Source organism: Delphinapterus leucas, chromosome 13 (assembly GCF_059928025.1).
Source record: "Delphinapterus leucas isolate spDelLeu-1000000601 "Yukka" chromosome 13, BTC_Dleu_Yukka2, whole genome shotgun sequence".
Taxonomy (NCBI): domain Eukaryota; kingdom Metazoa; phylum Chordata; class Mammalia; order Artiodactyla; family Monodontidae; genus Delphinapterus; species Delphinapterus leucas.
This window is the reverse complement of record NC_143141.1, coordinates 10,015,291-10,297,688: the sequence shown is the minus strand read 5'-3', so window position 1 is coordinate 10,297,688 and position 282,398 is coordinate 10,015,291. Positions and strand designations below refer to the sequence as shown.

At 48.6% G+C, this 282,398-nt stretch overlaps 9 protein-coding genes and 1 pseudogene across 24 annotated transcripts; 4 read left to right on the top strand and 6 right to left on the bottom strand.

Annotated features, from left to right (window-relative positions):
* Positions 1-6,126: 6,126 nt before the first annotated feature.
* ASTL (astacin like metalloendopeptidase) lies at positions 6,127-21,147 on the bottom strand. The gene is made up of 9 exons (XM_022599093.2): positions 20,805-21,147; positions 19,983-20,108; positions 17,992-18,053; positions 16,628-16,718; positions 16,071-16,188; positions 15,134-15,315; positions 12,223-12,304; positions 11,974-12,128; positions 6,127-6,556 (listed from the first exon to the last, which is right to left on the bottom strand). Exons 1-9 carry the CDS (start codon positions 20,854-20,856, stop codon positions 6,225-6,227), a joined length of 1,200 nt encoding a protein of 399 aa, XP_022454801.1. The 5' UTR covers positions 20,857-21,147; the 3' UTR covers positions 6,127-6,224.
* A 3,171-nt stretch (positions 21,148-24,318) lies between these two features.
* DUSP2 (dual specificity phosphatase 2) lies at positions 24,319-26,633 on the bottom strand. The gene is made up of 4 exons (XM_022599252.3): positions 26,143-26,633; positions 25,943-26,055; positions 25,279-25,498; positions 24,319-25,161 (listed from the first exon to the last, which is right to left on the bottom strand). Exons 1-4 carry the CDS (start codon positions 26,528-26,530, stop codon positions 24,947-24,949), a joined length of 936 nt encoding a protein of 311 aa, XP_022454960.1. The 5' UTR covers positions 26,531-26,633; the 3' UTR covers positions 24,319-24,946.
* Positions 26,634-48,621: 21,988 nt separating this feature from the next.
* STARD7 (StAR related lipid transfer domain containing 7) lies at positions 48,622-88,959 on the bottom strand. 2 transcript variants are annotated; one of them, XM_089922754.1, is made up of 9 exons: positions 88,283-88,959; positions 86,197-86,322; positions 66,307-66,515; positions 65,941-65,990; positions 64,592-64,702; positions 64,429-64,511; positions 63,900-63,999; positions 58,039-58,123; positions 48,622-57,231 (listed from the first exon to the last, which is right to left on the bottom strand). In XM_089922754.1, exons 2-9 carry the CDS (start codon positions 86,220-86,222, stop codon positions 57,047-57,049), a joined length of 849 nt encoding a protein of 282 aa, XP_089778880.1. In that variant the 5' UTR covers positions 86,223-86,322; positions 88,283-88,959; the 3' UTR covers positions 48,622-57,046. The 2 variants fall into 2 exon arrangements, with proteins under 2 accessions (XP_089778880.1, XP_022454647.2); XM_022598939.3 differs by lacking the exons at positions 86,197-86,322; positions 88,283-88,959 and adding an exon at positions 76,427-77,056.
* Positions 76,961-85,870, top strand: LOC149747677 (uncharacterized; annotated as a pseudogene).
* Positions 88,960-90,408: 1,449 nt separating the features above from the next.
* TMEM127 (transmembrane protein 127) lies at positions 90,409-101,764 on the bottom strand. 3 transcript variants are annotated; one of them, XM_089922756.1, is made up of 4 exons: positions 101,619-101,762; positions 100,878-101,252; positions 92,510-92,674; positions 90,409-91,492 (listed from the first exon to the last, which is right to left on the bottom strand). In XM_089922756.1, the coding sequence occupies exons 2-4, from the start codon at positions 101,119-101,121 to the stop codon at positions 91,185-91,187; spliced, it is 717 nt and encodes a 238-aa protein (XP_089778882.1). In that variant the 5' UTR covers positions 101,122-101,252; positions 101,619-101,762; the 3' UTR covers positions 90,409-91,184. The 3 variants fall into 3 exon arrangements, with proteins under 3 accessions (XP_089778882.1, XP_022454649.1, XP_089778883.1); XM_022598941.3 differs by having other exon boundaries at positions 100,878-101,195; XM_089922757.1 differs by lacking the exon at positions 100,878-101,252 and having other exon boundaries at positions 101,619-101,764.
* A 166-nt stretch (positions 101,765-101,930) lies between these two features.
* On the top strand, positions 101,931-108,344 carry CIAO1 (cytosolic iron-sulfur assembly component 1). The gene is made up of 7 exons (XM_022598940.3): positions 101,931-102,221; positions 102,801-102,946; positions 103,106-103,217; positions 103,326-103,414; positions 103,654-103,855; positions 104,501-104,588; positions 105,483-108,344. Exons 1-7 carry the CDS (start codon positions 102,083-102,085, stop codon positions 105,721-105,723), a joined length of 1,017 nt encoding a protein of 338 aa, XP_022454648.1. The 5' UTR covers positions 101,931-102,082; the 3' UTR covers positions 105,724-108,344.
* A 926-nt stretch (positions 108,345-109,270) lies between these two features.
* SNRNP200 (small nuclear ribonucleoprotein U5 subunit 200) lies at positions 109,271-136,158 on the bottom strand. 2 transcript variants are annotated; one of them, XM_089922744.1, is made up of 45 exons: positions 136,029-136,158; positions 135,345-135,508; positions 133,716-133,887; positions 132,550-132,742; positions 131,433-131,488; positions 130,144-130,242; positions 129,587-129,739; positions 129,382-129,481; positions 129,084-129,220; positions 128,413-128,496; positions 128,148-128,321; positions 127,722-127,859; positions 127,337-127,492; positions 126,600-126,770; positions 124,931-125,124; positions 124,589-124,712; positions 123,448-123,597; positions 123,101-123,211; positions 122,409-122,540; positions 122,051-122,239; positions 121,499-121,696; positions 120,943-121,095; positions 120,750-120,830; positions 120,338-120,421; positions 119,569-119,675; positions 119,144-119,262; positions 118,692-118,846; positions 118,390-118,579; positions 118,051-118,224; positions 116,921-117,081; positions 116,383-116,610; positions 115,854-116,045; positions 115,585-115,763; positions 115,241-115,392; positions 114,275-114,383; positions 113,618-113,726; positions 112,916-113,105; positions 112,655-112,834; positions 112,300-112,421; positions 111,878-112,021; positions 111,614-111,790; positions 111,166-111,326; positions 111,002-111,083; positions 109,803-109,895; positions 109,271-109,704 (listed from the first exon to the last, which is right to left on the bottom strand). In XM_089922744.1, exons 1-45 carry the CDS (start codon positions 136,071-136,073, stop codon positions 109,561-109,563), a joined length of 6,426 nt encoding a protein of 2,141 aa, XP_089778870.1. In that variant the 5' UTR covers positions 136,074-136,158; the 3' UTR covers positions 109,271-109,560. The 2 variants fall into 2 exon arrangements, with proteins under 2 accessions (XP_089778870.1, XP_022454781.1); XM_022599073.3 differs by having other exon boundaries at positions 112,655-112,819.
* A 20,222-nt stretch (positions 136,159-156,380) lies between these two features.
* On the top strand, positions 156,381-161,363 carry ITPRIPL1 (ITPRIP like 1). 3 transcript variants are annotated; one of them, XM_089922753.1, is made up of 3 exons: positions 156,381-156,474; positions 156,803-157,011; positions 157,862-161,363. In XM_089922753.1, exons 2-3 carry the CDS (start codon positions 157,003-157,005, stop codon positions 159,518-159,520), a joined length of 1,668 nt encoding a protein of 555 aa, XP_089778879.1. In that variant the 5' UTR covers positions 156,381-156,474; positions 156,803-157,002; the 3' UTR covers positions 159,521-161,363. The 3 variants fall into 3 exon arrangements, with proteins under 3 accessions (XP_089778879.1, XP_022454663.2, XP_089778878.1); XM_022598955.3 differs by having other exon boundaries at positions 156,385-157,011; XM_089922752.1 differs by lacking the exons at positions 156,381-156,474; positions 156,803-157,011 and adding an exon at positions 157,390-157,529.
* A 3,343-nt stretch (positions 161,364-164,706) lies between these two features.
* On the top strand, positions 164,707-204,368 carry NCAPH (non-SMC condensin I complex subunit H). 8 transcript variants are annotated; one of them, XM_022598954.3, is made up of 18 exons: positions 164,869-165,127; positions 174,432-174,675; positions 174,814-174,904; positions 175,603-175,695; positions 176,016-176,154; positions 176,632-176,756; positions 186,801-186,990; positions 188,072-188,163; positions 188,935-189,140; positions 192,685-192,833; positions 193,461-193,567; positions 194,137-194,259; positions 196,704-196,814; positions 198,233-198,406; positions 199,372-199,485; positions 200,715-200,803; positions 201,294-201,369; positions 203,879-204,368. In XM_022598954.3, the coding sequence occupies exons 1-18, from the start codon at positions 164,884-164,886 to the stop codon at positions 203,936-203,938; spliced, it is 2,427 nt and encodes an 808-aa protein (XP_022454662.2). In that variant the 5' UTR covers positions 164,869-164,883; the 3' UTR covers positions 203,939-204,368. The 8 variants fall into 8 exon arrangements, with proteins under 8 accessions (XP_089778872.1, XP_089778871.1, XP_022454662.2 ...); XM_089922746.1 differs by having other exon boundaries at positions 164,707-165,127; positions 174,456-174,675; positions 201,294-204,368; XM_089922745.1 differs by having other exon boundaries at positions 164,867-165,127; positions 201,294-204,368.
* NEURL3 (neuralized E3 ubiquitin protein ligase 3) lies at positions 204,032-277,518 on the bottom strand. 3 transcript variants are annotated; one of them, XM_089922755.1, is made up of 4 exons: positions 276,905-277,518; positions 275,865-275,936; positions 243,628-243,807; positions 204,032-204,130 (listed from the first exon to the last, which is right to left on the bottom strand). In XM_089922755.1, the coding sequence occupies exons 1-4, from the start codon at positions 277,452-277,454 to the stop codon at positions 204,063-204,065; spliced, it is 870 nt and encodes a 289-aa protein (XP_089778881.1). In that variant the 5' UTR covers positions 277,455-277,518; the 3' UTR covers positions 204,032-204,062. The 3 variants fall into 3 exon arrangements, with proteins under 3 accessions (XP_089778881.1, XP_022454668.1, XP_022454667.1); XM_022598960.3 differs by lacking the exons at positions 204,032-204,130; positions 243,628-243,807 and adding an exon at positions 249,556-274,702; XM_022598959.3 differs by lacking the exons at positions 204,032-204,130; positions 243,628-243,807 and adding an exon at positions 274,595-275,201.
* Between the last annotated feature and the right edge of the window lie 4,880 nt (positions 277,519-282,398).

Below are 282,398 nucleotides of genomic sequence, written 5' to 3'. Positions count from 1 at the left end.
ACTAGGCACACACCGCACCCTAACCTCACTCTGGCCTCAAAGAGCTGCGCAGGACCGGCGGTCGTCACACACCCTCCCCCTACCCACGCTCCCTGTGGCCACTGCCACCAGCGCCAGCCTGGGCAGCCTCAAGGGCGCTTTTTTCACCGTTTCCGGAGCCCCTAATGCTGTAACCCCAGCCTAGACCCAGGCCTTATATTGCTAGCCCACAGCTGTGCATGGCATCCTCTGTATAAAGCATCAATCCGCTTCTGAAAGTAAGTCTCCCCCAAAGGACATGACCTTGATCCAGCGTGCCTGCTCCATCTTCATGGGAGCAGAGAGCGTGACCTCAAGGTGCCCACAATGTGTCACCCCTACCCAGGCTCAGACAGGTGGTACCCACCACCCCCCAGCCACATGGCAGAACTGAGGGACATCCTCCTTGACCCTGGGCTCTCCCTGCCTCTTGCCAGCCTACCCAGCTCCCCTGTTAGATAAGAGTGCCTACAGCCTGGTGGGGTAGGTACTACCTAGGCTAGGTTTGGAGAGGCGGCCAGCCTCCCTTGCCCCCTCCAGAGACAGGTTTCATGAATGCATCCTTCGACTTGCTGGGCTTCCACCCCACGGTCGCCAGGGATGGAGAGGCCTCAGAAACCCCTTCCCTGAGGAAGGACAGAGGGGTGGCCTTTCGATCTGGGGAAGCAGCCGCTTAAGCAAGTTCCTGCCTGTCCCCATGGTTCCCTGTCCCACGGCAGGGAATCTCAGCACCCTGGTGGCCCAAATGGGCTTTGAGAAGGACCATTTTTCACCCTCTCCCACCATTCTCGGGCTGGGGGGCCGGTGGGTTTCTCCCCAGACACTGCAGTCAGCAGCAGCCTTTTGTCTGTTGGCTTGTTTTCCTTGAAAGGCCGGGCCTCCAGGCCTCTGCAGGAACTGAGGCCAGGGCTGCTTATACCCACCCCACCCCATCCTTTCCGCCCTACAAATCAATGCTGATTCTCACCTGGGCCTTCCCTGAAGGGGCAGCACCGGGCCCTGCTGGGTACCAGCCTAGGTTGAGGACAGCCAGAGAGAGTCTACAGGAACGCTTGAGGCTCAACCACCACCCAGGCTCTGTGCCACCCGCTGCTGCCTCCCAGCCCCACCCACCCCCAAGACCAGCGGCTGGCTCTCGGGGCAGTGGGCACTGTTACATAACTCGATTCCCGTTCCTCTCTGTGGTCTTCATCTCCCCACACACCCACAGTCCCCAGCTGCCTGCTCCACCGAGCCCTGCATGAATCAGAGCCTCGGGCCCCAGCAGGGCTTCCTTCAGCGCTTCCCAAACTAGACCTGACCTTCCCTCATCATCCTGCTCCACCAGGGCTGGCAGAGGCAGTCCCAGGTCTACAACCAGTCAGCGGCAGGAGCTGCCTAGATAACTCTCAGCCACGTTTAGGGGGAGGGGGAGGCAGTGACAGGCACTGGCCCACCTTCCGGGCCACACCAGGCTACGTGCTGGTCCCCGGACGTGCCCTGAGCTCCCATATCTCTAGTCCTTTCCAGGGGCTGTTTGCTCTGCCAGAAACGCCCTCCTTACCCTTCCTTCTGTGCTTGGTGGACCCCTACTCTGTCTTCAAGGTCTGCTCACCTGTCACTACCTCTCAGGCAGAGGGAGTTACCCTGCCCTCCCTCGGTGCCAGTTTCACGCTCAGAGCGAGATGGAGTCCGATGGTTTGTTGCACCACCCCCTCCATCAGAGCAGGCATCACTTCTCTGTCCCCAGCACCTGGCCAAGATTGTTGAAAGGTGAAGAGTAATGGTAGCAGTCATCAGCGGATGGCATACACTTGAGTTTTTCTTAGACAGGTGGTACCCAAATGAAGGCGCCCCCAAGGGATGTCCTTGGAAAGAGGGGCCATGGGGGAAAGGTGACCTAGTAGCATCTTTTCCAAAGAAAGGGGAGACAGTTGTCCCATCCCTGGCTGTGAGAGCACAGCAAGAGATGTGCCACCTTAGTTGAAAGCCCTGGAACTACTTCTCCAGGTCTGAAAGGTGAGACTGGCCCCACTGCCTCCTTGACCAGGGTTCCAGCAGCTCAAGGTGCTGCCCTCCCTGCCCTGAGGGCCCATGGGGATGATCCCCAACCAGGCTTCACCCCCCCCCAGCTTTCACCAGAAGCTCCAGCCTTTCAAATCCCTGGGACCCTTACCCCAGACCACCCTGTATGACCCAGCCTCCCCGCCTCCCCAGACCCTTGAGTCGTGCCCTGTGTGATGTAAGTTAATCATTCTCCCTCCCTCCATCACACCTCTCCTGACAAAACCCCAACCCTGGTCAAACCTAAATCATCCACCCTGCCTTTGACCAAGCACCTGCTTTTTCCAGAGCAAAACACGCACTGCATCGAGCCTCGCTTTAAATTCACGACCGCAAATCTCTAGACTTCCCTAGTGGGCTCACTTACCCATGCTTCACAATCGGCATCCCCCTCCTGCCCACCCCCTACCCGTACGCTGTAACTTTGCTTTGTACTTAAGAGAAAATGGAAGCCATCTGGCAGGCACCCATCCCCCAAGCACACCTGTATCCGAGTTGCATCTCCACTCTTAGGGCAAGTCCTTGGCATATGCCCTGGACCCCAACCCCTCTCATGTCCCCCAGGACTCTGCTCCTTCAATTACCCCCTCACCAGCTATCACTCCCCCACTCTAAGGGCCAGCCCCCTCCTTAAGAAGCCCTCCATGCCCCCCTGCAGCCGCCATCTTCTCGTTTGCCTGGTCATTGTCTCTAATCCCTCACATTCTCCCCTTCACCCTTGTAGGACGTCTGCACCCCACCCTCCACTGAATCTCCTCCTGGTGGGTCATTTGTGACTCCACGCCAAGTGCCAGGCTCATTCTGAGTCCTGTTCTTACTGTTTCTCAGCAGCATTTTATACGATGGACCCTTCCTGGGGGACACTCTGCTCCCTCCTCACAGGCCACTTCTCAGTTTCCTTTCCTTCTCCCAAATCCTAAATCAGTGATTCTCACAGAGTGATTTTTGCCCCTTCCTAGGGACATTTGGCAGCGTCTGCAGACATTTTTGACTTTAACCACAGGAGGAAGGGGGTTGCTACTGGCATCTAGCGGGTAGAGGCCAAAGATGCTACCAAACATCGTACAAGGTCCAGGACACCGCCCCACACACTCCCTGACCCACCCATTTGACGTCTAGTAGCCTCAGACTTCACACACCCATTTCCCCTGAACCAGGTCTCTCCTCTCAGTTCTCACTGCTGAGATGCCCTCAGCCCCTACATCCAACCGCAAGTGCGCTTGCCTCAACCTCCAAAACATAGTCCCAAAGCACCCACTTCTGCCCCTTTCCATGACCTTCACTTGCACAACTGCAGTGGCTACCAGCTGTTCTTCCTGATTCCAATTCGTTTTCCAGGGAGTATCCGGCATGACTTTTTAAATTTTAAATCAGATCTTGTCACACCCTTCCTTAGAACCTTCCAGCAGCTGCTCCCTGTTGCTCGTGAAATAAAACCATCGCTTTCTGGCTGACCAGGTCTTGCCTGTCTCCCCCCGTCCACGCACACACATCCCATTCGCACTGGCCTGACACACCTTGCTTCTTCCTGCCTCAGGGCCTCTGCACTGGCTGCTCTTTCCCTGGATGTTCCCAGGGTAGCAGCCTGCCGCCATTCAGGCCTCAGGTGAAATGCCAACAGCCTATAGAAATGTTCGCCCTCTGCCATCACTTATGAATCCCAGATGCTTTATTTGCCTGTTTACTGTCCATCCCTCTCCCTGTCACTGAATAAACTGGGAATAGAAAACATGCCTTGTTTCCCAAGTTATTCCCAGTGCCTATAACAGAGCCTGCCTGGCACCTAAATTCAATAGATGTGTGTTGGGGCTTCCCTGATGGCGCAGTGGTTGAGAGTCTGCCTGCCGATGCAGGGGACGTGGGTTCGTGCCCCGGTCTGGGAGGATCCCGTGTGCCGCGGAGCGGCTGGGCCCGTGAGCGATGGCCGCTGAGCCTGCGCATCCGGAGCCTGTGCTCCTCAACGGGAGAGGCCACAACAGTGAGAGGCCCGCGTATCGCAAAAAAACACAAAACAAAAACAATAGATGTGTGTTGGATGAGTGAATAAATTGATGAGCGAGCCCACATTGCTGTGTGGTTGGGGATTGGAGAATAGGCTGTAGACTCTGGGAGGTGGCGGCTATCCACCGGGCTCTGGTTGACACCCCAGGGCCCCATACTTATCACACCCTCCGTGCTGGGGCTCCAGGGGCTGGACCAGGGCTGGACCATCACAGGAAGGATGGGGCTCATGGAACAGGCCTGGGCCCAGAGCTGGCCTGGGCCCAGAGCTGGCCTGGGGCCTGGGCTCTGTAGTGATAGGCAAGGAGAGGACAAGGACAGCTTTGTCCCTGATCACCCGCAAAGAAAGAGTAAGCAGTCTTCCCCATGAGCCAATAGGATCAGCCAGCCCCACCTCCCTCTCTGGAGAACCCAGAGTCCGAGATCAAAAGCCACATCTTAATGGAGGCAGCCTCTGAGCTGGGAGGGCCTCATAGCACACAAAGCACATCGCCTTCTCTGACCCAGCGTGGCCACCGAGAAACCCCAGCTGGGTATCAGAGGCCTGGCTTGGCTATTCAGAGACCCACAGGTCGTGATACAGCCACACTTATTTCTGATAAATGGGTATGTGTACTGTCTCTATCCTAGGGTTGGCCCAAAGTCTTTGCTTGGGAATCTCCCAGGGGGAGCTGTCACCCTGCTGTGGCCAGAGCCTCTGCTCCCCTACTCTAAACTCTGATACCCCACGTCCCACGTTTGGGCGCAAGACTTGGGAGAGCACCCCCAACCATGATCCTTCCCTGACAGTAACACATGAGATCAGGCCCATGTTCAGTCTCAGAAAATCCTTGACTCAAGACTGAAACCCAAGATAGACTGAGGACAGGGGCTCCAGGCCCCCTGACACAGTGAAGAGGTCGGCAGAGGGCACGCCGCAGCCCTTCACGGCTGCACAGCCCTGTTCTCTTGGGCACAACCATTTGCTTCCCTGAGTCTCTTCCCTCCTCTGGAATATGGGTCTCACCACCTGAGGGTCCCAGGGCAATCGGGTATGAGGTAGTCAGAACAGTCAGCACCAGACTCCTGGAGCAAGTTCCCAACTTTATTTCTACCTTTTCCCAAGACACCTGAGGGACCTGGTCCCACTGGGACGGGCACGGGCTCCTGCTTCCCTTCTACCCCAGGCGGGCCCCGAGAACAGCACCACTGGGGGGCCCCCAGCTTGTCACTGGCATCCCTGGAGACTTTCTTTGCCCGAGAACAGCCCTCACGGGGGAGGCCAGAGCTGATGAGTGGGCTTTGCTGAAGACAGACCAGCAGGGGGACCCTACAGCCCCTTCCCACCTTCCGGGGCCTCCTCGGGCCAAGTCCCCGGGAGGGGCGGGCAGGTGTCGGACAGAGACCAGGTTCCTGGAGACAGCAATGCGGGGTGACAGCAGCTTTGAGCCCTGACTTCAGGGTCCTCGGGTTCTGGCCGTTTCCCACGTGCAGTCCCGGAGGGCCGCCACCTCTTCGTCTCCCTGGGCGGCAGGGGAGGAAGTTGGGCTCTGAAAGCCTCCTGGAGAGCAGGGCTGGAGGCTGTGGCTGCAGAGCCACATCCCCAGCACTCAGACATCAGGGAGCGAGGCTGCTCCCAGGGTCCCAGCCACTGGGTGCCCCTCCCCCAAGGCCGACCCGAGGGAGAGGGAGAGGGAGAGGTAGAGGTACCCTTAGCCCATGCTGGGGGGCTGGGCCTCAACTACAGGAGGGCTCCCAGAGGCCTTCAGGGAGGACCACCCCTCCAGATCCCTGTCCCTAGAGCCCTGAAGAGGTCATCTCCCATTCCCAGACTCCCCCAGGGCTGGGGCAGGAGATGGCAGCAGGCAGAGTCAGAAATCCCCCGGCAGGCCTGCCTTCCCCCAAGAGAGCTAGAGGGTCCCTCTGTCCCCAGGAGCTCTTGGGGGAACATGACAGGCAAGCAAGGGGCAGAGGGAAAGGCCTGGGCCTTAGACAGGGTAGCCAGAGGGGCTGGAAGACGGGGTGCTGCCTAGAGGGGCCAAGGGTTGTACAACCTGGCCACCCTGAGCATAGAATGCCCTTCCTGCTTGGGGGCAGAAGCCACAGGCTTGACCTCTGGGTGTCCTTATGAAGCGTTTTCTGGGGGCATGGGCTCCTGGCAGAGCAGGGTTCTCCAAAATAGCCTAGACGACTGCTGGCTGGTCTTCTGCTTCTAGAGATGGGTCTGGGGGTACAGCGGGCACTTGGGCCTGCCAGGACTGCTCCAGGGCAATGCCAGGAACCACTGCTCCAGGCCTTGACCTTAGGGAAGAAGCTGGGGGCTGGGGGGGCCTTGCAGAGGCCTCCACACCAGAACTCCTCAGGGCGGGGGGCTTCCACACACGTGGGCTCTCTTCAGCCCCGAAGCCCTCGGGGCCAGGGCTCCTGGATTCTGCCAACAGTGCCTTTAGGAGCTGCTGCAGGTACGGTCTAGACGCGGGAGTGGGGCTCCTACCATCGCTGTGGGTCTGGAGCCCTAGAGGAGGAAAGATAGGTTACGTCCCAGAATCACAGAGGGACAGTGTATGGCAGCTGCGAGAGCCAGAGCCCCCTTCAGCCTCATTCACAGTGACCTAGAACTCAGCTCACGGGATGCGACGACCCGCCACGCTCCTGCTATGCTACTGCCCAATGCCTTCGAGACCCTAACTCCCAACTCCCCCTTAGAGACAAGGACCACAGAGCCACCCCATTCCCTCCCCGCTTGGTCCCGGAGGTCACCAGCAGAAGGTCAGGCCACTGGGATCTTCCATGACCTCCCACCCACACCCCCGGCTGCTCTGATGGTCAAACCCCAGATCTAGCATTGCAGCCCCTGTCACCCAGACCACCCGGGGCTGCTCCGTACAGGGCAACACCTCACCTCTCACCCATATCCGAGGCCTATTCCAGAACTTTTCCTACACTTGCAGCTATGCCCAAACCCAGGGCGTCAGCAGGACACACGTGAGCATGACCAGGGCCGTGTGCTCAGTGGGGTGGGTGTTGCTGGCCCTTCACTGCCCCTCCCGGACCACAGCTGGCTGCCACCGGCTGCTTTGTAAGACTCTTCATTTCAGGCCCAAGTTATCCGGCCAGTCGGCCCCAGCCCCCCTTCAGCACCGCCCTCATCCCTGTCACTCCTGCCCACCCACCAAAGGCTTCCCGATGAGCCATACCTTCCATGCAAGGACACTGACCAATCTGAACTGACATGCTTCAACCAGTGACTTCACAGCCCAGTCCCTGCCTGGACCTGCCAAGACCACACCTGCTAAAGTCACGGGTCTCGGCTGCCCACCCTCTGACGGCCGCCTCCTTTACTTCCAGCCCACTCGCTTCACTATCACGATCCTTCAGCCCCGCTGAGCCCCCAAACCCCTTCTTCTTGCCCCACAGCCTCCTTACTTCCAAACCCCTCTCCTCACCTGGCATGGGTTCCACAGCCCTCGGTGCAGCCCCTCCCTTGGAGACATCCCCAGGCACCTCCCCCTCTGTCAGAACTGCCCACAACACCCCAGTCCTAGAGGACCAGGTGACTAACCTACACCACGCCTCCGCCAGCAGCCCAGCACCACCCGTGGCCCGGCCATGTGTCTCTCACGGGTTTCCTCTCCTGCTCTCCAGTCAGCAGCTTCACACCTTTTCCTTCACATCCATCCTCTTCTCCCCAGCCTCTCGGCTGGAGACCTCACCTCACTCTTTATGCCGCCAAAGCCTGGGACGGAGCCCCTCACCTGCACGTCAGGATCTGCATGTGAACTCGGATCTGTTCCCATCTTCTTCCTTCCATTAGGTCCAAGGAAGTTCCCCAGCTCCCAACAAGAGCAACTCCTCCCTGAATGTTCTAGATATTTTTCTGCCCCCCCCAAATCCATTCCCCCTTCTCCACTGGGTCATTATTTCAGTATCCAAACTTGCTGTGTGTCCACCATCTTGATAAACTTTCCATTGACCCATGACCCCTTCTAGCCACCTCTCAATTCTGTTCCTGATGTTAGTCAAGCCTCAAATAGTTACCCACAAAGCTCTTGCCACGTCTCCTTTTATTTTTCAAAAGGTATGTAATATTTGAGATTATATATAGGAAAGAATAGTCTACGAAATGGTGCTGGAACTAGATAGTCACATGCAAAATACATAGGATTAAATCTACATGACCTCGAGTTAGGCAAGTCCTTCTTAGATATGACACCAAAAATACAGTGATAAAAGAATAGATAAGTTGGACTTCACATCAAAATTTTAAATGTCTATATTCAAAGGACACCATCTAGAAAGTTAAACTATAACATGTGAGGAAATATTTCCAAATGATATATCTGATAAGGAACATGTATCTGGAATATATAAAGAATTCCTACAACTCACCAGTAAAAGACAACCCAACTGAAAAACGGGCAAAAGACTTGAACAGACATTTTTCCAAAAATATACAGATGACCGATAAGCACATAAAGAGATGTTCAAAGTCATTAGGGAAATGCAAATCAAAGCTACGAGGGACTTCCTTGGTGGTCCAGTGGTTAAGACTGTGCTCCCAATGCAAGGGGCCCAGATTCGATCCCTGGTCAGGGAACTAGATCCCGCATGCCACAACTAAGAGCCCACACACCGCAAATAAAAAGAGCCCACACACAGCAGCGAAGATCCCCCGTGCTGCAACGAACACCTAGCACACCAAATAAATAAATATATATAAAAAAAAAAACTACAATGAGATACCACTTCACACCCACTTGCGGTGGTTATAATCAGAAGAATAAGTGTTGACATGGGCTTGCAGAAAGTGGAACCTTCATACATTGCCGGTAGAAATGAAAAATAGTGCAGCCAATTTGGAAAACAATTTAGCAGTTAAATATGGAGTCACCAAAGGACCCAGAAATTCCACTCCTAAGTATATATCCAAAGGAAAAGAAAATATATGCCCGGGGCTTCCCTGTTGCGCAGTGGTTGAGAATCTGCCTGCTAATGCAGGGGACACGGGTTCGAGCCCTGGCCTGGGAGGATCCCACATGCCGTGGAGCAACTAGGCCCGTGAGCCACAACTACTGAGCCTGCGCGTCTGGAGCCTGTGCTCCGCAGCACGAGAGGCCGCGACAGTGAGAGGCTCACGCACCACGATGAAGAGTGGCCCCGGCTTGCCACAACTAAAGAAAGCCTTCGCACAGAAACCAAGACCCAACGCAGCAAAAATAAATAAATTAATAAACTCCTACCCCCAACATCTAAAAAATATATATATATGTCCACATAAAATCTTATACATGAATGTTCACAGTACCATTATTCATAATAGCCTAAAAGTAGAAATAACCCAAAGATCCTTTGATAAATGGATAAACAAAATGTGGTATATCATTCAACAACAAAAATGAATGAAGTATAGTTGACCCTTGAACAACACAGCTGTGAACTGCATGGGTCCACTTATACGTGAATTTTTTTTTTTCCAGTAAAATATTCACAGTACTACACGATACATGGTTGGTGTATCCAAGGATGCGGAGGACTGACTGTAAAGTTATAGGCAGATCTGACTGCGCGGAGGGTCAGCACCCCTAACTCACGTTGATCAAGGGTCAACTGTACTGATACACACGGTAACATGGACGAACCTTGAAAACATGATGCTAAGTGAAGAAGCCAGTCACAAAAGATCACATACTGTATGATTCCATTTATATGAAATGTCCAGAGTAGGCAAAACTATAGAAACAGAATGTAGATTAGTGATTGTCTATGGCTGGAGTTGGGGGCACACACATGCAACAAGACCTAGGAGTAGGGTCATGGGGCGTATACACTTCAGCTTCATAAGAAATCAGATTGTTTCCCAAAGTGGTTGCAGCAATTTACACTCCTATAGCAGAGTATGAATGTTATCACTGCTTCATATTCTTCTTAGTATTTGGTCGTATCTGACATTTAAATTTCTACCAATTTAAGGGGTATAAAAAGGTACTGTGGTCTTTATTTGCATTTCCCCAATTATTAATGATGTTGAATATCCTGTGTTTCCCAATTTGGTTTCTTCTGTGAATTGCTTGTTAAGTCTCTCGCCTTTTCTACTTTGTGGGGTTTTTTCTTACTAAGTTCTAAAAGTTTTTTTTAATATACCTTGAGTACAATTAGTTACAAAAATTCTCTTCTGATCTGTAACTTGTATTTTCACTTTTATGTCTTTTAATAAATAGTATTTATTATGATCAATGTAGTTGGATTTTTAAATTTTTCCAGCTTTGTCTCATGTTGCCTGTCTTATTTAAAAAAAGTCCTTACCTATTCCAAGGTCATGAAGACATTTTACTATATTTTCTTCTAAAAAGTTTTAGAGTTTTTTTTGGTTTACATGGAAGTCTTGTATACAACTAGAATTTCTGTGCATGATGAATTAGAAATTCATTTTTTTAAATGAATAACTAGGGACTTCCCTGGTGGCGCAGTGGTTAAGAATCTGCCTGCCTATGCAGGGGACACGGGTTCGAGCCCTGGTCCGGGAAGATCCCACATGCGGTGGAGCAACTAAGCCCATGCACCACAACTACTGAGCCTGTGCTCTAGAGCCCGCGAGCCACAACTACTGAAGCCCACGCACCGAGAGCCCGTGCTCTGCAACAAGAGAAGCCACTGCAATGAGAAGCCAGCGCATGGCAACAAAGAGTAGCCCCTGCTCACCACAACTAGAGAAAGCCCATGCACAGCAACAAAGACCCAACGCAGCCAAAAATAAATAAATAAAATAAATTTTTAAAAAATAATAAAAAAATAAAATGGATAACTAGTTGTCTTTAGAGCTATTTAATGGCTACCCTATTCTTTCCCTAGTGATCAATGCCCTTTTATCAAGTGTCCACTTCTGAGGACGATTCATTTCTGAATTCTCCATTCTGTTTCAGTGGGCAATTATCTACCCTTGTACCATTGCTACACGTTTATATAAAGGTATTTTATATACATTCTGTGTACATATATGAATATATGCATTTATACATTTATATGTTTTATATATATATATATAAAGACATTTTATAATCTACGTAACTTCATGTCTGCTAGGGCAGTCCCTCCACTTTTTTCTCTTCAGGAGTGTCTGGGCTATTATTGGCCTTTTGCATTTCTAATACAGATTTTAGACTCACTTGTCAAGATCTCCAAACTTATTGGGATTTTCAGCAGGAATTTATTGAGTCTGTAGATCAGTAGAGAATTACATTTTTATATTGTCTTCCTTTTAATATGATACATCTCTGTATTTACTTAAGTATTCTTTAACGATTGTAATAAGGTTTTTTTCCATAAAGTTTTATATAGCTTCTGTCAGATTTACTCCTTAGAACTTTATCTTCACTGTTATAATGGTATCTTTAAGAATTATGTTTCCTAACTATTGATATACAGAAATAAAACTGATTTCTATATATTGATTATATTTACTTTTTAAAATTCTTATTAGTTCTAGTAATTTGTTTATAGATTGCTACTTTCAATGTAGTCATCTATGAATAGTGGCAATTTTTGCTTCCTTCCCAAACCTCAGACTTTTGATTTTGTCGTACCACAATGGCTAAGACTTTCACTACATTGTTGAATAGATGGGACAATAGTGGAAAAACTTGTCTTGGTCCCAATTTTAATGTTTTGACATTAAAAATGAGTTTTGCTCTGGGTTTTTGGTAGGTACGTTAAACTTAAAAAAGTGACCTCTATTCCTATATCTAACAGTTTTATAATCACCAGTGAGGGTTAATTTTTTCACGTGCGTTTTCTGCATCTCCTGCAGTGAGGCCCTGGTGATCTCCCCGTGCTCACCTCTACAGCCTCACCTCCTAGCACCTGACCCTCGCTCACACCACCTCAACACAGGAGCCTCCTTTGGCTCCCCAAATCACTCTGTCCCCCGTCACTCACCTTTTGCACGGGGATCACGGCCAAGCGGGCTGCAGTCATAAAACTTGAGGACACGTGCAATGTCAGAGGCGCTCAGGTTCCATCGCTGGCCAATTTGGACACTGGGGGCCCAGAGCGGCGTGATGGTGGGCATCCCGCGCCGGCTGAAGGCGAGCCTGAAACCCAAGCAGGCAAGGGCCTGAGCCCAGACCACGGCAGGAGCTGGCATGGCAGCGCAGAGGGAAGGAAGCAAGGAAAGGGGGTCCTCACCTCCCATAGTGCATCACTGACGAGTAGTCATAGGGCACCAACATGTTGCTGCTCCGAGATTTGATGAAGTTCATTTCAAAGCCTGAAAAAATACTTGGCGATGTGGGAAGAGGGCCAGGGGAGGAAGGGTAGGCGATAGGGGCTTTCTGGAAATGTACAGCCTACCTGAGCCTAGGGGTCCAAAACTACAGCCAGATGTGCATCTCCCCACCCCCGCCACTGATCCCTGATCCCTGTCTCCTCCGTGCCCTGAGAGGGTTCCAGACCTGCACCAGCTGATGTGCAAGCACAGGGACCTGGTGGTGGCCCGCCATCGCCCCCTAAGACTTCTCTCCACCTTTCTCCTCCTCTCAAGCTCACCCTGTATGAGACTATCTTTATACGACCTGCAGCTTCCACGAAGACACACGCTGCTAAGAGTGTCTTGGACGCCCCCTACCGGCGAGATAAAGTGCCTACTCCCCACCCCAGCCTTAGAGGCCGGGCCCTTGAGCCCATCGTGTGCGGTGGGGATAGCCCGTTCCCAGAAGCAAAGCCACCTGCTCTCCCTGCCTCGGGCCAACAGCACCCGCCCCCTATCCCCTACCCCCACCCCCGGGTGTGGAGTCCAGCCCTTTGCCATCGGCCAGAGCACCTGCTTCTCCCTGGCACTTGGCTCCTCCAGGCCTGGGAGGGGCTAGGTTCCCTCCGTCAAGTCCTGCCCTTCACAGTGAGCCTCTGAAAGAAGAGCTGCACCCTCCAAACCCCCAGACCCAGCCAGCCACCTCCACACCCACCCATGGTCACCAGCAGCCTCCTTACCACTAAAATGGAATTCCAACCCCTTTATATCCCATCACCTGCCTGAAAATACCTGCCCAGTAGACTGCTTGGTTCAATCTCCCACTCCGCCCCCCTCCTGAGTCCCCGCCTCCCCACCTCCAGTTAATTACTGTTATTAGTTTGCATATTTTAGCAGTTTGTTCTGTACATATTAACTAAGTAAAATGTATTCTCTTTTTTGTCCATTCTTAGGCAATTTTTTCCATTAGGGTAGCTGGTGTTTAACTTGTTTTATTGTTAAGAAACAAAAGCAAAACAGCTTTTCAGTTTATTAGTGCTGTTTGTTTTCTAACTCATTAATTTCTGCTTTTACCTTCAGTAATTTCCTCCTGCTTTCATTTTTTTCTTAACTTGGATTGAAATGCCTAATTTTTTTTTTTTTTGCAGTACGCGGGCCTCTCACTGTTGTGGCCTCTCCTGTTGCGGAGCACAGGCTCCGGACACGCAGGCTCAGCGGCCATGGCTCACGGGCCTAGCCGCTCCGTGGCATGTGGGATCTTCCCGGACCGGGGCACGAACCCGTATCCCCTGGATCATCAGGCGGACTCTCAACCACTGCACCACCAGGGAAGCCCTGAAATGCCTAATTTGTTCTCTCTGTTTATTGATGTAAGTATTTGTCTACACGTTTTCCCTGTGCATTGCTTTAGCTGTGAACCATTGGTTCTAAGGTGTTTTTATGTTTTAAGAATTCCTGCAATTTCTTTTACTTCATAGCTAAAAGAAAGGTTTGTTGTTTTTTAAATTTTAATTTCCAGTTGGATAAAGTTTTTCATTTTATTATTAGTTTCTACTTTTTACATCATGATCAAACTGTTTGTATTAACTCTACTTTTTCAGATTTGAAGTTTTTATGGCTATCATAAGTTTTTACAAGAATTCCATGAGCACTTAAGCTTTTTTTTTTTTTTTTTGGTGGCACCATGACCAGGGATTGAACCCGTGCCCCTGGAGTGGAAGGGTCCTAACCACTGGACCACCAAGGAAGTCCCTCCATGAGCACTTAAAAGGATTATAGTCTATTTTCAGGCTATGTTGTCACTGTCTCCTCCCCACTTACCTAGACTAATCTCTGATCTCAAGCTCCAATCTCCGTCCCACTGAGAGGTGCTACCCATCTTCCCATCCCCTTCTTGGAGTGGAGGGGCATCCATGCATGCATCTTGGGCTCCACCTCTGACCATTTCACCTGGCTAACCCCACAGCAGCAGCAAAGGCGCTCACACCAGAAGCCTCCGCTTACAGGAAGCCTTCCAAATCTTCTTCTGTTTCCATACCCCCAAACCCAAGTCATCACTTATCTCCTCTGCTTCCCTCCCTCACAAAGCGATTGTCTGGACTCCCCTCACCTCCTGCAGCAGGCTGTCCCCCTCTGCCAAAGGTCAGGGTCCCTGCATTGCTGGAGTCAGATCCCCGGCACCATACCCTGCACCCAGCTGCTGCTCCCTGGCATTCAGTGCAGTGGCCCACTCCCCAGACCAGCCTCAGCTTTCCCACTGCCACCTTTTAGAGCCTGGCCTCCCTGTACTTTCTGTCCCAGGTGCCCATCAGCACCCATCTCACACACACCAAGCCGCACAGGACTGCCCTGCGCCTCTTGTGTCTGACACTTGGCCCACTACCTCCAGGACTTCCGTCTCGGCTCAGCGCCCCGGCTGGAACACAGTCCCTGCCCTGACTCCACACAGCAGTGTCCAGAGCATGAGGGGCTACTAGCTGAGTATGAGCAAGCGAGATTCCTAAGACCATCAACTCCATCCTCAGGTAACTGCCGGTGTCCGTGAAGAGAAACGAGGCGCACAGCAAATTTCTGCCCTAGCTCGGGGTAACTGTGGGTGGCAGTGAAGGCTCAGGGCCCAGAGCTGCAGCATCTGGACTATTCTCCAGGTCTCGGAGGCAAGCAGGAACCCCACCTTCCCCATGGGAGACAGGCAGGGAGTGGGGAAGATGGACGACCACTCCCAAATAGCCGGGCAACTCCTCAGGCCTGGACCATGCCTCCTGCCACCTTCTCCCAGCAGGACTACCTCTCCCACCCCCGCACCCCCTAGTCCCCTGGCCTAGCCTGGCCTTTCACAACCCGGCTCACCTGGGAGGATCTCGTTCCAGTTCACACGGATGTAGCGGTCCCGGTCAGCTCGCGAATGCTCGTGCCAGAAGCCCAGCACGTGCATGAGCTCGTGCAGGACGATGCCCGGGCCCCTCCGGAGACAGCTGGGCCCCAGGGACACCACCTGCATCCCTCCACTGCGCCCTATGCTCGAGAAGCACCTGCAGGGCCATGAGAGCGCTGGGTGGGCACCAGCCCAGAGAATCGGCAGACCCAGGACCCTCACCCCTCCTCCCAAGACCTGGGGTAAGTGAGCACCAACAGCTAGTCCCCATCCTGGGCTCTAGTCCCGAGCCTGCTGGCCCCAAGTCCCCTGACTGCCTGGCCCTCTGCCAAGGGGGTGTACTGGAACCCCCTTTGCAGCCTGCACTGAGAGGAGCCGATACTAATGTGGATGACGGAAGCAGCTCATTACGTGAATGTCCCCACGTGGGGAGCCCCAAGTCAAAGCTCACCCACATTCTGTTAGGCCCCTAGCAAGCTAGGAATGCAGTATTGCCATCACCCCCATTGCAGAGAGAAGGCAGAAGGGGCTCGGAAGTTAAGGGACATTCCAGAGTCACCTGGTTCCTGCACTGCGGAACCCAGATCTGAGGTCAGGTCTGTCTCATGAAACCTGCACTCAGTCCCCAGGCCACAAAATCTCCCCAGAGATGGAGTTGAGGGCTCTTTAAAGGAGAGTCGAGCACCTCCTTGCCCACGTCTCCTCCACCTCCTGCCCTGAGTATCTGTAGGTCCAGCTCGCACTGGGCAAACCACTCAGATGGGCAGGGGTACTCTGGACCCGGGGCAGAGGCCCAGACACAGGTCTTTGACCACAGCTTTGTTAATTCCAGGCTGAACTGAAGACAGCTGTGGCTCTCACCCCGCACATGCACGAGTACACACACTTGCACACATACCCGGAAGCACTTACCCAGACATGGGGACGATGGAAATGAAGTCCCTCTGGCCCTCGTAGGCAACAAACCTGATGCACGTGAAGCGCTCAAACTCAGCAAACGCCTCCAGGATGACTTGGCGGCTGGGCTTATCTGAAGAGGAGACACCCTGGCTGATGCCCCAGCCCAGCCCCTAGAGCCCTTGCAGCGCCTTGGAAGTCTGCACTTGGGGAGGGAACCAAGCTTCAGATCACTCCCCCAAAACGGAATGTCTAGAAAGGGCAGTGCGATGGTGTGGGGAGAAGAAAGCAGGGTTCCAGACAGACCCTGGCTGTGTGACCTGGGGCAGATAACTGTCCTCTGGACCATTTGGTCTTGAAATGGATCAGACAGTCCCTAGATGTACCTTTCCCATCAGCTCCTCCAGGATTTTAGCCTCCCAGCTCAGGGGCCAGCAGGGATAGAAGGGCTTCTGGTAGAAGGGCTACTTGGGTGGTAGCGGTAGAAGGGGCGCAGAGATGCAGGGGAAGAGGGAACAAAAACCCAGAGAGGAGCCTGGGCTGCACTGGGAATGAGGGGCTGGCTCACTCACCATACTTGCTGGAGAGCAGGAAGGGGACCTCCACTACGCCACCGTTCTTGGGCCACTTGTTTTTGGTCGCTGAGAACAGCTGGAAAGGGCTCTGAGGAGAGAGGGCAGCTCAGGGACCCCGGTCAGCCAAGCTTCCCGCCCCCAAGGGTGCCACACCTCCAGCCATGGGAGCCCTAAAGATGTGAGCCGCAGACCTCCCTGGGTACATGAGCATAGCTGGTCATTAGAAATGGGATAGAAGCTGGGAAGTCAGCGGGCCAGCTCCGTGAGTTATGACGCACAGCACAACCCTTTCTTCTACATAACATAGAACTTACAACTTATTCTATCAAGAAGAGAAACAAGACAAAATGAAGAGGCTGGCTAGGAATCCCAGCACCCCAGGGGGCCTAGTTCAGAGGGGCTCAGCTCCACCAGCAGCGCCCCCCCCCACTCCTTCCTGGAGCACAGCAGCCCACAGAGCTCCTCTGAACGCGCAGGTGGGAAGATGGGGACACAGTCCTCCTCGGGCTGATTCTAAGGCAACACCCATGGCCTTAGCAACTTTCTTTATTCTTCTGCCAACTCTGAAGCCTGGGCTTCAGAGCACCCCAGCACGTCCTGCCCCACTGGTACCAAAGGTTTTACTGGATTCTGCTTTTACCCCCGGCACTCACTGGGTGACTGGGAACAGGGGCCTCGCCCGGCCCCGGGGGTTCCTGCCCTGCCCCAGGCTGGCCTTCAGTCTTCGGCCCAGCCTTACACTGTGCCATCAGTGGACAGCCTCAGACCAGGGGCACAGTCTAGCTCACACCAGGCCACTGTCCTATTCAGGAGTCTTCTGCCCACCCTCGCCCCAATTTAGGCAAGTGTCTCCTAAAAGATGGCAATGCAAGTCGCCCCTATTCCCATCCAGGCTTCTCCCTTTCTGAGCCTGCCCCCACCCCTGGGCAGGATGGTTCCTGTGTTACTTCTTGTTCCGTCGTCCCGAGACCATTGCTCCCACCACCGATGTTCCCCACAAACACCTCCCTATAGCCCCACCGGCCACTCTGCCAACCTGTGCTTACCTCTTCCTTTGTCCCGATACTCCCTGAGCACCTCCCCCGGGTAGGGTAGCAAGCTGGGTCTTGAAAGTCCAAACCCCCTCCTTCAGGAAGCCCTCTCAGGCTGACTGCTGCCAGCACTGCAGAGGTCACCCTCCCTCAGGCTGGCTTATTCCTAGCAGAACATTCGCTCTGACTTCGGCAAGAAGAGCTACGAGCAGCAAAGGTGGATCCCTCACACGTCACCCCCCCATGATGCCAAGGGGTGGACTCAAAGGTCTCTGACACTACCTGTGAGGTTATTTACACCCACGTGTGTGTACGCATGCTCACACGCACCGGCCGGAGGATGTCCCCCTCGAGGAGGAAGCTGCTCTCTGGGGTTTCCTCTGGGATGAGCCCTGGGAAGGAAGGGAGGGGCGTGTGTGGGTCCATGCCCTCCACAGCACAGACTTGAGGACAGGCCCAGGAGAGACCCTGGCTGCCAGGCCAGGCAACCCCAGGGTCCATCCTCCTTCCGGCTCTGAGGCTGTCCCACAGGCAAGTGACCTCAGGCAGGTCACACAGCCCGAGTCCCAGTCTACAAACGTGTGCAATGCTTCTCAGCCCGATCTCACCCTTCCCCTGCTCAGAAGGTGCACTTCTCCTGAGATCCACACAAGCCAGGTCTAGGGACTTCCCTGGCGGTCCAGTGGTCAGGACTTCACGCTTCCACTGCAGGGGGCACGGGTTTGCTCCCTGGTCAGGGAACTAAGATCCCGCATGTGAGCCCATGGCGTGGCCAAAAAAAAAAAAAAAATCCAGTCCCAGCTCCTGCGTCTGAGGCCCTCTGCTCTCAGGAAGATGCCATTCTTCCAGTTGTCTTCATCCTCGGCTCCAGCCCAAGCCACACTCCTCAGAACACGGTCTCCCAGCCCACCTCACCCCTACCCATCAGTGTGACACTCAGGACCCTTAGAGTGGCAAGTGACAGAAACGCCAGCCTGCACCACCATAGGAGGGTGGGTACTGGCTCCTGCCCTCCCCTTCCCCCCTCCCCCTCTCCCTCCCTCCAGCCTCGTTTTCTGCCACAGCTGGCAGCCCTCTCCACAGCCTCTTTACTAGGATATCAGCCCCAGCAGGAACCTTAGAAGAGTGCCTGGCATCCTGGAGGTTGGGTTCCCTAGAAGCAGAGCCTGAGCCAGGGAGCCATCTGCAGGTGATTGATGGTGGAAGCAGGGAGAGGTGAAGAGCGCTGGGGAAGAGCCCCAGCCGGACCCCATAGGAGCTCTGGACCCCAAGTGGCACTACAGACTTATCCCACCTGGAGGCATGGGGCCAGACCCACGTCCTGTATGAGTCGCTGTGGCTGGGCCGCCCGGGGCAGGGCAGGGCATAGCTTCCCAGGTATCCCTGGCCGAGGGTCTCCAGCTGCGAGGCCTTAGCAGTCAACATTCTCAGCAGCTGGGGAGGGTGTGAGCCTCCCGGTCAAGGGCTTTATGGCCGGTACTACACTAGGCTCACAGGTCGTTGGGCCACCAGCAGCCCTAGCAGAGAGAATCCTCCACAGCAGCTGGAAAGCAATGCCCAGGAGGCCTCAGATTGGTCTGGAGATGGCCAGAACCAGCCACAGTGACCTAAAGGTGGTGAACGGCCCTGCTCAAGCTTTTCACAGAGGAAGGGGAGGTGCAGACCACATGCGGCAGATTCCCATCCCCTACCCCTTACCCCCAACCCCGTTCTGAACTCCAGTCTTTATTTCTACTAGCTTTGTCCCAGGTTATCTGTATGTTCTCATTCTTCAGCTGAAATCCCCAGGCAGGGAGGCCAGAGACTCACGCTTCCCGGTCTTTGGACCTCCCCCCACCAGCGCCTCACACCTGCAGGTCATCCTGAACCAGTTGGCTGACCTGTTTCCAAACAGCCACTAATGACTCTATTCAACACCAGACCTGGCCTGATAAAAGTACGGGGCTCTCCATTTTTTTTATAAACCTCTTGTTTTCCCCCTTCTTAATAAAAGTAACAACCCAGTCGAGAAGATGCAGAAAAATAGACTTAAGAAGTTGCCCGTGATGGTGGTGGTGGGATGAATTGGGAGACTGGGATTGACATATATACACCAGTATGTATAAAATAGATAACTAATAAGAACCTGCTGTATAAAAAATAAATAAAATTAAAAAAAAAAAAAGAATTTGCCCGTGGAACCATTACTCTCCAAGACCCACTAAGAAAGCTGGCACGTTTCCTCCCAGCTTTCTCTGTTCTCTGAGCATTCAGCACAGTTTTCACGCGCCACATGGACAACTTCATACCCCAAACCCCAAGAGAAGACACAGTGCCCTCACCTTGGTTAATTGCAGGGATGTCCTTATCCCAAGACGTCTGGGTCCCCTCAGGGGTGAGGTCTTCTGAGAATCTGGTCCCACAGACTCCTGGGCAGCGAGAGGCCGAGGGCACTCCTAGGATGAAACCTGGCCCAGACACACAGGTACATATGCACGATGGCCAGAGTGCCCCCAATGGTGACACAGGATGACAGGACATGAGGTGGGGTGGGAGTGGGGTGTCAGACGGCAAGACCCAGGCCCTTCACAAAGATAGGTCTCCAGGAGGGAGTCCTGGGAGCCTGCCTGGCCCCCCCTGTCAGCCCCACCTGCTGCTGAAGCCTGGACAACTTTGAGGAAGGAGCTCCCTTAGCGGGACTGAGACTGGACTTCAAAAGGCAGCCCCAGGCTCCAAGTGTCTGGGTGTGTATGAGGCAGGGGAGGCAGCAAGAGGGAGGAAGATGGGGACAGACCTCAGTCTCCAACGCTGACAGCTGGGTGCGGGCTAGCCTCAGACCCTGCCCCCTGCCCCCCTCGTCAGCCCAGGGGTCTGGAAATGGGCTCAGCCTGGGCAAGCCTGGCATGGCCAGCAGAGCACGAACGCCTGGAGCGTCACTCCTGCCCTCTCCTGCCAGGCAGGCCCTCTGCTCCCAGCGTCCTCCGGAGGTCCTCCCCGGCCCCCCAGGAGCTGGCTTCTAGGAACATCCCTGGAAGCCCATTCTCTGACCCAAGCAGATCAATTCCCATCCCTTGCGGGCTCCAGCCACACCCTCTGGCCGCCCCCAGGACTCCGCAGGCTAGAACCAAAACGACGGGGGCAGTAGGGCGAGGCAACCCACTTACCGGGCAAAGAGAGCAGAGCCAGCACCCATGGCCAGAGGCCTCCTATGCTCATGCTGCCGGAGATGGGCCTCTCTGGCCCCTCAGCTAGCAGGAGCACCAATTCCCACGAGATGAGGCAGCCTAATTATAAACTTATGGTCAACGGCCCCCCCCCTTAAATAGCAGCTTTTCCAGCCCTCACCTGCAGCCCCTCCCAACCAACCCCACCTGCAGCCCCGCCCTCTGCTGCCTGCGCTTCCCCTCCCAGCCCAGGCCCGAAGCTTCTGGATCCTGGTCAGATCCTTCCCGGCTTGGCTGAAGTGGGCGAGAGGGTGGGGAGAAGCCACGCGCTAGGCACGCTGCGGGTAGGGGGGGGGGGTCCCACTTGGGGGTGTATCTCTTCTCAGGTCCCCTCCCACCACCAGGGGGCAGAGAAACGTCGCAGAAAAGTGAGAGATGGCAGTGCTGGGTGGAACCTCATCCTCAAACCTGGGGAGACCCCTTTCCTGCCCCTGCCCTGTGCTCAGATGTGGGGAAGACTACCTGAGACCCTGAGGCGCCCGCAGTCTGACTGTGGAAGGAGGAAAAACTCACTACGTTTTTATAAGCTTTTATTGTAGTATACACACAGAACAGTAAACAATCACAAGAACCGGGATCAGTGAAACCCACAAACTGCCCACCAGGGACAACCAGCACCCCCAGAGGAGCCTGCCTTGTGGAAAAGTGGAACTTCTGGGTACCTAGACCCTCACATGGGTGCTACCCCTGTCACTCCCACAACAGCCTTACAAAATCGGCATTTTAGCCCCATTTCACAGGTGCAGGAATTAAAGCTCCTTACCCATATTCCCCCTCCTCTGTACCCCTTGGCCTCTCAAAAGGCCCATCCTCGGAGCCTGGTCACCAAGGGCCCACCTGGATTTAAATCCTGGAGTTGAAGGATTTGGGGACACCCTCCCCACCAACATCCAGTGAAGGGAAATGACAGAGCTGAGGTTGCTCGGCGTCTTGCCCTGGCTGGAATCCACTGTTTCTCAAAAGGTAGGGGTCAGAATCATGGGGAGAACGTGATGAAGACAGGTGGCCCAGCTGCCCAGGCAGGGTGTTAACATTCGTAGGGATGGACAACAATCACTCTGCTCGGGTAGAGAAACAGATTCGTAGATAAGAAAGCCAGTTTGTCTTGAGGGCATTGTGCTCGGTGACATAAGCCAATCACAACTGGACAAGTGGTGCATGAGTCCATTTACATGGGGTATCTGGAGAAGTCAGATTCAGAGGCAGATGGTGGAGCAGTGGTTGCCAGGAGCTGAAGGAGGGGGAAATGGGGACTTGTTGTCTAACGGGTACAGTTTCAATTCTGCAAGACGGAGAAGTTCTGGAGATCTGTTTCACAGTAACGTGAGTGAACACGCTTAATGCTATCGAAGTGCACACTTAAAAATGGTAAAGATGGTACATTTTGTTACATCTTTTTTACCACAATTTTAAAATTTTTAATAAATAAATTTAAAAGGAAGGGAGGAAGGGAAAGAAACGCAGTTTGCTTGAAAGGCCAACTTAAAAACACGGAGAGGGGAGGGTGCAGTATGGTGGGGTGGAGACAGGATGCAATGAGGCAGGGGTGAGGGGCAATGGACAGCGGCCTCAGCCACCAGTCCTGTTTCGTGTGAGAAGTAGCTGGGGCGCGGGAAGGCTCCGATAACTCAGGGCCCCAGATGCCCCCCACCCTCCCCGAGCTGGGTGTGGGCCTTGTGGACAGGTCCAAACAGACACACTCAGGGCCTGCAGAAGCCCTGATAACAACCCCTAGCTCTGCTCAGTCCCCGCCAGGGAGCACCTCACACACCCCCAGAGTAGAGGGAATGAGGCACAGCGGGCAGGCTTTGTCCCTCGTTCGGCCATGTAGAGTGGGCACCCACCCCTGCCAGACTCTGGGCACAGGGCCAAGCAGACCACGGGCCCTGCCCTCACCAGCGTCCAGGCAACTACACACCTGAAAACCTTCACTTCTCGGACCTTCAGTAACTCACATTTCCTGGGCTAAGGCTTTACCTTGATTGACTGGAGTAACCCTCAACACCACCCTAAGAGGTGGGAGCTAATGACAAAACCCCATTTTACAGACAAGGAAACTAAGACACAGAGAGGTAAAGCAAAACAGGCCCCCTAACTGTCAAACTACACTGCCCTACTCAGGCGCGCCCTGCCAGGCGCTCAGAACACCCGCAGCAACAGTCGTCATTCTGCAGGGGTGACGCCTGCACCAAGTTTGGAAGGACAAAATAGAGGTAGCCAGATGACACTCCGAGTGGCTGGGAGCATCAGAGTGGAGGCTGATGCAGGACCTGCCCACGCTGAGCTGTCCTCAAGGGCCTCAGCACCCCATGCTCTCGGGCAAATCACAGCACCCCCTTTCCAGCACCCTCCACTTCTGGCTCAGGCTGGGCCCATGTCTCATCGGCGGTCCACGCTGGCCACGTAACCAATGTTCAGTGAAGACGTGGTAGTTGATGGGTGTGAAAAACAACTAAGCCCATCCCAGGTGACCTGTCCTCCATACCAGACACCAGGCCACATGCTTTCTGGGGACAGGAAGGAGCTCTGGATCAGGGGCTGCCATGACCCCCGGAAGGGACAGGCATTCTGAGGCCTGGGGACCCAGCCCGGAGGTGTGGGAGAAGAGGTGACAGGCTGCACTGCCCCAGCGTGGGCGCACGTTACACACAGCCCAGGGAAGCCACAGGCACACGCAGACATGCAGGCATGTAGGAACATCTGGGACACATAGGTGTGTGCAGGCCAAGAATAGACACCCACGCCCAGAGGAAGAGCCACACATGTGGCTGCACACACACACACACACACACACGCACACATCCATCCACATGTTCCAGAAAGGAAGCGGGGTCTGACCAGGGCAGTGCGGAGTCCAGCTCTGAATTGTAAACACAGTCTTCTCCCCAACAGGACCAAAGCTGGTAACTGGAATAAGGCTGGAGCCAGCCTCCCAGAAACCATCACTTTCAGCTCTGGAGACAGAAGGCTGCCTAGGAAAGGACACCAGCACAGGGAGGACTGGGCTGCGCGGTGAGGTCACCCCTGCACCTTCCTCCTTCCATTTCCCAGACCCCGCCACACAAGGGAAGGGAAGGTCTGATTAAGAAACAGCTTTGGGGGACTTCCCTGGTGGCACAGTGGTTAGGAATCCGCCTGCCAGTGTAGGGGACACGGGTTCGAGCCCTGGTCCGGGAGGATCCCACATGCCGCGGAGCAACGAAGCCCGTGCGGCACAACTGCTGAAGCCTGCACGCCTAGAGCCCGTGCTCTGCAACAAGAGAAGCCACCGCAATGAGAAGCCCACGCACCGCAACAAAGAGTAGCCCCCGCTCACCGCAACTAGAGAAAGCCTGCGCAGCAACGAAGACCCAACACAGCCAAAAATAAATAAATAAATAAACTTATCAAAAAAAGAAAAGAAACAGCTTTTGAGCACTTCCCCAGGCACTGACTTGAGGTCAGACACTTGAGAAGTTGTTTCTTAAACAAAACAATATTTTATTGACACATCCTCAATGTTCCGTATAAATATAAAGTGCTAAGTTTCCCACCCCCGCCCACAGGGCTGGGAGGAAGTGGGGGAGGGAGTGTTAAATGTCAGTTGAACACAAATAACTTTCCAATGCCAACACAGGCGTGAAACGCTCACGTACACACGCAAGCGAGAGGTCCAGACACAGCGCCCGCATCCCTTCCCCGAGCTCCACACAGGGCTCCTGGTTGTCACAGCTCGTTCCTTAGAGCCCTCAGGCTGCCAAGGGCTCCAACATGGTGATCGGACCAGTGGGAGTCGTGGGTGTAGAGTCCAGTTGGTTTCTGTCAGAGGACAGGGGAGGAGGGAAGCAGACACGCCCTCCATCCTCCTTCTGGAATGAGGAACGAGGGCCGGCCCTCAAATCCCCAGCAGAAGAGCACCAGGTGAGAAAGTCCAGCATCCCTGCACCCAGCATGCCCACCTGGGGGCTTTTTGAACTCCAAGGAAGGGGCAGATCTCCCTGAGGGGAGGGGGACTGTGGGGAACTGGGGCCCCCACTGTCCCCAGGAATCAGGCAGCTCTGTGTGCCTCTGCCCTGGGGGAGCGAGCATGGTGGGACCCAGCCTCAGTGACAGAGCACCTGAGTCTCAAACTGCAGCAGCTGCCCCATGAAACCGAAGTTGGGGGAGATGACTCCCCGGCGTTGCTTAACAAAGTCGAAGGCCTCGTCCAGCCTCACGCGGTGGCTCTGTATCAGGTACGCCAGGCAGATGGTGGCGGAGCGCGAGATGCCCGCCTGGCAGTGCACCAGCACCCGGCCTCCGCTGTTCTTCACTGAGTCTGCAAGGGAAATGGGAGAGGGGGGTCAGACGGGAAGGTGGGCAGGGAAGGAGACAAGTGCCCCAGCCCCTTCCCCTGGAGCTCCAGCAGGTCCTGGGCCTGAGGCCCGCCTCTTACCAATGAAGCCAATGGCCTCCTGGAACCAGGCGCTGATCTCCACCATCTGGCTGTCCTCCACCGGGATGCTCTTGTAGCGCAACAGGCCCTCAAAGTGGTTGGGGCAACTGGCTGAGACGTTGAGGACGGCTGTGATGCCGCAAGCCTGCAGCCCCTGCAGGTCCGACGAATGGCTGCAGCTGCCCAGGTACAGGTAGGGCAAGATCTCCACAGGGCCACCCTGAACGGGAAGGGGGAGGGACAGTGGTGAGGTCTCAGCCCAAGCCTGGAGGGCTTGAACACCAGCGGGACAGAAACAGGGCAGACTGGCCCAGGCAAGAGGAGCTCTTAGCCAGGGATCCCTGTCTAAGGATCAGACTCCGGAATACCAGGAGGACCCAAGGGGACATACAGAGATACACACACAAAGATACACACATTCCCCTCAAACCCCCAAATTTTGCTGCTCACAGGACATACGCAGACTCACAGAGATGCACACCAGCAACGACCGCCAGGCACACACAAAGGTGTGCTCCCATTTGGGGGCGGAAACACACACACACACACACACCCTTAGGTGACCGTGGACATGGACAGACTCCTGCATCCACAAATGGCAGACTCTTTCCCCAGGGGCGCCTACCCTGCATGACACTGACAAGGAGCCCTGATCTCAACTCACCTGGTCATACGAGGGAGCCCTGGGGTCGGAGCGGCTGCTTTCGGGTGGCATCGCGGGGCCGGGGGACTCAGAGCACAGATCGGGGCAGCAGGCTTGAAAGCTGTCGAAGCCTCCTGCAAGGAGGACCAAGACACGGTTAGCTGGGAGGGCCCGGCGCGGGTCGGGGACGGGGCGGGGGCCGAGGGCGGGCCGGCGCTCACCCGGCAGGAAGCACACGGCGGTGGGTCCGGCGCCGGTCTCGTGCAGCAGCGCGGCAAGCAGCGCGTGGGCCGGGCCGTCGGGCTGGATCTCTGCCACCGAGGCGCTGCCCTCGTCCAGCACCACGGCCCGCGCCAGCTCCCCGCGGGCCAGGCGCGCCCGCAGCGCGCGGTCAGGCAGCAGGCAGGCGAGGGCGGCGGCGGGGGGGCCGCGCGCGCGGCGCCGCAGCAGCGCGTTCCAGGGCACCGGCCGCGCGGCGCGCACGTGGCGGCGGCAGAAGGCCAGGAAGGGGCGACAGTCGAGCAGCAGCGTGCGCTCAGCCTCCCGCGGCTCCCGCAGCAGCGCGCCCAGCGCCGTGCAGTCCAACTCTTGCGCCGCCTCCAGCCCCATGTCTGCCGGCCCCGGGCAGCCTCCTCTCCCCTATTCCCGCACCTCTTCCTCTCCTTCCCCCTCTCCCCGCGAGCGCTCCGGACTCCCGCGGCGGCCGCGCTACCCGAACCGTCTGTTCCGGGCGCCCTCTCCAGCGCTGGGGCTTAAGTAGCCGTGGGACGGCCTCCTGGGTCACCATACATGGGCAAAGCAGGAAGGCGCCGGCGCCGCCCCCGCGGCCTCACGCGGGGCGCAGGCTGGGCTGGCCCGGGGCTCGGACCGGCTGGGGGGAGGGGTGCACTGGGAGAGGAAGCCGGGCACTAGCTCCGAAAGGAAGATGTTTGCCCAAACGCCCCCCTCCCGCCTTTGCGCCCCAGGACTCTTCCTGAGCGCTCTCACCCCTGGACCTGCTTCGCGCCGCTTGGTCCTCGGGCACCCGGCTACTCAGATAGATACACGTCCGCATCCCCGGAGACCTCGGAGCCCGTGGTGCCCCTCGCCCCGCTTGCTCTCCCTTTTCCCTGTTCCCTTAACCTCCCAGGGTTTCTCCCCTTCTAGGAATCTGCTACAACAAAAATTGACTACCGTCTGTTGCCACGGATGATTTCCGCACTGGAGGGTGGGGCGCCGTGCTTTGATGTACCTTTTCTCTTCTGCTTAGAGACCCTGGGCCAGAGGGGCTTTATTTCCCCTCCCCCTCCCCCGTTTCATGGCTGAGACCAGCACTCGGGGTTTTGCAGCTGCTCAGTGACCAAGCTAGGCCAGAACGTTGTCCTCTGAGCCCAAGACCCTAAGCGCTGGCATGAGGAGGACCTCTGGGCCTTGGCATGGGGGGAGGCAGGGGGCCCGTGACGACTTTCCAGTTATTAGCGGGACAAGGCTTCTTCCCCCGGAGCCCAGGGAAACCCCAGGGGCCCAGAGTGAAGCACTTCCCCAAGTCGCAGGCCAGCTCTGAAGGGGAACTCTGCTGACGCTGCTGGGCTCTCCCTGGGGCCTTGTGGGAATTTCAGGAGCCTCACCAAGGGGAAGAGGGAGAAGAACTACCAGAATCTGCCTCCCCCACTCTCTCCGCCCACCACTCCCCGCTCCCCCGAGTCCTCCCTAGGCCTGCAGCGAGCCCCTGGACAGCAGGGACCCAGGACTGGGCTGGAGCAAGGCGATGAGCAGTAAGACTGGGAAGCTGGTTAATCCACATCCCTTCTGCCTGCCCCCAACTCAGCTGCCAGCCCTGGGGCCGGATGTGGTGAGCCCCAGGTGTGTGGGGGGGGATCTGGGCCCCTGCACGGGGGCAAGAGATGTTGGCAGCTGAATTCCTCCAAAGCAGGGACATTCAGGTATGTGGGGACAGTGCCCTGGAGTGGGAGCCACCCCCATCCCCACCTTAGCTGCATGGGATTTCAGAACCCAACCCCCAAGGCCCCCACTCCCCTGAGTCTCTGCCCTTTGTGAGACCCTTCCAGCCCTACTGCAGACCCCTAGGTCCAGACTGTCTTGGAGGGCTACCACTAGGACCCATCGTGGACCCCCAAGCCCTGCACTTGGATTGTAAACTGTAAACTGTTCCCCGTAGTGTGTTGATGTGTCTGTATGTGTGTGTTGGAGCATCATCTGTTGATGGAGACAGAGCTGGTAGCTTGTGTGTGCTGCGAAGGAGAGGGGATGCGGGGGATAGAAGCCGCAAGGACTCCAAAGAGTCCTGGGGCAGTTCACCCTCTCAGGCCTCAGTGTTCCCACCTGTAAGATGGGAGTGTATAATAGACCAACTGCTCACCTACACTGGTTCCGAGGCTCTGAGGCTGTGGCAGTGCCCAGACACCTGCAATGTTCCATCCCTCCCTCCCAGGCCAGTCTGGAGGCCGATGCGACAGAGCCCACAACAGAGCCAAGGAGTCTGGGCCACAGATCCAGGCCCTTATCGTTGGCATCAGCCCGGCAAATGACTTAATGGCTGACTCCAGGGGTAAATTACAGAGCACACAAAAGGATAGCAGGTCCAGTCTTGCTGACCCATGGGGCTGGTGTCACCTGCTCTGCTGGGAGACATGGGCTTCCAGCTCCACGGGGAGGAGCAGAGAGGACTGGCCAGCTGGGATCCTAGCTCAGGGGTGAAATTCAGTCCAACTGCGTAGGGGCTCCAGACCCTGGACTCCCACGCCGGGCTGAGCCTCTTCCCCTCCTGGGGAGAATGGCGTGCACCTTGCAGTCCCACGTGGGAGTGGGAGTGTGTTGGCAAAGGTTTGCGCTAGCCACACAGTGCCCAGTTGCCCTGCCCAGAGCTCTGGCCAGGACCAGTGATTTCCGCCCAAGGTGACTACATGTATGTACCCCCGTCAATGCCACTGCCTTTGGGGTGTCCCCTTTTCAGCTCTGGAACACAGGCTCAAGGAGGCCTGACTTAGCCATGAAGGAGGGGCTCCCCTCGGCCTCTTTCCCCTATTCCCAAACTAGGGAAACGCCCACCCTCATAACTGGGTGAAAGCCCAAGCTCGGGGTAAGGAGAGAGTGGGAAGAAGATGGAACCCAAGTCCCACCCCCACTTCTCCTCTGACTAAAGATCCCCCCACCCTTGGTGAGTCATGGCCCCGGGATGTCTCTCCCCCTCTGCCACCTCCTCAAGGACCACCATTTCCTGGCAGAGACGAGGCAGGGGTCTGGACATGTGGGTGGAGAAACGGGTGAGGAGGGGTCTCCGTTGCACTGGCTGCCCCACAGGTCGCAGGTCCCGGAGGGATGACCCTCTTCACTAGGTGGTAAAGGGACAGCAGGGGCCAGGGATGGGGGGATGGTGCCATACTCGGGTTTTGGGGGGCTTTGTTTCCCTGGCCTGGCTGTTACAGAGCCGACACTATCAAGCAAGTTTGGGGCTCAGTTTTTTGTTTTTTTTTTAATTAAAATACCCAACTGGAACAAATGATGATTCTGTGTCATTCTTGCTTGTAACCATCTATTTTGATGGCTGTTTACGTGTCACTAGCCTCCTGCCTTTGGGTTTCCGGGTCTTTCCCTGCCCCCACCCGGCCCCCAGCCCCATGCAGAGCAACTTCCCTTCCACAGAAGCCCAAAGCGTTGTGTTGTGTTCTTGTATTGTCCTCCCTCCTCCTTCCAAACCCATACCCCAAGCAGATGCTCCGGGGAGAGAGGAAGGAATGAATGGTGTGACTATGATCCTTATGTCAAGGCAGGTGTGAAGGTGAGAGTGACAAGTGACAACCACCCCCAGCCCGCCTGAGCCATGAGTCAGGATGACGTCAGGCTTCCTGTGCCAGGCCTCTGCCCAAGTGGCATGGTGGCCACTCCCACAGGCTCCTGCCAGGCGGGGACAGTGACTCCATGCTCTGCGAAGACGGCCCTGTCCAGCACAGTGGGGAAGGCGGGGAGGGCCAGTAAAGGAGAGAGTCCCCTTAGGCAGCCACCTCAGCAAGGTAGACTCAGAAGTGGCCACATGTGGCTGAGGGGGCTGGCGTCTGTCCCCACACGCATGTGCCCCATCACTGGGGCAGCCTTGCTGAGAACCCTCTCCTGGACACGATGGATACATGAAGAATAAAGTCTCCTAGAGAACAGACTTGTGGTTGCCAAGGGGCGGGGGGATGGGGAGGGATGAACTGGGAGTTTGGGATTAGCAGATGCAGACTCATATAAAGAATGGATAAACAACAAGGTCCTACTGTAGAGCACAGGGAACTATATTCAATATCCTGGGATAAACCATAACGGAAAAGAATATGAAAAGGAATGTGTATATATATGTGTGTGTGTGTGTGTGTGTGTGTGTGTGTGTGTGTGTGTGTATGTATAACTGAATCACTTTGCTGTACAGTAGAAATTAACACAACACTGTAAATCAACTATACTTTGATAAAATAAATTTTAAAATAAAGAAGAAGAAAGTCTCCATTTGGGGCTGGTGTGGCTTTCATGCCTCTCAAATACTCGCTTTTCCTCATTTTTTAAAAAATATTTATTTATTTATTTGGCTGCGTAGGGTGTTGCGGCACACGGGATCTTTCGTTGCAGCACGCGGCCTCCTCTCTAGTTGTGGTGCGTGGGGTCCAGAGCATGCAGGCTCAGCAGTTGCAGCACGTGGGCTCTCCAGTTGTGGCGCACGGGCTTAGTTGCCCCGTGGCATGTGGGATCTTAGTTCCCTAACCAGGAATCGAACCCAGGTCCCCTGCATTAGAAGGCTGATTCTTACCCACTGCACCGCCAGGGAAGTCCCTGCTTTTCCTTGTTTTAACAAAGGCTCTGCACCTTCTCTAAGCATCCACATCCAGGTCACACATTCTTTTCTATATTTACTAATTTACCCGGCCCTTCATTCAAAAAATATATGTTGAGTACCTGTTATATGTCAGGTACTGTTCTGGGTTCTGGAGATACAGCAATAAATCACAAACCACTGCCCTCGGGGAGCTGACGTCACTGTTTGAATATTAATTTGGGGGACCATCTTGTACTCATGGTTATTCACCTAGAGTAATGATATAGTTTCCTTTAAAAATAAATTTTAGGTTTGTGAAAACTGAGTTGGACGGTACAGATGGTACCCAAAGATGTTAAAAAGTGTGATGCAGGAAGTAGACGCCAGAGCCTTTGCTCAGGAGGGCAGCCCTGCGGTCCCTTCCAGCTTTGGCGTGATGCGCTTCTGTGGGGTCTGGTTTTCCCTCCTGCCACAGTCTCCCATCAAGAAAGGAGGCTGACCATCGACATACGAATGGATAAAGAAGATGTGGTACATATATACAATGGAATATTACTCAGCCATAAAAAGGAACAAAATTGAGTCATTTGTAGAGACGTGGTTGGACCTAGACAGTATCATACAGAGTGAAGTAAGTCAGAAAGAGAAAAACAAATACCGTATATTAACGCATATATGTGGAATCTAGAAAAATGGTACAGACGAACCAGTTTGCAGGGCAGAAATAGAGATATAGATGTAGAGAAAAAACGTATGGACACTAAGCAGGGGAAAGTGGGGGGGGATGAACTGGGAGATTGGAATTGACATGTATACACTAATATGTAAAAAATAGATAACTAATAAGAACCTGCTGTATAAAAAGAAATAAATAGAATAAAATTCTAAATAATTTTAACTTTTAAAAAAATTTAATTTTTTTAAATTAAATTTAAAAATTTAAACTAAATTTAAAATTTAAATTTTAACTTTAAAAAAAAAAAAGAAGAAAAGAAAGGAGGCTGAGGCACAGAGGGGAGAGGTGGCCACAGCCCTGAGGAAGGGGATCTGGGAGAGCCCAACCCATTGCCAAGGCCAGAGATGGCTCTGCTTGTTGGGGGTCCCTGCCTGCTCCATGGGCGTGTCCATCAAGGGGATCTGGGCTTGGCTGCACCCCTAGATGTGCCTGGGGTTGCAGCTAGAGGAGACCCTGCCTCCCTGGTCTCTTCCCCTGTCAGGCACCCACTCCCAGCACACCCCTGGCCCCCAACCCATGGCCACCGCCGCAATTAAACTGGTCCCGTTCCCACCTGTCGGCCAGAGATGCCCTTGGCTTGGGCCCAGGTAGCCAAGAAGGGGAGAGGATAAGTTGCTAAGGAAGAGCTCTGTCACTAGTGGTAACGATTGGGCAAGAGGTGTGGGATTCTCAGAAATGTGACCACACCGCGGTCACAGGGCTTCCCCACATCCTGAAGTGGGTGCAGTGTGAGGGGTAGCAAGGGGACTTCGAGGCCCAGAGGATCCAGAGACTACTCCTTCCCACCCCATCACCCCTGACACCTTTACCTCCATCAAAGACCAGGCTGGGCCACTCCCCTGAAGACCAGCAATACCATGAACAGTGGGGCAATGGCAACAGTGGTGTGCATCAGGGAGCCATGGGGGCTCTGGAGCCACATTGCCTTGGCTCAAACACAGCTGGGCTGCTTCCTTGCTGTGTGGCCTTGGGCAAGTGATTTAACCTCTCTGTGCCTTCTTAAACAATAGCACTATGCTAGGTGTCTTCTAGGCATTACTGCCTCTAAGCTTCAGGGCTTGGGGGCGGCATCGTTACCCTCACTTTGCAGATGGGGAAACCGAGGTCTAAAAGGGTTACAGGTGGCTGAACCAAGGCCACCCAGCCTGTAAATGGGAGCACTGGGTTTGGAACCTGGGCTTCAACCACTAGATTGCTCTGTGTCTGGGCCCATTTGTGTTTGCATCCACCCCTCCACCAGCGCACACCTCCTGCCAGGTCTCGTCATGACAACCACACAACTAACATTCATCAGTGCTTGCCCCGTGCCCGGCCCCGTTCTAAGACCTTTACCGGAGTTACTGCATGTAAACTGCAATGAGCCCTAAGGGGTGGGAATGATTGGTACCCCAAATACAAATGGGGAAACCCAGGCACCAAGGGGCTAACTGACTTAACCCAAACTGTCACAGTTAGTAGGTGGTAGAGCCAGAGTTTGAACTCACAATTTTGTGTCCCTCCTGCCTCTGCAATCCAGGTCCCCACCCCACCTGCCCAGGCTCTTCCCATCCACCTTCCACCCTCACCCAAGCCCTCCTATCTCTGTGCTGGGCTCTGGCCACGCAGGCTGTGCTCTCACGGGACCTTGCTATTTTTAGGTCATCAGTGCTGTCTCCTCAGCTCAGCTACAGACTCCTTGGGGATGCACAGGCCATGGGGAAGCACAGAGCACAGCTCACGGTGGGAGACCAATGATGCATCTCTGGAGATGTGGTGACTTGTCCCTATGCCCTCAGCTAGCCGTCAAACAGGAAGTTGATTACAGATGAAAAGCCACAACGTTGGACAAAGGTCAGTGTCAGGATGGGGCCCTGCCGCACCCTTCACCCCCACCTTGCCCTACTCCAGGGCAGAAAAGATGCCCTCAGGTCCCCAGAGCAGAGGATGGTTCCAGAGAGTAAACATGCCAGCATGTGAGGGGAAGAGCCCCCTTGTAACTTGTGCAGGGAGCTAGGTGTCCCAGGTTCAAGAGCGAGCTCTGTCATATAAGGGGGAGGGGGGTGGGAGAGGGTTGGGTTGGGAGTTTGGGATTAGCAGATGCAAACTGGTATATACAGAAAGGATAAACAACAAGGTCTTACTGTATAGCACAGGGAACTATATTCAATATGTGATAAACCATAATGGAAAAGAATATGAAGAAGAATGTATATACGTGTAACGGAATCTCTTTGCTGTACAGCAGTAATTAACATAACATTGTAACTCAACTATACTTCAATTTAAAAAAATTAAATAAAAAACAAATAAATAAAAGGTATTCTTCACTAAAAAAAAAAAAAAAGAGCGAGCTCTGCCAGCACAGCTCAGAGGCCCTGGGCTCACTGAGTGCCGCTGGCTCCCCTCGGGTCCCAGCACTCATACGTTCACTGGGTATTCAGAGCCAGGCTCCGTTCTGGGTGCTAGGGCTGCACCACGAACAGGACAGATCAGTTTTCTGCCCTCATGGGGCTGACCTTCCAGTGGGGAAACAGAAACTAGACCGGTAAATTTAAATAATAAATTTTAAATTTAATAATAAAATAAAACTTATTATTAAATAATAGAAATAAAAAAATAAACTAAAATAATAATAAATGTTAATAAATTTAATAAATAATGAGGGGAGGAGAGAAATAGGTGAGGGAGATTAAGAGGTACAAACTTTCAGTTGCAAAATATATGAGTCACGGGGATGAAGTGGACAGTGGGAGGAACACAGTCAATAATCTTGTAACATCCTTGTAGGGCGGCAGATGGTGACTACGGCGGTGATCCTTTTGAAATGCAGAGCAATATGGGATCACTCTATTGTGTAAGAGGAACGAACATCATGTTGTAGTTCAATCGTACTTCCAGAAAAATCACACGAACAAACGCACAGAAAAGTAGATCAGATTTGTGGTTACCAGACGTGGGGAGTTGGCAGGGGAGGGGATGAAGACAGTCGAAAAGTACAAGCTGCCAGTTATAAGGTAAATAAGCGCTAGGGACGTAACCTCCAACATGATAAACGTAGTTAACGCTGCTGCATGTTATACATGCGAGTCGTTAGGAGAGTAAGTCCTGAGTTCTCCTCACAAGGAGAAAATATATTTTCTCTGTTTCTCTAGTTTTGTATCTATCTAAGATGATGGATAGTCACCAAACTCACTGTGGTCATCTCTTCCCGATGTATGTAAGTCAAATCATGAGGGTGTACGCTATAAACGTATACAGTGCTGTATGTCAGTTATGTGTCTGTAAAACTGGAAGGAAAAAAAAAAAAGAGCTAATATCATATAAGGGTAGGTGCTGCGGATATAGCCCCAGAGGGGAAAGAGATAGAGCAGGGGGAGGCCTCTGGGGGGAGTGGCCTTGTAACTTGAGGGATGAGAAGGGGTCGGTCAGGAAGGGGGCAGGGAAGGGCCGTCCAAGCCAGCAAGTGGAGGTACGGGGAGAGGGGAGGGACAAAGGCCCTGGGGTGGGACAAGCTGGCAGGCCCCAAGACTTGCTGGGCGGATGACTGGAGAGACAGGTCCCAGCAGCCTCACAGCCAGCTCCTGTTGGGTCTGGTCGGCCTGTGTGAGTCTGATTTGATTAAAAGGACAATAGGAATCCTTGGAGGGTCTTGATTAAGTGGGGCAACCCAACCAGAAGAGCCCCTCCAGCTGTGGTTGGAGAATGGCTTGTGGCCACAGGGAGGTCAGGGGACCGTGACTGCACAGCGGTGGCAGGGAAAGTGGAGGTGGAATCCAGGGTCAGGTGCGGGGAGAAGGGACAGGAATTACGGACAGAGCAGAGGAGGGCTCCCGGCTTTGGGCTGACTAGGAGAATGAGGAGGCCCAAGCTTTCCTCCCCTCCCTCCTGCCCCCAGCCCTGCCTGGGCACCCACTCCACGCGACCGGGGACTCAGGAGCCGGCGAGGGATGCCGGCTGCTGCGTGCACTCCCGCCACCCCACGACTTGGTTTTACAACTGGAAGAGGGACATTGTGAGGGCAAAGGGCAGAGAATTGAAGTTGCCCACCACGGGGCCACAGCCAGAGAGGAGCTGTGGGCCGAGCTGGGGTCAGAGCAGCACAGATGGCTGGGGGTCAGAAGCCAGAGAGGAAATGCCCGGAAAGGATTAGGGAGGATTAGGTCTGCACACCGGATTATGCTGCCCTTGAACATGACAGCTCCTGATAAAGCTGAAGCCATCACGGCTGAGAGAGTCGCCCTGGACATCCACAGGCACATACAGACACACAGACACACACTCACACCCCATCCTTGTACACACGTTGTCACACGCATCACACATGTTCAAAGCCAAGCCCCTTCCCATCACCCATGGGCACTTGCACACGCCACTGGGAAGTGGCTTCCCCAGCCCCAGGACAGCCCGCAGAAGCCCCTCCACGAGCGGTCCTGCCCCAGTGGCTCCAGGGGCCAATCCACAGACCTGGCTCCGGGGCCTACCGCATCGGCGCACAGACACCCACCTGCCTGTGCTGCCCGCCAACCTTCACACCTGACCGCCCCCCAAGACAGGCCCCTGCCCACCGGCGCCGCGCCCCGTTTAACAGGGAACACCGGTCCGGTCTGGATACAAGTGCCCAGGATCATTTCTCACTCAGATAGTTCAGATGTGACAGTCCCCTTCCCTGTCTGCGCTGCCACAGAAAAAAGCTGGCTCTCCTACTGGCGAGGGTCCAAGCGGGGCGATTCCTCCTCTGGAGCCACACACACACTCTCACACACACACACACATTCACACACAACTTGCAAGGCGGTCCCATCATCAGTGCTGTTCTTTGGCGGGGATGCCACCTTGAGGTTAAACAAGACAGCCCACATTAGTGGAAGTGCCCCGCTGGGTATCAGGCACTGTGCTAGGTGTCCCAGGGACACTTCACTATGAGCTGGGCTTTGTGTCATCCCTACCAACGCAATCCCTTGGAGCCCATCCACTGCCCCAAGTCAGGAACCCCGGCTCCAGGGAAAGGGCGGCCCAGCCAGAGCTGCCCAAGGAGCCAGGCCGCGTCCTCAGCAGACCCTTCTCGAGCATCCCATCCAGGAAAGGTTCTCCCTGCTGCCCCTGCTCCTTTCTGGAGTGTAACTCTCGCCAGCATGACTCACACACAGCCAGGCCTGGGCAAGGAGTGCCTGCCTCAGTTCCCCCAGGGACAGGGGCAGGGGCAGGCCTCCAATTTAGTCTGAGACAGGAAAGGCCCCTGGAGGCTAGGCCAGGCAGAGGCAGTAGCGACCTAGGCCCAGCTTCCCAGAGCCTGCAGGGGCCAGGCACGGCCAGATGCCCAGTGTTCCTGCCATCATGCGGCTGCAAGATCACCTGGCAGTGGGGAGGGCAGGAGGCCAGAACGAGGCCACAGGCCCCAGGGTGCAGCTCCAAAGACAATAGTAATTAGGCCAGGAACCCAGGCAGCTGGAGCTTCCCCACTGCTGGTCTGGTTGCTGAGGGCGAGGGAGGGACGCCAGGGACACAGGAGGGCCAGGGAGGATGTACTGTCCCTGCCTGGACCCCATAGGAGGACCCACAGAAGGGCAGGGGCGGTGCCCCGGGGAGGCATCTCGTGCAGTGTCCAGAAGGGCCTGCAGCTGGGAAGCCACCTGCCCCTCTTCCTTCTCTCTCGGCTCCCTTCACCCATGCTCGGGCTTTCTCCTCTCAGGCGGGTCTCCTCTACTCTTCCCTCCTCCCCCCTCCCCCTCCCCTTCTCCCCCCCTCCCCCTCCCCTTCTCCCCTCCCCTCCTCCCTCAGCCCCTCTCTTCTCCCCGCCTCTTCAGGCTGCTTCCCATCTTCAGTCTTTTTACTAAATATACCGCTTCTGGCAGATGCGGCCAAGGGAGGTGGATGGGGCAGTGAGCTGAGGCAGAGCCCCTGGTGCTGGCAGCCTGGCCCCAATCTCAGCAGGTGACCCTGGGCAAGCCCCTCCCCCCAGGACTGCAGCCTCTTCGTGTGGACAGGAAGGGCTGGGGCCCCTGATGGCAGCGCCTGCCTGGGTGTGGAGCCCACCTCTCCCTGCACAGAGACCATGTGCGGTGACGGGCAAGACCCCACTCCTGGGCCTGGCCTTGAGGGCTCACCATGACCCCGTCCCACTCTGCATCCCCACTTCCAAACTCTGCCCTTGCTGTTCCCTGTCCCCAGATCGCTGACACCACCTTCTCCGGGAAAACTTCCCTGTGCCCTCACCCAGCCCCTGCTGATTTCTCCTCGTGCCAGGGTCTCTGGGAGCACCCTCCATCCTGCCCTGTGGCTCCACACCCATTCCAGAACCAGCACAGGTGCCTCTCCAGCCTGGGACACACACCTTGTGGGCAGAGGCGGGTGGGCAGCCTCGGCCAGAGCAGGATCTCAGCCACCACTCCCTGGGCACCAGCGTCCACCCCAAGCTCAGCCCCAGCCAGGCCTACGCTCAGCCTGAGGCACTTGTCCATTAAGGCAGAAGGGGTGAGAGGAAACCAGCACCATGAGGGACCAAGGTCAGAATGCAGAACTGTCCCCGTCCCCCCACAGGGTAGTTGCCCCAGAGCCTTTTCCCTCTGGGCACTGAAGCCCCTCCTTGAGGCAGGGGGATGGCAAACATGACCTAGACAGGATCCGGCACAGGGTGCTCACCAGGTAGAGCAATGTTTCTGGTAGTTCCCCAGGCCCCAGAAGTACACTGCCCTGCCCCTTCTCCACTCACCAGGCCCCTCTGCCCAGGCCTCAGACTCTAGACCAGAATGTCCACTTTACTGATGGGCCCCACTGGGAGCCACCCAGAAGCTCTCCCACATTCCCCAGGTCCTGGAGGCCAGACCGGCGCTGGATACGGCTGGTGCGTGCCTTCTGCAGCCCCACTCGAGGGCCCAGGGGCTTCCTTGACTCTCTGTTCAGCAGCCCCAGGCATCTGGGCATTGCCTCATTCTGGCTGAAAGCAAGAACCACTTGGGGACCTTCCCCCTGGTGGTCCAGTGGCTAGGTCTCCGCGCTTCCACTGCAGGGGGCCTGGGTTCATCCCTGGTCGGGGAGCTAAGATCCTGCAAGCAGCGTGGCACGGCCAAAAAAAAAACCACTTGGCAATGTTTTCAAACTTACACTTCTTGTGACCTACCATGTGCTAACTAGCCACATTCCATCACATCCTTATCAGTTTTACATCACTTTAAGAGACAGGAATTACTCATTCTCCCTGTTTTGCAGATGAAAAAACTGAGGCTCGAAGGTTTTCCCCAGAAGGTTTTCCCCAGTGTGCTCGGGCTGGGACGCCAGCCCTTTCTTTCCCCACAAAGTCCCTGTGCTCCGTGCATTGGCCCTGCCACTCCAAAAACAGCCAAGGTGTGCCTGGGCCCCGACCCCCCAACCCACGGCCTGCAGCAGATACTCCCCAGGGATGGGAGCAGGCCTGATGCACTGTCTTTCCCCATGGCCCCTGGCAGCCTCTGATCTTGTGGACAGCAGGCACTCCCCTTACCCACCCAAAGGGAGCAGGATCTCACGTGTGATTACAAATGAGAGGGGCCAGATTCCATCCTCCAGGGGCTGGGGAACCGCCCCTACCTTGGCTCAGAGAGGAGCCCACCTCACCTCTGCCTCCAGGAAGCCCCCTCGGTAACCCTAGGGGAGAGCTGACTCCCTCTCAGGAGCACTGCTGAGCCCCCAGGGCCTGCTGCCCACTGGAGCACCCCACTCCCCGCACGCAGCTGTCGCCGGCCCACTGCCCTCTCTGCCTACTGGTGTCACTGGGCATAGGGCCGGGGTCAGGGAGGCTGGGGCGACATGACTCACCACGCCTGCCCACCACCCGCCCGCACAGAGGGGCTGCCCAGCAGCGCTCACTGGGAAGGGGAAGACACCCGTCCTGCTGCGTTGGCGGGACCTCACAAAGTGCAGAGTTCTGCCTGCCTTTCCCTTGCCCAGGCCTCACCCCAGGGATTTTCATCAGATGAGGAAACAGAGGCCCAGAGAGGGGAAGTGAGTCCTGCAAGGCCAAGTCCACAGCAGGCGGCCAGTGGGGAGGACTATCCTGTTCCGGCAGCCCAGAGCATCACTCCTTCCCGCCCACGCCTTTGCAGAACTCTCCTGCACCGGGGCCAACCGCAGAGCCCCATGAGCCTCCCACAAAGGGCCCCATTCCTGACCACAGAGGTGCCCCATACCAGAGCCAAGCTGGGCCATGGGCTGTGGACAGCTGATAGCCAGGGCTCCTGCGGGGGAGGGGCAGGTCTCAGAGGAGCCGCCAGGCTCATCCTCAGTGAAATCCCACCTCCCAATCCAGAGCTCCAGGGGCTGGAAGAGCAGCCGTGGACGGAATGGGCACTGGAGCATCCAGAGACATGGGGTGGCTGAATGGGTCTCACGGGGCAAGGCAATGTCCAGCTGCCTGAAAGCCCTGAGGCAAGGCCAGCCTGCAGGGGGCCAGGGCTGCTCCCCTAGACTGGGTCTAGCGGGCGTGACAGATCCCAGTGGGGAAGAGGTCCTGCAGGCCCAGTTAGCAAATGAAACAGAAACTGCTCACACACCAACAATGGCACTGGCGCCTTCCCCTTCCCAGTGCGATCCCTGCTGGGCATCCCCCTGCGGGCAGGCTGGTGAGTCACGTCACCCCAGCTTCAGCCGCCTCCTGGGGAAGGGCCCTGGTCTGGCTACTGTGGGAATTGAATGAGCTGCCATCCAGGAAAGCATTTTGGAAATTATGAAGGGCTGTCCCTGAGTAATAATGTAAATAAGTACGGAACAACAGGCTCATGAGTGTGGCAAAGTGGGCTGGCCTCCTAGGCCACCCTTCCCTCTGTTCTGGCTCCCTTCACTTCAGGGAAGTTGCAGTCACTTCTGCTTATATCCCTATGGCCAGAGCGTGGTCGCCTGGCCACACCTAACTGCCAGGAAGGCTTTGGGTTATCCTGGGCAGCCGTGGGCCTAGCCAACACCCCAGTCTCCACCACACCAAGAAGGCTGGTCAAAAACCTGATACCGTTTAACACTCATCCAAGATAACAGGAAATTCTTAGAACAATAGAAACAGAAAAATACAAGTCTTCTTAACTCCAGCAAACATCATACTGAATAGTGACACTCTGGGATCATCTCCATGAAGGAGGAACAGGACAAGCGAGCCCCCCAGGACAGCTGCTGTGCCATGTTCTGGGGGTCCTGCCCTTTCAATGGAACAAGAAAGAGATGTAGGGAATTCCCTGGCAGTCCAATGGTTAAGACTCCACACTTCCACTGCAGGAGGCCCGGGTTTGATCCCTGGTCAGGGAACCAGATCCCGCATGCCGCAGCTAAGAGCCCTAAGAGCCCCAAAATCCCGCGGGCCACAACTAAGACCCAGAGCACCCAAATAAATAAATAAATATTAAAAAAAAAAAAAAAGAAGAACAGAGAGGGGAGACCCGTCTCACTTGATAGAAAAATAAACTACAAAAGTCTAGTGGTTTTAGGCTTCCCTGGTGGCGCAGTGGTTGAGAGTCCGCCTGCCGATGCAGGGGACGCGGGTTCGTGCCCTGGTCCGGGAAGATCCCACATGCCGCGGAGCAGCTGGGCCCGTGAGCCATGGCCGCTGAGCCTGCACGTCCGGAGCCTGTGCTCCGCAACAGGAGAGGCCAGAACAGTGAGAGGCCTGCGTACCACAAAAAAAAAAAAAAAGTCTAGTGGTTCTGGTATAGTAATATACAAATGGATCAGTGAAATCTATTAGAAATCCAAACACCCAGTAATGATAAAGGCAGCATTTCAAACCAACAGAGCGAAGATCGGACTCTTCAATATACAACAAGAGTAGAACTGGCTGTCCAAGTAAAAAAAAAATTTTGATCCATATCTCATACCATCCACAAAAATACATTCCACATGGAATAAATCATTCAAAATACTACAGAAATATAAAAGTCTTAGGGAAAATATACACCAAAATATGCTTATAACTTTGGGGTAAAAAAGTCTGAAGCAAAATGCAGAACACAAAAGCCACACATGAAAATACTGAAAGATTTGACCTCATCAATTAAAATTTTCTCTACACTCAGACTCACCATAAATGAAGGTAAAGAGCAAGTAGCAGACATGGAGAAAATATTTGAAAAACAAATAACGGATAAAAGGTTATTATTCATTCATCCATCCATTCATTCATTCATAGATTAATTAGGGGGTGCCTACTATGTGCCCAGCGCTGTCCTGGTGCTGGAAACATTAGCATGAACAAACGACAAAACCCCTGCCCTCCTGGTTCTGACATTCTAACAGGGCAGGGAGGGACAGGCAATGAAGAAATAAACATATAATATGTTGGATGCCAGTCATGGAAAAAAATAAAACAGGGAAGGAGGAGGGGGAGTGTGGGGAAGGCAAACAAAGATGTGAGGCCCTCCACAAATGAGTAAGAAAAAATCAAAGAACAGCTACACAGAATTCACGGACAAAGAAATGCAAATAGGGCTTCCCTGGTGGCACAGTGGTTAAGAATCCGCCTGCCAATGCAGGGGACATGGGTTCGAGCCCTGGTCCGGGAAGATCCCACATGCCGCAGAGCAACTAAACCCGTGCACCACAACTTGCGCTCTAGAGCCCACGCTCCGCAACAAGAGATGCCACCGCAATGAGAAGCCCACGCACCGCAACGAAGAGTAGCCCCTGCTTGCTACAACTAGAGAAAAGCCTGCGTGCAGCAACGAAGATCCAACGCAGCCAAAAATTAATTAATTAAAAAAAAAAAAAAAAAAAGAAACACAGATGTCCAGGAAGCATGTGAAACTCACGCTCTCCCCACTGAAGGGATGCCAGGGGGTTATTCGCCCATCAGGTTGGCAAACATTCAGTGCTGAGAGGGTTGTGTAGATGAATAACCTTGTATCTTTTTGGTGGGAGTGTAAGTTGGTATCCTTCTTTAGAGGGCCACTGCGCAGGACCTATCCAAATGTGGGAAGCACATGCCCTTTGACTCCACAATCCCTATTCTGGGTATCACTCTGGAAAGAGAATTATACAAAGATTCCCAGTGCAGCATTGTCCATACCAGGGGAAATGGGATACACAGTTTGTATAGTTCCCCTAAGAACTTTTGAAAAGACCTTTTGAAAAGACCACACTGATGCAAAACAAGCTCCAAGACAAGGGGGGAAAAAGGTGAGTTGCAAATGAAGGTCGTGCGGTATGATGTCATTTCTATAAAAAAGAGAAAATTCTGTATTCTGTATAAACATAAATATGTATGAAACACTCTAGGAGAGAAAAATCTGGTTGCAAACCAAGGAAAAGCGTTGAACCACCAGGTTGATGTTGAGTTGGCGAGAGCCTCAGGGGTGACGCCACAACGGCTGGGCCGGGGAGAGACTTCTGGGGGAATGTGGGAAGGGGGGTTGCGCTGACTAGGAAAGAGAATGCTGGTGGTAATGCCGGTGAGTGGCCAGGCCAGAGGGGAGATTGCAGGCCCTGAGCAGGCCAAGCAGGTGGGCTCTGGCCAGGTGGGCCAAAAGAAGCCCCTAGTGACACTGAACCACGCACCTTAGGCCAGGTGTCCCCTCAGCACCCTGTACGGGCTGACCCTGCGTGGGATGCCTTTACCCGGGCTTCAAGACTCCCCTTAGGTCTCGCTTCCTTCAGGAAGCCTTCCCAGATCCTCCGGCTGAAACCAGGGCCTCCCGGAGCCCTGGCTCACCTCTGCCCTCCCAATACTTGGGCCTCCCTGAAGTCAGGTAGCGGGCCCTGGTAGTTTCACTTTCCCTGCTTCTGGCTCGGGCTTGGCCCGGGCAGCTCCTCCATCAGTGTGGGCTGGGTGGATGAGTGAACTGTTCTCCCTGTTCCTCCTTCATTTTTGCTTTCACCCTTGAGTACCAGGCCTCCCTGGGGGAGCTGGGGGCCCTTGTTATAAGATTGAATCCCCATCCTTCCAAAAGGCCACAATCCTGTGCTTCTCTCACCCGGTCCCCCAGCCGAGGAGTCAGACTCTGCCTGTCAGGGAGCCAGGTGGGTGGGGGGAGGCCAGGATGTGACGACTGCCACACAGCCCAGGGTCTTTTTCCGTGATCAGAACACGCTGTACCAGGTGGCTGCCTTCGCTGGGAGCCACCTTGTTCTCACGGCCCCCTCTCTGCTCACATCCTGTTTCCACCCCACTGACACCCAGGGCCCCAAGCCCTGGGCCCCCAGCCCCGCCTCCTGGGTTTTCACATTGCCTTTCCTGGGTCGCTGCTCTAGGGGCACCGGCCTCTTCTTTTCAACCCCCGGGGATTTGAAGGATTTTACACCTGAGTCTGCTGTCCTGAAGGGACAGTCTTACCATGTCAAATGTGGTCTTGCGAGGCAGGCTCAGCTGAGGCCAGCGCCCAGATGGGGGGGAAGGAGCGTGTGACCTTGGGCCAGGCCCTTAAACGACCCAAGCCCCGCTTTCCTCAGCTTCCAAGTGGGAATCCAAGGGGGTGGCCTCCCCAGTAAAAGGCAGTAACAAAGGCACCCATAGCAGGGCCTGGGAGGCCCTTGAGAATCTAAGTCAGGGCGAAGAGAGCCCAAGTCTTGTCTCCCCCGGGACAGGGGCCTCGTCCATCACACCCACCCTGCATGCACTTGTCACACAATATTTGTTATTTTCCTAGCTGTTCCAGACATCTATTCACACTGCAGAAAACATAGAACAGGGAATTCCCTGGGTGTCCAGTGATTAGGACTCCGCACACCCACTGCCAAGGGCCTGGGTTCCATCCCTGGTTGGGGAACTAAGATCCCACAAGCCGCGTGGTGTGGCCAAAAACAACAAAAAGAAAAATTTTTTTAAAGAAAAAAAAAACCAACAACATAGAACAAACAGAAAAGAAGGGAGAAGACCAAAAAAAAAAACGGGAGAAGACAGTAAAACACTGCCCATAACCCACCTTGGTTCATTCTTGCGGTCCCTTCCACCCTCTGTGTGAGCCCTTGGCAAGGCTCTCAGTGAGAAGGGGCAGGAAGGGGAATCCATTACTGAAAACAAGGCCCGGTGGGGAGCCCTGGGCGGTGTGCACGGCCCCTCCTCAGGCAGCACGGAGGGGCCCGACCCCCCTCCCCTCCCCTCCCCTTCCTCCCCCCCAGCCGGTCCCACCAGCCCCTCCAGGGGACCCTGCAGTCTCCCCTCATCAATGTCTCCCGCTCCAGGGTGGGCCCACGGGAGGCCAGTCCTGACTGGGGACCAGCATTGAACATCCTGCGTGGACAAGCCCTCCGCTGCCAGGTGCCCAGAGCCCACCCTTCACCCCCCACCCCCGGCCCCCCGAACCTCCACAGTCGGGAGATCCACGTGACTCCGTGACTCAGTGCAGACAAGGAAACGTCACCTCTGGGCTGAGGTGGCACTTTCCAGTCTTGCTCTCTTCCTCTGCCTCTTTCTGATGGAGAGGATGCTCTCCAGGCAGTGCCGCTGCACGGGCGAGGTCTGCAAAGAGCTCAGCATCTCCGCCACCGTGTTAGGAGGTTGGCATCTCCTGACCAGCCCGGCAGTCTGCCTCAGCGGGCGAGCTCCACATCTGCTTCCACTGGGACAAACCCACTCTTGGTGGCCCTGGTCCCCTGTCCCCTCAACTTCCAGGTCATGGCTGGGTCTATCCAATCCCCCTGCTTCCTGCCGCCCACCACCATCCTGGGGTGAAGGGGGTCACACATGCCTGGCCTGAGGGCTGCGCCTTCAGGACAACCCAGCCTTCCCCATGTGGAAGTGCAGCTGCCGCTGGGCCTGACTCTGACTGCCCTCGTCCTAAGAGCCTCCTCCGCCATCAGTCTACTCTGGTCTGTGCCAACTCCAAGAAAGGTGAGAGGGTGGAGGAAAGTCCCCCCATCACATTCAGGCACTGAGTTACTGCCCAGCAGGAACCAAAGACCCTTGCTGCTGCCCTCAGCACTTCGTGCCTACCAGGTCCACTCCAGCCCTCACCAAGCCCTGAACACCCTTCCCTCCCGGCCCTTCCAACTCTGACACCTGGAAAGCCCTAATGTCCTCTCGATCCAGCTCTCGGCCCTGGCAGCTAAGTGCTGCTGGAGAAAACCACCCCCAGGTCAGACTCAGGGGTCCCCTGACCCCCGTGCCCCTCTCCTGATCCTCGGCTGCCTCACTGCCATGCTAGCGACGTTTAGCACCTAGCGTTGGGAAACCAGGCTGGAAAATGTAAGGTTGGATCCCTATTCACAGCACTTACCTAACAGAGTAAATATCTACATGTAAAAGGTAAAAGTCTAAAGCTAAGAGATGAGTATGTAAGACACATCTTTTTTACTTTGAGGGAGTAAAGGTTTTAAAAGTACAGACTGTAGTTGAAAAAATGATGGATTCAACCACATAAAAATGAAAGCTCTCGGGACTTCCCTGGTGGTCCAGTGGTTAGGACTCGGTGCTTTCACTGCAGTGGGCCCGGGGTTCCATCCCTGGTCAGGGAACTAAGATCCTGCAAGCTGCGTGGTGCAGCCAAAAAAGAAAAAAAAAAACAAACAACCAGATCTCTGTTCAATAAACAACACCTTAGACTTAACAGATGGGGGATAGGTTGGGAGAAAATGTTTGCAATGTCTAAAACTGACAATGGTTATTGTACATATATTATATTTAATATCATAAATAAAATAAACTATTAAGGAATTCTAATTTAGCATTTACAAGGAATTTTTGTAAATCAAGGAGAAAAACAGACAAATTACAGAAAAACACTAATAGAGAAATGGATATAGCCATAATCAGCAACTCATATAAGGGAAATCTGAACAGTTAACAAGTCTGTGAAGAAATACTTAAACTCCTTAGCAATTAGACAAGTCAAAAGTAAAACTATGGGCCACAACTACTGAGCCCGCATGCCCTGGAGCCCACGAGCCACAACTAGAGAAGGCTGTGCACCACAGCGAGGAGCCCGCGTACTGCAACGAAGATCCCGCGTGCTGCAACTAAGACCTGACGCAGCCAAATAAATAAATAAAACTAGGAGGCATCCTTTTACACCATTCAGCTTGGCAAAAAATAAATAAAAAGTCAAAGTCGGATAATACCAAATGTTGAGAAGGATGTAGGGAAAGCAATGTGGCAGGATTGAGTCAAAAATATATTCCGAATTAGCAAAATCTCTATGTATCTTTACTCTTAAAAAAAAGAAATGCACAAAAAGACCCCCAAAACTAGAAAACCATCCCTATAACAGGTGTAGGATAGGGTGGGATAGGGTGAGGAGGAGAGAAAAAGCAGGGGAAGAAGGGGAATGACACTCCCATTCTGCCTCATATGAAATATGAAATAACATGCAGTGTGGGTTGATATGTAATAATACAGAACAAAAAATAACTGGAAATATACTCAGTGTCAAACATGACTCATACCTCACACCATACATAAAAATTAACTTGAGCAGATCACAATCCTAAATGTAAAAACCTAAAACTATAAACTATCTAGAAGAAAACATAGGGGAGGGGCTTCCCTGGTGGCGCAGTGGTTAAGAATCTGCCTGCCAATTTAGGGGACACGGGTTTGAGCCCTGGTCCAGGAAGATCCCACATGCCGCGGAGCAACTGAGCCCGTCCGCCACAACTACTGAGCCTGCGCTCTAGAGCCCATGAGCCACAACTACTGAGCCTACGTGCCACAACTACTGAAGCCCACGAGCCTAGAGCCCATGCTCCACAAGAGAAGCCACCACAATGAGAAGCCTGCGCACAGCAACAAAGAGCAGCCCCCGCTCACCACAACTACAGAAAGCCCGCATGCAGCAACGAAGACCCAACACAGCCAAAAAATACATAAATAAAATTTTTAAAAATAGAAAACATAGGGGAAAAGCTTTGCATCCTTGATTTAGGCAAAGGTTTCTTAAAACACAAAAGCACAAAACATAAAAGAAAAAATTGATAAGCTAGATTTCATCAAAATTATAAACTTGTGCTCTTTAAAAGATGCCACACACACACACACACACACACACACACACAAAAGGCCAGCCACAGACAAGGAGAAAATATTCCCAACAAATATATCAGAGAGAGGACTTGCATCTAAAATATATGAATATACAACTCAACAATTAAATGACAAATAATCCAATTTAAAATGAACAGAGGTTTTGAACAGATATTCCTCCAAAGGAGATATACAAATGGCCAATAAGCATATGAAAAGATGCTCAAAATCATTAGTCATTGGGGTGATGCCAATCAAAACCACAGTGAGATACCACATCACACCCACTGGGGTGGCTAGAATTAAAGGACAATAACAAGTGTTGTTCAGAACGTGCAGAAACTGGAACCCCCATAATTTGCTAGTGGGGATGTAAAATGGTGCAGCTGCTTTGGAAAACAATTTGGCGTTTCTCAAAAAGTTAAACATAGAGTTACCAGGCTTCCCTGGTGGCACAGTGGTTAAAGAAGAAGCCCGTGCACTGCAATGAAGAGCAGCCCCTGCTCGCCGCAACTAGAGAAAGCCCGCGTAGCAACGAAGACCCAGTGCAGCCAAAAATAAAATAAAATACATTTAAAAAAAAATCATTAAAAAAGACCTCTTACAGTGTAATAAGACAAACAACCCAATAAAAAAGGAGCAAATGATTTCAAATGACACTTCATAGAAGAAGATTCTTGAATGCCAATAAGCACATATAGATACTAAATATTATTAGTCATTAGAAGGGACTTCCCTGGTGGTCCAGTGGTTAAGACCCCACACTCCCAATGCAGAGGGACTGGGTTCGATCCCTGGTCGTGGAATTAAGATCCCGCATCCCGCAGCCATAAATAAATAAATAAATAAATACCATTAGTCATTAGGGAAATGCAAATTAAAAGTATAATGAGAAGACTGGCCATAACAAGCTTTGGCAAAGAGTTGGAGAAACTGGAACACTCATACACTGCTGGTGGGGATATAAAATATTACAACCATTTTGGCAATGGTTTGGTGGTTACCTAAGAATATTTAAACATGCAGCTACAATACAACTAAGCCATTCCTCTTCCAGGTATTTACCAAAAAAAACCACTCAGAAACATATTCACACAAAGACTTGTACATAAATGTTTATAGCAGCTCTCTTTATAATAGCCAAAAAACTGGGAGCAATACAAATGCCCCTCAACAGGTGAATATATTTTACCAAATGTAAAATAGATAGCTAGTGGGAAGCAGCCGCATAGCACAGGGAGATCAGCTCGGTGCTTTGTGACCACCTAGAGGGGTGGGATAGGGAGGGAGGGAGGGAGATGCAAGAGGGAAGAGATATGGGGACATATGTATAACTGATTCACTTTGCTATGAAGCAGAAACTAGCACACAATTGTAAAGCAATTATACTCCAATAAAGATGTTAAATAAAGAAAAAAGTCAGGGTGTGGTAATATAAGCCCATTATTTAGAGACCTGGAGGAAAATACCAGTATCATGCCCTTTGAGAGGCGAGCCTGGCTGTTCCTGGGCGGGCGGGCGGGGGGAAGTAATAGGAGAGAGGTTTTTGCAAGAAACTTTGTAAGAACTATTTGGCTTTTTAGATATGCAAACAACCTACGTGTTCATTGATGGATAAATGGATAAAGAAGATGTGGTATATTTATACAATGGATTATTATAATTCAGCCATTATTAATATTATTCAGCCATAAAAAAAATGAACTCCTGCCATTTGCAACACGAATTGACTTTGAAGGTATTATCCTAGGTGAAATAAGTCAGATGGAGAAAGACAAATACCGTGTGATTTCACTCATACAATGGAATCTAAAAAAAACAAAAACAACATAATAAAACAATAACAAACTCATAGATAACAGAGAACAGATTACTGATTAACAGAGGTGGGGGGTTGGGAGGTGGAGAAACGGGTAAAGGGATCAAGTGTATGGTGAGGGATCATTCTGTAGTGTATACAGATGTTGAACTGCAATGCTGTACACCTGAAACTTATATAATAAACATTTTAAAAGCAAAAAAAAAAAGAATTGACTTTTTAAACTGTGTACATGAATGCTTAGATAAAACTGCACAGAATTATGTAGAGATGCAAGTAAGTAGGAAAAAGACACTGAATCTCTAACTTGTAAGGATTCTAGATAATTTTTCTTTATATTTTTATGTATAAAATAAATTTATTACCTTTTTAGTCACATAGGTATTACTTTGGAAAATAAAAGAGTATGAAGGCAAAATCCAAAGGAGTGTCAAGAATGTTCTCAGTGGGGGTGGGGGGGTGGGCAGGAGGGATACATTGGGAGACTGGGATGGACATATACACACTACTATATATAAAATAGATAACTAATAAGAACCTACTGTATGGCACAGGGAACTCTACTCAATACTCTGTAATGACCTATATGGATATATATAGGTCATTAAAAAAGAATGGATACAAGTATATGTACCACTGACTCACTCAACTATACTCCAGTTAGAAAACAAATTTGGGACTTCCCAGGCGGGCCAGTGGTTAAGACTCCATGCTTCCACTGCAGGGACTGTGGGTTCGATCCCTGGTCGGGAACTAAGATCCCGCATGCTGTGTGGCACAGCCAAAAAGAAAAAAAAAAATTGTAAATCAAGTATGCTTCAATTAAAAAGCAAAACACCAAAAAGAAACTAAAGAAGCTTTTGAAGAAAAGTCATATTATGTAAAAATTAATAATAATCCAGGAATAAAATCCCAATTTATTAAAAAAAAAAAAAGGTCTCAGGGATGCATCAGCACGACACTGGTTTAAATATGTCCCAGGCTGTCTGTTGGTCTTGTGAATGGAGTCCCACCCACACCAGCTGCCCTGCCCCTGCCACACAGAACGGGCCACACAGAACGGGCCCACCGTTGGTTCTCGGTGCTGTTTAATTCTGTCCACTCCCATGCCGTCTGCCCAGCTGCTTCACAATTCTCTTCAAAGTCACAGGCACAGAGTGGGCGTTCAGTAATTCCTTGCTGAATATCACCACATCCTGCCTTCTTGCTAGGCACAGAAATACAGCCATCGGACAAGCATTATAACAGGAAATGCAGGAATGATAGCTGGAGGATGGAACATCAAACAGCGGGGTCCTCCACTTGGCCTGCCAGCCCTGGCTGGGTCTGGAGAAGCCAACCCTCCTCCTAGCTTGGGACTGGTATTGGCCCCTCAGAGCAGGAAGCCTGGAGGGCAGCAAAGTGGAGCTCTCTCCTTATCCACACCTGTCTCTCCCAGGCGCACACTCCGGCCCAGGCTGGGGCCTGCAAACCTCCACTTGCCCTTGGCCTCCTCTTCCCACCAACCAACTCCACACACCCACACAGGCTGTGGTCGTCTGACCCACTTCCTCTCTCGTTTATTCATAGGTCTTGATGCCAGTGCAGGCTTTGAGGGAGGGATGGTGGTGCCCAAGGAGACCGCAGTGAACCATTGGTTTCGATGAGCTGTGAAGTCTTCCAACAGTCACAGGCGGCCTGAGAAACGGCTCCTGGCGGGCGGTGCAGCCCTGCCCCCTGCTGCTGCCACAGTGAAGTTCAGGACAGGTGAGCCAGGCCAGGCAGGGAAGTCGTTCTGGACTCCGTGAGGGGTTATTGCTTTTGAAAAGTCGTTCTGAAATGGAGTTCTCTGCGATCTCCCCTTGTTACGGGTTGAATTGTGTCCCCTCAAAACTCCTATGTTGAAGTCCTTACCCCCCAACACCACGGAATGTGGCCTTATTTCGAAATAAGTGCTATTGAGATGTCATTAGGTTAAGATGAGGTTATACTGGAATAGAATGGGCTTGTCACCAATATGACCAGTGTCCTTACAAAAAGGGGAAATCTGGACATAGACACATGCACAGAGGGAGAATGCCACGTGAGCGTTAAGGCAGAGGTGAGGGGATGCATCTAGAAGCCAAGGGAAGCCAAGGATGGCACCAACCACCAGAAGCTGGGGGAGGCCAACCCTGCTGACACCTTGATCTCAGACTTCCGGCCTCCAGGACTGGGAAGACGACACATTTCTGTTGCTCAAGCCACTCAGTTTGTGGTACTTTGTTATGGCAGCCCTAGCAAACTAGAATATCTCCTGGCATCTTTGCCTTTTTAACTGAGTCCAGTCTTTGAAGTGATGCACTTAAAGTTGGAGGTGTGTCTTAGCTGTAAATTGGCAAAGCCTACCAGCTGCCCCCATTTCCGTTCTCTCCTTCTTCCTCAGCAAAATGACCTCTGAATTTTTTTTTTTTTTTTTTTTTTGGCTGCGCTGCACGTCTTGCAGGATTTTAGTTCCCCGACCAGGGATCGAACCCGGGCCCTGGCAGTGAAAGTGCCGAGTCCTAACCATTGGACCACCAGGGAATTCCTGACCTCTGAATTTTTACTGGGTACATGGCTGCTCAAAGTATAGTCTACTTCTCAGCAGCTGGGTGTGGTCTTTGGCCTAAGTTCTGGTCCCTGTGGTTTTAAGCAGCAATGATGTGCCACTCTGGGAAGGATCCTCAAGGGGACAGACATTCTTTTCCCCTTTCTCCTTCCCACTGGCAGAGCACAGACGTGATGGCTGGAGGGGAAGCAGGCCCCACTGGGCACTGAGCTGACACAGGCCCCGTCCTCACGATCCTCACCTGCCAGGGAAGAGTCAAGTGTAGTCCTGGGCTCCACCTTTTAGGAAGAGCACTGACAAACTATAATATATCTAGAATTATAACACAATGCTTGGGTCTCACCCCAGAGAGTCTGATGTAACTGAATCCACCTCCGTGTGATGAGGGCAGGACATGACTGTAGGAGCCTGAGTCTGGGACGACCACGGAGCCACCATGCCAGCCCTGGACCGGCTACATTCAGAAAAGAACATCAACGTTAGTCTTGTTTAGGCCATATTGTGGGTTTCTGTCCCTCAAGGATGAACATAATCCTAACTCATGTTAGAGCAGAGAGTTTTAAGACATGGTAAACAGCAGAGTTTTAAGATATGGTAAAATACATTAACCATAAAAACACCCAAACATTACTACTTTCAAACATCCACCCTACCTTTTTAGGTATGGTGAGGCTCTTTAAAAATAGATGATAAGGGACTTCCCTGGTGGCGCAGTGGTTAAGAATCCACCTGCCAACGCAAGGGACACGGGTTCGAGCCCTGGTCCGGGAAGGTCCCACATGCCGCGGAGCAACGAAGCCCTTATGCCACAACTACTGAAGCCCATGTGCCTAGAGTCTGTGCTCCGCAACGAGAAGCCACCGCAATGAGAAGCCTGTGCACCGCAACGAAGAATAGCCCCCACTCGCCCCAACTAGAGAAAGCCCGCGCAGCAACGAAGACCCAACCCAGCCAAAAATAAATAAAAAATAAATTTATCAAAAAACAATAGACGTTAGGTCATTTATAAGTTATCTGTCTGAAAAAAATTTTAAATGCATTTGTAGACCAGAATCAACCAGAATGAGGTTATTAAAGCAACTGTGACAGTGTGTGGCCTGGGAGTCCCTTTGGAATGATGCTCTATCAAGTACCACTGAGGTTTGTAAAAACAGGCACATTTTACATCAAAATCACTTCCATCCAGAGGTTATAGTTTAATTTTTTAGATATTTTTCAAGCTTATTTGTTAGAAATCAGAGTTCTCAAATTTTATGAAGGATATTTTCATTTTGAAAAGCATTTCCTAGACTCCCCTTGTGGCTCTGTGGTTAAGAATCCGCCTGCCAATGCAGGGGACAGGGGTTCGAGCCCGGTCCGGGAAGATCCCACATGCTGCGGAACTAAGCCCGTGCGCCACAACTGCTGAGCCTGTGTGCCACAACTACTTAAGGGGAGTTTGCTAGAGTCATAGAGGGGGCAACGGGAAATTTTAATATGGACTGAATTATTAGATATTATGACATTGTTTATCTGTGTGTTAATGGCATTGTGGTTACACAGAATACCCCTATTATAAGAAAGCATGCTCGGGGACTTCCCTGGCAGGCCAGGGGTTAGGACTTCGTGCTTTCACTGCAGGGGGCATGGGTTTGACCCCTGGTCAGGGAACTAAGAGCCCACATGCTGCATGGCGCAGGGGGGGGGGAAAAAGCATGTTTCAGTATTTAGGGGTGAAATATGTTTGCAACTTAGTTTCAAATGGTCATGAAAAAGTGTATTAATCTAATTAGGCCACCATAACAAAATACCACAGACTAAGTGGCTTAAACAACAGAAATTTATTTCTCACAGTTCTGGAGGCCGAACATCCAAGATCGAGATGCTATCGATTCCATTTCCTGGTGAGAGCTCTCTCTGGCTTTCCAACCTCTGTGTCCTCACACGGTGGAGAGGGAGAAGAAGCCTCTGGCAGCTCTTCGTATAAGGGCACTAATTCCATAATGGGGACCCACCCTCATGACCTCATCTAAACCTATCACGTTCCAAAGGCCACATCTCCACCATCATGTTGGAGTTAGGGCCCCAGCATATGAATTTTAGGACACAGTCCAGTCATAGCAAAGTGTATACAGAGAGGAAGATAAAGCCTTTGTTAACAACCAGCAAAGGTATGGAAAGGGTATATAAGGTTTTTTTTTATTACTCTTTCAACTTTTCTATATGTATGAAATTGTTCAAAATAAAAAGTTGGAGGATTTTTGAAGCTGCTGGTGACATAAAGCCTGGGAAAAGCTGTCACATGAGCACCGTCTTCAAGAATATGAAGCGCTAGGGCTTCCCTGGTGGCGCAGTGGTTGACAGTCCACCTACCGATGCAGGGGACACGGATTCGTGCCCCGGTCCGGGAAGATCCCTCATGCAGCGGAGCGGCTGAGCCCGTGAGCCATGGCCGCTGAGCCTGCATGTCCGGAGCCTGTGCTCCGCAACGGGAGAGGCCACAACAGTGAGAGGCCCGTGTACGGAAAAAAAAAAAAAAAAAAAAAAAAAGAATATGAAGCGCTATCCCATGGGAGTTTTCAGTGTTGCTCCAAGGACAGGGCTTGACCCATCGGTAGACAGTATGAGGCCCATTTGGTCTCAACGTAAAGAACGTTCTGAAAGCCGGAGCTATCCGACAACAGAAATGCTGCTCAGTCAAGAACTCAGCTGCTTCTCAGTGGAAGTGTTCACGCAGAGCCTGGAGAATGGCAGGGGTGCTGAGCAGAGGCCTCCACAGCAGGCTGAAGGCCAGTGCGACCAACTCTCCAAATGTGAGGCTACACAGGGACTTCCCTAGTGGTCCAGTGGTTAAGACTCCGTGCTCCCTGTGCAGGGGGCCTGGGTTCAGTCCCTGGTCGTTGAGCTAGATCCCTCATGCATGCTGCGACTAAGACCCGCACAGCCAAATAAATAAATAAATATTCAAAAAAACAAAACAAAACAAAGAAACAAATGTGAGACTATACACACACACGTGCACCCACAGCATACGACCTCTGACAAGTAGTCTTCCAGCACAGATTTCTTTCCAGAGATCATCTGAGAGCAATGTGGAGGAAAGAGCTGTCGTAGTTTGGATGTGCATCCGTGTTCACCTCTTGTCTCCCACAGGCAAAAATTACACATAAACTCAAAATTCATGCTATGCTCAGTGTCTCTAACGTATCAATCACCTTGGCACAAATCCGCATTCCAGCAGAACTGCCTGTGTGACCTAACCATGCCCTGGGTTTCGCGCTCACCACCCTCCCTCTCCAGCACCCCCGACTCCAGCCCCGGGCCCGAGTCCCCTCCTCTCCTCACTCCCTCCCAGCAAAGCTCTAACTCTGTTTCCTCCAAGTCAATCCTTCTTTTAAAGCAAAGGGTGTGGGTTACTAGTAGATCAAGACAAAGAAGCACAAACAGGTGGTTTGTTTTCAGTTGCCAAACTGGTCACCTGGAAAGGGCTTACAGTCTAGAAAAGGTAGTGAGCGGTGTGTCAGTTACCGCCAAGAAAGACCAAGCCCTGCCACTTCCAAGTGCCAACTCTACGAGCAGAAACACACTTCAACTTTATGATCAGGAAGAAATAATAAGCCCAGTATGCAAGATTTCCCCACCAACATCTGTCCAAAGACACACTCTTTCATACCAATCTTTATGTATTTATTCACACATTTGATAAAAATGTCACAGGAGTGAAATCATTACAATGACATAAGCAATTGTATAGACCAACCCCAAGTGCAGAGTCAAATTGCCAAAAAGCGTATGGGCAACGCCCAGCCCCTTATCACATGTGCACTCACACCACTCGCCCACGCCACCCACGTCCCAACAATCACAGGCGCTAACTTCCAACATAACCGAGGGACTCTTCCTGGTCTGTCAGGCCCTGGGGATGAGGAGAGAGACACAATCAACGAAAAGAAGCTGGGACTGCCGGATGCATCTCCCTGCTCTGCCAACGACGCAGAGAACGCAAGACTTGAAACACCGGGGCAGGCATTTTCCTTGGCACCGTACTTAGGCAACAGAAAGGTCGAGGGGCTTAAAGTTCGTCTCAGGTTTAGCTCCCCTTTCAACAACGCAAAAGGGTAGCGAGTGGGGTGGGGAGCAACCTGGTCATTCAAATTCTAAGAAATAAGGGGAGGGAGGAGGATTTGAAAGCTGTTCCCGATTCTCCAGTCAGACTGATCCCATCTGGTTGTGACTTTATCTGAACAGCGTAGTTTGCTCTTATTTTAGCTTAGAAGAGGAGGAAAAGCTTCTCAGAGGGACAAGAGGGTCACATAAACCACATCCCCCTCTATATTAGCACTTGGGACAAGCTTCCTTCTAGCTGTTCACACAGCTTGTCTACAGCTCTGAGAGCTCTAAGGGAGGCGCCCAATCCCCACTCCTCTGCCTTTAAGCCTTCCAGGACGGGCAAGTGCTTAGCATCCAGTCAAACCTGAAGTGTGAAAAATAACGCCTCAATCAAAATGGTGTTTTCTATACAGACTATGGAAAAATCCTATTCAACTCCCCAATTCCCACTGTTTAACACAAAGGTTAAAAAAAAAAAAAAAAACAGAGCTAAAGTGTAACGTGTCGAGCATCTCCACTGACCCCATCAAAAACACCGATGATACAGAGAGCCACCGTCTCCCAGTGTTCTTGGTAATCGGCCTGCGGGAGGAGGCAACGACCCAGACGAATACAGCACACGAATACAGAAGAACTGGTCAACTCAAAGGAAACTGCTCTGGGTAGAGGGAGTCAATGGGGTGTGAATGGGAGGCCAAGAGTGATATTTCTCGGTCCAAACTTTATGTCCCTAAAGACAGGAGAAGGTGAGGACGAGGCACTTACGCTGCCCGGCAACAGTTCACACCACTCAACACCGGGACCGCAGCCAAGAGCACTCCCCACTATCCCTCACCGAAGACCAACTGTCCAGGGGGCCCAGCGGGACCTCCAGAGCCGAGGGACCCAGAGTGCTGCGGAACCGAGGCTGAGAATGGAATGTGGGCAGAGGAAGTAAAAGATGTTGTCCCCTCTGGCCTGAGGTGACAGGCTTGTTCCAGATTAGCTCAGCGAAACGCCAAATTTCCAAATGCTTGGCCTGAGAATATGACGATGCCCCCTCGGATGCGTCCTTCTTCTGTTTTAATAAACAGCAGTAGGGTTCTGAACAAGACCGGACACCAGGACTGAATTATCTTGCACTGGTGGTTACAGCAGACACCTTCAAATACACGTCCTGTTTGTTCTGCAACAGAGCGAGTGATAAGACACGGAGACAGGGCTAGAAGCAGCCTGTCCCTACTTATCTGAAAGTCCTTCAGGCGTACTCAATCCGGGCAGGGCCACAGCTACCCTCACTCTTCCGCTCAGAAGATGGGGCGGTGGCCTTGGCTTCACTACCCACTTCCAGAGGCTTAGACGAGATATAGTCCTTTACTTTGATCTCCATGTTCTTGGCTTTCAGAGTGGCCATGTGCAGCTTCTCCAGGAAATCTGGCATGCCTGTTGGGAGAGAGGGAAATCTGGGTAGACTGACACACAAACCAACAGTAGGCTCAAAATTAGAAGGGCCTATCTCTTTCCTGGTAAGGAGTCAGTGCCTCCTTAGAGAGATCACAGATGGACTGAGAGACAACCAAAACTTTTAGGGAGTGAAAACAACCCATGACCTCTGAGATCCTTTGAAAAGGGGTACTGATCAGGCCACATAAATCCCCAAAGGCTCTCTTATGTGATCAAAATATCATTTATCAGTGGCACAGCGTGAATATCTGCCGATTTTGTTCAGAGAAATGTCAAACGGAAACACCTAATCTCCTCTCCATTCTCCCCCCGAGGTGTAAGAAGCCGCCTACAGAGAACCAGAAGAAAGAAAATCACGTGAGGCTGCTTTTAAGGCAAGAGATTGGAAGGGAAAGATGCAGTCACAGCAGTGATGTGTAGCCTCCGTTAAGTAAGAAGGGTGATGGCCCCCTTTCTCCAGGTGACTGTCCTACAACCAAATTTTCTATGCCAGATTTATGGCTTTCCACACTAAGAAGAAAAATGTTAAATGCATTAATGTACACAGTCCATATTAAGCAAATGTTCTTCAGCTTGCCTCTGGGCATAAGTTCCTTTTTGGGTCTCCAGAATTCTTACCCCTCCAAACCGCAGCTGGAGGCTTTACTACCTTCAAGGTAGTATTCAACAATGAACTCGGAAGGGCTCCAGTGAGACAAGTACTGATCTCCTTGAAGCCACCAATAAGCTAGAGAAAAACAAAATGTTCAGCCCAGGTCCAGGCCCTGTACACAAGCGCCCACTCACCACTGGAAACCATCCAACTAACGCAGTAGCGAGGAAACACTGTCTGGGGATTGTCACTGTACGTCAGCAAGTAGTCAAAGCCATTCTGGAAAAGAAAAACAGCAAAGATGAAGGTACCTGAACTACCCCCAGAGCCTCCATATCCAGTACCACAGAATAACCAAGATCTGACTCTGAGGCGGAGAGTGGCAGTTTTTCGCTGTGAGCAAAAGAGAGTGAACACTGAAGACCTGAGAGGTTACCATCTCACGAGGTTGGCCCTGGCTGGTGTCTGGGAACTTGGCTCCAGTCAACAGCTAAGTGCTAAGGGGGGCTCCCTGTGTCTCCTCTGCACAAACAATGCACTTCATACTGAGCACCTGCTTTCCTCCTGGGGGTCTGGGATTTTAGGACACGCTAGGCAGAGGGCGTTCATGTGACCAGCCCCCAGTACAAATCTTGGGCGCTGAGTCTCTACTGGGCTTCCCTGGGTAGAAACATCGCACGCATGTTGCAGCTGGGAGAGGATGTGCTCCGTGGGCCCTCACGGGAGGGAGGGCATGGGGAGACTGCAGTGGGTTCCTCCGGACCCCGCCTGTGTCCTCCCCTCTTGATCCAGCTGTGCATCTTTCCATCACTGCAATAAATCTCAGCCATGAGTAAAACTATACGCTGCGCCCTGGGCGTCCTTCTGCTCGATCTGCGAGTGGGGGTGTGATCCTGAGGACCCCAACACATACCCCCAGTGTTTAATATCTTAATCTTTACCAAAATGATATGGACTCTACTACTATTACTGCTAACAGCAAACATGTACACAGCACTTAACCACGTGTCAGGAACTGCTTCAACCCCTCACAACGATCCTATAATATAGGCACCAATATCTCCCATTTTACAGATGAGGAAACTGGGCACAAAGAGGTTAAGGGACTTTGCCCAAGGTCACCCACATACTCAACGAGAGCCAACATGAACCCAGAATTCTGACCACAGGGCCCATGCACCCATTCTCTCTGGCTCAACCTCTCATTGGTACAGTGAAGGACAGGGATTTAAGAGATTCACAGGTGTCCCGATCCCAGGAGAGGTCTGAACCAATTATGCTCCACCCAAAGGGGTAAGAGATCATCCACTACTGCTTATACGGAAAAAAAAGAAGTCAGAACTGAAAACAGTGGTTACCTACAGGAAGAAGGAAGGAACTCGGTAGATGGAACAGGGATATAAGCAAATCACTCTATTTCTTATTTTACATATTTGACTTTGAAAACACAATTTTTTATTATTTAATAAAACAAAATTATATTTAAAAAGCACTTATCTAAAAATAAAAAGTAGACAACAAGGAACCTAACTATGAACTGAGTTGATAGGAAAAACCACGAAGAGAGGACCTATTTCAAGTGACCTTAAAACTCAACATTTTGGGGACTTCCCTGGTGGTCCAGTGGTAAAGAATCCGCCTTACAATGCAGGAGACACAGGTTTGATCCCTGGTCAGGGAACTAAGATCCCACATGCCACAGGGCAACTAAGCCCGTGCGCCACAACTAGGGAGCTAGCACGCCTCAAACTAGAGAGCCTGCGTGCTGCAAAGTACAGAGCCCACGTGCTCTGGACCCCGCATGCCACAACTAGAGAAGAGAAAAACCCGCACGCCATAACAAAAGATCCCGCGTGCCACAACTAAGGCCCGATGTAGCCAAATATAAATAAAATAAATCTTTAAAAAAAAAAAAAGCCTCAACATTTTTCACAGTGCATACATATCCTAAAGACAACAAGACATATACCCTACAGTCCTAAATTTTGAGTTAAAAGTACTTGTGTGCACTTAGGATGTATCTTTAAAACAAACAAAATTTATTACTTAGTGCTACCTTCTGAAAAGGCCTAAAAACAATGAGTAGGCCCAGAGCCGTGAGAACTCCTAGAAGCCAAACTGTGGTATTTAAATGACATTTCCTTAGAGGGAACCAGGTCTCCCAGAAGAAATGCTCATTTCCAGGTTTACACCTAAAAATATACAAGGTGAACCGGGAACATCTTATAACACCAGAAACCAGGCGAGTCCTGAGGTCAAGTCAAAAGGACTCCAGTCAGTAAGAAGAGGCTCCTAATGACCAAAAATGGGACAATTTGAACACCGATAAGAATAACTGGGAACGGACTAAAACCAACCAAGTATGTTTAAATTTGTGAGTTTCTAATGGCATTTCTTAAAAAAAAAAAAACTTTACCTTTGAAGGACTGCTAGCTGAAAGAACCAATTCATTATTTTAAAAACTAGTAAATGAAGGAAACAAATCAAGCATTTCTTACTTCCCTTTCCTCTGTGAACTATGGGAAACCAAATAGTTAATGAGGAAATTTTCCCTTAAAGTATGTCACCTAATAAATGGAAATAAATGAAGAAAGAATGGAGGATTTACACAATTAATATTTTGTTAACCTCTAATGAAATAGTGGATCTGAGCAATAATCATTAATCACTTCCAAATTCACAAAGAAAGGGACAATCAGACATTATTTCCTTCTAATAAAGTGGTCTTGCCCCAAACAACCTGAATCTGTTCAAGCCTCCAGATCTAAGTACCCATATACAGGAAACACAGGGGACAGAGAAACATGTTAAGTGACACTACGGACACTATAGAAATATAACCAGCAAGATCCAGGACAAAGAACCTGCTTCTTCAATAAATACAACTGCAAGGGAAAAAAAGGAGGGAGGGACTTCCCTGGTGGTCCAGTGGTTAAGACTTCACCTTCCAATGCAGGGGGCCTGGCTTCGATCCCTGATCGGGAAACTAGATCCTGCATGCATGCCACAAATAAGATCCCGCATGCTGCAACAAAGGTCCCGCGTGCCGCAACTAAGACCCAGCGCAGCCAAAATAAATTTTAAAAAAGGGAGGAAGAACTCAAGAGATAGATACAAAGCTACAGACAGTATGAACCCATTTCAATGTCTGGATCTTATCTGAATCCTGATTCAAATAAACCAACTACAAAAAAATACATGGATGATCAGGAAAATTTGAACACTACGGATATTTGATATTAGGGAATACGATATTATGTTTTCAAAAATCTCTTTTCTTTTTGAGATAAATATTGAAATTTCTATAGAAGAATTCTTCTTTGGTTCTTCTATAGCAAAACTAGAATCTGCTTCAAAATAATCAGGGGAGTGGGAAAGGGAACAGAAAGAGTACAGATAAAACAAATTTGGCCATGAGTTTGGTCATTGTCAGAGCTGGGGATGAATACAAAGGGTTCATTCATTATACTCTCTACTTCTTTATCTTTTGTCTACATCTCAAATTTTCCATAAAAACTAGGGAGTTCCCTGTTGCCTAGGAGTTAGGATTCCGGGCTTTCACTGTCATGGCCCGGGTTCAATCCCTGGTGAGGGAACTGAGATCCTGCAAGCCATGCGGGGAGGCCACGAAAAACAAACAAACAAAAAACCTAACAAGACACCATACCTCGGCCCAAGGATCTACTTTCCATCTGGCAAACCCAAACTCAGCTGCCTGGTTTTCAAGTACCCTCTGCACATGGTCAAGGTAATTACCACTCCTCCCTAAACTCTGCCCTCCTTTTCAAGCAGTGAGTCAGTCTCTCAACATCCAGGGCTCATTCCTATCTTTGTCTTTGGTTGAATCGTGTCTTCTACCTCCAGGGTCCTTCCTGTTTTCCTCTATCCACAGTCTACCTTTTTATAAGAACCAACTCAAGTCTCACCTTTCTCTTAAGAGCTTGCCACGATATGCTAAAAGACTTACACAGATAATTCATACTGCTCCCCCATCCCAGCTGAAAGAAGTTATTTTCTGGGTGCAACACACTCTGCTAGGTGCCAAACTCTGCCTTAGCTGTTTCATGGTCAGGGTTTCTAAAGGCAGTAATGCTGGGACTCAAGTCACTTTTTTTTCAAATAGGAACTACACAGACAAGGTTCAAATTTCAAAAGTAACGTAAAGGAAAAGAGTGAGGCACAATTCTAATTCCCACCGTCCCCAGCCAGGCTCCCCTTCCTAGAAGCAGCTAGCTACCGACCGCAGCCTTCTTGTCTAGCTTCTAAAGCAAGGACTTTAAAACATTTTTTAACTGTATTTACAACACACTGTAAATACTCCTTTTTACACTGTAACCAAGTTCTCTCTCACTCTCTCTCTCACACACACACTTGTACATACTTACGTAATCAAACAAAAGTTTCATGAAATATGCTTACACTTTCAATTCTATTTATTCCTTTTCTCTTTAAGCACTAAATTAATTTTGTCTTCCACTAGTGGGTAGCAATGCGTGGTTTGAAAAATACTGCTCTAAAAAAATAAATAAATAAATAAAATACTGCTCTAGGGCTTCCCTGGTGGCGCAGTGGTTAAGAATCTGCCTGCCAATGCAGAGGACACGGGTTTGAGGCCTGGTCCGGGAAGACCCCACATGCCGTGGAGCAACTAAGCCCGTGCGCCACAACTACTGAAGCCCGTGCTCTAGAGCCCGTGCTCCACAATGAGAAGCCACTGCAATGAGAAGCCCGCACACCACAACGAAGAGTAGCCCCCGCTCGTCGCAACTAAAGAAAGCCCGCATGCAGCAACGAAGAGCCAGTGTAGCCAAATAAATAAATAAATAAATAAAATATTTTTTTAAAAAAAAGAAAAAAGAAAAATACTGCTCTCAAAATGGTACCGAAGTCAACACACATCTCCCAGTAAAACAAGAGCAAAACATCACACTGACTGAGGCGAACCACCATTTATGTCACTCTTAAAGTCCCACTATAGGTGGTATAGACAAAACAACCTGCTGGAAACAACAAAACCATGGTAAGAGAACAGTCGTACAGCTCTAAAACAAACAAAAGTGATGGGTAGAAACAAAGCCATTATAAAGTAAATAAAACTAAAAGCAGCAACCACTGTCATCAGTATGTATACTCACCAGAGATTTGGCCAAAAGCATCAAAGTAAAACACCACACTAAGTGGAAGAAAATATTCTTCTCAAAGGAAGGTCATAAAATTTTAAAGAAGGCAGGACTTCTCTGGTGGCGCAGTGGCTAAGAATCCGCCTGCCAGTGCAGGGGACACGGGTTCGAGCCCTGGTCCAGGAAGATCCCACAGGCCGTGAAGCAACTAAGCCTGTGCGCCACAACTACTGAGCCTGCGCTCTAGAGCCCGTGAGCCACAACTACTGAAGCCCGTGCGCCTAGAGCCCATGCTCCGCAACAAGAGAAGCCACCACAATGAGAAGCCCGTGCACTGCAACGAAGAGTAGCCCTCGCTCGCAGTAACCAGAGAAAGCCTGCACGCAGCAACGAAGACCCAACGCAGCATAAATAAATAAAAAAAATTTAAAAAGCAAAAATTTTTTTAAAGAAGGCAGAGAGCATTAGTCTAACTCTCTCATTTTACAGACAAGGAAAGAGGAGCCCAGAAAGGTGGTTAAGTGTTCTGCCCACTGTGGGGAAATTTTGATGGAAACGGTGCTCGCTCTGGTTCCTCAATGCCGCTAATGACCGGCCGATGAGTCAGGGGCCGTCGCCTTCTGCTAACTGTCCCTCAGGTAACGGGAGCCATGGGTCATCACTACGTTGTCTCAGGAGGTCTCCCAGGTACACCACTCTACAGCAGGGGTCCCGAAGTGGGGTTCCCAGGCCAGCGGCAGCAGCCTCACCTGGGAACTTCTCAAAACATGCCAATTCGCAGGCCGCAGCCCAGCACTGCTTTAACAAGCTCCAGCGGAGGGTGATGCAAGTCAAGTGCGAGAACGACTGCGCCCTCCCCAGTTCAGATCAAAGGCATTCCTTGAGAAAATTCATAAGCCGCTAACACATCACCTCTCGGATGATGTAGAACTCACCTCATCAAATGACTTGTGGGGACGGATAACCATTTGGGATTCATATGATCTGACCCTTACAAATTCCGGAGACTCTGGCACACTAGGGTGCTCCACGGCCCTGGGAGGGAGAGAAGTGCGGGAAACTCTAAGTAATGTCTACATACAGAACAGCATGGGAGCTAAAGTTAAGAGGAAAATCTAAAAGGCAGCCTCTAATTTTTTAAATACATCAGAAAAGTCACAAAGATGAATGAGTATAAACTAGGTACTAAAAACAGTGAGTTAAGTCGGTGATTCCTGGCTCACTAGGCTTTGTGTTGAGGAAGAGAGCATTTCTTTTTTTAATTATCAACATTAAGGAACTAAAGGATTAGTTTAATGAAAAGCTTGTATCCCTTCAATCCTCTGAGATGGTCACCAGTCCCAGCCCACTCACATTCTAGCTGGGATGCATAGGGCCCGGGCTTGACTCATAAGGCAAACTCCCATCACACATGCATAAATGAAGGACAAGCTAAAGGAACCCAGCAGCAGCCACCACACATACCGTGACACCAACACCATCACGTTGTTTTCCTCATCCACACTATACCGCCGAACATAAACATAATCCCGTGAGTACATTGGATACTAAAGAAAAGGAGGGGCAGGATTAGTGCTCTGCCTCACACGGACATGACAAACGTAAAAGCGGAGGTGAAAATACTCACAGGAAAATGGGTTACCCAGTGAAGAACCTCAGAACCACTAACCACATCCCTCTCGATCACTTCCAGCTTGATCACCAGGGCGTCCCACTTCTTTCTATACTCTGTATCCAGCTGCGGAAACAGAACAGACCATAAAGACCCAAGAGATCCAAAACAAAGCTGCAGAAGACTTCTCCAGATGCTTGGGCCTCTGACCCAAGAATCTTCTTCTGAAACAGTGACCCGACCTAAAAGGCAGTGCCAAAGTGTCAAAGACACGGCTGTGTTTACTACAGACGAGTCTTTTAAAATCCCTTCCTGTAGGCCAATCCCATTACCTTGAAAATGAATCTTAACAAGAAAAAGACAAGTGTAAGAAAAAAATATTGTAATAGACATGTCTGGGGAAAATACAGTAGTCAGTGAGATAAATGTGTATGGGTGAAACGATTCTAAAAAGTTTTAAACAGAAAGTCCAAAAGTATGAGCAGACACCTCACAGAAATACAAGTTGCATATTTTTAAAAATATGTAGCACCACTAGTAACTACGGAATTTCAAAGTAAGACATATATCATACATATCCAAACCAACAAAAACTCAATACAGATTGACAAAATTCAGTGCTTAGGGGAAAGCATGCGCTTGCGTATTAGTAGTGTGTGTTATAACCATCAAACTCAAAGTCCAGTAAAACATGGAAACTCCAGGAAGGAAAAAAATTTTTTTGTAGAACTCTGGGTGATCCCACCTCCCCTTTCATACATTTCCCCACAAGGAGGAACAGAGTCTTTAAACACATACTCTTCATCTTTATCAAATAAACACCTTCACTGTAGATAAGTTCCAGATTGCTAAATCCTGACTGCATCTGTACTGAAGGAGAAAACGCCATAGAGGACATTGTTGGGCCAGTAGGTAAAACTGGAATACAAAGATTCTGTAAGTGCTGCATCAGTTAAATTTATACTGACTTTGATGATGGTACCATGGCTAGCTAGGAGAATATGTCTAGTTTTAGGAAATATACACTGAAGCATTTTGGAATAAAGGGTATGTAACTTACCCTTAAATTAAGAAAAAAAACCTATAAAGCCATATAAAACATATTCAAGCACTCAAATCCATTCCTCTATTTGATCTTCCCAACAGCTCTGTAAAAGGGTAGACCTGGCCTCATCCCCACTGGACAAATTATAAATCAAGGGTTTACCCAGAGGTCATCTGACGTGAAATGAGGGGTAGAGAAACAGACAGATGGATTGAAGCCAATGTAATGTCTTCTGAGTCAGAGAAATTACTCATGTGGACCATGGCAAGTGGACTTCTAGGCTTAGTGGCTCCAGATCTGGGCAGAAAAATGTACTCACCTGAACATTGAAGAACTGCCGAGGTGTCACATCTGTGTAGGTTCCAAAAACTAGAATGACAGGAAAGAATAAGGGATGTTTGCCACACTCTCGTCACTTAACTGCATTTCAGTTGTAATGACTGACAGATCTTAAAGGCAGATTCAGAAACTAGAAGTCATATTGGGGCGGCAAAGTAAGACAAAGGTAACCTATAGCAAAGTGTAGCAAAGACATGGAGACTCTTGTCATCTGCGAGAGGAAAAACAACAAACAGGGCAATTTTCCCAAGAAACCCCCAGAACGGAAGAGTTTAGAGAGCATAGGAACACAGTGCTGTGCACCTGCCAGCATGAACACTCTTACCAGCAGCCAAGCTGGGCTCACCTCTGTACTGGTAAAGGGGGGTGCCTGTAATGGGGCGCCGCCACAGCTTGAAGTGTTTCTTATCCATCACCATTTCCCACGGTTGCTCTTTGCCTCCTGAATCTTCATCCCTTTCTGTTTGGGATTTTGGTTCTGGAGGGTGGTGGTCAACTCCAGAGCTCTGAAACGTACTTGACATTTCCTCCAACCGTTTCATCTCATTAATGGATCTGGAGAGAAAAACAACAGGCATGGTGCAATGGCTGGAGTCTGCCCTGTGAATTGCAATGGGCACACAAAGACTTGTACAGAACGGTGTGACTTTAAAACAGTATAAAGTGTAGGGAATAAAAATATGAGTTCTTGAGTCTGAATCCCAGTCCAATATTCATCAACTAGAATATTAAACAACTTAACTAATCCCTATTTCTTAATCTGTAAAATGGGGATAATAATAGTACCTACGTCAAAGGTTGATTATAAAAATTAAATAAATTTACCTGTAAAGTGCTGAACACCAGGCATATAATTAGCCCTCAAATGTTAACTATTATAATTTATGACTATGAAATGTCATTTGATACCTTTTGTCCGTTTTTTATTGGGTTGTCTTCCTCTCACATTATAAGAGTATTTATATATTTTTCCTCCTCTCTTTTAAAGAGATAATTCACATAAGAATCATCCTTTTACTGTATACAAATCAGTGCTTTTTAGTATAGTCCCAAGGTTGTACAGCCATCACCACTAATTCCAGAACCCTGTCATCTCCAAAAGAAACCTATACTCACCAGCAGTTAACTCCTCACAGCCCCGATAACTACTAACCTACTTTCTGTCTCTACGAGCTTGCCTATCCGGAAATTTCATATAAATGGAATATTACAAAATATGGTCTCTTGGATCTGGCTTTTTTCACTTAGCGTATTTACAAGGTTCATTCACGCTGTACTTTATTCCTTTTATGACTGAATAATATTCCACTGTATGGATGTATCACATTTTGTCTATCCATTCATCAGGTGATGGGCATTTAGGTGGTTTCTACTTTATGGCTATTATGAATAACACTGCTATTAATATTTGCATACAACTTTTGTATAGACATAAGCTTTCAGTTTCCTTGGATAGATTCCTAGGAGTGGACTTGCTGGGTCATGGAAACTCTGTTTAACTTTTTAAGGAAGTGCCAAATTATTTTCCAAAGCAGCTGTTCCATTTCTATGTTCACACCAACAATGTATGAGGGTTCCAACTGCTTCACATCGTTGCCAACACTTGTTATTGTCCCATCTTTTCCAGCAATCCTAGTGGGTGTGAAGTGGTATCTCATTGTGTTCTTCCATTTGTATTCCCCTAATGATGACTATTGACATTGAGCATATTTTTATGTGCTTATGGGCCATTTGTGTATCTTCTTTGGAGAAAGATCTACCGAAATCTTTGTTTTAAATTGGGTTGTCTTTTTACTGTCAAATTTTAAGAGTTCTTTATACATTCTGAATACTAGTCTCTTAACAAATACACAATTTATAAATATTTTCTCTGACTCTGTGGGTCATCCTTCCACTTTCTTGATAGTAAACTTTGATGCACAGAAGTTTTCAATTTTTTTTCTGGCCGTGCCGCGCTGCATGTGGGATGTTAGTTCCCCGACCAGGGATCAAACCTGCATCAGAAGCACAGAGTCTTAACTACTGGGCCACCAGGGAAGTCCCCGTAAGTTTTTAATTTTGATGAAGTTAATCTATTTTTTCTTTGATTGTTCAATTTTTTGGTGTTATATCTAAGAAACCAGTGCCTAATCCAGTATCAAAAGAACGTATGCCTATGCTTTCTTTTAAGAGTTTTAGGTTACATTTAGGTCTTTGGTCCATTTTAACTTTGTGTATGGTTTGAGGTAGGGGTGTAAATTCACTATTTTGCATGTGCACCTCCAGTTGTCCCAGCACCATTTGTTGAAGACTATTCTTTCCCCATTGAATTGTCTTGCCACTTTTGTTGAAACTCAAATCGACCACAAAGCTAAGAGTTTATTTCTAAACTCTAAGTTTAATTCCTACAATTTATATATCTATCCTTATGCCAGTACCATTATCATCTTAAGTACTGTAGCTTTGTAGTGAGTTCTAAAATTGGAAAGAGTGAGTCCTTCAACTCTGTCCTCCTTTTTCAAGATTGTTTTGACTATTCTGGGTCTTTCATTTCCATTTAAGTATCCTAAGGAATCCACAGGAACTTACTGGAGCTAATAAAGGAGTTCAGCAAGCTTGCAGGATATAAGATCAATTTACAAAAATCGTATTTCTATACAGTAGCAATGAACAATCTGAAAATAAAATTGAGAAAACAATTCCATTTATCATAGCATCAAAAAGAATAAAATAATAAGGAATAAATTTACAAAAGAAGTTGGGCTTCCCTGGTGGCGCAGTAGTTGAGAGTCCGCCTGCTGGTGCAGGGGACACAGGTTCGTGCCCCAGTCCGGGAGGATCCCGCGTGCCGTGGAGCGGCTGGGCCCGTGGGCCATGGCCACTGGGCCTGCGCGTCCGGAGACTGTGCTCTGCAGCAGGACACGCCACAGCAGTGAGAGGCCCGTGTACAGCAAAAAAAAAAGAAGTGAAAGACACACTAAAAACTACCAAAAGATCATTGAAAGAAATTTTAAAAGACATAAATGGAAAGATATATTGTGTTCATGGGTTGAAGGTCTTGATATTGTTGAGATGGCAAAACTACCCAAGGTGATCTATAAATTCAACATAATTTCTATCAAAATCATAGACTATTTTGTGGAAACTGACCAGCTGATCCCTAGGTAAACAACAAGGGCCTACGTATAGCACCAGGAACTATACTCAATATCTTGTAATAACCTGTAATGGGAAAGAATCTGAAAAAGAACACACTACTGTATATAAAACAGGTAAACAACAAGGACCTACGGTATATAATCCTTTTTATGTGTTGCTGAATTCAGTTTGTTAGTATTTTGTTCAGAACGGCATAAAGCTTAGAAACATTCAAAACAATACCATATGTCAAACTATGTGTCATTATATATCATTTAGGGATGTATACATACGTATAAAGACACAGATGGTAATGAAATATAATAAATTGGGATAGTCTGGGGGACAGAGGATATTTCCATTGGAAAAGGTCCAGAGGAGGCTTTAATTGTATTTACAACATTTTAGTTCTTAAATATAACTGTATTTGTAACATTCATGTTTTTCTTTAAACCTTTTTATATATCTGAAACATTAAAAAAAAATTTTTTTAAACATGGTTTGTTTTCCCCTTAACCTCGTAGGATGAGTTGGGAGATTGGGATTGACATATATACACTAATATGTATAAAATAGATAATTAATGAGAATCTGCTGTATAAAAAATAAATAAAATTCAAAAGAGATGTGGTATGTATATATGATGGAATATTACTTAGCCATAAAAAAGGATGAAATAATGCCATCTGCAGCATCATGGATGGACCTAGAGATTGTCATATTGAGTGAAGTAAGTCAGATACACATAAATATGATATCGCTTATATGTGGAATCTAAAAAAATGGTACAAGTGAACTTATTTACAAAACAGAAAGAGAGTCACAGATGTAAAAAACAAACTTATGGTTGCCAAGGGGGAAAGGGGGGGAGGGATAAATTGGGAGACTGGGAATGACATATACACACTACTATATATAAAATAGATAACTAATAAGAACCTACTGTATAACACAGGGAACTCTACTCAATACTCTGTAATGACTTATATGGGAAAAGAATCTAAAAGAGTGGATCTATGTATAACTGATCCACTTTGCTGTGCAGCAGAAACTAACACAACATTGTAAATCAACTATACTCCAATAAAAATGTTTTTAAAAAGCAAAAAAACAAAAAAACATGGTTTGTTTTCCCCTTAACCTTTTTTTTTTTTTTTGGCTGCGTTGGGTCTTTGTTGCTGTGCGTGGGCTTTCTCTAGTTGCGGTGAGTGGGGGCTACTCTTTGCTGCGGTGTGTGGGCTTCTCATTGCGGTGGCTTCTCTTGTTGCAGAGCACAGGCTCTAGGTGCGGGGGCTTCAGTAGTTGTGGAGAGCAGGCTCAGTAGTTGTGGCACACGGGCTTAGTTGCTCTGCAGCATGTGGGATCCTCCCCAACCACGACTCAAACCCGTGTCCCCTGCACTGGCAGGCGGATTCTTAACCACTGCGCCTCCAGGGAAGTCCCTCCCCTTAACCGTTAAACAGCAGTTAGGAAAGCAAGATTGCTGGCTGACTATGTCACTTCTGCAATTCAAGACTCAAGACACCACCTACTGATACATTCTGTCTGAAAGGCCCTTTCATGCCTTTTTAACCTTCAAAAACCCCACAAGGGTCAAGGTTAACTCCCAGGCAGTTAACCATATACATTTACTTTTATTCCTCTACAGAAACATATCACACAATATTATAATTAATCTATCTTTATATCTGCCACCCTTACTAAACTATGCATTCCCTAAAGGCCCAGAATCAGTCTTTTTCATATTTTTATGTCCAGCTCCTAGCAAGTACCTGGTAAACATTACATGCTCAACAAACGTTCACAGTATAAACTGAGTAAATAAATATGGAAGTAGGCCTTAATAATTCAAATTCTTATTAAAAGATTACATTAACACATTGCTTTAAAAGCCAAAAATTCAAAGTTATACTGGTAACCCAAGATTAAAAGTTTAGAGCAATCCAAAGCAATGGTGAGTGTAGAGATCTGTGTTCTAGTCCTGGCTCTGCCAACTAGCGGTGTGATCTTACGCAAGTCATTTTACCTGCAAAGCCTCCCTTGTTCCACCTGTAAAGTGAGGACATTATTTCTCGAAGGTTTCTATTAGCTCTAAAATTCCAATTCTCTGAATTTTAAACTTTGGAATTAAATGAAAATATTTATATACAGGGACATTTGCTGTTTTCATTGCCTGGAATCTTTTCCTATTTGAAGAGAATCCCCAAATAGGTGAGATGCAGCCCCCATCTCAACCCCTAGCAGTTAGCACATGACTCCTAATTTAAGTGAGGTGAATCAGAGACTTCTGGTAGAGGCTTTGAATCTTGAGGAAATAATACAAGGCACAGGACCTTTTAGATTTTCTCAGTGATCTTGAGGCAGTTGAGAATCCAGCAGTGCAACAGATCGACGGGAAACAATACCAGCAACACTGCCCAAAGAAGAGCATTCCTGTACCAGTAGTAGCAGGCCTTGGGTGTTCTCTTGGCCAACCTGTACTCTGGCCTTCTTGTCAACGCTCTGAATGACCTAACACCTTTTTGGCTTAAGTTAACCAATATCAGTTTCTTTGTTTTCAACCAATAACCATAGCCAGTACAATTTATACTGATGTTCTGATGAAAAATATTTAACCATTTTTTTTTTAAGTTTCAACTTGAATTAACGTTACAGAACAAGATTGACTGCTACCATTGCAAAAACCATATAGAAATAGGGAAGGAAATTTAGAGTAGGCAATAAGATCTTGCAGAGGAGAAAGTAAAGTCACAGCTTTGCTCCGAGAACAACAATGCAGGCATCACGTGGAACCAATCATGGCACTTTTGAGGACTAGCAAAGCACCCTTCAATAAAAATTAAGCTGGACTTTTGAATATCCTTATCACATAATGAAGAGGGGCAGGAACGTCGTACGTCTTATGAAAAACACATCAGAGGCCCATAAAATTATATAGTAATATGGTTTTAAGAAAATTAAACTATATGACTACAGGCAGTATTTTTAACGGCCTTCTAAGACTCAAGGTGGTACAGAGCTTCTGACTCACTGCTTAATCAGCCTCTCCTATAGGATTAAAGGTCACTAGGTGGCCTTGATTAAACATGAGACTAAGTCCCTAGGGAGGACAGCAATGTCTTGTGAAGGTATGACACTCATTCTTTGAACAGCACAACATGAATGCTAGAGTAAGACTGCATCATGGAAATGATCATTACGTCTCAGGTTCAAGAATCTCGGAAGGGTCTCAACTTCTAATTGTTGACATGACAGACACCATTAGCACACAGGTGCCCAATCACTATCACATACGTAGGAAGGAGAAACCTCTCACCGTGTTATCTCCTTAGCCTGCTGTGCCAAACCTTATTTGGAAGGGATGGGTGTCTAAACCTTGGTATCTAAGGGACTTAAGTAATAAGAAGGGAGAACAGAAGGACAAGAAAGATTATTCCCAAGATAGTAACAGAACCAGCAGATTAGTAAGAGGATCAAAGAAAGAAAGTCAATGCTTTCCTTTCTTCAAAACTAAAATCATTTCAACATTTGAGAAAGACTGGACTGAGAGCCATGGAAATTGAGGGCATAAAACCATGAAAACAGAAATATAAGCATAATCATATTTGGCTCATCTATAGGGGGTCCTGCCCTAAGTGGAGAGCTTGATATAAGGCTCCTAAAATGACTCAAATGAAGCCATTCCTGTAATTGGTAACTTCAGTAAGAGGCTCCCTTGTTTCAATGATCCCCTCTCAAATTCCCAATTATTGTCGAAGTTAGAGACCTTTAAGTACAACTGTCATGAGACATACCTAAAAGACATCAATTAGTTCATTGCAATTCTGAGCGTAGTTCTGATTATCTAAGAAGGTGTAACAGTAAAAACATCCTTAAGTGACAGTGGCAAAAACAAAAAAAAATTCCTTTAAGCCAAAAGGACTTTTTGTCGATCATTTATCTAATTAACAGCACACCGAAAAGTTAAAAGACCAAAATGGGAAAATGGCTAATTTTCTTTATGAAACTTTACTGGCACTTATTTACTCAAATTTCTAGAGCAATGAACTGTAACTTTTTTAAAAAAGGGGAGGGAGATTAATAGAACATTTTCCCCTAGGCTTTCGTATTTCCTAACTTCCTTCTCCTTTTTGTTCCTGTAATTTTTCTTAATGTTCCAAATCAATAAAAACTTACTACTGGGACTTCCCTGGTGGCACAGTGGTTAAGAATCTGCCTGCCAATGCAGGGGACACAGATTCAAGCCCTGGTCCGGGAAGATCCCACATGCCGCGGAGCAACTAAGCCCATGCACCACAACTACTGAGCCTGTGCGCCACAACTACTGAGCCCATGTGCCACAACTACTGAATCCCACGTGCCTAGAGCCTGTGCTCCACAATAAGAGAAGCCACCGCAATGAGAAGGCTGCGCACCGCAAGGAAGAGTAGCCCCCGCTCGCCACAACTAGAAAGCCGGCGCGCAGCAACGAAGACCCAACACAACCAAAAATAAATAAATAATTTATTTATTTTTAAAAACTTACTACTGTATTTTTCCATAAGATTTGACCTGAGCTCACAGAATGCCAGCTAGCACCAAAAATAATGATTAAAAGTTATTTTGTCTGATCATTTAATTAAAGCCTATCAGGTAATAACACTAAGCGTTAAAAGACCTGACTTCTACACCTGGCCTATCAGTGAGTCAGTCACTTCGTACAAGTTACTTCTTTTCTCTAATTTTCTTGCTGATTCTCGATTAATGAGTTCCTATTTGTTAAGATGTTCTTAAGCACGAGAGAATAGAAAGCAAGGGTTTTTCTTTGTCCTTCTGAACAGAAACTCTACTAACATAAGAAAAAACACACACCACTTCAAGGCACACATTCAAAGAGACATCCTCACACCCCATCACTGTTTGACCAAGACAGCAATATCTGAATTAGTCTGTACCAGGACAAGTTGGTACAGAAGCAGCACAGAAGAGCCAAAGGCTGTGATTTAGGGGCCATGGGACAATCATGCTCTTCTTCCGTTAACAATGAAAGAAATGCACATGTCCCGTGGCACATTCAACTGTGCTCCGTTATGGAAGCTACCCAAAATCATCTCACTAGAACAAACAAAATCTAAGATCCTCTAAGCTAGCTATGACAACCTCAGCGTCCTTTAAAGCAAACAGAATACTTAAACACCAAGCCAAAAAAAGTTAACCTATACCCAGAATATCTTATTCAATAAAACACTGGGAATTCCCTGGCGGTCCAGTGGTTAGGACTCCATGCTTTCACTGCCGAGGGCATGGGTTCGATCCCTGGTCAGAAAACTGAGATCCAAAACTGAGATCCAGCAAGCTGCGCACGGTGACCCCCCGCAAAATAAATAAATTAATTAAAAGTAAAATATAAACATGACAAGCTATGAGAACAGACCTATGAAGTCACTGTACAAGCAAGATACAGCTGACAGTATATTATTTGCCTCCCTATCAAAATAACATTTAAAAAAATCCTCAGAATGGACTTGATCAAATTTTAAGTATATGACTGAATTCAAGCGTGAACTGGACATGTGGTGTTAAATGAGGGCCTTTACTGGAACAACTCTGCAGAGGGTCAAAAAGGGCACCTTAAGTCTTCGTACTGGCCTTCCTCTAAGCTCCTGAAATTCCCAAATGGGTTATCGCAGCTTACCTCTTTAGGAGTTGGATTAGAACCAAGTGCTTCAACTGTCCGATTTCTTTCCGCAACAGTGAGTAATGACTACGGACTCAAGTGTTTACCACATCTATCTCCTATTGTTTTTTCCCCTCTAGCTCCTGCAAATGGGAGACCTACTAAACAGAGGCTCTAGGACACATGGTTGACAAAAATACATGGAGAAAGACGAAGAACGACATCTATCACCTAGGCCCCAACGCTATTCAACTCCCACCCCCAAAACATCTTCCCTGTCTTTGGCACCCAGGGGCCCTTTCCTGGTCTTTCTCCTCTTCCCCAAACAGATCCCACTGGGAATATTCCCATCAAACTTCACCACTGTGGAACATGGGTATTTCATCGTCAAAAACAGAATGAAAAGTCAAACAGTTAACTGGTAATTTCTCAATTTAAAAGTTTCCTTCCCATACATTCTTTTATTTCTCACACCTGAGAACACCATTAGAACAAATGGACAAGTAGCAAAAGAACACTAACAGAAACTAGGCAAACTACCTATCATGCTTTGATATCTTAACTTTTTTGTGAATAAGGTTGTTTGTGGTTATGATTTTAAATTGCATTTGTAAAATAGTCATCTTTCCTGCTAGGAAAAGTATTACCAGCTCTTCAGATACACTTGCATTTACCCACAACGCACAATGTTACACCAAGAGCTGTCTGGCATCTGGGTGCTACACCTCCATACAGGTTATAGTGGTAACTTTACTGAAAAACTTCCATTTTTAACCTAACCAGAAATGTGGAATAACCGAAGAAACAGCTAGAACAAATAGACTTGTGTGGAATTTATCTGGTGTAGGGGACTATCCTAGGTTCTTGCAATCAGTTTCAGAGTTTAGGAAGCAGAGTACGTGTGTGGAGAAAGAACACAATTTAAGAATATCTGTTAAAAAGAAAATACAGCGACAACGTAAAGCAAGACCTAAATCAAGGTTTCCCATGATACTATGTGACAACTGTAAGGGCTCAGTTTAGAACCACAGGTTAACAAATTCAGTCAATGGTACTGCACTTTTTTCACACAGAGGTTTTTGATGATGACAGCGTGATTTCAGAGCCTAATAAAACAGTACTTCCAGAGCTCTAGTGGAAGTAGCAAAAAGCTGACCTAATTCTTCCAGGTTAAAATGTCTGGGCTACTGGTTTGTCCCAGGAGGGCAAAATCGCTTCTAGCCTCCTAATTCTGCCATGAGTCACAATGACAAGAGCTCTCTTGGCATTTCTCACGAAATCCCATTTGGAATGAAGTGATTTTGTAAATTGCACAAGTATATCCTCAGGTCAAGTTTAAAACCTGTCTGGAACTTGGACCTTTCTGGATATGTTAAAGATTACGTGAACGATGGCCTACTTCAATACCCATTTTCCACAATGCTACTTCTTTAGTGGCATGCGCCCCAAAGTCTCCCTCCTCCACTAACCTACACTTGCATTTATTTCTAACTCGACAAATCAAGTTAACACACAGAGGCAATGAAGAAACGTGCTTTGCTATGACAGGATCAAGCTACTTGCATCGTCACTTCCAGTGCCACCGGGTCAACGGGAGACACCGCCAAGGCAGGCCCCAGGGTTCAACGTTCCCACCTCCCCACCCCACCGCCTCCACCCCAGGGAACAGGCGCGACCTCGCCGCCGAGCCCACCTCTGCAACTCCTCCTCCTGGATCCTCTCCTCGTCCCACGCGAACACGCCGGCGAGCGCCGCCATCAAGGCAGAGGCATGGCCTGGGCGTCCGCGAAGCCGGCGCCAGAGGCGACCAAGGAGGATGCGGCGCGAGCTCTCCGAGTAGAGGCGGCCGTAGAGCTGCGCGATCTGCTGCGCCCGCCGCACGCGCAGGCCCGTCACGAAGCGGCACTGATTGGCCAGCAGGGCGAGCAGGCCCCCGCCCCGCGCCCCCGCGCGCCCGGTCGCCGCCGCGCCCACCAGCAGCCAGGCAGCCAGGCCGACCGGCGGCCTCCGGGGAAACATGCTGCCCGCGCGCCCAGCCGGGCCCAGGTGCTCTCTGAAGCCCGCCGCGTGCCCGGACGCGAGCGAGGCCTCGCTCAAGGGGTGAAAGGAACGAGCCCGGGAGGGCGCAGGCGACCTCCTGCCGAGCCCCCCTAGTTGGCCGGCCCCGAAGTCGTCTGACGCTCTAACAGGTTCTTCATCTCTCGGCAGCAACCGCTGAGGAAGTCTCCTTTAGGGGAGAGAGTCGGCCATGGCACCGGCCGCGGGGGGCGAGCCCGCGACCGCTGCAGGAGGTGCTCCGCGGTTCCGGCCGGACAGCCCTGTCGGGCCCCTGCCTCCTCGGCGTCCTCAGGCCGGCGCCAGGGGCCTTGGTGCAGAGCGCGCGGGAAGCGGCGAGGCTGGCGGCGAAGTCCCCAGCGTTCGGCGTCCACCACATGCGCTGCCAGCTTGCAACCTATTCCGGTCTCTGCCGCCCGGCCCTGATTGGGCGCGGCCCGGACTCCCGGTGCTGATTGGCGGTGCCAAGTGCCCGTCACCGTCCCTTCGCGCGGCGCGTCGGGACCTGTAGCTAGCAAGGTAGGTGGCGCGGCGGCCAGAGCTAGTCAAGGGCGCCTGGGAGGTTGGTCGGCGGACCCAGCCGACGCCGCCATCTTCCGGCCCCCCGACCCTGCCCTGTGAGGGGGAACGGCCAGGTGCCTGTTAGACCTCTGCGCGGTGCTCGCTCAGCTGTTCGGAGAGGACTGCGACCGTCGTCTGGTTCACTGATTTGAGACTAGGGTGGGATGGGGTCTCGGCACTGCGTCTGCGGGACGCTGGGAGTATCCAGTTTGGGGAGTCGGAGGCGGGACAGTGTAGACGCCTTTGGTGAGTGGAGACCCTGCCGAGGCCTGGCGGCCAGCACCTTCCTCGGCTTCCCCGCTGGCTTTCCCGCAAGCGCCCGGCGCGCCGAGACCACCTCCGAGGCTCGGAGCCTGAGCACTCGGCCTGTCTCTGTGAAGCCTCGACGCGAGAGTGGGCCGGTGTGGGCATCCTTAGAGCCCAGGACACTTTCCAGAGAGCTACGTGGTCAGGTGACCCGTCGCAGTCTGGAAATGCGGTAGCCCTTTGGTTAAAGGGACAGCTGAATGGAGTTGCTTGGGGCAGATGCCCCTGGTCGTGTAGTAGCTGTCCTTCTCTCTTTGACCCAAAGGTGGCAGCTTGAGAAGATAAACAGGTTTCCTAAAACCTACTTTGCACCACCCATGAACAACCTAGCTAAATGATCTTGAACGGCATTAACTTACTATTCTGTGCCCAACCTCATTAAAATGAAATGCCTGGAGGTCCACTAGGAAGACCTTACGCGAAATTTGTTTCCTTACTTTTTTAAAACTTACATTAAGTGCCTTATTGACAGACAAACAAAATACTGTAAAAGGAAGTCTTCACGTGGGAGCCTGTGCTCATTCCACGGCAGTACATTTAGAAACTTTACTCTTAATGTACCTGTTTGAGCAATTTTATATGTTCTTAATAAAAGATGTTTCCAAAAAAAATGCTTTACTGGGAACTGAAATTTAGATCTCTCCAGACTTTCTGATTTTACTCTGGGATTGGTATTGATGTTTATTTTCCCTTGAAATAAGGAGAAATGTATATAACAGAAAATAGTATTTGATGCTTTTCTCAATGATGGTAGGATGGCCGGAACGGGGTGTGAGGGTGTATGGTAAGGCCACTCAAGATGGCTGTTCTCTTGCTCTCTGTACATCCCCTGCCCAACCAGTGCTTGCTTCACCTACACCCTACTGACTTGATTGACCTTCCTACTTACTTGCCCCAGGCCCCAAGTAATGATAGCTTTTCAAAAGGATGGTGAGGGGCGTGCCCCTCTGCTGGTTTCCCTGGTAACTAATGAGCCAACCTGATGTCATTTCCCTTATAACTGGAAATCTCCCCTTCCCCTTGGGAGCAAAGACTGCTACCATGTCCTGCCCATATGCGCCGCACATGGTGGGGTGTCGCTCCGGGACCTTGCTTCAGACGTGTAAGTTCCCCCCATCCATTAAACCACTGATGTGTCTTGCTGACTCCAGGCTCTTTCTTGGCTCTTGAAGCTTGGCAAGCACAGGCCTTGTAGGCCTGCGGGGTGCAGCCCAACACAGGGGAAAGGTTGAATTTTCCTACAGTCCTGCTTCCTTTGATTTAAAGGAGCTTAGCACTTCTGCTTGTCCCTTTTTTGTTTTCTGTTTTTGTTTTGTTCTGTTTACAAAAATGAATTCTCAGGTACTCCAGCTGAGCCCCTCTAATCCCCCCATTTTTCCGCATCTCCATTGCTTCTTTCCCCTCAGTACATAAACACAATCAAGTTCATCCTCAAAAAAGCTTTGAGAAAAAAAGAGGCCTTAACTCTTCCTCTTTCCAGTTACCACCCCCTTATCCTTCCTTTTACAGCTATAATTTTTTCAAAAGATGACATAAACATGCTTGCTGTCTCCATTTCTGTACCTACCTATAAATTCCGCTTTAGAATTTTCAAAATCTATTTCTTCTACACCATTCTCTCTACCACTTGGTTGTTCACACCCTAACAGTACACTCTAGCCTAACTTCTCTTCCAATCCATTATCAACAAACTTCGTTTTGTTTGTGTAACCCCAGAACAATGTTGAAAAACTTGATTCTCTTTGTATATTTTTGAGTTGATCCAAAATTCTTCATCATGGGCTTGTCTTATATAAGTTGGGTTCTGCCTATTAGACCCACCAAAACATAAAGTTGAGTAGGCCCAACAATAATCTATAGTAAGAAGTGGTACATCCAGAATTGGGATGAGCAGGGCCAGGGGCACAGTAAGCCACACAAGCAGATGGCCTAGACATCCATGTCACCCAGCATTTATGCACTGATGCCTCTCCCTCAGCTCACACCTGTGGCCACATAGGAGATTGGGTCCCTTTATGAGCAGCTGACAAAGGAGGAAAAAAAGCAAAGCTTGATTTGCTCATAGGTCAAAGTGGTGCGTGGGTGCAAGCTGAAAATGAACTGCGGCTGCACTAGAGCCCCACCCTAGGGTGATCTTGAAAGACAATGGCAAGGGACATTCTCCCAATGAATAAATCCTCTCACACTTTGTGTGAACAGAAATGTAGGCAAGGTTGGAGTATATATGGACTCAGGGCACTAGCAGATGGCTCGGCTGGTTGCTCAGGAGCCTGGGAGGAGAAAGAAGATGAAGGACACAGAGGTCTGGGATAGAGGGATGTGGATGGATTATGTGTTTGGGCAAAGGAGTGTGCAGATGCCCACCAGAGAGCACCTACCGTGAAAGAGGCACTAAACAACCGAGTAGGAAGAGTGACTCACCAGCTGATATCAGCCAGATGCTATGAGCCACCTCAGTGCTAGCGATGCATGGAGTAGCCACGGTGGCAGGGATGAGAACAACACATGGACCCAAGAGCATGGGCTCCCCTTCACAAAGGGGGATGTAGCTACTGCCACTGCTGAATGTCCAGTCTGCCAGCAATGAAACCAGTGCTGAGCCCCCAAAATGGCAGTATGCCTCATAGACAACAGCCGGCCACTCGACGACAAGTTGACTGCATTGGATACCTTCCATCCTGGAAACAGCAGCAACTTCTTTTGATTGGAGTTGCTGCGTTCCGGGTACGGTTTGCCTTTTTTGCCTGCCGGGCCTCAGCCAGCACCACTATCTTGAGTGTTTACTGAGTGTCTGACACATTGACACAGGGTCCCACATAACACCGAATCAGACCAAAGGGCCCATTGCACAGCAAAGGAGGTGTGACAGTGGCACATGACCATGGAATCCACTGGCCCTACCACATTCTGTACCATCCAAAAGACGCCAGCCTGAACAGAGAGAAGGAGTAGCCTGTGAAGGCACAGCTGAGGTGCCAGCACAGAGATGCTACCAACTAAGGATGGGCATCATCTCCAGAACACGGTTTATACTCTATCAACAATCAAGAGACTTCCCTGACAGTCCAGGGGTTAAGACTTCACCTTCCAATGCAGTGGGTGCGGGTTTGACCCCTGGTCGGGGAGCTGAGATCTCACATGCCTCATGGCCAAAAAAAAAAAAAAAGAAACCAAAACATAAAACAGAAGCAATATTGTAACAAATTCAATGAAGATTTTTTAAATGGTCCACATCAAAAAGTCTTTTAAAAAATCAGTATGGGGCTTCCCTGGTGGCGCAGTGGTTGAGAGTCCGCCTGCCGATGCAGGGGACATGGGTTCGTGCCCCGGTCCGGGAAGATCCCACATGCCGCAGAGCGACTGGGCCCGTGAGCCATGGCCGGAGCCTGTGCTCCACAACGGGAGAGGCCACAACAGTGAGAGGCCCGCGTACCGCAAAAAAAAAAAAAAATCAGTATGGTGCTATGTCCCAATAGGAGGAATAAATAGGTCCAGGAACCAAGGGGTGGAAGTAGGAGTGGCTCCATTTACCATTAATCCCAGTGATCCCATTGGGGTATTTATGTCACCACAACTCTGAGCTTTGAGGGTTTTGAGGAAATATCTCCATCCGGAGATGCAGCGTAAGTCCCATTGGACCCATTCGCAGTTGCCACCAGGCACTCTTGAGCCAAGGGACCAGGAGGCAAGCAGGAGTCACCATCCCGGCAGCAACAACTGACCCTGATCCTCAGGAAGAGCCAGGCTGCAGTTTCACAATGGGAGCAAAAAGGAAGATGTGTGGCAAGCAGACAATCCAGCTGGGTGTCTCTCTGTTACACCCTTGCTCACTTTTGATGGTAAATAGACGAGTGCAGCAGCCGTGACCTAAAAGGGGCGTGGTGACCAGGGACTCTGCAGAGGTGCTTCCTGCGGGTGAGAAGAATCGAAACCGATAGTAGAGGAGGGAGGTGATGAGTATCAGTTGGGGCCTCAAGACCAGCTGCAGTGGTGGAGGCTATGGTTCATCCCATTAACCATCAGTTTCCCCCCAGAAAAAGCAGAGTTGCTCCCAGAACTTACACAAAGAAGTGGATCTGAGTGGCATAAGGAGTAGCAGACACCAGGATATGCAACCCAGGTGGACCTTCATGACAGAAGGGCTTCTGCCCCTTGCTTCTGGAAGTATTGCTGGAAGACAGCCCTCAGTTATCAGCCCTCTTCAGGAATTGAGCTTCCTCACCCAAAGTCACAGCCTCCTCTCTGGGGACAGCATGCATCCAATGACCGGCTGAAGCTGCGGTGTAAAGGCCTGGTCCCCTCACCCCAACTCAGGACAAGTCAAAAGGCCGTCCCAGTTTCAGAACTCTCTGTGGGGTCAGCTGAGGCCTTTGTCAAGACTACTTGGCACCTCACCTTCTCCATCTGACCAAGCCTGCTTCCTTCCCTTCCTCCATAGGTGTGGAACCTGAGAGCACCCCCAATACCACATGCTCATCTGCATGGCCAAGTCTGCTGCCCAGGGAACCCAGCCTGAATCAGGCTGTGTCATCGAGCTCAATAGAGTATGCCTGCCCACAGAGCTGGTACTGGGAGTTAGGTCACGGGCCCGCTCTCTGCCTGGAAAGTGCTAGGGGCACTGCACACTCCCGCCTCCAGCTGTCCTTCTCTGGTGCCCTTGCCCTCGGTTCTGCCCTTCCTTAGGGCCTGCAGGTTCCAGGTCCTGAACTGGACATCATCTCTCCCAGTTTCGGGATCTGGCAGAGAGATACGAAGCACCTCTTTATTGGTTCAGCGATGGCATGTATAGAAACCATTTCTCAGGCATTACACCTGAGGACAGGCATTCCCCAGAGGGTTCAATGGACCCATTGTAAGTGAATTAGGGTCAGCTTTGATGCCTATGCCTCAGTCCCTTTTTCCCAAAAACTTGGAAAGTAATTTGCTTGAGTCTGACACGACCCCTGGGCGTCAGGACAAAAGATAGCAGTAATTGCCTTGTCGTCCCTTCACAAGCGTGTGTGAACCCAAAGCTCTATCCATCTATTATTCAGAATGGCAAGTGTTTACCATAGTCATCCACTTATCCACGAGTATGTGAAACCTCTTCATAGCAGGCAATTCCCTCCTACTTCCTAACCTAAAAACAATGCATGGAAGTATCTGCTTTTGTCCTCACGGATGGGGCTGTATGTGTTACTGCAAGACCTAAGACACCTCAGATCAGCTCTTCCCAGAACTAGATCAAAATCCCGGGTGAGAATCGTGTTCAGGCAGCCTCCACCAACCCCGCTTCTGGAGCAAGGCTTCCCTGCCTCATGTAGGCAAGAATTGCACCTGTTTTCCCAACTGGACAGTGGAGGGCCTGGAGCCCACGGGGTGAAGTGGTCCATGACTCCTATTGCTTCCGTCCTTCCCTGCAGTCAGTGCTTTTCTGACTCGGCTCAGGTTACTCTCATCTTCAGCCTGGCCCAGTTCACAGTGGGAAGAAGCCCAGCAGCAGGGGCTGTGCACCTGGCAATGGACCACTCACTGCAGTGTAGGACTGGGATAGGATCTTTGGGTACAGAGACGCACAACCATGTACAAGCAAGTCAAGACCCAAGTACCAGGGTCTAGAGGTGCTGCACTAGAGCAGCCCAGCCAGGAGGCAAGCAGGAGGGCAGTCATTAGGGCCATGAGACAAAGGGGCAACTAGAAACTGCACCTAAGAGTGTTGGCCTGAAGCCTCTCCAGTCCCTTCTGCTTGGGACCCAGGTAGACCCATCTTAAATGCCACCTTCCATAAGGCCATTTGCACCTTTGGAAACCTTACCCGTTTCCTTCCACGTGCAAGGAATTCCACTAGGTGTAATACTCCTGTCCTCTCTATACCCCTCTTTATTTACTTTGTCTCAAGGAAAGTAAAAGGTGACCATTCTGGTGGCGGTGTGCGGGGACTGGTCACGCATAGGCCAACGCCACCCCTCCACTCCTCAGTCCTCTTGGGACTGAGCTGCCTGCAGGGTACAGAATCCCACTGTTCTTGCCGAGGTGGGCTCTACCTCCACAGGGGTCAAGGGTCAAGGGAGGCCTTCTCTGGTCTCGTGTTGCCACGACTGGGTGGGTTAATTGGCGTCCCTATGGAATTTGTATTAGCAGCCCACTTAGCGAACAGACCTAAAACTATGTCCACCAACCCAGTCTCTCTACCAATAATCAAGGGGATGTTTTGGCCTCTATGGCAACTCCTTTATTTCTCAGACCCTTAAAGAGACCTTAGAACAGCTTTCCTGACCCCTTCAATCTTGCCCTTCTCTGAATTCCCATTGCACTTCTTGGCGTATCTCTAGAGTGACCTTCCATTATTTGGGTAACTATCTTATTTCCTTCCCTTCCCAGCTGAGAAGATCGAAGAGAAGACACTGGAGATCAGCTGAGACAGAGAAGAAAGAAGGGAGTAACTTGAGGAGACAGACCTGGAAACAAACAATGAGGAGGCCATGTCATGAGTGTGCTAATGGGGGTGTTAGACAAGGCTCTGTCAGGGGCGCCAGCAAGGGGAGCCCCGACCCTGAGGGGGAGGGGAAAGCTTAGCATGTGGGGCTTCACAAGCCCAGCATCCTCTCCGTTTCTGAGAAACACTGTCTCAGCTGCTCAGCCTCCGTTTTCCCTTCTTTTAGTGAAAGTACTTTGATTTCCTTTTCATGGAACCACACCTCCCATGCCCACTCCCTCCTCTCATCCGAGTGATTCTATTCCCAGCATGGGGGTGGTTGACAATGACCCTAGACCAAGCCGGTCAGGGCATCCGGTCCCCCTAACCGCAGGGACTCGTTCAGGAACAAGGTCAGTCCCAAGTTGGTCAAATCAGAGTGAACCCTGGGACATTTGTAAACTGCAGGGAAAGAGAGCTTGCTCTGTTTTCAGTTGAAATTAGTGCTCTGAGGAAAGCCTGAAGCCAAGTAGCCCCTGTATCACCATTAGGGAAAAGCCTGGCTGGGAAACGGAGCCAGCTTCCAGGAGTGGAGCTGAAAGAGTGAAGTGGTCAGGGGGCACCTGTGGAGCTCCTGAATTCACTGCATTACTTGACTTTTCTGGTCCTAAGCCAGTAAATTCCTTTCTTGCATGACCAATTTGTGTTTTTAGTCATTTTTCAACTTAGGTAAGATCAGAAAAGAGGTTTCAACATAAAGAAGGAAAACAAGTGTTGGCGAGAATATGGAGAAATTGGAAACCTCGTACATTGCTGATAGGAACATAAAATTAGAGTCACCATGACCCAGCAATTCCTCTCTTAGACATATACCCAGGAGGACTGAAAACATATGTTCACACAAAGACAGAAATGTTCATGGCTGGGACTTCGCTGGCAGTCCAGTGGTTAAGACTCCGCGCTTCCACTGCTGGGGCACGGGTTCAATCCCTGGTTGGGAACTAAGATCCCGCATGCCATGTGGTGCAGCCAAAAGAAAAAAGAAATGTTCATGGCAGCATTTTTCACAATAGCCAAAGAGCAGAAACAACATACGTGTCCATCACGATAAACAAGATGTGGTATATACCTATTGGGGAATTTTAGCCATAAAAATCAATGGAGGACTGATACATATTACAACATGGATGAGCCTTGAAAACATCTTGCTAAGTGATAGAAGCCAGGTACAAAATGCCACATAGTCCATTTAAAGGAAATGCCCAGAATAGGCAAATGAATTGAGACAGAAGGTAGATTAGTGGCTGTAAGGGGCTGGGGCAGGGACAGGAATGGGGAGTGACTGCTGAGGGGCACAGGTTTCTCTGGGGGGTGAGAAAAATGTTCTGGAATTAGTGGTGATGGCTGCCCAACCTTGTGAATATATTAAAATCCACTGTATTATACTTCACAAGGGTGCGTTTCATGGTAGGTGAATTATATCTTAATAAAAATAAATGTGACAAAATGTTAACAGTTGGTAAATCTAGCTGAAAGGTATATGGGAATTCATTGTCCCATTCTTGCAACTTTTTAGCAAGTACAAATTTTTTTCAAAACAAAGTTATTTTTTAAATGCTTAAAATAGGGGCTTCCCTGGTGGTTCAGTGGTTAAGAATCCGCCTTCCAACACAGGGCGTGCGGGTTCGCTCCCTGGTCGGGGGAACTAAGATCCCACATGCCGCAGGGCAACTAAGCCCGCGCGCCGCAACTAGAGAGCCCATGCACCTCAACTACTGAGCCCGTGTGCCGCAATGAAAGATCCTGCGTGGCGCAACTAAGTCCCGATGCAGCCAAATAAATAAATATATATATTTTTTAAATGCTTAAAATAAATTCAAAGTCATTCCTTCTTGATCCCTCAGAGTGGATCTGGAGGGTGGGATCCCCCTCTCAGGTAGTTGGAGATTAGAGATGGCAGGAACTTTAAAGTCATCCAGGTCAGCCCCTCATTTACAGATGAGGAAACTGAGTCCCAGAGAGCAGGGCCTTTTAAAGGTCACACCTTGTTGGTAACTATCTCCTCACACGTTTCAGATTGCTATTCCATCCTTTTCTCTAGAGCTGTTTACTTTTCTCCCCATCTTTCATCCACATAGAATGCTTACCTGGACTCTCTCCAAATTCTCAACATCTTTCTGAAGTACGTAGGTCCGTGGTTGGGGGAGACGTATGTTAGCTACTGAACATGTGGTGAAGAAGGCATCACTCCAAGATCAGAAGAAAGTTCAGTTCTGAGGAATTAATGCAAAAACGTACCCTGATGCTGGCACGTGGCATCAGCCCCGCTGCCTTCTGCTCATGCGCTGGGGCCTGCTCCCTCCCCATCCCACTGGGCTGACTTCCAGATGGAGATGGCGGGGTGGGGGGGTGGGACTGGGTTTAGGTGGGTGGTTCCCCCAAACAGCCAGGATGCCTGCAGGCAGTGTCTTCAGGGGTGCCAAGCACCACTCAAGAGAAGCACTGAGCTCAAAGCAGAAAAGAACAAAGACGAGAAAGTCAGAAGCTGGGTGGGCCCGGGAATGGAGCTGGAAGAAAGGGGCAAGTGTAAGAGAGAAGGAAAAGACACAATTCCTGAGGATAGGGCCAGGGTAATCAAGGCCCAGTTTGCCTGTTAGAAGGTGGGCAAGCCTGATATCAAGGCCCAGACCTGTTCCAAGAAAGATAGGACACACAGAGCTTCTGTAAGAGAGCAGAGCTGGTTGGTGGCCATATGTCCTACTGTCACAGTGAGGAAGGCTGAGGGGGAGATTACAGGCATCCCATCTCCATCTCGTAGGCTCATGCCAGCAAGGATCTCTGACTGGTGTAGGCCTCGCCCTCGTGCTCACACATCCCAACCAACACTGGTGGCGCCATCTCTGAATCCAAGACCCCATATGTAACCATCCATGTCCCCGGTGATAGGATGAAGCTCCAAGTCCTTGGCCACAGTTTAGGGAAAGGGACGTGATCTTAGCTGGGCAAAAGAGACCCATCCTGGTCCTTAAACAAGAGGTTAGTGTCAGCCTGGGGCTGCCGAGGGCCATCTTCACCACCTTTGGAGAGAGACTGCCTGACCAAGGAGCAGAGCCGAGAGACGGAGAGAAATCACGCCTTCACGTCATTGAGTCCCAAGATCTAGCCAAGTCACCTTTTCAGTTATGGGAACCAGTAAATTCCATTTAATTAAGATGGCTCTGTGTTAAGAGTTCCGTATCTTGCAATTGTGTTCTGACAATAACTTTGACATTCCAGACCCACAGAGCCTGGGTCCACCCACCTAATCACCCCGCTCCAGTGGGTGTCATCACTGCTCAAAACACCAGCTCGGTGTTCCCTAAAGCCCGTCCCTTTCCACTGACAACATTGTTCTCTCAGGAAAGCCATTCTTCAAGGCCCATATTAAGTGTCTCCATCTCCATGAAGCCTTCCTGTCTCAAGGCTGAGCCTACAGTCTCAAGGGGCTGCCTTCCTGACAGCTGGATCGGAAGGTCCTTTGTGGGGACAGAGCTTTGTGACCCATTAATTTAGTGGCTGAGAGCGTGGACAGCTGTGGGCGAGATGTCAGCTGAAAAGATTCTCTAGTGATCTTGAGAAAACTGCTCTCCCCCAAGACACAACCACCTCTTCCTCTGTTCCCCAAGGTTCTCCCCCTGCTGCCCTTCACATCCCGAGTCTTCTCATGCGTGCGGCCCACTAGGCCTGCGGCTCTGGCTCCGCCTCGCATCGCATGATGGGTCAGCAGGAACTGGGGCTCCTGGGTTCCCTACTCGGTCACCTGGCTGAGACTCCAGGCGCTGGGGGCCAACTGGGCCTGCTCTTCAGGGCCCGGGCCTCCACCCTACTTCCCACCCGTCCCCCACTCCGCACACCCTCAGACTCTTCCACTGGACACCAGGCTGACCCTCCTTCACAGTCACCAGTCATTCAAATAAACCCTCCTTTCTCTTCTCAAAATCCCTCCAGGGCTTTCCACTGCTTTTAGTTCCTCAAACGGGGCCCCCTTGCCTTTCTCGCCTCTTCTCTCACCACGTCCTGGCCGCCAGGTGTGCTTCTGTCCTTGCTTTCCAGCAGGAATTCCCCCCACCCCACTTCCAAACACCTTCTTACACTAAGATGCCTCGTCCAGGAAGCCTCTCGCAATCCCTGAGGTAGGAACCAGCCTCCCCGCTGGGCACAGCACTTTTCCCAGCTGTCCAGTAGACCACTTACTTCGCTCTACCTTTCCGTGGTCGAGCCCATCTCCCGGGCTAAGAATATGAAATCTTTGGAGACAGGGCCCCTGAAGGTCATCACATTTCTCTCACGGTGCCTAAACGGTGCTTTGTACACAAGGCGCCTTTCGTAAATGTCTGAAATGAAATGAAATGAGAGAGCGAACCCATTCCCAGCTCCCGAGAAAGACACGTATTCTTCCTGGGAATAAAAACAGAAACCCAAGTGGGCTGCTCCTCCAAGGGAGCCCTGAGCTCTTTCACTGTGATGCACACTGGGGCCCAGCGTGTCGGCTGAAGGTGTGAATGGACGAAGGGAACGTGGGTAACCGCTGGAGGCGTTGACGTTACACTCCTGGAGCCGTTTGCACTCACACACCTCTCCCTGCAAGTCAGTGGTCATTTCCCGTGGCTTCAAAAGGAAGTGCAGCTTCTTCTGCAAGTCCTGGCCCTGCAGAAGTCTATTTCTCTCTGCACAAGGGCTGGAGTTCAGAAGCCACGCTCTCTCCTGCAGCTCACAGGATGCAGAGGGAAGAGCTCAGGGTCTGAAATCAAGGACTTGGGCGGAGGCACCTATGGCTCCCAGCCTGGGGACCTCGGTGCGGATGTTGTCGGGATTAGGAGGGTCATTTAGGTGCAGATGCCTTGCATGCAGCAGGCACACTCAAGTCCCTTCTAACTTTTTAAAAATTACGTTCACACTTCCTCAATTTCTCCTGCCTCTCTAAGAGGAAGGGAACGAACCAACTCAGGGAAGCTGCGACAGAAAAAGGACAGGGAGCCATTGGCATTTACATTCTTATTTGTGGTTTCGGGTTTTTTTCTTTTGTTTTGCTTTTAATTTTTTTTTCTAGAAAATAAAAGGAACACAACCAAGGGAGTTTATATGACAAACTATCAGTGTCAGGAGGGCAGGGGAAAAGAGAAAGAAAGCCCAGAGGCGTGGGTAGCTAATAAAAAGTGGGTTCCGAACCACGCGGAACGGTCCACAGGGTCATGTCTGGGTCCTCATGAGACGACCGGTCACTTTGGCATGCGTGTTCGTTGCCCGGTCTCCTGGTCCGCCTGCTCAGAACCCCAGGGTCAGAGAGAGCTGGCTGCACCCTGGAAATCTGCCAAACTCAGACTCTACAGCAAGTCAAGACTTAATTTAGCTCCTCGGCTTTGTGCTCAGGTATCACACGGCAGTCTTTCTTGCCTAAGAGAAGAGTCTAGAAGAGTGTGAGAGTCACCATGGGACACACTTTGGCATCGCAGTGAACCCCACGTGGCCGCTCACTCAGGCGCAGACATGGCCTTCACCACCGAAACAGGAGTCTGTCCAGACATCCTCAGGCAGTCTGGCCAAAGAAGGACAAGGGACATGACAGTCCCCGTCTAGCCACAGGTCAACAATGGTGTCCGTTCTCCAGTCTTACTCTGTCTATCGCCTGTGAAGGACACGGGGATCCATCTGCTTTTCGGCTTAACACTGGACACCGATTCCAAAGAAGCTTGGCCATTTGGATCCACACCGTAGGTCTCTCCGGTTTCTCCCACTTTATGCCCCATATCTCAGGGCAGAAAATTCAGCCGATCCAGAGCCATGTGTGGCCAACAGAACGGCCAGAGCGATGGCCGGGCAAGAAAGAGCCAGCAGCACACTGTGAGACCAGAGTACATTCAAGAAGGGGAGAGGGGCACGCAGCGAGCTGCTGCCCCAGCTCACAGTCTAGGGGACACACTGAGCCTGAAGGGCACAGCCAGGGCCGCTCGCCTGACAGGGGGTTCTGACACATCATGCAGCAGGGCCCCCCTGGTCGCAGTTCCTACGTGGAGAGCGGCGGGCTCCCTGCCCTGCTGCGGCCCCTGTTCCTGCACGGAGGCCAGGTTATGTCTCAGTGCCGCGGTCCTGAGGAGCACCACGCTGGCCAGCCAGCCAGGCCGATGTGGCTCTGGGTTCCACAGGAAGGCCGCAGGGAGCCGTGGTCACTGGGAGGAGGGGGCAAGGGAGGAGGGCTGCATTCTGCCAGGAGGGATTCGGGGAGGAACTACCAGGGGCTGGAGGGGTCTGCGGGCCCCAAACATGGCAGGGCCAGAAGGGACGGGATAAATAGCTGAAGGACGACGATGACAGTCTTGTCGCTAGTTTAAAAAGAGAGTATTGGTGTTGTTGCTCAGTTTTGTTTTTCCCTTTTAAAACCACTCACATTTTAAAAGGTGACAGGGCTGGGGAGATTTGGCCCCCTTCACACTGATCCTTTCCGGGGGGGCCTCAGGCTCACGCCAGGGCGCCGGCCACCAGGCAGGGACGGGTCAGGGAGAGCACGTGCTCTGCTTCCCAGCAGCCACCCCTTCTCCCTGCAGAACCAGAACACACGTGACAGGCAGTCCAAAGACTAAAGTGCAGAGAATTCCACAGAGCGGGCAGCCCGGTACTGGGCACTCCCAGAAGGGGCAGGGGCAGGGCTCAGCCCAGAGCTACGCTGTGGGGCACATGTGGACAGCTATGAGGCGAGCCCACAGGGCACGGTCCCCTTTCCCTTGGGCCCCGTGGACGCCTCTTCTAGCGGGGACCGTCCACTGTCAACAGCTCCCCAAGGAAAGTCTCAGTCTCAGAGATAGGGCCCACGAAGGGGGAAAACGTGTACGACCATCCCTGGTTGGTAATGACGAGTGACTGTGGAACGAGAGGGGGGTGGAAAGAAGGGAAACAGTGCCATTATCTAAAACCAGTGAACCCCAGGTTTTGAGAGCGGGGATCCATGAACAAACGCTAAAGGCAGAGTCTCTCCCGGGGAAGGTTGGTGAAGACGGTCAGGATCCTCCCGGTGAGGCCCGCTGGGGAAAGGAGCACCTCTGGGTGTGGAGGGCGCTGCAGAGCGGGGAGGGCTGCCAAGGAGGAGGGCCCACGGCTGGCACTAGGGCGTGTAGGCCGGGGGCGGCTGGAACTGGTTGATGACCTCGTACTCTGCCGGGTAGGGCTCGTTCTCCTCCATCTCCGAGAGCAGCTCCAGCGCCTGCTCCTCTTCCTCCGTGGGGTAGTGGCGCAGGAGGTTGGCTGCTGTGGCCAGGATTGAGGCCCCGCCCGCGCCTGCCACCAGGTAGAAGCTAACAGCAAAGGTGACATAAACCTGGGAGCCATGGTACTTCTTATGTTGCTGCTGCTGGGCCAGGATGAGTTCGGAAGCCCAGTAAGAAAAACCGATGACGGTGGCACACTGCAGGACTGGGGGACAGAGGGACAGCAGAGAAAGGGGGTTAGCAGGCACCCCGTAGCCGGGATGCTTGAGGAATCAACTGCAGTCTCTCTACCCAAACCCCATTTTCAGAGAACCTGCCTGGCCCCAGACACTGCAAGGGGGAGCTCTTGTTGCCGAGGCGGGAGACAGAGGCCTGACCCCACCCAGGCCAACTAGATTCTCTCTGTCTTAAGAATTTGGAATTGGGGACTTCCCTGGTGGTCCAGAGGTTAAGACTCTGCACTCCCAATGCAGGGGGCCCGGGTTTGATCCCTGGTCAGGGAACTAGATCCCGTGTGCCACAACTAAAGATCCCGCATGCCGCAACTAAAGATCCCACATGCCAGAACTAAAGATCCCGCACGTGGCAATGAAGATCCCACGTGCCACAACTAGGACCCGGTGCAGCCAAATAAATAAATATTAAAAAAAAAAAAAAAAGAATTTGGAATTGGGATGCTAGGGCCGCTAGAAGTCATTGGGTGCTTCGAGAGGAATAGACAAGGTCGTGCAGTTTGGAAGCCGGAGTCGCTGATACCCTAGGTCAAATCAACACAGCAGCCCCATCACGAGGGAGGAGAGAAGCCTTGTATGAGCAGAGAAGCCTGGCCTGCAGGGAAGCGGGAAGGGCGGGGAGAGAGAACCTGAGACCATGTACTCCAGGGAGACACAGTGAGACGTTGTAGTTCCTCCCTTGCTCCTTCCAGGCCCCATGAGCCTGGCTGAGCTTCAAATCCTGTTCTTAGAGAGCCATGATGTAAATCCTAACAATATTCTCTCCCTACAGCTCAGCCGAGTGGGTTTGTGGTCCTGGCAGGCATACATGCAAATGACGGAAGCAAGCTGCTCTCACACGCCAGTGCTCTGTGAAAGGCTAGAGCTGAAATGAGCATCGGGAACAGTGTCTGCTCATGACACCCCTTCGCCCCCACCTGCAACTCCAGACAGGATGCCGCCCCTACCCTGTGGCAGTTCCTCCCCGGCTGGGAGTAGCCCGAGCTTACCTGTGAGGATGTGGGCGAAGGCATAGCGACGGGTGATCTTCAGGGCTGGATGCTTGGGCCCGAAGACATCCAGAAGGAAGGCGGAGAGACTACACAGGATGCCCAGGAAGCAGAAGGCGGCGATGACCCGCAGGAGCAGGACTGTCTGGGGATTCATGCAGAAATCTGTAGGGGGAGGAGCAGATCCTCAGGCTCCCAGGCAGCACCCTGGGGCAGGAAGCCCCCCCTCCACCACAGGCCGGCGAGCCAGGGGAGGACTGGAGGGGGGCGTGGTCTCAGCTCCCGCTCCCAGTGGGGCTGCAGAGGGGGTGGAGGAGCCTCCCTATTCGAAGACAGGACCGCTGGGTCACTGCTCCCATGTGCCTCGAGTCCCTCCTCCCTTTCCAACAAGACTAGTCCAAGTGCAGGGCTCCACTTCAGTGTGCGGTTGACCCTTGAACAGCATGGGTTTGAACGGTGAGGGCCCACTTATGTGTGGACTTCTTTTTCAATAGTAAACACTACGGTACTACACGATCGGGGTTGGTTAAATCTGCAATGTGGAACCACGGATCCGGAGGGCCAAATATAAATTACACAAATTATACACAGATTTTCAACTGCTGGGAGGGTCAGCATCCCTAACCCCATTGTCGTTCAAGGGTTAACTGTACTTGCCACGCTCTCCTAACCATTTTTAAGGATCCTGACAATTAATCAGACATGTTAACCCATTCTGCTAAAGCATGCTTTGGGCTGGCAGGAAAAGCCAAAGGGACGAAGGCCAGAGGCCCATTCAAGTCCATGCTCTATCCAGTCACTCATTCACAACCCTTTTGTTCAAAAAGAAGCTGAAGCAGTTTAGAGAACCTTGTAATGACAAGAGAGGACTAAACAGATGGGGAAAGCTGGTAGACTGGACCTCCACATTTATTTTTGCTCCCCGAACCCTACTAAAACAAAAGAAAAAAAAATTAAGACATAAACCCACACAAAGAGAAGAAGGGCCAAACAAAATTCTGGAAACTGGGAAGTAACGGGACTCAGAACTAGAACTGACTTGAGAGAATAGATAAACTGAAGTATAAGCCGGAAATGGGAAAAGGTAAGAAGCAGCTAGGTTTACACCACAAAAGCCGGAAAGGCTCAGAAACTGACAGCCCCAAATACCTTCTAAAATGAGGGCAAAGCCATTGGGGGGTGCTCGCTCTACCAAAAGGAGGGAATTAACCAAGAAAAAGGAAGATACTAAAACAGGAGACCCAACATTCAAAGAGTAAAGAGCCCCCAGGGTCATAGTGAAAGATACCAGGAGGACAGCTACACACTGGACCCCATCAAGCAACCTACATTTCCCTCTAGGACTTTAATGCCATTCTTTCCTTTTTTCTTTTTCTTTTTTTATTCCATCTAGACCACACTGTCAGCTCCCTTTGATATCTACGCAAACTGCCACAGTTCTAGAAACACACAGACAGAATAAAGGCTGGTCCAAAAAGATACCATTTTAAGCTTTGATAAAAAGTAGGAAATGGGCCTTAACTTCCTCTATGCAGCCACCGGCAAGTTCTTCTTTTATTCAGGCCATGGGTCACCAAGTGATTTGGGAAAATTTGAAAAGGGCTGGCAAGACTTACACTGTAGGCTCCTGTCCCGAGTTTTTTTTTTTTTTTTTGGAGGTGGGGAACCACAAGCTTTATTGGCTGAAAGTTCTCCTCAGGAGCCTGGCCTGCTGGGCTTTCCTGAGTTTTGATCTCAGGCTGAGAGGCTGTTGGACGGTGGTTATCACTCTCTCGTGCACAGGAGAATCCCCAGGGTGCTGGTTGACAGCATGTTCCCAAGCTCCAGAGATTCTGAGCTCTTGGTCTGCAGCGGGGCCTAGGAATCTGGATTTTTACCAGCAGCGCAGGGGGCCTAAGCCTTACACCCCAAGAAACACTGATCCTGGACCTAGAGGGAGGTGAACTGATGAAGAAGAGTCCGAAAACCTGGGGAGGGCACCTGAGATCAACAAAGCAGCCTCAAACCAACCGACGTTGATCGGCATCGTGGGGTCCTGGACAGAGGGCGCAGCCTCCCACGCGGAAAAACCAGACCAGATATGCAGAGGCCCTGGGCCTTTGTGACAGCGTGCACTCCCTACCTCCTCAGGCTCAGAATTCACCAGGCAGATGTTGCCTGGGCCCACACATGATTCATACGCCTTGATCTGGCTTCAGAGCTACCTGTCACTCTCTTGTCAGCTAACCATCTGTTTTGGAGCCCAGTCATCCAGCCTGAGTGATCGCCTGCTGCTAGCAGGCTTGCCTGTGCGTTAGCTCTGCCAGCAACCAGGTCCAGCCTCCATTTAATCCGGCCCTGCGGGCCTGAAGGGGTCTAGAAACCCACAGGGCCTCTCTGAAACTAAAGCTCCTGGAGACGGGGGCTGTTTCCTGGCTGCATTCTGAATATTGCTGAAAGCTCTCTGAGGCAGTTCTTCTGGGGTCCACGTGGCACGTGGCAGGGATGGGGCAGGACGAAAGTGTTCTTCTAGTGCTTCCAAGAATAACCTGCGAGTGGCAGGGTATAGGGGCTTACGTCACACTCCGCCCTGCAGCAGGCCGTGTTCCGATTCCTCCAGCATTACTCAACGTGACCAGGACCTCTGAGTGATGCTTTAATTGTAGTACTTAAAGTCAACTCAGTGTTGTTTATTTTTAATTAATTAATTTATTCATTTATTTAATTTTTGGCTGCATTGGGTCTTCGCTGCTGCATGCGGGTTTTCTCTAGTTGCTGAGAGCGGGGGCTACTCTTTGTTGCGGTGCTTGGGCTTCTCATTGCGGTGGCTTCTCCTGTTGCGGAGCACAGGCTCTAGGTGCGTGGGCCTCAGTAGTTGTGGCACGCGGGCTCAGTATTTGTGGCTTGCGGGCTCTAGAGCACAGGCTCAGTAGTTGTGGCACGCGGGCATTAGTTGCTCCATGGCATGTGGGATCTTCCCGGGCCAGGGCTCGAACCCGTGCCCCCTGCGTTGGCAGGCGGATTCTTAACCACTGCACCACCAGGGAAGCCCTCAACTCCGTTTTAATTTAGCAACTAGTTTTAACTGAAAAATGTAACACACAGGGCTTCAAAGGTACTATCTTTGGCTGCATAAGTGAGTATAGGATGTTCATTTGATTATCATCCTTTAAAACGTACATCCGCTGGATACACTTCTACGTGTCCTATGTTTCAGAATACACTTATCTTAGTAATAAGGAGGACTTGCACAGATGTCCAGCTGCCCCTCCCAAGAGACAAACATTGCTGGCAGTTTTTTGTGTGCCCCTCCAGGTATTCCTGCCTGTGCACGCAGATGGGGCAAACGTCATCTTAGTTAAGCCTCACTCCACTCTGGGGGATTCATCACATGGTTCAGATGAGGAATTGGAGGCTCCAGGAGGTTAAGTGACTTCCTGCAGGTCACACGGCACAGAGCTAGACTCCAAATCCGGGTCAGGCTCCCTTGCATCGTGATGCTCCCAATCACCAAGCACCAGAGTTAGCCGTTTTAATTTTTCCTCGCTGGAGCTAATCAATCAAATCCTAAAGAGCTGTATTTGAATGAAAGGTCAAAAGTGGCTACGAATGCTGGCAGAGCCATCGCCAGTGCCAGCGGCTGCTAAGCTCACTAAGGGAACAGCTGGAAGCATGAAATCTCTTCTAGGCAGAAAAGGTTTGGGTCGTTAAGCAAACCTTAAAAGGTTTGAAAGGAGCTCATACTGGGAATTACTGGGCAAAACCTGCTGGGTGTGGTCTAAGCTTCTGCAGTCCTCAGAGTCTGGCTCTGAAAAGCAGAAGTCACTGGACTTGGCACCCAGTCCTAGCCCTCCCACAGATTATATGTCACCTTGAGCAAGTCACTGAATGCCCCTGGCCTCTGCGCTCACCCTGTCGAAGGGAAGCTATAACACCTGCCCCGCCTGCACAGGGGTGCATGGGGAGGGTCAAAGCACAAAGTGCTGGGGATGAGCCGCCCCACTCCCTCTGCGCTGGGCGGCCACAGCAGTGTCTCTTCTCTGGCGTGCCTTTCCTCCTTACACCGAGACTGCCCCGTCCACACACGTCAGCCAGTGTGGGCCAAAGGAGGAGCCCACTAATGCCAGACTGAGGACCTGTGCCACCAGGGTGATGATGCAGTACAGAGAAGGGGCTTTGGACCCACAATTCAAACAGGTTTTGTTTCTACGTGACGCCTTCTGCCTTTCTCTACTCCAAAGCTCTGAGCAAACCTTCAGGCTCAGCGGGGAAGCCAAGTGGGGACTTTCCTTGGAGTGATGCTAAGAGATACCCAGGAGCCTGCCCTACATCCCACAGCGGTCTCAGAGCACACAGGGAAGACAGGCAGCGTTATCCCTGACACGCTTAGAACCCAGCTCAGACTCTCCTGGGGTCGGGACCTCAGTGTCCCTTTCTTTCCTCCCTGTCACACGTCAGTATGGCAGGGAGGGCGATGAATATCTGCCCCATTGAGGGGGCTGCCAAGAGAAGCAAAATCCTCAGAGGTTAAGTGTGTGTTACTTTATTTGTGGAGAGAAATGGCACCTGGGGCAGGGTCCTAATTTTAAACTCAAACCAGTGGTGCAGGGAACTCCCTGGTGGTCCAGTGGTTAGGACTCTGTGCTGCACTGCTGGGGGCCCAGGTTTGATCCCTGGTCGGGGAACCAGGATCCCACAAGCCGTGTGGCACAGTCAAACAAATAAACAAACAAACAAAAATTGTTTAAAAAAAATAAAACAGTGGTGCATCCACTACACTCCAGTAAGACAGAATGCATCCTACCCTCCAGTTGTGCTGTGTGGCCTGTTTATTTTGGTAACTATTGCTTGACTGTTCCCTCCAGTCACTGGGGAAGAGGGCAGCTGCTGTGTAACAGGATCCCAAGGAACTGACTTTGCCCAAGGTCATTGGTAAGTCACTGGGCTGGATTTGTTCTGAAGGCCCTGGCTCTTCCTGTCTACCTGCCCATGGCTCTCACCCCTCCTGACCCAAAGAGGCTGCAGGCAGGACGCTTAAAGTGGCTTCTGGCCAGTTCCCTTCTGTCCCGTCTCCTATTTCCCCCCTCACTGGAGTCCCTGAGTCAGAGGCACGTCCCCGGGGGCCCCAGTCCTTCCAGCACCCACCTGCGCAGCCACTCCCCAGTGTGACTTTTTTTTCCAACCAAGGCTTCTGACACAAGACTCCAAGAGGGCCCTCCAGTGCCTGGCTGGGTCATCCCACAGATACCAATGGTCCTAGCCCAGCTGCCTCTGAGGATAGGCCCCACGGGATCGGGAAACGCCAGCTGCATCAGTCACCACCCCTCAGACACTCCGGCCCTTCCTGCAAGGCCCTTGATCTTCCTGTGGCTTGCCGTCAACCATGATTCCCCTGACTTCACATCCTAAACTCCCTCATTCTCCAGAGATGCTTCCTGAGGCTGTGGTCCCTGCTGCCCTTTGCTGGGCATGCTTGAGAGGCAGAGAGGGACTGGGGCTCAGAAGGAGTGATTCTCTGGGCTCCCCTGCTGGGGGCCACTATCGGTCTGGGCACATCTCTGCCCGCACCCCGGGCCCAGACTGAAGAAGAGCTTTGTGAGGACCAGGGGAGTGGCAGAATTCTGGTGGATCTTTTAAGCCAACGGCATTTGTTAAAGCCTTCAAGGGCTCTGGGAATGACAGCGGGACAATGAGTGGCTTTGCCTCAGCTCACCAACATAAGGCGATGAGGAATAAAAAGGTGCAGCTTTGCCTAGGCTTGTGATGAAAACTCAACTAGAATGGGAAAATAAGAGGCCTGGGACAGCTCTGATGGAAGGAGAAAGAAGCTCAGTGTGCGCTAAGGTACAGTGGTGAGAGTGGAGTCCACACCACTCAGATCAGCTGTGTGTCCCTGAGCAAGTGACCTGACCTCCCTGAGCCTGAGACGTGTGTGTGTGTGTGTGTGTGTGTGTGTGTGTGTGTTGGGGCGGGGGGTGGGGTGATGACAGTCCCTACCAAATAAAGATGTTGTTTAGGAGACACCACAGCCAGGCGTGAAGTGGGTTTAGCACAATGCCTGGCACTCAGGCAGGGGGCCAAGAAATGGGAAGACACCGTCCCAAAGCCTGCTGGCCCTGGCCGCTCCCTGTCGCCTGCAGAGACCTGGCAGAGTCTGTTCTCCCTCTGGAAGCATCTACAGGCACCGGATCTGTACCCCATAGCTCTGCTCCCTCCTGAGATGGGGAATATCCCAGGCTTCCATGTTAGGATATCTGCCAGGCCCTGAGGCTCAGCACAATCCCACAGAATAGCGTACATCTGAAGGCCCACTGGGCACCGAAAAACCAACTGGTACAAAGAAGAAGAAGAAGAGAAACGGGGACCTTTGGATTCCTCGCCTTCTTCTGTGGTAGCTCATGAGGTAGCACTGTCAACTCCTTTATTAATGGACACCAAGTGTTCCCAGCTTGTAATGGCCAAGAAGATGGCCAAGGAAAACCAGGCCGAAACTATTCATGGGTTAAGATCCCTAAACACACGAACAGGCATAATGTAAAGGTGAAGGCGACGTGCTTTATAAAAGACAAAACCTGGCTTGGATAATTTCTCAGAAAAGGTAAATATATGTGTAAACAAAGGAGAACTGCACCAAGAATTTATTCTTATTTTTGACATGGCTTTGACAAGGATGCACGCCAGAGTGGACTGAACGATCGTGAGATCATTCCTTATGATGGCTGAAGTAAAGCAAAGGTTAAAAAACATAAACGAGACAGCGTCACTTTAAACTGGAGTCAACGGTGAGGTACACTCAGCTATGCCACTCCCAGCTGTGTGGCCCTGGAGAGATCACTTCACCTCTCTGAGACACCAGTTTCCTGGACCTTTGGAATGAGGACATGGGATCAGATGACCCCTCACCTCATGGCATGAATTTTAAGAGCCTCCCTAGGAATGATCTGAAATGGAGAAGCATCGTGAACTCTCTCCCAGTTTGGAAATGACACCAAGCCCTTGAAACACTGACCATCAGGGGATCGATCAACTGCCAAGGCCTGGGTGAAGCGGTGGAAAGGTGGCAGCTGTTCCTCAAAAAAAGGCAAGTGCAGGGGAACGCGCTAAGGGAAAAACCATTCAACTCAAGCTTGATGGGCCTTCTGTCATCAGCTACACGCCACAGAAAAAGCTGCATGTCACACGGCCTCCATCGTGTGGATAACTTTGCTCGTAATGAGCCAACGCAGAGAAAGCTATCATCAAGGTGAAATCTAGAAACAAACCAGAAGCCCCCAACCTGTTCTCTACAAAATCATCCTAAAGCTTCAAAGACTCAAGAGAAATGCAAAACAGCAAAAGAACTCACAGAGAAAGACAAGATTAGGCCACAAGGATACGGCTTTTCAGCCGCAACCTGCATAAGTGGTATATATGATCCAAGTTCTCCAAAGGAAAACTTGACCTTTTCACCAAATCCCAGGGCCTGAATCTGTAAAAAGGCAACGTGAAGATATCTAACAGGATGGGCTTCTGATACATGGGGCAGTAAACATCTGGAATGAATTACAGCCAGGGAGTGGCACAGGGAGAAAGCATTCAAGAATGGTTCAAAAGGCCTTGCGGGTAATGAACTCCGCTGTTACTAAGGGCTGTTTGGAACCCACTGACCATTTTCCCTGTAAAAGCCAGGCAGTGCCATCCTGACCCCCACACCACACAGCCTTTACCTTCATTACCACAGACAGGGTGGGCAGGATGAGCTACAGGCCTCCCCTGGGTCCAGTAAAGACCATGGTCCCTTTCCCCTTTCCTCTGCCTCCCTGGCTGAGAAGCAGGATGACGAACAAAGCAAACTTACCTCATTCGGGCACACTTGTGAGGGTTCCAAGAGCCAAATTCCTATTGTTTTACTGAGGGTGGCAATGGAACTGACTTCTGGTTATTGAAAATACCATAGACTCCCTTTGTCTCTAACAACAATCAAATTACTGTACAACTCAAAAACATCTTTTAAACTCTAGCCATATTTAAAAGTTCCTTTTTCTCCATCAATCAGGCTGTCCCAAAGAAACCTTCCTGTATCCCAGAGGCTCCTCAGAAGGAGACAGCTAATTGTGATGCCTAGCACCCTTATCTTCTCTCCATATACGGCGCCCTTCGCCCGGCAGAAGCCTAAAATTGCAGTCCAGATTAGCATGGCGTTGAGGAGTGGGTGCTTGGCTGAATAACATCAGAATTAATGAGGGGCTGGACCCCAAACAGAGCCACCTGGTGGACATGAACACCAGGCAGGAATGGGGCTGTTTCCTTCAACCAAGTGCCTGCCCCAGGCTATCTCAGTTCCAGCCGGCACCCTACCGAGGAGGCCCTGTCGTCCAGAAAGAAGAGGGTCGGCGCGCAGCGCCCTCACCTTTCAGCAGGTCCGGGTGCACGGAGCCCAGCACGTCGGAGACCCCCAGCTCCTGGCGGGAACAGGTGCCACCGTGGATGTGCAGCCAGGCAGGCTCGGCGAGGGCAGTGCACAGCGCGGTGATGGACAGGGCACCCGGCAGGGCCGAGGCCAGGCTACGCTCCGGCTGCTTGGGCAGAGCGCTGCCTCCCGGGTTCCTCCGCCGGCGCCCGCCAGGCAGCCCTGCGCCTCCGGGGGCGTACATGCCCGGGGCCGCCCGCCGTCGCTCCGCGGTCGCTGCTGGTCGCCGCCGACCTCCGCCGAGCGCACAGAGCCTGCCTGTCCGGGGGGAGGAGAGCAACGCGCTGGGTTCGCAGAGGTGAGGCTGGCTCAAGGCTGTCAGGGCCGACACCGGAGGATGGGGGTGGGACCGAGGGCAGAGGCAGAGACAGGAGAGCTGCAGAGGTTCGGGGGGCGGGGACAGGGTCCCTGGAGTGGGGCTGCGGAGGTGCAGGATGATGACCCGGAGAGGGCTGGGGGCCCGCTGCATCTTGGCAGAGCAGAGTGGGGAGAGGGGCTGGGGCGGAGTTATCTGTTAGTGGTGGAAGAGAGAGCCGGCCTAGGAGTCTTGGCCAGAGGGTGCCGAGGGGCGGAGGACCAGGCTGGGCCGCAGGGATCGGGGACCCAGGATCTGGGAACAGCGATCTGGGGTGCGACCTGTGTCCAGAGAGGACCCACCCCTCACCGACTCCTGATCCTCACCGGTCAGCAGGCCTCAGTGCCGGGATGGCGTCGCTCCGTCCCGTCACGGGCTCCTCAGCTGCCACGGTCCGAGCGATCCCAGGCCACAAACCCGCAACGCCCGAACCAAACCGGGCCCGATCCACTTCCGGCTTCCTCCACCTCTGCCCCCGCCTCCTCCGGCTCCCCGCCCAGTCCCCCGCGCGCGACACAGCCCGGGCGCGCCGCCGGCTGCCTGCGCAAGGCCTCACGGGACTTGTAGTTTCAGGCAGTCCCGCGATGCTTTCCGATGGGGGTGGGGGGCTGTGGGGGAGGAGGGAGTGAAAGGCCGACTACAACTCCCAGAGGGCAGCACGGCAGAAGCCGCGGGTGCTTTAGTTCCAAGGAGGACCCCGGCCCTCGGGAGGAAGAGGATTTGCCTGGTGGGAGCCGCAGTCGGCGCGGCTGGCTCTGCTCACCTCTGCCTCCTCCTGAGCCGGGCAGCCATGAAGGACTCGCTGGTGCTGCTTGGCCGTATCCTGGCGCACCCGGACTCCCGCTGCTGGTTCCTGGCCTGGAACCCCGCGGGAACCTTGCTGGCCTCGTGCGGGGGCGACCGGAGTGTCCGCATCTGGGGCAGGGAGGGTAAGGCCCGGCTACGCGACCGCTGCCGCCGAGGGGTCTACGTGCGCTTGGTGTGGGTGCCAGGCTCGGGGAGTGCGCAGCCTGCGGGTCAGGCATACCCTGGACGGGGGTCGCAGGCCAAGGGAGAGGGTGGAGGGGCCTCCTTAGCCACTCTGAGAAAGGTTTTTCTGGCAAAGGAGTCGACAAATACTAGAAGCTAAAATGTCAATAGGCTGAAACTGTTGAGGGAATTGTGATAGTTGCTGAGGTAGGAAAATGCAGAGAGAAGAAGGAAAGTAGCCTGCAGAGTAATTTGCTATAGGTGATGAAGTTTAAATTTTATCCCAAGGGCGTTTGGGTGCTATTGACAGTTTTAAATTGGGAGGGTGACTCCTTCGATTTGACTTAGAAGGATACCTCCAGAGGAAGTGGAGTCAATTAATATACTGACCTTCTGAAAGCATGTTATTAAACACACCCACTGAGCTTTGCCCCCCAGCTTGACTCCAATACTGGTCCCCATTACCCAATGGCACTGATACTGCTTCAGCACCTTCTCGTGCACTCAGCTCCAGAGCCTGGCCTGTCCTCTGCTTTTAGGTGACAGCTGGATCTGCAAATCTGTCCTTTGTGAAGGCCACCAGCGCACCGTGCGGAAGGTGGCCTGGTCTCCCTGTGGGAATTACCTGGCCTCTGCCAGCTTTGATGCTACCACTTGCATTTGGAAGAAGAATGATGACTTTGAGGTAACCGGGCTGGATGGGACCAGGATTGTTGCCTGTTCCCCGCCCCCCAGCCAGGGCTGGTTGAGGAACATGAGCCAGCCTGGGCCAGTGGGGCTGTGCCCATAAGGACCGCAGGGCTCTTAGCTGCTGCTGATTCTTGTCCCTCTTCCCGGTTCACAGTGTGTAACCACTCTGGAGGGCCATGAAAATGAGGTCAAGTCAGTAGCCTGGGCCCCATCTGGCAACCTCCTTGCCACCTGCAGCCGAGATAAGAGTGTGTGGGTCTGGGAAGGTGAGTCCAGGTCCCTCCAGATGCAGTTGGGAACCTGCCACCAGATCTCCCCCTGTGTCCCTGACAGGGTCGGTCAGCTCAAGGGCTCCTTTCTTTTCTCTTGCACAGTTGATGAAGAAGACGAGTATGAATGCGTTAGTGTCCTCAACTCTCACACACAGGATGTCAAGCATGTGGTTTGGCACCCGAGCCAGGAGGTAAGAGTCAGATATCTTGGTGGGAAGGAATTCTGATGTGGAGGGTTGTATCCAGCCTTCTTCTCTTCTGCCTCAACCTGGCTTTTCCAGGGATCTCGATCTGTGACCCAGAGACATCAATCCCTTTATAAAAGCAGATCCCTGGGACTCTCCTGTCCTGGGAGGGAGAAGTGTTGGAACCACAGACACTTCTTGGGCCCTACAGACACGTGCTGTGTTTTCCCTGGCCTCTCCCACAGCTGTTAGCCTCTGCCAGCTATGATGACACAGTGAAGCTCTACCGGGAGGAAGAGGATGACTGGGTATGCTGTGCCACCCTCGAAGGCCACGAATCCACCGTGTGGAGCTTGGCCTTTGACCCCAGTGGCCAGCGCCTGGCCTCTTGCAGTGATGACCGTACCGTGCGCATCTGGCAGCAGTATCTACCGGGCAATGAGCAAGGTGAGGGCCCAGCCTGGGAGCTAAGGAAGACCCATCTCTCACGAGGCTTAGTCTACTGAGGGGCTGAGACACATAGATGAGTCACAGGAAACTGGGGTAGAAAGGCAGGTGTGCCACCAGAGGCCTCCAGGTATTGTGCCGAAAGAGTCGGGAGCGTCTGAGGAAGGGGGGCCATTTCATCTGGACTTGAAAGAGTGTGCAGGATTTTAACACGAGAAGAGAATTCTAGGTGCAAACGACACGAGCAAAGGCATTGAAGGTAAAGACAGCCTAGACTTATGCCAGGAACAGTGACTCGTGTCGATGGAGCATAAGCATAAAGGATTTGGAGAAAAATGAGGTGGGTTGGGCTGGCTGGTGGGCGGCCTTAAAAGGCAGGCTAACCCGTCAGATGTAGTCGGCAGCAAAAGGGTTTTGAGGAACAGGACATATCCTTCTCAGAATTCTGCTGTAAAAATGCCAGTCTGGCTGCAGTGTGTAAGGCAGATCAGTGAGGACAGAGGCAGAGCAATGAAGATGAGGCCTCATGACTGAGGGTGGGCTGGGGCGCAGCAAATTAGGGTCTCCTCTGGGGCGGGTTAGATACTCTCCTGAGATGCCCAGGACACGGACATGCCTGAGGCTCAAGAGAAGTCTGTCATGCAGGGGTGGCGTGCAGCGGCTCTGACCCTAGCTGGAAATGTATCTGCACCTTGTCAGGCTTCCACTCCAGGACCATTTACGATGTCGCTTGGTAAGACCTCCCCACTGCCTCCACCCTGCCACCCCAACCATTGGAGAGATTTTAGAGAAGTCAAAAGCCTGTGCTGCTCCCTTTCACCTTTGGGAATACATGGGGATAGAGAGCAGCCACCCTCAGGTCTTCAGATCAGGCCAGACTGTCTCCATGCTGGCTCAGAGCTGGCCGGTCTGGGGTACACAGGAGCGGGGACAGGCTTAGACCCAGGCCTGCACCTGTGTTAAGATTCCAGGCTATGAAGGCAGCTCCAGCCTTTGGGGGTCACACAGCATCATACCATCCAGAAATATTTATTCTTGAAACTGTGGATTCATGGCTGGAGAATCCAGCCATGAATCCACAGGGCCGTTTCTACCCTTATGGAGTCTAGAAAAAACGACACCATTCATATAGGAGAGTCGATCAGAGGGCAGTTCTGGCCCTGAAAATCTATCCCTAGGAAATAATCCTAAATAATGGAAAAACCTGATGTGCATCTAAGTTTTATTTATATTGGCAAACATTTGGGAATAGCAGATATGGACTCAAGAAAAAGTATGGTAGAATTCAGTGGCCTATCGTATCACTTTTTAAAAAATGGTCAAAGAATACTTTATGACAGGGAAACTGCTTATTCCAAGTGAGAAAAGTGCAATTCAGAGTTATATGTAGTTTTTTAGGTTAATTGTATTGGAGGAAAACCTAGATGGCAGCCCTTGAAGCTTGGGGTGATGTTTGTGGCTACATATTTGTTAGGGAGGCTCTTCGATAGGACACTTATAGCTGAGGCCTGAAGTTTGGGACGGGAGCAGGCCAGGGGGACTATAGAACCAATCCCTCCTGCCTGATTTGCCAGGTTGGGGAGGGAGGAGCCACCTGCATACTCACTGATGCACATGTTCGTCCCAGGTGTCAGCTGACAGGGGCCCTGGCTACCGCCTGTGGGGATGATGCCATCCGAGTATTTGAGGAGGATCCCGGCTCAGATCTGCAGCAGCCCACCTTCTCCGTGACGGCCCACGTGCCTCAGGCCCATTCCCAGGATGTCAACTGTGTGGCCTGGAATCCCAAGGAGCGGGGGCTCCTGGCCTCCTGCAGTGATGATGGAGAATTGGCCTTCTGGAAATATCAGCCGTCTGAAGGCCTCTGAGCCACCTTGACTTTGGACAGAATCATGGTTCCCCAGAAAATGTCATAAGACTTTCCCAGCCCCTGAGAGGACCCAGAGGAGCATCCCTGACCTTCCTTTAACTTGGCCCTCCTCCATGCAGACTTGGGTAGAAGTGCAGGCCACAGAACCACTCACTCCTTCCCCTCCTTTGACACGGAGTCCTTGGTAAAGAGCTACAGAACATCAGTCTATTGTACTTAAGCCAGATTTTGCTTGCTTTAGGGCACAGTGTTAAATTTGGGGGTGGTGGTGAGTATACTATTTATAATCATCATATCTATATGTAGGAGGGATATATCTCAGCCCTTTCTGAAACTGTAAGCTTTATAGAAATAATCCGAGTCCCAAGTCCTGTTTTGTAAGGACATTCACAATCTAAAAGAATTCCATGGTGAGTCCTTTTCTGAAGTAGGTCCTGCCTTCTCGATTTCTGGGCAAACCCTTGCATTTAAGACATTCAGTCAATAGTGAAGGAAATTTTTTTTTTTTTTTTTTTTTTTGGCTTTGTTGGGTCTTCGTTGCTGCGGGTGGGCTTTCTCTAGTTGCAGCGAGCGGGGGGCTACTCCTTGTTGCAGTGAGCAGATTTCTCATTGCAGTGGCTTCTCTTGTCGGGGAGCACGGGTTCTAGGCGCGCGGGCTTCAGTTGTGGCTCGTGGGCTCTAATACGCAGGCTCAGTAGTTGTGGCGCACGGGCTTAGTTGCTCCATGGCATGTGGGATCTTCCCAGACCAGGGCTCGAACCCATGTCCACTGCATTGGCCGGCGGATTCTTAATCACTGCGCCACCAGGGAAGGCCTGAAGGAAATTTTTTGTTGTAGGTTGGTTTAGAGTGAGAAACACCTCTGCTTTCCCTTCGAAACCCTTAACGTTAACCTTCTGTGCTGTGTGCTGTGATGACAGCCGGGAAGTGCTGAGAAATAAGTGGGGAGGACATGACCCCTAGAAGGGAGAGTTATTGGTGGCCACAGGGCATGCATTCTCAGTGGGGATGAAAATTGGGTCTTAGGTGAGGGGCAAAAAAAAATCTTAGAGACAGTAATTTGTGGCCCTCAAAAGGACCACAGTACGTAAATATGCTGTGGTCTGTCGTATTAGATTTTCATAGTGGGGGTGAGTAGTAAAAAGATGCCGATTAAGGCCCCTTAAGGCAATGATGATGAAAAAATGGTAGAGAAACACTGGCACAGGTAGTCAGTGCTTTAGTCTCACGTTATCCTCTGACAGGCACTTCCAAGTGGGTTTTTTTTTTTTTTTTTTTAAAACATCTTTATTGGGGTATAATTGCTTTACAATTGTGTGTTAGTTTCTGCTTTATAACAAAGTGAATCAGTTATACATATACATATGTTCCCATATGTCTTCCCTCTTGCGTCTCCCTCCCTCCCACTCTCCCTATCCCACCCCTCCAGGCTGTCACAAAGCACCGAGCTAATATCCCTGTGCCTTGCGGCTGCTTCCCCCTATCCAAGTGGGTTTTGACTTGAGGCCTGTCTTCAAGCCCACAGCCTTCACTTGATTTTTTACACCACAGAAATCATGACCTTAGATTTTGAAGACAGCTGGGGCAGTACCTAGAGCAGTGGTTCTCAAGATGTGGTCTGCCAGTCACTGGAAATTCCTAGATTTTTTCAGCAGTTGGTGCCTGGGCAGGAAGCAAGGCAATGGCACCAAATACTACAGTCGTGTCTCCATGCCTTGGTCTCAGTGAAAAACTTGCCAACTTCCCTGAGAAATGTCCTCAACAGAACTAATAAGAGATAAATTGTATTAAATCTGGACCCTTGAGCATACAGCTCATGTTCTGCAATGACGGGAAGCACACACGAGCACTCCTGCTGCGCACTGAGGTGTGGCTGTCTTGAGGAAAAGCAGTTGTGCGACACAACTGTGTTGTTCATGGCATAACCATTTCTACTTGAAAGAATGAGCAAATTATGGTATTTAGACTTGGCTATTTGGGAGACATTTTCCAGAAAACGAACGGAACGAGCCTTTCACTTCAAGGGAAACTGACAGTGTTGCCAATGATAAAAGCTTTCAAGCAAAAATTAGAATCTTTGAAAACTTGTATTGCCGCCATGAGCTTGACATGGTCTCAATGCTTAGAGTTTTCTGAGGGGACTGGTGGTGATATGAACAAACGTGATCTGTATGATGAAATGTATTGACATTTGGAAGATTTGCATAATTCAGTGAATGAGCATTTTCCAAATGCCTAATGCATGATGTTATAAAGTCACTCATGGGTAAGACATTAAAAGTGTAAGGCCAGTAGGTTTTAACGTAAGAGTATAAAAAGCTCATTGATAAGGTTTCAGATCCACATTGCCTTTAAGAAACTGCCACCTGTGGAGTGGTGACATAGCATCACATAGACTCAATTACCTGAGAAGCCTATTTAAAAACTCCTTTTTCCAACTTCATATCTGTGTGAAGTCAGCTTTACGTCAGTACAACACACAACAGGTTGTGGAAGCAGCTATGAGAATCCAACTGTCTTCTATTAAGCCAGACATGAAAGAGATCTGCAAAAATGTAAAATGCCACTCTTCTCCCTGGATTTGTTTTGGAAGTTGTTTTTCATAAAAAGTTAACATAAGTTACTGTTGTTTTAAAATGCATTTACTATAGTAAATAAACATCAATGGCTATAACCCAGATAATAAAGCCTGTTTGCGGCTCTTAATTTTTTGTAGTGTAAAGGGGTCCTAAGACTAAATTTGAAAACTGCTAACCTAGGGAAATGACCCTTCAGAATCATTTTCTAATTTTATGCACACTTATTCCTAAAAAAACCAGAAGGCAAGAATTTGAGAAAAACATTTGTAGATCTGGATCTTAACATCGGTTTAAGCACCCAGTTGGTGCTGCCTCATTATTGGAGGGGACACTGCTGGTCTTGAGAAAGTTCTAACCTGTTGATCTCTCCAGCAAAGTTCAGAGTTAGTTCCTGCAGTAGGGCAGATACAGGAAGAGACCAAGGGCACAAGCCTGACTGAACAGAAGCTACCAACACTGTTCCCTCTACACTGACTGAAATGGTGCAGGTGGCAGCCCAACTGAAGAGCAGCCTCGTCCTCTAGAAATGCTCACTGTGAGCAAGTTCACTGGCTGAAAAAAATAATCCTTAGGTTGGAGAAACGAAACTTTTTTTTTTTTGGCTGCATTGGGTCTTTGTTGCTGTGCGTGGGCTTTCTCTAGTTGCGGCGACTGGGGGGCTACTCTCCGTTGTGGTGCGTGGGCTTCTCATCACGGTGGCTTCTCTACTTGCAGAGCACAGGCTCTAGGTGCATGGGCTTCAGTAGTTGTGGCTCGTGAGCTGTAGAGCGCAGGCTCAGTAGTTGTGGCTTGCAGGCTCAGTAGTTGTGGCGCATGGGCTTAGTTGCTCCGCGGCATGTGGTATCTTCCCGGACCAGGGCTTGAACCCGTGTCCCCTGCACCAGCAGGCGGATTCTGAACCAATGTACCACCAGGGAAGTCCGAGAAAGGAAACTTTTAATCTGGAATCACTGCAAAGACAAATGGTTTCTCCAAGTCATTTTATTAGAATGTGTTATTCAAAAGGAACTACAAAGAACATGCCTAAAAATGGTGTACACAGTTTATGCTTTACACCTGCAGACACTAGATCCGAAGTTTGGATGGCAAGGGAGCGGGAGGGGAAAGTAGTGGGGTGGGCTGGGACCACGGCGGCACTGGCTGGCCAGACCTCCCACAGACAGACCGGGTCTCCAAGACTGAGGTCCCATGACAGCGTACATGTACCAAACTCAGGTTCAACTCTTCTCTCTGTGCAAGAGCAAAGGCCTCTGGACTCAGTCTGAGTCACTGTCTGTCTCAGCTTCTTTCACATCCACGCTGAATTTGTACTCCTGGTCACATCCCATGTAAGCGTCACTCATGAAGTACAGAGTGTAGTTGTGGGCGCCAGTGGCCGGGGCCACAAAGTCGAGCTTCACCTGGAGAGAGCAGGCAAAACTCAGGGCCAGCTCAGACACAGGAGGAGTTCTCACCCTGCCCCATCTCACAGCACACGAGGGCCAGCGGACACACTCACCTTGGCCTTCTGCTGCAGGGTCAGCCTCTTGATGGAAATGAGGCTATTCGACTTGGCATCTCCGATCACCACCCACCAGCCCTCTTCACGTTTCTGTAGTGACCAAAAGCCAACAAAGTCAGCACATAAAATTTGATGATCATGACACCAAGAGAAAAGTTACAAAAGTAAGAAACCAGAAACCAGAAAGAAAGCTTTCTAAAACTTCTTCCCAAACTACAACTGGATACACCTAAGATTTTAAACTGTCTGAGGTGTCTCACATGAATCTTTAAGTAGGCAGATGAACTCATTTGTTGGTTCTGCCTCATTTCCTTGTCCCAAAGTACCTTCTCCCATTTAGTACCTGACACTAAATCCAAGATTCCAATATTAGACATCTAGTCTTTGGGGCCTCGCAGCTTTGAGTTCCTCAGAGACCCTTTTAAATAAAAGGCATATATGCCGGAGGAGAAAAACACGTTAACATGGAGGTGAGCCTGCCAGCAGAGAGGATCCAAAGTAGGCCTTGCATCTACCAAGAATCCCCCTCTGCTGGCCGCTCCACTGTCAGAAAACCCAAGCATTCCACTTTAAAGCACTCTTTCCTCAGAGCCTATTAAACGAATAGTTCGTAAACTTAAACATTACAGTGTATCTGGTTTCTCCTTTCAGCCTTCAATTATTCTCCCATATAAGGGATCAGATTTCCTTTTTGGTGGTAAAGAACCAAGCACTGGAAGCAGAGTAAGTAGCTGTGAGAAATGAGAGCGAAGAAACACCAACTAGAAAAGCCCAACTGTCCTGGAGACCTTTTTTTTTTTGGCCGAGTGACACGTGGGATCTTAGTTCCCCAACCAGGGATCAAACACATGCCCGCCCCCTGCATTGGTAGCAGAAAGTCTTAACCACTGGGCCGCCAGGGAAGTCCCCCTGGAGCCATTTAGAGTTAAAGATAAATGCTTCTTCACAGCCACGGACGTCAACAACTGCGTGACTGGGGCGTTCAATAACGACCAGTCACCTAAATTGCCTTAAAGCAAAAAACCACCAAAAACTCCCACAGAAAACACCCATGGCCCCAAGATTAATCCTCAGGCTTGTGGCTTCATTATTACTCTACATTTCCTCCCTCAGTGACTATGCACCCTTGTAGCCCAGCCTCTAGCCAGTCGGTAGGGCCTCAAGTGGACCCCTGGCAAGCCACGCCCAGGACACACCTGTGGGAAGAGAGGCGCGATCACGGGGCCTGTGACTTCCTCCTCTCGCTCCAGCTGCACCAGCACCACAACTGGCCCGCCACTGTGGGGAGAAACGCAGGTCACACGTCACAGCTGTGCCCAGCAAGGACCCGGGGCGGGGCACCTGGCCCTCTCTGGCTCACCTGCGGATGCTGTCCTTGTCTACCACCTCGTAGGACAGCTCGATGTTGGGGTAGCGGTTACAGAAGCGGGCCACATCTGCGATCTGGCTATCGGACAGCTGAAGCAACGCGTTGCGCTCTTCATCCTCCATCTCCATGATGTCAAAAACACTCTCCACCCCCTGCAGTGGGTGTCAGAGGTCAGGGAAGAAGAGAGAATGCACACTAGCAGCAGAGGAAAGTGGCTCCGAAGAGCGGCTACTTTTACTTCCTATGCCATCAGACCATCTAAAGAAGACACGGCTTCAGAAAGAACCTGGCCCACAACCATCAGGCTCTCTAGCAGCTCCACGGCTAACACCTCCAGAGAGGCCAGAATGAGAAGGCTCCCCTCCACAACCGCCCCCAGTGCAAGACGCTCGGCTCCCAGCCTCGGCCACCCGACACTCCGGGTCCAGGCCCGGCTCACCTTGTCTGTGCAACGTTTGATGTGCTCTGAGGTGAAGTGTGGCAGCTGTTTCAGGTATGAGTCCTTGGACCACATAGCTTGGGTGACCATCTGGGCCAGCTCCATGGCTGCCAGAGCTGGGCTGAGCCACCCGTTGCTGGAGAGGACATCCACACAGGCCTGGATGAGCCGGATGGCCTGAACAGGGACAGGAGAGCAAGAGCAGGCAGGGTTGGAACTGCTGCTTCACAGGCCACACGGGCTTCCCCCCGCCCCCCTCGATACCTTGCTAAGGATCTCCTCTGTATCCGACTGCAGCTCAGCACTCAGCTGCATGCGGGACAGGTGAGCCTGCAGAAGCAGGTTGGTCTTGACGTGCGGGTCATTGAACTTAGGGTTATTCAACTTGTGGGGGACCTTCTGGGCCAACTGGAAAGTGGAAGAAAAAGAGCCAATGATGAAGAGGTGACCCTGCCTGAGACCTGCTCTCAGGCAGCACCTATCCCAGGCTCACAACCCTTCAAAACTCAGAGGGGTGGCTGGGTGCCTGAGGGCGGCGGGGGGGGGCGCGCTGAGACGTGTGGAGGTGCGTGAGGGAGGTCGGGGCAGGAGGGGTCGGTGTCTTCCTGTGGTGACGGGGCATTGCGTGCTCTGGGCACGCGGGCCAAGTTCCAGCTCCGAGGCTGTTCTCCTGAAGCTGCCCTCACCTGCCGCAGGAGACTGTCTTCGTGGTGCCGGATGGGAATGTTCTCATACTCGGCCGCGTTGGAGATGATCTCAATGAGCCCCCGCACCTTGGTCTTGGCATTCAGGGACATGCTGAAGAGCTCTGAGAGAGGTAGGGAAGGAGATGTGAGAGCAGTCAAAGCAGGCAGAAAAGGAGCAGAGAGGAGAGAGTTAACTCCTGGGCTACCCCAGCTCCACCCTGCGATGCGTGCCTCTGACAAACACCGGATGGGGCACTGGAAGCATCATCATCTCTCATCCACCATGGGCTGCAGACCCTGCCTGAGGTCCCTCCAGCTCAGGCTCTGCACAGACCCAGCCCCTGCTGGCCCTCACCAATGGTGGTGTAGTTGATGTAATAGTAGGCAGCGATCATGCCCAGGTTCAGAGGCGCCACGTCCATCTCGTCCTCAATGCTGATGCACTTGGACTGCTCCAGGTCACTCAGGGTTTGTTCCACGAGCTCCGACAAGTGGTCAGACAGGTGACGATGGGAGATGCCTGTGAAGGTGAGAGCTAAGTGGGGAGTCACAGGGAGATGGCGAGTAAGGGCTGTGAAAACCGCAAAAGGATAAGGTATGCTCCAAAGCCACTGACCCTGCAGGTTGTAATAATTGGGGTTCTGTGTCATGCGGCGGTACAGAAAGGTCCAGGTGAGGTAGTCCACGGCGTCCTGCTTGTTCTCAATGGTCTTGGTGACAATCTCAGCATTGAAGTGGTCATGCATACAGTGGTCCAGGTGAGACTCTACTGGCAAAGGCTCATATAAGAACTTTTTGAAGAAATCCTATGGGAAAGAAGATAATAAAGAGTCAATGACAATACGGTCACAGAGATAGATCAAGGGGAAAAAAAAGGCCAAGGAAAAATGCGGCCCCTGTGTGACAGACAGACACAGCTAATCAAAATGGAAGAAACCAGTTGCACAGACAAGGTGAGCTGGGTCTGGACCTGGAGAGTTGGGTGTGTATGCCTGTTCCCACTGGCATCACTGGTTATTTCTACAGCAGAGACAGGGGGTACCCCAAGTCCCACATGCTGAGCAGAGCATGAGGGAAGATGGAACCAGCCAGAGCGAGAAGACGTCAACACACAGAGTCAACAGCAGTAGCAAAGACCAAAGGCTACAAAATTCTACGCAGCCAAGAGGCATGTTACAAAAGCAACATGGAAGATAAAAGAGGCAGAAGTTGACAGACAGAATGTAAAAAAATAAGTAAACACATCTATCGAAAGAGAAACTAAAGAATCTGTTCTGAGGCCCAGGATCAAAAGACAGTGCAAGAGGCCCAGGCTGACCTTTTTGGAGCCCTGGCACATGATGACGCAGCGCCCCTCGTCATCCTGCAAAGGGCGGTTGGCGTGTCCCACCATCTGCAGCACGTCGTAGATGGGGTAATCCACGTACCTAGAGACAGGAGGGGAGAGGAGGCAAAGCCGCAGCAACAGACACTCAGGAGGCTGACTCCCTAAATGTCACAGAATAAAGTGCAAACACAGGGAGACGTGGGCCAATCACAGCAAAACTCTGTTTACGAGTTCCCACGCTCAGGCACTAGTTTCACGCATCATCTATACATCACTTTAGTTTTCAAGTGTAAGAGTCATTACTTTGTTGCTCAGTGTCCTTGAACCAAAGCTATTAACCCATCTGATGCCAACAGCCAAATAACTCCCCATTAAACGATCTAATATGTAAGGCAGGCTTCCAAACTTTACAGCTATATAGTTCATGAGTAATGAAGTCACCCGACTCAAATCCAAATCTAGAAGCAGGTTGAGACATTAAAAATAAGTCCATATAAATAAAACCCTGGCTGGGGTGGAATCTCGGCTAGCTCTTTATTTCCCTAACACCTTTTCTTCACAATAGTGAACTTCTGGATTTGCAGGTATTACGTTCATCTTAGGAAGGAAGGTCCCGTTAACACAGAGCAAGTGCACAGCTGTACTCACGCGTGGATCTTGCCGTTGTAGTACTGGGTATCCATGATAATCACCAGGTGGGCGGCCACATTCATGCCCCAGCAGAGACTCCGAGAAGCCACCACCACCTGGATAGCCCCTGAGCAGCAGAAGGGAGGAGACTAAGCACAGGGCTCCCTGGCTGAGGCAGGACCTGCTGCCTCCTGGGCAGGTAGTGGCTTATCTTGTGCTACGTTTCAGAACTCAGAGCAAAGCTTACCAGGGACAAGGTTTAATGACTAAGGGGCTAACTCGGTACTACAGGAGGTGGCTCTATGTCACTGTTGCTCTGCTGGGCGGGGGCTACCCTGGAGGAAACGAGGTAATCCTGGAACAGAATCCCAAGCCCAGGGAAAGCTAGGCTCACACTCCTGCCTGACAGATGGGCCTTGCTGGCTGGAAAGTGCTAAGGCTGACTCAGCCACGGGCTGGCTCAGTACATGGTAGCAAAATCGAGCTCTGAAGGTGCCACAAACCAGACAGATTCAGGGGTCAAAGGGTGACAGTAATGATTCTGGCAGGAGCATCTCCACTGCAGCTCCACTAAGCACTGTCAAAATAATACTCTGCGTGAAATGCCTGACGTCAACAAGGGACAGAGGCACACAGCCACCCAAGGGAAACAGAGGCCCAACCACTTTGCCGAGCCTGGAATCCGTAGAAAACCAGGTCTAGTGGCCAAATGTCCTGGTCTAAAAAACCAGGTTCTGAAAGAGCACAACCTTATGTGCCTGCCTGCTTTCTCATCTAGAAAGTAGGGGTAATATCTGTCCCACCTTCACCACAAGGGTACTGAAATCAAATGAGATAACAGATAAAATAATCTGGTAAGTATCAATATTTTGAAAATGACCAATGTGCTGTAAAGAAATATCACCCATGCCCAGAAGTTCAACACACGCCCCCGTGACACCTCTGGATCTAGTCTCAGTCTGTGCTTCAAGGCTTGCTCTCTACCTGAGCTGAAGAGCTGCTCCACCAGGCGCCGCTCCATGGGGCTGAGCCCCTCGTGCAGGTAGCCCACCCCGTTTAGCAGCGTCTCCTTGAGCGTGCTGTCACTCAGCTTCTCCAGGTAGGGGATCAGGTCCTTCTCCGTGCAGTGCAGGAACCTGGGCGGCATGAGCACTGACTCAGCCCGGAGGGCTTCCACCCCCCAGAGACCCTTCCAGCTGTGCGTCGCCCAGCCCCGAGCCAGGCGGGGGCCACCCCACCCTTGTGAACAGAACACCCGGCAGGAGGCCAGTCTCACTTGAGCCAACCCTCACCTCCCCACGGGCCCCCAGGAGCCTGGCCCCGCCCACCTCTGCCGCTGGATGTCGGCCGCACACGTGGTGAGGATGTCGATGGCGGTGAGGCGCGTCTGCTTGCGAGATGGAACAAAGACAATGACGGGCTTCTTGGGCGAGTGCTTGGTGATGGCGTGGTACACAGGCTTGGCCATGGACAGCAGGCGAGTCTGCGTGTGGCTAATGTTGAAGCCCTGGAGACCAAGGAGGAAGAAAGGAGGTTACAAACCCAGGGAGCCCAGGACGTCATGAGGCCACGTGGGAACAGAAAGAGCAGGTCCCACCTGGATGTGCAGCTCCAAGGGCACGGGGCGCACGTTCGGGTGGAAGTTGAAGGTGGAGGTGGCGCTGCACCCCAGCCAGTGGGCCACGTCCTTCGCGTTCGAGAGCGAGGAGCTGAGGGCCACAATGCGAATGGGCCTCTCGATCTGGGAGGAGATGTAGCGCATCCGGGAGCAGATCACCTCCAGCACGGGCTGAAAAGGGGCGGGAGTCACTGCAGGCCCGACGCTCCATTCTCAGCCCTGAGCTACCTTCGTGTGGAGCCCAACAACCTCGAGATGATCTCCTAACTCTTCCTTGTGATTAGGGGCTCTCCCGTCTTTGGGTCTACCTCCTCCACAGCCAATCTCCACTAAGCAATGGTACTCTCCAAGAAAACTACAAAAAAGTCTCAGATCATCCTTTCAGAATAAGGTGACAGGCAGAATCCTCTTGGGAGAAGCCCTAGTCTCTGGCCCTCACCTAAGGCCCAAGGCCAAGGCTACTCTGCTGGTCCCAGCCCCGCTCCTACGCTGCAAGGTCAAGCCATACCCCATTCTCGCCCCCGATAAGGTGGACCTCATCCACCACAAAGAGGCTGATGTTCTGGACATTCTTGCGCTGCTTCCACCGCCGGGAAAGGATGTCCCACTTCTCAGGGGTGCTGATGATGATGTTGCCTTTGCCCAGAAGCTTCAGGTCCGTGCTGGTCTCCCCCGTCAGGAGCACCACCTTCTTGTTGAGCCTGTCCTGGAACTTCTCGTACCAGTCCATGTACACCTGGCAGGCGGGCAGCGGGAGGGCAGAAAAACATCAGGCCACGTCAGGCTTCAGTTCATGAATTATGAGAAAAACATGGGAAGCCAAACACAGAGGCCTGTCGCCCTGGAGATCTCAAGCTAAATACTTCGTAATCACACACCAACCTGTAAGTGACCAGAGAGCTTCCCTTTAGTATACAACTGCGGAAATGGCCACCAGCAGGCAAACAGTCTTGCCCCAGTTGGCTCTGCAAATTTCAGGGCTCAGAAAACCTTGATGTGGACTCAGAGATGAAAACGGTTTCTGGGAAAATTCACACGTGACACACCTGCTCCGCCAGAGCCTCCATGGGGGTGATGTAGACACAGCGCCCCTCCGAGTTCTGCAGCAGCATCCGCAGGATGGCGAACTCCGCACAGATGGTCTTCCCGCTGCCCGTGGGGGCCCCCACAAACACGTTGTCATCGCTGTTGTACACGGTGTTAAACACTGAGAAGCGACAGAGAGGCAGCGTGAACACTGAGAGAGACTCGGACACGCAGGAAACTCAGCCAGCCAGCCCAGAATGGCAACCATGAGGGGTGATGGCACACGGCCCCCAGCTGCAGTCGGGCCTGCGACATCTCTCCCCTTCATCCGCTCCTTCCCACACAAGAGGAGGAGAAGGCACCAAGATCAAGAGTTCAGGGCCCCTGGAGATTTGCGGGAGGACAAAAGAAGCAAAGCAGGTCAGGGCTCCCTCCTTGCTTCTCAGGGACAGGATGCCGAACCAAGGGGAACTGGCTCCCCTCCTCTGCCCCTCCAACCCTCTCCTGTGTTTCCTGGAAAGAGTCAAGTACACAGAGAAGGTAAAAAGCCTAATACGTAAGCCCTGGCATCCAGACTGGGTTAAAATCAACTTCTACTATTTATTAGCTGGTTCAATTGGGGTGCCCTCCCTGCCTCGGTTTCCTCATCTGTAGAACAGGACACTGATGGTAGTATCTCAAATGGTAAATCCCTGTTTGCTGGTATCTCAAACAGGATTGTGGAAGGAATGAAAGAGAAAACACTTGGGGTGCACCCAGCCCAGAGTACTTAGAACATGGGGCGTGCTCTGCGAACACAGCTGTCGTTTACAGCAATGAAGGCAGAGGAGGTCTCGGTCAACGCTGCATACTCTGGTTCAATACTGGAGCCTCCTGAGCCTGAGAAATGACAGTGCACTGTGATAATAAGACCTGCTCTATCAACCCTCCTCAGGGAGACGTGCAAAGAAGCGAAGCAAATCTAATAGTAACCAAGGGCTTCTGAGAACGGAAAACGTCCTGGCTGCTCCAACAGTTGGCACTGATGAGCTCCCACTCCTGCCAAGCACCTGAGGGCCCTCCTCCCCCTCCTCCCGCAGAACCTACCTGTCTCCAGGGGACCTTAAAAGGCCTCCAAAGGAACCGTCCGCCTGGAAATGGAAACACCTACCCTGGGTCTGGATGGGGTTGAAGAAAGGAAATTTATCTTGGTAAAGGCTCTCAAAGGCACTGTTTCTCAGGGCAGACACGGGCAAGGGCTGCAGGTCCAGAAGCTCGGTTGGGGGTGGGTACTTCTCTGGTAGGATCAGGTGCCGGAAAGAGACAGGCAGCTGGGTCTCACAAGCTGCCACAAAAGAAACGGGAAGGGCAGTCAGCACACTGGGAACCCCAAGGCAGCATACACAGCACTCTCCCCAACCAAGTCTGGCCCAGTACAAGGGGCAAGACACTCATCTAACTGCCCCGGGAGGACCTGGCCCAGGGGACCCTGCGGAGGAGACGCACTCACAGAGCCAGCGGTCAGACACCACACGGATGAAGTACTGAGGGGGCAGCGGTTCAAAGACGGGCACGAAGAACGTAATGAGGTGCTCGTCCTGCGCATACTTGGCCTTGAGTAGGAAGTACTCGTGGTGCAGGATCACCTCGCTGTCCACATCCTCCACCAGAATCCAGAACGCCTCTGAGGAACCATGGACCTGCCCACAGGGGCACAAGTGACAGGAGCATGAGCTGGCGGTAACTCAGCCCTCCAATCCCGCTCTCCTCAAGATCCCTCTGAAACCAGGCCCCTGCCTCACACAGCCTGACCTTTTCATCCCACTGGAAGTCGGGCGTGATGGTCAGCTCCACCTTCAGCGTGGAGCGCGTGATAGGCTGCAGATGCACCGACAACTCCAGCTTGGGGAACAGGTGGACGTACTTGTGGATGGTCTTCCCCATCTTGGGCATGCGGATAAGCTCCCCTACGAGGACACAAGAGAGCACGGGGCTGCAGCCCAGCCTGCCTGAGGTACCTGCAAACGCAGCCCTGAGGGCCACCAAGGGGAACGGACGGATTCCACTCCAGAAGGGCAGGCTTTTCCCTCCACTCTCAGTGGGCCCAGAAGATTCAAAGCCCCGAGACCAAGAGCAAGACTACTGCTAGTGGGACGAGACAAGCGAGCCCAGGATGTCAGGGCACGAGGCCTAGGAACTGGAAAGCAGGCAGGCTTAGGGAGACATCTGAGCTGTGCGGATGAGCAGGATGGCTTCCCACGCACCTATCTCATTGTGATTCAGGTCATACAGACGCTCAAAAGGGAAGTTTTTCTTCTCGATCTTCTTCACTACTTCCTCAGGGAGTTTCCGGAACTGGCGCAGAGGACACATGGACTGCCACCTGTCCAGGAAGGAAACAGAGCTATCAGTCCCTTGTGCGGGGCCTGGAACCAACTGTCCTCGTCACGGCTTCCAACGGATGAGCTGTGACCCACAAAACACGAATGCTGAAGACAGACATCTCCAACTATGCCACCCTCCCCGACTCCTCAGCTGCACCCCAAAGGGCCTGCCCCCTTCTCAACTTTCACCCAGCTGCGTATTTCACCCATCAGGGCGAGATCTGATGCGCTCTAAGGCTTTCCCACCACACCCTCGGCCTGGGGACCCCCACCCTGTGGCCAGCTTCCAGCTCACTGGGCCTTACATGCGTTTGTCAATCATCTTGCAGAGGTTCAGGGTCTTGTCTGTAAGCTGCGCCCAGCCTCGGTTCAGGACAATTTCAAAGATGGCACGCATCAACCGGCCAGCCGACTGGGGAAAGATGAAGCATTCCCCCGTCAAGTCCGCACGGTCCCCAGACCTAATAATGCAGCCACCCGACACAGGGTTTAATTACCTCAAGCTCTGATACGACCAGCTACACCAACTCAGAACCCAAGTCCCTCTGTCATGACCCACCCCCACCCCCACCCCCACCCACAGCAGACGCTGGCTGACGCAGGACAGTCAGAGAAGTGCAGCTAGAGCTCCGCGCCCAGCATTGTAACCTTCCACTCACTGACTGGTCTTAAGGCTTTTGACTCATTTAGCATTTAGAGTCCTAGCAAGAGTAAGGGTGTTAGTGACTTGCCCTGAGGAAAAGACAAAGAGTAGTTATTAAAGCCTTTTGCCATTTCTGGGTTTATTTAGGAGCCCAGCAGCCGTAATGGGAAGTCCCTCTCCACAGGGAAGCAGACACCGTGTCTTGCGATCTCCACATGGAGCCTCCCCAGCATCTCTGTAAAGGCCTCACCTTCCCACGTGCTCAAGATCAGTAAAACAGAGCGGCCGTACCACACGCGCACCAGCCAACAAGCCACCTGGGGCACAACTCAGCATTCCTTCTCCCTCACTAGTGTCAGGCCTACTTTTTACCAGACACACACAGAACACGGGATGGGAACTTATCAGGGGTGGCACAACCCTGCCCTCACCTGGGTAACATATACCATGTCGGCCATCAACGCAAAGCCCTCCAATTTCAGTTGTGAGATGAAAGCTTGGAGAAGCACATTGATCTGGAAAAAAGCAAAATCAGCCAGAAGGAGGCCGATCACTGATTGAACCAACCGAAAAAGTGAATACATTTCTGCTCTGGGCATCCATGCCAGGTAAGACCTTCTAGAGCTCTTGATTTGCAGACATTAAATAATTGTTACTCCATGTAAAAAAGAACACGTGAGAAGGATGCAGAAACTCGGAGAACTGAGCAGATTACCAAGAACAAACCCAAACTCAAGGATCATCTTTTATTTTTATTTATTTTATCTTTTTATTTTTTTAATTCTTTTCTAAGGTTCATCTTTTAGAAGACCCTTACCCCAAGCAGAGAGGAGCTGGGCTCACCTTTGCACTGGGTTCCTCAATGCTCTCCTTTACAGGGATGGGCACCCTCTCCAGCAACTTCTGCAGCTCCAGCTTCTCCTCCTGCCACAAGAAGGAAACAGGTCAAGAAAAAGCCAGGAGGCCAAGGAGAGAACCAACCAGTGACGTGGCAGTGGGTACCAACTTCCAGTTCCAACACGCTGAGTGGACTCACTTCTCTCACAGTGATGTTCTTGAACTCTGAGGACAAGGAGAAGACTCTGAACAGCTCAATCTCACTCAGGGTGGGCTTTAGCAGCTGGTTGTAGGTCTGTACCGTATCATTGGTGATGTAGTAGTGGCTGGCTATACGACCGAGTTCTGTCACCTACAAAGAAGGAAGACTCAATCCAAAGCTCATCGTTAACAAGCGGCAACCTCTCACTGTGGACGAGAGGTGCCCACTGGGTGAACACACAGCAATACAAGTGCCTGGCCCAAGCACAGGAAGAAGGATGGCCCAATAAACTGACCTATAGTGTGACTTGATGCCCACACAGACAAGAGAGCTAGGTCAGCTGCCACAGCTCAAGATATGGAAAGGAAGCACCGTCAGGTTTTACACCATTTTAGAAGTTCCTAGGTTCAAAGGGCACAGTCCAATGCCACTTGTTTTTCTGCTGTTCCAAGCAGTGGGCAATTAGGCAGTACTTGAATCAAGACAGTGATCTGAAAAATTGTCTCCTGGGGCAACAACTTCTGCAGGGACCTCCATCCCTCAGCCCTCTCACCTGGAAGTTGCCTGTCTTCTTGTCGTACTTGACCAGATTGTTCTTATCCAGCATCAAGGCAGCAGTATGAACCAGATCCAGTCGGCGCTGGTCCAGCAGGGGATCTCCCTTGAGGTCATCATGAGAGATGCCATAGAGGGTTGGGGATCGGAGCATTCGGATATACAAGTAGGCGTAGCCCAGCCAGTTCACTGCATCCTATAAGAAACAGATCATGGGCCTTAGCATGCAGAGCTGATGTCCAAGTGAAAAGCTCCCACAGAGCACTGAGATGTTAATTCCCAACTATGAGATACGTATTATACTGTCTTGTGAACGTTTATATTTCATTATCAAGAAGACAGAGTCCTTTCTACGATTTTGGCAACAAGGGGAATTGTCAGCCAGAGACCCAAGAAGCTTGAAAGCCTGCTTACACTGAGAGACGTGGGGCCCAGGGCTGGAGGACCCCGGTGCTGAGGCCCACAGCACAATGACCGAGACCACCTCACTCCTGGTACCCTGGCCTCTCTGGAGAAGATAAGAGGCACCAAGGACAGAGCCCTCCCCTACCTTTGCGTTCTGGACGTTCCCCAGCACGATTTCCGCGTTGAGCATGTCAGGCAGCTTTGATACCATCTGGCTCTCAATAGGAAGCTGCTGATTGAGGAGGGACAGGTAGTACTGCAGCTCCCCATGAGAAGTGATGAGTATGCCTTCGCCCTTGGTGTCATACTGAGGTCTTCCTGCTCGTCCCAGCATCTATAGGTCAGAGAGAGCAACCAAGACGGCTATGGCCACAGAGCTCCTGGGTTTGATTCCAGGCTTCTACATTATGGAACCTCGCCTTCCATCTGCCATCATTTGGACCTCCTGTGTATAAAACACAGCATGCTTTTCTCCACTGAGAATAAACTCAAAAGCTCCATACCTGCAGGATGTCCAGTGCCCCCAGTTCTGTCCAGCGCCCCTTCTCTGGACTGTACACCTGGGTGCCTTTGATGATGACGGTATGCGCGGGGAGATTCACACCCCAAGCCAGGGTTGCCGTGGAAACTAAAACCTACAGAGGCAAGGCAAGGTAATAAGGAAAACGGACGTTACCACCATGGATTACTATCCTCAACTCCTCCAGGCAACTGGCCTCAGAGCTTCTAGCAGCACCAAGGTGGGTCCCATACTTGCCAATGTAACACCAGAATAAAGAGGAAAGGAGTCCTTGGGTTCCTCATCTTTTCGAGAATCAACATTTCAAGGTTCTAGAGACACTTAAGAGACAGATATGCAGACCTATATGAATCAACTTAAGGTTACTAAACAAGTTAAAGTATGGGCTCTTCTGAGACAGGGAATGAACAAGGTCCTGACCTATGTCTGACAATATCTGGAGTCACCAACATGCTTGCTTTGCTGGGCTTCTCAGGTGCTTTCCTGAACTCACTCATCTTCCCACATGCAGGATGTGAAGAGATGGGAGAGGTGGTATGACACTACACTGACTGTACCTACCCAACCCTCCGAACTGGTTTACCTGAGCCTGAAACAACGAAGTACCAGGCACAAACATACAGCACAACCTCCGATGTTTCCCATCTTCTCCGTCTGTGCTTTGCCCACCCTCACCTGAATGTGTTTATCAGCAAAAAGATCCTCTACGAGTGTCCGGTCAACTCTGGTCATGCCTGCGTGATGAATAGCAAAGCCATAGGGCAGGAGATCCTTCAGCTCCAGGTTCTGGGAAACAGAAGAGAACAGGTGATGAGGTGAGCCTTCCTGAAGGAACTCCCCCAGAGACGAAGCAAATCTCTTCAGCTGAGACTCTGCCCCTCACCTATCCACATATCCACAGCCAATCAAGCCTCACCCTGTGTGAAAGAGCAGCACCTCACACTCCTGGAGGACCACTGGGACAACTCGGATTGAGCCAGTTACCAGGTAGGAATGAGAGAGCTGGGCCTGTCTCGCCTCACCTTGCACTGCTCGGCTTCTGTCCGAAGGACTTCTGTGGAGGCCGAGCCCTCTCTCAGAAACAGACCCAGCGTGTCCTTCTCCAGGCACATGTCCCGGATGGCCCTGGCCGTCTTCCCAGTCTCCTTCCGGGAGTGGACAAACACCAGCACCTGAGTAGAAGCCACAGTTTTCCACAGTCAAGAGACACACTCCGACAGTCACCCCCACGCCCCTGAGGAACCAGCAGCAGAAGCAGAGGCTGCACCACGATCAGGCAAGAAACTGAGGTCTGGCTCAGAAGCCTAACAGTGCCCGCAAGACCCTAAGCGAACGAACCTACCAAGCACAGTGATGAGGGTCCTGTAGCTGGGAAACTAAACTAACTCTTAGCACCCCATCTTTTAACAGCAAGTTTAAATATAATATGAATGCACATTCAGGAATCTCAATTAATTTGTGTTCAGGTACCTGATGAGATTCTCAGCTGCTAAGATGTTATATAAAATAACGGGCACTGACCTTTATAAATGGACTTAGGAAGTAAGTCTCAGTATGAGACAGGCACTATTTTGTAGGAAATAAAGTCCTCCAAGTATTTAGTGCCAAGAAAAGATTTGTGTCTTCATGTAAATTCTTATGTTTTTTTAATCAGGCAAAATATTCAATGTTCCATAAAAAAATCAGATCATACTTACTAGTAAAATGCCCTTTCACTAGTTTTTAATTTTTATCTTTATTTTTGCTACGTTTTTAGTATAAGTCACCCAAATCTTTTATGGAAGAACCCTTGATAATGTAGACAGACAAATTAATTATTTGTGCCTGGTGATTTCCTTTTTGAGTTTTTAAATTACAAATTCAATTTCTTTAATGGTTACAGGACAATTCAGATTATCTATTTCATCAAGGCTGTTTTGGTAGTTGGTTGTTTTTGAGAAATGGGCCCATTTCCTTTAGGCTATCAAATCCATGTGTAAAGTTGTTCACAGTATTCCTTTACTATCCTTTCAAATGTAACAGATTCTGTAGTAATACCCCATTTCATTTCTGGTACTGGTGATTTGTGTCTTCTCTCTTTATCTTAGTCAGTCTTGCTTGGCTATCAGTAAGTCAAAAATTCAAAAGAACAGAGTTCAAGAATAACGAGAAACCATGACAGACCTGATTTTTTCCAGCATGTTCCATGATTTTCTCATAGACAATTTCGTTCATGATCTGGAAACGCTTGATAGCTTTTTTCTCCGTAATGCCCACGTAAGTCTGTTCTAGAGGCACTGGGCGGAAGCTAGAAGTTCAACAGTTAGACAAATGAGGCTTCTGAGACAAAAGTACTGAGGAAATAAACAGTCCTTTTTGCTGCCAGGGAGCAATATTCCTCTTTTTGGATTCATATCACATCAAAACCCAAAGGCCATTCTAAAACCCAATCTAATAGAGCTCCTTGGAAAAGAAGGACAGCAGGAAGGTCACCCTTGTTAAACTTCTCCCAGTCTTTTCTTATACCTGTTGTCGAAGTAGAATAGGCCCTTGGCAGGGTCCACACGCAGAAAGGTGGCCACATCTTCATAGTTGGGGAGGGTGGCACTAAGACCGATGAGTCGGACATCCTCTTGGGTCATCTCAATGTTCCGGATGGTCCTGGCCACCAACGCTTCTAAGACAGGACCTCTGTCATCGTGGAGAAGATGGATCTCATCCTAAGGAATGGGAGGGCAGCAAATTACCTGTAGGACTAGAGAAATGTGGCCCCCTTTCCTGAAGACTATTCCCATTTTGTAGGTATACACCTAATATGCCAAATAAAGAAGACAAGAAAAGGGATCCCAAGGCCAGGGAAACCCAAAGGATGAGATGATATTCACCATGAAATGCCCCAGGAAATAACATGCTCCAACCACGGGCTGCTTTGCTGCAGTTCAGTGAAACAGTGCTTTACGGTAAGAAAATCTGATACTTCGGGTAAATGAATTCATAACTCCACTCAAAGGAAAATTTCTTTACTAAAGATAAAGCTTCTGATCAGACCATATTTATATCATATAAGGTTTTACCTCTGGGCAGTTATCTTTACCAAGAACTAATTGTATCAAATGAAGAATCTGAATCACCAAATGAAGGATCCACATAGCCTAAGGCAGTGCTTCTCAAATTTCAGCAGGCATACAAGGCAGAAGGGGATCTTATTAAAATGCAGACTGTATTTCAGCAAGTGGGAGTGGGGACAGGGACTCTGCATTTCTTTCTTTTTTAAAAAAAATATTTATTTTGGCTGTGCTGGGTCTTAGTTGTGGCACGCAGGATCTTTCTTGCGGCACGTGGGAATCTTTAGTTGCAGCATGCTGACTTCTCAGTTGCAGCATGCGGACTCTTGGTTGAGACATGTATGTGGGATCTAGTTCCCTGACCAAGGATCAAACCCAGACCCACTGCATTGGGAGCACGGAGTCTTATCCGCTGTGCCACCAGGGAAGTCCCAGGACTTTGCATTTCTAACAAGACTTTTGAGTAGCAGACTCTAAGCAGGGGCTAGCAAATTTTTTCTTGAAGGCCAGAGAGGCAGTATTTTAGGCTTGTGGGCCATACAGTCTCTGTTACAAATACTCAATTATGTCACTGCAGCACAAAAGTAACTGTGAACAATATGCAAATGGGTATGACTGTGTTCCAATAAAACAAAAATCAGTAGCCACAGACTGCCAACCCTGCTCTAGAATGGTGCAAATCAACATGCAAGGTCTCCTTTCTGCTTCCCCAGACAACCAAAAGAAACCGCACTCAGACTATCATTCCTCCCTGGGGGCTTCTGTGTATACAGGACACAATATCCTGACTCCTTACTCATTCTCTCTGAGAATGGATTATTTATAAAGCCCTTTAATGTTCTGGGAGGACATAAGTATCAACAGTTTTTTCAATTGTCTGTTTACATTTATTTCAAAATATTTGACATAAAAAAAGTATAAATGATATGGCAAAGAGCATGCACCTACTGGGAAGTGTTTCAATTTGGTGCAGATTCTCATTTAGCAGTAAGAGCAATGCGGACAATAGCTGCCATTACGAAGGCCAGTAACTGGAGGAAAGGCACTGAAGAAAGGTTTAGCATTAAAACCCAGCAACCCCTCCTCAACCAGACCTGGGCTCTGTGTTCCCACAAGGACCCCCTGCTCACCAGGATGATGAGTCGCACGAGCTGGGTGTAGGTCCGCTCCCCACCCTTGCGGGTAATGATGTCCCACTTCTCAGGGGTGCAGACGATGATCTGAGTGGCGCTGATCTCCTCCTTGCACAGCTGGTGGTCTCCAGTCAGTTCTGCAACAGTGATGCCGTACGTGGCCAGGCGCTGGGTGTAGGAAAGGCACATCAGGCAAAAATGCTTGGAGGGGGCCTGGACTCCACACTCTCTGTCTGTGAAGTCCGAGTGTGGGGTACTGGAGGTAGGTGTCAACCCTTCAGGGAAATGTCAAGTGTATGAGGTTGAGCATATGAACATTTATTTCTAAAGCAAATCCAAGTTTACACGCAGGGTAAGGAAGCAGAAAAATGCTCCCTGGGAGCTCTGCACACAATAGGGGGAAATGGAAGCTTGCAGACAAAAGACCTGGAATAACACTAGATCTATTATCAACCACCCATGTAAGTGTTTCATAAATACTCCAATAATGCAAATGATACCAACTGCAGAAAATTGCTAAGGGGAAAATTAAAAAGATGGTAAACCCTTGTAAAAGCCCAAAAGAGATCCAGGACTTTCTCCTTTCACAAACACTCTGTACTTGGGTCAAGTTCCACCTTCGAAGGAGAAAAAAAACACCACACAAGGCATTCCAGAAATGCCCTAATGTAAGAAGCAGAGAAGCACCAGGCCTGTCCCCCAATATCTTCTGGAGGAAGGTTCTATCCCCTTACCTTTCCAAAACTGCCCACCATCTCCTGCACCAAAGACCGCATGGGGGCGATGTAGATGATCTTGAAGTCATCCACGTTGATAGTGCCATCCATGTTAATGTGCTTCCCTATCTCTCGGAGCATAGACATCAGGGCCACGTTGGTCTTACCAGCACCCTATGGGAGGTCAAGGACAAGAAGGCCTGTGTACCTCGTTATGCTCACTACCCCAATTTCTAAGGGCTTATCACCAAAACAGAGCATGTCTTGCGGATTTTACCCTACCATTTAACATCTCCTCCACCAAAGAATAAAGAATTAGGGGGTAAGGATGGAGATGAACAATATTGCCACCTAAAATATACACCGCGTTCCACAAGAAAAGAGCAGGCAGGGCAGTGCTTACGGTAGGAGCGCAGAGCAGCAGATTCTCATCCGTCTCCAGAGCAGCACGGTAGAGCTTACTCTGGATCCGATTCAGTGTTTTGAAGCCCTCAAATCCAGCCTGGGCATACTTGGGCAGTTTCTCCACTGGAAGAAGTTGCTAGAAAAAAATGCCACGCACATCACATCAGCAGCACCCTTGAGCAGACTGTGGTTTTGCGAGATTGCACTTCCCGGCAACCTCCCTGCGTAACACTCCACTAAAGGCCAGACCAGAGAGATCAGTATTGTCGTCAGGGCTCAAAATCAAAACAGGAAAACTCTGCAGCAGCTTCCACTTCTGGAATAAACTATCTGTGAGACAAGGCCACACTTCGGTCAATGGGTGGAAATCCAAACTGGAAGGGAGGCGAAGTGAGCAGAAAACTTAGAAAAGCAATTCACTCACTTCTTCAGAGCCGAAGGGCTTGGGCTTCAGAGCAGGCACATGCACCTCTTCATAGCCCTTGCGCTGGCGACGGAAGGATCCGTCAGGAAGCTGACAGCGTTTGTTGGCCATGAAGTGGCTCCCCTGGGTAAAAACTAGGTCCTCCAAGTCCAGAACCTGTCGCGGAGCCAGTGCCTGGGAGTATGAAAAACAAGAATATAAAGTGAGCAAGCTGAGCAAAGGAGTTTCCATCCCTCACAGCCTTGGAAATGGCCTTGGTACCTACCTCTCCACCCTGGTCCAGATCCATGGTTTCCAGATCTGTGTCCATCCGGGACTGACGCACTCGCTCTCTCCGGGACCTCTCCTCCTGTGATGCGGAAAGACAGAAAGAATAGCAACGATTCATCACCATCCCAGCTTCTTGTCCTTTCCAGTCCCTTGGCTGAGCTTGACTCACAGGTGCTGACTAGTAAGTCCTGAAACAGAAAGGTGGCCCTTTACGTTCAGACAGTTGAGGACCACCAGAATGATGAAATCAAACCACTTTCAAGGGACAATACATAGTCCTGGGATTTCAGAAGTCGACGTTCAACAATGCAGCATCAAGGGCTATCCTTAAGGGACAGAGCGTGGGTTCTGTGTTCAGCAAACACGCGTTGTGTTCCTGTACTGCCAGCAGACACCATGACTTATTGTGTGAACAAACAGCAAAGGGCCCAGGTGCTGGTGAAGACAGCAGCACGTCAGCAGTCTCTCGACCACACCAGCGTGAAGGTGTTGATTCCACACTGTACCAATGACCAAACTCAAAGAATCTGGAGAAATAATTCACTTCTTCAACTTCCTGCTTTAACAGGAATTTAGCTTTTTGCTGCAATCTTCTAACTAGTGTCTCTTTTCCAAAGCAAACGCTCTACCTCAGGAGTCAGACAGACAAACCAACCCAGCCCCTACCCGGATCAGATCCTCCTTCTCCGTTTCGTGGAGCTGGTAGAGGAACTTGGACAGCTCTGGGTCAGCTTCCATCTTTCCCATGATCCTTTCCTTTTCAGCTTCACTCTGTGCACTGGCCAGCAAGGTACAGTATAAAACTGTCAACAGCAAAAGGAAGAAAGGGAAGGTGAGATACAAAATCAACCTTCAACCCTGGGGTAGAAAGAAAAATACATGAAACAAGTGGCGAGGCTACGAAAGCAACACAGCCTCTAGCACACACCTACCGACGACACAAATGCGTTCTCCACATACTCACTCATCATCCTGTGCTGCCGCAACACCTTAATAAAATCAAACGTGTTGAAACCAAGGAGCAGGACCAGCTGGTTCTCACATTCCCGGTCATCACTGGCCGTCTGCAGGGAGAAGGTAACACCACGATTAAGGACACAGCCATCTGCTTCCTACACTGTCCCATCTGCTAAGACACACGGAACACAAAAACATTATCCCGGCTGTACCTTCAAAATCTCCAAGACTTCATCTGCCTTCTTCTGCGACACAATGGCATCATCATAGAAGCGACTGAGCTGCCGCTGGAGCCAAAAGGCATCAATATCCCGAGGGTGCAAATCCTTCTTCTTGGAACTCATCAGTTCCCCTGAGGCCACAAGCTACAAAGTAACCAAGCACTGAGCTCACTGTGTCTCCATCTGCCCCAAGTGCTTTCTTATCATCCAGCAACAAAGCTCTGCAGGCCACCCACCCACAGCCTACCCTCTTCTGAGGACTTCCCGGTGGGGGCGGGGGGGGGCGGGGGGTGGCGGGATGACGACTCTGCTATACTGAGTTCATGAGCACACCAAACCCACCAAGACTTCATCAACACATGCCTTTGAGAAAGAGGGTGACTGACTGAAACCTTAAGAAAAATCAAGACACGAAATGTTTATCACAGCTCACCCTATGAAAAGGTAGCTTAATAAATAATACATGACAGGACCTAGGTACGGGAAAGAAGTGCTACACCCAGAAATAACCTGCCCTGCAGCGGCGGGCAAGAGCAAGCTGTACTCACATTAGCCGAGAGGGTGCAGCGCACCACCGCCTCGTCCCCTTCCATGTCGTCATCCGATGCCTCTTCTCGAACCTCCCCGTACACATCTTCATCACCTTCCTGTGGAAACAGCCCCAACCCCAACTCGTGACCTGGAGCTGATCCTGGCATCACCACAGAACCTCTCCCTCAAGTCACTTAAAATAAGCTCCATGGTTAGAGCAAAGGCTTCTGCGGTGGAACCAACAACTTACTGGAACCAGGGTCAGCCTCATTCCAGAGTACATTTACCAGAAGGACCAATACAGAAGCACACTTGGGAAAGCACACAGTGACCAGAAATGTAGAGGCCACACTTCGCTTGCTCACTACTGTCTTTACTCACATACCTGCCTACAGGTGTACTGTGTACTGAGCACAGGGTCATGTTAAAAGCAGGTCCTTAATAATAAGCATTTGTTCAATGAATGAATGCTATGAGCAAAGCATTCTTTTAGTCTGTTGCTACTTAAAATAAAGAAATTCTACTAACTCTACTGGAGGAAGGGGCTCAGCAGTCCTCTACTTCAATCATATCGTTTGAAAGGTGGAGACACTGAAGCAAAACGACCTGTCCAATACAGGACCAAAATTCAGCCCTCTAGGCTCCCAGTTTGGTGCTCTCTCCTGACTCTCCTTTGCTACCCCTTCTTCCTGTCCTAGTTTATGATATCCCAAAGCTGGCGTTTTACCTTTCAGGAAGCCAAACACACCCACTGAGAACTCGAATGCAGCTCTGCACATTTTTTCAAGTGCCCCACTTGTTCCTATTAGTTATATTCAAGAAATTCTAATTAGATGGTAAACCTCAGTGGCTGCTGCAACTGTTACTGAAACAACCACGTACAAAATATGCCCATGCTCTGCGGCAAATGTGCATTTTTTTTTGAAATTGGCAGTAGGACACAGTACTGGAAAGAGGAAAATTATCACAGTATGGTTAAAATGCAGTAAAACGGGACAGCACATTCCCGAAATGAAGTATACGCTGTACTTACCTTTTTTTCTTATTGCTGACCCACTTGGTTTATGTTCAATTATTGTATTAATTTACATTTATAAGTTCAAATTTGCTTTATAAAGCCAAAAAATAACCATAACAATTTTTCAGCAAAATAATATTTATGCCCAAGTTTGACACCAAATACAACACCATAGAACTTATCTGGCTTAAGTTAGGGCACTTCTTTGTATCAGAAGTGGTCCCCTCACCTTAACAACTGAAAAAAAAAAAAAAAAGACGAGACTGGGTCTGTTTGCTTATCACTTACCTCCTCATCAGACTCAAACTGTACATTCACACCATACGTCTCATCAATGTTGTCATCTGAAACGGTGAGGGATTAGAAAAAGAGGACACGGAACAGTTAGTAAAATGAGGCTCTAGGGAGTTAATTTCCTCCCTAACTGCCTGACTTGCCTCTCCTCAGGACAGACCTAAGGTCTAAGGACTAACAGACAAATGATCAACATGAGAGAGCCTGGGGCTTCCCTGGTGGCGCAGTGGTTAAGAATCCGCCTGCCAATGCAGGGGACACGGGTTTGATCCCTGGTCCAGGAAGATCCCACATGCAACAGAGCAACTAAGCCCATGCACCATAGCTACTGAACCTGATCTCTGGAGCCCACGAGCCACAACTACTGAGCCCACGTGCCACAACTAACGAAGCCCACGCGCCTAGAGCCCGTGCTCCACAACAAGAGAAGCCATTGCAATGAGAAACACGCGCACCGCAACGAAGAGTAGCCCCCGCTCGACGCAACCAGAGAAAGCCCACGCACGGCAACGAACATCCAACGGAGCCAAAAATAAATAAAATAAATTTGCAAAAAAAACAAAAAGAGGAGCCTTCTGTGCTGCCACCAGCAAGGCCTGCTCCAATCTGCCGGCCATAGAAACAGCCCTGCTCTGCCTGTCCACCCTCCACCCAGGCCCTCTCCAAGTTTTCTCCCATATTCTATACAATAAAAGGGTCTCAGAATAAGAAATGGCTACCAGAATCAAGGGATTCTGGTGTCCATCAATCATAACCCCTCCAAAAACACCAAATAGGTTATGGAAACCTTTTTTTTTTTTTTTTTTTGCGGTACGCGGGCCTCTCACTGTTGTGGCCTCTCCCGTTGCGGAGCACAGGCTCTGGACGTGCAGGCTCAGCGGCCGTGGCTCACGGGCCCAGCCGCTCCACGGCATGTGGGATCTTCCCAGACCAGGGCATGAACCTGTGTCCCCTGCATCGGCAGGTGGACTCTCAACCACTGAGCCACCAGGGAAGCCCTGGAAACCTTTTAAAGCATCTTTCAGATGCTTTAATGGCCGAGGCTAGAAGATCACATTAGGGGTCAACGAGCACCCAGTTCATATGGTCAGGACACAAAGAGCTCCCTTACCCATATTCTGGATTTCCTTGTCTCCACCATAGTCTGTGATCTTTTTACCCAGGTTCACTAACACATGGTATCTTGTATCATCTGTCTGACCCAGCAGCAGATCAATCTCCTTTCTCCTTTCCTTGTCCCGAAGCTTTTCATTCTTTAAAACAGCTAGAACTTCATCAGCTGCCCCACAAAGGATATCACGTGGCTGGCAAAAAAAAAAGAGAAAAATTTAGAACAACGAGACAAAGACATAGAACATCACTGACCAGCTTTACGTGACAATAGGATGTGAAGAGCTGTATCTCTTTAAAACCTGCATACCAGGTTCCCACCATTTTCACTAATGTTAATTTAAAAATGCCACATCGGGCTTCCCTGGTGGCGCAGTGCTTGAGAGTCCGCCTGCCGATGCAGGGGACACAGGTTCGTGCCCCAGTATGGGAGGTTCCCACATGCCGCTGAGCGGCTGGACCCCTGAGCCATGGCCGCTGGGCCTGCGCGTCCAGGGCCTGTGCTCCGCAGCGGGAGAGGCCGCAGCGGGGAGAGGCCCGCGTACTGCAAGGAAAAAAAAAAAAAAAACTGCCACCAAAGGTCACACAATTGAAGGAAGACTCATCTGTTTCAAAAAATCAGGTAAGTGGTCTTAGGAAGACAGACACAGCTTCCACAGCAGTGTGCCACATTTCTCCCGACGGGAGAGGCACTCTGCAGTCCTGCCCTAGCCTGCCAAACTTGTGGTGATTCTTTATCCTCACCTCCTCTAGCAGGCACCTCACCAGCGTCTCTCAGAGACTCACAGAGGTCCTTAATCTAATCACATGTATAATGCTAAGAGCACAGATTCTGGATATAAACTACCCGGGCTTACATCCTGGCTCTGCCAAACACTACTGTGTGACTTGGGAAGATTACTTAAGTAATCTTTGCCTCACACCTCTCTTCTGTAGAATGGAAAGTAAGTATTAATAGCACCTAGTCATAGAGCTAACATGAGAACTGAAAGAGAGAAGACACGTAAAATGCTATCCCATATAAAGTAAGTGCTCTGTAAGTATGAGCCACTTCTGCGTATCGGTATGGCCCACACAGGAAAATACACAGACAAGGTTCCTCTGGTGCCTCCCAGGTGTGACTTCCTCCCTCTCCAAAAACATAGCTTCACCCTCTGGCTGCCTCACCTGGTCCCCAAGTGCAGCCTGGATGAAGCTGAGCAGCACTTCGTAGGTCTCCCGGGTCTCTTTAGTTTTGGGCTTGTAGATGATGCCCACCATCTCATCAATGCCCTCCGAGAGCAGAGTATAACCCTTCATCTTGTTGATGTCATGCCGGTCCTCATCACGCTTTCTTCGCCTAACAGACAAAGTGTGATGTTGAACGGGCAGAACCTTCCCTCTCAAAGACAAGACTAAAGGAAGCCCACTCCACCCTCCTCCCCTCAGCTCCATGACACACAGGTAATATAAAACCACAAATCTGTACCTCAGCAAGTGATTCCCATTTGGCCTTAGTCACTTGCACGAGTATTTCTTTATGGGAACACAGTAACAGAAAGGGAATACTCTGTCATTCTCTCACTAGATGCACTAAATGTTACAATGAGACATCCTCCACGTTCATTTAAAAGAGACAACCCTTTCTACTTTGTATGACAATATATGATTGGATTTTGACTAGCTTTTTATCCCTCAGACATATTTTCTTTTTCTAGCCAGAAAACCGAAGCTCCAAAGGAATCTACTGCCATCAATTCCTGGAAAAGAAGTCATACTCTGCAAAGTGGAGGACCAATGATATGTAACTCATTTCAAATACAACTGCTTTAATCAAAACCGGGCCTACGAATTTTTGAGACTTCATCATGAGAGAAGAGGAAGACACAGACAATCAGGGTCGAAAGATAACAGTGAGATAAAGTTCAATGATTTTTTTTAAGTTTGGAAATATATCACCCCGCAAAAGTAAAAAAAAACAACAAAAAAGCAAAACAAAACACCTGCCTTTCATGCTTGAATGGTAGTTTATAGCAACAAAACTGGAAGTGGGCAACAGCAAACAAAAGAAGTAGGGGTGGTAAGTTAGTAATAAAAGAGAAGAGTTACTGAGACAAGAGTTTAACGGGACTTCCCGGGTGGCACAGTGGTTGAGAATCCGCCTGCCAATGCAGGGGACACGGGTTCGAGCCCTGGTCCAGGAAGATTCCACATGCTGCGGAGTAGCTAAGCCCGTGTGCCACAACTACTGAGCCTGCGCTCTCCTGCGAGCCACAACTACTGAGCCCATGTGCCACAACTACTGAGCTTGCGCTCTAGAGCCTGTGAGCCACAACTACTGAGCCCGCACGCTTAGAGCCCATGCTCCGCAACAAGAGAAGTCACCGCAATGAGAAGCCCATGCACCCCAACAAAGAGTAGCCCCCGTGCGCAGCAACGAAGACCCAACGCAGCCAAAAAAAAAAAAATGGGGTTAACAGATACAAACTACTATATGTAAAATAGATAAGCAACAACAAAAACAAAAAAAAGAGTTTACCAAGAATCTTCAAAATACCATGAAAAAAATTAAGATCTCTCTATGGATGAGAAACACATGCTGAAAAAAGATCTAAAAGTTGTTTTCCACTTCAGATACACTTGTTTAGGCCAAAGAACCTTTCGATTCTTATGTTCTGCTTTTATCTTTACTGAATTGTTTTAATGTCACTGACATCTCACTTGCACCAAGCAATTCAGCAAAAAAAACACTGCTCAAATGCCAAGGGAAAATGGACTTAGGGTCTGAAGAAAAATCATTTTCCCCCTGCTACTCACTTGGCTCTTCTTTCCTCTTGCATCTGTGGTTTTGTCCGTTGAGCCTTATCTCCCATCCGGGTGCCCTCGAGCTTCCCAACCAGGGACAGAACCTCTCCTGTGGGTTCATCCCGGCGGGTCCGGTCAATGAGAGAGCGGTCAGCTTGGAGGACAAGATTCGAGTTCTGAAAAGATCACAGTGTTATCGAAACTCTGACAGGAGCAGGACCAATGCCGGTACCAAAGGGATACCAGCTGATAACAAAGGAAGTAAGAGGTGGGGCAAAGAAGTGACAAAAATCACTAGTCGGAATAAAAAGATGTTTTCCTTAAGAAGCGCATCATACAATTGCGCATGAGCGAAGGGCAATCAAATCGTTAGAACAATCCTTGCTCCTAACACTGCTCATAACTCCGCCCAGGGAACACTGTCGGGCACGTTGGGGATGACGTACGAAAGGGGTCGGGAACAGCGCCGAGGGGACAGGGAACAAACACTCCTAGCAGAGCTCTTAGCCCATCCCGCTCGCCCCAGTCACCAGTGGGGTTATTCATATCGTCGTGTACCCCCTCCTTCGCCTGAACCTGATTTCCCCTCTGCTTTCGCGGTTCTCCCGTAGGCCTTCAGAGTGAAACTCCCTTCCTCAGCCTCCCGCTCCCCACCGGCCTCCTCAGCCCAGAGCCCTCCGCCGAGCCCACACGCACCGCCTTGTACTCGTACTGCAGGCTACGAGCGGTCACATCCGCCATGGCGGCGGATGCTCGGGGGTCTCAGAGCTCCGCTCCCCCCACCACACGCTACAGACAGCCGCCGATCTCCTCTACCGCCGCGCCTGACGCAGGAAAGACGCACAGGAAGGAGAATGAGACTGGCTCCCTTCCGCTTCCGGGTCGTGCCCCGGAAAGTGCTGATGGGGCATATCTCCGGGGTATGCGCTCCGGTTTTCTGCGACCGTGTGGGCTCGGTGGGCGGGACCGGCAAATCCCGGGACTCTCGAAAGACGGTTCCGGACCAGTACTCTCCCTATCTCGGGTTCCGGCCTTCGTCCAGCAGGACTCCTCACATCTTATGCCTGCTTAGCCTGCTATCCTGTCCCACGCGCTTCTTTCCCTGGTAACAGTCCTGTGAGCTCTGCAGGCAAGGAGGGGCTAATGAGCCCCATTTCCGGCTGAAGAAACTCAAGCACCTTGCGAGGGACTGAACTGTGTTGTGTGTGTGTTTCTGGTATCTGGTATCTTCCTTTGGGTTTTTCCTCTATATTAAACAATTGAAAAAAAGCTCTGTTCCCCCCCCATCCCATCTAAAACCCGTGCCTCCGAGACCCTCGTTCTGGGCATCCGGGAAACCCCTTTTTGCCCCCAAAACGCTTGTCACATTCCGCAGCAGGGCCCTCTCCACCGCCCAAGGAACAACAGGGAAAGCAGTTGCCCTCCCAGCGGGGCCAACTCCTTGAAGACAGTGATTTAATTTCCTCTCCAACAACAAAGCCCCCCAGGGCCAGAAGGCACCCCTGCCTTCCCCCAATCAACCAGTTCTGCTCTGTGGAATGGCAACAAATAGCTGAATGGTTACCTCATTTAGAGCCTGTTTGCTTTTTTTTTTTTTTTTTTGCGGTACGCGGGCCTCTCACTGTTGTGGCCTCTCCCGTTGCGGAGCACAGGCTCCGGACGCGCAGGCTCAGCGGCCATGGCTCACGGGCCCAGCCGCCCCGCGGCATGTGGGATCTTCCCGGACCGGGGCACGAACCCGTGTCCCCTGTATCGGCAGGCGGATTCTCAACCACTGCGCCACCAGGTAAGCCCGCTTCTTTTTTTTAAAATATATTTATTTATTTATTTTTGACTGTGTTGGGTCTTCATTGCTGCGCGCAGGCTTTTCTCTAATTGTGGCGAGCGGGAGCTACTCTTCGTTGCGGTGCGCGGGCTTCTCGTTGCGGTGGCTTCTCTTGTTGCGGAGCACGGGCTCTAGGCGTCGGGGCTTCAGTAGTTGTGGCTCGCGGGCTCTAGAGTGCAGGCTCAGTAGTTGTGACGCACAGGCTTAGTTGCTCCGCAGCATGTGGAATCTTTCCGGACCAGGGCTCGAACCCGTGTCCCCTTACACCGGCAGGCGGATTCTTTAACCACTGTGCCACCAGGGAAGTCCAGCCTGTTTGCTTTTGAAAGATGAATGAAGGGAAGCTAAAGGAATTCATCCTCAACAGCCGTCTGCTGGGCCAAATTTGACCTGTGTGGGTATTTTGCTCGACTCATTATTGGTGCCTTATTAAAAAATTGGGATAGTTCACACAATCTGGATTTCCAGCATCTAGGAAAGAACCAGGATACTAGCCACATGAGACACACGTTCCTACGTGGCTGCCTGCCCAGGACTTATCAGCATCTGCCACCCTTAGAGGATGTGGATGCGCCTCCCACCGCACCTGTTTTCTTACCTGAAGCCCTCACTCCTTGGTGTTAGCTGCCTGGCCCCTGTAGGCGTGGAGTTTGCAACCCTGACCGTGTTTCTGTACATCTAACTGGGCCTTCCAAGGCACAGTCAAGTCCTTTGACGGCTCTGCTCCTCAGCAGCTGTGTGACTTTGAGTAGCTACCTTGTCTCTTTAAGAGAGTGTCATTTTGCCATCCTTAAAATTGAGGCAATGAAACGTTCCTCTGAGGACTTTTATGATTAAATGAGGTGGTGTGATTAAAAGCACGTACAAAGTGCCTGGCTCAAGGTGGGGGCTCACTGAAGATTATTTAAATCTGAATCCTCAGGACTGACTTTCATTCCGTGGCCGTGCTGCGGATCACACAGATGACACAAAAGGGTCTGAAAAGTATTTTAGGGATTCTGCTCTGCATTTAGATAGAAGTGGTACTCAGGTTCACAGTTGAGCCTGGGCCACTGGCAAATCTGTGAAGCAGGGAAAAAAGGAAAATTCCCCATCTTCCCTTTTCCTCTCTAAGCAAGCTCTATCAAATATAATTTTCCAGTTAGTAATTTAGATGATTTGGACATCAGAACTGGAAGGAGCTTTGGAGATGGAGTAGTTCAGCTTCCCACATGAGGAGGCTGCAGCCAAAAGAGGATTGTCACACTGAAACAGGAAGAAAAATATTGTGACTTAGAAAACAAAATGCCAACTGTGCTTTCTCACTCTAGGGAAGGGGCAGTGTTTACGTCAGAGATGGGAGTTCTTCTGTTGGGGGAAACGCTCGGGAAAACTTCATAGGCCTTTTTATTAGAAAGGGTGAGGCTGGGGAGTTTTGGTGAAGGTAAGTCAAGGAGAGAACTAAAGTGCCCTTCATCAGAAAAGGAGGAGTGGGGGTTGGAGGCTGGCATGTAGAGAGGGGAAGAGAAAGGTATCCAGGGAATGGGAGAAAATATTTGCAAACGAAGCAACTGACAAAGGATTAATCTCCAAAATATACAAGCAGCTTATGCAGCTCAATATTAAAAAAACAAACAACCCAATCCGAAAATGGACAGAAGACCTAAACAGACACTTCTCCAAAGAAGATATACAGATTGCCAAGAAACACATGAAAAGATGCTCAACATCACTAATCATTAGAGAAATGCAAATCAAAACTACAATGAGATATCATCTCACACTGGTCAGAATGGCCATCATCAAAAAATCTACAAACAGTAAATGCTGGAGAAGGTGTGGACAAAAGGGAACCCTCCTGCACTGTTGGTGGTAATGTAAATTGATACAGCCACTATGGAGAACAGTATAGAGTTTCCTTAAACTAAAAATAGAACTACCATATGACCCAGCAATCCCACTACTGGGCATATACCCTGAGAAAACCATAATTCAAAAAAGAGTCATGTACCACAATGCTCATTGCAGCTCTATTTACAATAGCCAGGACATGGAAGCAACCTAAGTGTCCATCCACAGATGAATGGATAAAGAAGATGTGGCACATATATACAATGGAATATTACTCAGCCATAAAAAGAAATGAAATTGAGTTATTTGTACTGAGGTGGATGGACCTAGAGTCTGTCATACAGAGTGAAGTAAGTCAGAAAGAGAAAAACAAATACCGTATGCTAACACATATATATAGAATCTAAAAAAAAAAAAAAAAGGTTCAGGACAGGAATAAAGACGTAGACGTAGAGAATGGACTTGAGGACACGGGGAGGGGGAAGTGTAAGCTGGGACGAAGTGAGAGCGTAGCATTGATATATGTACACTACCAAATGTAAAATAGATAGCTAGTGGGAAGCAACTGCATAGCACAGGGAGATCAGCTCAGTGCTTTGCGACCACCTAGAGGTGTGGGATAAGGAGGGTGAGGGAGACGCAAGAGGAAGGGGATATGGGGATATACGTATACATAGGGCTGATTCACTTTGTTATACAGAAACTAACACAACATTGTAAAGCAATATTAAAGGAAAAAAGAAAAAAGAAAGGTATCCAGGAAGCAAGAGAGCCCAGGAAGATGACAATTAGCCAGGACTTAAAGGAGTCACAAACAAGGAAAAATTTACCATCACAGAAACTGGCTGATGCACTTTTAGGCAGTGATATCTAAATTGTTTTTCTAAGTTGCTGCCTATATGAACTTTTAAAGATTCTCCATTCATTTACTCAAATCCTGAGTAGGAGTTTGCCACACACTAATGTGTTTGTGGTACTCTAGGGCATGAAGGAATGGAGGTGGTATCCAGGGAAAGTTGAAATGGAGTGGGAAGAGCTAGGTTATAGAAGACAAGACTCAAAGCTGAGAGAGAATTCAGTGAAAACAAGGAATTGGTACAAGAGGTAAGGGGGGCAGGGAATGTGTCCCTGAGAATTCCCAGCCCCCTGGCAGTGGGGAAAAGCTGTTGTCCTCATAACATGTAGAATGACGCTTGATCCAATGTGTTGTAAATTTGAAAGAGAGATAAGCACATAGCTCAATGGAATAGAATCAAGAATCCAAAAATAAAATAAACCTCTGCATTTATGGGCAATTGATTTTTATTTTTATTTATTTTTTTTGTATTTTGGTCACGCCATGCCACTTGGCACATGGGATGGTTCCCCAACCAGTGATCAAACCCGGGCCTCCACAGTGAAAGTGCTGAATCCTAACCACTAGGCTACCAGGGAACTCCCTGGGCAATTGATTTTTGACAAGGGTACCAAGACAGTGTGATGAGAAAAGAAAAGTTTTTTTACCAAATGGTTTTAGGACAACTGGATATTCACATGCAAAAGGATGAGTTTATACCCCCTTTTGTTGAACCCAAGTTTGTGTCCCTGATGCACAGTAAGGTCAAACAAACCAAAATGTTGGAGTTTGGAGCAGAGAAAGTTTTATTGCAAGGGCCAAGCAAGGAGAAGGGGTGGCTAGTGCTCAAAAGACCCGAACTCCTAGATAGTTTTCAGGGAAAGGCAAAATTTGTGGTTAGGGCTGCAGAGTGTGTGACTTTCTTCCGATTGCCTGGTGGTGAGGTAACAGGGCGGTGATCCAGGAATCTTGTCCTCAGCCTGAAGTTACCATCCTCCACCTGGGTGGGGGCCTTAGTTTCTGCAGAAGAACTCAAAGATATATTGTTTTATTTATTTGTTTGTTTATTATTTTATTTGTTTATATTGGCCACGCTGGGTCTTAGTTGTGGCATGCAGGATCTTTAGTTGTGGCACGTGGACTCTTAGTTGCAGCATGCAGACTTCTCAGGTGCGGCATGCAGACTCTTAGTTGAAGCACGCATGCAGGATCTAGTTCCCCAACCAGGGATCGAACCTGGGCCCCCTGCATTAGGAGCGCAGAGTCTTACCCATTGGACCCCAGGGAAGTTCCAATGTATTGTTATGTATATCCCTTGAGGAGGAACTAGGACTCTGCTTTACTGCTGTAGTATTGTTCCTTTTTAAAAAATAAATTAATTAATTTATTTTTGGCTGTGTTGGGTCTTCGTTGCTGTGTGCAGGCTTTCTCTAGTTGTGGCGAGCGGCAGCTACACTTTCGTTGCGGTACGCAGGCTTCTCATTGCGGTGGCTTCTCTTGTTGCGGAGCACAGACTCTAGGTGCACGGATTTCAGTAGTTGTGGCACGTGGGCTCAGCAGCTGTGGCTCACGGGCTCTAGAGCACAGGCTCAGTAGTTGTGGCGCACGGTCTTAGTTGCTCCATGGCATGTGGGATCTTCCCGGACCAGGGCTCAAACCCGTGTTCCCTGCACTGGCAGGCAGATTCTTAACCACTGTGCCACCAGGGAAGCCCACTATTGTTTCTTGACTGTTTTTCCTTTGGTTCTGCATTCCCTCCCTTTCCTAATTAGTAACTGTTTGAATCTGCATTTTGGAACTCAGGGAAAGTCTAGGAGGCTGAAGCCTTTTTCCTACAAGTAAGAAACAGGAGACATGTAAAGGCTTTTGTACCTGGGAGGGCCCCACAGGGTCCTGCTCAGTTGCACTACTCCCTCATATCATACACAAACATTAATTCAAAATGGATCAGACCTAGATGTAAGAGCTAAAACTGTAAAATTATTACAAGACATAGGTGTTAATCTTCATGACCTTGAGTTAGGCAATGATTTCTTAGATATGATGCCAAAAGAACAAGCAGCAAAAGAAAAAATTGATAAATTAGACTTCATCAAAATTGAAAATGTTTGGGCTTCCCTAGTGGCGCAGTGGTTGAGAGTCCGCCTGCCGATGCAGGGGACACGGGTTCGTGCCCCGGTCCGGGAGGATCCCACGTGCCGCGGAGCGGCTGGGCCCGTGAGCCATGGCCGCTGAGCCTGCGCGTCCGGAGCCTGTGCTCCGCGCGGGAGAGGCCACAACAGTGAGAGGCCCACGTACCGCAAAAAAAAAAAAAAAAAAGCGGAATGCAGTCAGTGCCACAAGGGGGCATTGGAAGATCAGAGAGCTCACTTCTAATTTAGGAGACTGGCTGAGGCTTTGCAGTTGTGATGTAAAAAGGCCGACCAGGATTTCAGCAGAGGCAGGGAGCGGAGGAGATTTCAGGGGGACACAGAAAAAGCAAAAGTATAAATGTGGAAAGACAAAGGCAAGTCCCAGGAACTGTTAAGAGTTCAATTCAGCTGAGTGCAAGGCAAATGTAAGGAATGGAACAATGTGACATAATTTGGGTAGATATAACTTAGAATCCCTTGAAAAAATGTCATTGTAAAGAGATTTTGCTTTATCATAGGAGACAATAGTAAGTGTTAGCAAGTTTCTGGTTTGGGAGGTTTTGTTTCTTGCAGCTTTATAGCAGGTGTTTGATTAGAGGGACCAACATTTAGATTACGCAAAGGAAAAAAAATACTATTGATCATGTGGCAAGCATTTGCAAAGTACTTTATTTTTTTTTAATTAATTAATTTGGCTGCACCGGGTCTTAGTTGTGGCATGTGGGATCTGGTTCCCCCCAGGGTCTTACCCACCAGGGAAGTCCCTGCAAAATACTTTAGCACACGTAATCTCATTTAATTGCCATAAAGTTCTATGAAATATATTGATTTTTTTCCCATTTTACCAAGGAAGGAACTGAGGCCCATAGAAGATAACTGACTTGCCTGGCTTCACCTGCTTCAAAGCCGGGGCATCTCATTCCAGATCCTCTTTACAGGGGTTTCCTCACAGAGCTAGTTATGGAGAAAGTGATGCTGACAGTGCTAGGTAAGATGGATAGTGGGAGGGCTTCCCTGGTGGCACAGTGGTTGAGAGTCCGCCTGCCGATGCAGGGGACACGGGTTTGTGCCCCGGTCTGGGAGGATCCCACATGCCGCGGAGCAGCTGGGCCCGTGAGCCATGGCCGCTGAGCCTGCGTGTCCGGAGCCTGTGCTCCACGACGGGAGAGGACACAACAGTGAGAGGCCTGCGTACCGCAAAAAAAAAAAAAAAAAAAAAGATGGATAGTGGGAGAGTCAGGGGTGGGAGAACCAGAGACAGGGAGTAGAGCTGGGAGGCTATTGCAGGAGGTAGAGCAGGAGATTAGGTACACCTGATGGAGGGACCACGGGCAGGGGTTATGGAATGTTAGAAATGAGAGTGAAACACCAAGGGACTAGGTGATTGTCTTTGGTGTGTCCAGGAAGCCTTTAAGTTGCCTGAATTCTTGGGGCTGAGAAAGAGGAGTGCTGGGTCACCCAAAAGCCCTTTAAAGGTAACTTGCATATTGGATGGTGAAATGGCTCCTGACCTAGGATTGAACATGCACCTTATAGGGTTAGAGTGAGGCTAAATCAGATGACTCCAGGAAACACAATGTCCTACATCAAGAGGGAATCAATAAGTGATACTGCCCTCTTTGTTTGCCTAGAACATCAGTTCACCCAGTAATGCATACTTTGAACTACTTTATTCATTCACTCACTTCTTCATGTAGCAAAATTTACTCTCTCCTATGTGCCAGTCACTATACTAGTTCCAGGACTGTACCAGGAAACCAGACAGAATTCATGTATATTTTTATATATATATATGTATATATATATGATTTAAATATGTAGAGACAAAATTGATTTTCTAATTATTTCATCTGGTGCATGTTTCTAAAAAAGCTTTGTTCCCTTCCAGGCAGTTTGATGTAGTGATTAAAAGCATGGAGTCTTGGGACTTCACTGGCAATCCAGTGGTTAAGACTTCGCCTTCCAATGCAGGGGGTGCAGGTTCAATCCCTGGTCTGGGAGCTAAGATCCCCCATTCCTTGGGGCCAAAAAACCAAAACATAAAACAGAAGCAATATTGTAACAACTTCAATAAAGACTTTAAAAATGGTCCACATCAAAAAAAAAAATTTTTTTTTAAAGCATGGAGTCTTGTGTCAGGCTGCCTGGGTTCAAATCCCAGGTTCACCCCTTACTAGCGGTGCAATCTTGGGTAAGTTCTTTTGTTTGGCCGCGCTTCGCGGCTTGGGAGATCTTAGTTCCCTGACCAGGGATCGAACCCGGGCCCCCTGCAGTGAAAGCACAAAGTCCTAACCACTGGACTGCCAGGGAATTCCCTTGGGTAAGTTCTTAGTGACTCTGTGCCTCAGGTGCATTGTCTGTGTAACGGGGATGGTTTTACCTACTCCATAGGGCTGCTGGGCCCTATGCCAGGAAATAGTGCTTGGAGACAGTTTGTGACTCAAACACAGGAAGGCTGCCTCATTCTTTGCCATATCCTTCTTTTCTTATCCCAAATGGTCCTACCAAACCTGATGGCCCTTCCACACAGTGCACTGGGTTCTGAATGACTCTTGGCTCTTCCCCAAACTACAGCCCTCACAGAGATGGCAGTTTGCCGGCATAAAGTATATCCAGCAGCATGGCTGTTGGTTGGGCGGCTGTACCAGAATGCACTGTTGGGCTGAATATGTGGCCTCTCCAGGTGATTGACTTGAAGGGACTGAGAATTCATTTTTGTCTGCAGATTGCCATATGCTCGTTTAAAAATGAAATAATGTCATAACTGTATAGAAATGTTGACCCCCTGCAAAGGCAGTCACGTGTTAAGGCATGGCTCATACTGGCTCCTTGATAGAACCAATCAGGCAGCTGGTGGCTTGCAGTTTCGAGGACTGGTTTCTATCACAGACGGAGGACAGACTTGTGACCGACTGAATCTCCTACTGGGCAGATCCTCTCTCAGGCTCCCCGATTCCTACCGTGCTATTCCCTCCAATTTCTATGGCAGAGTGGAGCCTTTAAAGAAAAAAACCATACTTGCATTGCATCTTACTGCACTCCTGCCCACCTTTCTCTCTGGGCACCAATTTGGTTTCATCTTGGCAGCTCCAAGCCCCCAGCCCAGACTGCCGGTTTGGATGAACTCCAGATCCCAAGCCCTAATAATATTTTCCTGAGGCACCATAGTCTTCCCAACTGTGTATCAAACCAACATTTTTTTTTTTCCTGTGGCACCGCACAGCTTGTGGGATATTAGTTCCCTGACCAGGGACTGACCCTGGGCCCTCAACAGTGAAAGCGTGGAGTCCTAACCACTGAACTTCCCGTAGAACTCCCTGCAGCCAACTTTTTAATAAGCCAACAAGCATGGACACGATACCTGCCATGTACTCGTGACTGTGCCCGTTGTGAGGAGGATCACCAAGCATAAGCCCTTCTCAGAGGCAGGCACAGCTGAGGGCAGGCTTAGGGAAGCCTTGGAGTACTAATTCCTGCCAGAGACCAAGGTGCCAAGGAAATAGGAAAAGAGATCATACACCTATGTGCCCATCACCCTAGAACCTCAGAAACCCCATGGGGGGCCTCCAGTGGTTCCTCCCACTCCCCCCACCAGAAGTAACCACTTTCCTGACTTTTATGTGAGCCATTCTTTATAAATTTACTACTTGTATATGATCTGTAATCAATATATTGCTCAGGGGGCTTCCCTGGTGGTGCCGTGGTTAAGAATCTGCCTGCCAATGCAGGGGACAAGGGTTCGAGCCCTGGTCCGGGAAGATCCCACCTGCCGCGGGGCAACTAAGCCCGTGTGCCACAACTAGTGAGCCCACGTGCCACAACTACTGAGCCCGCGTGCCACAACTACGGAGCCCGCGTGCCACAACTACTGAAGCCCGTGCAACTAGAGTCCATGCTCCTCAACAAGAGAAGCCACCACCATGAGGAGCCCTTGCAGTGCAATGAAGAGTAGCCCCCGCTCGCCGCAGCTAGAGAAAGCCCGTGTGCAGCAACGAAGACCCAATGCAGCCAAAAAATAAATAACTTTATTTTTAAAATATATATATTGCTCAGTTTTGAGAAAATGGGTAGCAGGCACAAACCCAGCTGTGCAAAGAAAGGGCAATGTGGTCCCAATAGATGGAGGCACCAGGAGAAGGTCAGCTGAGGCAGAATGTCTGCATGAGAGGCTGGCCTCAGCTTCCCTGGGTGTCTACCAAGCAGGCGAGGCCACAAGGAGGCCTGGAAGCACAGGCAGTTGGGCAGCCAGCAAGGGGGTGGTTTCAGCTTCTTGAAAAGGGGTACAGGGAATTCCCTGGCAGTCCAGTGGTTAGGACTCCGTGCTTCTACTGCAGGGGGCCTGGGTTCGACCCCTGGCCTGGGAACTAAGATCCCACAAGCTCTGCAGCCAAAAAAAATGAAAAAATAAAAGGTATGAAACTAATACTCAACACAGTATATAGTAGGTGAAGTGCTCAAAGACTGGTAGAATTCAACAAAAAAAAAAAAGAAAGAAAAGGGATACATGGGAGGTTGTGTTTTCTTTTTAAACCTTGTATGGCTAAAACCCTCTTTATTCCTACTCTCTTGTTTGGTAATTTGCCTGAGCATAAAATTCTAGACTTGGAAACCATTTTCCTTCAGAAATTTGAAGGCATTGTTCTTTCATCTCTTTGCTTCTAATGCTGTGCTGAGAAGTCTGACACCATTCTTTCTGATCCTGTGTATGTGACCTGTTTCTGTCCAGAAACTTGTAGAATCCTCTGTTTGTCCTGAGGTTTCTGAAGATACCTTGGTGTGGGTTTATTTTCGTCCATGTGCTGGGCACTCAGCTTCAATCTGAAAACTCATGTCCTCCAGTTATGGGTACTTGTTTCATTATTTCTTTGATGAGATTTCCTCCTTTCCTTTTTCCCTGTTCTTTCTGGGACACCAAATTGTCATATGTTGGACCTACTTGGCTGACCCTTGTAATTTTTCTCTACTCTTTTCCAGCCCTTCGCATGTTCACTCTAACTTGGGGAGATTTCTTTGGTTTTATCGTTCAGTCTCTCTATGGAGTTTTTCATTTCTATTATCAAGTTTTTAATTTCCAAAAAATCCTTTTGGATTCTAATTTGTTTTTAATTGAATATAGTTGATTTACAATGTTGTGTTATTTCAGGTGCATAGCAAAGTGATTCAGTTATATATACACACATATACATATATATTCTTTTCCAGATTCTGTTCCACTACAGGTTATTACAAGATATTGAATATAGTGTCCTGTGTTATACAGTAGGTCCTTGCTGTTTATCTGTTTTAGTGTGTACCTGTTAATTCCAAACTCCTAATTTATCCCTCCCTCCCCAGGACTCTAATTTTTTAAAGGGTATGTTGTTCTAGTTTCATGGATAAAATGTCTTCTCGTAAATCTTTGAGGGTATTAATGAGAGTTCTTTCATGAAGCATTCTTCTCACTGCTTTGTAATGAATTCAGAATTAATTGAAATATGTAATAGTGGTTTAGTTAATTACATTAATCAATAGAATATGATATTACAATGATTACGTTTATAGAAAAGACTAATAACATAGGATTATTATGATACATCTTAGAGCAGAAACAGCAAGTTAGTACCACAGTATTATATATTATTTTCTCCATATTTTATATATTATGAAAAATTTTAGTCATACCAAAAAACTGAAAGAATTTTATGATGAACACTACCTCAATTCTAACATTAACATTTTACTATACTTGCTTTATTGCACATCTATCCATCTATCCAACCCTCTATCCATCCATCAATCCACCTTATTTTTTGATGCATTTTGAAGTAAATTACAGGCACCAGTATACTTTCCCCTAAATACTTTAGCATGAACATCATTAACAATATTTCAATATTTGCTTACAGTTTTTTGTTCATTTGAAATAAAATTTACATGTAATGAAATGCACGGACCTTAAGTGTAAAATTCTCAGTGTTTTGACAAACTCATAAATCTGTGTAAACTCAACCCCCCACCAAGGTATAGAACATTATCATTACCCCAGAAAGTTCCCTCATGCCCTTCTTAATCAATCTCTGTCCCTAGGGGGATTCACTGTTATGATTTTGTTCTACTATAGGTTAGTTTTACCTGTTATAGTATTTCAGGTTGGTTTTTTTTAATTAATTAATTTATTTTGGCTGTGCCGTGTCTTAGTCGTGGCACAGGGGATCTTCGTTGTCGCATGGAGGGATCTTTTAGCTGCAGCATGCAGACTCTTAGCTGTGGCATGCATGTGGGATCTAGTTCCCTCACCAGGGATCGAATCTGGGCCCTCTGTATTGGGAGTGCAGAGTCTTACCCACTGGACCACCAGGGAAGTCCCAGTATTTGTTTTAAAAAAAGAAGAGAAAAAGAAAATTTATGTTAACATGCATATTGTTTTACCATATGCCAGGCATTGTTCTAAAGTGCTTTAGAAATATTAACTCACTTGCTTATATCAATACTTTGAGCAAGGTAGTAGTATTTTCTCCATTTTACAGATAAAGAAAACTGAGATGTAAAGTGGCCAAATAGCTTAGCCAAGGCCTCACGACTGAAGAATGGGGGTAGGGCCGGCCCTACAGCCACACTGTTAGCGACACTTCGGCCTCTGTGTGAACATCCTTCAGACCTATGTCAACTTCAAAACGCTTACAGCAGTTATCTTGGGTGGTAGGGTTGTGGGTGATTTTTATTTTCTTCCTTTTGCTTACCTGTATTTTCTAAGATTTCTTCAATGAACATATATTACACCTCTTGCTTGTATACCTAAAACTCCAAAAGTTATTTTAAAATATTCCTGATATGGCCCAACACTACTCTTTTCTAAATCATGACACCCCTCTCACCCGATTTCTCTTCACACTCACAGCCAAACCCTTGAATATCGCCAAGCTGAAGTATGGTCACATTCTGCATCACAGACACAGTGTGTCTTCCCAAGGTTCACTTTTGTGTGATATTCATGTGATCGATCATTTCAACCAACAGACATGCAAACATCCAGTGTCACGTGAGAACCATGTCTGTTAGTTGACAGATGTCACCATGGGTGGGTGAGAGGCAGGAAGTGACTAATTCAGCGTGGTTTCTGAATGTTTGCTCTTCTTAAAATGAAGCATAGAGCAAGAGGGAGGAAGTATGGGGAGATATGGATATGTATAGCTGATTCACTTTGTTATAAAGCAGAAACTAACACACCATTGTAAAGCAATTATACTCCAATCAAGATGTTAAAAATAAATAAATAAATAAAGTCACAACTTCTACCTGAAATAAATAAAAATTAAAATGAAGCATAGAATTTCTCTAAAGTGTAACATGTTTGCTTAAGATGTGCTCTGCATTTTGAAATTAATACTTTAAAGTGTTAATATAGATAAAATTCATTTTTCTTTTTTAAAATTTTATTTTGAAGTAATTTCAAACTTAAATGTACCCTTTATTCACATTAACCAATTATTAATATTTTGCCACATTTGTTTTTACTATTTTCTATATGTTTCCTTCTGAAATAACTTAAAGTTGCATACATCATGCCCCTTTAATCCTTAATATACCAGTGTGGATTTCTTAAGAATAAGGACATTTTCTTACCTATCCATTTTCTCACCTAACAGTAATGCAATACTATCGCCATATTCTAATTTTGACAGTTATCTCAATAATGTCTTTTACAGCACTTTTTCAGCTTCCAATATCCAATGCAGAATTATACATTTCACTAATTGTCTTATTCTCTTTAGTTTTCTTAAATCTGGAGCTATTCCTCTCTCAGCATTTTTTTTTTTTTTTGGCTGCACCACGCAGCTTTCAGGATCTTAGTTCCCCAATCAGGGATGGAACCCGTGCCCCCTGCAGTGGAAGCTCAGAGTCCTAACCACTGGATAGCCAGGGAATTCCCTTTTTTGTCTTTCTTGACACTGTCATTTTGAAGGGTAAACACCACTTATTTTGTAAAATATATTTATATTTGATTTTATGTTTCCCCACAGTACGGGTTATACAAGTTATGCACTTTGGGCAAGAATATTATGTGGGCGATGTTGTGTCCTTTCTATGTCCCAGGAAGCACATCATGGTGATGTTAATTTTGATCTCTTGACAGATCTCTCTGCTGTGAAGCTACTATTTTTCCTTTTGTAATTAGTAATCAATTTGTGGGGAGATAGAATGTCTTTGACCAGTATTTACTTGATAAAAATGTTTATGCATTTTTTGAATGTTTGTTTTATTCAAAGGCTTAAATATTTAAGAAATGTATAAATGGCTGAAAATCTACGAAAGAACTCTAAAAAACTTTGGGAAAATGCTAATGAAACACGAGAAGAAAAAGTAAGTAGATCAGAATATGGAAAGAAAACTCTGTAATGATGAAGAACAGAACATTAGGAGAGAGAAGTATGGTAATTAGCAAACTGAGAGCAAGATGGGAGAGCAAACCGGAAATATGTGTGTATAGGTGAGATCCTTGCTGAGGACTTAGATCCTGTTCTCATACCTTTCATTGTATCTGATCCAAACATACTTTCCATGGTTATAAAATATGCTCAAATAAATATTTTTGAACGAATGAACAATTCATCATGATAGACTTTGGACAGAATCTGCTTACATCTTGAAATCTCCATTTAATCATTAGCATCTATTTGTTGTACTCCCAGCAGTACAAGTGCTACATCTGAGAGGAGAGAGCCTGTTGTTTTTCTGAAGAAATATATGAGAAGTAAATAATGTGCAATGATATGCCATTCAGATTGATTAAGCAGGAGTGGTGCATTTTATGCACAGGTAGCAGCTCTTCTATTAATAATTCTCCTCCTCCACAGGGCATTCCTGGATGACTGAAAACAAGGAAGCAATTTTCGACTTCCCCTTTACGTTCGGAAGCATCAACAACATACAAGTCTGTCCACACAGGCCTTGACTGCACAGCAAGCTTCGAAAAATGTTTGTCACCAGAGCAAGATAATTTTTGCAACTTGTGATAATAAGAAGCTGGTTTGACGAAAACCTTGCAGTTGTGAAAAAAAATGATTTTTCGAAATTTGTGGTTGATAAAAATGGTTTCTCACATAGTTGTTTACTGTATCCCCGTTATCTTGCCTTGGTTTCCATGATCTACCACCCATAGCCCCCAAACCAAATATTTTATTTAAGATCTAAATGTTTGTTTATTTGCTTATCTAATTCTTGGCCATAGACCCAATTTCTGCATCATCCTGGTCAGGATTCTGTGTGGATCCTAGGCTTGCTTCCTGTAAGTTATCTCTAACTTCCAAACAGCCTATAGAAGCAAAAAGGTACGATCCCTACCCTACCCAAACACTCTCCTATTTTTCATGGCTGGAACACTGTATCATTTATTCAAACCTGTGTCATTCATTTATTCCATTCGTTCATTCAAAAACAGCTGTTGAACAACCAGAACTGAACTAGGTCTAATTTTAGTCTTTGCCCTTGAGGTTCTCAGAATTTCATTAGAGATACCAACAGATAACCAATTCAGGACGGTGCAGATTTCTGTGGTAAGTGCCGTATTTTGTAATGTGAACACAGATGAGATATCAACACCCAGGAGGTGCGGGTGACTAATCCGTGAGCAAGGCCCTCTAAAATATATGGGGTTATTTAATCTGCACACTGACCTTAAAAGGAAAGGACTTTTATCGTCGTGTTTATCAGATGAGGAAGCTGAGGCTTTGGGAGGTTCAGAACTTTCCAGGCCCCAGATAGCAGGCAGCGAGACATGGCTCAGAGACCCGGTCCCTGTGCTCTTTATCCTGCCAACCTGGAAGGATGGATCATGCAAAGGAGGAGTTTTCTTTGCCCCCTCGGGGACTGGCAAGGGGACTCGCTGAGCTCCCAGCAATGTCCGGCCCCCGGGCGAGAGCTGGCGTCTGGATAGGGGGACCAGGTCCACGCGAGGGCTCTCAGTCCTTCCACCTCATCTTTCCTTGGTTCTGCCCGCAGGCCTTCTGTTGACCTGGGTTTGCAACCTGAGACTCCTCATTTCCAGATCCGGACTACAAGGGTCTTCCTTTGGGGGCGCAGGTCCCTCGGAGGAGGGACCCGCCCCTGCTGTAGCGGCTGCCCAGAAGAAAGCACGCCTTTTTTATCCTGAAATGAAATTTGTCGTTAGTTAAAACGCTTGTCCGGGCTTCCTTGCTGGCGCAGTGGTTAAGAATCCACCTGCCAATGCAGGGGACAAGGGTTCAAACCCTGGTCTGGGAAGATCGCACATGCCGCGGAGCAACTAAGCCCGTACGCCACAACTACTGAGCCTGCGCTCTAGAGCACGCAAGCCATAACTACTGAGCCCACGTGCCACAACTACTGAAGCCCGTGCTCTGCAACAAGGGAAGCCACCGCAATGAGAAGCCCGCGCACCGCAACGGAGAGTAGCCCCCGCTCGCCACAATTAGAGAAAGCCTGTGCGCACAGCACCACCCAATGCAGCCAAAAATAAATAAATAATTTTAAAAAACAACCGCTCCTCACGGACAGTATTTAAACGAAGTGCTAACTGCAACACAATGAGAACTAGAAGGAAAGTAATTTACAACACCATAGTGAGAACTTCGACATGTCGCAGCCGAGGAAGATCGCCCGGAAGGCGCAGGGGAGAGCCGAGCTGCAGGGGTCGGGGTGGGAGCTGGCATTCCCGGGAAAGTCCGCGAAGGTTCCCCCGCAGAAGTACTCTGCTCGTTAGTGCAGCGCAGGGAAGTGATGGCTCAGACCCTCATTCACAGGCTCTCCACTTTCGGGAGGGTCGCGAGCTCCTCGCAACCATGCGCCCCATCACTGTGAGCCCCCAATCTCGCCCGCGGTGACCGATGTGTCCCGGAGGAGCGGACCCGGCTGAGAGCACGGAGATGCGGGGGCTTGGGCGTAGGAGGGTGCAGGCGCGGCTCCGGGTACAGTTGCCTCTGAGGGGCGAAGGGAGGGCGCTCGTGGAGCCCCCAGAACTGACCGGGAGGAGGAAGCCCCTTTCCCGGGTCTCCGGAACCGGGAGAACGCCGCTCAGGCACAAATCAGGTCCTGGGTTACACATGCCAGCTTGGGCGCACCTGTTTCTTTAGAAAACGCATTTTGAGCTCCATTCGAGCAAGACACACCAGAGCCCATTCATTCATGATTTGGGCATTGTCTGAATGTTATCTTTATATTGTGAAAATAGTACCTGCTCATTGTTAAACAGTTGAAAAGCATAGAAAGAGGTAAAAGTCACCCGTAATCAATCCCTACACCCTTAGAAGATCACTGTAAATATTTTGGAATTCACCCTTTGAAACTTTTTTCCTAAGCATATTTCCTAGGTAGTATATACACACAACACGTAACACAGTGGTATTGAACCATAGCATGCTTTTCTAACCGGCTTTCCCCCACACACACGCTTAATATATTATGGTCTATTTTCCATGTTGGTGTAGATTTACACATTCTATTTTTTATATATACAGTATATTTGTATGTTTTTATAGGTGTGTGATGACCAAAACATGAGTGTAAGATTTATGTAGTGATATTATTTTTGGTAAACGTACTGGAAATACGTGGGTGCCCCACAAGACTCTTTTACGAAAACTTTATGGTTTGTGTATCATTTTAAAATATCTTCACAGACCTATGGCTCAGCTTATCCCAATGATCATAATTATCTTTTCACGAATAATCTGCCATCCACTCTAGCAGTGGGAGTCTTCTCCATGTGGCCTCTTTCCACCTTCTATAACATCACCCGAGACAGGCTAATAATGGCTCCCTCTCCTTTTTTTTTTAAAATTAATTTATTTAATTTATTTATTTTTGGATCGGTTGGGTCTTCGTTGCTGTGCGCGGGCTTTCTCTAGTTGCGGCAAGCAGGGGCTACTCTTCCTCGCAGTGCGCAGGCTTCTCATTTCGGTGGCTTCCCTTGTTGCGGAGCATGGGCTCTAGGCTCATGGGCTTTGGTAGTTGCAGCACACGGGCTCAGTAGTTGTGGCACATGGGCTTAGTTGCTCCGCAGCATGTGGGATCTTCCCGGACCAGGGATCAAACCCATGTTCCCTGCATTGGCAGGCAGATTCTTAACCACTGCACCACCAGGGAAGTCCCTCAACTCTGAAATATTTTTGCCTCTAGTTGTCCCATGCAGACTATTCATAAAATCTACTTCTTCAGTAACTACAAACTCTGCTTTGGTTTCTTGAATAAACAGCAACAACTGAACAGTATTGGTAACATCTGTAGATTCATCAAGCCTAGGAAAACCACTCAAAACTGTTTGCCATGTTTTTTAATTGATGACTGATGTTTCTCCCAATGTTCTCAAGTCTTTGAGCAACCGTTCTCCCCAAAAGGCTAATAGTCTTCAACAAATTTTAGGTTTTGCAGACCAGGAGGCAGAATCAAGTAATTATGTAGGTACTTACTTTCCACGTATTTATTTTTTTGTGATGAAAATAAATTTATTAAATTTATTTTTGGGGAAAACTACCATATTTGTTAAATTAGTGACCACTGCTATAGTTCACTCATGTGTCATTTGTGTACAATCACCAATTAGTGTGAATGACAGGGTGTCCGAATGACTTGGTTTCCTATTAATCCACTCACTAAGCCAACTTCATGTTGAAGAAGAAAAATCACCAGAAAACAGACCAAGAAATGTCCACTGCTAGAGGGCTTTTTGTTTATTTAAGTGTAATCTTTCAACGGATTAGTAGTTCTCTAGCTTGGAGTCTCTAATTTGATATAGCAACCAACTTAATTTCTGTGCAGACCATGAATTAGCAAATGTCTTCTAACCCGACAATCACTTTAAAAGCAAACCCTTAGTTGATCATGAAAACACACCTTTAAACACATGGCTCTAAACACCATTGTTTTGCCCACTCTGAAATGTATTTTTTTCATCCTGACACTGTCATGTCATAACTTTTAAAATGATAATTTCATTATTATTGCTCAATTACACTGATGCTTAGTAGGAGTAGCCTGTGGTCTATTCTTCATCATGCAAGTTTATAAAAAAGTAAGTTTGGAACTTCAATCATGGTTAGCCAGAAGACGGTCTTTCTTTCCCCCTCCACAATTAAATACATCAGTATTTTTGGAAGTACTGTCCAAATTGTTTGACGTCCCCTCTGCATTAACCCTGGATAAGGAAGCGTGAAACTTGATTGTCTTTCAGCAGAAGGACTTTAATTGGTAATTATGGAGAGATCATTACTTCCTTTTCTCCTTGGATAGCTGACACAGGACAGGAAGGAAGGTTGGGGTTCTTTCTGAGACTCTAAAGATTCTTTTCAAAAAGCCCATTCCGTTGGCATTTCTTAGCGAATAAGCTCATCCGGTCTCCACACTTTGTAAAGTTCTCTTTAACACACCCATCTTATCACCTGAGTCATCCGGCAGATTTAGGATTCTTATTCCCAAGTGGCTAGTAAGGCCTCAGGCCAGCTCTTTGGGTGCTGTCTGTTTTTTCATGAGAGTCACTTTGATAGGAGAAAGGGATTGGGGAAAGACACCTGAGTCTGGTGAGGTACATTAAGGATGATGACCACACACCTCACCTGCTGTACTGAGACAGAGGGGACCTGGGATCCTTTGCTGCAGTGCTTGCACCTGCAAACATTTCCTCTGCAACAGAATACAAAGAAACTATAAGGAACTAAGAATAACTACATGCATGTGGCACTTGAGGCAAATTATAAGCAAGATACAAAAAGACCAAAAATCCAACTGCCACTTCTGAGGTGTCCCAGCAAAAGCAGGGTCCCGGGCAAGATTCCTGCAAAAGGCACCACCAAGGGGGTGGGCAGACCACCCAAGCCCCCTCCTCCCAAACCTGCCCCTACCCTCACCCCATTTAAAAAACCAGCTCCCCCCACGCCCTCAGGGAATGAGCAAGGGAAACTGTTGCTTGTTTTCTCTCTCCTGCTGCAGCAGGAGTCCCAATAAAGCTTTCCTGAATTTCTCATCCGGCCTTTTACAAATTTCTATTGATTAAAGAGTCCAAGGACCCCGGTTGGGAACTACCATTTTGCGCAGGGCCAGCCTGAAGTGGGAATGACGGTCCCCCATGCTTTCTTGGTTATGCAACCATCATCCTCACTGTAAGTGTATTCTAAAATCCCATTAAGTGTATATTCTCCATTGAACCCAGCTGAGTGAAGCTGACAGCCGGCCCTGCAGTGCCCCCTTGCGCGACTCTAGGGAGGCTGATCGCCTGCGGCGTGAGCGCCCCTCAGCAGCGCGTCTGTGGCCACAGCCCCTCCGCAGGGCCTTGGGAGGCAAAGCGGCGGACACACTGCGCGCGCTGACGAGAAGGGTCACCCGGCCCCAGGGTTGGACTCCTGCTGCGCGCTCGCTGCGCGGCGGGGATTTGGGTGGGCGGGGCTGGGCGGGGCTGGGCGGAGCCTGGACCGCGGGAGCGCGTTATCCGGCTGGCGCCCTCGGAGCGGCGCGCGGCACCGTGGGGTCTCGGGGCCCGCCGCTCACAGACAATCGGACCCTTGGATAAACATGGTGTGCTCCCCGGGAGAGGGGAGCGGGGCCACGTCCGCGGGCGGACCCGGCGAGGAACCCGGAGCCCCCACCGTGCGGGGGAGAAGGCGGGGACGGTCAGGCCGCGCGGGCTCTTTAAGACCGTGCTCGTGCTAACGCCTACCGTGAGTAACCTGGTCCCAGGTCCCGGGAGAAACGAGTTGGCTTGGTCTAAATAGGTGGATGAGAGCTCAGATCTCTAGGCGTGGAATTTGGGGAAGTTATGAATGGGGGTGGTGGGGAGGCACATGGCTTTGAGCCAAGCCCCCAGGTACGTTGTAAATTTTTTTTTTTTTTTGCGGTACGCAAGCATGTGGGATCTTCCTGGACCGGGGCACGAACCCGTGTCCCCTGCATCGGCAGGCGGACGCTCAGTCACTGCGCCACCAGGGAAGCCCCGTTGTAAATTTTAACAGGGCTCCTGGAGAGGGCGGTGAGACTAAGCAAGGACGAGTTCCAAAGGGAGGAGAGCCCCCCACCTGGCTTCAGCGTCCACGCGGCTGGTCCTTCATGATCTCGGTAAGCCCAGTAGCTTGTGAACAGGTGGGGTGAGTGCAGGAAGCATCAGGCCTTTGTGGTGGATGGGTAGGCAGAGGAACCCACTCCTGCGGGCTCGCAGGAGGCCTTGGGCATCCGGTTCTTCACGAAGTTTCCTGGGCCAAGAGGTGGAGCTGTGCCTGCCTTTGGGTCTGGCCCACCAATGGGGTATCCGGCAGCCCCGGTAGGACCTCAGAGAGCACAGCAGCAGGCGTGGAGAAGTGGTGGTGGCACTGTGCCTCCTTGGCAGTCCCCCCCCGGGGGGTTGGCCCACTGGGCGCGGGAGTGGAGGAGCTGCTGGGCGGTCTGATGACACAGGCTGAGCTGAATGAGGATTGTGGAGTCACAGAGGAAGTAGGATGCTACAGCATTCCACTTGGCGTGGGGCTGACGGCCTGGCAAGAAGAAAGGTGTTGCCCAGGCAGACCAGTGCTTTCTGCCCATGGAAGGGAGCCTCTGGGATAAGCAGGGCACATCTGGTGCCCATGGTGGACTGATGAGTTGGGTGAAGCCACCCTGGAACAGGGTCCCCCTCCCCATCCTAGGAATGAAGAGAGTCCCATGTCCATATTCTGGAAACCTAAATACCACCCACACCATGTGGAAGGAAAGCAGTAGAGAGGCTGGGTGGTACATCCTGCTGCCCCCCTTTTTCCCCAAATCCTCCCAGGCAGGCCGCCCTTGCTCTGTCCAACCCCAGCTCTGTGAGCTTTCTGTTCCTCCTGAGTAGCTGACTTCCAGGATTTGGGGTTCCAGTGCTATGGGGAATACACGCTGGAGAGCAGATGAGACCCGAAGATCACCACTAACTCCCATCCTCCTACTTCTCTAGATGCAGAGGCCTCCAATGGCTGTGATAAGCCTTCTGTTCTTGGCAGTGATGTACGTTGTGCACCACCCTTTGATGGTCAGTGACCGGATGGACCTGGACACACTAGCCAGAAGTCGGCAGCTGGAGAAGCGGATGAGTGAGGAGATGCGCCAGTTAGAACTAGAGTTTGAAGAGAGGAAGCGAGCAGCTGAGGAGCAGCAGAAGGCAGAGAACTTCTGGAGAGGAGACACATCCAGTGACCAGTTAGTGCCGGGGAAGAAAGACAGGGGGCGGCCGTTCCAGGCGGATGGCCACGAGGGGCCGCTGGGCTGGATGCTGGGAAACCTGTGGAACGCTGGCCTCTTTTGCTTTTTTCTCATCTTTGAGCTCCTGCGACAGAACATGCAGCACGAGCCGGCCTTTGATTCCAGCAGCGATGATGAGACGGAGGAGGTCCGTGTCGTGCCTGTCACCTCCTACAACTGGTTTACCGACTTCCCCCCGAGCGAGGTCCTGGAATCCTTTTACAAACACCACATCCAGAACGTCACCCGGGACCTGCCCTGCACCTGCGAGTTCGTGGAGAGCTTTGTGGACGACCTCATCAAGGCCTGTCAGGTGCTCAGCCGCCGGGAGGCTCACCCACAGTTGGAGGACTGCCTGGGCATCGGGGCTGCCTTCGAGAAATGGGGAACCCTCCACGAGACCCAGAAATTAGACATCCTGGTGCCCATTGTTCCCCCCCAGGGCACTATGTTTGCGCTGGAGATGAGGGATCTGGCCCTAGGCTGCCGCTGTGGCCGCGTGCGGGTCGAGTCGGAATGCGTGTGCAAGCGCGAGAAGCTTCTGGGGGACGTGTTGTGCCTGGTGCACCACCACAGGGACCACTCAGCCCTCCTGGGCAAGTGTAACAGCTCCATCAAGGCGGCTCTCTGCACCGGCTCCTACCTGGATGTGTGTAAGACCGTGCAGTGGTTCCGGAACATGGTGGGCAACGCCTGGGCCCTCGTGGCCCACAAGTATGACTTCAAGCTCAGCCTGCCACCGTCCACCACCTCCTGCAAGCTCAGGCTGGACTACCGCTCAGGCCGCTTTCTCTCAATCCGCCTGGTCCTGGGTGTGCAACAGGAAGACACCTTGGTCTACCTGGTGAGTCAGGCCCCTGACCAGGAACAGCTCACCAGCGTGGACTGGCCCGAGTCCTTTGCAGCCTGTGAGCACTTGTTCCTAAAGCTGGTCGGGCGTTTTGCTCCCGAGAACACCTGTCACCTCAAGTGCCTCCAGATCATTTTGAGTCTCCGGGACCTTCAGAGTCTACCCCAGGGAGCATCCCACCCCATCCTCACCTCTTACCACTTCAAAACAGCCCTCATGCACCTGTTGCTGCAGCTGCCCCTAACAGACTGGGGGCATGGCATGCTCTCCCAGCGGCTCCAGGACATCCTCTGGTTCTTGGGCCAAGGCCTCCAGAGAAGGTCCCTCCATCATTTCCTCATTGGTAACACCTTCCTGCCCCTGACCATCCCGATCCCTAAGACATTTCGTAATGCTGAGCCCGTCAATATCTTCCAACACCTGGTGCTAAACCCCATGGCACATTCACAGGCAGTGGAAGAGTTCCACAACCTTCTGACCCAGGTGAAAGCTCTGCCCTGTGCCTCGCTGGCTGGGGCACATTAATGTACAGGCCATTAAAAAGCGGGAGAAGGTATTTCTGATTCTCAGGCTGCAAAAGACTTTATTTTTCAGACACATCAGCAGTATACGTGATCTTCACCTTGCCAGTGGGGACTATGATAGACTAAGACACTTAGGAGTACGTGAAGTGGTCGTGAGGAGGGGTCCAGTCTGCAGGGCCTAATCAAGGCTGGGTCTTTGAAGTTTTCTTCTCCTGAGTTAACTTTCATCATGACCCCAAGAGGGCCCAGGGTAACAGATGTTATGGGAGGATCTTGCTGCTAAAGAGTTGAGATCCAGAAGAGGCCTGTGAAGTTGGGTTTTGTAGCAACACTGGAAGTCAGAGAACCAGAGAATACTTCCATTCCAGCTTATTCCTTCTTTTGTGAACGACTCCGAGCACATCCCTTGTAAACTGGTTTCCTTATTGAACTCAGCCCAACTCATATCCAAGCTGATAGCACTCCATTTTATCCCAAATACTGTGATGGTAGCTTCTCGTATTTTAGGATCGAATTTTTCAGACCTCCACTATTTGAAGATATAACCAAGATGTTTATTTGCCATTTTCTTAATTTAGCCCTATTTTCATATGATATGTGCAATATAATATAGCTGTTTTATGCATCTGAAAAGAACTCCAATACTACCCAAATAACTTGACTCACAGACAAATATTAAGTCAACAGTGGCCTGTCCCATAGTTGAAATAATGTATTTACTAAAATTAATTACATCGTCAACATCTGATGACCTCCTCAGTGCCTGGAAACATTATAAAACCCTTAAGGAGGACAGTCTTTTGGGGGGCTCTGAGATGAACAATTACGGTTTCTGAGGGGAGCCACTTATTTGTTAAATGGAAAGAAGGTTTAGCTACCACGTGCAGCTGTGCTTTTTCTCAGTCTGGTAATGCCTTTGTATTCTCTTTTCAAAGAAGACAAAGGGATTATTTGAACTGCGTGTGTGGGTTTGCAAAGCGGGGTCATCACAATCCAGGCCCACTGCCAGGGCTGGACAGGAAGGGACTGTGAATCAGTTCAGCTCTAACAAAGTCATAATTCTGGCGATATGATTGGTATATTTCCCCCTCTTTCAAAACCCTGGGCAACCTGGGGAGGAGTGTTAAGAAATGTGACTCTAGTTGTGGGTGTGGTTGTTTTGGAAATACCAGTGCTGTTCCTACCCAGCACTGCCAGGAAGATCTTCGGGGGAGGAGAACCTTGCCCCACATTTAATGTGACCTCATGGAGGGTTTAGGTGCTGGCCTCGTAGGCTTTGGTTATAGAATCCACACCCTCCCCGCAGCAAAAATCAATTACAACTGTCCCAGAAGCTGATGCCAGCCAATATTTGGGGCTCCCACTGCTGCACGAGAGCTGCTGTGTTCTCGCGTTGTCTGCTGCTATCTGCCAGGTACAGCTTTCAAGTGCAGATGTGATGATGGTTGGTTCTATGCTGGTGGGATTTTGGTGTTTTAAAAACATCCACATGTTTTTTGGGATTTCCCTGGTGGTGCAGTGGTTGAGAATCTGTCTGCCAATGCAGGGGACACGGGTTCGAGCCCTGGTCTGGGAAGATCCCACATGCCGCGGAGCAACTAAGCCCGTGTGCCACAACTACTGAGCCTGCGCTCTAGAGCCCGTGAGCCACAACTACTGAGCCCGCGTGCCCCAACTACTGAAGCCCGCGCGCCTACAGCCTGTGCTCCGCAACAAGAGAAGCCACCGCAGTGAGAAGCCCGCGCACCGCAACGAAGAGTAGCTCCCCTCACCGCAACTAGACAAAGCCCACGTGCAGCAACAAAGACCCAACGCAGACAAAAATAAATTAATTAATTTAAAAATACATACGCTTTTTGTTTAGAAAATAACTTGCTGGTGTTTTACTTCCAAATCAATAAAGAAGATTATTTTCTGTATCGGTTGGAACCTGCAATACCAGCAGATCAGCATTCTCACATGCCTGTTCCCAAGAAGTTCACGTTACCCTGATCGCTTCATCCAATACATCCTGGTGTTTCTCAATGTACTTTGAACCAGTCTGCCCTGTGGTTTCCCAGTGGCATGGCCGGTAACCAGGAAAGAGTAATTCAGAATCTTAAGGAACACCTAAGTTATTCGTTTTCATGGTGTCCAAACCAAAATATCAGCCAACTTAAAAGGTCTTAATGTCTACAAACAACATATATAAACTCCAGAGGGCACAGGCCTGTCAGGTAGAAAGAAGGTGGTATGATCTAGGACTGGCTGGTTTCTAGTCTAGTACAAGACAAGGAAGAAAATGTAAAGTTATGAGTGGGCGGAAGAATACAAAGGGAACAGTCAGCAAAGCTTGGGTGGGGCAGAGAGTATAAGAAAGAGTATAGAGAAAACAAGTATTAATGGGAAGAACAGAGCTGTTGTGCTCTGGGAATACTCTTACAATGAAAGGGGAAGCTTCCAGATACTCAGGAAGCTCGATTTTATTGTAAACAATACCTGGCTGGCACCCAGGATATAACAGCGATTACAGTAATGGGAATACTTAGCATTCATCGAGCATTGCCAATGGTCCAGGCACTGTTCTGCACATCTGGTAACTCATTTAATCTTCACACTATAACCCCACGAAGTGGGTGCTTTAACCCCTCCATTTTGCCTACGAGGAAACAGGCTCAGAAGGAGTATACATAGCTCATAAGTGGCAGAGCCTGGAAGAAAGTACCCGTCCTAGCAACCTTCCAGCACGATCTTGGGAATAAGATGTAGGGGTTACAGTGTTTTGAAAAGCAAAAAGCATTATATTAATTTTAAGATAAACTATATTAATTTTAACATAAAGGGTGGTATGTTATTGTCTGGGAATTCTGGAAGATAGAAATTGTTGGTTCGTAGTCCAGTCCTTAGGAGGTCAGGAATTTTATATCACATACAAAAATTAAAGGCATTTGCTCAGAGGCCAAAACAAATGCAAAGCCATTTCAACTACATGCCCTGTTGAACCCCAGTGACTTGGTGGTTTATATCATGAACTACATTGATATAAGCCAGTTGCAGGCTGGAAGGTCAGGGCAAATTTCAGCCGAAAGACTGTTCAGGCAGCCAGCTGATAGCACTATTATTCCTCACCTAAACTAAGGCTGTTTGGCATCCATTTTGGGGAATTAGAATCTGGGTGAGGAGTGAAAAATAGGGAAGGGGAATGGCTCCAGCACTTTTCTGGCAGATGAGGGGTGGAGGAGGGACCCCACTACTTTTGTGGACAGAAGAGTTGAGCTTTGCAGGCCACTGATACCAGTGTTGAACGGATCTCGTGGCACCCGCCTAGTAGTCCTAATCCCCGCAGACAAAGAAGACATTCAGAATGGGAGGTGAAAGACCTGCCTGCACCAGGCGGGCCTGGCCTACAGAAATGCAGGGGGTGCAGTTGGCACTGCACACGGAGTCCCAGACACTCAGCTCAGGAGGCTCCACTACAACCACCGGACAGCTTCACACCTCAGCCAATGGCTGATGGGTCTCCTAGGAGCCTTCCTCTGCGAAGAGTTCCAAGCCAGTTCAAAGCCCAGTGCGGGCGGCGGGGGGGGGGGGGGGGAGGTATTATCATCACTGTTTTATAAATAGGGAAGAAAATGGGGCCCAGAGAGGTTAAGACGCCCAATCCAGGATTAAGCTTTTCTTCGAACTTTGCTCATTCAGTACATATTTAAGCACTTGCTGTATCCTGGGCTAGCATCAGGCCCTGGGAAAACAATGGTGAGCAAAGACACGCTTTGTCTTCATGGGGCTGACAGTCTATGCAGGAGACAGATATGAAATAGTCACCCCAGCAGATGTAAAAGGTTACCTATATGGGAAGAGAATCTAAAAAAAGTGGATATATGTATAACTGATTCACTTTGCTGTACACCTGAAACTCACACAACATTGTAAATCAACTATACTCCAGTGAAAATTAACAAAAAAAACAAGGGTGACAAGTTCCACTAAAGCCTCCAGTAAGGACACTTGAGCCTATCAGGGAAGGCCTCCCTGAGGAAGTGATATGAGCTGAAATCTGACAGGAGTTAACTCGGTGAAGATGAGGATGGAGAGGATCCTACGTAGAAGACGTGGCACATGCAGAGGCCCCGTGGTGAGAGCTGGCACCGTGAGGGCTAGTCTGAAAGGAGGCCCAGTGACTGGAGGGCAAGGAGAAAATGGAGGCAAGGCGCAAAGTGAGGCTGGAAAGGCTGTGGGGACCAGGCCCAGGAGGGCCTTGTAGATCATTTTAGAATCTCCGTGAGCAATGGCACCTTTGAAGCATTTTGGACTTTGGGAGGAAGCGACAGGTCGGTTTTGTACTTAGCAACCACCACCCTGGGCCCAAGGAGAAGCGGGTCAGAGCAGGTTTGGGGCTGCTGCAGACCAGCGAGAAGGAACTATGGATGAAAAGAGATGCGGGATAGAAGAGATTTTTAGGAAGTAAAAAGAGCTCAGCAATGGATTGTGTGTGAAGAGTGAGGGAGAGGGAGGCGTCCAGGATGACCCCTGGGTGCTGATTTGGGTTCCTGGGTAAACTTGTTTCCTTTCTTCTATCCCACACTGCCTTACACTAAAGATTTGAAGGTGGTCACTGGGAGAACAACTTCGTGCAAAAAATAAATAGGCTTAAAAAGTCGTTTTCAACAAGGTGGTACTTCTTTGGTTGCCAAAACAATTGAGGGGCACCGTTGGCATTTAGCGAGAAAATCGTGTCAGGGACGCTGAGCAGGAGTCCCACAGGCCAAGCGTTGTTTCACCCTGAATGCCAACAGCACCTTGGAGAAGAAGCACTGTATAAAATGCCATACGTGTGTTAAGACATTATAGGATGTTCGAGGGATATTTGGGGGAACCGCCCTGGCCTTTTCTCCTGTAATACAGTTCTTGGGATGAGATGAAGCAGAATGAACAGATGGGTGGCACATTATACTCGTCTCACTTCCGACCTTAACCTTATTTTTTTTGAAAGGGAGGAAGATATCCAGGAATCTTTTCACAAGAATCAATAAAAACGATGGTCTTCATTAAAAAAAAAAATGTACACACAACATTTTGCATCTGTTCTTTCCCTGCCTGGAACACTCCTCTTTCCGGTGTCGGCTACCTCTCACCTCCCTCCCACACCCCATCATCACTTTCTACCTCCTAGTGTTTTGCTGCCCTTATAGCACAGGTCGCGATGGGAAAATCAACCTTTGTTTCCTCAGTCACCTGCCTCCCCCATTAGTATGTAAATTCCGTGAAAGTAGAGCCCTTGCCCGCTCCGCTCCACGCTGGGTGGGTCCTAGCACCCAGTTCTGCGTCTAGCGCTCGAAAGGAGGGAGTTTTCATACTATTTCCGGGGAGGCGGCGGGGGCGTCCATGGATCATTACAGTCCACCCCCAGGACCCGAGCTCGGAGCGCTCAATCCCTGTCGTCTCACTGCCACGCGGCGCGTCACGACCCTTTTCGCGCGGAGGAATGACCAAGGCGGTCTGCGCAGGCGCGCCTCTGGCCCCGCCCACGGTGGCGTCATCACGGCCGTTACTACGCTCAGGCGTCTCGGCGGGCGATTTAAAACCAACTCTGGAGACGCGGAGGACAAGATGGGACCTCCCTGGCCCGGTGAGGCTGAGTGGGTGGGAGGCGGGCGGGAAGGGCCCGGTGCGAAGAGGTGCTCCGGGTGGCGGGGCTGGCGGGCTGGCCTGAGCCGGAAGAGCGGCTATTCTCAGCCTTGTCCTTGGCCTTGTTCTCCGCCGGCTGAAGTAGAGGCAGGCGGGCTGGGGGAGAGGAGGGCCGGCGCAGGGTGGGCGGGCGGGTGCGTTCGGCCAATCAGGACGCGGCTTCGGCCCGCGCCGCTCTTGCCGCTGTGAGCCGGATGTGGGACGCCTTATTCTCTGGGCTCCTACATTTTGCGCGGTGTCTCTTCCTTTAAAAGGAGGTTTTCCTGGAATGCACGTTAGTTCAGGGCCATGGAAGTATTGTGGTTACTGCTGTATGCTTAATACGCATGTATTTATTTTTACATTCATTCAACAAGTATTGAGGGCCCCCTTCGGGCCAGAACCTTTTTCTTTCTTTCTTTCTTTTTTTTTTTTTGCGGTACGCGGGCCTCTCACTGTTGTGGTCTCTCCCGTTGCGGAGCACAGGCTCCGGACGCGCTGGCTCAGCGGCCATGGCTCACGGGCCCAGCCGCTCCGCGGCATGTGGGATCCTCCCGGACCGGGGCACGAACCCTGTCCCCTGCATCGGCAGGCGAACTCTCCACCACTGCGCCACCAGGGAAGCCCCGGGCCAGAACCTTTGTCAGATGCATAGATATAGCAAAGAACAAAACAGATAAGATCCCACCCTCTTAGAGCATGTGTTTTAGTTCGGGAGACAGACAGGAAACGAAATAATTACAGATGAGGCTGAGTACTCAGATTGAGAAAAGCAGAGTCGGGGGAGGGTCCCTTTAGATTAGGGAGTCAGGGAAGATCTTTAAGCAGATTCTGGGGAACGTGTTCAGGCAGAAGGAGCAAGTACAAAAAACGGGCAAAAGAGAAAGAGACTGACATGGGCGAGGACCAGGATTTTGTAACTGAACAGTGAGTGAGGTCGGGCAGGTAGTCAGGGCCTTTGTAGGTCTTGGTAAGAGGTTTGGAAATTTAGTTACATTTTGGACGTGGTAAGTGACTTACCTGAGTCAGGTGAAAGGGTCAATAATCACGTGGATAAGAGCTTGACACTCAGGGCAGTGATATGGGCTGCTCAGGGAAGTGGCCTGTGGACTGAGAAGTAAATTTGGTCATCATCATATAGATGGCAGAACCATGGGTACAGGTGAGAACACTAGGAAGACCCTGTAGAGAAAATACTTGGGACCAACATTTAGAAGCTGGTTAGAGAAGGAAGAGCTAGAAAAACTCAGAAAAGAGTGGTGTTGTAGAAGCCAAGAGTATTTCAAGAAGCAGAGTGTTGTCAACTGTTTCAAGTGCTGTTGACTCTCAAGAGGGATGAAGCCCGAGAAGTGACGATTGGTTTTGGCAACATGAAGCTGTGGTGGTGGGCGTGGGAGCCAGATCAGAGGGGTTGAAAAATGAGTAGGAGTTGAAATGGATACCGAAAGTGTTTTTGAGTTCAGTAACCATCTGCTGAATGAATGAATGTATAATGGGAAGGGAAGGAGAGAAATGGGGAGGGAATGTAAAGGGAAGGAGAGAAATCAGGGAAAGACAATTCTGAGAAATAAAGCGTGCCTCTAATTCCCATTCTGAGTTCCCCTCTTAGACAAATTCCTCCTTTAGTGCTTTCTATTTCTGTTTTTCTCTTGTCCCAAGGTCCAACTCCCTTCCATTGGTTGCAGTGCCCACATTCAAGTAGTCACAAGTCCTCTTGATTCGGTCTCTAAAAATGTCTCTTGCCTCCTTCCTATTTTTACTTTCTTCTTTTTTGTTTGTTTTGACCTCAGCTGAGAGTTATGTTAATCATACTCTTTAGCTTGTGGGAAGCTATCAGGGAAACATGTGAAGTTGTTCTTGTATTTTTAATTCTCTTTTATCCCCACTCTTCATTCTTTCCCTTCACCTTACATGGGCAACCTTGTAGTGTTTGTTGTGTGTCACTATTTTTAATGTGTTCCTATAAAATGTGTGTTATATTATGCATATTTTTTTCATATCACCAATTCTGAACCAGCTGAGATATACATTCTTATTCTCCTTTGGAGGATGAAGAAGCAAACCCTTAGAGCATTTACTTAAAATTTCTCCAGTTAGTAAGTGAAGGAGCTGGAGTTTGAAGCCAAGCCTTCTGATTCTTAAATCTGGAAACTCTCCCCCCAGGTCTCTCAGTTCCTTCATCTCTGCCTTCCGAGGATCTTGTTTCTTGGCCTACTCTCATAGGCCATAGCCACTCACCACCGTGGTCACACCCTAGACCTTGTCGCTGCACCACTCTGTCATCTCAGTGCACCCCACCTCTCAATCACTCCTGTCTTTCCAGCTTACTCCCTCTTGTTCCCCGACTCCAACAATCCTTTGACCCAGCAGACCTGTATTCTTCTACTTTTCACTGTCTCTCACCTCTCTGCCCTTGTTCCCCTCCTTACTTAGCTTACATTCAGTGGTCATTTGGTGTATTCACTCCCTTTCATATGCCCAAAACCCCTTGCCCTCTTCTTGCCTCCTTACACTTGCTTGACAAAATCACAACTCTGGTTAATCCCTACTCTGCCTACTCTGCTTGCACCCAGTGGTCTCAAGGGGACCCTAAAGCTGCCCAGCATTCATGCTGTATTCCCTGGTTCATCCACTTTCCTTTTAGATGATGATTTCATATCTTCCTTTCTCTCCTGAAATCTCCAGTACCTCCTCCCCAGCCCTCACCCTTACCTGCTGAGTTTTTGGTTTTTAGCTGCTTCCTTTAATTTTTAAAAGATTATTTATTTATTTATTTGTTTGTTTTGGCTGCTCCGGGTCTTAGTTGTGGCATGTGGACTTCTTAGTCGTGGCATGAGTGAGGGATCTAGTTCCCTGTCCAGGTATCAAACTCCGGCCCCCTGCATTGGGAGCGTGGAGTCTTACCCACTGGACCACCAGGGAAGTCCCTAGCGGCTTCCTATTTTACTAAGAAAATAAAAGCAATCAAAAGATATCCACGGGCTTCCCTGGTGGCGCAGCGGTTGGGAGTCTGCCTGCCAATACAGGGGACACGGGTTCGTGCCCCGGTCCGGGAGGATCCCACATGCCGCGGAGCGGCTGGGCCCGTGAGCCATGGCCGCTGGGCCCGTGAGCCATGGCCGCTGGGCCTGCGCGTCCGGAGCCTGTGCTCCGCAACGGGAGAGGCCACAACAGTGAGAGGCCCGCGTACCACAAAAAAAAAAAAAAAAAAGATATCCGCAAGTCCACCAGTGTACCTTCTCCCCTACCTGCGTCTTTGCCTGTGTCCTCAGTCTTCCTTCCTTTTGCTGTGGATGGACTCTATGCTCTCAGCAAGGCAGCCCCTTTACCTGCTTGAGTACATTGTTCAGCAACTTTTACCCTTTCTTCTGCATGATCTCTGTGAATAACGGCCCTCTCAAAGATATCTGGAACCTGTGAGTATGTTGTTTTACATGGTAAAAGGGACTTTGTGGATATGATTTTTTAACATTTTTTAGATTAAATTTTATTGGAGCACAGTTGATTTACAATGTTGTGTTACTTTCTGCTGTACAGCAAGGTGAATCAGTTATACGTATACATAGATCCACTCTTTTTTAGATTCTGTTCCTATACAGGTCATTACAGAGTATTGAGTAGAGTTCCCTGTGCTCTACAGTAGGTCCTTATTAGTTATCTACTTTATATATAGTAGTGTGTATATGTCACTCCCAATCGCCCAGTTTATCCCTCCCCCCCCCCACATTTGCCCCTTGGTAACCATAAATTTGTTTTCTACATCTGTGACTATTTCTGTTCTGTAAGTGGGTTCATTTGTACCATATTTTTAGATTCCACATATAAGCGATATATGATATTTGTCTTTCTCTGTATGACTTACTTCACTCAGTATGACAATCTCTAGGTCCATCCATGTCACTGCAAATGCCATTATTTCATTCTTTTTTATGGCTGAGTTCTGGTTTGGTATTAGGGTGATGGTGGCCTCTCAGAATGAGCTTGGGAGTGTTCCTTCCTCTGCAGTTTTTTGGAATAGTTTGAGAAGGAGAGGTGCTAACTCTTCTCTAAATGTTTGATAGAATTTGCCTGTGAAACCATCTAGTCCTGGACTTCTGTTTGTTGGAAGTTTTTTGTTTTTTCAGTCAGTTGAGGTGATATGAGTGCCAAAGAAGAATAGAATTTAGAGCATACATTTATTCAGGGGCAGGAGAAAGAAGGAAAGACAGGAAATGAACAAGGGAGTGGCAAAGAGGAGGAGGCAGTGCCTGAGGCTCAAGGAAGCTGGAGACTGTACGCGGGCCACTCACTGTTGTGGCCTATCCCGTTGCGGAGCACAGGCTCTGGACACGCAGGCTCAGCGGCCATGACTCACGGGCCCAGCCGCTCCGCGGCATGTGGGATCTTCCTGTACCGGGGCACGAACCTGTGTCCCCTGCATCGGCAGGCGGACTCTCAACCACTGCGCCACCAGGGAAGCCCTGTTGGAAGTTTTTAAATCACAGTTTCAATTTCATTACTTGTGATTGGTCTGTCCATATTTTCTATTTCTTCCTGGTTCAGTCTCGGAAGGTTGTACCTTTCTAAGCATTTGTCCGTTTCTTCTAGGTTGTTCATTTTATTGGCGTATAATTGCTTGTAGTAGTCTCTTATGATCCTTTGTATTTCTGTGGTGTCCTTTGTAACTTCTCCTTTTTCGCTTCTAATTTTATTGATTTGAGTCCTCTCTCTTTCTTTCTTGATGAGTCTGGCTAAAGGTTTATCGGTTTTGTTTATCTTCTCAAAGAACCAGCTTTTAGTTTTATTGATCTTTGCTCTTGTTTTCTTTGGCTCTATTTCATTTATTTCTGCTCTGATCTTTATGATTTCTTTCCTTCTACTAACTTTAAGTTTTGTTTGTTCTTCTTTTTCTAGTTGCTTTAGGTGTAAGGTTAGGTTGTTTATTTGAGATTTTTCTTGTTTCCTGAGGTAAGATTGTATTGCTACAAACTTCCCTCTTAGAACTGCTTTTGCTGCGTCCCATAGGTTTTGGATTGTCATGTTTTCATTGTCATTTGTCTCTAGGTATTTTTTGATTTCCTCAGTGATCCATTTTTTTAAATAACTTATTTCTTTTTATTGCTGAATAGTATTCAGTCTTATGGATAAACCACATTTTGTCTGTCCATTCACCGGTTGACGGGTATTTGGATTGTTTCCACTATTTGACTATTACAAATAACACTGCTACAACATTCAGAGAGGGAGAAGGTAGTGTGAAGACAGAAACAGTGAGAGATTTGAAGACACTAAGCTGTTGGCTGGGAAGATGAAGGAAGGGGCCTATTTCTTACATGATAAGAAATGTAAGAAACGCACCCCTAGAAGCCAGAAAAGGCATTTTGGCCTCAGAGTCTCAGGAAGGAGCTAGCCCTACGAATACCTTGACAATATACCAGAAACACTGGGATACACATTTCAGACTCTAAAATCCAGAACCGTAAGAGAATAAATTTGTGTTGTTTTAAACCACTAAATTTGTGGTAATTTGTCCCAGCAGCAAAAGGAAACTACAGTAAGTCCCCTACATATGAACGAGTTCCGTTCTGAGAGCGTGTTCGTAAGTCCAGTTTGTTTGTAAGTCCAACAAAGTTAGCCTAGGTACCCAACTAACATAATCGGCTATATAGTACTGTACTGTAATAGGTTTCTAATACTTTTCACACAAATAATACATAAAGAAAACAAAAAATAAAACATTTTTAGTCTTTTCTTACTTGAAAAGTACAGCAGTACAGTACAACAGCTGGCATCCAGGGCTGGCATCGAGTGAACAGGAAAGAAGCGTTACTCACTGGAGGAGGGAGAGGAGGTGGGAGATGGTAGAGCTGCAGGATCATGAGCAATAGGAGACGGAGGGCAAGCTGCAATTTCACTCATGCCTGACATTGATGGCACAGGTTCTTGTTCCTTGCTGGAACCAGATGCACGTTTGCATCTTTGAAGGTTTGCAACGTGAAGGTTCGTTTAGTAACATATTGTTTAGTCTCCGTGTGTTTGTGTTTTTTACAGTTTTTTCCCTGTAATTGATTTCTAATCTCATAGCGTTGTGGTCGGAAAAGATGCTTGGCATGATTTCAGTTGTGGATTTGATTAAGTTAAGGATCTTGAGATGGGGAGATTATCCTGGATTATCTGGGTGGGCCCAACGTAATCACAATGGTCCTTATAAGAGGGATGCAGGAGGGCCAAAGTCAGAGAAGGAGAGGTGATGACAGAAGCAAGAGGTTGAAGTGATGGAAGGAAGGGACCATAAGCCAAGGATTGTAGGTGGCCTCTAGAACCTGAAAAAGGCAAAGAAACAGATTCTTCCGTAAAGCCTCTAGAGAGAATGCAGTCCAGCTGACACCTTGACTTTAGACTTCTGACTCATGAACTGCAAGAGAATACATTTATGTTCTATGTACCATTAAGTTTGTGGTAATTTGTTATAGCAGCACTAGGAGACTAATACAGTCTGTTTGCTTCATTTTTTTCTACCAAGCTGGGTTTTATTTTTTTCATTTTAAAATTAGTTTCTTGACCTCACTTCCCTTTCAACTGCCTTCCTCCCATTTCTCTTCTTCCTTTACAGCATGAGTCCTTGAAAACCATGTCTCCATTTTCTCTCTCCAATTTCTCTTCTCCCATCTCCCTTTTTTTGTCCCTCCTATCTTCTCTTGAATCTGTGCCTGTTTGACTTTCTCTTTGTCACCTTGCACTCAAGGAAAACTGCTCTTGTCAATAACCTATGGGTTGCTAAATCTAATGATCAATTCTCTGTCCTCATCTCATTTGACCTGTCAGCTGCATTTGACATAGTTCATTACTCCTTCCTCCCCTGAAATATTTTCTTCACCTACTTGTGGAATGCCACACTCTCCTTCACTAGTTACACATTCCTCATCTCTTCACTGATTCCTCCTTTCCTTCTCTTTAAACTTTTGAAGTATTCTAGGACTCAGCCTTCTGCTTTTTTCTATCTGTCCTCATTTTTTGGTCTTCTCATCCAGTCTTACGGCTTTGAATACCCTCTCTATGGTTACAACATCCACGTTTATATATCCAGCCCAGAACTTTCCCCTCAACTCTAGACTTAAATATCTGGCTCTCTACCCCAGTTGGATGACTAGTAAGTCTCTCAAATCCAGCAGGCCCCAAACTGAGCCCTGACCTTGCCTCCTTTCCCCACAAATATGCTTCTCCTGTAGTCTTCCTCTCTCAGGTCCTGGCAACTCCATTTCATCAGTTGTTCAGGGTAGTGTTGTAGTTATCCTTCATTCTTCTGTTTTTTCTCATGCCCCACATTTAATTCATCAGGAAATCACGTTGGCTCTACCTTGAGACTATATCCGGTGTCTGACCACTGCCTACCTCCACTGCCCCCTCTCTGGTGTGAGCCACCAGCATCTCTTATCCTGGTTGTTGGTAGTTGCCTCTAATTGGTCTTCCTGCTCGTCCTTTCAGTTTTCAACAGAATAGCCATAGGGATCTTCGTGAAGCATAAGTTAGATCACTTTATTCCTCTTCTCACCACCTTCCAATCACTTCCCTTCTCACTGCTCATGAAAGCCCAGGTCTTTACAGTAGCCCATAAGTAAGGCTCATACACCCCTACCGGCCGTCCCTCCCTTATTCTGATTCTGACTGATTGGTGCTCCTGCCCTACCAGGCCCCGCAGGTCTACACCCTGTGACCTCTCTCACTTCCGTGCTTCCCTCTCACTGCTTCCACCACACTGGCCCCTCAAACGTGCCAGGCATGTTCCTGCCTCTGTACTTGCTGTTTCCCCTGCTTCCATGTAGCTTCCTGCAAATATCTGCACGGTCTTGATTCTGATGTTACCTTCTTGCTGAAACGTTTCCTTGACACTATATTAAAAATGACTTCCCACCTCCATTCCCCAGTCCTCTTTATTCCCCTTCCATGCTTTACTTTTCCCCATGGCTTTTATCTCCATCTAACATGCCATCCATTTTCTAACTTCTTATTATGAAAGTGTTCAAACATACAGGGACGTTGAAAGACTTAGACAGTAAATAGCCTCACACTCACAACTTAAACCCAATTGTTAACATTTTGCCATATTTTTCCTCTCTATCACACACACACACACACACACACACTGTTTTGACTGATTCATTTGAAAGTTGCACACACCATGTCATATCACCCCTAAGTTGTTTCCTATGCATCTTCCAAAAGTAAAGATATTCTTCTACATACCATTATATCATTATCACACCTAAGAAAATAAAAATCAATTCCCTAATGTTCCCTGATATCCAGACTATATTCCAGATTTCGCTGTTTATCCCCAAAATGTTGTTTATAGTTAATTTTTTTGTTTGACCAAGGATTGGCTGAAAGTTCAGAGGTTATTTTTGGTTTGTATGACTCTTTGGTTTCTTTTGCTCAAGAAGAATCCCCTACTTTTTTTTTCTTTTTTCTTTTTTTTGACATTGACTTTTTTAAGAGCTAACTGTCCTATATTCTGGAATTGTCTAAATGTTTGTTTCTGATATCATTTAACTTGTTCTCTAGCCCTTATATTTCTTATAAACTGGAAGTTAGATTTAAAGTCTTGGTTAAATTTAGGTTAAGCATATTTGGCAAAGTATTTTACGGATGATGCTCTGAATTTCATATTTTGTCCTGTAAGGAGATGAGTAAGTTTCAAGTTGTCTCATTTTTAGAGAGGCTACATCTGATTGTTTGGTTAACGTGGTGACTGCTAGATCTTTCGTTGTAAAAGACATTTTTCCCTTTGCAGTTAGCAAGTAATCTGTGGGCAGTTCTTTGGAATATTTATTTAGTTTACAAATTTGTGTTGCTTATTCTGTCTCCCTGCTGGGATTAGAACCTAGTCTGTCTGACATGATAGCCCATCCCTCACCCTTATGTCAGCATCTTATCTCTTCTCTCTTGCCTGTCATCATGGTTGTATATATCTGTTGTTCTGCTGGTCTGTGAGCTTGTCAGAGGCGGCGGCTTTTTCTTACCACTGTTATATCCCATATAGTGCTTTAGGTTGGCAGTAGCTGCACAGTGGATATTTGTCCAGATTGGCAGGAAGCATCAGAAACCCATCACCCCCCAAGAAACCCGAACTACAGAGGTTCTAGCCATAGAATATTAGAGTTGGAAAAGATCTTGGTGGGAAATGTGCTGTGAACTTCCACCCTAGGACAGGTCCCAGCCCCTGTTTAGACGTAGGAAATGTCCTGCTTAAGGTTTCCTGAGCAAGTGTTTTGTTCCACTGCTGTCAGCCACAATGAAGAACTCTCCTTCAGGGACCCGTGAATGCCACCACAGCACCTCCTCACCCTCAGAGCAGGTGTTCTCCATGGCCCTGCCCAGGAAGGCCCCTCTCAATACTCCTGGCACCCCAGTCCTTGAAGACTTTCCTCAGAATGACGATGAGAAGGAGCGGCTGCAGCGGAGGCGCTCCAGGGTCTTTGACCTGCAGTTCAGCACAGACTCGCCTCATTTGCTGGCATCCCCCTCCAGTAGGTGAGTGGGCGCTGGGCTGCCTTGTTGTGGTGGGTTACGTGGGTTTGCATTACCACAATACCTTGTGGATTCTGGGTCTGGATTTTGAAAAGATCCAGTGTCGTTGATCCTTGCCAGAGTTGTTTTTTTTTCCTTTAGGAATGTTGATGTTTCAGCTACGATTCCTAAGTTTACAAACACGCAGATTACTGAGCATTACTCCACCTGTATCAAACTGTCTGCTGAAAACGTGAGTATCTGCGGGTTTAAGCAGTGACGATTTTGCAGGTTGATCAGAGAGGAGATCTAGTCTTCTTGATTCTGTAGAGTGCATGATCAGTGATTGTGCACTTTTATTCTCTAGTGACTCTTCTCAGTGCTGGTGTTTTCAATGTGGTTTTACTGTTTCTTATAGACCTTTGGTGTCCCTCTGACAAGTTGCCTGCCCCCTGCGGTGTGTCACGAGGCAGCACACTAGGGGTTAATAGTGTAGTTCTGGAGCTAGATAGTAGATAGATAGTAGGGTTGTGGGCTAATTGTGAGCCCTAGATCTAGCCTGAGTTGGAATCCTGTCACTTACAAATCTGCGTGGCCTTGGCAAGTCACTCAGCCACTGTGCTGCAGGGTGGTCCTCCTCTGTAAAATGGGAATGAGAATAGTCCTTGCCTGAGGGTTGTTCTTAGGGTCACTGAGCCCCTCTGTGTCAGTGCTTAGAATAGGACCTGCACACAGGAACACTCAGGAATTGTGTGCTGTCACTCCAGACCTTGAGAATGAGGAAGTACACACATGGATTTAGCTGTATCACCAGATGTTTGTGGGAATGGATATCTGTGTTGAGATGTGGGATATTCCTGTTTAAAAGTTTAGCCTCCCATGACAGGGTAGCATTATTTATGTGAGCATAGGCTATAAATAACAAACCTTTCTAAAACTTTCTGTTTTCAGAAAATCACCACCAAGAATGCTTTTGGCTTGCACTTGATTGATTTTATGTCAGAGATTCTTAAACAGAAAGATGCCGAACCGACCAACTTTAAAGTAAGAAGGATGTTCACCTTCTCTTGCATCTGAATTAATGCTAGTGATTGCTAATCCTTAGCATAGCACAATAACTGAATTCTACAAATACACGAGAGCCTTCCTTGTTTAAGACATTTTATTAGCTACTTTACTTTCTTTCCTTAACTGATGAAATGTAGAGAAAATATCTGTTATTTTTTTTTATTCCCTGTGTTAGAGGAATCTTTTGCATTTTTTTCTTAAGGGCAAGTACATATTTTATGCAGATCGCTTTGTTTTCCCGTTCAGCTGCTCCTTTTTTATGATCACCGTGAGTACAGCTCTGCTTGTTTGACTAGGTGGCTGCCGGCACTCTGGATGCCAGCACCAAGATCTATGCTGTGCGCGTAGATGCCGTCCATGCTGATGTATACAGAGTCCTTGGTGGGCTGGGCAAGGATGCACCATCTCCGGAAGAAGAAGAGGCCCATGGTGCAGGTACATGGGTGGGGATCTGGATGTAAGGGGCTTTTTTAAAGGGTGTTGCAGGTAGTTATTTGAGTAACATACTGAAATGAAGTCATAAGAATTCACTTCTCTCATTCTGTTGAAGACATGGATGTTTTCAGAATTATATTTGAGAAGATACTCAAACACTAGATTTGTTTTTCTTTGGAAAAGAGAAGGACCTTATAAAAGCTTTCAGATTTTATTTAGACAAGATTGAGTAAACATCACCAACTAGGGAGCTTCTGATTTGGGGAGTCTTTGGAAATTGACTTGTATCAGAAACCAAATACTTAATCTAGTAGTTTGGTTTCTCCCTAAGCTGCGGATTAGACGTGCCTGCTGCTTTGAGCGGATGGCATGTGTTTTAATTACGATCACTCTCTAGAGTTTTGAAGAACTTGAATTGATAAGTTCAGTTACGTGCTCCAAAGCAGCCCCTGCAGTGCACGGTCTTACTCCTTGTAGATGGAAGTGCAACCGAAACAGGAACAACCAAGAAGGCTCCAAAGCCAAGGAAGAAGCACTTGTACAAAACCATCGAGCCGAATATAAACAACCTCAACGTCTCCGAAGCAGATCGAAAGTGTGAGGTGAGAAACTGTGTGCCCAGTGTAGTCTCTGACTAATTCAGAGGCTCAGTGGCAGAAACTTGCTGCTATGTGCTTGTTCAGGCCTCCAGGGAGTAAAATATTCAGCTGGTGTCTCTGCATTGTCATCCTTTAGCTTTACAGTGAAGACTGACGGGGTTAGGTCCCTGCTTTTCCCTCAGTATTTCAGAATGATTGAGTAGAACGAGATGGCAAATTACTGAGAAAACCAATTGATTAAAATATTAATTTTCTTCTGTAGTACATGCAGCAGTGGTGATGACAGCTAACATTTATCGTGTGTCTACCAGGCACACCGTGCTGCCCAAGGCCCGTGTCCTGTGTTAACCCATTCTGTCCTTACAACATCCTTGCTACATTTTATGAAGAGGTAATTGAGGTTCAGGGCTGTGGAGTAACTTGTCCAAGATGACGTAATTAGTAAGTAAACTGGGATTTGAAACTAAGTGGTCTGGCTCCAGAGTCCATGCTCTAAACAACCTTACATGATTTAGCAAATCCTGAGGAATCTTCTTAAAGGAATGGTACCAGAGGCCTCTTTATAAATTAGCAGTTAATTTAAAGCAAACAGATGTTGCTACAATTAAAAAAAATTTTTGCTATTAAAAACAATTTCAGTGAACATTCTTGTACCTGTTTGCATTCTTCTGGGAGTATATTTGTAAGAAAATTCTGAGACATGAAATTTCCATTGCCCTCACAAAAAGGTTATACCAACTTACTCTCCCACCAACGATGAACTAGATTATTTCTTTCTCTTACCTGCATCCCACCAACGATGGACTAGATTATTTCTTCCTCTTTCTTTCTCTTACCTTAGTAATTAAAGTCATGAGACTGGAATTGATCACCAAGGGAATAAGTGTATGTGGAAAAAGGACTGGGCCCGGATACCCCTGTCTTCACAGTTCAGAGAGCTGAATAAGCAACGTCCAGTAGGTGGGGGAAGACCAGGAGAGTGTGGTATTGAAATGAGTGTTTTAGGGAGGATAGAGTGGTCAACCGTGTCAAATGTGGCAGCCTGAGGCCATGGTGAGCTTGGCGAAGGGGCCCTGGGGAGCTGCAGCTCAGACCTCCAAGGAAGGGGTGCTGCTTGGCTGATGCTGGTGTCCCCGAGTTTGGAGGAGGGGCTTGGGGGCCCAGGACCCAGATGTCTGAGGAGGGAATGCCCACTGGTGCTGGTGTCTCTTATTGACACCCAGCGAGGTTGGTTCTGTGAGTATAAGGAAAAAGTACAAGTTAAATTCAGCTACTGCCCAGGTAGGACCTGCTGCTGCTGGGTTGGTGAATCACTGCTGGGTGACACTCCCAGGAACAGGAATCCTGCAGAAGGAAGTCTGTCCCTTCTCCTTCCTCCAGCCCTGCCATCTCCCTCTAGTGCCCCCTTTTGGTGGAGCCCAATAGGGAGCTGCTGGCACAGCTGAAGTGTGGTCTCCAGTCCAGCATCACAGAGCAAAGTATAGAAGGTAGGTTTGGAGCTGAGTGGCAATAGCTTAATAACTGCCAGAGAGGCAAAGTCTTGCAATATCTACTTCCAAGAAGGTTGGAAGTTACTATGTATAAAATAAATAAGCTACAAGAATATATTGTACAGCACAGGGAATAGAGCCATGTTACCTGTTACCTGTTACATGTTACCTTTTCCCAACAGGTAACATTTTTCATATTTGGTTTACAAATATGGGAGTACAGGGAGAAAGCAAATATGAAAAATGTACAGGGAGAAAGGGTACAGGGAGAAAGCAAATATGAAAAATGTTACCTGTTGGGAAATCTAGGTAAAAGTTACACAGAGATTCATTTTACTATTTCAACATTCTTGTAGGTTTGAAATTTTTCAAAATGAATTGGGCAGGGGAAAATAAATGGGAAGGGAGGCAGTTTTTTAGAAGAGTTTTGCTATAAATTGGGGCAGAGTAATGGAATGGCAAGGGAAAGTAAGGTCCTGAGTTTTTGTGTTTGTTTGTTTTTGTTTTTTTAAAGAATGATGTAGTATTTATTGACATGGGAATATTTGCACAGTATATTCTTTTTTAATTTTTAAAAATTATTTTTGAGGTGTAGTTTATTTACAATGTTATATTAGTTTCAGGTGTACAACACAGTGATTCAAAGTTTTTATAGATTATACTTCATTTAAAGTTATAAAATATTGGCTCTATTCCCTGTGCTGTACAATATATTCTTGTAGCTTATTTATTTTTTACATAGTAATTTGTACCTCTTAATCCCCTACCCCTATCTTGCCCCTTCCCTTTCCCTCTCCCCACTGGTAAACACTAGTTTGTTCTCTATATCTTTAAGTCTGTTTCTATTTTGTTATATACATTCCTTTGTTTTATTTTTTAGATTTCACATATAAGTGATAACATACAGTATTTGTCTTTCTCTGTCTGGCTTATTTCACTAAGCATAATAACCTCCAGCCATGTCGAGGTCCAGCCATGCTGTTGCAAACAGCGAAACATCATTTTTTTTTTATGGCTAAGTAGTATTCCATTGTGTGTGCGTGTGTATATTTTCTTACAAATATACTCCCAGAAGAATGCAAACAGGTACAAGAATGTTCACTGAAATTGTTTTTAATAGCAAAATTTTTTTTTAAATTGTAGCAACATCTGTTTGCTTCCATATCTTGGCTCTTGTAAATAATGTCTCTATGAACATTGGGATGCATGTATCTTTCAAATCAGTGTTTTCGTTTTCTTCAGATATATACCCAGGAGTGGAATTGCTGGATCAAATGGTAGTTTTGTTTTTAGTTTTTTTTGAAACCCTCCGTAGTGGCTACACTAATTTACATTCTCACCAACTATATACAAGGGTTTCCTTTTCTCCACATCCTTATCAGCATTTGTTATTTGTGGTCTTTTTTTTTTTAAATTAATTTATTTTATTTTTGGCTGCATTGGGTCTTTCTTGCTGCACACAGGCTTTCTCTAGTTGCAGTGAGTGGGGGCTACTCTTCAGTGCAGTGCACGGGCCTCTCATTGCAGTGGCTTCTCTTGTTGCGGAGCATGGGCCCTAGGCATGCGGGCTTCAGTAGTTGTGGCCCACGGACTTAGTTGCTCTGCGGCATGTGGGATATTCCTGGACCAGGGCTTGAACCCGTGTCCCCTGCATTGGCAGGCAGATTCTTAACCACTGCGCCACCAGGGAAGACCCTGTTTATCGTCTTTTTTTTTTTTTTTTTTTTGTGGTACGCGGGCCTCTCACTCTTGTGGCCTCTCCCGTTGCGGAGCACAGGCTCCGGACGTGCAGGCTTAGCGGCCATGGCTCACGGGCCCAGCCGCTCCGCGGCATGTGGGATCTTCCCAGACCAGGGCACGAACCCGTGTCCCCTGCATCGGCAGGTGGACTCTCAACCACTGCGCCACCAGGGAAGGCCTCTCATTTTAGTTTTGATTTGCATTTCTCTGATGATTAGCAGTGTTGAACATCTTTCTGTGTGTCTGTTTGCTATCTGTGTGTCTTCTTTGGAAAAATGTCTGTTTACATCTTCTGCCCATTTTTTGATTGGGTTGTTTGTTGTTTTTGATATTGAGTTGTATGAGCTGTTTATATATTTTGGATATTAACCCCTTATCGGTCATATCATTTGCAATTATTTCCTCCCAGTCAAGTAGGTTGTCTTTTCATTTTGTCAGTGGTTCCCTTTGCTGTGCAAAAGCGCTTGAGTTTAATTAGGTCTCATTTGTTTATTTTTGCTTTTGTTTCCTTTGCCTTAGGAGACAGATCCAAAAAAATAACTGCTACAATTTATGTCAAAAAGTGTTCTGGCTGTGTATACTTCTAGGAGTTTCATGGTTTCCAGTCTTACATTTAGGTCTTTAATCCATTTTGTGTTTATTTTTGTGTATGGTGTTAGAAAGTGTTCTAACTTCATTCTTTTGTATGTAGCTGTCCAGTTTTCTTACCACAACTTATTGAAGAGATCATTTTTTTCTCTATTGTTTATTCTTGCCTCCTTTTTCATAGATTAATTGACCATAAGTGTGTGGGTTTACTTCTGGGCTTTCTATCTTGTTCCACTGATCTATGTGTCTGTTTTTTGTGCCAATACCATACTGTTTAGATTACTGTAGCTTTGTAGTATAGTCTGAAGTCCGAGAGTGTGAATCCTCCAGCTCTGTTCTTCTTTCTCAGGATTGTTTTGGCTATTTGGGGTCTTTTGTGTTTCCATACAAATTTTATAATTATTTGTTCTAGTTCTGTGAAAAATGCCTTTTTGTTGTTGTTTGTTTTTTTAAATGGGAGAATTATCAGCATGTTTACTTGTTGATGGCAACAGTCTAGTGGAGTAGGAATTATTGATGGCACAGAAAAGGGAGGAGAAATTCTAGGGTGGTGTTTGAGCAGGTGAGAAGGGCAAGGATTGGATGGCTTGGATGGGGCTTGTCTGAGGAGCACAGTGGCTGATGAGAGGTGGGGCTTGAGTGTGTGCACATGGGTGCATCCTGGATATTCTCTTCTGGTTGTGCTTCCCCTTCCACCCCCCACTCCCACCCCCATCAGTGAAATAAGCCAGATCTTCAACTGACAGTATAGAGGAGGAAAGTGTTGGAGGTTTGAAGAGAGGATAAGGTAGTAGGGAGTCATCTAGGAAGATGGGAGAGTGGAGGGACTAGGGAAATGTAGTTTGATGGCTAGACAACACTTAGGGTTTCCCTGAGGGCACTGGAGGATGGATTTATAGTGAGGTCAGTCAGCATGACTGTGTCTTTTTTTTTTTGGCTCTGTCGGGTCTTTGTTGTGGTACATGGGATCTTCATTGCAGCATGCGGGTCTTTCGTTGAGGTGCGCAGGCTCTTCGTTGTGATGCGTGGGCTTCTCTCTAGTTGTGGCGCACAGGCTTCAAAACACATGGGCTCAGTAGTTGTGGCACGCAGGCTTAGTTGCCCCGCAGCATGTGGGATCTTAGTTCCCCAACCAGGGATGGAACCTGCGTCTCCTGTATTGGAAGGTGGATTCTTAACCACTGGACCACCAGGGAAGTTCCATGACTTTGTGTCTTTCTCCAGCCATGACTGGCTGTGTGGGTGCAAGCATGGAGTAGGCAGAAAGTTAGATTTAACAAAGGATTGTGTTTAGCTGAGTGAATGTGACACAGCTGAAAGGGGCGCTGGAGCTGAGAGTGTAGGCAAGGGGGTGGTTGTGATCATTGCTTGTGGAATTTTAGCTGGGAAAAGAGGTGTGTGAAGGACAGCCATGTGACCAGTAGACTGTAGGGCCTGATGGGACCAAAGGCATCTTGGCATTGGAGACAAGAAGGTGTAGTCTGGAAAGACAAGAGGTGGTTGTCAGAGAGGGGCAGTTGGAATTGAGCATACAGAGAGGTTGCAGTCCTGGTTAATGATTCAATTCAGAAAACAGGCCAGGGAGCAAAAGGCAGAGGAGGCAGGGGGTCATGCTAGGATCCCATGAGTCTTGGGGTTCTTAGGATGAAGCACAAGACCACTGAAGGAGAGGATATCAAGGAACTGAGAGGCCAGAATATTGGATGGGTCTACATGGATAGTGAAATTACCGGAAACCACAACAGCAGTAAAGTTGGAGAACAGGAGTGAGTCAGAGCTAATATTAAAATCTTCTAGGAAGGGGGTAGGGTTGTGACCTGGGGACTAGAAGGTGATTGCAACAGGGTGGTAGAGTCTGATGTTACATTCAAAGGTGAGGGTTATAGGAATTGGGAAGGAGAATAGTCTGGAAGCTGCAATGAGGTGCAAGGAAATCACCTATCTGACGTCTAGGCCAGCAGTGTGAGGGCTGCGGGAGAGGAAGCAGCTGTGCTGGGGAGACGGTGTCCTCGGGCAATACCGTGTTTCCTTAGAGCAGTGCTTCCCAGGCTTTCGTCATGACACCCCCCCACACACACACCACTGAGCCTTTTTAGATGTTTTGTTCCTATCCCTCTTCCTTGAAATTAATTCCAAAGGAATACAAGTTTGCAAGGTAAGGTCAAGGTTGGAGAGGCACAAATTATTGTGATTTCTAAGATATTTCTCACCTTCCCCCAGAAACCAGTTCCCACCCCCTTGAGAGGATATCGTCTCAGGCGGATGGTAGTGGTGAGGCTGAGCGTGTGGTGGCCGGGAGTGAGGGGCCTGGCTGCGTTCACTCTGGCTGATGGGGTCCGGGCAGGACGGTTCTCCAGCCCGTGCTAGGGTGAGGACTGTGTGCGGATGGCGATGGCTGGGGCAGGGCCCCGAGGCTGAGGCCCAAGAGCCAGGGTAGAGGTGAGGGGGCCAGGCTTTTTAGGGGAGGGAGCTGAATTCTTTTTTTCTATCTATGGGTCAGCATTGGAGGCAGACCATGTAAAGTTCAGATCCTGGTTTTACTGTCTTAGTTGTGTGGCCTGGGAAAAGTCTCCGAATCTCACTTTGTCAAACCAAAAACAGATATCCCTGAGTTTTGTGTTAGTGGGTCAGTATTTGTCAAAGTGCCTTTATCCATGGTAATATGTTGTACACATCTGAAGGGGAGCCATAAAATCCTCTCCCACCTAACCTTCCCTTCCCCAATTCTCCTTGTTTTTTCACCTTCCCAGGTAATCTGAATATTTCCTTCACCATCATTCTTGCTTGTGCTTTTGGTTCTACACTGAAATGTTCAATTCAGCAGCATGGTTGGAAATTCTCTTTTCCTACCATCTTGTGTCTTCCCAGGTAGACCCAATTCTAGGGAGCCTGAGGAGGCTTGCACTGGCCTCTCCCATTGTTCTAAAGAGAGGACGAAAGAGCAGCAAGCTGCTCCCTTCAAGCCTGCGGCTGTCAGGCTTTGGTCTATTTATGCAAGTGAAGACAACAGAATCTTGAAGAAACACCGAGAACCTCGATCCTGGGAAGCTTTTTTTGCTCTGTAATCTGTGGTAAACGTAGAATAAGTGAAAGTTTGGAAGCTAAAAAAGAAGGGGGGGTGGTGGGCACAAACTTAGAATCTGAAGTTTCAGCTATTCATTGAACCTGCATTCTCTTGGCAATGGTGGGAGATTAGACAGCAAGTGTTCTGTGGGTGTGTCTGGACCAGCTGAGAACCCTTGTTTGTATATGAGCTGATCTGTCTCGGACACAGCTCTCTGCTGTGTGCAGAATTCTTGCTGTCACAGGGATTCCAGCCTGATTATGCTCCAGTCCTTCAGACCAGGAGGGCACAAATAGACACAATGTAAGGAAGGTCAAGGCACATACTCAGGAGACCAGAGTGGGTGGAGGTCAGAGTTTCCGGAAGAGGTGAGATTTGAACTGGGCTGTGAAGGGAGGGTAGATGTTTGTCAGGTGGTGACAAGAAGGTGATTCTAGGCAGAGGCGTAAGCAAAGGCCACGAAGCAGGAAAAGTTCTGGTTCCTTAGGAAGCTGGACAGTGTGCACGTTGGGCTAGAGCTGTGGATTTTCTCATGAGGCTGAAACAACCCTAGACTTTGTCATGTAGTCTGCTGTCTACCAAGGCCTTCTCTTACTGTTTCTCTTCCTTGCTGGGATCCTTGTTTCAAAGAGTTCATTTATCCAGACTGTACAGTCGGCAATAATTCATTTTCTCACAAATCACTCAAAGATGTAAGTCAAATCTAATTTACATGAAAGAACCATTGTTCTCACACTGACATGATCTAATTCTAGGCAAAAGTGAGGAAAGTTATCTTAGCGTTTCAGCTTTAATGTGGGCCAGTGTACAGTTTCCGTGTTGACTCTTTGAAAGGCTGAGTTTCATTAACTACATGAGACCTCTGGGGGTGTTGGGGTCCAGGTGGGAAACCATTGCTCTGGTGAGCATTTGAGGAAGGGAATGGGAATAGCACCACTGGTATTTTTAGGAAAAGAAGTAGGAGAGACCAGAGACAAGGGTTAACTCAGGCGAGGGTTATATTGGTGGCAGTGAGGATGGGAAGAAGGGGTAGGTGGTAGAGACACACTGGGAGGAAAACCCACCAGGCCATGTAACTGACCCGGTGAGGGGTAAGGAGACAGGGAGAACGTGGAGGTGCCGTATGTGCTGCTCTGGGACTAGCTTATCGGGAGGTGAGAGAAGACTCAATTCTGGTGAGGTTGGGCTCAGGGTTAAGGGGGCCGGAAAAGAGCCAGAGAGCAACACCTGTCCTCAGAATTAAGGGCCCCTCTCTCCATGGTAGCCACATCCTGAGACATGAGGAAGACCTGTGAACCTGGTACCTGACCTTTTTCCTGTCACCGGGCCTCCTGTAGTCCCAGGTGGCTTCTGCCCTCTTGCCACACATGCATGTGCCTTGCCCTGTTCTCCTTTGGGGCTTGGTGACACGTGGTTATGCCACTCCTGCTCCTTGACCCCAGCCTTGGGGGTCTTCTGACAACCTCTACCATGTTCAACCCGGACATCTAACCCTGCGGACTCTGCCTGTCCTTTGCCCGGATCTCTTACTCGTGTTCTTCCAAATCTTTGAAAATATTTCTGTTCAGAGGAGTGATGGGATTCTGCGAACAGATCCATCACACAGGCTTTTTTAAGTCAGCGGAATTTGTTGTGGTAGCATTCTACTAGAGATAGATGTTTAAAAACGGTGGCCGTGGAAAGAGACCAGCAGAAGGATACTGTCCAGGTATATTGTAAATTACCAGATTTTTTTAAAATTAATTTTTATTGGAGTATAGCTGCTTTACAATGTTGTGTTAGTTTCTGCTGTACAGCAAAGTGAATCAGCTATAGGTATACATATATCCCCTCTTTTTTGGATTTCTTCCCCATTTAGGTCACCACAGAGCATTGAGTAGAGTTCCCTGTGCTGTACAGTATGTTCTCATTAGTTATCTTTTTTTTTTTTTTTGCGGTACGCGGGCTTCTCACTGTTGTGGCCTCTCCCGTTGCGGAGCACAGGCTCCGGACGCGCAGGCTCAGTGGCCATGGCTCACGGGCCCAGCCGCTCTGCGGCATGTGGGATCTTCCCAGACCGGGGCACGAACCCGTGTCCCATGCATCGTCAGGCGGACTCTCAACCACTGCGCCACCAGGGAAGCCCTAGTTATCTATTTTATACATAGTATCAATAGTGTATATATGTCAATCCCAATCTCCCAATTCATCCTACACCCACTTCCCCCCCGGTATCCATACTTCTGTTCTCTACGTTTGTGTCTCTATTTCTGCTTTGCAAATAAGTTCATCTATATCGTTTTTCTAGATTCCACATATAAGTGATAGTATACAATATTTTTCTCTTCCTGACTTCACTCTGTATGACAATCTGTAGGTCGATCCACATCTCTGCAGATTGCATAATTTCCTTCCTTTTTATGGCTCAGTAATATTCCATTGTATATATGTACCACATTTTCTTTATCCATTCTTCTGTTGATGGACATTTAGGTTGCTTCCATGTCCTGGCTATTGTAATTAGTGCTGCAGTGAACATTGGGATGTATGTATCTTTTTGAATTATGGTTTTCTCTGAGTCTATGCCCAGGAGTGGGATTGCTGGGTCAAGTGGTAGTTCTATTTTTAGTTTTTTAAGGAACCTCCATTCTGTTCTCCATAGTGGCTGTATCAATTTACATTCCCACCAACGGTGTAGGAGGGTTCCCTTTTCTCCACACCCTCTCCAGCATTTATTGTTTGTGGATTTTTAGGTGATTGCCATTCTGACCGGTGTGAGGTGATACCTCATTGTAGTTTTGATTTGCATTTCTCTAATAATTAGTGATGTTGAGCATCTTTTCATGTGTTTGTTGGCCATCTGTATGTCTTCTTTGGAGAAATGTCTATTTAAGTCTTCTGCCCATTTTTTGATTGGGTTGTTTGTAAACAAACAGATTGACATGGTATAAGCTTGTCACCATTTACTGTGTACATTTATCCATCTGACCATGTACAGCCCTCCTTTTGAAGTGGGATGGGATTTTACCTGATCAGTTAGAAAGGCCCTCCCCCTTTTTTGATCATGTGCAGAGACATTTCAATCCAGTATATGCAGCTGCGAATGAGCAGGGTCCAGTGAATGAGATTTTCTATTTCCTATGGCTACATCCCATAATTCTGGGTTCCCTCTGTTTTTGTGCTCAGATTGATCCCATGTTCCAGAAGACAGCAGCCTCGTTTGATGAGTGCAGTACAGCAGGGGTGTTTCTCTCCACCCTCCACTGCCACGACTATAGAAGTGAGCTGCTCTTTCCCTCCGATGTCCAGACTCTCTCCACTGGAGAACCTCTTGACTTGCCGGATTTAGGTTGGGTGGAAATGACCGATTTAAAAGGTAGGTCCACGTGATGCCTTTTAGCAGAGCAGTTCCGTCATCAGAGAAGTTTCTACATAACCATGGGTGTAGTAAGCCCATCATGCCCTTCTGTTGCTTATTTGCCCAGAAGGTTCCTCTGGAATGACAAAGTGGGCATTTTTTTGGGAGAAACTAAGTTTTCAGCCTGTCTGCAGCATGGAGTCTTCAACAGTAGTAGCCAGTGCTCGTGGTCTGTATGTGCCACGTCCTCCAGGTGTCCTGCTAGCAGTCACCCTGGAGTGTCAGAGTTTTGGACTTGGGAGAGGGGCTTTATGAGACTTGTTGAGCCAGAGGCCTGTTACTAACCCAGGGGATCCTGAGGAGAAGAGGGCTTTGTGAACTGTTTTCAGAATCCTCCGTGGTGGTCTGAGAACAGATCTGTCTTGTTGTCAGTCCCTCATACAGGCTTGGCAGTGATTTTACCCCCCTTCCACAGCCCCCTCTGGGAGATCCTCTGAGGACAGGCCCAGGGTGGTATGAGGGCCAGGCGCTGTTCTCCCGTGGAATGATTTTCATGTGTACATGAAATTGTTCCTCCCCTCTGCAGGGCTATGCAGATGTTACGGGGCCCATTCTCCTGTTTATTCTTGTCTAAAATTTGCTGAGTATAACTATTTTGTACTAACAATTGTCCAGGTGTATGCACTCAGCTGAGGTAGGTAATCTATACCTAGTTTAATTTGGGACTAGAATGAGTGGCATTGCACAATTGGCTGTGCACTTACTATGCTTTAAGGATGGGTTTTTGATTTCCCAACTCTAGCACAGGGCACAGAGTCGATTTCAGAGTCAAAGTCTGTGCTTTGGGTTTCTGCTCTAGGGTTTTCCTCATTCCTGGGATGCCAGTGTGGAGCCTGCCTCTAGTGTGGGCATGTGCCTGAGTGCACGCCCTCTGCTAGGAGAGTGGTCTGCAAACAGATCGGCTGCCAGCCAGCCTCTTCCCGAGAAACAGGAGGTGGCCGTGCCCCTCCCTCCATGGTGCTGCTCTGGTCATCTTGAGGGGGTGAGGCGTGTCTCCATCCTGCTCTGAACCCTCTTTGTGATCTTCCTGTCCTTCCAGCGCCCCTGCAGCAGTGTGTGGAAGACCGTCAGATCTGCCCTTCCCTGGCGGGGTTCCAGTTCACTAAATGGGACAGTGAAACACATAATGAGGTGTGGTCAATTTCTGGACTTCTGAGGGCTCTGGGCATTTCTCCAACAGCTCGTGGTTTCAGTGAGATGGTCTAAGATTAGTTCTGCCCTATGCGAACCAAAACTGTGGCATCGTTTTTATTTAGCCAGCAGTACAGAAAATATTTCCTTTGGCTCCTCCGTAGGGACGAAGCCCTGGGGCAGGGGTGGGAGTGGTGTGTGTTGCAGCAGGCTCACTAGCCAGAGGGGTTAGAGGCTGGGCCAGCTCATGTCTGCTTCCCCAGGGGGCTCACTAGCCAGCGGGGTTAGAGGCTGGGCCAGCTCATGTCTGCTTCCCCGGGGCAGGGCAGTCCTCCCATTCCCGCGTGCACGGTTTTTATCAGATTTACTCTCAAACATGGTTGTCCCAGTGGCCTCTGGTCTCTTAGGCTGCTGTCAAGCTTGAGGAATTTCCTCCTCTTCAGGGTTGAGTCCCTTGGCACAGAGTTTCCTGAGAAATTATCATGTGTAAAGCCTTCCTCTGTGTATTTTTAGCCTGGCCCCCTTTAGCCTACTTACTACAACCTCCAAAATAAATGGTTTCCATGGAAAACTGTCTTCTCTAAACATGTAGTTAAAGGATGCAGATTCCTGTTCCATGTTTTACAAAATGTGCCTAACGACAATACAGCTTCGTCCTGTGCCGCACAATATAAACTTCCTCAGCGCTTTGCTGTCGTGAGAACACTGGCTTCGGGGGGGGGGGTGGTGACGGGAATGCAGAGAACTGGGGGCTCTCTTTGTCCCTTCCAGTCGGTGTCGGCCCTGGTGGACAAGTTTAAGAAGACCGATCAGGTGTTTGACATCAATGCCGAGGTGGAGGAGAGCGACTGCGGGGACTTCCCTATTGGGGCCTTGGAGGACGACTTTGATGCCAATGATGAACCGGACTACACCGCAGCTGGGGATCACACCAAGTTCGGGAGCTGGAAGGAGCCCTGCCACGTTCAGAGCTGCCAGTAAGGCGCTCAGGGCCACGGGAAATGTTCCCGTAGGAGTTTTCCCAGATTTCCTGCTGGGACAGTCTAATTTCGTCTCTCTGATTGGCTGGGCTTCTGTGCTCTGTTGTCACACAGGCTGAGCCATTCTGACTCACCATGGAATCAATCTGCCTTTGAATGTCAGCTCAGCCACTTATTGGTCATAAACCTGACATTGCAGGAGTCCATAAGCATAGAACTAAAATACATAAAGTGCTGGGTTATAGTAGCTACTTCATTGGTGGCTGTCCTCACCACCTCCATTTTGGTAGCATGGAGGGTGCTCCCTTTTGACACCCTGCACATGGTCTGGCTTTTGGCTGAATCACTCCATATCAGTTATAGACAGAAAACAGGCTTACGTGTTGATTACCAGAAGAAAGTGGCCCCTGCCTAAAGGGCAGAGATGGGTCTGGGCAGTGTTGGTCATTAGATAGGTAGACCGGGGATGAGCAAAGCAAGGAAAACTAAAAAAGCATGTAGAAATGAGCATATGGGGTGTGGGAGATGGTAGGATTGGCCTCTAGTCATTTAGATTCTTGATTAGTCTAATAGCGCCATAAGGCAATCTGAACTTTGTTGGCCTTTATTATGTGTACTTAATAGGTTAGTATTATTTTAATTTTGAATATGATCTGCAAGCAGGATCCCACAATCCTGCAGTGCCGAGGGCCTCTAAAGGTCTTGAATGGGCCTGGGTGTAGCAGATTCCACGAGACTAGAACAGACAGATCCTCTGATAACCCTGTGCCTGTAGCAGCAGCTTGGAAAACCTGGGAGTGGGGACAGGCAAGCTGGTTTAGTATGTGCGAAACTTTAGAAGTTGTCCAGTATAATTTCCCACCGAGGCAAAGATCCCTTCAAGAGCGTTGCTTGAGTGTCTCCAGGATGAGATTGCTTTCTTGAGCTCACTTTGTCTGCCTATGGGGGGAATGATTAGATTGATAATGCCTCTTCAGATCTGAGTAGAAGTCAAGGGGCTGAAAGTTTGGACCTCAAGGAAAAGTTACCCCCCTAGGCCCTTTTAGAACCCTCCTCTCCTGATTTTTACTATTACCAGACCTGTGATTTTGTCCCTTTTCCCGTCCTATCTTCTAAGAAGTGGGAAATGGTAGGCAGGTTGGAGGGATGAGCTCTTTTAATACCATTTTCAAATGTCAGAGAAGAGCTATCACTTTTGCTAAACAATGAGGTGACATCTGAGGAACTGGTGTAGTGAAGGACTTTAGTCACTTCCATTTTGTTATTTTGTTGTAACCGTATAACCATAGATGGTTATTTTGAACAAAGTTTGAACAGAAGTCTCCATTTCTCTCCCCAGTTCCAGACAGAAAAAAATCTTAGACTCCATCCTACTGAGCGAGCACATTAGGGGCAGGGGACTTAGGTTCTAGTCTAGGGTTTTGTCCATCTTGGAATCCTTACCCGTGGCATAAGGATAGGGAGCTTCCTGGGAGCTCAGCAAGTGTTTGCACTGCACGAAGCCTGACCCTGCCGTGGATGGCTGTGAGATGTGGGACAAGTGGCATGATCTTTGGGGTCTTTGTTTTCTCACCCATAAAGTGAACGGTTGGGACTAGATGATAATAGTAGTATCTGATGTTTACTGAGCTCATTATTATCCTGACTTCGTGCCAGACACTCTGCCAGGTGCCTTACCTGAGTTATTTCACATAATTTATATAATATATAAAGTACAATCACTTAATCCTTACAACAACCCTATAATTAGGTCCTGTTATCCCCGTTTTACAGGTGAGGAAACAGGCTTAGAGAGGGTAGGAAATGGGGTGGAGCTGGGAGTTGCCCAGCACCCTTGGCCAATCCTGGCTGCACGTAATGAGCTGTGGATGGAAGGATCCACCCCGGAGCACTTAGCTGAGGAGACCTTTAACCTGCGGGTGGTAGTGCAGCGTGACTGAGCTGGTGTTACATTGAAGGAGGGGACTTGTGGTTGTGGGGGTGGGTAGAAGAAACAAAGACTCCCTCCAGAGGGCAGAGAGAAGCCTGCCTGATGGAGGGCTGGGCTGTGGATTAAGTTAGTTGGTGAGTGGGGGAGTTGGGACCAGTAGGGTGCCTGCCACATAGCATTGTGTATTGAAAGAATTATTAAAAGGCTAGAGTTCAAGCCCCAAGGGCCTCAGTCTGGTTCTGGCCCACAGACTCTCAGAAGATGGGAGCCAGGCTCTTTAGAGCTTTGCCCGTAAGTTCCCAATAAATTGCCCTCCCAATTGCCATTGCTTTAACGGGAGAGTATCTGAGAATTGAGTGGGGATGCTCCTGAAGCTGTCTTCCTTCTCCCTCTGGGGGAAATGCAGTACAATGCAGTAGTTATTACTTAACAACACAGGCTAGGCAGTTACAGGCTAGAAGTGGGGATTTTTAAGTATATTTTAACTTAATTTTTAAATTAATAATGTGGCTGCGCTGGGTCGTAGTTGTGGCACGCGGGCTCTTAATTCGGGCATGCGGGATCTCGTTCCCTGACCAGGGATCAAACCCGGGCCCCCTGCATTGGGAGCGAGGAGTCTTAACCACTGTGCCACCAGGGAAGTCCCTAGTATAGTTTAATTTTAAAAATTAAGTTTTCATCACACAGTAAATATACAAATACAGTTTACTGGTTTTTTTAAAAAAAATCTATAGATAAAGGCAAATTCCTTCTTTTAAAGCTTTTTTAGCTTATTCCATAGGCTTGATGTAAAGGAGATTTTTATATACGGCTCAATACAGGTGAAAAGGTCCTCGCTGTGTGAAGTTTCCTCACTGCCGTTACCCTTAGAGGGCATTACAGCAGCACTAATAGGCTTCCTGACCTGGCAGGGGCCTTCAGGTGAAAGCTACCTCACACATTCTAGTACCTTGCAGAGAGGGCGAAAAACCAACCCAAAATTGCCATGCTGGACGGGCCAGTTAGGCACTTCACACGCAGCAAAGAGTAAAGCTAGATGGTTTAACAGATAGATTATAAGGGGGGCCCCCAATCATGTGGGGAACATAAATTAGAATAACATGTTTTTCACTTTCAGTGGGAACTACAGCAGTGTTAGTGGAGCCCTCATTTATGGAAGCATGGTGAAGAAGGAACGTGGTTACCATGTCATGCGGCAGGAAGCCTTGTGTGTGGAAAGACCCTGAGGCTGGGATTCAGGGGATGGTGTCCAGCTCCCAGTTCTGGCTTTTACTAGCTGTGCAGTCTTATATAAAAACTCAATTTCTTGTCTCTCAAATGGGTAAACTTCATTTTATGAAACACTTTGAAACATCTAAAGTACTTACATAGATATGATCGTATTATAAAATGAAGAGAAGCAAAAGCACTGATGAAGTAAAAACTAATGGCTTATTAATGATGAAGTATTTATGTTGGACTTACTCTTAGAAATGTTGCCCATTTGTGGAAAAGTAGGTAGAGTCTGCAGCTGCGTCATATGCTGCTTTACATGTAAATACACAGTTGTCTTGTATATATCAACACGTGCATGACTGTACGTGTTAAAACATGATTTCACATGTGTTGCAGAGAAGAAATGACTCCCCTCGGGGATGGAGACGTTTGGAGCTTGTGTCCCCTTCTATCCATGAAACCTGGAGAGTATTCCTACTTTAGCCCCCGAACCATGTCGATGTGGGCTGGCCCGGATCACTGGCGCTTTAGACTCCGGCACAAACGTATGTACTTCTAGACGGAACTCTAAGAAGAGATAGTGCAGATGACCAGCAGTCAGCAGTCCAGCCTAAGAAGGGAAACGCCAGTCACTGTCTTGTACCTCCTGACAAGCTGTAGAAATACACAGATATGCAGCCTCCTGGTTGGACAGCCAGTTGGCCTGGCCTGGGATGAGGGGTCAGTTAAGACTGAAGCCTGTGAGTGGGAAGAGTGAGTGGACCCTCCCCAGAGTCAGGAGAGCTGGCTTGTGACTTTGTCCTCCCCCGGCACCCATGTGACTTCAAACAGTGGCTAGAGGTGGGAATGCACCCCCAGGCTCCAGAGGGCCATGCGAGTTACTGCACCGGCAGCACTCCGCAGCCCTCTGCAGTGCTGTGCCAGTGTTAAATGTTTGCATTCTCTCTTTGAAAAGAAGTGATTAATTAGCATATCTTTTTAGTATTGTTTTCTTGTCAAAAACACAAATTATAGGGATAAATATTAGGTGTATGATTTGCCTTTCCTAGTGCTGATATGATGCTCAGACACAAATGCTGTCTTGTGGTTGGTAAGGCTGTCAAGTGATCTTGCAAGATGAGTAAATAGGCCACAGAAGTGAGCAGTGTTGACATCTGTGTTCGTTTCTGCAGAAGATACTACCTCGCACTCAGAGAACAGAAAGAAGACCACAAAGAAGGACTTTGAAATCGACTTTGACGATGATATTGACTTTGATGTATATTTTCGAAAAACAAAGGTTTGTGCTGGATTTATTATCATTTGTGCTTTCTTAAATTACTCTTTGCACTCCTCTTTCCCTTTTAGATGTGGTTTTTAAAAATTCATTATAGGGCTTCCCTGGTGGTGCAGTGGTTGGGAGTCCGCCTGCCGATGCAGGGGACGTGGGTTCGTGCCCCGGTCTGGGAGGATCCCGCATGCCGCGGAGCGGCTGGGCCCGCGGGCCGTGGCCGCTGGGCCTGCGCATCCGGAGCCTGTGCTCCACGACGGGGGAGACCGTGGCAGTGAGAGCCCCGTGTACCGTAAAAAAAAAAAAAATTCATTATAAATTTAACTCTTAGAGTAAATGGATGGCTTCATTCTCCCTCAATCCCTGAAGGAATTAAGAAATAGTCCCAAACTCGGTGGCAGAGAGAATCAATATGAATAAGGTCTAACAGAATCACTCCTTTACACAGAAGTACGAAGATTAGTGCTGCTCAAACCCTTCCCAAGCTCCTTCCAAAAAAAAAAAAAAAAAAGTGTGTATATATACCATTTTTTTTAAAGATGTCAAAAAACTACCTTTTTTTTTTTTTTAATTAATAGGCTGCTACTGTTCTGACCAAGTCCACTTTGGAGAACCAGAATTGGAGAGCCACAACTCTTCCTACAGATTTCCACTATGAGACTGAAAATCTTGTCCAGCTGCATCTCAAACCAGGCACCAGGGTAAGGCTATTCTTAGGTTCCTTGAGGTCATGTTGTTGAACCTGTTCTTAGCATCAGAGGTATCAAGTGGCGGGTAGTGTGATTGTCAGCGCCCTTCAGGAGAAGGAGAACACGTGAGGAGGAATTCATGTTAGCCCAGGGGAGTTACCGGGAGATCGCATGGGTAAGGCAGAGCCGGAGGGAAAAACTCACAGGACAGATGCACACTCAAGACTTGGAAATACCTCACCTGGTTGGACTTCTGGACACTCTGGCCTACTTGCCAAAATGCAAGGGGGATAAACAACCTTTTGTCAAGGTTTTTACAAGCTGTTAGTTATTTCTTGATTCTTTCACCTTCTCATGATAGTTGTGGATTTACTAGCCAGGTGCTTTCCCCAGCCCACATTGCCTCCCCATGATCAAGGTGTAGACGTGAGCCCACTATGACACGCAGGGCGACGTAGGTGCCAGTCCTCGGGGGCTCCCTAGCACTGCACAGCCTGCCTGCTCTCCTTCTATGACTGTTCAGGTGAGCTCTCTAGACTAGCCAGGGTGCATCCCAGTCGCTATTCACTTCATTTGCCTGTGGCCTCTCTGGGGATGCTAAGCAGCAAGAGGGTGTTCCCGTTGCCAGGGTAACCAAGCAGTGGGTCATGCTAAGTTCTGTTTTATCTGGACCCTCTACTCATTTGCATTCCTGGTTGTTTTAATCTTGTGGTGTCAAGTATACAAACAGTCTACAGTTTCCTCTTCCTTATTTTGCCTGTTTCTCCACAAGGCTTAATGATATGTATACAGTTCCCTGAATTCACTGATATCTCACATTGTTTTTATAATCCAACACTCATAATTTTCTTTATAATCAATACTGTTCACTTAGCAAAAATACTCTTAAAAATGCAGAAAGAACTAATTTACTGTTACATGTCAATTATACCTCAATTTTAAAAAAGAAAAAAAATGCAGAGAGACACAGAGCTGCAGCAGTAGTAGTAACTGTGGTCATGGTTCAGTATCGGTTAGATGCCAGCAGCTGCTTGCTGTAATCCGAATAGAGCCCTGGGGCGGAGGGGCGGAGCCAGGCTGCTGGGCAGCTGAAGGGAGAGGTAGGACACTTCCACCAAGCCCGGCCCAGCTCCAGCTGCTTTCCATGGCCACAAGCCACCTCCTCCTTCCTCAGGCCCTTACTATGAACATTGAAGAATGTGGCTTAGGTGGTAATTTGCATATTCAGATGTGAAGGTTGTAGAACAAAGTCATTTGATCCTTGCACTCCAGGAGTTTTCTGTGTTTTTTTTTCCATAATTGTTTCTTACAGAGGAAAGAACTCCTGCTTCTGATTTATCCACAGGGACAAATTTCCCTGCATGTGTAGTAGGGCAGCCAGGCAGCAGGATCCCGAGATTCCTCACCTCGTCCTTCCAGGAGGTGTCCTTCTAGGACAGTGGCTATTAAACACTGGAAAGTAAACACTGGACTGTTAAACACTCAGTCTGGCTAGAGACTGTACAGGTCAACCACCCATCCAGTTTAATATCTTAAAGGGTGATTCTAGTGGCAACCAGCCAATACATGAGGGGGGTCACGTACCCTTCCTGAAACATTTCTTGTAGACTATGGACAATTTAGAGTGTTTCCAGAGGAGAGTATTATTCTAAATGGAAAGGGATCTAGAAATTGTGTCATATGAAGGAAAGTGGAAGAAAGTGGGCATTTCTTAATAAATATCTATTGTTTATTTTTGGATTTGTAATACAAAACCACTGAGGGGTTTGGGGGGGGTACTTTTGGAGTATATATTTATATTAAAATATTCAATGTGCTTCTGTAAACTGTACACACCTTTAATTCCATTTCCTTCACCCCAAAGACACACACCCCAGATGAGGATCAGTGGCCTAAGGGCCTGCAAATCTGAAGGGCTCTGGTCGACAGGCACTTCCAAAAGAGGAAGCAGACTTGCTCTGTAAGGCCCTCACAGGCAGAACAAGAGCCGCAGATGTGGTGGCAGGGAGCAGAGCTGGGGTTTCTCCCTGTAGCTATGTGGGGAACAGTGATGGCCCAGGAATGGGACCAGCTGCCTGTGAATTAAAGTAGTGATTGAGTTTTCTGTCAGAATTCTTCAAGCAGCAACAAGTGGACTTCTTTTCAGATAGTTGTAGGTGGCTTTGTTTTTAGTGAAGGAACACTTTCAAATAAAGTTGTGTGCAGACCTAATTGCAAACCGGCTGCTCTGGTGTATTTGGGATGGAAGGTGGCTCGGAGCCTTGCTGCACTGGGCTTGCTCTAGAGTGGAGTTGTGTGGTTAGTTGGAAGTTGGCTGGATTAGATGACCTCTCAGGGCCCTTAAAACCCTAATGTTCTGGGACATGATCGTAGGAACTAAGGTTATCTCCCCAACCTAGTTTACTAGCTGCTTTTCTAGAAATTGCTTTCTGCAGTTGTTTTTTCCTTCATTCTAGTTACTTAAGATGGCCCAAGGCCAGAGGGCAGGGACCGAGCATTGTGAAGAAATTGACGACTATGATTACAACAACCCTAATGACACCTCCAACTTCTGCCCTGGATCACAGGTAAACGGGGGCAAGAGCTCTGTCCTCCCTTCTAAGCAGTAGGGCCTGCTTCCCTTCTTGCCCTTTCCTGTATGGCAGATGACTATAGGAAATTCTGAATCAGGTGGGGGTTTGTGGATGCTTGCCCTGCCCCAGGCATCAGAGAACTGAGCAGAGCTGAGGCAACAGCCAGAACCTTGGCCTACCTTACTCTAAACTCTGTACACAGGAGAAAAGTGGACATACTCCAGTAAACCGTCAAAATGTGGATGGAATCTTGAGCCTGTACAAAGCACTTATCTTGGCTCTTTTGGGATTTCAAAGGAAAAGAAACACTCTTCTTACTCTTACAAGCTAATATTTTTTGGCTGGGGAGACATAACACATAGACATGTGAAGACGGTGTGTCCTAATGGGGAAAAAGAAAGTGTAGAGGGTGGATCTCAGGGGACCAGGTTTGTAGCTCTGATTTTGGTTCTCACATTGTGAACTTGTACAAACTACTCCCCATCTTTAGATCTTAGTTAGACTAAATAATCTCAAAATCCCTTCTATGACTCTATGAATGAGATAGCAGATGGAAATATAACAGAAAGGGGGGAAATATTAGGTTCCATCTGTGTCCCTGCAAGTGAGGAGAAGGGAAAGAATTGGAAGAATAGCTTATTCACCTTATTTTCTTGCTTGGAAGACAATTAGGTTGTTACATTTTAATTTTTTTTTTTTTGCGGTACGCGGGCCTCTCACTGCTGTGGCCTCTTCCGTCGTGGAGCACAGGCTCCGGACGCGCAGGCTCAGTGGCCATGGCTCACAGACCCAGCCACTCCACGGCATGTGGGATCTTCCCGGACCGGGGCACGAACCCGTGTCCCCTGCATCGGCAGGTGGACTCTCAACCACTGCGCCACCAGGACAGCCCGGTTGTTACATTTTAGTAAAAATCCAGACTGGCCTCTCGCCCGGTGTTCCTCAAGCTCAGTAGGCCTAAGAGTCACCCAGAGAGCCTGTTACCCAGTTCCTGGGCCCCACCCCAGAGACCTGGTCTGTTCCTGCTGGGCTCAGTCCAAGAATGACTTTCTCACTGGCTCCCAGCAGGACCCCTGCTTGTGGCCAGCCGACAGGTCACGTCTCTGGTATTTCAGGAGTGCTTTCTGTAAAATGAAATCCTAAATCCATTAGAAGCAGAGGGACACTGGCTGTTGTGATTACTGAATTCCTTTTAGCTCTCACTCCAGAGGGCTTAGTTAACAGATGCCTCTCTAGTAGGGTGTATGTGCAACAGGAAGATGACTAGAGGACCTAGAAGTCCATTCTAGGTTTGACTCAATGTCACGAACTCTCGGGTGCTCTGCTCTTGCTGTGTACGGAATCTGTTTCAAGGATATTTCTAAGCCCCTCAAACAGCTCTGCCGAACTTGAAGAGCTGTTTCCTTGCTCAGGCTGCTGACAGTGACTATGAAGAGTCAGATGACTTATTTGTGGGACCAGTTGGGACCTTTGACCATTCTGGCCATCCACCTACGACAACACAGGACAACGATGACGCGCCTGAAGTCCAAGGATTAGATATCACCACTTATGGGGAGTCAAATCTGGTAGCTGAGCCCCAGAAGGTAAAGAGGAAGCCAAGAATTATATCTGATATTGTTTGCCTGAGATCTGTTTAATTTGTATCTTTCATGAGAGTCACATTGGTCTGAGCTTGATTTTTTTCCTTCTCGATTTTAACCCATTGCTCTCTAAGTGGCTGATTCATTCATTCATTCATTTATTTATGTATTTATTTATTTATGGCTGCATTGGGTCTTCATTGCTGCGTGCAGGCTTTCACTAGTTGCGATGAGCAGGGGCTACTCTTAGCTGCAGCGCGTGGGCTTCTCATTGCAGTGGCTTCTCTTGTTGTGGAGCACGGGCTCTAGGCGCAGGCTTCAGTAGTTGTGGCTCGCGGGCTCTAGAGTGCAGGCTCAGTAGTTATGGTGCACGAGCTTAGTTGCTCCGTGGCATGTGGGATCTTGCCGGACCAGGGATCAAATGCGTATCCCCTGCATTGGCAGGCGGATTCTTAACCACTGCGCCACTGGACTAATTATGCTAATTGTGTTTGTGTGGAACTAGCCATCTCTCCAAAGATTGTGATAAGCCATATGACTAGGGGTGAGCCAGTCACACAAGCAAACTATATGAATGAAGGGTGCAGGCAGAGAAAATGGGTTTCTATGCTGGTTGGGTAATGCTAGCTATTTGGCTCTGGAAAATCTTGGCCAGATTCAACTCATATTAAATTATCATACATCAGGCATCTATTCCCTACCAAGTGACAGGCTTGGTGCTTTCATATACATTTGATTCACTTATCTCTTACACTGGAATTCCAGGATATCCTTAACGAAGACTGTACTTGATCAAAAATAAATTAGATTGAAATGAAGGACTCTGTATGTCCAAAGAAAGCTCTATAACTTTGTGGTATAAACTAGATTTTTTCATTATTTGAACTCCAGACTTTCTTTTTACAAAGAGCTGGTGGTAAATGCTTCTTTCTTATGCTTATTTTTTACTCGTCACATACCTATTTCAGGTAAATAAAATTGAAATTCAGTATGCTAAGGCTGCCAAAAAGATGGACATGAAGAAGTTGAAGCAGAGCATGTGGAGTTTGCTGATGGAGATCCCCAAGCAGGCAGATGCAGAGGTAACGGGTTCCACTCATTCTGTAGGTGCCCAGCATGGAGGAGGGTGCGGCTTGTGTCTGAGCTCCTAGATGAGTAGCGCTAACGTGGAAAGTATTCACTCAGAAATATAAGAAAGACATCACACCTCTGAAATGAACCAAGTGTATGAACAGGCAGGTCACACAAAAGGTGATACAGATGGTAAACTAGTGTATGGGACATTACTCAGTCTTGCTCGTAATCAAAAAATACAAATGATGGCATCTTTATGCTGCTTTAAAATAACAGCTTTAGCAATTAAACAACATTTTTCACTATGGAGTTAGAGGAAGAACTGGAGTACTTATTCGCTGCTGGTGCAAATTAAGTTGATAAATAACCCTTTTGGAAAGCAGCTTCTAACATCTCAGGTACCCTAAAATGTTTAAGCTCTTTGATCTAATAATTCTGATTTGGGAAAGTAGGAAAGTAGTTACATATATTATGTATACATATATATGTATATATATGATGCTGTCAAATTGTCTCTCCTTTAGAGCAAAGTGAAACCCTGATTAACTTGTTCCAACTAAATGGAACTTTCTGGTTAACTAGAATCCTTCCATCTCCTCTTCTAGACTTCTGCTCAGACAATGTTCTGAGCTTTCCAAACTTAACACATTCTATTATACCTTCCCCTGCTGGTTGAGAAGTGAAAATGCATGATTTGATTAAGGACCCTGAGCTGTAGTCTTGGATGTCAGATAAAGCTTCAGTCATATTCATAAGGTTTTATCAATTAAAATGGGATGGGATGCAAATATAAGAGAAATGTACTTTTTAAAAAGTAGGAAGAGGGTTCTGTTTAACCTTTGAATTTAAATGACTCCTAATACCCTGTCCTCCAGGGATTCTGGTTAATATAGATTTATTTAAACAAACTCTTTCTAATGACAATATTCAAAAGTAGAGAGAAAATAGTATAGTCAATGACCACTTCAGTGCCCATTATCAATGTTTCATCTATATTATCACCCAGTCCTGTCCGCCCGCCCACCCCCCACCCCTGTCGATGTCAGTGTTAGGGTCTAGGGCTGAGGTACTGGGTCCCTCTATGGATCCTTTTTCTTCAAAATGTACCGAAGAAATTGTTTTGGTTTCATTCTGATGTAGGCTTTTCTTTTTAGAGATACAGCTTTATAAGCTTATGTTGCTCTCTCAAAAGTGAACTGGGCCTAGTCTGATCTCTAAGTGTCCTTTCTCCTGTCAGGCAAACCACAGAGAAAATGGAGAAGCAGGGGACCCAGTACAGGTGGCTGACAAGAAGCTCAGTGGGCTCACAAAGGACCTGCAGAAGAGGTGCTTGCCAACAGACTCCTCCCCTCCCCCTCCCCACTCCCTTCCCCCTCCCCACTCCTCCTCCCCCTCCCCTCCCCACTCCCCCCCTTCCCCTCTTCCCCCGAGCCCCCTCCTCCCCCGAGCCCCCTCCTCCTCCGAGCCCCAGCTGAGGGAGCGCCAGCCCAGGCTGTTGGTATGACAGACCCCTCTGCACACAACCTGCCATTTTCACACTTCTACAGTTTTTCTGTTTCTTCTCTGCATTGATAAATGAGTTAATGTAGCCCACCTTTAAGAAGGCATTTTTCTGCACCAGTGGCTGGAATGGAACAGGAAATATTTTATTTCCAAATAAGAAACTGGAAAAACCTGCTTCTAAAAGGCATATGAAATGTTTCTTTATTTCTCATTAGTTTATTCACTGACCATGTGTATTCATACTTGATGAAAGAGCCTTTGTTCCTGGAATTGCAGTGACAGCTAAATACTTACTAGCCTCTTTGTTTTACAGCCTGCCTCCCCTCATGGCTCAGAACCTCTCCATACCTCTGGCCTTTGCATGTCTGCTACATTTAGCCAATGAAAAGGTGGGTAAATCTGGTAAGCGTGGGCGTGGTCTCTGTGTCAACCTGCTGGAGCTTTCTATTATTCATGAGCGGCCTCATAGGACATCTTAAATACAGCAACTTATGTAGTACCTTCAACCCACAGGATTAACCAGACACCTAAAAATAACATTAAAAGGCCAACAGATATGATTAGAAATGAAAATTATGAGGAGGACCCAAATGGGAAAATTTTAGATGCTGAAATTGTGATCTTTCAGTTCCCAACTTGAAACATAAGGTGCTTTTGCATCACTGGGTGTCAAAGGCTTTAAAGGCCAAATCCTGCCAGTGCTAACGTCAGGACACGCGGGAAACGTGGCGGAGAAAAGAGGGGAGAGATGAGGCTGGATGGAAACAGACTCAGGGAGAGAGCAGAGACATAGAGGCAGCGCCAGCAATGCTGAGCCGCCATGGGCTGTGAAGGATGTCTCGGGACTAGAGATGTCTTTCGCAGGAGAGAGACAGCAGGAGTGCTGACTGTGACAGTGTGCCGGCTCCTCCTTATGCCAGGCCAGCCGACGGCTGAGCGGCTGTGGGGCAGTCACTGAGGAGCAGGCGAGACCCATCTTCTCAGGGGCCGGTGGACGCTTCCCAGGAGGCACCCCAGCGAGGCAGCCAGCAAGCGAGGCAGCCAGCAAGCCCATGCGTTTGGTGCTGCTTGAGACTTGGTGTCCTTTAGTGTCCCCAGGACTGTGGGCTGGGCTGTAGCATATGCCGTGAGCATCACCAGTGCTGGGGCTAGACACATTCAAAGTAACGCTGCTAAGCTTTTTGTTGTTGTTGTTATAAATTTATTTATTTTTATTTTTGGCTGCACTGGGCCTTCGTTGCTGCGCGCGGGCTTTCTCTAGTTGTGCAAGTGGGGGCTACTCTTCATTGCGCAGGTGGGGGCTACTCTTCATTGCGGTGCGTGGGCTACTCATTGTGGTTTCTTGTCTTGCTGCAGAGCATGGGCTTTAGGTGTGCAGGTTTCAGTAGTTGTGGAGCACAGGCTCAGTAGTTGTGGCTCGCAGGCTCAGTAGTTTCAACGCACAGGCTTAGTTGTTCTGCGGCATGTGGGATCTTCCCAGACCAGGGCTTGAACCCGTGTCCCCTGCCTTGGCAGGCGGATTCTTAACTACTGCGCCACCAGGGAAGTCCCTGCTAAGCTTTTCTGAGTGAGGTTGGAATCTCACAGCATCCTAGTGGGCGTAGGTGCTGGTGGACTCTCCCACTGGGTGTGTTCTCCTAGCCCACGCAGTCCCCTAAAATGTCGGGTGCCACCAAAGCTCAGAAACTTACCCTGAGTCCAAATTCTATGTGTTAGTGACTTCACTCAGTCGCAGCAGCTGGAGGATCAGTGCTGCCCTGGGCCGCGTGTCTCTGCCGTGAGAGAGCAGCTTCAGCGCCTCCGCTCGGTTCCCAGTAGACTGGGGCCAAGCAGACACACGGCTGGAAAGCATGAGGGACTCGAGGCTTCACTGAGGTCCGTGTGCTCTGGCTCTGGCACCACCCCGCCTCCCCCAGCGGCAGAGCCAGCTTCTCTTGCTTTGCTGTGACCAAATCTCTCTAAGGGGCCCCAGGGGGCTCAGCATTTGAAGAATAAGGAGATGGCCCATAGACCATGACCTGTTGGGCTGAGCTTTGGGCTATTTGAGAAGATCTGACTGGTAACGCTGGCCAACAGTTACCAGATAATCTGCAGGGATCTGGGGTAACTCAGAGCTTAGAGCCACCAAGAGAAATCTTACACCTTGTGCCAGAATGTGACCCCTTTTAGGCCTGCCTGCTCCCAGGTTTTTACGCCTATCTGGACTCTTCATCTACTGCTCTGGTAACGAGCTCCCCCTCAGCTGTCACCTGGGAGGTGAGGGTTGTGCTTTCCATCTTTAGCAGGAGAGGAAGTTGTGCCACCACACCATGCCTACCTCCAGTGCCAGGCAAGGGAGCGATGGTCCTGGTGCAGTTGGGCTTCCGTGTGAGGAAGGGCTTCTGACAGCTCTTTAGTCCTGAGGGGACGGTTGCCTGGGGCTGGTGAAGGATCCGGGGGATGGGAGGATCGGGGAGGCAGTGGAAGCAGGGAAAAGGCCTGTGCAGAGATGGGAGGGAGAGCGTGGCCGTCATGGCCATCGCCAAGGGTTGAGGTTCCCGAGCAGTGAGGGAAGGGCCTGGAGAAGGTCATGCATGGCAGGGCTGATACACGTGTGCCATGGCCCCTGGTGGCCTCCCTATCACTTCCCACAGCTCCTTCCAGGGCCGAGAGCTTAGCTCTTAGACCATTGATGGAGATTGTTGCGGAAATCAGAGCAGGCTTGCTTTTTTCCCCCTGCAGTTGGCAAGGATTTGGAACCAGCTTTTTCATGCAGATTATATTTGCTGTGACAGTTTTACTTATAGTCATGGGACAAACCTCGTTCTTTGTAGTCACCACCTCGTTACCCCCGAGTTTGTTTTCTGATTCTTGTACCCTGTGGACACCAAGGTTCATGTGTGTTTGATCTTCCTTCAGAATCTAAAGCTGGAAGGAACTGAGGACCTTTCAGATGTTCTGGTGCGGCAGGGGGATTGAGTCCGCGGGGAGAGAAGCCCGTGCTTCCTCAGTGGCCAGGATGCCTGCACTTGGTGCTTCAGTGCCGTGGGCTGGTGGCAAGGCTGCAGCTGACTGCGCTGTGTGTCTGCTGCTCTTCTCTTCTTCACTGTCTGGGAACCAGCTGCCTGACGCTCTGTCCTTGATTAAAGTTTTCTGTTCTGTGGTGACCACCTAGGAGGGAGGAGAGAGTCCTTACTATCCTTGATTAGGTAACTGTGTCCATTCTTTGTATCCATGTATAATAGTTTGTCTCCTAAATTGCTCTGTTTCCATACTTTATTCTTGTAGAAAGGAATTTCCCAGTAGGCACTTGTCCTTTAACAGCTACCAAATCCATGTGTATAAAATGCATCATAAGTGTGCTTATAAATGTATATATAATGCTTAAAAATAAAATCATTTGGAATAATTTGCTTGGTAAACTATTTGAGTGCCCACTACATGAGTATCAGACCATGTCCTTATGCTCAAGGGGGGGCACACTTGTTAGCTGGACAAGAGACCCATGTGTCAGTATAAGGCAGGAAGTGCTTAAGGGCTGAGGTGATTTGTCTTGTAGCAGAGTGGGGATTTCAAGATTGGGTCCATTGGGCCTATCAATTCTGCTAAAGGGTGATAATAGTAAAAATTGCAAACATTAAGTGGCTACTAAGTACCTTCTGTGGATGACTTTTTTCGGCCTTCTTAGCATCCCTGTGAGGAACGTAACTGTTACGGCTCCCATTTTACAGAGGAGAAACAGGTGCACAAAGGTAAAGTAATTCACATAAGAGCAGACAGCTGTCAAGAGGTTGGCCTTGAACCAGGAAATCTGCTTCTAGATCTTTACTCTTATCTACTACACTGTATGTGCTCAAGTCACAGGCTCAATACTTGTAGATGTTGATCCAAGTATCCTGTCACCATTCATTGGGTAAACAGAGAGCTTGGATGATAGGTCAGAAGCAGTGAAGGATATAATTGGTAATTACTCCTGATAATAAAGAACTTGCTCCTAGGCCAAAAATGACACAAAACAAAAACCAATCCCTTCCCCTTAGGAACGTGCTTTCCAAATCGTGGCCAAAATATTAGCCACTCTGCTGTATTGAGAGGATTAGACTTGTGGACATGCTTTAGCAGGAAAAGCAGTGATGCCGAGTGAGAATCCATACCCTGTCCTGGACTTCCCCGGTGGCACAGTGGTTAAGAAACCACCTGCCAATGCAGAGGACACGGGTTCGAGCCCTGGTCTGGGAAGATCCCACATGCCGCGGAGCAACGAAGCCCATGCGCCACAGCTACTGAGCCTGCGTTCTAGAGCCCGTGAGCCACAACTACTGAGCCCACGTGCCACAACTGCTGAAGCCCACGCACCTAGAGCCTGTGCTCTGCAACAAGAGAAGCCACCGCAATGAGAAGCCTGCGCACTGCAATGAAGAGTAGCCCCTGCTCACCACAACTAGAGAAAGCCCGCGCATAGCAATGAAGACCCAACGCAGCTAAATAAATAAATTCATACCCTGTCCTGCTGGCTGAAGCCTCCAGCATCTTTTCCCAGGCCGGGGGAGTGCTGGTCCTCTTGCTTTGCTCTTATTCCCAGGATTAGAACTAGGCAAGCCTGCCCCTTCTCTCACTCCAGCATACTTCTCTGTAGCAGGGTCTAGGCAGGGGCCGAGCTGCTGATAAAACTGGCAAGAGTGGTAACAGCTTCTTCAGTGAACTCCCCTCCCCCTCCACTCTGCTTCTCGCAAGCTTCTCCCTCATTTATATGGTTGCTGTGTCAGAATTCATTTGGCTGCGTATAATTAAAAACCCAAATAAGTGGGTATGTGAGATAGTTTATTTAATGTAAAGTACATTAGGAGGTGGGTAGTCCAGAGCTAGTGTGGTGGTTCCATGAACTCATAAAGAGACCAAGGATCATTCTAGCATTCCAGCTTCTTCTCTGCCATCCCTAATGTGTAACCCTCATCCTTGTGTGTCAATGTGGCTGCTGGAATCTAGCCATCACATTATATTCTAGGCAGCAAGATAAGGAGTTGTGAGGGGAAGTCAACCATTAACCTACTTTCTGTCTACAGATTTGCCTCTTCAGAACATTTCATATAAATAAAATCATAACACAATATGTGGTCTTTTTTTTTTAATTAATTTTTATTTTTGGCTGCCTTGGGTCGTTGTTGCTGCACGTGGGCTTTTCTCTAGTTGTGGCGAGTGGGGGCTACTCTTTGCTGGGGTTCGTGGGCTTCTCATTGGGTGGCTTCTCTTGTTGCAGAGCATGGGCTCTAGGTGTACAGGCTTCAGTAGTTGTGGCACTCGGGCTCAGTAGTTGCGGCTCACGGGCCCTAGAGCGCAGGCTCAGTAGTTGTGGCGCACGGGCTCACTTGCTCCGTGGCATGTGAGATCTTCCTGGACCAGGGATCGAACCTACACCCCCTGCATTAGCACGTGGATTCTTAACCATTGCGCCACGAGGGAAGTCCCTGAACATACTTTCTTTTTAATTCTTTCAACATATTTGTAAAAGCTACTTTGAAGTCTTTGCGAAATCCAACATCCAGGCCCATTTAGCATTAATTTCTATTGAATGCTCTTTTTCCTTAATATAGATTATATAATCCTGTTTCTTTGCATGTTTAGTACTTTTTGGTTGAAAATCGAATATCATAGATAAAACGTTGTAATGACTTTGCATTCTATCATGTTCTTCTGAAGATGCTTAGATATTTACTCAAGTAAGAGTTGGATTCAAACTGCTAACTTTGTATCCCCTATGGTATGAAGTTATTGGTATCTGTTCTTATAGCTACCCACTGTTGCTTTTAAGGCCTGATTCCATAGGTCTTCCCTCTGCCTGCAAAATTTGGAGATTGACCAAGGATCTGGGCAGAGATGGGATCATCCTCTCTGTGACTTCCTTGTTAGGATAGAGATTCCCCCATCTTCGAGCTCCTGCACCCCCTCTGGGCTCTGTCCTTCCAGCCCATCCAGCTTCAGATGTTTTTCCAGGTGAGATGCAAGTAGTTGGGGAATGCACCAGGGGGAGGAGCATCAAACTCACAGCTCTTGCTCCACATAGCTCTCTCCCAAGAGTAAGCTTCTCTTCACCAGGTGTCCCCCCATAGACACCTAGTTGAACTATCAGCTGGGGAAGGCAGCTGATGCTCAAGCGTTTCCATCTTTTTTCTGCTGAGGGTCTCACACTGCCAGGATTTCTCCCTTTCAAATTCCCAGCTGCTTTCCCTAAGCCTGAACTCTGAGTTCTGGCCCCTTTAGCCAATAACACACCGTCTTCCACAGCCATAGCTGTGCAATCAGGCAGCTCCCTTGGGCCAGTAAACCACAAATTTGCAACGCGTACATTTTCCAGGTGCAGTTGGGGTTTTTTTGTTTTGTGTTTAATTAAAAATCTCTTCTGATTAATATTGTTAAAATGGCCATGCTACCCAAAACAATCTACAGATTTAAAGCGATCCCTATCAAATTACCCATGACATTTTTCACAGAACTAGAACAAATAATTCTAAAATTTATATGGAACCATAAAAGACCCAGAATTGCCAAAGTAATCCTGAGGAAAAAGAACAAGGCAGGAGGCAATAACCCTCCCAGACTTCAGACAATACTACAAAGTTACAGTAGGCAAAACAGCATGGTATTGGCACAAAAACAGACATATGGATCAATGGAACAGAATAGAGAGCCCAGAAATAAACCCACACACCTAGAGTCAATCTTTGTCAAAGGAGGCAAGAATATATAATGGAGAGAAGACAGTCTCTTCAGCAAGTGGTGTTGGGAAAGCTAGACAGCCAATGTAAATAAATGAAATTAGAACATACCTTCACACCACACAAAATAAACTCAAAATGGATTAAAGACAAATATAAGACATGACACCATAAAACTCTTGGGACATAGGCAAAACATTCTCTGATGTAAAGTGAACCAATGTTTTCTTAGGATAGTCTCCCAAGGCAATAGAAATAAAAGCAAAAATAAACAAATGGGACCTAATCAAACTTACAAGCTTTTGCACAGCCAAAGGAAACCATAAACAAAACGAAAAGACAGCCTACAAACTGGGCGAAAACATTTGCAAACAATGCTACCGACGAGGGCTTAATTTCCAAAATATACAAACAGTTCATACAACTCAATAACAACAAACACCCAACCCAATCAAAAAATGGGCAGAAGACCTAATTAGACATTTCTCCAATGAAGACATACAGATGGCCAACAGACACATGAAAAGATGCTCACCATTGCTAATTATTAGAGAAATGCAAATTAAAACTACAATGAGGTACCACCTCACGTTGGTCAGAATGGCCATCATCATTAAAAAGTCTACAAATAACAAATGCTGGAGAGGGTGTGGAGAAAAGGGAACCCTCCTACACTGTTGGTGGGAATGTAAATCGGTGCAGTCACTATGGAGAACAGTATGGAGGTTCCCTAAAAAACTAAAATAGCGTTACCATATGATCCAGCAATTTCACTCCTGTGCATATATCCAGAGAAAACTATAATAGGAAAAGATACATGTACCCCAGTGTTCATTGAAGCACTACTTATAATAGCCAAGACATGGAAGCAACCTAAATGTCCATCAACAGATGAATGAATAAGGAAGATGTGGTATATATGTATACAATAGAATATTACTTAGCCATAAAAAGAATGAAATGATGCCATTGCAGCAACATGGATGGACCTAGAGATTATCATACTAAGTGAATTAAGTCAGATAAAGACAACTATATATCACATGAGGAATCTAAAAAAATGATACAGGGATTTTCCTGGTGGTCCAGTAGTTGGGGGCTCAGGTGTTCCCAATGCAGGGGGCCCAGGTTCGATCCCTGGTCAGGGAACTAGATCCCACATGCATGCTGCAACTAAGAGTTTGCATGCCGAAACTAAAAAAGATCCCACATGCTGCAACTGAAGGATGCTGCATGCTGCAACAAAGATCCTGCACATGGCAACAAAGATCCCACATGCTGCAACTAAGACCCAGTGCAGCCAAATAAATATATATTTTTTAAAAATTAAAAAATGATACAAAAGAACTTATTGACAAAACAGAAATAGACTCACAGACATTGAAAAGAAACATGGTTATCAAAGGGGCAAGTAGGGAGGGATATATTAGGAGTCTGGAATTAACAGATACACACTACTATATATAAAATAAACAAGGACCTACTGTATAGCACTGGAAACTATATTCAGTACCTTGTAATAACCTATAATGGAAAAGAATCTGAAAAAGAGTATGTGTATGTATATATATATATTATATATATATGTATATAGTCTCCAAGTCATTTTGCTGTACACCTGAAAGTAACACAACATTGTAAATCAACTATTCTTCAATTAAAAAAGAAAAAGAAACGTACATAGTAGTACTCAATAAATGTGTGTTGAGGGCTTCCCTGGTGGCACAGTGGAAAAGAATCTGCCTGCCAATGCAGGAGACACGGGTTCGAGCCCTGGTCTGGGAGGATCCCACATGCCGTGGAGCAACTAGGCCCGTGAGCCACAACTACTGAGCCTGCGCTTTAGAGCCCGCAAGCCACAACTACTGAAGCCCGCGTGCCCAGAGCCCATGCTCCTCAACGAGAAGCCACCGCAATGAGAGGCCCACACACTGCAACGAAGAGTAGCCCCCGCTCTCTGCAACTAGAGAAAGCCCGTGCAGCAATGAAGACCCAACGCAGCCAAAAATAAACAAACAAATGTGTTGAATGAATAAGTGATCCCTTTGTAAAACTGAAAAAACAAAATGTGACAATCAGTGAACAACCATAGAACACAAGACGGGTGTGTGTGTGTGTAATCATAGCTCTAAAAGGACCCAGCAATGGGAAGCTGGACCAGACCCCTAACCTCTCTGTGCCTCAGTTTCCTCAACTGTCAAATCGGCATAATCACCCCTTCTTTGCCTAATTCACAGGCCTAGTATGTAGAGAGGTGGTCTGGGGAAAGTTGAAGTTGTACAAGCATAATATGATACCTATTAGAGGACCTTCTGCAATAATTTTACGGACGTAATACTCCTTTTTTTTTTTGTAATATTCTTTCTTAATCCCCTGCTGAGGCAAACAGGAAATTCATTGCTTCCTACTAGAATTTGCTACACATTTGCTATTCTGTAAGACTAGGACTCCAGGATCGGAGTTTCCAGGCCAGAGTCCTGTTTTCTAGTGATGATTCAAAGCAGAGAGGAAGTCTCCGTTTACTCATCTGCACCTCAGATGTGCTGGGCGCACTGTTGACATCTGACTAAAGAAGCAACCCGCCTTCCTCTGGACTCCACCATCAACACACTGTTCACCTTGGATTCTTGTGACAGCCCTGACTTCATCACATTTCTTTTTTCATTAAAAATGATTTATGAGGGGGCTTCCCTGGTGGCACAGAGGTTGAGAGTCCGCCTGCCGATGCGGGGGACGCGGGTTCGTGCCCCGGTCCAGGAGGGTCCCGCGTGCCGCGGGGCGGCTGGGCCCGTGGGCCGTGGCCGCTGGGCCTGCGCGTCCGGGGCCTGTGATCCGCGGCGGGGGAGGCCACAACGGTGAGCGGCCCGCGTACCGCAAAAAAAAAAAAAAAGGGAAAAATTATTTATGAGGGATTTCCCTGGTGGTGCAGTAGTTAAGAATCTGCCTGCCAATGCAGGGGATGTGGGTTCGATCCCTGGTCTGGGAAGATCCCACATGCTGCAGAGCAACTAACCCTGTGCGCCACAACTACTGAGCCTGTGCACCGCAACTACTGAACCTGCGTGCCGCAACTACTGAAGCCCACACGCTCTAGGGCCCAAGTGCCGCAACTACTGAAGCCCATGTGCCTAGAGCCTGTGCTCCACAACAAAAGAAGCCACCGCAATGAGAAGCCTGCGCACCACAACCAAGAGTAGCCCCCGCTCGCTGCAACTAGAGAAAGCCCGCACGCAGCAACAAAGACCCAATGCAGCCAAAAAAAAAAAAGATTTATGAAACAAAAGGTTGGGATTGCATTTCTGTCACTTTGTAAGATTTTCACATGAATAAATCCTCAAATCAGGGAGGGAAAAACTCTTTGTCAGATTAAATGGGACAATATCACATTTGTATCTCTCTAGCAGAACTCTCACAGGCCATGCAGGCCTCTCTCTCAGTGGGTTGATATCTCAACCCTGTTCATTCTGGATTAAATGTCTCTTCTTGTTTATGATATCCCTGCCCCATCTCAACAATGACACTTCAGACTGTGTGGAGCTGCAGTGGGCAGTTGGGGTCACATTTCCAATGCAGATAAACTTCGTTTCTTGGGGATGGTTGGCTGGAAAGTTTCCTCCTGGAGCTCTGCTACACAAGCTTATTTTATTTCCCCAGGAAGGAAACAGAACAGTCTTCCAAATTTCCCTGCTTGCCAGGAGGCTCTGGGGCAAATTGTTCAGATCTTCTGAATCCAAGCCCAGAGTTATTTTTCCTAACAGAAATCTTTCTCCTAGAGATACTTTTCCCTGGATGAGAATGAATGGAATTCGTATACAACTGGGTTTGCCCAAGTGGGATCTGGTGCCAGTTCCTCAGGAATTAAAAATATTGCAGAACCAGAGAACAGGGGGACCCTGCCCTGGAGGGCAAGGTGGAGAGATCAGAGCTGCCCTCCCTCTTAACGAAGGAGCAATTGGGGCAGGAACACAAGGTCATGGGGAGAGAGTGGGCACCTGTAGACATGAAGGTGGAAAGTCCCCGTGTGCCAGTAGGAGAGGCGGCCAGTGTGGAAAGAAAGGAGGACACTGAGATGGACATGCTGAGCTACACGGTGGGCATCCTTGCTACACTTTGTCAATATGGAGGCCCAGCAGGAAGAGGGATAAATTGGGAGACTGGGATGGACATATACACACTACTATATATAAAGTAGATAACTAATAAGAACCTACTGTAGAGCACAGGGAACTCTACTCAATACTCTGTAATGACCTATATGGGAAAAGAATCTAAAATAGAGTGGATACATATATATGTATAACTGATTCACTTTGCTGTACAGCAGAAACTAACACAACATTGTAAATCAACTATATGCCAATAAAAATTAATTTAAAAAAAAAAGGAAGCCCAGTCGGGAAACCATCTCTCTGTTCTTACAGATGAATAAGAGCACTGAATTCATGGTACTGCCTCTGGATCTCAGTCACCTCCTATGTTAAAATCGAGATGGGTGTTGTTTCAGCAAGTGTCTAGTCAGGAGACAGAAACCTGATACATGTACAGGGAACTTACTTGTAACAAGAACTGCTCACTGGGTATAAAGAGTTGTTGATATTGAAAGGGTAAAAAGAGAACTCACTCTAAGGTATCGGGTAAGTAGCAACTCCCAGAAGCAACCACCCCAAGGGCTGGGAAAGCCAGGGAGGGGAACAAAGAGAAAAACTCAGAGACTTCGAAGAGGGGCTCCACAGAGTGGGGACTCTGATCCCCGAGGGGTGCTGCTCGGCTGATGCTAGTGTCTTCCACAGGACACGGTGAAGCTGGGTCTGAGGGTTAGAAAAGCTGCCAACTGCAGCCTCAGGAAGGAACAGCCGCTGCTGGGGGTGGGTAAGAAGGGTGGCTGGAGACCCTCACAGGGTGGGGAGGTGGGGCAGGGGGCAGGTCCCTTTCCCTCCAGCCCTGCAGTCTCCCTCACATGCCTCTCCTAGGCATCAACTGACAGGGAGTGGCTGGCAAGGCAGAAACGTGATTTGCAGAGCACCAGACGCAGCATCACCCAGCAGAGGATAGGCGGTGGGTTTGGAGCTGAGAGATGGTTACTTCATATCTGACACAGGGTGGGTCTCATCTCTAAGGATTTCTAAAACCCTTCCTTCCTTCTATTGCCAAAAAATTAATCAACAGTCGATCTAAATAGAGTATCTTACTGGAGCCAACCTGGGGATTGTAACCTGGGAGATAGTCTTTCAGAAAACTCTTGAAGACGGTTCCGCCTGTTAGAAGTCGAAGGTACAATCGTATACATTTTCAAGACAAGGGACTGTACACCAAATAGCACACTGACATTTTACATAACGTTCACTAAAGACCAGATCTGCCTGTACAAGGTGAAGTAGGTGACCATGACCCCTTACAGGATTAGGAAGGAAAAATTCATCTTGTAAGGAGTTAAACTGCTGGCATGAGAAGAAGGATGATAAAACACTGATCTTTTCAGTGGAGCAGGCATTCCCACCTTTGAGGAGGTCTGATTAATGCACAATGCAGATGCACGTTAGGGAGGGCCCAATACGGGCAGGGAATATGTTATGCTTAAATTTTCTTGTCCTGCGGTAAAATATAAACTTTATTCCATCACTTCCTACTTTTGTTTGAAATAGTATTTATTTGTATTTGTTTACCTACTCTTGACCACGGAGAATAGGTATAAGTATACATCTTGGGTTGGCCAAAAAGGTATGGAAAAACCCAAATGAACTTTTTGGCCAACGCAATATAAATAAAGATAAATGCCTGTCTGCCTTTGCAGGGCAGAGACTGGCCAAGGGTGTTCCAGGCTGACAGCAGGAGCAGAGGCACTGAATGAGGGGTGCGGACCTGGCTGGGGCACTGCAGCCCTTTGCCATCCCCATCCCCAGGCACAGGCTCCTTCCCTCTTCCAGCTGCCCCACCCTCTTCCCTCATCTTTTCAAGCCTAGAACATCTCTCCTTTTAATCTCCACTACTGCGCCAGCAAAAAGCTCCATCTGCCCGGCCCCGGTTCATCTGGGTTTCCCTTCCGGCCTCTCTCCCCCGGATCCCCTCCGCTCCCTCTTACACTCCTGTGCTTCGGAGAAGCCTGTCTCGAGGCCCAGACAGGAGCCGTTGTGGGCCCTGTGCCCCCTTGAGCCACCCACCCCTCCCCCACCTCAGAGGCTCTCCTGGTGAAGGCACCCCCGGGGGACCTCAAACACCTCCACCGTCTGCCTTGGTTCCCCTGCCTCCCTCCGAAGGACTACTGCCATGCACCGCAACTCCAGGGAGAGCCTCAGGCCCCCGACGGTCCCGCTGGGCCCCACCCACATTCCCTCCCAGCCTCTGCTCTAATCTAACCTCGCCTTCCACTGACGGGGCTAGGGGCCTGGGACTACGTTATCTGTTCTCAGCAGTCACGCCCCTTGACTCCGGGTGCAGAGTGTCCCGGGGGCTGCTCTCCTGCCCCCTCCATCCTCCTCCCCGCAGGCCTTCTCATTGCTGGGGTGCTGGGGCCCCCGCAAGCATTGCTGCTGTCGGAGGGAACCCTGCTCTTGAGACAGGAAGGAGGTGCTGTCGGAAGTGGAAGAGCCCCTTCCTTGTCACCCGCCGTTACCGCCAGGCCCCGATCCAACACGCCTACAACTCTTTCCAGTTTTCTCATTCTTTGAGAACGGGACAGGATCCTGGGGCAATGACTGCTGTCACTTACCCATTACCCAGCCCCTCTTCCTGGCAGTGTACCCAGCTGGAAAACTACAATTCCCAGACTCCCTGCACCTAAGTGGGTCATGTGACTCAGTTCTGGCCAGTGTCTTGTCAGTGGGACCAACAGAAAAGTTCTTTAAAAGAGCCTGTCCTGAAGACGCGGAGATCACCTTCCTCCCCACAACTACATCATAAATACATCTACACGTGGAACAACTCGTACAGAACACCTACTGAATGCTGGCAGAAGACCTCAGACTCCCCACGTACCTGGGTAGGGCAAAAGAAAAAACAGAGACAAAAGAATAAGGATGGGACCTGCACCAGTGGGAGGGAGCTGTGAAGGAGGAAAGGTTTCCACACACTAGGAAGCCGCTTCACGGGCGGAGACTGCGGGAGGCGGAGGGGGGAAAGCTTCGGAGCCGCGGAGGAGAGCGCAGCCACAGGGGTGCGGAGGGCAAAGCAGAGAGATTCCCGCACAGAGGATCGGTGCCGACCGGCACTCACCAGCCCGAGAGACTTGTCTGCTCACCCGCCGGGGCGGGCGGGGCTGGGAGCTGAGGCTCGGGTGTCGGTCAGAGCGCAGGGAGAGGACTGGGGTTGGCGGTATGAACACAACCTGCAGCGGGTGAATGCACCACGGCTAGCCGGGAGGGAGCCCGGGAAAAAGTCTGGACCTGCCGAAGAAGCAAGAGACGTTTTCTTCCCTCTTTGTTTCCTGGTGTGCGAGGAGAGGGGATTAAGAGCGCTGCTTAAAGGAGCTCCAGAGACGGGCGCGAGCCGCGGCTAAAAGCGCGGACCCCAGAGACAGGCATGAGACGCTAAGGCTGCTGCTGCCGCCACCTAGAAGCCTGTGTGCCACCACAGGTCACTATCCACACCTCCCTTCCTGGGAGCCTGTGCAGCCCACCACTGCCAGGGTCCCGGGATCCAGGGACAACGACCCGGGGAGAACGCACGGCGCGCCTCAGGCTGGTTCAATGTTACGCCGGCCTCTGCCGCCGCAGGCCCGCCCCGCACTCCGTGCCCCTCCCTGCCCACGGCCTGAGTGAGCCAGAGCCCCCGAATCAGCGGCTCCTTTAACCCCGTCCTGTCTGAGCGAAGAACAGACGCCCTCCTGCGACCTACACGCAGAGGCGGGGCCAAATCCAAAGCTGAGCCCCTGGGGGCTGTGCGAACAAAGAAGAGACAGGGAAATCTCTCCCAGCAGCCTCAGAAGCAGCGGATTAAAGCTCCACAATCAACTTGATGTACCCTGCAGCTGTGGAATACCTGAAGCGACAACGAATCATCCCAAATTAAGGAGGTGGACTTTGAGAGCAAGATTTATGATTTTTTTCCCTTTTCCTCTTTTTGTGAGTATGTGTATGCTTCTGTGTGAGATTTTTTCTGTATAGCTTTGCTTCCACCATTTGTCCTACCGTTCTATCCATTTTTTTCTTAATAATTATTTTTTATTTTAATAACTTTATTATATTTCTTACTTTATTTTATTTTACTTTATCTTTCTTTTTTTCCTTCCTTCCTTCCTCCCTCCCTCCTTTCTTTTTTTCCTTCTTTCTTTCTACTTCTACTAATTCTTTCTTTCTACTTTTTCTCCCTTTTATTCTGAGCCGTGTGGATGAAAGGCTCTTGGTGCTGCAGTCAGGAGTCAGTGCTGTGCCTCTGAGGTGGGAGAGCCAACTTCAGGACACTGGTCCACAAGAGACTTCCCAGCTCCACATAATATCAAACAGCGAAAAATCTCCCAGAGATCTCCATCTCAACACCAGCACCCAGCTTCACTCAATGACCAGCAAGCTACAGTGCTGGACACCCTATGCCAAACAACTAGCAAGACAGGAACACAACACAACCCATTAACAGAGAGGCTGCCTAAAATCATAATAAGTCCACAGACACCCGAAAACACACCACCAGACGTGGACCTGCCCACCAGAAAGACAAGATCCAGCCTCATCCACCAGAACACAGGCACTAGTCCCCTCCACCAGGAAGCCTACACAATCCACTGAACCAACCTTAGCCACTGGGGACAGACACCAAAAACAACGGGAACTACGAACCTGCAGCCTGCAAAAAGGAGACCCCAAACACAGTAAGATAGACAAAATGAGAAGACAGAAAAACACACAGCAGATGAAGGAGCAAGATACAAACCCACCAGACCTAACAAATGAAGAGGAAATAGGCAGTCTACCTGAAAAAGAATTCAGAATAATGATAATAAAAATGATCCAAAATCTTGGAAATAGAATAGACAAAATGCAAGAAACATTTAACAAGGACCTAGAAGAACTAAAGATGAAACAAAAAACGATGAACAGCACAATAAATGAAATTAAAAATACTCTAGATGGAATCAATAGCAGAATAACTGAGGCAGAAGAACGGTAAGTGACCTGGAAGATAAAATAGTGGAAATAACTACTGCAGAGCAGAATAAAGAAAAAAGAATGAAAAGAATTGAGGACAGTCTCAGAGACCTCTGGGACAACATTAAATGCACCAACATTCGAATTATAGGGGTTCCAGAAGAAGAAGAGAAAAGGAAAGGGACTGAGAAAATATTTGAAGAGATTATAGTTGAAAACTTCCCTAATATGGGAAAGGAAATAGTTAATCAAGTCCACGAAGCACAGAGAGTCCCATACAGGATAAATCCAAGGAGAAATACGCCAAGACACATATTAATCAAACTGTCAAAAATTAAATACAAGGAAAACATATTAAAAGCAGCAAGGGGAAAACAACAAATAACACACAAGGGAATCCCCATAAGGTTAAGAGCTGATCTTTCAGCAGAAACTCTGCAAGCCAGAAGGGACTGGCAGGACATATTTTAAGTGATGAAGGGGAAAAACCTGCAACCAAGATTACTCTACCCAGCAAGGATCTCATTCAGATTTGATGGAGAAATTAAAACGTTTACAGACAAGCAAAAGCTGAGAGAGTTCAGCACCACCAAACCAGCTTTACAACAAATGCTAAAGGAACTTCTCTAGGCAAGAAACACAAGAGAAGGAAAAGACCTACAATAACGAACCCAAAACAATTAAGAAAATGGGAATAGGAACATACATATCGATAATTACCTTAAATATAAATGGACTAAATGCTCCCACCAAAAGACAAAGATTGGCTGAATGGATACAAAAACAAGACCCATATATATGCTGTCTACAAGAGACCCACTTCAGACCTAGAGACACATACAGACTGAAAGTAAGGGGATGGAAAAAGATATTCCATGCAAATGGAAACCAAAAGAAAGGTGGAGTAGCAATTCTCATATCAGACAAAATAGACTTTAAAATAAAAACTATTAGAAGAGACAAAGAAGGACACTACATAATGATCAAGGGATCGATCCAACAAGAAGATATAACAATTGTAAATATTTATGCACCCAACATAGGAGCACCTCAATACATAAGGCAAATACTAACAGCCATAAAAGGGGAAATCGACAGTAACACATTCATAGTAGGGGACTTTAACACCCCACTTTCACCAATGGACAGATCATCCCAAATGAAAATAAAAAAGGAAACACAAGCTTTAAATGATACATTAAACAAGATGGACTTAATTGATATTTATAGGACATTCCATCCAAAAACAACAGAATACCCATTTTTCTCAAGTGCTCATGGAACATTCTCCAGGATAGATCATATCTTGGGTCACAAATCAAGCCTTGGTAAATTTAAGAAAATTGAAATTGTATCAAGTATCTTTTCCGACCACAACGCTATGAGACTAGATATCAATTACAGGAAAAGATCTGTAAAAAATACAAATACATAGGGCTTCCCTGGTGGCACAGTGGTTGAGAGTCCGCCTGCCGATGCAGGGGACACGGGTTCGTGCCCCGGTCCAGGAAGATCCCACATGCCACGGAGCAGCTGCGCCCGTGAGCCATGGCCACTGGGCCTGTGCGTCCGGAGCCTGTGCTCCGCAACGGGAGAGGCCACAGCAGTGAGAGGCCCACGTACCACAAAAAAAAAAAAAAAAAAAAATACAAATACATGGAGGCTAAACAATACACTACTTAATAACGAAGTGACCACTGAAGAAACCAAAGAGGAAATCAAAAAATACCTAAAAACAAATGACAATGGAGACACGACGACCCAAAACCTATGGGATGCAGCAAAAGCAGTTCTAAGAGAGAAATTTATAGCAATACAATCCTACGTTAAGAAACAGGAAACATCTCGAATAAACAACCTAACCTTGCACCTAAAGCAATTAGAGAAAGAAGAACAAAAAAACCCCAAAGTTAGCAGAAGGAAAGAAATCATAAAAATCAGATCAGAAATAAATGAAAAAGAAATGAAGGAAATGACAGCAAAGATCAATAAAACTAAAAGGTGGTTCTTTGAGAAGATAAACAAAATTGATAAACCATTAGCCAGACTCATCAAGAAAAAAAGGGAGAAGACTCAAATCAATAGAATTAGAAATGAAAAAGGGGAAGTAACAACTGACACTGGAGAAATACAAAAGATCATGAGAGATTACTACAAGCAACTCTATGCCAATAAAATGGACAACCTGGAAGAAATGGACAAATTCTTAGAAATGCACAACCTGCCAAGACTGAATCAGGAAGAAATACAAAATATGAACAGACCAATCACAAGCACTGAAGTTGAAACTGTGATTAAAAATCTTCCAACACACAAAAGCCCAGGACCAGATGCCTTCACAGGCAAATTCTATCAAACATTTAGAGAAGAGCTAACACCTATCCTTCTCAAACTCTTCCAAAATATAGCAGAGGGAGGAACACTCCCAAATTCATTCTACGAGGCCACCATCACCTTGATACCAAAACCAGACAAGATGTCACAAATAAAGAAAACTACAGGTCAATATCACTGATGAACATAGATGCAAAACTCCTCAACAAAATACTAGCAAACAGAATCCAACAGCACATTAAAAGGATCATACACCATGATCAAGTGGGGTTTATTCCAGGAATGCAAGGATTCTTCAATATATGCAAATCAATCAATGTGATACACCATATTAACAAACTGAAGGAGAAAAACCATATGATCATCTCAATTGATCAGAGAAAGCTTTTGACAAAATTCAACACCCATTTATGATAAAAACCCTGCAGAAAGTAGGCATAGAGGGAACTTTCCTCAACATAATAAAGGCCATATATGACAAACCCACAGCCAACATCATCCTCAATGGTGAAAAACTGAAAGCATTTCCACGAAGATCAGGAACAAGACAAGGTTGCCTACTCTCACCACTCTTATTCAACATAGTTTTGGAAGTTTTAGCCACAGCAATCAGAGAAGAAAAGGAAATAAAAGGAATCCACATCAGAAAAGAAGAAGTAAAGCTGTCACTGTTTGCAGTTGACATGATACTATACATAGAGAATCCTAAAGATGCTACCAGAAAACTACTAGAGCTAATCAATGAATTTGGAAAAGTTGCAGGATACAAAATTAATGCACAAAAATCTCTGGCATTCCTATACACTAATGATGAAAAATCTGAAACTGAAATCAAGAAAACACTCCCGTTTACCACTGCAACAAAAAGAATAAAATATCTAGGAATAAACCTACCTAAGGAGACAGAAGACCTGTATGCAGAAAATTATAAGACACTGATGAAAGAAAGTAAAGATGATACAAATAGATGGAGAGATATACCATGTTCTTGGATTGGAAGAATCAACATTGTGAAAATGACTACTACCCAGAGCAATCTACAGATTCAATGCAATCCCTATCAAACTACCACTGGCATTTTTCACAGAACTAGAACAAAAAATTTCAAATTTGTACACAAAAGACCCCGAATAGCCAAAGCAAACTTGAGAACGAAAAACAGAGCTGGAGGAATCAGGCTCCCTGACTTCAGACTATACTACAAAGCTACAGTAATCAAGACAGTATGGTACTGGCACAAAAACAGAAAGATAGATCAATGGAACAGGATAGAAAGCCCAGAGATAAACCCACACACATATGGTCACCTTATCTTTGATAAAGGAGGCAGGAATGTACAGTGGAGAAAGGACAGCCTCTTCAATAAGTGGTGCTGGGAAAACTGGACAGCTACATGTAAAAGTATGAGATTAGATCACTCCCTAACACCATACACAAAAATAAACTCAAAATGGATTAAAGACCTAAATGTAAGGCCAGACACTATCAAACTCTTAGAGGAAAACATAGGCAGAACACTCTATGACATAAATCACAGCAAGATCCTTTTTGACCCACCTCCTACAGAAATGGAAATAAAAATAAACAAATGGGACCTAATGAAACTTCAAAGCTTCTGCACAGCAAAGGAAACCATAAACAAGACCAAAAGACAACCCTCAGCATGGGAGAAAATATTTGCAAATGAAGCAACTGACAAAGGATTAATCTCCAAAATTTACAAGCAGCTCATGCAGCTCAATAACAAAAAACTAAACAAACCAATCCAAAAATGGGCAGAAGACCTAAATAGACATTTCTCCAAAGAAGATATACAGACTGCCAACAAACACATGAAAGAATGCTCAACATCATTAATCACTAGAGAAATGCAAATCAAAACTACAATGAGATATCATCTCACACCAGTCAGAATGGCTATCATCAAAAAATCTAGAAACAATAAATGCTGGAGAGGGTGTGGAGAAAAGGGAACACTCTTACACTGCTGGTGGGAATGTGAATTGGTACAGCCAGTATGGAGAAGAGTATGGAGGTTCCTTTAAAAAACTACAAATAGAACTACCATATGACCCAGCAATCCCACTACTGGGCATATGCCCTGAGAAAACCATATTTCAAAAAGAGTCATGTACCAAAACGATCATTGCAGCTCTATTTACAATAGCCCGGAGATGGAAACAACCTAAGTGCCCGTCTTCGGATGAATGGATAAAGAAGATGTGGCACATATATACGATGGAATATTACTCAGCCATAAAAAGAAACGAAATTGAGCTATTTGTAATGAGGTGGATAGACCTAGAGTCTGTCATACAGAGTGAAGTCAGAAAGAGAAAGACAAATACCATATGCTAACACATATATATGGAATTTAAGGAAAAAAATGTCATGAAGAACCTAGGGGTAAGACAGGAATAGAGACAGACCTACTACAGAACGGACTTGAGGATATGGGGAGGGGGAAGGGTGAGCTGTGACAAAGCGAGAGAGAGGCATGGACATATGTACACTACCAAACGGAAGGTAGATAGCTAGTGGGAAGCAGCCGCATAGCAGAGGGAGATCAGCTCGGTGCTTTGTGACCGCCTGGAGGGATGGGATAGGGAGGGTGGGAGGGAGGGAGACGCAAGAGGGAAGAGATATGGGAACATATGTATATGTATAACTGATTCACTTTGTTATAAAGCAGAAACTAACACACCATTGTAAAGCAATTATACTCTAATAAAGATGTAAAAAAAAAAAAAAAAAAAGAGGCTGTCCACTGTTTCCTCCTAACCACAGTTTAGACTGTGGGTGTGAGGTGATCCTGAGGCAACCATGAGCGTGGAAGCCACATACTAAGGATGCAGAAGACACAGAAAGACAGAAGGAATCCAGGTCCTAGTGACCCTGGAGCTACCAAGCCAGCCCCCCAAGGCCTATGATAGGATCCTTTTGATGTGAAAACAAAACAAAACACATATGGGTTTAAACCACTGTGACATTGTCCTTTCTGTTAAATGCAACAGAATCTCATCCTCAGTGACACAGATGCCAACAGGCCGTTCACCCCAGAGGACGTACCAAGAGCAGGTGAGAAGATGCAGGCCAGCATGGGAAAACAAATCAAGGCAGCAAAGGGATCAAACCACAGGGAATGAAAGCTAATACTATTAAGGGTTTGCAAGATTGTGGCAAAACTGGTGGAAGTGGAAGTTGGTGCAGCCTCTTTGGAGGACAACTGGGCAGTAGATATTTCATAATAGAAACACACACACCCTCCAACTCAACAATGACATTTCTAGATCTTTATTTTAGAGACATACTCAGATGCACAGAGAGGCTTGTAAAGAATGTTGCTTACAGCATTGCTTGAAATATCCAAATAGCTAAATGTCTATCTACCGTTGGTGAAGTTGTTAAATAAACATCCATATCATGTACTAACACGTAGCAGCTAAAATGAACATCCTGAGGTGGAAAGAGCTCCAAGACATACTGTTACGTGAAAAAAAAAAAGTGTACTGTTTATGCAAAAACATAAACAATATATTTTTGTATATATGAATATATGTGTTATGGGTTGAATTGTGTCCCTAAAAGAAATGTTGAAGTCCCCCAGTACCTGTTACTGTGACCTGCTTTGGAAAGAGGGTCTTTGCATCTTAGCCATCCAGTTAAGGTGAAGCCATTAAGGTGGGCCCTAATCCGATGTGACTGGTGTCCTTACAGAAAGAGGACCACCTCACACCCATCAGGGTCACTACAATCCAAAAAAATACAGAAGGTAAGTTCTGGCGAGGATGTGGAGAAGCTGGAACCCTATGCACTGCTAGTGGGAATGTAAAACTGTGCAGCCGCCGTGGAAAACAGTATGGTGGTTCCTCAAAAAGTTAAAAATAGAACTATCGTATGATCCAGCCATCACACTTCTGGGTATGTACCCCAAAGAATTAAAAGCAAGGTCTTGAAGAGATATTTGCACATCCATGTTCACTGCAGCATTATTCACAATAGCCCAAAGGTGGAAGCAACCCAAATGTCCATCTGGGATGGCCACACTGAAAGTTATCTTGATGCAGAATGGAGGGAGTTTCCTGGGCCTGTGGGCTGAGATCCACAGGCAAGCCCTGGCTCTGCCACCAGCTCGTTCTGTGACATGGGCAAGTCACTTCCTGTCGCTCTGACCCTCGGCTCTTCATCTGTAAACACGGATTGAATGGACCTCTTCCAACTGGCCTGATTTTCATCTATTGAAAACAATGGCCCCAGTGTACCAGCCAGGCAAAAGCATGCCTTTCGTGCCTCAGACTCATTCAGCCTCAGGAACTGTGGGGCCCAGGGACGCTGATGTCAGACCGGTGACGTCAGCGTCCACAACTGGCTGAAAGGACCCGTGCCCTCCAGGCTCAAGTTATAACTAAACGATTATCTGAAAGGACATGTGACGCTGGAATGAGGGTCTCTCCTCTGCTTTCCTGCATACAATGCAGTCAGCCTTGTGCCCAGCGCCCACCAGGCAGGACCTGCCCTCAGGGGTCCTGCCCCTGTGCCTCTCTGCTCAGTTGATCCAGGCTGGCCCCTCCCACAGGGCACTGAGAGTCGGTGGGGCTCCTAGCTAGGCTGGCAATGGCCTCAACTTGGCCTCCTACAGTCCAGCCTCCTTCTGCTTTGTCCTGTCCTCTTGTTCTCAAGGATGACTCCAGATGTCTGAATCCTGCTGTCCCTGGTTTCCAACTGGCCACTCTGCCCTGGAGTGCATGCAGACCTCTGGAGCCCAGAGCCTGTGCTCAGGGCCTGCGTGAGCCAGTGGATGGGGTCGGAGGGCCAAGGAGGGGCTCCTCCCAAGAACTCGGGGGCAGCCTTGGAGAAAGTGGTGTTGGGAAAATATAATAAAAAGTGAAAGCTTCTCCCAACCCGTAACACTCCACAAAAGGTAGTAGAAAAAGAAAAACAGTTTTATTATAGAATAAGCATTAAGCCAGTGAAGGAAATCAGAACGTCACTCCAAAATAAGACTTTTTTTTTTTTTTTTTCAAAATAAGACTTTTGACATAAAAATAATTTGGAGCTGAAGGCAATGAAGAGGCATCAAATGCAGAAAAGCTGTCTCTATCCCCCCTTTTACCTAAAGGCAGGTTATAAATTCTCCTTTTACTGGAGACAGACTCTTATCAGCCCAGAGGTGGTACCAGAGGAATCTGCAAGCAAACCTCACTCCATTATTTCCTCCCATATGTTTACCTTCCCACAGTTTGGAAGGCTTTCCTTTGTCCTGTCATTTCTCCACAAGTTGACTGTTCTTTGTTGAAGATGCTCTATAACTCAGAGTTCTATGCCACCCCTCTGAGTTACTCCTCACATGGGTTTCTCCCCCTGTGCAGGCTAATACACTGTTTGTTTTTCTTTGTTAATCTGTCCTTTTTTTTATAAACTTATTTATTTCAGTTATTTATTTTTGTTTGTGTTGGGTCTTCATTGCTTTGCACGGGCTTTCTCTAGTTGTGGCAAGTAAGGGCTACTCTTCATCGTGGTGCGCAGGCTTCTCATTGCGTTGGCTTCTCTTGCTGCGGAGCACAGGCTCTAGGTGTGTGGGCTTCAGTAGTTGTGGCTCATGGGCTCTAGAGCGCAGGCTCAGTAGTTGTGGCGCACAGGCTTTGTTGCTCCGCGGCACGTGGGATCTTCCTGGACGAGGGCTTGAACCCATGTCCCCATGTCCCCTGCATTGGCAGGTGGATTCTCAACCACTGCGCCACCAAGGAAGCCCTAATCTGTCTTTTTGTTAAAAAGACCCAGCTGAAAAGTGGTGTTGGGGAAAGCTGGACAGCTGCATGTAAATCAATGAAGTTAGAACACTCCTTCACACCATACACAAAAATAAGCTCAAAATGGCTTAAAGACTTAAATATAAGACATGACGCCATAAAACTCCTAGAAGAGAACATAGGCAAAACATTCTCTGACATAAATCACACCAATGTTTTCTTAGGTCAGTCTCCCAAGGCAAAAGAAGTAAAAGCAAAACTAAACAAGTGGGACCTAATCAAACTTAAAAGCTTTTGCACAGCAAAGGAAATCATAAACAAAATGAAAAGACAACCTATGGAATGGGAGAAAATATTTGCAAATGATGTGACCAACAAGGGATTAATTTCCAAAATAAACAGCTCATACAACTCAATAACAAAAAAACAAACAACCCAATCAAAAAATGGGCAGAAGGGACTTCCCTGGTAGTCCAGTGGTTAAGAATCTGCCTTCCAATGCAGGGAACGTGGGTTTGATCGATCCCTGATTGGGGAACTAAGATGCCACAGGCTGTGGCGAAACTAAGCCCGCACACTGCAACTACTGAGCCCACATGCTCTAGAGCCTGCGTGCCACACTAGAAAGACTGTGCGCCACAACTAGAGAAGCCCATGTGCTGCAGCTAAGACCTGACACAGCCAAATAAGTAAATAATTTTTTTAAAAAATTGGGCAGCAGAGCTAAAGAGATATTTCTCCAAAGATGACATACAGATGGCCAACAGGCACATGAAAAGATGCTCACCATCACTAATTATTAGAGAAATGCAAATCAAAATTACAACGAGGAGGCTTCCCTGGTGGTTCAGTGGTTAAGAATCCGCCTGCCAATGCAGGGGACAGAGGTTCGAGCCCTGGCCTGGGAAGATCCCACATGCCGCGGAGCAGCTAAGCCCGTATGCCATAACTATTGAGCCTGTGCTCTAGGGCCTGTGAGCCACAACTACTGAGCCTGCATGCCACAACTACTGAAGCCCACGGGCCTAGAGCCCATACTCCGCAACAAGAGAAACCACCACAGTGAGAAGCCTGCACACTGCAATGAAGAGTAGCCCCCACTCGCTACAACTAGAGAAAAAAAAGTGAGCCTTAATTTAAAGACAAATGTAAGACATGACACCATAAAACTCCTAGAAGAGAACATAGGCAAAACATTCTGACATAAATCGTACCAGTGCTTTCTTAGGTCAGTCTCCCAAACAATCAAAATAAAAGCAAAAACAAACAAATGGGACCTAAGCAAATTTACAAGCTTTTGCATAGCAAAGGAAACCATAAACGAAATGAAAAGACAACCTACAGACTGGGAGAAAATATTTGCAAATGATGCGACCGACAAGGGCTTAATTTCCAAAATATAAAAACAGCTCCTACAATTCAATAACAAAAAAACAAACAACCCAACTGAAAAATACGTAGAAGACATAACTAGACACTTCTCCAAAGAAGACATACAGATGGCCAATAGGCACACGAAAAGATGCTCACCATCGCTAATTATTAGAGAAATGCAAATCAAAACTACAATGAGGTATCACCTCACACCAGTCAGAATGGCCATCATTAAAAAGTCTACAAATAATAAATGCTGGAGAGGGTATAGAGAAAAGGGAACCCTCTTACACTGTTGGAAGGAATGTAAATTGGTGCAGCCACTATCGAAAACAGTACAGAGGTTCCTCAAAAAACTAAAAATAGAGTTGCCATATGATCCAGCAATCCCACTCCTGGGCAAATATGCAGACAAAACTATAATCTGAAAAGATACATGCACCCCAATGTTCACAGCAGCGCTATTCACAATAGCCAAGACATGGAAACAACCTAAACGTCCATCGATGGAGGAATGGATAAAGAAGATGTGGTACATACATATACAATGGAATACTGCTCAGCCATTAAAAAGAATGAAATAATGCTATTTGCAGCAACATGGATGCAACTAGAGATTGTCATACTAAGTGAAGTAAGTCAGAAGGAGAAAGACAAATACCATATGATATCACATATATGTGGAATCTAAAATACAACACAAACGAACATATCTATGAAACAGAAACAGACTCACAAATATAGAGAATAGACTTGTAGTTGCCAAGGGGGAGGAGAACTGGGGGAGGGAAGGATTCAGAGTGTGGGATTAACAGATGCAAACTATTATAAATAGGAGGATAAACAACAATGTCCTACTGTATAGCACAGGGAACTAGGTTCAATATTCTGTGATAAACCATAATGGAAAAAATATGGAAAATAATATATATGTATAACTGAATCACTTTGCTGTACAGCAGAAATTAAACACAACATTGTAAATCGACTATACTTCAATAAAAGTTTTTTAAAAATGAGCCTTAATATCAAAAGTACGCTGGTGCAAAACTAGAATTTAGTCTTCTCTGTCAGAATGACAACGTTTTCTTGGATTATTGGTCTGCTCTTAATAAGAGATTGTGAAAGATCTTTTCTTTACCTTTCGAGTAATGTGCCTACGACACCAAGATCTTATGTCTTTTCCGAATAACTTCCCATGCTTTATGCTAGTCTTTTTCATGTACTCAATTATTAAAGAGAACCGAGACTTCTCACTTTTAAAAGAGCTAAGGGTTTTTACATTTTTGACAATGTTGTCTTCCCAAATAAAATTCTAAATGAAGTTTTTTGGCCTAGAACTAACTTTGGGATTTCGCACAGGGTTCCTGGAAAATCTCAAAGGCTTTGCTCCTTCACCTTGTTAAGAGAGAGCTGTTAAACTAATTAGGTTTGTTTGACATGTTAAATTGCATGAAAAGGCATTTATTAAATAAGAAAAGATGCTTTAAGCTTTCCTAGGTTATATTTGTACTTGCAAACATTATTAATATAACTATTTCAGAAGTTGTATAAAGTTCACAGAAATTTGTTAATACCCTGCCATCCACATGATATGTCCTGGTATAATGCTATCATTCATACTTCTGATTATTTTTATTGTGTGTCACAGAAACAACCAAATTTTCTTGTCAAATAAACTCTTTATCAGATATTTAGAAGCTGATGGGATCAAGAAACTGCTAAGCCAGAATCAAGTAGAACAAGAGTTGATTACATGGGACTGAATAAGCTGATCAAGGATGATTAGGGTTATTGTTTTGGAACATTGCTGGTTCTTTAAAGTTCTATTTTTCAGACATAAGGAATCCCTCTCACTTAGGCTATCTACAACTTATAACAGTTTAGTAGCTTATACTTTTTTTTTTTTGGTTGCATCAGGTAGACTCCTTGGTTGCAGCACATGAGCTCCTTAGTTGCAGCAGGCGGGCTCCTTAGTTGTGCCATGTGAACTCTTAGTTGTGGCACACATGTGGGATCTAGTTCCCGGACCAGGGGGTCAAACCCGGGCCCTCTGCATTGGGAGCTCAAAGTCTTAACCACTGTGCCACCAGGGAAGTCCTAGCTTATACTTTGGTTAACAGAAATAAAACACTTATCTTTTCTCCCTACCTGATCCCTCCAGAATTTAGATACCTGATCCCTCCAGAATTTAGAAACTCTTATTGAACATTATTTCCATGGCAATATAATTATTTGCATAAGTTCAATAAGAATCTGTTCTCTTTTTTATGTATATAGTTATCTTTATTAATGAATATATTAGAAACTGACATGGATCTAGATTCTCATGGGCATTTGCTTTCCACTCGTTAGAAAAATCCACTGCTGGGGACTCTCCCTGGTGGTCCAGTGGTTAAGACTTTGCCTTCCAGTGCAGGGGGTGCGGGTTTGATCCCTGGTTGGGGAGCTAAGATCCCACATGCCTCGTGGACAAAAAACCGAAAACATAAAACAGAAGCAATATTGTAACAAATTCAATAAAGACTTTAAAAGAAATGGCCCACATGAAAAAAATCTTTAAAAAACAAAAGCCATCGTTTACTTGAGAATGGTTTTTTTAAAAAAAAAAGCCAATATCTTAGTGTCATTATGACAAGTCTTCACTTCATAGGAAATGTGAAAGGGTCCCTGGGCACCCCAGTTATGAGACTATACTGTCTTATCAGACCTGCCCGCCCTCAAGCGTCTTCTGGAATTTCTTATAAATTTCAATGGGCACCTGGGCAACAGAACATTCTATTACTCTGCTGGTTTTTAAGGTGCAGTTCCAGGGTTAAATACTGTGCCCATACTTAACATTTTCAAGCTGTCCAGGCTTATCTCCCAAAAAGAGTGTATTACTATTACCAACTCTCCCTGCCAAACAGAGGACCCGAAAGCATTAAATGTTAACTGCAAAGAAGTTAGGTGAGGCCCCTCTTCTCTCCCCAAATCAAGTTATTTAGAATCCCAAGTGAATGCAAGCACTGCAAACACAGGGCAATAGTCTTTCCTGAAAAGCTGTTCTCCTTTTAATGGGACATAATTGGAAACACTGGTTAAAGAACCAAGGTTTTGAGTGGAGTGTCATATTTCAGAATGGTGCATAGAATCACATATGACCAGACAGTTCTAAGGAACCAAGGTTGACTGTGGAGCCAAGGCTTACAAAGGCCTCTTAGAAAAATTGGCTTGATGCCTTGTTTACAGGTGAGTAAGGAAGGTCCCTTCCTGAGGGGCCCAGGAACCTCAGCATACCTTGGGGACTTGAGAAGAGAGGATTACATCCAGATCTATAGGTACTGCAAGGCAAATCTGCTGGAGAGTTCCTAGACTGGCTTCCTAGCCACCAGAGGGTTTTAAAAGTTTAACCTGAGATTCCTTATGAAAAGTTCCAGCAAAGCAAACTCAAAACTGCTTATGTGGCCAATTATCATTTTTGCTGCACGTATGTAAACAATCAAGCCAAATCTAATGAGACCAGGCTTATTGGGTAAAGAAGGATCTAAAGGGGGTAACTGTAGAGGAATTTTTATGTTTTAATGCAGGGGTCACCAACCCCCGGGCCACGGACCAGTAGCGGTCCGTGGCCTGTTAGGAACCGAGCCACACAGAAGGAGATGAGTGGCAGCGGGCGAGCCAGCAAAGCTTCATCTGTATTTACAGCTGCTCCCCATCGCGCACATTATGGCCTGAACTCCTCCTCCTGTCAGATCAGCAGCCGCATTAGATTCTCATAGGAGCGCGAACCCTACTGTGAACTGCGCATGCGAGGAATCTAGGTTGCGTGCTCCTTATGAGAATCTAATGCCTGGTGATCTGCGGTGGAGCTGAGGCGGTGATGCTAGCGCTGGGGAGCGGCTGCAAATACAGATTATCATTAGCAGAGAGGTTTGACTGCACAGAGACCATAATAAATCAATTGCTTGCAGACACGTATCAAAACCCTATCAGTGGGGGCTTCCCTGGTGGTGCAGTGGTTAAGAATCCGCCTGCCAATGCAGGGGACACAGGTTCTCGCCCTGGTCCGGGAAGATCCCACATGCCGCGGAGCAACTAAGCCCGTGAGCCACAACTACTGAGCCCACGCGCCTAGAGCCCGTGCTCTGCAACAAAGAGAAGCCACCTCAATGAGAAGCCCGCGCACCGCAACGAAGAGTAGCCCCCGCTCACCACTACTAGAGAAGGTCTGCGTGCAGCAATGAAGAGCAGCCAAAAATAAAATAAATAAAATAATTTTTAAAAAGAAAATTGTAAAAAAAAAAAAAAAAACCCTATCAGTGAGTGGCAAGTGGAAACAAACTCAGAACTCCCACTGATTCTGCCTTATAGTGAGTTGTATAATTATTTCATTATATATTACAATGTAATAATAATAGAAATAAAGTGCACAATAAATGTAATGCGCTTTAATCATCCTAAAACCATCCCCCCCCCATCCCCCAGTCCGTGGAAAAATTGTCTTCCATGAAACCGGTCCCTGGTGTTAAAAAGGTTGGGGACCACTGTTTTCATGGAAAACTAGAGCGCACCCTTGTGGATTCCACCTTGCACATTTTGCCAGTTCTAACCAAGTTCTTAATTTTTCTACTTTCCCCCAATATCCGGCTACAACTCTCCGAACTAACGTTTCCCATTTTTCTCCCACCCTCCTGACCTGTCATCACTGAGAACTAAAACTGCCCTTTTCCCAAAGCCCTGCGAGCCAGGCTGGATGGCTTGATAGAAACTTCAAAGAAACCACCTTCACGCCTGCTGCTGTGGGGGCCACTCAGAAACCGCACCACATCACCACTGCCATCACCAAGGTCAATCACATTGAAGACCAAGAAAATTCGTTGGATTGCCACTCCCATCCTCGAGCCCAGCCTCTGGAAATCTCAACTGGCAACGGCCCATCCTCGACAGGTGATAAGCAGAGATGGGAGAGGCTCACCTCACGCAATGCAGACCCTGATCCAGCGGGCTCTCCCTGATGGGAGATTTCTGAGAGTGATAGAGGTTCAACCCTCAAATCTTGTAGTGGCTGGAACCCCGATCACCATCACACTCTCACCTTTATTTCCCTGCCGCCAAGAGAGGCCCTTTCAAAAACTGGCTGAAGCAGCAGATTTCTATACAAACCCGTGAGTTCAAGTCCCACAGACTTATATACTCGTGGGTGAGGGTCCCACCTGTGGCTGCAGTCTCACAGACGACGTACAACTGGCTGGTTGCCAGGCTTGATCACCCCGGTGGGCAGACTGGTGCTGCAACAGACACCCACAGGGGGCAGGTTGAACCAGCAATCCCTTTCTCTCTGTCTTTTCTGTTCCTCCTCCCTTTACTTCCCTCTTGGTCCTCATACCTACACTCCCGTCCCTTTCATCCTGGAGACTCCTTGTTTGTGTCACTAACTCTGGGGAGGGAATTCCGTGACCCCGTTTGTCTTTATGCTAGGCTTCAACCCATCCACACCTCCCCACCCCGATTTCTTGTTAGCCCCCAGATTTACTTGTTAACATGGAAAACACTCAGGGAATCCCCAGAGATTCTCCTCTGTGTGGCATTCCTAACAACTGGGGACAATTTAAATTAGACGGTTCAAAAAGGAATAGCTGATTTTCTTTTGCAACACACCCCGGCCCCAATATGCCTTGGGTGGCCAGGAGAAGTGGCCAGAGAATGAATCCCTTAACTTTATTTAATTAATTTATTTATTTAGGGCTGTGCTTGTGGCTTGCAGGATCTTAGTTCCCCGACCAGGGATTGAACCCAGGTCCCCTGCTCAGAGTGGAAGCTTGGACCGCCAGCGAAGTCCCCCAGATCCCTTCACTTTAACACCATTTTACAACTGGACCTATTTTATAAGCAGTCCCCAAAATGGGGAGAGGTCCCGTATGTGCAGGCCTTTATGAAGCTTTATCGAGACCCCAATCCTAGGGATTTCTGTCGTGTGTGTGTAGCCTCTATTCCTGTGTCACCCCCAAAAGAGTCGGAGCCAGACCTTCTCACGGATCCCCCTCTTTCAACTGCCAACTACCCACTGGCACACTAGGCCTCCTTCTCGGGCCCCTGTTTCCTCCCCTCCACCATCATCTTCGGCCCCCGGGACCCCCAACTTACCCTGTCAAATCAGAAACCCCAAAATTGGAGCCCCCAGTGCTTTCCCCAGTGGGGCCCCAATCAGGTTCAAAGTGAGCGCCCACTTCTGCCCCACAAGGCCTTTACCCCCTCCGGCAGGTAACTAATGAGAACAGAGGGATGACTAGAGTACATGTCCCCTTTTCGGTGGGGGACCTAGGAATCTGTAAGGAGGGGTTTGGGAGGGTCTCAGAGAACCCTGACGAGTTTAGGGATGAATTTATCAGTCTGGGGTTGATGTTCTCCCTGACCTGGCAGGACATCATGGTTATTCTGGCCCACTGTTGCACCCTGGATGAAAAGGACCGTGTACGGGAAAAGGCCGAGGAACACACGGATAGCCTACTGGCTACCAACCCGCACCAGCAAATTTATCAAGCAGGTAGCGACGCGTTTCCAGATCATGACTCACACTGGGGCTAGGAAGATCACGTAGGCCAGGCCAGGATGAGACATGACATTACTTGTCTATCAGAAGGAATGAAAAGGCATATGGTGAAGCCTGTAAATTATGAGAAGGTCCAAGAAGTGACACAGGAAAAAAAGATGAAAACTTGATGGTCTTCCTGAGCTGGGTGACAGAGGCATTTAGGAAGGACGCCAGTACAGACCCTGAGTCTGCAGAAGGGAGGTGGCTATCGGCTGTGCATCTATCACCTAGTCCGCTGCAGATACCAGGGCAAAATTACAAAAGCTTGAGGCTGGGCCCCAAACCCCACTGTCAACCTCGGCACAGGAGGCCTTCAAGGTCCATAATCACCGAGACTTAACAGGAGGCCAAGAAGGAAAAGGGGCTACTGAAGAAAAGCAGAGCCTCGGGTCACCCTCGATGTGTCAGACAGGAGAAGTGAATTTCTTGTAGACACTGGAGCTGCCTGCTCTGCTCTGACTCGGCCGGCCGACCCCCTTTCCAACCAAGACTGTGCTGTGGCGGGAGTCGACGGACAGCCAAACGGAAGGCGATTTACATCCCCCCTTGCCTGTGGAGTCGGGTCCATTATTTTTACTCACTCCTCTTTGTAAAGGCCAGAATGCCCTGTCACCCTCCTTGGAAGAGAACTGCTAAATAAATTAGGAGCTAGTATAGTCTCAGGACAGGGTGAAGTCCAAGAAGGTAGAGAATTCAAATAGAGAATGCATCTACTAGTAGCCCCAGATGACCCACCTGCTGGTCATCAAAATATTCCCCAAGACATCCCCCAAGAAATTACAGAATAAGTAGATCCTGCAGTTTGGGATAATTCAGTGCCAGGAAGGGCAAAACGTGTTCCCCGGATAGAAATAAGATTAAGGCCTGGGGAAAGGTACACTTGAAAATGATAATATCCTTTAAAGCCTGAGGCTCTGAGGGGGATCCAACGCTACTCAGCAAATTCCTAGAACACAGACTCATTAGGCCCCGCCAATCCCCTCGCAACAGACCGATCTTCCCCGTTCGCAAGCCTAACAGGGAATATCAGTTGAAGCAAGACTTACAAGCAGCAAATGAGGCCGTTCACCCATTGGTACCAAACCCATATACCCTCCTGGCCCAAATGCCAGACAGCACTCAGTAGTTCTCTCTGTTGGACCTCAAAGATGCATTTTTCTGTATTTCCCCACATCCCGACTCTCAATACCTTTAAATAGAGGGACCCTGACACCCTGGAGGCTACCCAATATACTGGGACAGTGCTGCCACAGGGTTTTAGGGACAGGCCCCATCTTTTTGGAAACGTGTTAGCAAGGGAGCTGAGGGAACTGAGCCTTGAAAAGGGAACTCTGCTATAATATGTTGATGATTTATTAAGTAGTGAGACAAAGAAAGATTCATATCAGAATGCTGTTAAGGTCCTCAGTTTTCTGACAGAAAGGGGATATAAAATCTCGTCAACCAAGGCTCAGATCTCACAGCAACGGGTTCAGCGTTTAGGAAGTATTTTGACCCCAGGGGCACGAGCCCTGGCCATAGACTGAACAGCAATGAGTGCATTACCATCTCTAACCACAAGGAGGCAGCTCTGAGGCTTTCTCAGGATGGCTGGGTTCTGACATATCTGGATTCCAAATTATGGCCTTATAGTCAGACCCCTATATGAGGCTCTAAATGAAAAAGAAAGGGAGCCCCTTCAATGGAATAAGGACCACCAGCGTGCCTTTGAGACTCTAAAGACTGAGTTGAGCACAGCACCAGCAAGGGGGCTTCCACATTTGGACAAGCCCTTCACCCTGTATGTTCATGAGAGGTCAGGGACATCACTAGGAGTCCTGACCCGAAAGCTGGGACTGGATCAGAGACCAGTGGTTTACCTTTCATCACAGCTGAATTCAATAGCCCTGGGATGGCCAAGCTGCCTGCGGGCAGTAGAAGCCACAGCCCTGTTGGTTAACGAGTCTCCCAAGCTCACCCTGCGACAACACCTAGATGTGTTGACCCTCACCAGGTACAATCTGTGCTGGAAGTCAAAGAACATCATTGGTCGACAGGGGGAAGGTTAACAAGATATTGGGCCCTCCTGATGGACACCCTGACACTACCTTAAAGGTGTGCCAAACCCTGAACCCAGCAACTCTGCTTCCAGGTGTCAGGAGTGCAGACTTACTGCATCAGTGTATAGAGACCAGAGAACAAACTTATACCTGATCTTCTAGATGAGCCTCTTGACAGCCCTGAGGTCGGATGGTTTACTGATGGGAGCAGTTTTACAGAAACGGAAACCCAAAAGGTGGGGTATGCCTTAGTCTAGATGAAGTCATAGAAGCTGAGGGCCTGCCACCCCAGACATCGGCCCAGAGGACCGAACTAATTGCAGAGATGACAGCTTTACAATTAGGGAAGGATAAGATATCAGGTATTTTTACTGACTCTAAATATGGGCTCCACATGCTCATGCTGCCATTTGGAAAGAAAGAGGAACGTTAACTGCTAAAAATTCTCCCATAGGGCTTCCCTGGTGGCGCAGTGGTTGAGAGTCCGCCTGCCGATGCAGGGGACACGGGTTTGTGCCCCGGTCTGGGAAGATCCCACGTGCCGCGGAGCAGCTGGGCCTGTGAGCCATGGCCGCTGAGCCTGCGCATCCGGAGCCTGTGCTCCGCAATGGGAGAGGCCACAGCAGTGAGAGGCCCGCGTACCGCAAAAAAAAAAGAAAAATTCTCCCATAAAACAAAGATTGAATTCTTGACTTTTAAAAGCAGGTCAGCTCCCGACCCAGCTGGCAGTAATACACTCTAGGGAGTATCAGAAGGATGGATCTCTTGTGAGCCACCGGAATAGAAAAGGTGTTTGAACTGCAAAACAGGCAGCTTGACTGCAGAAGCCCGAGCAAGTTATGGCCCTAGTGATTGGCCCCCCTGAACTCCCTAGCCTCCCCCAGTGTTCCCCATAGAACAAGAAAATGCTGAGAAATAGGGCTATGAGAAGGAAGCACAGGCTGGTATTAAAAGGATAACAAGGTTCTAACCACTGAGGCCCAACAATGGAAACTTGTTAAGAGCTTATATGATGCCACCCACTATGGGAGGGATGCTCCATGGGACTTAATGCAAAAGGAAAGGGGCTCAGAGAAGGGGCTCAAAAGGACAGCAAAACAAGCGACGCTTGCCTGTGATTTGCGTGCCGGTAATAACCCACAGGCCCATCCAATCCTCCCTTCGCTACTCAGGCCATACCTGGGGGAAGACTGGCAGTTCCTTCACAAATAAACCCTGGGGACCAAGTTCTTCTGAAAACCTGGAAAAAAGGGGTCTCCTGAAGACCAACTATTGCCAAAGTAGAAGGGCCCCTATAAGGCAATTTTAGCCCCTCTCAGGGAGCGAGCAAGGGTACTTGTTTTCTCTCCCTTGTGCTGCAGCATGCATCCCATTAAAGCCTTAGGCTCAGCTCCTCGTCTGGCCTCATCGATTTCTTTTGATTAACGAACCCAGGTCGGTAACATTTTGATAGATACACGGATGTCTTGCTCTCCTGGCCCTGGGCTCCTCCTCTGGGTCTTACAAGAGTGAGCACAGCTTCCTGCCTCACGGCTTGGCTCCCGGGAAGAAAATCCAAGGCGTTTGCACGGAGGTTGCAAACTGGCAACCCCCAGGCTGATTCTGGCCCATGGACATGTTTTGATAGGTCCGCACTAGCGCAAGCAGTGAATAAATTTGCCATTAAAAAATTGGAAGGTTTTCCATATAAACCTGGACTTCTAGCTTTTCTTTAAAAAAAAAAAAAAAAGATTTGTCAACACTGGGCCCTGATTCTGGCAACAAGTGTGTGGAGCTGAGCAGTGGCTGCCCTCAGGGTCCCCACAGTCCCCATCACCCCGGCTCCCTACCTGACATCCCCACTCAGCTGCACTGCCTACCTGGCCCTTGTGGCACCTGAGTTTGCTGCTACAGCTGGGGTCCCGGTTAGGACAGCAGCACCCACGATCCTTGAGGAGATGTCCCCCTGGGCAGAGGTTTCTAAGCCCTGTGGCCTCCCTGTCAGGCCACCCTGCCTGCCCAGCACTGAAGCCTGGCCCTGGCCAGAGGGTGGCAGTGCAGTGTATGGAATGGCATTCTGGGCTGAGGCCCATGGCCAAGGGTTCTCCACCTCTGTCCCTGGCTGGCAGTGGCCCAGGGCAGGCTCATTCTCACCCAAGCTGCAGCTTCCCCTCAGGTGAGGAATACTCACTGTTGGATTTTCAGAAACAGCTTTGAGGTATAATTGACATACAGTTCACTGCATATATTTATATCATGCAATTTGACAAAATTTGCCATACATATACGCCTGTAAAACTATTACCACCATCAAGATCATGAACATAGCAATTACTCCCCAAAGTTCCCTTCTGCCTCTCATCACCCCTCACAGGTTTGTTTCCATTTTTTAGAAATTTTTGTCTGTTTTCTTTCACTTGCTGTTATTAGAGATTCATCCCTGTGGTTGCTTTTTTTTTTTTTTTCTTTGCGGTACGCGGGCCTCTCACTGTTGTAGCCTCTCCCGTTGCGGAGCACAGGCTCCGGACGCGCAGGCTCAGCAGCCATGGCTCACGGGCCCAGCCGCTCTGCGGCATGTGGGATCTTCCCGGACCAGGGCACGAACCCGTGTCCCCTGCACCGGCAGGTGGACTCTCAACCACTGCACCACCAGGGAAGCCCTGGTTGCTTTTATAATAGTTTTATTTATTTATTTATTTGCCCAGTATCATTCCCATGTGTGGATATACCTTAATGTGTCTACCTGTTCACCTGTAGATGGACCTGTGAGTTATTTCCAATTTGGGGCAATTATAAATGAAGCTGCTATGAGTATTCATGCACAAGTCTCTGTATGGGCATCTGCTTTCCTTCTCTGGAGTAAACAGTGAGGAGTGGAATGGCTGTACCTGATGTATGTCTAACTTTTAAACAAAACGCCAAACTGGTTCTGGTTCAAGATGGCCGCGTGGGAGGATCCTGAACTCACTCCCTCCCATAGAAACACTGAATCTGCAGCCATATAGGAAACATTTTCTTCTGAGAGAAACCCAACTCCTACACATCGGATAAATGAGAAAAAAAATTCCCTTGGAAGCCGGCGGGAAAGGCTGAGACGCAATCTTGTGATAACCCCGCTTCCTACACCGTAACCCACGAGCAGGAAGTCAAAACCCAGAGCTTGGGCTTCCCTGGTGGCGCAGTGGTTGAGAGTCTGCCTGCCGATGCAGGGGACACGGGTCCGGGAGGATCCCACATGCCGCGGAGCGGCTGGGCCCGTGAGCCATGGTCGCTGGGCCTGCACGTCCGGAGCCTGTGCTCCGCAACGGGAGAGGCCGCAGCAGTGAGAGGCCCACGTACCGCAAAAAACAACAAAAAACAAAAACAGAGCTTCTCCCTGAGGAGCGAAGGGCTTGAACCTCACACCTGGTGCCCCAACTTTTACGACCTGCCCCTGAGAGACAAGCCCCCCAAACATCTAGCTTTAAAAGCCCACGGGACTTATATCCCAAGCCCTGCACGGTTATAGCAAACAGAGAAAGGGTTCTGAAAGGGAGCATGTGGACTCACCGGCACTGAGGAGCAGAGCAGAGGCAGCGACTGAAAAGCGCCCAGACCTGCTGCGAAGGAGTCTTATCTGCTGGTCTTTAAAGCTTTGGCCTGAGGGGCAGGCATCTAAGTTAACACACCTGGGGCCAACAGAAACACTCGGTGAAGACGGAGGCAGGTAGGCGCCATCTCTGCGCTCTCCCTCTGCCTCTCTCCAGGTGACTCGCATCTCCCAGAAGGGAGCCGGTATCCTTGTCTGGAGCCCTGGTCTGGAGCCCAGCTTCTGCTCAGGGGCTGCCCCCTGACTGCCTGGCTCTAGCGGCCAGTAAGGCCACATCTTTTGTTTTCCGTTTCTCAGGGGTTACTGTCTTTCATTGTCTGCTGTCCAACATCTTGAAAAACCATTCTTTTATATATTCTGTCTTTTTTTCTTTTCAGTTGTTTCATCCAGGAGGGTAATCTAATCTAGTTCCTGTGACTCTTGGAAGCATGTAAGTCTCCACTGATTGGTTTTAATCAAGTCAACTAGACTCGCAAAGAAATGAGTTCAGGTACAGATGGATAGCCCTGCTGGTCATGGAAGCCTCCTGTCCTGGAAAACATGCCTCCGAAGCCTCCTTTTGCTCCATCTCCTGTCACTGCCTCCTTGAAGTTCAATTTCAAGGGCTCAGTGATGTCAGTGTTTGAAATTCAGAAATGAATCTGCATAATAGCTAACAACAGCTAACCGTGGTTTGGCTTCATTCTGTTACCGACCTGGGTCCTTGGACTCTTTAATCAATAGAAATTGATAGGAGGCCAGAAGAGGAATTCAGGCAAGGCTTTACTGGGAAACTGTGCTGCAGCATGACGGAGTGAAAACAAGTAACAGGTGCCCCTGCTCGTTCCCTGAGGGTGAGGGGCGAGCTTAAATGGGGCGAGGGGAGGCGCGGATCTATGGGTGGGGCCAGAGGGGGGGCTTAGGTGGTCGGCCCCTCCCCTTGGTGGTGCTGTTGAAACCAAGCAGAACCCTGTACCACCCCTCCCCCAAGCACAAAGGCCCCTCCCTGTCCCCTGCCTCTTGTTTGTAGAAAAGCTGAAGTCTCCCAGGCCTCCCTGAGTCACAGAAGAGCGGGCTCAAGTAGCTAATGAGTAGGACAATAGAGTCACAGAATCTTTCAGTGTCTGATGCACATTCCTGAGTTGTTTTGCCACCAGAGGGAAAAAGTTATCTGCGTGATGACCAGACTATAGCCGTGACATAAGCTGTTCCAGCCTCAGCAATGCTGAATCCACGGCTGGCACAATTCCAAGAACTGGCCTCAAGAGAATGGCATTAACATTACTGCTCATAATAATCTGTATCTTTGTGGCCATCAAAATAATTGTAGCTGGCTCTGCCTGTATATGTAAGCAGGCAACTTAAATTGTCAACAAACCGATGCAACAGACCCATGTCCGCATCTTCCACTCTGAGAATATGGTGCCCTATGTCAGCAGGAAGAAAGTACAGAGGATGAACTATTGCCCCTAACCCCACAGAAATGGAACAATGTCTGGCAAGTGGGCATTTGTAAGCAGCTCTTTTGCCCCTTTCCTGTTTGCCTATTTCTATTCCCCTTAAACCTTAATTATAAAAATGAGATCACTAGGTAACCTTTAACCTAATTCCTGACTTATGCTCTATTCAGTGCACACAATGCCTTGCCTAACCTGTTGATTCTTTTCTTAGATTAAAAGAAGTAGGAATGGCTTCCCTGGTGGCGCAGTGGTTGAGAGTCCGCCTGCCGATGCAGGGGACACGGGTTCGTGCCCCGGTCCGGGAGGATCCCACATGCCACAGAGCGAATGGGCCCGTGAGCCATGGCCGCTGAGCCTGCGCGTCCGGAGCCTGTGCTCCACAACGGGAGAGGCCACAACAGTGAGAGGCCCGCGTACCGCAAAAAAAAAAAAAAAAAAAAAAAAGTAGGAATGAAGAATTAAGTAGTTAAAGGATGACTAGCTCTCTACCCCCAGCAGCCCCCTTAGCAATCCTGCAGTCAGACCATACAGACAAGATAACATCTGAAGCAAGAGAAATCAGCCAGCCTGCATGCAATGGAAAATGACGCACAGCTTGACCTCCTGCCTTGATGATTCACGGAGATTCTTTCCCCCTTTTCCCTTTAAAAACTGTCACGGCTGAGCAGAATCTTGAGAGTTGGTTTTGGGGACACGAGTCAGTCTTCCCCCCAGATTGCCAGCTTTCTGGTTAAAGCAACTTTCCTTTCTACCAACACTTGCCTCGTGAGTACTGGCTTTCCAGTGGCGAGGAGCCAAACCTGAGTTTGGTAACACTGCACAGGGATCATGCACAGGACCCTGCTTTTGCTCCCGGCACCTCAGAAGTGGCTGAGTTTGGCAACACTGTGCAGGGATCATGCACAGGACCCTGCTTTTGCTCCTGGCACCTCAGAAGTGGCTGAGTTTGGCAACACTGCAGGGATCATGCCCAGGACCCTGCTTTTGCTCCCGGCACCTCAGAAGTGGCTGAGTTTGGTAACACTGTGCAGGGATCATGCCCAGGACCCTGCTTTTGCTCCCGGCACCTCAGAAGTGGCTGAGTTTGGTAACACTGCGCAGGGATCATGCCCAGGACCCTGCTTTTGCTCCCGGCACCTCAGAAGTGGCTGAGTTTGGTAACACTGCGCAGGGATCATGCCCAGGACCCTGCTTTTGCTCCCGGCACCTCAGAAGTGGCTGAGTTTGGTAACACTGCGCAGGGATCATGCACAGGACCCTGCTTTTGCTCCTGGCACCTCAGAAGTGGCGGTTGGTTTGCGGCCCTTTTGCATCTTATTGTTCATAATTGCCCCAACCGTGCATGTGTACAGTTATTTTTAGTCCCTTATAGTTTCTTTGTACTCTGTTGCTTGAGGAGATGTTTGTCCAGGTGCAAGCACTGCAGCAAAGGGTCCAAGGTCCTAGCCTATCTCATCTCTATGCCTGTTCTTAGAATTTTTAAAAAATTTATTTATTTTATTAATTTATTTTTGGCTGCATTGGGTCTTCATTTGCTGCACGCGGGCTTTCTCTAGTTGCGGCAAGTGGGGGCTACTCTTTGTTGTGGTGCGTGGGCTTCTCATTGCGGTGGCTTCTCTTGTTGCGGAGCACAGGGTCTAGGTGTGCGGGCTCAGTAGTTGTGGCACATGGGCTCAGTAGTTGTGGCGCACGGGCTCTAGAGCGCAGGCTCAGCAGTTGTGGTGCAGGAGCTTAGTTGCTCCGCGGCATGTGGAATCTTCCCGGACCAGGGATCGAACCTGTGTCCCCTGCATTGGCAGGCGGATTCTCAACCACCGCAACACCAGGGAAGTCCCTGTTCTTAGAATTTTCACATTATTAATTTGTGAGCCCTCACAATATCCCCAGGGTTTAGGCCCTGCTATAATCTTTATTTTCATTTGAGAACGCTGAACCTCAGAAAGGCTAAGTAACACGGCTAAGTTACATGGCTGGCAATCCCAGATCTTCCACTTCCTAGCTGTGTGACCTTGGACACTTTCCTCCCTGACCTCAGTGCCCTCAGCTGTAACAGGAAGATGCTAATAACCATATGTACATCACAGGACTGAGAGGACATGGCTGACTCGGTGTCTGGCTCATTGTAAGTGCTCAGGAAATGCTGGATATATTATTATTGCATGTGGCTGCAGAATTAAACCCATTAGGTGGACTGTTGGACTAGGGGGGCATCTGGACTGTCTGTTTCAAGGAGTCCTGCTGAGCCCTGCGACCTTAAGCAAGTCAGTGTTCCTCTTGATGAGAAAGGCTGGGACCTGGGACTCTTTACTGGAGTACTTACACCTGGACAAATGTCTCCTCCAGCAACAGAATACAAAGAAACGATAAGGGACTAAAAATAACTGCACACACGTGCAGTTGTGGCAATAATGAATAATACCATGCAAAAGGCCAAAACCCAACTGCCTCTTCTGAGGTACGGGAAGCAAAAGCGGGGAACTGCACATGATCCCTGCACACAGCACCACCAAGGGAGCGGGCAGACCACCTAAGCCCCACCCACCTCAACAAGCCCCACCCACCAATCCACCCCCACCCTCACCCCATTTAAGGGACCAGCTCACCCCACCCCCTCAACGAGCGAGCAAGGAAACCTGTCACTTGCTTTCGCTCCCTCGTGCTGCAGCATGAGTCTCAATAAATAAAGCCTGGCCTGAATTTCTCATCTGGCCTCATCAAGTTCTGTTGATTAAGGAGTTCAAGGACCCGAGTCGGTAACAGGAGTACCTCCCTCCAGGACGGCAGGACCAACTTCTCTTTGTACCTTTTCACTCTCATTTCATTCCCATGCTCCTGAGGGCTCGTCACCCCCTCCCAAGCCCATAACGCAGTTCCCACCGCTCCCCTGTCATCTGAGTCCCTGGTTCCTGGGCCCTGTCGCCTCGGCTGCCCTTCCAGAGCAGCTTCTGCCGAGGGTTCTGCCTCACTACATCGGGTCCCTGGCCAGCCTCCCACTGGCCAAGCTCCAGTGTCCGGCGTCCTTGCTGCCCAGTGCCAGGCACACAGCAGTGGCCTCCGTAACAACCTTATGGAACGACCCAGTGGGCATGTGCACTGGGAGGTCAGGCCTTCCTGCCATGGCTGCCGGTTTAAGCCTCATGCACTCTGGGCCCCACCTCCCTGAGGCCCCTAACCTCCAGCTGGACACTTCCTCTGTAGCCAGAGCACCTGGCTTAGCACAGCCGCAGGGCAGGGACCCGCTGCTCCCCCGTGCACAGTAAAGTCCAGCAGGCAGTCCGTAGGGTACGCTGTAGCAATCGGAAATAAATCGGATCACAGAAAGCACAGGCCTCCCTTAAGCCTATGGGAAAGGAAGTACCATTTGGGGTACGTAGCTGGGTACCTGGGGAGCCTGGGGAGTGCTCCAACAATCCAGGGGTGTTCCTGGTGGCACTGCTAGGGGACTGGCTCTGGGCTGTTGTATTCCAGGAGGAGGCTGCCAAGGAGGAGTGCCCGGCATACAAAGGACTTTGACCATTATCTGACCCTGCGGTGAGGGTAGGGTGGGGGAGGGAACCCGGTTCCAGAAAGGAAAATGCCATGGCCTGGCTGTCACTCACGCAGGGCCTGCCCTTCTTCCTCCCCACACTCCTCTGGACTGCTGCTTTGACCAAGAGCTGCTGCTGTGGACCATGGACGCAAGCGTGCTGAGAATGGGAGGAGAGGGGATTTCACTTCCGCCCAACCTGCACCCCCAGCTCCCTTGGGTGGGTAATGCACCCATCTCCAGGGGCAAACACGCATCCCTTGGAGGTGCCCACCTGAGACCATGCTGGTGGCTGTGAGGGATGAGGGTCTCTTATAAGAAGAGGAGTTCTCTCTCTGTCTCTCTCTCTCTCTCACAGTGAGATTCTGTAAGTGCTGGAGTCTGCAAGCCAGGAACCAGGTCCACACAAGAGACTGACCACAACGCTCTGATCTTGGACTTCCAGCCTCCAAAACTGAAAGAAAATAAATTTCTGTCATTTAAGCCATCCAGTCTGTGGCATTTTGTTATGGCAGCCTGAGCAGACTAAGACATCAAATTACATGTGTCCCAGGAATTCAAAGATAGTTTGACATTAGACAGCCATGCCCTGTCAATCACCCATGACCAGACCAGGGACCTGAGCCTCAGGGATGCCTCTGCCAGCCTCTCTGCAGGGACAAGGAGATGTCCCCCCAGGGGCCAGTCCCTGAATGCTGGAAGTTCAAGATGGAACAGCCTCATGCCTTCTGCCAGGTCCTTGCAGACCTCTGCTCAGCATGCATCCTCCGAGGAGGACTGTGTTGCCAGAGGACATGCCCCTGTGCCAGGGGCCGCTGTTTGCAGGGTGGCTGCTGTGCGACAACGAGTGGGCTGGGTGTCCACATACATGTCTGTGGACCCCTCGTGATGCAGGATGGAGCAGGGACTGGGCCATGGCCAAGGGTGCCAGTAAGGAAATCCAGGCAATCCAAGAATCCTAGATTGGACCCGGCCTTCCAGGCTGGCTGAAGGCGTATTTGTCAAGGTTGGAGAAGAAGAACGTATTTCAATTAGCTAGACGTAAACTTTCCATACCGAGACCTAGGATGCATGGGTCTGAGCCCCACAGATGTTAGGAGCAGGGCTGAGCCCAGGACACCAGTAAGTAGCTCAGGCAAGTTCCAGCCCCTTTCTGCACCCCCGTGTCCTCATCTGTAAGTGGGGGTAATAACAGGACCGATGTGTTGAGAAGATTGCGTTCATCTTTATAAAGCGCTTTGCACAGTGCTGGGCGTGGAGCAGGCTCTTGATGACCGTCTGCCGTTATTATCACAGTGGAACCTGTAGCCAGCCCGACACCCAGCTTCCAGGGACTGCACTGGTGGGTATGGGACACTGCCAGCCCAGGTTCCAGAAAAGTCTGCATGTGGGAGAGCGGAGGGGAGGTGGGCACAGCGAGGTGGATTGGGGCCAGCACTTGGACAGTGAGGAAAACATAGCAAAGTGAAGATTTAATAGGAATTTTTACTTCCTGCCCTTATCCCTCATGGTGGGATGGTGGGGGAGATTTCCTTTCTCTGAAATGACAGCCTCAGTGATGCAGTGGTCCCAGTGCATTGCTCAGAGGCACCTAACCCCCAACACAGGGAGCCGCTGCCACCTGGGGGCTCAGAGGATGTGAAAGGAGAGGCACGTGTCCCCTGGGCCACGACAGTCCTCCCCAAAGCGCCCGCTAATACAATATTTACAGCCTCTGAAGGAGATGCTTACAAAAGGTGTTCTGTACCAATAAATAGAGTGAACTCTCATTGTTTGTAGTAGTTCTAAAGTCACGTGGCCAACACTGAACCACTGCCTCGACAGGAAGTCAGGTTCCTGTGAGCCTCTGGTCGCAGTGGTTACCTTGTCTGATGTGTGTTTCTGTTTAGAGACATCATGTCTAATACGTGGTTGATTCATTAACACTGGACTCCCGGCCAGCTGCACTGTTACTCACGTCTGACCGAAGATTATCTCATGTGTATTTTCTCCGGGAGGTACACCCGGGCCTTCCTGAGCTTAGGAACACTAGATGGCACTTTCAACAGTGAAATCACCAACAAAAAGCAAAAAAATGCAAAGAAGAAAAACGTAGCCCCAAATAGACCCTGAAAAGGACACTTGTTTACAGTATGAGCTGAAACAGGAAGGCAGGGCGCTGCCTGTTCAAACTCAAGCTGGGAGCACACCCAACAAATGTGCACCACTCTGCACGTGTCCGCCGCATGTACACGCCCTTAAAGGGATCTTCGGGGAGAACCCAGGGCCCACGGGAGTTTTCCACTCCCACTGGGCCTGGAGGTGAGGACACAGCCCCCCCCGCCCCCCAGGAGTGGGGCTTCTCGCACCATCCAGGACGCGGTTGGCCTGCGGGAGACCAGGAAGGGCCAGGCATGGCTGCGATGAAGACAGGATCATTCCCAAGGGAAACTAGACTTGAGGGTATGGGGAGGGGGAAGGGTAAGCTGTGACAAAGCGAGAGAGTGGCGTGGACATACATACACTACCAAATGTAAAATAGATAGCTAGTGGGAAGCAGCCACATAGCACAGGGAGATCAGCTCGGTGCTTTGTGACCACCTAGAGGGGTGGGATAGGGAGGGTGGGAGGGAGGGAGACGCAAGAGGGAAGAGATATGGGAACATATGAATATGTGTAGCTGATTCACTTTGTTATAAAGCAGAAACTAACACACCATTGTAAAGCAATTATACTCCAATAAAGATGTTACAAAAAAAAAAAAAAGAGCAGGAAGGGAGTCCAGCCTTCCAGAGGGAGCACAAACGCGGGGTAAAGCTGCGGAAGGGAAGACAGTGCGGTGTTGGCAGAGGAAAGGACAGATGGGGGGGGATGCAGCAGAGCGAGCACAGAAAGAGCCCCGGTCCCTGCAGGAAACTGACAGATAATCACATGTTTTGTACCCACTCTCCTGGGTCAGCCAGAGCCTAAGGAGGCACAGGAACCAAGGCTGGGGGTCCTGGAGGCAAGGCTGGGACCTGGGGTCTAGCTGGTTCTCTGCGGGGGTGAAGAGGACGCTTCACTGATGGAAATTCCTCAAGATTCGTCCCCTCTCTTGGCTCAGGTGATTTGCGCACTGAGCACCCTCCTGGCTCCTAACTCACCTTCCCAGGTTCTCTGCTTGATACCAAGGGGGTTCTCAGTGGGGGGACAAGCGTAGAAAGACATGCGCTTCCCCTGAAAGTTAACACCTGGCCAGCTGGCTTACAGGTCCTGTGTGACTGACCAGCCTGGATTCCCCGACCCAACGGATGCTGGGCTCCGGCAAGGCTGTGGGCTGGGTGACTCCTGGGGGGCCTTGAAGAGGGTCAAGGGAGGGCAGGGCTCACCTATGGCAGTGGGCTCAGAAAGTCCCTGGAGAGCTCCCTGCTCCAGCACCCATGCTGCTGGCCCAGCCCTCCCTTAGGAGCCCAGCCTGCGCCATCTCTGGGCACCCGGTGGAGGACCTCCCCTCCTGCAGCAGCTGGGCCCTTTCATCCGGGGCTGGAAGAGCTCCCTGGAGGTTGAGGAGCTGAGGGTTTCCTGGAGGAGAAGGGTCAGAGAAGGGACACATGAGCCCCTGCCTCTGCGCTGGGGTGCCAGGAACCAGCAGGAGTCCTGGGGAGGTGCCGAGACACCACAGCTGAGACCGGCTTCCTGGTAAATGGCCACATGCCCTTAGGCAAGTCCCTCTCCTCTCTGGGCCTCAGTTTCCTCATCTGTCAAATGGCCCAGGCTCCAAGCCCATCCCCAAATTGTCCCCATTCCTGCCTCTTGGGGAGGGGGCAGACCCCTAGTCTCCATAATCCCAGCTTAGAATGAAAGAACTCAAGAGCAGAGGGACCCTTACGTGCCTCTCACTTGGTGCTGTCACCCCTTCCTTTGATACATGGGACGTGGGTCTCTGATGTACGATATACAAGACCAGGGTCAGACAGGGCTCCTCTCCGCACTGAACTAAATGACCCTCTGGGGGTGCTCCTGCCTGGTGGGTTGGTAGAAGTGTGGACATTGTCGGAGTGTGCTGGGCAACGGGCTTACTTCAACACTCTTCAGGCTTATCTTAAACTCCAGGCTGCAGAACTGCTGGGGAAACCGAGGAATCAGGAAGACATGACTTTCTGAGTTTTTTAATGCATATAAGCACATACAAATATAGCATCTTTTCTTCTTAATACTCCGTTCTATACCTTGGAGACATTTTCTTGCGTGTAAACACACATATATTTTGGACCTTCTGATGTGGTTCTAATTTCTCTTTTCTCAGTTTAAGGCAAGTGAAGCACAGCCAAACTTTGTATCGCACGGTCACCAGAACATCTGGGGGCGTGTTGAACCGGGAATGTTCCCGAAGCGAGGTGTGGGAACGCTGATGGCACTGATGTACACTCTTTGATCCAAGTACCCCTCCCTCTCCCCAAAGTGCATATACTAAGGAAGCAAATCCCCAAACAGAAAAAGATTTCTGCACAAAGGAGGCTAATGGCAAGAGTGGTAGACAGCTGCTCACTGCAATGCAAATCCAAATACTGGAAAACTGGCAACAGTCTTAAATTTCAACAAATATTTGGGAAGGATCAATGGAAGATACACAGACCACTGTTCTTTTAGCTCAAGGCCAGCCAAACCCCAGTAATGCTGGTCATACCAACCCTGGAGAATTTAAAGTTCATGGTCAAATCCAAACATAAGAGACACACATTCAGGGTCCCGCGGTTACCCCTGCAGAGCTGCACCTCTGAGTCTCTCCAGGCACACGCCCTGGCCCTATCTGCCGTATTCCCGGAACATGAGATGTTCAAAAACATTTGCCTGGGACTTCCCTGGTGGTCCAGTGGTTAAGACTCCCTGCTCCCAATGCAGGGGGTCCGGCTTCGATCTCTGGTCAGGGAACTACATCCCGCATACCACAACTAAAGATCCCCCATGCTGCAACTAAAGATCCCACACGCGGCAACGAAGATCTTGCATGCTGCAATTAAGAGTAAGCACAGCCAAATAAATAAATAAATACTAAAAAAAAATTTGCCTAATGAATGGAGCCCCCAGTGCCCATAAGTTCATATCCCTTTATTAAGTCCCATGGGAGAAAGCGCTCTTGCCATCAGGCCCCGGAAAACCTGACTTTCTCTCCAGCACCCAGGTTGTTTACTGTGTGGTTGCTGAACTTACCGGTGCTGGGGATCCCAGGGCTCGCTGTGCGGAAGTGGGGTGACCTTAGGAAGCAGAAGGAAGCAGAAGAGGGGAGGCCACACCATTGCTGGGGTGGGGACAGAGCGAAGTGTGGTGCTCCAAGGACAAAGGACGTCCCTGCCTGAAAAAGTTTCAGCGGTACACCCCCCTACCAGACTCTTAATCGCCCTCCCTACCATGTTACGATGGTTACGAAATTCCTGAGTCCACCTGGGCGATGGGACCTGTCCCAAACAAGGAAAGGCATCTGCCCTGTCCCATTCCCACCCTATAGAAGGAAGGTATATGTGCCTTAACCAATCAGTAAAAGCAATTTTCACCTCAGACCATTCCTTTGTTTTCTGGCTATAGAAAGTGATCAATAGCACATGTTCGGGCTCGACTCTCCCAGACTACTAGGAAGTTGGCCCTCTGTTCTGGCAGCGACCCTTCCCTCTAATAAATTCTATCTTCTTTACATTCTGCCTTATGTCTGGAAATTCTTTTCCAACCCGCATTTGGACCACAACAGGAAGGACCCACCGCTGCTCTGAGTGAGGGAGGTGGGAGCACACGCGATTGTTACCTGGGGGGTGGAGAGGGGCGAGTGCAGCCAGCCTTTTCACTGGGGAGGGGAAGGAGGGTGGCTTATTCTTACCCTGTGGGCTGGGAGGGAGAAGGCAGGTGGTTAGGTGGGTATGAGGGGAGGGAGCATTCACCACTGCTGGGGGGCAGGACTCCCCTTTTCTCTGGGGCAGATGAGGGCACTCACCATGCCCCGACCTCCACCCCCCAGGCAGCCTGGAGTGGGCGGGAGGGTCGTGAGACCTTGAGCTGTACGGGGTGTGGGGTCCAACAGGGGGTGCAGGGCTCCATCTCCATCAACTAATACTCAGGAAGCGCTGTCAGCTTTCTGACAACAGGGCGCCTCCTGGGCGGTCTCGCTCTGACCCCCTCAGGTGCTGTCCCCGAGTGGCCACCTGCTCCATCCTCCCCTCCCAGCGCCCACCCACCCCCAGGGCTGCCCCACAGTCCAGGCTGAGCTGGTGGCCTCACCAGCAGGGTGCTCTGATGAAAAGGTCCTGGTGTAGCTGTAAGCAGACATTCGGCAGAGATCCCCAAATGCAGCAGGGGGGACAGCTCTCGGGGGGAGGGCCTTTCCTGGTCCCAGGGGGGCCGTGTGACTGCGATGATTCCCTGGTGTCCGGCTCTGCCCAGCTCCCCTTCCCTGGGCCTCCTTAGCTCAGAGCTCTCTCTGATCTCTTCAGTTCCCAGACCACAGTCACACAGACCCCCTCCCCGGACACTTCCCTGTGCCATGGTTTTGCAGGGCTACTGAACACCCCAGTTGCTGTCTTGTCCCCTGGAGAGCCTGTGAACTCTGTTAGGACGGGACCTCAGAGTGGCCATCTCAGGACTACGCACCTTGCATACAGTACGTGCTCACTGCAGGCCAGTCAGTGTGATGCGCCCACACTGGGGGCCAGCAGGTGTGGACGAGCACCGTCTCCACCCTCCTCTGTGACTGGCCCCCAGCGATGGGCTGGGCCGGGCCAGCAGGGTCATCTCTGTTCTCAGCCGTGAGGGCCCAGGTACCCAAGTTATAGGTGAGAGTGGGGTTGCAGGAAGCTGAGAAGACTCAGCTGCCATCCCGAACCTAGAGGCTCATTCCCTGCACAAATTTGGGATCAGGGACCCCTTGGGCAGGGGAGCCTGGCCCTCGAGTCTTCTGACTCTGCCCTTTGCCCCGGGGGACCTTTGAGGCCCTCGGGGGGTCACACAGCTGGGCTTCCAGACCCTCCTCCTCCTCAGGGAGGTGTGCACCCCAGGCTGCCGCTCTGGGAATGAAACCCATGCACACTCACATACCCTCTGAACACTTGCACACACTGTCACAGTGCTCACATTCATCCCCACTCATACACTCACATCTACACGGTGCTCACATACACCAGGTGATCACACTGTACATACTCAGGGACGCATTCACACACACACACACACACACACACACACCAGCTTTACTGAGATATAACTGCCATGTAATCTTCTGTAAGTTTAAGGTGTACAATGCGATGATTTGATACGCGCATAGATTGTGAAATGTTCACCAAAATACGGTTAGTTAACACCTTCTTTACCTCATATAATTACCACGTTGTTGTTGTTTTTACAGCGAGAACACTAAAGCTCTAGTCTCATGGCAGCTTTCAAGCACATGATACAACGTTGTACATTAGATCCTGGAACTTATTCATCTCATAACTGCAAGTTTGTACTCTTTGACCAACATCTCCCCACCTGCCCCTGGCAACCACCATTTCACTTCCTGTTTCTATGAGTTCAATATTTTTGATTCCATATATGAGATCATACAGTAGTATCTGTCTTTCTCTAATTTATTTCACTTAGTTCATTCCTCGAGGTCCATCCACATTGGAGCAAACGGCAGGATTTCCTTCTTTCTCATGACTGAATAATGTCCCATTGTGTATATGCACCACATCTTCATCCATTCACCTGGCCATGGACACTTAGATTGTTTCCATGTCTTGGCTATTGTGAAAAATGCTGTAGCGAACACGGGAGTGGAGATATCCCTTTGAGATAGTGATTTCATCTCTTTCAGATATACATCCAGAAGTGGGATGGCTGGATCACAGGGAAGCTCTATTTTTAATTTTTTGAGGAACCTCCATACGGTTTTCCATAGTGGCTGCACCGAATTACATTCCCACCAATAATGCACAACGGTTTCCTTTTCTCCACATCCTTATCAGCATTCGTTATCTGTGGTCTTTTTAATGATAGCCATTCTAACAGGTGTGAAGTGATTATCTCACTGCAGTTTTAACGTGCATTTCCCTGATTAACGATGTTGAGCACCTTTTCACGTATCTGCTGTCTATTTGCATGCCTTCTTTGAAAAAAGGTCAAGTTCTCTGCCCATTTTTTAACCGGACTTTTTTTTTCCTATTGAGTTGTATGAGTTCTTTGTATATTTTGGATGTTAACCCCTCATCGGATATATAATTTACCAACATTTTCTCCCATTTAGTAGGTTGCCTTTTCATTTTGTTAATTGTTCCTTTAGCTGTGTAGAAACTTTCTAGTTTGATGCAGTCCCACTTGTTGATGACTGGTTTTGTTCCTTGTGCTTCTGATGTCATATCCGCCCCCCACCCCCCCAAAAAAATGTCATTGCCAAGACTGATGTCAAGGAGCTTTTCCTCTATGTGTCTTTTAGAAATTTTATGGTCTCAGGTTTTACGTTTAAGTCCTTAATCCATTTTGAGTTAATTTTTGTGAGTGGTGTTAAGACAGGGATCTGATTTCATTTTTTGCATGCTGTATATCCAGTCTTCCCAACACCATTCACTGAAGAGACTCTCTCTTCCCCACTGAGTGTTCTTGGCTCCCTTGCCAAATATTGACAATATATGTGTGGCTTTGTTTCTGGGCTCTCGGTACTGTTCTGTTTGCTCATGTGTGTTTTTTGTTTTGGGGGGTTTTGTTTTGTATTTTCCTAGAAAATAATGCAGTTCATCTAGGTTTTCTGTCTGATTTGTACTGAGTTGTACAAAGTAGTCTCTTTTGATTTTTAAAATTTTGTTTCATTGGTTACCACCTCATTTTTATTTCTTTTTTTGTTTGTTTCTTATCGTGCTTCCTACCTTTATTAGATTAACTACTGGTTTATATATTTTGTTGATTTCTTTTTACAAAGAACCAGCTTTTTGGTTTATTAGTTTCTACTATTTTTCTGTTATCTACTTCATTCCTTTTGCTTTTAACTTTATTTCCTTCCTTGTTCCTTCTTCTACTTTGTTGCTCTTTTCTAATTTTTAGAATGGGAGCTCAATTTATTTGTTTTCGTTATTTTATTTTTGTTGTTGCTGCTCAAGGATTTAAGGCTACATATTTTCTGTGATCACTGGTTTAGCTACCCTCTATTGATTTTGTGTTTTCATTATGATTCCTTTTTAGAAATCCTGCAATTAAAACTTTTCCCCTTTCATCCCAAGAGCTGTTTAATAGAGGATTTTTAAATTTCCAAGTCGAATTTCTAGTTTTAGAAAGAGCAGAGGAGCAAAACACAGAGATGAAGAAGTTTGCTCCACTTCAGGCTTCCAAAGTTTTAATTTTGAATGAAATTGAAAAGTTTTATTATTTCTTGAAACTGCATTTTTAAAATTTCCAATACAATGGGACAATTTGTATATTATCTAAGAGTGATAAGAAGGGCTATGGGAGCTACCCAAAGTTGCATCCAAGGGCAAGAAAGCAGTAAATTTACTGAGCAAATTAATGGAAAGTGATGAGGAACAATAAAATCGATTTGTGATTGCATCTTGACTTTCCTTAGCTCATTTTTTTTCCCCACTTGGAAGTTTTCTTTTCCCTCAGCACTATTGAGATATAATTGACATATAATATTGTGTAAGTTTAAGGTATACAACATGTTGATTTGATATATACTGCAAAATGATTACCACCGTAGTGTTACCTGACACCCGCATCACGTCAATTAATTACCTTTTATTTTTGTGGTGAGAACATTTAAGGCCTACTCTCTTAGCAACTTTCAAGTATATAATAGTTTTTTGGGTTTTTTTTTTGTCCACACCATGCGGCATGCAGGATCCTAGCTCCCTGAGCAGGGACTGAACCTGTGCCCCCGACAGTGGAAGTGCAGAGCCCTAACCACTGGACTGCTAGGGAAGTCCCTTATAATACAGTATTAGTAACTATAATCATTATGCTGTACATTAAATCCTCAAAGCATTCATTTTATAACTGGAAGTTTATACTCTTTGATCAACATCATCCCCCACCTGGCCAGCCCCTGACAACCATTATTCTACTCTGTCTCTTTGAGTTCACCATATAAGTGAGATAATACAGTATTTGTCTTCCTCTAACTTATTTCACTCAGCATAATGCCTCAAGGTCCATGCATGTTGTCACAAACAGTAGGATGTCCTTCTTTCTCATGACTGAATATATTCTATTATATATAACTATATATCTATACCGATCTCACATTTTTTAAATCCATGGTACTTTGTGCCAGTACCATACTGTTTTGATTACTATAGCTTTGTGATATAGTTTGAAATCAGGAAGTGTGATGCCTCCAGCTTTGTTCTTTCTTAAGACTGCACACTACCTCTTTTTGACAAGTTGCATGTCCAGCTGTGGTCCATACAGAGCTGGGACGCAGGAAGGCCGGCTGGTAGCTGGCCAGGCTAGACTTGGAGGCTCTGCTGTGGACTTGGGCTCTCTAAACCTCCCTCCTTTCCAGCTCTCTACAACACCAGCTGGATAGTTACTAAGGGAGCATCTCAGCTCCTACAGGCAGAATCTGGGGCTCAGTTACTCAAAGTGTAGGTGGAGGCCCCCGTACAACAGAAACACCTGAGAAGCTTTAAAAATGCAGATTTGCAGGCCATGCCATGGCCTACCAAACCATTCCACTGATCATTCCTGACTGCTTTCTATGCCAGGCACTGTCTTGGGGCTGAGGAGTCAGCCACAGATTAAAGAGAAAAAAATCCTTACCCTCCTGGAACACACTTTCGATGGAGAAGACCCCTGGTGGTGAGGCCTGAAACTCTGCATTTTTACAAACACCCTCCAGAAATTCCAAGGTCTGCTGTACTTTGAGAGCCAGTGGCATAAGGCTCTGACCGCCTCCCCCCATCCCTGCTTAGGGCACTCGAGACCCTTTCCCATCAAACAAAGGAGCTCCCCTTGGCTTCTCTCTGGTTCCTGAGTCTCAGCCAGTGGTATGAGAACACTGAGTGAAGGCCCTGCCACCAGGAAGGACCTGTCAGAGGTCTGGAGCAGGCCCTGCAGGTAGAAAAGGAACAAGAGGGGACTTCCCAGGCGGTCCAGTGGTTAAGACTCCACGCTTCCACCGTAGGGGGAGCAGGTTCGATCCCTGGTCCGGGAACAACTACGTTGCCGCATGCCGTGTGGTGTGGGCAAAGAAAAGAAAAGAAAGAAATGGAACAAGAAGTCCCAGAGACAAGCATAGACCCTCCTCAGATGCCCCTGGAAGTGGTCCTCCACACCTGTGTGGGTCATGCCCACACAGACAGACTTCTTCCCAGGCCCCGTCTTCCCGGAGCCCTCGGGGAGGAAACCAGCTGAGCCTTCCCCATCACACACAGCCCTGGGCACACACCTGGATGCTAACGGCTCTCGGTTTGAGTACCTGCTTTCTGAGTCCACAAACAGCCCCCATCCTGGTAAGGTGTGGGAGATGCACTGAGCTGTCCTGGCTTGGCACAACTTCCTCCTTGCCTGCCCCAGACCCTTCCAGGTTTACTCTGTTCTTGGCTACGCTGTGTGCCCCCCGCCCAATTCTTATGTTGAAGTCCCAACCCCCAGTACCTCAGAGTGTGGCTGTATTGGAGACAGGGCCTTTAAAGAGGTCATTACGGTGAAACAAGGTCATATGAATGGGCCCTAATCCAGTATGACTGGGTCCTTATAAGAAGAGGCAATTAGGACACAGACACACACAGAGGGAAGACCGAGGAGAAGATGGACATCTACAAGCCAAAGAGAGAGGTTCAGAGAAAATCAACCCTGATGACACTTTTGTCTTGGACTTCCAGCTTCCAGAATTGTGGGGAAATAAATGTCTCTTATTTAAGCCCCTCAGCTTGTGGTATTTGTTATGGCAACCCTAGCAGACTAATACAGCCTCCCAGGTAGAGGGTAACAGTGTGCCTATGGTCACTGCTGGCCAAAATGTCCATCTCTGCCACGTGGTCCTCCAGCTCCTGCTTACTCAGTCACTCTATTCTCAACCTTGGCTGTACTTTAGAAACAGCTGGAACACTTTTAAAAAATACCTCAGCCTGGGCCCAACTCCGGACAGATTATGTTAGAATGTCTCAGTGGGGGCCCTGGCATGGGAATCGTTTGAAAGTTCCCCAGTTCATTCTAGTGTGCAGCCAAGGTTGAGAACAGGGCTATTAATGGAACGTGGTAAGTGCTGGTTCCTGCAGGGAGAGGGACGGTCAGTGTCCTAGCCCGGTGCTCACCATCTGCCGTCTTGCTGTCATGAAGATGCGTAGGGCAGCAACAGCCATCAAAGCCCAAGCCATTCAGCGATGATCTGACCACTCTATCACCCCCTCCTGAGAACCCCAATGGATGGCTCTGTGCAGACCCCCTACCCAGGTTGCTTTAATGGCCAGTCTCTTGCTGATGACTGGATAGGAAATGCTGTAAAATAATAATGCAAATGACTGCAAAATGGAAATGGAAATCCTGCAAAAGATGCTGGAAGGTCACCAAGTGGGTGAGAATGCTATGGGGGAACTGCCTGAACCAACACAAAGCCACTGATAAATGAGGGTCCATCAGAGTTAGAAAAATTAACCATTAAAGAAGAGGAAAGCTTTGACGAGATGGTGGTGTCATCGGGGCTTTAAAACAGAGTTATTTGGGGACCTCCCTGGCGGCCCAGCGGTTAAGACTCTGCGTTTCCACTGCAGGGGGCATGGGTTCGATCCCTGGTCGGGGAACTAAGATCCCACATCCCACATGGCATGGCCAAAAGAAAAACAAAACAAAACAACTCTTGATCGATGCGCTGTCCAGGCCACCCCCAGAGCTGCTGGAGAAACAGGGTGACCTGCCGGCAGGGGGTGCTGTTGAAGTTGTGAGGGGGGTCCCTGGTGGCCTCCCAGTCCCAAGCAGCCTTTGAAGAGGAGGACGGGGTAACCCAGGGCCCCTCCACACTGGGAGTGCGGACAGGGGCCTGCTCCCTATGCCCCAGGCTACTGTGACCTCCCCACCCAGGGCAGTCAGCGCAGGACGCCGGGGAGGTCTGCAATGTCGGCCGTAGGTGCCAGCTGGAAGCGCTCCCTCCAGCCTCCAGGACACCGCAGGGACCAAGGCCAGGTTGGTGGGAGTCCTTCCCCCACATCAGTGGGGCGCCCAGGAATCCGGGGAGGTGGCCTGGGACCAAATGGCTCCCGCCTCTTACTCTAGCCGGGCAGCTGAGGTCAACACCACGGAGTGCGGGAATAGGCATAACTGTGCACAAAGAAATATAAGCCAAAAGGAACGAAAAGGGAACACAATGAAAAAGTGAGCTCCGCCCCGCCCCTTCCCAGCACACCATCAGCACGGCTGTTAACCACCTTTCTGACCTCTGTCAGTCTTAGGCATGAAAGCTACTTCCTTCAGAGTTTTAATTCTCCTTTCTCTTGAGTTGAGTATTGTTTCATATGTTAAAGCCATTTGTGATTACCCTATGATCCAGCAATTCCACTTCCAGAAGAACTGAAAGCAGGGACTTGAACAGATATTTGTGTACCAATGTTCTTAGCAGTATTCACAATAGCCGAAAGGTGGAAACAACCCAAGTGGCCATGGGCAGATGAATGGTAACAAATTGTGGCCTATACATATGATGAAATATTATCCAACCTTAAAAAGGAAAGAAATTCCGATACATGCTACAACAGGGATGAACTTTGAGGACATTATGCGAAATGAAATAAGCCAGACACAAAAGGACGAATACTATATAATCCCACTTATATGAAATATGTAGGCAGGCAAATTCATTGAGATAGAAAATAGAATGATGGGGGCTGTGAGGAGGTGGGAATGGGGAGTTATTGTTTTATGGGGATGTTATTGTTCAATTAGGGATGATGGGAAAGTTCTGGAGACGGATAGCGTTGATGGTCGCACAGCAATGTGAATGTACTTAATGCTACCAACTGTGCACTTAAAAATGGTTAAAACGGGGCTTCCCTGGTGGCGCAGTGGTTGAGAGTCCGCCTGCCGATGCAGGGGACACGGGTTCGTGCCCCGGTCCGGGAAGATCCCACATGCCGTGGAGCGGCTGGGCCGCTGAGCCTGCGCGTCCGGAGTCTGTGCTCCGCAGTGGGAGAGGCCCCAGCAGTGAGAGGCCCGCGTACCGCAAAAAAAAAAAAAAAAGTTAAAACGGTAAAATTTATGATATGTATATTTTACCACAATAAAAAAGATAATTGACCATTTAAATAAAAGTATTAACAATGAAAAAAAGAAGCCATTTGTATTGCCTTCTCCTTGAACTCTATGTTCATGGTGTCATGAAAGAGATTTTGCATTGTGGGTCAAATTATTTGTTTTAAAAATTTGCGTAAACCTCTGCAAAGAAGAAACGCTTTTCCTATTCCTGGAGATTCTACACAGTTTTTATATTGGTTGGGTTAATTATATCAAAAGCATTGATGTATCCCTCACTTTTTGAAAGTTCGCTTTCCACCAATTGGCTTTTACTGAAGACCTACGTTAGTGCCTGTTTTCATTAACCAAGAGAAATCCTAACAGGATTTTTGCTTTTAGGAAAAAGGGCGAAAATCGAAAATAGCGTTCAGCTTTTGTTCTGCAGCAGCCGTTACAGAGAGGGGCGGGGGGCACCCTGAGCACTGAGAGAGGCTCTGCCAAGCTCCTTGCCTGGGAACCACACTCAGCATTGCAGCATCAAGCTGGCATAGCTCTGGACTGTGTCTGTGAGCACCTGTGTTTTATCTCGATTTATTTTAAGTATCCGTTGGCATGATGAGTCCTAAGGCTTCTTCACTTTACACCTTTTTGGCTTATGAAAGATTTCACAGGAACGCTCTACTTCCAAACAGTGGTGGAAACCTGTCTTATGAACTATAACAAACATAGTTTAACTCTGAAATAAAAACACAATTACCTATAACACATTAACCAGTGCCATTTCCTATAACAAACATACATTGCAAACACACTGAAATTACTCTCTTGGGTTAAAGGTTACATTAGATAAGAGAATAATAAGAAACCTATTTCTTTTTATTTTTAATTTATTTTTTGGCTGCGTTGGGTCTTCATTGTTGCACGTGGGTTTTCTCTAGTTGCGGCGAGCAGGGGCTACTCTTCATTGCGGTGCGCGGGCTTCTCATTGCGGTGGCTTCTCTTGTTGTGGAGCACAGGCTCTAGGCACGCAGGCTTCAGTAGTTGTGGCACACAGGCTCAGCATTTGTGGCTCGCGGGCTCTAGAGCGCAGGTTCAGTAATTGTGACGCACGGGCTTAGTTGCTCCGCAGCATGTGGGATCTTCCCGGACCAGGGCTCGAACCCGCGTCCCCCGCATCGGCAGGCGGACCCTCAACCACTGCGCCACCAGGGAAGCCCTAAGCGCCCCTTCTTATGTTTACTAGCCTCGGGGGTTTACTCTTGGATAACTGGATATAACCTATTTTTCGGTTGCCGTTCCTATCTTCTTCTTGATGATGTGTAGGAGTTGCTTGTATACCTCTAGACCTGTACCATCCAATAGGGTCATCACTAGGCAGATGTGACTATTTAAGTTTAAATTAATTAAAACTCAAGAAAACTTAAAAATTCAGTTCCTGGTTCACTCTAGCCACAATTCAAGCGCTCAACAGGCACATGTGGCTAGTGGCTGCCCCAGTGGACAGCGCAGGTATCGAACACTTGCTTCATTGCAGAGTTCTACTGGACAGTGCTATTCTAGACTAACGTTCTAGATAGTAGGCCCTAGAAATTGCAAATCTCTTTCCCCAGTTTGCACCAATCTTTAAAATTTGTCCACAGAGCCCTTTGTTGAACAGAAATCTTTAAATCTGACGTGACCAAAAATTAGTTTTTTCCCTTATAATTTCTGCTTTTGATATTTTAAGTCCTTCCATACCTAAGTCACAAAAGATATTCTCTTACATCTCCTTCTATTAGTTGTATAGTTTTAGGTCTTTATTTCATCAGGAATACAACTTTTTAATATGGCTTTAGGTAGGGATTCAGTTTTATTTTTTTCCTATACTGAGTCAATTAAAAATTTTTTTTTCTTAATTGAAGTATGGTTGATTTACATAGCCACTGTTATTTATTTATTTGCCACGCCTTGAGGCATGCAGGATCTTAGTTCCCCAACCAGGGATTGAACCCATGCCCCCTGCATTGGGAGTGCACTCTTATCCACTGGACCACCAGGGAAGTCCCCTGAGTCAATTTTTTTTTTTTTTTTTGCCGTACGCGGGCCTCTCACCGCTCCAGCCTCTCACCGCTGCGGCCCCTCCCGCTGCGGAGCACAGGCTCCGGACACGCAGGCCCAGCGGCCATGGCTCACAGGTCCAGCCGCTCCGCAGCATGTGGGATCTTCCCGGAGCAGGGCACGAACCCGTGTCCCCTGCATCGGCAGGCGGACCCTCAACCACTGCGCCACCAGGGAAGCCCCTGAGTCAATTTTTTAACATCAAATACTAGACAATCATTTCTTTCCCCTTTTTATATACTAAATCCTCATTTACGCATAGGTCTGTCTCTAATATTTCTATTCTATTCTGTTTCATGTTCTGTTCGACTGTACTTATTCCAGCACCAAACTTTTTAGTTGTGTATCTTACTATCCGGTAGGACATTTTAACTGCTTGTGGATCTTTAGTCTTCTAGATAAATTTCAGAGTTAGTGCGTTCATTTCCTAGGGCTGCTGTAATAAAGTACCACAGACTTGGTGGCTTAAACCAACAGAAATTTATTCTCCCATAGATTTATTCTCTCCTGGAGGCCAGGAGTTTGAAATCAGGGTGTCAGCAAGGCCACGCTTGGAACCAAAGGCTACAAGGAAGACCCTTTCTTTGCCTCCTCCAGCTTCTGTGGCTGTCGCTAGTCTGCATTCCTTGGCCTGTGGCTGCATCACTCCAATCTCGGCCGCCATCTTCACATGGCCCACACAGAGACACCAGTGATTGGATTTAGGGCCTATGCTAATCCAGTATGACCTCAGCTTTACTAATTACATCTGCAAAGAACTTTTTTCCTAATAAGGTCACATTCTGGGGTTCCAGGCGATATGCATTTTGATGGGACACTATTTAATCCAGTGTAGTTAATTTCTCAATTAAAAAAAAATTCAACTGGAAGTTGTATTGGATTGTACTGAATTTATGGATTAATTTCTGAGAATCAATATTTTTATAATATTAAACTTCCCATTTAGGGTTTTTTAGATCATCCTTATTATATCTTTTATTAAAGTATTTTCTGTACAGATCTCTTGGTTAATTCCCTGATACTTTATGGTTTTGTCAATATTAAAACCTCTATCTTATATTTTATTAAAACTTTTAGTTGGCAGTTGCCAGCACAGGTTGATCTTGAATCCAGCAAGATCCTTACTAGTTGGTAAAGATTCTTAATTGTTCTAAAAGTTTGTTGATTTTGTTTTTCTAGGGAGATGTCATATCATTTACAAATTATGATAGCTGATTCTCTGCTCTTGTAATTCTTTTTTTTTTTTTTTGCTCTTGTAATTCTTAACAATTTTATTTATTTTTCTCTTCTGAATGCTTTTGATCAAAGTTGTTCCTGAGCCTCGAGAAAATCCATGTAAAATTTCTCTATTAAGTATATTATATACTATAAATTTTAATATTATAATCTTTACCAAGTTTAGGAAGTTCCTTTTTTAGTCCTAGTTTGCTCAGAATTTTTAATTGTAAATTGTGTTGAACTTTATTAAATGATTTTTTCTACATTGACATAATCATAGCTCCTTCTATTTTAGCTGAGTAATGTAGTGAATTACATGAGTAGATTTTCTGACATCTTTGTATTTCTGGGATAAACCTACTGGATTATCATGAATCTTTTAAAACATGCACTGTTGAATTCAGTTAGATAATTTTTTATTTTTACATTTACTTTTTAAAAGATTTATTGTTTTTTTTATTTGTTTATTTATTTATTTTGGCTGCGTCAGGTCTTACTTGCGACGCACGGGCTCTTTGCTGTGGCGTGGTGGCTTCTCTCTAGTTGTGGCATGCAGGTTTTCTCTTCTCTAGTTGTGGCACACAGGCTCCAGGGCACGTGGGCTCCGTAGTTTGCGGCACACAGTCTCTCTAATTGAGGCGCGCAAGCTCAGTAGTTGTGGCGCGTGGGCTTAGTTGCCCCACAACATGTGGGATCTTAGTTCCTTGACCAGGGATGGAACACACATCCCCTGCATTGGAAGGCGGATTCTCTACCACTGGATCACCAAGGAAGTCCCTACATTTACATATTTAAGTGAAATAATCACATAGTTTTCTTATCTCATCCTATTTAGTTTTGGAATCAACATTAGCCTCATAAAACTAACTGGGGAGGCTTGGCTATTTTTCTGTTTCCTAGAACTACTTTTATAAGAAGATTTTACTGTTTCTTGAAATTTTAGAAGCACTCAACAGTAAAATCAACTGGGCCTTTTTTGGAAAGGGCATCTTTGTTTAGTATTTCTATTTTAAAAAGACACTGTCCTGGGCTTCCCTGGTGGCGCAGTGGTTGAGAGTCGGCCTGCCGATGTGGGGGATGAGGGTTCGTGCCCCGGTCCGGGAAGATCCCACATGCCACGGAGCGGCTGGGCCCATGAGCCATGGCCGCTGAGCCTGCGTGTCCGGAGCCTGTGCTCCGCAACGGGAGAGGCCACAGCAGTGAGAGTCCCGCGTACCGCAAAAAAAAAAAAAGACACTGTCCTATTCTGGTTCTCTATTTCTTCTTGTGTCACTTTTTCAATTTTTATATTTTTTTCTAAAATTATACTCATTTTATCTAGCTTATTAATGTAAAGTTATTCATATTAGTCTTTTATTGTTTTTCACATATCTATTGTATGTCTTGCTATTTCCCCTTTTCTTTCTTTATTTGCATCTTCTGTTTTTCTTGATAGTTTTGCCAAAGATATTATTAGTTATTCTTAAGAATCAGCTTTATATTTTTATTAACCTTCTCTTTGGTACGCTTTGACGCTCTTTTCCAAATTTTTGAATTGAATGTTTAGCTCATTTAGTTTTTTTTTTTTAATTTTAAAAAAATTTTTGGCTGCGTTGGGTCTTCGTTGCTGCGCGGGCTTTCTCTAGTTGTGGTGAGTGGGGGCTACTCTTCATTGCGATGCGCAGGTTTCTCATTGCGGTGGCTTCTCTTGTTGTGAAGCATGGGCTCCAGGTGTGCAGGCTTCAGTAGTTGCAGCATGCGGGCTCAGTAGTTGTGGCGCACCAGCTCTAGAGCACAGGCTCAGTAGTTGAGGTGCATGGGCTTAGCTGCCCTGTGGCATGTGGGATCTTCCCAGACCAGGAATCGAACACATGTCCCCTGCACTGGCAGGCAGATTCCTAACGACTGTGCCACCAGGCAAGTCCCACATTTAGTTTTAAACTTTCTTGCTTCCAGGTGAATGTAATATAAAGTTATGACTTTCCCTCTATATACAGCTTTAGCTATAGCCCACAAATTTTGAGTATTTTTTTGTGTGTGTGTGGTACGCGGGCCTCTCACTGTTGTGGCCTCTCCCATTGCGGAGCACAGGCTCCAGACGCGCAGGCTCGGCGGCCATGGCTCACGGGCCCAGCCGCTCCGCGGCATGTGGGATCTTCCCAGACCGGGGCACGAACCCGTGTGCCCTGCGTCGGCAGGCAGACTCTCAACCACTGCACCACCAGGGAAGCCCCAAGCCTGCATTTTTACTCACCTAAAATTTTAAAAATTACTTAAAAATTTAAAATAAACATTATTTTTTAAATGTTTAATATTTTTAACATATTTTACATCTTTTTGTTTTGTATATCCTTAACTACTTATTGTAGATATAGATGATTTTACTAATTTGTCTTTTAACCTTCCTACTAGCTTTATAAGTGGTTGATCTAACTACTTTTATTGTATGTTTGCCTTTACCAAAGAGCTTTTTCCTTTCATAATTTTCATATTTCTAGTTGTGGTCTTTCTTTTCTGCTTCAAGAAGTCTAACATTTCTTGTAAAGCCAGTTATGCAGTGGTGCTGAATGAGCGGTCTACTCCATGCAGACCTGAGAGGGACAGGATGGCTGACCAGAGGATCACAAAGTCACCACTTCCAGGCTCATGAGGGAACCCCTACTTTCTCCTCCTCGGGCAGCTGGAAGACAGGACGCTGATCTGGTGTGCGGGTCCATGGAGGAACGAGACAGCACCTCGTTCTCCTCACTCTGCCGCAGGCTCAGGGATTATCCCCCACGGCCCTCCTCAGCCTTTGCTTGTGGACTTCTTCCAAGTGGAATTTCCTGAACTGGTTATCAGCAAGCAGGAAGCCTCTGCGTGTGCGGGGTTGGGGGTAGGGGTGGGAAGCAGGTATTAGGCAATAATGCTGGGGGGTGGGCACTGAAGATGGTGGCGTGCTGGGGCCATGTGAGGGACTGGGGGATGGACGGGGGACACAGTGGTCCTGGTCCCTGGAGGGGCGGCTTGTTATTCCCCAGACTGACGTCTCACGCCCCAGTCGTGTAACAAGAAGCTTCATCTGAAAGCCACCTGAGCGAGGGAATTTTTCTGTCTCTGGGAAAGCCCCCTAGCAGGTCCCTGGTCCAGCCCAGGCTGGCTTCCTGCTTAAGCCAAGCAAATATTGACAATTCTTGGTTGCACTTTTACTTTCCTTTCGCTCTATATTATCCTCATGATGATGATTCATTATACACTACCTCTGTTTGATTTGATCCAGTGACTTCTTATCACAAGATTTCTAGGTAAGTGAAACTTAGCAGGGGCCTGTTTCTCTCCTCAGATGCCTTACAAGCAGAGTGTGTTTGACTGAGGTGAGACGGGCCCACTGACAGATTAGCCCTCCTGCAGCCAGCCTGGACCTCAAAGGCACCCCCTGCAGCCACTCGTCGGCCAGCAGAGCTCTCAACGGCTGGCCCCAGCCCACCTTCCCCTTGGACTCCTCTGCGGCTTCCTGCTCCTTCTGCTTTGGCCAGTGTGACCTCCCCATAATTCCCCAGACATGTCCTGCACTTGTCCATCTTTGCATGTGCTGTGCCCCCTATGTGGAATACCTTTCCCCTCCTCTCTGCCTTCAAAATAGCCATTAGCCCCGTAAGAACAAATACTGACACATATGCTAACACATATATATGGAATATATATATACAAATACTAACACATATGCTAACACATATATATGGAATCTAAGAAAAAAAAAAAAGGTCATGAAGAACCTAGGGGCAAGACGGGAATAAAGACACAGACCTACTAGAGAATGGACTTGAGGATACGGGGAGGGGGAAGGGTAAGCCATGACAAAGTGAGAGAGTGGCATGGACATATATACACTACCAAACGTAAAATACATAGCTAGTGGGAAGCAGCCGCATAGCACAGGGAGATCAGCTCGGTGCTTTGTGACCACCTAGAGGGGTGGGATAGGGAGGGTGGGAGGGAGGGAGACGCAAGAGGGAAGAGATATGGGAACATATGTATATGTATAACTGATTCACTTTGTTATAAAGCAGAAACTAACACACCATTGTAAAGCAATTATACTCCAATAAAGATGTTAAAAAAAAAAAAAAAAGAACAGTTTAAATGTTGCTTCTTCTTTGAAGATTTTCCTGCTCCCAGGGCTAATATTCCCTTCTTTTTCTTCCACTAGCACATCTTTATTCATCTATTTTGGTGTGTAGGTTCTTTTTCATAATTTTAAAGTTGGATCTAATTCACATGCCATAACATCCATCCCTTTAAAGTGTGCAGTCCGGTGGTTTTTAGCATATTCACAAAGTGTGCAACCATCAGCAAAATCAATTTTAAAACATCTTCCTTGTCCCCCCATACCCCTTAGTTGTCACTCCCCCCACACCCCTTAGTTGTCACTCCCCATCCCTCCCTCCCTCGAGCCCCTGGCACCGTACTAGTCTGCTTTCTGTCTCTATGGATGTGCCTGTTCTGGACATTTCATAGGGATGGAATTATTCAATTATGTGGCCATTTGGGACTGGCTTCCCTCTCTTAGCATGTTTTCAAGGTTCATCCATGTTGTAGCATGTTGTAGCATGAATCAGCACTTCATTCCTTTTTTTGTTTTTGTTTTTTGGGTTTTTTTTGCCAAATTCTTCCCCACCAATGCCTAACATCCCACCATTAAAGCTTTATTCCTTTGGTTAAGCATTACCCTCCTCTATTTTTTTTTTTTTTTTTCAGTACGCGGGCCTCTCACTGTTGTGGCCTCTCCCGTTGCGGAGCACAGGCTCCGGACGCGCAGGCTCAGCGGCCATGGCTCACAGGCCCAGCCGCTCTGCGGCACGTGGGATCCTCCCGGACCGGGACACGAACCCGTGTCCCCTGCATTGGCAGGCGGACTCTCAACCACTGCGCCACCAGGGAAGCCCTTCATTCCTTTTTTTAATGGTCAAATAACATTCCATTGTATGGACAGGGCACATTTGTTTATCCATTCATCAGTTGATGGACAACTAGATTGTCTTCCACTTTGGCACTATTATGAATAATTCTTTTTATAATCATATTTATTTATATTTTTTACTTTATCGATGTACAGTTGATTTACAATGTTGTGTTAATTACTGCTGTACAGCACAGTGATTCAGTTACACATATATATACATTCCTTTTTTAAAAATATTCTTTTCCATATGGTTTATCATAGGATATTGAATATAGTTCTCTGTGCTCTACACTAGAACCTTGCTGCTTATCCATTCTATATATAAAAGCTTACATGTGCTAACCCCAGCCTCCCATTGCATTCCTCCCCCAACCCCCTCCCCCTTGGCAACCACCAGTCTGTTCCCTATGTCCATGAGTCTGTTTCTGTTTCTTTCTTTCTTTCTTTTAATAGTTATTTATTTACTTGGCTGCTCCGGATCTTAGTTGCGGCATGCGGGATCTAGTTCCCTGACCAGGGATCGAACCCGGGCCCCCTGCATTGGGAGCATGGAGTCTTAACCACTGGACCACCAGGGAAGTCCCTGTTTCCTAGGGAAGTCCCAGGGAAGTCCCTGTTTCGTAGATAGGTTCATTTGTGTCATATTTTAGGTTCCACATCTAAGTGATATCATATGGTATTTGTCTTTCTCTTTCTGACTTACTTCACTTAGCATGATAATCTCTAGTTGAATTCCCTCTTTATCCCCTATAATCTTTTTCTTCCCTTAAATTCTAGTTTGTCTGATGCTAATACAGCTACAACTGAGCAGAAGCTAAGACCAAGGAGCCTAATCTGTCTTTTATGATGAACAAGAATAATGACTTGGACCTAGTTTAAGGAAACTTTTACTTTTGGTTTACAAATAACTAGATCAAAGGATTTACATAGGATATTGATTCGGGGGGGAGGTGGCTCTTGGTTGCCCACTTATGTCTCAAGAGATATGCCCAAAGTTTGATGGTCTTAAAGGGAGTAAGATGTATGAGAAGTGTAGAATCATGGTCTCACTTCAGTATCAAAAACAATCAACACTACATACACAGCAGAACTTCAACCCATCAGAGAGCATAGTCCCCAGCCTGATACCTGGGCTCTTTCTGAGTCAGCACTGGGCAATCTCTTCCTATCTGCTCTTATGCTGCAAGGCCCAGGCATTTTCCATTTATGTTACCTTGAGGGATCTCCAAGGCAAGCCTGATCATGGGCTGCCACAATGTGTTTGTTTGTTCTTCATATTTGCTTGGTATAGTTTTCTTTTTCCTTTATTTTTTGTCTTTTTGGATTTTGTTTTAGGTCCACCTCTCAGAGATAGAATGTAACAGGATTGTATTTTTAAAATTTATTTATATTTTTTTATTTGCCCAAACTGAAAATCCTTGTCAACTGAGAGGTGAATTTAACCCATTCACATTTACTATTAGTACTGCTCTGTCTGGACTTGTACCTATCTACTTTACTTTTTATTCTTTTATCTCCTTTCCTGCCTTTTGTTGGATTGTTGAAATTGGAGTTCTATTATTTTAATGATTTGGAATTTATATATTCTGTTTGTAGTCTTCTACACTCTGTATGTTCTTCAACATATCAATTCAACTTACATTTTTCTCATTTTGTTGTTCATCTCTTCCTAGTGAGAAAAGAAACTTAGCATGCTTTTGCTTCCCCTCGCTCCATCCAAAATGATACTGACTGTGGTTTTCACTCCAGATTTTTATTGATTTTTTTTTAATGACTAACATTTATTTAGACTCAACTTTTTGTGCTTTCATTGATCACAAAAAGTTAACTTTTCTTGTTTTTTCTTATGAAGCAATTTCTCTAAAAATTCTTTCATAAAGTATTGGTGAGTGAAAAACCAAGCTTATATCTGAAAATTTCATTTTTCTCTCATGCTTGAATGAGAGAGTAGTTGCTTGGAGAATTTTAAATTTCAAAATCATTCCCTCATCAAAATAAAGACTTAAGATCTGTACATTTTAGTGTATGTAAATTATACCTTAATAAAATTTAAAAACTCTCTGAACCTTGAAGATATTATTCTATTGTCTTTCAACATCCAGTATAGTTGAGGAAAAGTCTACTGTTAATTTGATTCACATTCTTTGTATGTGATCTATTTTTTTCCTCTTTGGGTCTTCTCTTTACCCCCAATGCTCTGAAATTTCATCAGTATGTGTGAAGATGAAGGTTTTTTGGGGTTTTTTTTCATGTATTCTGTTTGGCAACTAGTATGCTTTCTCAGTATGAAGAGTCATGTCTTTCCTCAATATAAATTTTCCTTTCTTCTTTGAGTATTCTCTTTCCTCCATTTTCTCTATTTTCCCCTGAAATTTTGGATATTTGAACTTCTGCATCTATTCTTTTATTTCATATATTTCATCTCTTTGTAACTTTGCAGTCCATTCTGTTTGCTTCCAGATCATGAATTATTTTTCAGCTATAATCTTTCTGCTGTTCAGTCCATCTAATAAGTTTTTATTTCAATGATTTAGTTTTGTGTTTCCAAGGTACCTAGATTTTTTTTTTTTGTACCTAGGTTTTTTGATGCAATATCTTTTTGCATCTAATTATATTTGTCTTAAAGCCCAGGTCTGTCTGCTCTATTAACTGTGTATTTTTTTTCAGGTCTGAAGTCCTCTTTCTGCTGAGTTGGATGCCTTTTCCCCCATGATGTTAGCTTTCCTCAAATACTTGGCTTTTCTTGGGTGTCATCTCCCCCTGGAACTGAGATTCCTGGTTAGCCTGGGTGCCTTGCTTGCAAAGAGTAGAATATTCAGCTGTGAATTATACCACATCTGCCTAAAGTGATAATGAGAAATGGAATGTGTGTACTGCTGGACAAGATGAGTCAACAGTTAGCTTTCTGGGGCTTCCCTGGTGGCACAGTGATTAAGAATGTGCCTGCCAACGCAGGAGACACAGGTTCAAGCCCCGGTACGGGAAGATCCCACGTGCTGCGGAGCAACTAAGTCTGTGCACCCCAACTACTGAGCCTGTGCTCTAGAGTCGGTGAGCCACAACTACTGAAGCCCACGAGCCATAACTACTGAAGCCTGTGCACCTACAGCCTGTGCTCCGCAACAAGAGAAGCCACCGCAATGAGAAGCCCATGCATAGCAACGAAGAGTAGCTCCCTCTCACCGCAACTAGAGAAAGCCCGCGCACAGCAACGAAGACCCAACGCAGCCAAAGATAGATAGATAGATAAATAGACAAATAAATACATTTTATTTAAAAAAATTAGCCTTCCAGATATAGAGGCTTCTGTTGCCTTACGGAACTTTCAGTACCTGGGGCTTTGCCTTAATTCTTTGACCCAGACATCCACCCCAACTACTCCTGCCCATGGTCAGACACACTGTGGCTCACTGCCTGCCTGAGATAAGCATTCCTGGTTGTCCTTGTTTGTCTCAACTGGTATCACGGTTTCAGGCAGCTGCAATGTTAAACAACTGAAGCTGACTATGTTTGACAAATGCCCTGGGAATAGGGGTTTTCCCATGGAGAGGGTTCCAAGTTGGGTTAAGTAATGACAACACCCTATAAATGAAGACTTTCCAGGGGAGTGTAGTACAGGCCAAACAGTGATGATGCTCTGGTGGTAGAGCTTTCTGAGGAGTTCCCAACACAACCTGTCCCCTCTGGTGGCTGCAAGGCTGCTGGTTTTTAAGGCTACCGTGGAGCTGAGGTTAGAGGGATGGGAGCAGGCCAGGTTAAGCCACCACAAACCCCACTGCTCTTACCGAAATTGAGTAAATTCTCTTCGATAAACCTTGTTAGCCTTTGGTTAATATCCAGAGTTCTGGAAACGTTGAATTTTATAATCTTGCCAATATTTCTGTTGCTTTTATGGAGAAAAGCCTTTACAGAAGTCCTTATGCCACCACTCCAGAAGTCCCCCCTCTGGTTATATCATTTCAAAGGCTTTGCTAGGTGTTAACTAATAAGGAGGCATTCGCTGGAAGTAGGATTAAAGTGCTACCCTCGCCTTGGAGGTATTTGGGTTTAAAAAAAAAAAAAAAGACACTTAAAAGATGAAGATATTGTCTTAGGATCCATAGGAATCATTCCAAAATACTGGGGTGATGTGGGGGCCGCCGGGACCACCCCCCAGACCCCGACCGCCAGCCCAGTGATCTGTTGGTTGCTTCTCCTGGGAGATGCCTTTTCCAGGTAAAGGAAGCTGCCATATTTTGAGTACTTCCTCTAAGCTACAAGTTTCATTCATATTCACCATCCTCACAACGTACCAGCAAAGAAAATTATCTTATTTCCACTTTACAGATGAAGAAACTGAGGCTCACATGACCAAGGTTAGAACACTCAAGGGTGGCAGAGAGGAGATCCCTCTTTCACTCCAGGGTGAAAGCTATTCTGGGATCACCTAACCCAAAGTCTTGACCCTCTGGCTGGCCACGGTGCAGGGATGCCGTTTGTGGAGGTGCCCATCATCATGATCTTGGGCACAAGAGGTTCAAACTCCCTATTAGCTCTCTCCCTCACCAGTCATGAAGCAGGAACCAGAGCAAAGTAACAGGTATGGCTTGTCCTCCTCCATCCCCCGCCACAAACACCGGCTGACGAGGGGGTCCCCAGGTCACCTCCTCCCTTCACTCAAGAGCCAGAGCCTCCAGGAAGTCCTCACAAGTCAAGGGTGGCAAGGGCAGAGCCCCGTTGCAGCTGTAGGACTATCCCCTTCACATGCTCAGCAACACAGAGTCCAGAGTCCACAGGCCTGAGGGCCCAGACCCCGCCTAGTCCACTGCAGGCCCAGGATGTCTCTGTGGAGAAGAGGAAGGCATGTCCCCACGCCCCTGCATCCTGACCAGTCCCCAGCCTTACTCACTCCCACTGACTGCAACAGAGGGGACCTACACATTACAAAATCATTCATAAAAGACAGACTTTATTTTGATATCTCAGAAACTGGCAAGGAAAGGAGCCCAATGGTAACAGCACACTCTCACATGCTGACTCACCTTCAGATGCACCATCTCACTGGGGCCTCACACCCGCCCTGCAAGGAAGGCGGGGCAGGTGGCTGCTGATCGCCTTTACAGAGGACTTGTTAAAGTGACCCAGCTTCCATACAGACTGTCAACATTCTACCAGGCGGACAGCGGCCAAGACGGCAGAGTAGAAAGACCCTGAGCTCATCCCCTCTCACGAGCACACCAAAATCACAACTATATACAGAACAACCATTGATGAAAAAGCCCAGACCTACCAGAAAAGATCTTCTACAACTAAAGACATAAAGAAGGAACCATACTGAGATGGGTAGGAGGGGCGGACTCACCATATAATCAAGTCCCATGCCCTTGGGTGGGCAACCCACAAGCTGGAGAGGAACTGCAAAGGTTCCTCTCACAGGAGTGAGAGCTCTGAGCCTGATGTCAAGATCCCCAGCCTGAGGGTCGGGCACCAAGAAGACAAGCCCCCAGTACATTTGGCTTTGAAGGCCAGCAGGGCTTAATTTCTGGAGTCCCAAAGGACGGGGGGAAACAGGGACCTCACTCTTAAAGGGCGCATGCAAAATCCCACCCACGCTGGGACCCAGGGCAGAAGCAGTAATGTGATAGGAGCCTGGGCCAGACCTACCTGCTGGTCTCGGAGAGTCTCCTGGAGAGGCGGGGGCAGCGGGGGCGGCTGTGGCTCACCCTGGGGACATAGACACTGACAGCAGATATTTCGGGGCACTCATTCTACCGCGTGAACACTGCTGCCGGTGGCTGCCATCTTGGCTCACTAACAGGCCAACACAAGCTTCGGGACACCTTGGACTCCATACCCAACTGTGTCAGGGACCAGCCCTTCCCCTCACCCCACCGGCAATCCGACACCAGCTCCAGGATCCCTGGGCTCTGCAGCCAGACTCCAGGACCCAGCTCTGCCTGCCAGTAGTCTAGCACCAACCCTAGAACCTGGCTTCATCCACCAGTGGGCAGGCAACAACCCCAGAGTCTTCTGGACGCTAACTCTGCCCACCAGTGAGCCAACACTAGCCCCAGGGCCCCCTGGAGTTCCTCAGCCAGCTGCCGCATGACCAAGCCTTGCTAACCAGCAGCCAGCAGCGTGCACGCAGGGCAGGGCCAACCAAGCCTGTACCAGACTGCTCACGTAGTCAGCCTACCACAATGGAAGGACCCACACAGCCCTCTTAGGGGGAACCCCTAAAACATATAGCTTGGGTGATGAGAGGGGAGTAAGTACACTGCTGGGACACACAGGACATCTCCTACAGGAGGCCACTTCTCCAAGGTCGAGAAATGTAACTAACCTACCACATACATAAAAATACAAATAGCACTTTAGACAAAGTAAGGCACCAGAAGAACACGTCCCAGACGAAGGAACAAAATAAAACCCCAAGAAGAAGAGAGAGAGGCAACCTACTGAAGAAAAAGTTCAGAGCAGTGATCGTAAAGACGATCAAAACACTCGGGAGAAAAATGGATGCGCAGAACAAGCAGTTAGAGGTTTTCAACAAAGAGTTAGAAAATATAAAGAACCAAACAGGGACAAAGAATACAACAACTGAAACGAAAAATACACTAGAAGGAATCAACAGCAGACCAAATGATACAGAGGAACAGGTCAGTGAGTTGGAAGACAGAGTACTGGAAATCACTGCCACTGAACAGAAAAAAGAAAGAAAAGAAATGAGGATAGTTTAAGAGCCCTCTAGGACAACATCAAATGCACTAATATTCACATTATATGGGCCTCAGAAGCGGAAGAGAGAAAGGGGCTGAAAACATATTTGAAAACACAATAGCTGAAAAATTCCCTAACCTGGGAAAGGAAACAGTCACTCAAGTCTAGGACACACAGGGAGTTCCATACAGGATTAACCCAAAGAGGAACATACCAAGACACACTGTAGTTAAAATGACAAAAATTAAAGACAGAGAATATTAAAAGCAGCAAGGGCAAAGCAACAAATAACATACAGGGAAATCCCATAAGGCTACCAGCTGATATTTCAACAGAAACTCTGCAGGCCAGAAGGAGTGACATGATATACTTAAAGTAATGAAAGAGAAAAACCAACAACCAAGAGTACTCTACCCAGCAAGGCTCTCGTTCAGATTCAATGGAGACATCAAAAGCTTTACAGACAATCAAAAGCTAAAAGAGTTCAACACCACCAAACCAGCTTTACAACAAATGTTAAAGGAACTTCTCTAGGTTAAAAAGAAAAGGCCACAACTAGCAACAAGAAAATTATGAAATGAGGAAGCTCACTGGTAAAGGCAAACATACAGTAAAGGTAGGAAACCATCCACACACAAAGCTAGTAGGGAGGTTAGAAGACAAAAGTAGTAAAATCATCTCTATCCACATAAGCAGTTAAGGGATACACAAAATAATTATATGCAAAATGCAACATCAGAAACAGTCATTGTGAGGGGAAGAGAGTACAAATGCAGGGTTTTTTAAATGCATTTCTTTTTTTTTTTTAATTGGGGTACAGCTGTTTTACAATGCTTTGTTAGTTTCTACTGTACGGTGAAGTGGAGTTACCTGTGCTATACAGCAGGTTCTCATTAGTTATCTATTTTATACAGATTAGTGTATATATGTCAATCCCAATCTCCTAATTCATCCCACCTCCCCTTTCCCCCCCTTGGTGTCCATACGTTTGTTCTCTATGTCTGCTAAAATGTATTTCAAATTAAGCGATCAGCAACTTGAAACAACCATATATATACATATATATGTATGTGTGTATATATATATATATATATATATGTATGTATGGACTCATGGTAACCACAAACCAAAAATCATGGTAACCACAAACCAAAAATCTATAACAGATATACACACAAAAAAGAAAAAGGAATCCAAACATAACACTAAAGATAGTCATCAAATATCAAGAGAACAAAACAAGAAGAAAGGAAGAAAAAAGACCTACAAAAACAAACCCAAAACAATTAACAAAATGGCAATAAGAACACATATTGATAATTACCTTAAATGTAAATGGACTAAATTTACAACCAAAAGACATAGAGTAGCTGAGGGATACAAAAACAAGACCCATATGTGCTGCCTTACAAGAGACTTATTTCAGATACAGAGACACACACAGACTGAAAAGATACATGCACCCCAATGTTCACAGCAGCCTTATTTACAATTGTCAAGATATGGAAGCAACCTAAGTGTCCATCAACAGACAAATGGATAAAGAAGTTATGGTATACATATACAATGGAATACTACTCGGCCATAAAAAAGAATGGTATTTTGCCATTTGCAGCAAAATGGATGTACTTGGAGGACATAATGCTAAGTGAAATAAGTCAGACAGAGAGAGACAAATACTGTATGATTTCATTTATATATGGAATCTAAAAAAATACAACAAATTAGTTAATACAACAAAAAAGCAGACTCACAGATATAGAGAACAAACTAGTGGTTACCAGTAGGGAGAGGGAACAGGGAGGGGCAATTTAGGGGTAGGGAATTAAGAGGTACAAACTATTAGGTACAAAATAAGGTACAAGGATATACTGTACAACAGGGGGAAGACAACCAATAGTTCTATAATAACTATAAATGGAGTATAACATTTAAAAATTGTGAATCTCTACATTGTACATCTATAACTTATTAATACTGTATAACAACTATACTTCAATTAAAAAAAAATAAATAAATAAACAAAATTCCACCCAGATGCTCCCTGCATCTGGTCCAGGCTCCTCAATACCCCGGGGTGGGCAGGGCTTCACCAGACACGCGCAGGTACCTTAACTTCCTTAGCCATAAAACCAGGGATCAGGCTGCCCCCTCTCTACACAAAGGCCCTTCTCACTGGCACATGTGGGTTCCTGGGACTCCAGTGTACCGGGGATTGCTAGGTTCATGGTGGCTGAACCAGGTGACCAGCCAAAAGCCTTGGCAGGCAAAAATGAACCTGGAAAAAAAAAAAAAAAAAAAATGAACCTGGAGCTAGGCAGAGGGGTGAGAACCCCGCTGGCCCATTGCTGAGCCACTTTCTCCAGCCAGACGCCCACCAGGGAGGTAGTTCCGGTGTGGGCAGAAAGGGGCACCTCCTTGGTCCACTGGCCCCCTCCTGCTGAGGAGGGGGAAGAGCCACTGCAGCCCTGACTCCATCTCTCTGCCACACCTGTCGCTAACCAGGCTTTCTGACTCTTCTCCAGAAAGAGGGCAGAGCTGCACCTCGTCCCTTGGCAGGGGCCGGGCTCAGAGCTGAGCACCTACACCAGGGCCCAGAGCAGGAGGGTCCCAAGCCGAGGCGACCGCCTCAATCTCCCAGCGACACACGGGGCATTTGGCCGTGTCCCTGAAGACCCGCCAGGCACAGCAGCTGCAGAAGTGTGTGTGGCCGCAGGGGACAAGGCAGGTGTTGGCAGCCTGGCGGAAGCAGATGGCACACTCCTCTCCTGCTGTGGCTGGGAAAGGGGACAACGGAGGTCAGGGGCGCTTGGGGGCAAGGGGTGGGCAGCCCACTCATGATATAACCACAGGACAGAGAACTCTGCAGTCGGATTCTGAAGAATATTACCTTGTAAGAAAATGCTCACAATGTAATCAAGTGAAAAAGGTTGGGACGAAAACCATAAGGTACAAACCAAAACCAAAAGGTACATATCGTAAGATTCCAATTTAGAAAAAAGGAAAACAAAGCACAAATAACTCCCCATATATAAGTCCACAAAATACTGGGAGGAAATCCACCTAACAGGTAATGCGAGGTTTGGGAGGTGTTTTTTTGTTTTTGTTTTACTTCCTTCTTTATCCTTTAATACGTATTTTATTTCTGTTTGGCAAATTACTATGAACGTGGATTGCTTTTTTAAAAGCAGATGGACAAAATAACATCTGTTCATGAATGTGCTCCAGTAACTTGTGAAGTTAGCCAATGTCCTAGAAGGCAGAGCTGTTAAATTGCTTTTAGGTTTCCAGGGGCGGAGCCAAAGCTTTCTGGCCTAAAGTCCGTGGGAGACTTGATAGGACTTGGAAAGACTTAACTGAGTTCCCAGGGCTGGGGCCTCCCCCAGCCCCCCTAGTGCTGGAGTCCTGGGGAGTCCCTGGGGCTCGGGGAAGCCACTCACCTTTGGACTCAGGCAGAGCCTCATCACTGAGGACCCACGGCATGGCTGGGGTGGGGGCGCTGACTGTAGGATCTAAGGCAGAAAGGGAAAGTCAGGGCCTGGGGAAAGCAAAGTCAGGGTGTCCTCGTTCCCTCCCACCTCCCCAGCCCCTAAAGCAAAGTGTCCATTCCCTTTCTTTTCTGCGGTGCAATGCTGGAGCTCCAAGCTGGTCACCCAGCCCTGTGTGGCCGCCCCTTTCCCAGTTTAACCCAGCAGAGAATTTGTAGAACTGCAGGTTCCTCCTGCTAATCCACCCTTCCTTTAGACAGCTCCCCTCTGCCCTACTTCCGCTGCTTGAGCAGAGACCTTCAGCATTATTCACGGTCCCCAACCCAGATGTGCTTCAAAATTCCCCAGGAGGGAAAACAGGTGCTTGGGGCTCCACTCCAGACCTACCAATTCAGGTGCTCCAGAGGTGAGGCTCCAGCAGCTGTGACAAGCAGTGTGAAAAACAAACGCGCGGGGGTGTCTGGAAAGCTTGTGCAGGCCCATGGAACACCAGCCCAGAATGCCAAAATTTCTTTTTATGAGTGTTCCTGTATCTCCTCCCTCTCCTGAAATCCTCTCTCCTTTCAGGTGGTCCTTGTTTCCCCACCCAGTGCCTGAACATCTCACCTTTGCCCCCCAGGCTGCCTTCCTGCTCTCCTCTAACTCTCACACTTATGTTCCCTTTGTTGCCACCCCTGTCTCAGCAAACTCCTACTTAGACTGCAAAGCCTAGCCCCCAAATTTCTTCCTTTGTGAAAGAGATCAGCCCTCTAACAGATGTTTGGGGTGCTGAGCACGTCTTCTCATTCTTCAGAGATGAGGCTGCCCTCCCTATGACTAGGTCTTGTCCCCAGTGCCCATCTTCATACCCTGACATGAGCTGATGGAAAAACTGGCTGCATATGAATGAAACAACAGTTCTCCCCGCGGCTCTGGATGCAGGTGAAGTACCGCCCGAGCCTCCACCTCCTCCCGCCCAGGGGAGGAGCCTGGGTCCCCACCCGTGGCCTCACCCAGTAGTTCGATGGCCTTGGTGGTCCCGTACACGTCCATCACGGCCCAGAGCGGGGCGCCCATGAGCACGTCCTTACGCAGCAGGAGCCGGGGGCCCGCGTTTACCTGGGCGAAGAGCCGGCCCAGGCGGTTCACCCAGAAGCGCACCACGTCCCCGGTGAGCCCGCAGCCATCGGGCAGCATGGCCGCCCACGTCGGACTCTGCTGCTCCAGGTCCGGGCACACGAAGGGGGGCAGGCCGGACGCAGTCACCCGCTCGGGGTCCAGGCGCGTGAAGCCCACGCGGAGGCCGCCAACCCAGCCGCACTCGTGACACAGCACGCGCAGCTCCACGCGCTCTCCGGGCCTCACCGGCCGCTGGCTGAACACGATGCCGTCACGGAACGTGGCGCGCCTGCGCGCGGTGCTCCGCTGCGCGTCCAGACGCACCTGCGCGCCCACGGCCTCGGCGTGGAAACGGAGCGCCTCTCGGGGCATCTCGGCGTCTGCGGGGGCGGGAGGTGTCAGTGCGGGGCGGGGCGGGCCGGACCCACGGGCTGCAAAGGCCATCACAGCACCACCCCCTCCCAGGGGAGGGGGAGTTTCCACCAGCCCTCGCTCCCCGGTGCCACTGTCCCCGCTCTTCTTCCCCCCACCTGCCCGCCCCCCCCCCCCCCCCCGCATTAGAACCAGTGAGGAGCCCGCTTTGCCTGTCAGGGATCTTAGTTCCCTCGTGAATCTCCCCAAGCCTCAGTTCCCCTCCCGTAGGGATGTTGTAAAAATTAAAGGAACCGCAGTTCCTTTAATGGCAGCACCGGCTCTGGATACCTGGTAATGGCTCTTATTGCCGTTAACTAGAAAGAGCAGGTTTTAGAACGGCAGACAGAATATGACCCTGGTTTTGACACATACACATACGTTTACTATATACATGCATATCTCATCTGTTTCTAGAAACAGCCTGAAAGGAACTGGACTGACATGCTGTGTGTGTGGTCGTCTCTGGTGCTGTGTTTTCCTCTCTGCTTGTGTGACTTTCTGATTTTCCCACAGAGAACCCGCGTGACTTGTGAAGCCCATGGACCCCAAAGAGGGTGACTTTCTTGTCCTGGGAGAGAAGGTGCCTGGCAACTCCCAATCCGGTGAGGGGGCAAAGCCTGCAGAGGGGGAGTCCCAGGTCAGCCCCTCAGAATCGTGGGCTGGGCCCAGCCAAGTCCTGGGTAGGCTTGAAATCACGGGATTTCCTGACCTGACTCCACTTGGCAGCTGGGAAGGTTAAGTTCCTTGCTGGGCAGCTCTTTCTCTCAGCCCCAGAGGCCTGGAGGAAGCTGGCGGAGCTTTCTGCCCCCAGAACGGCTCTTATCTCTGTAGGCCTTATCTCTCTCTCCCCATCCCCTCCTCCTCCCCTCCTGGCCCTGCTCTTTCTGGGTTGGAAGAGGGAAATAGAAAATTAAAAGAGGTGAATTCAGTCAAAACTTGAGCCAGGCAGTGGTTAAGAATCCGCCTGCCAATGCAGGGGACACAGGTTCGAGCCCTGGTCCGGGAAGATCCCACATGCCGCGGAGCAACTAAGCCCGTGTGCCACAACTACTGAGCCTGCACTCTAGAGCCCACGAGCCACAACTACTGAGCCCACATACCACAATTACTGAAGCCTGTGCGCCTAGAGCCCGTGCTCCGCAACAAGAGAAGCCACTGCAATGAGAAACCCGCGCACCACAACAAAGAGTAGACCCCGCTCACTGCAACTAGAGAAAACCCATGCACAGCAACGAAGACCTGATGCAGCCAAAAAAAAAAAAAAAAAACACTTGAGCCAGACCCCAGCCCCAAGGAGCAAGGCCCCTCCCTCCTGGCCCTCCTCTCTGACACCCACATGCCTGCAAGTTTCCAGCCCAGCACAAGGAGGGGAGGCTCCTGGTCAGGCACAAGGGACACCCTTAAGGTCACAGTGAATCCATCCCTGACCTCCAAAGGCCAAAGACAAGCCTGGCACGGTTCCCTCACCCAACGTGTGAGGGACAAGCGCTCACCCTGGCTCGGGGGGCCTCTGAACCCACCCTACTATCCAAGCTCACCCCTCCCTCAGCCTCACCCACACCCCTGCCCACGCCACCACCCCTTCCTGGAATGCCCTGGTCTCTCCCTCCCTTCCCAAAGGGTTGGCCCACCAAGGGTTGGCCTACCAACCCTTGCTCCTCCAGGCTGTGCACCAGCAAGGGAGGCCCAGAGAAGGCACAGATGGTGACCAGGAGCCAGAGCTGAGGGTCCTGACATCAGGTGGATCTGTCCTTGCATCCACTCAAGTTGCTGGGGCAGCCAGGAAACCCTGTGGAGGGCAGTGAGGACCGACACCCGGATTCTAGCCGCGGCTCTGCTGCGGACCTAGGCAGGTCACTGCCCCTCTGGGTTTGGTCCCTTATCCACAGTGGGAATGATGTGCCTGACAGCCCAGGCCTGGAGTCTCCAGGCACTTGTCTGGGGATCCTGAATGTGAGGACTTCAGTGCCCGCCTGGACAGGCATCGGGCTGGGAGCGGGGGGCAGGTGGGGCTCCTGACGTAATCAGCCATAACCCACCCTGGAGGGTGGGGGCCACCCCCCTCACTTGGCTGGGTCACCGCCCATCCCTGAGGTCGGGACTGGAGGGGAGCCCTGGAGTGGGCTCGGTGTGAGTGGTGAGCAGGACCCTAAGCCTCTCCACACACCACCGCATCCAACCCTGCCACCACACGGCAAGGCCAAAAAGACCCCACCCGACAGCGGTGAGCAGCAAGGGCAGAGCTGGGGTTCAAACAGGGATCACCTCAGCCTCACCCAGTGCAGCCCCTGCAGGGAAAGGGGCCCACCCTCGGGTCGGGGCGACGGGAGACCCATCAGGCCCCGCTCGTGGCCCGAGACGGTACCCAGTGGAGATGACCCCGTCCTGGCCGACAGCTGACTCCCCTCCCTCGGCAAGGGGTCAGTGGATGGAGTCTCCCCCAATCCCCCGCACAGCTGCCGTGGACAGGGGCTGACGCAGGCAGGATTGGCTCTGCGGACAGTGGGATGGGGCATGGGGGGAAGCAGAGGAGCCAGGGAAATCGGCCTGTGGGAGCTATGTCCTCATGTCACCAAGTAGAGGAGGGAGGCTGAGAGGACACAAGTGCTGCTTCTCCCAGCTGCACAGGCCGAGGTTGAGTGGCACTGACAGCCACCCTTGTCCTGCTGGCCGGGCAGAGAGCCTGCAAGACTGCATCCGCCCGCGCGGCCCCTTCCTCTGCTTTGCATGGGGCTCTGTGCCTGAGTTTGGAGCTGGCTCAGGGTGGCGTCTCCTTCCACTGGGCGGGCTGGCAGGGCTCCTCCCATTCTTTGACCCAGGCTACCCAGTCCCCCCCCCGCCCCCCCCCCCGCTCCTGGGCCGGGGAGAGGCAGAGGTGGGTACAGGCCAAGTGTGGCTCTCCAAGTAGGCCTGTCCCCAGCCGGCTGGGCAGGGGGTTCTGAGCACCTCATGCCCGTAGGTGGCTGTTCTTCTTATCAGCCGCATTTTCAGGCAGGATCCTGAGGCTCCATAAGCTGAGTTACGCCGCCTGACTCCTTCACTCCCCCACCGTGCACTGGGCTTGACAACAAGGACCCCCTGGTCTGCTGGGGCACAGGGAGCACAGTCATGGCCTTTTGGATGTCCCACCCGCTGGACAGGTGGATTCCAATCCGAGAATCTTCGCAGCAAGGCTCTTGAAATCTAAGTGACCTGGGGTCAGCCCCCCATGCAGTGAGGACCTCCCTGGGTCTTCATCATTGTCATCACCACCCCTCCAGCCATCAAGCCTCTCCTGGTACCGGGGACCTACTAAGTGCCTTACAGTCTCCCCACCACCCCACAGAGAAGCACTCTAAGGAAACGGAGCATGGGGAGGTGTTTGTGCAGCCAGAAGTGAGGGATCCCGGGCCCGCACCCCTGCGCTGCCCCCTTCTTGGCACCATCATCGCCTGGAATGCAAACACAGTTGCCACTGCAGCAGTAGCATTGGTGTCACCTGCCGCCTGGGAGGGAGCGGAGTCCGGGCTCTGGGAGCAGGAACGCGCGGGCTGGATCTCTGTTGGTAAAAGACCCGGTTCTCCATCTCCTGCTCCGCACACTAAGGGAACGCTGTGGCCTCAGGTGAGGCTGGCAGAGAACCACGGTGCCTGGTGACCTTGTGGTTCGTGCTTCTGGCAGCTCTGTAACCGGCAAGGCATGTTGCTTGGCCCCCCCAGCCTGCGGGTGAGGAAACTGAGGTCCCAGGGAGAAGTGACTCACCCAAGGTCCCACAGCTCCATGGGGCAGAGCTGGGACCCCTGGTCTTCCACCAGGCCCCCTACACTCTACCCTGTTCCCACCCCAGCCATTCTTCACTCTGCACAACAGGATCCGAAGGCAAATGGGTCATGTGGGTCGTCGCATCACTGCAGGGATTCTGGACCCGAGTCACTCAGCCTCTCTTGGATTCTTGCAAGGAAAGGAAGTTCACTACCTCGCTGCCTCCTAATAGCTCACTACCTAGGTCAGCCCAGCCTGTATCAGAAACTCCTCCTGAGCGATATTTACACTGATTCTACCTCTGCCTCCCGAGACTCCTTCCCCAGCAATAACACAGAGCACCCCCTCTGCTTCCTGCACTCCTGGTCCAGGGACCAAGCGCGGGGCTCCCACTTACCAGCCTGGGAGCAGATCTGAGCCCCCATCAGCCTGGGGTCCTCGGACACTGGTGCCTGGGTCTGAAGAAGGCCAGTGGACAGGTTTCCGAAGGATTCAGCAGGTCCCCTTGTCACGGGCCGGGATCATATTACACTGTTGATGATTAATTAGAGATTGCAGTCACAGGTTGCCATATCCAGGGAGTTTCCTGATGACTTCCTCTGGCTTGCAACAGGCCTGCTGCAGCTGGCTGGCCTGGAGGAAGCGGACACTGAGGAGGTGGCCTGGATAGGATTTCTCTCTTACTTTTGGCCAGTTGCTCTCAACCCGGCTGTGCATTATAATTGCCTGAGTCACGTTAATAAGTACCTGTCCCCAGACCTGCCCCCAGAGACCTTGATCCCAGTGGCCTGGGGTGGGACCCAGCACCGGCATTTCTAAAAAGCACCCCAGGGACTTCCCTGGTGGTCCAGTGGTTAAGACTCCGTGCTCCCACTGCAGGAGACACGGGTTCGATCCCTGGTAAGGGAACTAAGATCCCAGAAGCCGTGCAGCGTGGCCAAAAAGTAAAAAATAAAATAAAATAAGAAACAAACTAATAAGAATAAAAGCACCACGGATGATTCTAATGTACAGCCTGGGTAGCAATGATTCACTGCTACTGACCCCAGCATACAGGAGGCATTTAATCAGTGTTGGTGAAGTGGACTGAATTGAATTAGCTGCATCCCAGGACCTGTGAAGTCACCCCAGGCCCGGGTCTCCGGCCGAGAGGAGAGGGCCCAGCAAGACGGAATGGGAGAGGTATCGATCGCTCCTCAGCTTTGCTGGAGCTGGAATTCCACTTCCCAGAAT

Excerpts from the sequence above, each read along its gene's own strand:
- SNRNP200 (XM_089922744.1), bottom strand. The coding sequence starts at position 136,073 with ATGGCGGATGTGACCGCTCGTAGCCTGCAGTACGAGTACAAGGCG. Across the intron at positions 118,847-119,143 it reads CCTGAATCACAATGAGATAG|GGGAGCTTATCCGCATGCCC; the intron begins GTGCGTGGGAAG and ends GTGTCCTCGTAG. Across the intron at positions 113,727-114,274 it reads TACAACGGCAAGATCCACGC|GTACGTGGATTACCCCATCT; the intron begins GTGAGTACAGCT and ends TCCTGTCTCTAG.
- ASTL (XM_022599093.2), bottom strand. The coding sequence starts at position 20,856 with ATGAGCATAGGAGGCCTCTGGCCATGGGTGCTGGCTCTGCTCTCTTTG. Across the intron at positions 20,109-20,804 it reads GGCTCTGCTCTCTTTGCCCG|GTTTCATCCTAGGAGTGCCC; the intron begins GTAAGTGGGTTG and ends TGTCTGGGCCAG. Across the intron at positions 6,557-11,973 it reads CCGTGATCCCCGTGCAAAAG|GGCTCCAGACCCACAGCGAT; the intron begins GTGAGTGACGGG and ends TTCCTCCTCTAG.
- DUSP2 (XM_022599252.3), bottom strand. The coding sequence starts at position 26,530 with ATGGGGCTGGAGGCGGCGCAAGAGTTGGACTGCACGGCGCTGGGCGCG. Across the intron at positions 25,499-25,942 it reads GGGCTCCCTCGTATGACCAG|GGTGGCCCTGTGGAGATCTT; the intron begins GTGAGTTGAGAT and ends CTTCCCGTTCAG. Across the intron at positions 25,162-25,278 it reads GGAGGCCATTGGCTTCATTG|ACTCAGTGAAGAACAGCGGA; the intron begins GTAAGAGGCGGG and ends TTTCCCTTGCAG.
- NEURL3 (XM_089922755.1), bottom strand. The coding sequence starts at position 277,454 with ATGGCCTTTGCAGCCCGTGGGTCCGGCCCGCCCCGCCCCGCACTGACA. Across the intron at positions 275,937-276,904 it reads CAAGGCCATCGAACTACTGG|ATCCTACAGTCAGCGCCCCC; the intron begins GTGAGGCCACGG and ends TTTCTGCCTTAG. Across the intron at positions 243,808-275,864 it reads GGCTCTGCCTGAGTCCAAAG|TTTTGGAGGCTGGAAGTCCA; the intron begins GTGAGTGGCTTC and ends ATTTTCTTTCAG.
- NCAPH (XM_089922745.1), top strand. The coding sequence starts at position 164,884 with ATGGATCATTACAGTCCACCCCCAGGACCCGAGCTCGGAGCGCTCAAT. Across the intron at positions 165,128-174,431 it reads GATGGGACCTCCCTGGCCCG|CCACAATGAAGAACTCTCCT; the intron begins GTGAGGCTGAGT and ends CACTGCTGTCAG. Across the intron at positions 174,676-174,813 it reads CTGGCATCCCCCTCCAGTAG|GAATGTTGATGTTTCAGCTA; the intron begins GTGAGTGGGCGC and ends TTTTTCCTTTAG.
- STARD7 (XM_022598939.3), bottom strand. The coding sequence starts at position 76,752 with ATGTTTCCCCGGAGGCCGCCGGTCGGCCTGGCTGCCTGGCTGCTGGTG. Across the intron at positions 64,703-65,940 it reads GGCAGTTCTTCAATGTTCAG|CTGGATACAGAGTATAGAAA; the intron begins GTGAGTACATTT and ends CTGTTTCCGCAG. Across the intron at positions 64,512-64,591 it reads ACTGGGTAACCCATTTTCCT|TATCCAATGTACTCACGGGA; the intron begins GTGAGTATTTTC and ends CCTTTTCTTTAG.
- CIAO1 (XM_022598940.3), top strand. The coding sequence starts at position 102,083 with ATGAAGGACTCGCTGGTGCTGCTTGGCCGTATCCTGGCGCACCCGGAC. Across the intron at positions 102,947-103,105 it reads AGAAGAATGATGACTTTGAG|TGTGTAACCACTCTGGAGGG; the intron begins GTAACCGGGCTG and ends CCCGGTTCACAG. Across the intron at positions 103,856-104,500 it reads TCTACCGGGCAATGAGCAAG|GGGTGGCGTGCAGCGGCTCT; the intron begins GTGAGGGCCCAG and ends TCTGTCATGCAG.
- TMEM127 (XM_089922756.1), bottom strand. The coding sequence starts at position 101,121 with ATGTACGCCCCCGGAGGCGCAGGGCTGCCTGGCGGGCGCCGGCGGAGG. Across the intron at positions 92,675-100,877 it reads GCACCCGGACCTGCTGAAAG|ATTTCTGCATGAATCCCCAG; the intron begins GTGAGGGCGCTG and ends CTCCCCCTACAG. Across the intron at positions 91,493-92,509 it reads CTTCGCCCACATCCTCACAG|TCCTGCAGTGTGCCACCGTC; the intron begins GTAAGCTCGGGC and ends TCTGTCCCCCAG.